Source organism: Dermacentor silvarum, chromosome 3, assembly GCF_013339745.2.
Source record: "Dermacentor silvarum isolate Dsil-2018 chromosome 3, BIME_Dsil_1.4, whole genome shotgun sequence".
Lineage (NCBI taxonomy): Eukaryota > Metazoa > Arthropoda > Arachnida > Ixodida > Ixodidae > Dermacentor > Dermacentor silvarum.
In genome coordinates, this window is record NC_051156.1 from 188,124,236 (window position 1) to 188,412,593 (window position 288,358).

The following is a 288,358-nucleotide window of genomic DNA, read 5'->3' on the forward strand; positions in this document are numbered from 1 at the left end:
TTTTACTGAACCTCAACGGCCGAAGTGCATACTTTGAGATTCGTGACGTCACAGTCACGTACCGACGTTAGGATTCCAACGCGAAATTCACAAAGAAAATGAAACTTTGACCTTCTTTCAATAATCGACATATTATAGCTGAACTAACGAAAATAGAGCTTTGACATAATACTTTATCAGTTCGAGATGTAAGAATGCCTTTCCAACATCGTATAACTTCGGCTGTTTAAAGTGTGCGATCTAACAGACGAACACGTACGCTTCTACGCAAAAGAACACTGTAAAATAATTTACAGGGTGTAAATTATTTTACCATAAAGTATGGACTGGTTTTAATAGATTACTCCTTCGAAACTTCATTTGCGTTCCTTTGGCGTAAAAGAACTCTTTTTGTATTTTTGTATTGGCGTATTGTTGTATTGCTCCATATCCTAATTTTTAAAATTTTGCCTCCAAGCGGTGACACTGATGACGTCGGTAGGACATCACGGATTTCAAGATATATTTTCGTGCATATACCTGCAGCACGGGCATTTGGGCCTCATATCTTGGAGTCCAACTACTTACTGATCCTCTCCGACATGTTAAAATGTCACAGAACCACTGCTATTTAATACCCCAAAGCGATATAAAATTGGATTGATAACGAAGTTCACGAATATTTCCTGAGTAGTAGTGTTCTTTTTCTTCTATCTTTCGAGGGGTAGTTAACCGAATAACCTTAAGGTCATCGCAGCCATAACGGTACTTGTGTATACTAATGAGCCTTCAAACATTAGATTTAATATAGAAAAACTACCCTCCTCACTCCCGTTATAATGATTTCTGTTTTTGTCATGAATACGTGCATCTATACGGTATAAGAGCGTTTCGATCATTCAAATAAACAGAAATATTACAAAGTTGCGCTCAAAGATGGCCACCGAATGGAAATATTGAAAGGGTGGAGAGGCGGGGGGGGGGGGGGGGGGGGGGCGCAGACACTCTCCGTGCCTGCGGAAGCATGCAGAGTGCATGGTCAGGCTGAATACCACTAAATCGAATGCCAGCGAAATGAAACAAAGAACGAAATTTACGCATATATAACTATAATAACGACTTCGGCAGGCGTTCATCCCTTATGCGCGGAAACTTATTCGCGGCCGCGCCGCCGTTGCTCGTCGTTTATTGGATTTCTCTTCCGCCCACTGCAGCAAGCAGCTCCGGAAAAAAAATTTTCTCCTCCCTTCTATGTTTCATTCAAACGGCCGGTTATGACGCGTTTGATATAGATTTAATAAGACACACGCGTGGGCGCGGTCTCTCGTCCATACGCAGAGAGAGAAAACGCGCCCGGTTTCTCCAACGCCCTTTCGATTAAATTAGATTGAATGCGAGCCCTCGCAGCGATATATGTTTTCTACTCCAGGTTTCGCTGATGCAGCACTTTCTCTTTTCGTCCAGTTGGTTTCTTTCTTTCTTTCTTTCTTTCTTTCTTTCTTTCTTTCTTTCTTTCTTTCTTTCTTTCTTTCTTTTTTTTTTTGTGCGTATCCGACTCATAAGTTGGTGGAGTCGGCGCGCTCGACTGCGCAATCGATACGCACGTGGTCCAAGGCAATCACTTTCCCACCCATGCGCAGGCTTTAACATAGAGAGCTTCGTGCTGAAATTACTATAGAGGGAAAGCTGCAGCATGGCGCTGCTGCCGGTCAACCACTGTGGAAGTCTATTAGTATATGCGGATGATTCTTTTTTTTTTTTTTTTTTGCCACGCCTGGGACGGACGCCATCTTAAGGGGTTTTTTTGTATACAACGATTTCGTCAAATCTTGTCGCGGATTATAACGACGAAGTCGTGAAGACGCTGAACGCGTTTGTGCAGCCGTTTATACATGTGAGAATCGACCGTATATATATAGTTTCGTGCCTTGGCCGTTACTTTTAGTAAACGGCTAGTAAACACGCTTCTGTAATATAGTATGTAGTATACCTAGACGTTTATTGATACCTATTTTTATTATTAATTTTCTGTACACCCTGAAACCCGCCGTGGTTGCTCAGTGGCTATGATGTTGGGCTGCTGAGCACGAGGTCGCGGTATCGAATCCCCGCCACGGCGGCCGCATTTCGATGGGGGCGAAATGCGAAAACACCCGTGTACTTGGAATTAGGTGCCCGTTAAAGAACTCCAGGTGGTCCATATTTCCCGAGTCCCCCACTACGGCGTGCCTCATAATCAGATCGTGGTTCTGGCACGTAAAACCCCATAATTTTTTTTTTTTACACCCTGACGTTTCGCTGGGAAAAGAAAAATCTTCTCAGCTGGTCTCACGGGCCCAATCCCGAGCTGATCTCGCGGCGGTGTTGTCCCTTTGTATATACACATGAAGAGGCTTGCGTTGTCTCCTTCCCTCCTGTGTAGGAGGAGGAAAAAGAAGAAAGGAAAGGCAGGGAGGTCAACCAGACGCACGTCCGGTTTGCTACCCTACACGGGGTGTAACTTAGTGACCATCATATAGTTACTGGACTGTGCGTTCGGCGCTGGTGGCCGTAGATGAAACAATCTTCGTGCGCTTTTGTTGTTGTGTGTATCATGCTTCTTGACATTTCCTTCTTTATTTTCCTTTTTTTTTCATTTGTACTTGAGTATCAAACTTGGAATTTCGGGATAGCCGGCTCTGACATAGCTTATAGCTATCTTCCCATGTCTCTTCCCACTTGATGATGCTCTTTTTGTTCCAAATCATGGACCATACCCATTGTGTTGCGAACTTTGCATGCCGCTAAGAACAATGATTCTTCTTCCTTTGTTGCTGTTGTAGTTGTTGTCCTCCTGCTAAATGGACTTAAGCAAGTTAGTGACACCCCCTCGTTCAGTGACAAAATAGTCGCGCGCATTTCTCGAACTGTTACACAACGGTATAGTGCGCGCGCCTCTTTCACGCGCTATTGTTAAAAAAAAAAAGAACGAAAGCAGTAAAAATATATCACAAGACGAACCATAAGGCGTAAATGGGAACCGCGTATGTTATAGGGTTGTCGGAAAGCCTGTCGTTGCGAAGTAGGCACGCATGTGAAATTTGCGTAATCATCTATTCATGGACTAAAAGGGTGGCCACGGTGTCGAAACTCGGGCATTATTCACTCTCGCAATCGCCGGCTCGATGTATACCGCGCAGACGCACGTAGTGGTTGCGTAATGCGTCAATTGCGGACATTAATCTTTGCGCGCGAACGAGAATATGCGTGGCTGAGCACAGTATCGGTCCTATAAGCGCGCATTCGCTAGCGTTTACAGCGCGCATTTGCGGCAGTGTTGCGTCCCGAATCGGCCGGGCGCATTCTTTCATTGTTTCCCATCGAGGCAGGCCCTTTCATGAGCGTCGCTCAGACGGCGACAGTGCCAGACACCGACGAGACAGGCAAACAAGCGCCCCAACTCGGCAGTTCCCATTCTTTGGGTGCTTCCCCCGATGCCACCCCTTTCATCAGCGTCGTCCTGACGTGTTCTGATATGAACTCAGACATGTAGTGAGCTGAGACTTTCAAAGTGCTCTCCCATGGAGTGCCATATTTGGAGCCACTGTAAATATGTAGAATAAACCCTTTTTTCTCTCGCTCTTACTCCCGGACGTACTCATACCTTTGGCTGAAGGATCACCGGCCTAAACGCTACCCGAGTCTCAACAAACTGGCAGCAGCGGCGGGATAAATGCAAATCTCCGAACCGACCCACAACAGCAGTAAGCGCACCAAGTTTAGGCGTTTGGACGAATCAGGCCATCGGTGATATAGCAACTTCAGTTCGGTCGAAGCTAATTTACCTCATGTGCAAACAATCTCTGCTCTTTTGTCGGAATCGTTCCCTGTCACAGCAGTTCTGACGAGGCCTATACATGACTCTGCGGACGTTCAGAGAATAATTGGAGCTGTGTTCAAAATTAAACGTGTCCCTTCGTTCTAATTTTTTTAAAAGAACTTGTATACGGCGGCCCCCTGAGTTTCATTTAAAATGATATCAGGAAAAAACAGGAACAAGCTTACGGCAACTACGCAGGGTCTATGCGGTATATCTTCTTTCCTATTCCTTCTCGACGACCAAGCGCAGTTAGCTGTCGCAACGGGTGACGGGGATAAATGCGCGCAGAGCGCGAGCTCGTTGCAGCAGCAGTTGCGGCATTCATGCCGCGAGTGCCGCTGTTTCTGTCTCGCACGTACGAGTGAGCCTGTATGAGGGGTTCTGCCATGCAAAACTATACAACGCGCTTCTCGCTCGCGTCACCACGGTGGCGAAAGCACGAGCTCCTTAACCCCCCCCCCCCCCCCCCTTCCCCTAAACTGTCTTCGTTTCTGTTTTTAGGTCCTGCGCGAGCATGCATATGAGCGCGTTGCCGTCTACCGCATAGCGCAGATGCTCTCCGGGTGATTGCGAGACTCCTAAACCCCTCCTATACTTCGACGTCGCGGAAAGGCTCCGGAGAATCCGGAAGACTCTTCGAGGATGCAGCGCTGCCCTCCCGCGACGGGGTGCCGGGTATAAAGATACGCGTGGAAGCAGTTGATGTCGAAACGCTGCGTGCAGCTGCGGGGGAGATCAAAAAGAGAGAGCCTGTTCAGATGAAAGCCTAGAAGTTTATGCCCTTATGCGCCGCCGAGCTCTCTCTGCACGGTAGACACACGGCGGTAACGACATTATGTACGCCGTGAAGAAATCGCGGTAATTAGATTCGCTGCCCGTACTGTATAGCTGTCTCCAGCCGGCGTCGCATCGCTCTGTGCCCGCGGCCTCACAGAAGCTCCTAACGATCCCGGTTACAACTGAAACGGAATAGGTTGCACGACAATACTTATGCGGCTTGTCCTTCGCATCTCGGCCTGAAGTCGCCAAAAACCGGCCCCTCGCGTAACGGGCTTCAAGTACGCTGTGATGTATCATCATCATCATCATCATCATCAGCCTATATTTATGTCCACTGCAGGACGAAGGCCTCTCCCTGCGATCTCCAATTACCCCTGTCTTGCGCTAGCGTATTCCAACTTGCGCCTGCGAATTTCCTAACCTCATCATCCCACCTGACTTTCTGCCGTCCTCGACTGCGCTTCCCTTCTCTTGGTATCCATTCTGTAACCCTAATGGTCCACCGGTTATCCATCCTACGCATTACATGGCCTGCCCAGCTCCATTTCTTCCGCTTAATGTCAACTAGAATATCGTCTACCCCCGTTTGCTCTCTGATCCACACCGCTCTCTTCCTGTCTCTTAACGTTACTCCTAAGATTTTTCGTTCCATTGCTCTTTGTGCGGTCCTTAACTTGTTCTCGAGCTTCTTTGTTAACCTCCAAGTTTCTGCCCCGTATGTTAGCACCGGTAGAATGCAATGATTGTACACTTTTCTTTTCAACGACAGTGGTAAGCTCCCAGTCAGGATTTGGCAATGCCTGCCGTATGCACTCCAACCTAATTTTATTCTTCTGTAAATTTCTTTCTCGTGATCAGGGTCCCCTGTGAGTAATTGACCTAGATAAACATATTCCTTTACAGATTCTAGAGGCTGACTGGCGATCCTGAATTCTTGTTCGCTTGCCAGGCTATTGAACATTATCTTTGTCTTCTGCATATTCATCTTCAACCCAATTCTTGCACTTTCTCGATGAAGGTCCTCAATCATTTGTTGTAATTCCTCTCCATTGTTGCTCAATAGGACATGTATAGTGAGCGTCAACGCCGAGGGTTTCAACTTCAGCATGCGAAGTTGTTGTCAAGTGCGCTGGCAGGAATTTTCGCAACTGCTCAGAGCAGTTTCCCCACTCGTCGATGGCTGATAAGTCCAACTTCTGAGGCCAATTACGTCCCCTTCAAAGGAACACTGAATCAAAATAGCAGAGTAAGTATATGGATATGTTAGGCTTCTCGGTATGTCAAAATGTGCACTCCTACCGTGAGCGGACGATATGCGAATCAGAAAGAGGAGGCAGAAATGAAAGACGGGTGGCCTCGAAATTCTCGGGCCATATCTCCGTGATGTCATGCAATTTTACACCGTCATCTCAGAACTAGAAAACCGTTTATCGACAAACACTAAATTCAATCGTGCGTTCGAATTTACGTAAGAAACTCTACCCACACCCAGTGAATGCAATGACGTCTAGTGGATATCCTGTAGACATCCGCTACAGGACATGGATATCATGTGCTGTATACATCCACTGGACGTGCCTCGCACGATCATTTGGCCGCACATTTCGTGTCCTGCGAACGTCCCTTGCATGTACGCGAGGAACATCATGGGGGCAAGATGCGTACATTGTGCGGACATGTCAGGGCCGCAGTGTTTGCTATAATGAATATTCCGTTCGCAGCAGATGCTGCGTGAGAGATGCAACAGAACTCCCCACGCCCCCAGCAAGATCAGATACATTGCATGTACGTACACGTATAAGTGCGTGCGTGGAAGTGCAGCGTACGCCGCATTCTTCTGTAGGCCTCTCACCAGTTGCACGCGGCCCACTGAACTAAAGGCACTGTTTCAAAGCAAACAGCGTCAGAAAATATGCGAATTATACGATGTACACATGAGATGCAGACGTGATAGCCTCGGCTTGTAATTTTGTCTGGTGAGAAAACGTAATTCTCTCATGAGGAAACTGAAAAACAAAGCCTCTGGGATGACAACGATTCACGTGCGAACGAAAAAAAAAAAAGTACGAGGTATAATATCATTGGAACATCCTCCATATGATATCCAAAGTTGGATGTCCTGCGGACGTCTATACTTATCTCCGGAACAGTGCTCAGATGTTGCAACATGATTTGGATGTCCCACGCGGACGAAGTGTTTTCACTGAGCATCATGTTTTGTTTGTTGTTGTTGTTTTCGCGCGCAAGAACGACCACAACACGCGAAGTTCAATGAAATATTGATCACCTCCAAAGTTGTGCAATCTTTCGACGCCGTCGTTGGAACGCGGATTTCAATGTGGGAAGTTAGGCCTTCTTTAATTACCATCGTCAATAATCAACTTTCGCGGCAACTAAATTGTGGGTTTTGAAACAATGCTTTTTGCCGGTCAAATGTTTTCTTAGGTTATATGTGGCTAATGTAAATGTTAGGTTAGGCTTAATAACGACAGTATGCATCTGTAGAAAGCGCACATGCACTACCCGCGAATACCTGTTGTTAAGTGCGCTGCATATTGTGAGAGAAGGGGAAAAGTGTTGTAACAGGAAGGTCGAAATGCTGGCCTGAGCTATAGCTTGTGCAGGCCTGCTACTCTGCACCGGGGAAAATGGACGGAGAAGAAAAAGACTGATGAATGATGATGATGATGATGATGATGATCATGATGATCATGATGATCATGATGATGATCATGATGATGATGGAAGGATGTGCATATATACAAGTCCAGAACGTTGCGGCATCCCAAATCCGTGCCTCTAGTCCAGTGACCTGTCGAAAAGCTATAGCTGCTCTTGTAATCACCGCTGCGCTGTTTGCGTTAGGTTAAGGACATCAACAGACCCATCGTATAACTGCATATTACGTCATAGATAGGAACTCTATGCTTGAAGGGACTGGTTAAAGCGCATAATTGAATAATGCAAGACACGACCACAAGAACAGACGAAACGCCACACACGTCGCTTACTTAGAAGTCGAGGGTTTATCCAGCTGAGAGATGTAGTCTTTAATTTCGGGACACCGAGTGGCATTAGCGCTGGTAGCGACACCTATAGTGACGCTTTGTTCAACCACAATGTTTAAGAACGCTTTGTATTACATGAGTGTCTCCGCCAAGACGACTGCAAGAAATAAAAGAAAGAAAAGAAAAGAAAGAAAGAAAAAAATAAAGGAAGGTTACATCTATTACAGTTTCTGAAAAAGTCAGAGGCCTGCGCGGCACACCCTGCACAGTCACCGCGTAAGCTGGTGGAGGGGCTCAAGAGTAGCTCCTATTTCGGCACCACGCACAACAGGGTCTTCGCGGCAAAGTCTCTTCGCCTCGTTTTGACGAGAACGATTTTAACTGTTCGCTGCGGCTTGTAATGCTCTCTGCACAACAATCTGCTGAGCCTGATGGTGCCTGGTTGTAGCCGCGCACGTAGCTCTAGGATTCGCTTCTTCAGCAGCGGTTCGTACCTTGCGAGGAGACGCCATAACGTGTACCGAAGAGGTATCCAAAATACGTGGCGCACATCTCACATCAACAACAACGGTACGTTGTTGTTTTTGATTATGATGATGATTTTTAATGGAACCTTCAAAACGGGCTGGTGACAAATGGTCACCTAGACTGCTTGAGTTGACCAGGTCCAGTTACATGCATCATGCAACTGTCGGGCACGCTGCGTCAGGCACGCTGCGTTTGCAGGCGCCTGAACTAGATGGCGCCACCATACTGGCGGAGGCTCGACATCGCGTCGATTGCGCGCCTCGTCTGAATCGCATCTCGGCGTCTGCGCCTGCGCGCCTGCCTAGAGTAGCAATATGGCAGCGCCCTTGCTGTTCCCGATTTCAATACACGGGCGCTATGGAGAGCTTTTCCTCTAGAGTTGGTTATATAAACTCTGTCACAGGGGATGCAAATAAATCATTATCATCATCGTCATGTCTCCTCGCGCGCTAGGGCACGTTTATAGGGCATTTTTCTGCTGCCTGATAGTAAGCGCTTGCGTGGCTCATTGGTAGAATATCTGACTCCCGCGCAGCGGGCCCGGGCTCGATCCCGGCGGGAACCGGGTAAATTTTAACGCTATAGCGTTTAGGGCCCCGTGTTGCAGAAAATCCGGCGTCGGCATTGCCACCCGCGGCCGAGAAAATTGATTCCCAAACACGCAGGCCCTCCAAATACATTTTACCACTAAAGTTGCTCACACTTTGTCTTGCATTCTTTACAAAGTTATTCCTCGGAATTTTGAGAGTGACAGCCCACAAACAATTGTCATGAAACAAAACGCCGACAGCGCATGCCTTTTATGCTAAATCTTCTCAGGCTGAAATATTAGAGTTGCAAACAATAAAAGAAGGCCGGCCCACGAAAGAGGCCGCGTTTCTACCAGAAAGCGCGCCTTCGTGCATAGCGTTCAAAGCCAGCGTTTCCCAGTAAACATTACGGTTACATAAGCTGCAGTTGCCAGGAAGTGTGAGAAACAGTCAAGGATCTTTGAATGCTATCGCGTTCCACTCTTGAAGGCGAAGCTTAAGCATCTTCCTAATATTTTTTCGTATTTCCGGCGATAGCGGTTACGGACACCGGTGGCGGCGGCGGACACCACCGCGACGCTGTAAAAGCGGATTGAAAGTTAGCCGACGCTGCCTGCCCTGAGTACAAGAGTGTTTATGTTCTACGCATGCGTCGTACCTAGGGTTGAAAACCGTCCCGAATTTTGCGGGACAGTCCCGCCTTTTGAGTAAATGTCCCATGTACCGACTTGACCCAGTCGGAACTGCCAAATGTCCAGACTTTTGCTTTTTTCCTCTGGCTAACAATGAATAGTACCAGATTTCCCTTTTATAATACCTGACAGCTCATTTGCTCATTCTTCTTTTGTGTTTTGTTGCATTGTCATAAAGGCGGCTTCGTTTTTTGTCGCGGTTCTTTAGTTCGGATATGGGCCGTAACCGTTCGCAGTACCTATATCCGTATTGGTAACTATGTTAGTCAGGGAATTACACAATACCTTTCGTGTTTAAAATTGCGGCAGGATAGGACTAAAAAAAAATTCAGAGCCCTTCCACTGCTGTGAAGATGAAAGCCACCGAAGCGGTGGGTCTGCTGCAGTGAATATTGCTATAGTGAGTTTATATATTATCATTATTGATTATATGTTCGTCAAAGAGCAAGGCCACCGGCGTCTTGTTCTCGACCGGCGCTATGGCCAAGTAGTGCGTTTGCTGCGCCAAGTCCGCCCCATCGTCATAGACTAGCGTATGAGCCACAGCGTTCATAGCCACGGCACACTGGAGGACATCGTCAGGACCCTGAGAGATCTCTCCCACTCCTGCTCTCGGCGGCTCATGCACACATATCCAACGCGGATATGAGCCACACGTGATTCTTAACAATCTTTCTTTCTTTCTTTCTTTCTTTCTTTCTTTCTTTCTTTCTTTCTTTCTTTCTTTCTTTCTTTCTTTCTTTCTTTCTTTCTCCCTCCCTCCCTCCCTTCCTTCCTTCCTTTTTTCTCGTCCCTGGTTCATACCCGCATAGCCAATGCGGGTATGCGCCATACGTGATTTTATTATCGTTAATCGTGACGTAACTGACGAGCATGTGATGCTACTGATGTAATGACCTATCAGTCATGTTAGTCGTCCGTTCCGACACCTGTGCTAATTAAGGCACAACTGGCGGGAAACCGCCACGCACATGGAGCTAAACCGACACGCACATGGAGCCGAAATACTGATGATGATAGTTTTTTTTCTACACGCGGACACGATCCTGGGGGAACTAGCCTTTAACAGCTTCGCTGTCAAATTGTTTTTCCAAATTAGTCGCACGTACGGAGTGCCGGCTCCTGGCACTGACAGTGTTGGTCGTCAACAGCCACACCCACCCCCTCGCCCACGCTTTAAATACCAATACTTCGTCCACCCGAGAGCCGCCCGACTCCACTGTACCCAATTTCTAAAGCTATCCGCAGGTTCCAAAAATTAAGATACACGTTCTCGGGCGTCGAGACCAATGCAGAGTTGTTGCGAAGAAAGTATCGTTACCATGCATAACACTAAAGTGCAACACTAAACTAGTTTATACGGTGGTATTGTTGCAAAACTAAATTTTCATTCATTTGGCCACCCCCGAAAAGCGTTGCTGACTATTAAAAGCTTGTGGCCTTTCAGTGTTTTAATGCGGCGTGTTTTCATTTACCTCTCTCGCTCTTCTTTTTTTTTTTTTTTTACTTATGATGTGTGCTTCCGAGTTGGATTACATCTGTATAGCCTGTGCTTCTATGTTTGTATTTATCATGTACAAATCCCGCCTGGTTGGTGCGATGTGACCGCAGTATTGTAAATAAATCAAATGAATAAATAAATAATAAAGGAAGAGGGGCGGAACGTAAAAAGCGATTGACGAAGCTTCCTTCTCCACAACATGAGTCCTTCTGAGGAGAAGCCCACTTAACTAATTTATTCCGATGTATTTTTGTGCGCTTATGCGCGCATGTTAGGCGCGTGTGCGTGCGTTGCAGGGTGTTTGTGTGTTTGAGAAAAAGAAAATGCATGCGTGTAGACAGTGTTTACGGTGTACGAGTAGCACGTGCAGCTATCGCGCTGTACAGGCGTTTGTCGAAGATGGCTTCTCCGCAATAAGACTATTTGTGAGAAGAAGCCCGCTTCAATCATTTCTTAGAAAGTACGTATTCGTGAGACCGTGCGCGCACATTTTGCGCGTGTTTGAGAGAAGAAGAATGTGTGCGCGTGTGCGAAGGTTACCGCGATGTTCAATGCATTAAACACATAGTTTCTGAAATTTGTAAACCATTTACTCTGCAATGAGGTGCTGTTGTGGATGGAACACATATCCTTATGGAATGAGATAGCTTTAGCTTAGCAGCGTAAACGAAGAGCAGTGCACAGGAAAGCGTAGATACGAGCAGCAGCGATGGTGGCGACAGCTGGTGACTCCGATTGGAACCAAAACGCGCTGAGGTTTTGTTTCAGTGACCGATTGCGTTTCGCTTAGTTTTTTTTTTTTTTTTTTTTTTGTGCTAAATGCGTTGCGACACAATCTCCGCTACGGTGAAATTGTTGTAGTTTTTTTATTTTCTTTCTTTTTTTTTCGTTTTAAGGATGGTGCAATGCGAGAAGTCAAGAGCGCGTTGCGACTGACCACATCGTCTCAAGCTGACATCAGGGACGGATTTCTCAACAACTGCAAGGGAGGACGGCAGGAACATTCCGTGTTTCTTCGGTTAACACGCTAATTGTACAATTTCTTTTCTCCCAGAATCAACTAATAAATTGTTTTTCGCATTATGCGTATAAACTAAAGTATATATATAAAGCATCAAATGCTGAACGAGTTGTTACCGCGCGCGTATATCAAGAACTTCTTTTTTTTTTTTTTCAGTGACACATGTAACGCACTGTACTATACAAAGTTGAAACCGTATCTGCCTATCTCGGATAATCTTAAAGCCAAGGATGTCTTCTAGTACATTACAGTTGTTTCTTCCTTACTCGTAATAATCTTACTTACCCCTCTCTTTCATTACAACGCTTTTTCCCCGGTCTGAAATATACAACAGTGAAGTATTTGAAACAACGATTTCCACGCATTCATTGTTCTTATGCTACGTACACTTCACGACGATTTGAAGGTGATCGCTGCGTGAAAAGCTTTCGTACTTGTATCTCCTTCCTGGTAAGAAAGCAGCTTTTTTTTTTCACACGAAAATGGCAGTGTAGGATTAATTGTACGAAGTGCTATAGCTGAGCTAATTGATTTTCTTCGCCTCTTCACGAAAAATGAACAGTCTTGGGAAATTTCGTGCCAGTTCAGTTAGGACTAAACTGATTATACCTTCGTAAAGTCGGCTACTGTACACAGCACCCACTAACGGGCCAGTCTGTGTTTTCCTTCTTATAGTCGGTATTTCGACCTTCATAAGTGCTGATGCCGACGACCCAACGGAACTTGGAACTCCGGGCGATAGGCTGGGCAGTAGACCGGGTCTCAAGCAGCACGCAGGCAAAACACATGGATATATACACTGACTCCCAATATGCGCTGTATGCTTGCAAGTCTCGCCACATAGCCTCATCAGAAGTACTCCTATAGGCAAGCAGGCCTTCAGGCGTGCGGAGGCCCGTGGGGTCACTGCAACAGTTCATTCGCTCCCTGGTCATCAGGGCATCGAGGGAAATGAGAGAGCCCGTGAGGCGGCGCGCGCCCTTCTTTCCAACCGCGTCATCTCCCGGGATCCTTCAGAGACCCTCAGCACCAGCACAACTAGCACGACAAAAGGACCACCGCATGACCCAGACAGAGCTCTGAGAGCAGCAGCCAACCGACGCAACAAGGAACTCCGTGCGAGTGCCCCGCCAGACCCAAACCCACTTCCCGCGGGTCTATTCCCAGGTCGGGGCAGGTGCTGCTGCATAGGCACCATTCCGGCTTCGTCCTCACACCGGACGTGCTAGAGCAGTGGCGGCAGTACCGGCCACGCCGGGAGAGACGCCCTACCTTTCCCTTCTCATGACTTCTTTCCGTCGCAGGAACCTGGCCCCTCGACAGCCTCTGAGGACCAAGAAGCACCCCAGGAGCCGTACAGGTGCCCTGACTGCGGCGTGGCCACGCGACCATCCGCAGCCCACTTGTTTTGGGAGTGCCATCGCTACACTACGCTAAGCAGCAGGACCGCCACCCGAGGGCGGTGCGAGTGTCGTCCTACGAGAAGTGGATTAGGCCGGCAGCTGGATCAGCGGATTCCGACAGGGCCATTCTGGACTCGCCAAGGACGCCCAGCTTCTAGGACGGCTCTGAATACTCCTCCCCAATCCCCTTCCTATTCCACATAATAGGCCTTCGAGCCATCCCTCAATAAATACATTTTATCATCGTCATCATAGTCGGTATCACTAGCTCTTGTGCAGTCTTGGCTCACTACCCTGGCTCCACTATACGTGACTTAACTGTGCCGGTGTGCGGGACCAGGTGACAAACTCTCTGGAGGAAGTCAATCCGCAAGTGAACTGTGGACACTTTTTTTTTTTTTCGATCGGCACACTGAGATAGGCAGTTACTGCTGTCAGCAGCAATTTTCCTCCTCCACCACCACCACCACCGTTGGTTCTATATACCCGCCGTCTTCGCCCTTTCTGTCAACCATAGCTGACTATTCGGGCTAAAGGATAAACAGCCCGAAGAATTGGACGTGGGCTGGTAAGAAGTGGACGTTACAAGCGCAGTATCCAGCCGCACACAAGTGATTTAGACGAGTTAATCCCAGTGATCTCCCATAATCAAATCGAAACAAATCCGAAAAGAAAATGAACTACAGGAAAGCTGACTACAAACCACAGACAGCGTTGCAGAGCACAGGCGTGCATTTTAGCGTCAACTACAACAATGAGCTGTGTCAGCGTTACCGGGATAATCCACCCCCCTTACTCTATTCCCCCAACAACCAATAAAAAATGCAAATATTACACCTAGCGTTTAGATACTCACGCCATATCACATGTCTAGTAAGTGTACGCACGTCAGCGGTTTACCGCACTCGTCAGAGCTTGCAACGTCCATTTCTTTCCAAGTCCATCACGTCCTTATCTGTGCTGTTAATCCGTCACCACACAACCCTATATACCAACCCTGCCAACAAGTCGAACGAGGGTTTCCCACAATAAGGTATAAAGAAAGTTTTCCACCGCCGCCGAAAACAATTGACGGAACCCGTAATTACTCCACAGAGCGATGACACTGCGTGTATAAGTGAACAAAAACCCCTCTATACAGGGTATTTCAGCGAACACTTTCAAAAATTGGTAAAGGTTGCTTGTGGCAGATAGCACAATCCTAGAATGCCGGACGGAAATGGACGCGTGGCGTATAGCTGATAAGGCAAGGACGGGCGGCAGGACCAGCCCTGCGTGGCTGCAGCGTTGTCGAAACGGACGACCTTTGGCGTCTGCGACAGCGTTGTCGCGCATATATACGTGCGCGCTGGGAGCGCCGTTGCGCCGTTCGGTTTAAAGCCCCCTAATATACCGGGTGTTTCAGCGAACAGACAGACAGACAGAGAACTTTATTTAGGTTCTGAGGAGACGTTCAAAAATTTTAAAAGGTCGCCTGTGTAGCAGCTAGCGCAAGTTCTAGTTCATGAGCTGGTCTATACTCGAAGAGGCTGACACTACTTGGGCAAAAAATTGAAATGCATAGTCGACTGATTAACAAACAATCACTAATTAAGTTCTTAACTAATTACTTTACGGCCCGCATTGCAATTTACAAATTCTAGCCGCGGAGTTCGCAAGGTGGATCCGCTTGGAACGAATTCTCAGGACGACACCAGTTTCGAGATAACTAATTCCCGAACTTTGCGGAGAAATGCATTGGCGTTTCAGCTAATCTTGCGCTTAAATGCATAAAACGACGTTTCGTTAAGAAAGTATCTGGAATGCCAATGCATATCTCCGCGAAGTTCGGGAATTAGTTATCTCGAAACTGGTGCCATCCTGAGAATTCGTTTCAAGTGGGAATCCGCCTTGCGAACTCCACGGCTAGAATTTGTAAATTTCAATATGGGCCGTGAGGTAATTATTTAAAAACTTAATTAGTGGTTTTTTTGTTAATCAGTCGATTATGCATTTCAATTTTTTGTCCAAGTAGTGTCAGCCTCTTCGAGTATAGACCAGCTCATGAACTAGAATTGTGCTATCTGCTACACAGGCAACCTTTTAAAGATTTTGAAAGTGTTCGCTGAAACACCCGGCATATTAGGGGACTTTAAACCGAACGGCGCAACGGCGCTCCCAGCGCGCACGTATATACGCTGTCGCAGACGCCAAAGGTCGTCCGTTGCGACAACGCTGCAGCCACGCAGGGCTCGTCCTGCCGCCCGTCCTTGTCTTATCAGCTATACGCCACGCGTCCATTTCCGTCCGGCATTCTAGGATTGTTCCTCGTGCCCCATCGCTGACCAAACAAGGAGCTGCAGCGCTCGGTGGTTGCGCAGCTGTCAGTAAACGCACGTGGCCGGCTTGCATGCCGTTGCTGCCCCTGCACCCGGAGATCCGGAGTTGCTTTTATTCGTATACTACTACTCATTGCAGAATGCGTCCCCAAGCTGGAACCATGCTCTGCTTGACTGTAAGCCAAAGTCCCGGTGTCTACGTGATTGTTGCGTCATCATTTCTTTTATCTGCGCCGTGGTGCAGACAAAACAAAAATACGGCAACTGCAAGCAGTGTTGGTAACTTTTTTGGGGAGGACAATTAATGCCGTCAGGTCGCGGCAGTAGCGTACCCAGGATCTCTGCCGGGGGGGGGGGGGGGGGGGGGGGGTTGACAGTTTGCCAATACCATCTAAATAGCACTAATTTCAATTTCTTCACGGGAAATTGTCAATAAATGCGCTTTTTGTGAGTGTGCAGACGATTGCGCGTCTTACATCTTAGTTGCAGTACTCAAATGCGCAAAGAAAGAAAAGGGGTTAAACAAAGGAGGGGGGTTAAGTCGGCCTCAGGGGGGGGGGGGGGGGGGGTTACAACCCCCGAAACCCCCCCGGTCGGTGCGCCACTGGGTCGCGGCCCAAAATACTCCCTTTTTTGTCGAAATGTCGCTTAGTGATGATGATGATGATGATGATGCGGCGACTTGCTCGGAATGCTCTTTTCTTGTTATTGTGTTTTAATTTTTTTAATTGTGCCTAACCGTATTCATTACTATTTTTAAACTACTGCAATTACCTCGTGTGGCGGCGGATCAAAGGGGAAATTCCCGATTTTCTAAAACGATATGATATCTGAACACTATGTTCTCCCTAGAAAATCAGCTTTGATGCCCATCAGACCGCTCACCGATAAGCACTTCGGTATGCCTTCAGAAAGAGCAACAAATGGAGGTGAAATACTTTGCTTGTGATAAAATGGGGGCGAGGCATCGAACTTCACCAAATTTTCTTGAGAAACCTTACCAAGGCTACTTACTGGTTATCTACGTCACCAAAAAGGTGACTGAAAATGTCGTTAGGACTCCGAAACGACGACGTTGTTGTCAATGTGACTAAAAAATCCCTAATTATGGCGACTTTCTTGCAAAGTTATCAACACTGGTTCCAAAAAATGCGAAAAAGTGATGCAATAGCTACGAAGCTACCGCCGTACTGAGTGCAGTAAGTAAGACTAGCAGTTTCTCACGCAGTATACCATGTGTCCACGTAACTTGCGCCAAATTTTAAAAATACGATGACACGTAGCTGGACACAACCAAGGTAAAGTTGTTTGCCGCCGCTTGGAGGAAGTCAGACTATTCCTTGCATTTCGTCTAATTACATAATTATTACTAATGAATCAACTTCATTAAATTTTATGTTCAGAGCGAAAGTGTCAATGGGAAAATTGCAGACCACCCTGAAAAATCCGGCAGAACCCATCTATCGATGACTGATAAGCGCTAATGCACTTATCATTAAATCAATTAATATAGCGACACAACGTGCACACATTGGCACCGTCGAAACGAGTTATGTTTGAGGCGTTTACTGCAGCGGGAATCCTCTTTCGCGCTTCGCTAAGAACGCTCAGCGCCATCTAGGGGCGGCGCAGGGAAGCCTGCGCGGCGCGCCGGTGCCTGCGAACGCTGAGAAACGCGTCATGCGGCAGCCGCGTTCCTCTCTCGCGCTTCTTTCTGGACACGCTACGCCATCTAGTGGAACTGCCGATGAGTCCACGCGTGGCCTCTGAGACTAGAAGCGTGGCGCGCTGTTGCGTGCGAACGCTTAGAATCGTACCCTCGCTTGCCGCACACCCAGTGGCGCGCATACACAGTGACCCAAGTTTGCGAGAGGTTCATTGAAGAGCCGCACATAACCCAGTGCATTCATGGAGCCGCTCGCTGAAGCGTTAGCGTGAAAGACGCTAACGTCGGGTTGCCGTCCTTGAACCCTTGTCATGGGGGTTCGATTCCGCTCAGCATCGGATAAATTTAAATGATCGTATTTTTTTGTCATTGTAGAGTGGCACGCACCTATACTTGGCGCATGCCCAGTGACCCAAGTTGACATCAGAGACGTTCATCGAAGACCAGCACAGACCGATTTGCACATACCGATCGTGCTCCAAGTCGGCGTGAAAAAGGTTCGTCGAAGAGCGCCACATCATGTACACATTGCCACATACTCAGCCACATACGTTGGTCGGACGGTTGGTTTCGAACCCTGTCCCCTCAGCACAGCAGCCCGCGGTGCGCTATATCCATTCGATCATGGACTATCCAGGGACACGGGTAGACGGGAAACCGGTTAGATACAAACGTAGATACATAGATACGTACAAACATACATGGAAACATGGATGGATAGTTGGCCCCCGGTGTGTGAAGTACCCTAAGAATGCCAACGCATTCAAGGTGTTTCGTGTTTAGAGGAAGGGACGTCATTTGCGGACGCTACTCGGGGCAGAAGGAGAGAGTGTCTATTTTGGCAGTCGCGCTCGCCTCCCGGCGGCATAGTAACAGGGCAATCAATTTCTTCGATTTTCTCCAACAATAAACCGATCTGAAAAATTACTTTGGTAAAGCGATCCCTAGGCGACGTTTCACAATTTCCAGTGTATAACCAAAATTTGAAATGGGACCTGGTGAGGGGCCTTTTAAGCAAACTGCCACCAGGTTTTGCCACCTGTGGTGCTGCTTGCCGTCCTATAGTCTCTGCTGTACCGGTAGTCTGTAAACGGTAGTGCGTGAACACGAACAGGCTAAACATTTTGTGTGGTTTCGTGCGGTCATCTTATCAGCTGTGGCCGTAAAGAAGCTTCTCAGCAAAAATCAGCAAAACCTTTAATTACTGTGACCGTGGAGGGGGATTCCCCTTCCCTAATATAAGAACTTTGAGCAATCATTCCTTATCATTTTCTTCCCTCAAAGCACTCATTTCGATAAGCTCCCATAGTTCGCGCGTGCCATCACGGCCCAAAGATTGCAGTTTGTCTGTTATCTGAAAGGTGTTTAGTAGAGTCGACCAAGACTGTAATCTATAAAGAATGGCTTGAAGAGGGGATGTTGCGGAACCCCATTAGATAAGTTACCTTTCACTACAATGCGTGCGCGCACGTCAGGCTTTTATTTATCAGTGACGGCGCTTCGCGCGAATTCACAAAGCCGAGATGATGCAGCGAGTTCCTCCGCATGCAAGTGACAATTGCAGCGTGATGCACTGACGGGATAGAATTTTAGTTTCGCCAAATCGTATATATTCGTTATGCGACGACGTTGACGAAAGCGAGGTACTAAGGGAACGTAGTCGACGCTTTAAGAGAACAGCAAAAAAATAATCGAAATGCGGCCACTGCGGCCGGAATTCGATCCAGCGCCCTCGGGCTTAGTATCGCAACACCATAGCCATCACTCCACCACGCCGGGCCCGATGTATTTTCCGCCGCACATTTCAAAAGGACGTAGTTCTCGAAAATGGCTCAAGATACAAGATTTTAGGCTCATGTGAATGCTCTGCGTTCTGGCCATATCTTACAATAACGTATGCTAATGCTGTTCATCAATCAGGTAATTACTGAATACTAAACTGTTCCATCAATTAGTCATCGTCACAAGCAATGTGTTGCCGAAACAATCGCACGCACGCTCAAGAACACTGAGCCTCAATTCTGTGAACTGCCTTTATTGTGTCATGTAAGTTTCACACACTGTGGAGGGCGAATGGTACTTGCCAGAACTAAGGTATAATAGGTAGGCCCATTCAAACTGACCACGATAACTGGGTGAAAACGCTGGGACGCCGACTTAGACGAAAAACTAGAAGCGACAAAGGGCCGAGTCGTATCTGCGTTCGCTGTTCAGGCCACGACAGTCGTCCCAGGGGCGGGGCGCATCTTCCGCCGCTGCCGGAGCCCCTTCCTGGGCGGCGCTGTTCTTCGCCTGCAGGTAGTACTCCTCTTCCACGCGGACGATCCACGCGCGGACTTCGTGCGTGCGGGCCCGGTACGTCATGTCGCCGTCGCGGAGGTAGCAGTCTCCGTCCGAAGTCGTGTACACCATGCGGTTCACGCCGCGCACCCACACCTCGACCACGTAGTGATGCGCCTCTTCTGGCTTGTCCGCCGCGTGACGCAGCACCGGCACGAACTCGACGCCGAAGCTCGTGGATGTCAGGTGCGGCCGCAGGTTGCCCGCCATGAAATCGATGCCGCGCCGGAGGCTGTCACGCTCCTCCTGGTTCAGCATGACGCCGCGCACGAAGCCTTCCGGGCTGATGCCGTAGTAGATGGAGCACGGTTTCCACGTGTTCAGGAACGAGCAGGCAACGTTGGCCAGGATGCGCGCCGACACCTGCTTCATGCTTCCGAGGGGCCGCACCTCGTGCGTCTCGTCCGAACGCAGGGGCACCAGCATGCCGCGTATGTAGAAGCGACCGCCAGGCGGCGCGCCGGCCGCGCCCCCACCCGTGATTGCCGATGAAGGCGGCACGTTGGCCATCGGCTTGGGGATCTGCGTCGGGATTGGACGACTAGCCTCCACCGCTGCCGCCGACTGCAGCGCCTCGCTCGTTGGGTAGCAGCTCGAATCAGTCGTGTCCTTGAGCTTCTCGGGCGTCATGGCAACCAACCTAGGTTGAGCCGAGGGTTCGGACTCCCTGTTGTACGCAGGAGGCTGGCGACGGTACGCGCCCGAGCTTGACCCCGGGCCCTGACGATAACCGACAGACGGCTCCCTGTTACAGTACGCCGGCTGCGGCTGGCAACGGCGCTCCTGGACGGGACCCAAGATGGCGCGGAGGCAACGCTCGACGTCACGGTAAACGGTGCCGGTAGGAGGCAGGCTCTTGTGGACTTTCACTGATGATCGCAACGACATCCGTGTCGGCGCACTCGAGACGCAGATGATCGTTACGAAAGAACATGGCCTGCAGGAGGTTGAGCAAGGCTCGCTTTTCTTCCGTCACCATGGCAACGCTGTCGTCCTGGAAATGACGACGCGCGAGGTCGTCGAGACACAAGAGAGCTTTGGGGACGCAGGCCGCCTTGGCAACGGCCTGGCGGCCCTTCTGCCGGCAGCACATCTGGATCAAGCACTTGACGGCGGTCATCCTTGTGACGTAGTCGGGGCAGTGGAGCAGGTCGGCGAGGACATCGATCATTCCGAACGCCGTCACCTTTGTCACCATGGAGGTATGAAAGCTGTCCTCCTGAGTGTTGTGATTAGTGACGACTCGAAAGAACTTGGCGCACTCGCGCAAGAGCTTCACGAACGGCACGGCATCGACGTCCTGGAGGACAGCAAGGGCAAGAGCCGGCGGCAAGCTCCTCATGGACGGCACGACGTTGATCAGGTTGCCCCAGTGAACGTTATGGAAGCGGCCGTGATCGATGGACCACACCACGGCGACGTCCTCGATCACTTTCACGACAAGCACCCTTTGTAGGCAGTTGCTGGACAGGACTAGGCCAACGACGTCGCCAACGTTGGGAGGTTCTCGTCGGGGTTCACGATTCAGCGAGGATTGGTGGCACTGGGCCATCAGAATATCCATGGCGGTTGCGTCTTCTTTGGCTTTCAAGCTGTCATAGACTATCATGTGTCGAGCATCCAGGCAGTCCGCTACGATCAACGAGTCGCTCTCGATGGGTGGATCCGCATCCGACTCGGCTTTGGGCTGACTACGTTTTGTTGCCTGTTTAAGAAAGGCGTCGACGCCATCATAGTCGTTGCGATCGGTAGTGCGGGTACCCTTGAGCTGGACAGCGTAGCTCACCGTTTTGATGTTCTTCGCAGCGACGCCGAGGAAGCGTTCCCACAACTTCTCGCTAAGCTCATCTTCCAGCACAGTCACGGTGCCAACGAGCTCGTGGAATGAGGTCTTGTAGTACTTCTGCAGTTCTGGCGAGCTAACGGTGCAAATGCGAGGCACATCAGGTGAGTCGAGGTTACAGAGCTGAACTAGGAGTTTCATGAAGGTCAGGTTGTTGAGCGCCACGACGCGGCCCTCTCGATCTTTCCTTATTGCCTCCCGAATTTTGGCGAGCTCTCGTTGGGCCAAACTGCAGGCGACGCAAACGTAGACGCCGGCGGAGTCGCACTCGCGTTCCACGTGCAATGTCGTGAAGTGGTGGACGAACTTACGGGTCATCTCGTAGATGGTCTCGAACTTGGGTGTCTGCTGAGCCCGCTGCTGGACCTCGGGACGCTTCCTCACGGCCCCAGTTGCCTTGTCGAGGTCGCGGACGTCATCGATGCAGAGCGAGGGTCGGAGATGATCTTCGGCACGGAGATCTTCCTCGTCAGTCGAAGAATAGTCGTCCGAGCGCGAGTGCTCGGATGTTGAGTGTGCCGAAGTCGCAGACCGACGGCTGTCTTCTTCGGCTGGAGCTTCAACACTTGTCTCGACGTTTGCTTGCGTCTTTTCGCCACCACCTTCAATGCTTGCCTTTGTCTTTCCGGCAACATCTTCAACACATAACTCGGCGTTTGCATGCGTCTCTTCGCCACGATTCTCGTCGCCCCCGGCGCTACTCACAAGATGCTGTTCTTTCGTGCAACAAGCGTCGGAACCAGGCAGTGAGGCATCCATTGCTTTGCTGAGTAGTTCCACCAATTGTTCCGAGCTTCTATTTGACACACACAGACGCGAAATAACGCAGTATGCGAATAATAACCGACACGCAACAGCACCAGCAACATCAAACGCAAACGTGACGAACAACACGAAGGAACATTCGATGTCAATTTGGCTGCCTGCCGAGCCATATGCCTTTTTCATTTTGCAGTGCCGTCTGTGGTAAAATTTAGAAGTAAATTTGAACACCCATATTCCGCGTACTTATTTTCCTTAGCACTATTTTGCACAAAATAAGGCGTGTAATATGAGTATAGGGCACGTGACAGCCTTATCTTGACAACGGCGTACAGAAGACGCTGGAGCTCCTTTATTTCAGAGCCGTGTGATCTAGTGATTCACTTGCGTGCTGTCTTGTGTTCCTGTGCTAGTCGCCAGTGGTGCGGTAGTCGCTAGTGGCGCTTGCGTAAGAGGGAGCGCTTCACATGTTTCATCTTTTATCATTATTCTTCGCACCAAATGACTCTTCCCGGTTATATTGATGAGGTTGCGAGCCTGTCAACGGGCGAAGAGACATGGTATTGGTATATCAACGCTACGTGATCTGTTTTTTAACAGCGGAGCTGTTTATGCCGAGCGTAATCTGTCTGTCGTCAACAGAAAATGTGGGCCGATCCTGGCGGCAGTGCAGAAAGGGCCCAAGCTCAATGGCGCATACCCCTGTGAACTAGCGAAGCTGAGCCTAGCTAATCGGTAGTCAATCAATAACTAATCGATCAATAATCAATAAATCCCGGAAAATGCTGGGAATGACTTGGTAGTGCTTAGCCTAGCCCAAATACGTGGCCAATACATTGCGATAGACAATCGATAGCCAATCAATAGCTAATCGATAATCGACAAATAATTTTAAAATTCCGGGAAATGCTGAGGATGACTTGGTAGTGCTGAGCCTAGCCCAAATACGTGGTCAATACCTTGCGATAGCCAATCGATCAATAGCCAATCGATCAATAATAAATAAATTCCGGGAAATGCTGGGGATGACTTGGTATTGCTTAGCCTAGCCCAAAAGCCAGGACTAGCTAGGTGCCCATCAGGTCCACTGTCTCTTTAGCATTGCGCCTCCAGTGCAAGCTACGCTAATGTTCTTGCAACAATTTTGTTAACGTTTTCGTCAGGCTCGTGCATGCATGTGTTAGGTTAAACAGTGTTACCAATGAAAAAATATAAGAAACGTAAAACTGTGTAAGCTAATACTGTGGCACTGCCATGGTTATTCCGTCGTCCGTCTGTGAAAATGTTTCATGAGACATTTTGGAAGATGTTTCGTCGACGGACGACGAAACATCCCGTTCAGATGAGACAATATCAGTATAGTCTTAGTTTACGTTGCTTTACGTTGCTTAGACCTTATTCAACGCTTGTCTCGACGTTTGCCTCCGCCTTTCCGCCAACATCTTCAACGCATAACTTGCACGCGTCTCTTCGCCACGATTCTCCTCGCCCCCGGCGCTATTCACAAGATGCTGCTCTTTCGTGCAACAAGCGTCGTGCAACACATTCATGCGCGCGTCTCACTAAAGCTGGTTCATTATTATATGGTCTCACAGCAAGAGATCGAGAGAGTGAGACACTATTTCTGAACGACTGTCAAGACTCTTGTCCATCTGTCTAGACCCGTGGTCTGGACACAGTGACGTGTTTTATGTGGGCCACTAGCAGTGGCCATAGAGTAGGGCGCAGCTCTTGCGGTGGAGCGGTCTATCTCTCCCAGGTGTAGGGTAGAAAAAGCGGAATGATTGAGCGGTCGAGATTTATTGAAAATAATAATAATCACAAAAAAATAAGTTGATGCCACGCATTGTGGGAATCTACGTTATGAGAAGCATTTTGCACGCAGCTGGCTATGCAGCATTGTTAGCGCAAATCCAGTATTCGTGGGTGGGACGCGATTACAGCGAACTAGATCGAGAGAGTGCGTGTGCGTGCACGACGACAGCAACAAGACGTACGACGGTAATAACGATTGCATGGTTTGTACGAACGATCGAATTGATGTGAACGAGTGGCATGGATCCGTGTGCGAGATGGGTGAGAAATGCAGAAACTAAATGCTCACCGACGGCAGTACGTGGTCTCACCTGGAGGGCGCAAGTGGCTGACGACGGCGATACTGTAGCACAACCGGAAGCCCGTGTACTTTTATAACCATTCGGACAAGTGGCCGGGCCGTGATGACGCTGCGAATTCGGCGCAGCGTTGTCGTACTCGCACACTATGTGCACCAGCAAAAGAGCATGCAGGCCTCGATGCTTGATTAAGCGGCCTAGTAACGACGAGAAGGGCCGTGAAAGTCCGATACGAGCTTCGGGAGGAACGAGGCACGTTGCTGTCCGGCGCTGGAAACAAACGCTCGTGGGAAACTTGCTTTTTCAACCGCTGTTTGAACAGATGCAACCACCACCCTTCGTTCTACTGCCGAGATGCCGGCATCTTACGGATGCCACCTGGCTCGAACGCAGGTACGAGCATATACGAACACGAGCAGCCCACGTTAGTTGACAGCTTGGTCCACTGGGTCGGCATAAGTTCTTGTCATGGTAATAATGCCATGGCCGTGCATGCATGCCCTGGGTTTATGTCTTTCTTGTCATGCTTGTCATGACAAGAATCATAATCATGGCATGGTTTCACATAGACGTACCATGATATGCATTCATGCCAATTATTTTATGACATGCATGGCATGACATGTAATTAATGCTGCACATGCATGTCATGACACGCATATCGAGAATATGTCCAGTTAAAGAAATTCATGTTGTCATTCAATCCATTAATGTCATCTCATTTATGACATGAATGACATATATGCATGGCATGCCATCCGGTTTATGACATGATGTCATATATGTCAGGTCCATTTTCTAACAAGTTATGTGCCAGGAAATCTATGACATAAATGACATGATCGGCATGCATCACATGAATGACATGCATGTGATGCATGCCACGACGCGACTGTCATGAATGACATGAGGTGATGGCGCCGTGGTCGTCTCTTTAACTGATATGTATCAGGATATGAGTGGCGAGACATGCGTGCATGACATGTCATGACAAACGTGCGAGTCATTGATGCTCATGTCGATATGCGCACGTATGCGTCATTCATGTCATGGCGCACATGATATGTCATGACACGCATTTCTCACGCAAGAAAAAAAGATTGCTGAACATGAAAATGTTACGGTGACTTAATTGTTAACCGCAATGGACCCAAACAAGCTGGGAAAACCCAGTAGCTGATAGAAGGGAGTGCAGGGTTGCGACTAAAAACCTATCTAATGAGCTTTGTGACGGAATTGCAAAAAACGCGTCCTTTTTTTTTTCTGTCAGACAGAAAGATGAAATGAATAGATTAACAATTGAAGCCGCAAGAATCGAAAAGCTTGGTCTAGAATGCGATAGAACTTTGTTTATCAGGAAATGATAACTCACCGAATTCACTCTCTCTCTCTCTCTATATATATATATATATATATATATATATATATATATATAATTTATTTGTTTATTTATTTATTGCGGTGCACGCGTCGAAGTGCGACGTGTAGTCGCTCTGAAAAACCGGAATTGTTGAAAATCAGAATCGGAATTGTATAGTTTCGGAATTGTTCGCGTTTCAATTTTTAAGCATTGTGCAATATATATCGCCGATTTGCAAAGAAGCCTCATAGACCCCAGGAGAAAGAAGCTGCGCTCAAAAATTGTCGGATATCGCCGACGCTTTGAGCGATCTTAGCGGCTAATTGCGTTGGAGAAAGAAGCTCTCTGCGTTGCGGATCTCAGCCGCCTCGTTTCCTTTGCATCATCTTGCTGCGCATCAGAGCCGTTTAAAAAATGTCGGTACATTCTCAAGTTTCACCCATTACCAGACGCCATCTCAGCTGGCGCGCGCTAATTCGCGCCGCGCAGGTGGCAGCTGGTCGGGGCGTTAACCACTGATGGAGCGGTAACGCACCTTCTGGCGTCATTCAAACAAAGCGCAGGTTGTCGGTCGCGGCAGTGCCTCACGACCTCTGCCACCCTCCCCCGCGCACATACACAAATAAAAGCGAGAGAAAATTCTGAAATGTACTCACCAACTTAAAAAAAAAGTATATGGCTAATTAGTAATCAGCTATTGACCAAGGGCGGGTTGAGGGCGCTCCATGGGGGGCCCTGATGAAAACATCCAGGAAAGGAGAAATTAAGGGAGGGGCTCGCTGCATGGTTATATTGTGAGCGCTGAAGTGCTGGCATTCTCAGGGAGGGGGGGGGGGGGGGGGGCGTGGCTGAGGGTCCCCCCCCCCCCCCCCCCTTTGGATCCGCGAGTGCCACTGACTCATTTGAAAGTAGGTGTGTGCGAACATATTTGAAACTTTTAAATAACGAATCGAATAATATTTTTCTACTTGGTACGATGAAAACCGAATCGGATGGTCAGTTTATTCGTAAACACGAATATTTTCCCAATACTTTCCGTATGTTTGACACCGTCAACTGTACGGCGTAATAAGGCACAATATTGGACCGAAAGCCGCCGGTCCAATATTATGGACCGGTGGTGTACTAACAATATAACAGATACCTGTTTATAACAAATTTCGGAATATAACGAAGCTATATTTTTGTTTCAGATGTGACATCGTTATAACGATGTTCGAATGTATACTCGCACGTCCCTATACTTGAAAGGGGCACTAAAGAAAAATAAGTTGGGCTGTATTGGTAAATTTAACCTCTTCCAATACACAAAAAACTACAAAAATACAAAAACACACTCTTACCGTGAGAAGAGGCTTATCAAGCCAGAAAAGAAACAAGAACGAAAGACGAGTAGCGACGCCGTCTTGAAATTGCCGCATCAGCACGTCGTGACGTCATGGATTTTGACGTCTGCTGCGCGGGCTTTTGGCAAGGACAGACTATATCGTATTCTAATGGAGCTAAAGACTGGAACTTGAGACTACAGTCGAACCCGGAGATATCGAACCCACATATAACGAATTATTGTTTATATAGAACAGCTGTAAAGCTCCTTGGAAATTTCTGTATAAAAGTTTTATTTTATATATCTAATTACCTATATATTGAACTTTTTTTTGTGATCCCTTTCAGATTCGATATATCCGGCTTCGACTGTATATCGTATTCTAAAGGCCCGAAAAAAAAAAAAAAAGGTGCGAATATTTGAATACGAATCGAATAGTCTTACATCTATATTCTATTCGCATTCCACAATTCCCCATTCAACGTTGCCGAATAATCGTTTTGTTAGAATGCTTTGTAAGGGACAAGAGCTCTCGCAGTCTGCAGTTAGAATGACTGGTGCATGTGTAGACTCTTTCGCGTGATTCGGGCCAGCTAGAGAACCGCGGTTGTTGCGCAGACGATCCAGTTCATGAACAAAGGAGGAGGAGGAACGAATGGGGGAGGGGGCAATGCTGGACATTGTCAAATTCTGTAATGACAACATTTTTGAACCAATCAGAGGTGTCGTAGCTAATCCGCTGGGCGCCTCTGATTGGCTCAAAATGCCGCCATTACAGAATCTGACAATGTCCAGAATGGTAACAGGTCACTTAGCGCAACGGTTATCAGCCTCGCCTTGGGCAGCCTACGAATTCGCTGTCTCGATTTAGACACCGCAATTTATTATTTGGCCGCAACATCTTTTATAAATGGCCTGGAATGTGCGGGCGTGTTTACGAATGCTTCTTGTGTTAACAAATGTTGCCGCCGCCCCGCCTCCCCCAATTGGTCATCGTTCAATGTGCCACCATAGAGTTTCTCACTATAACATAGTGAGAAACTCTATGTGTGCCACGGCCGCTCGATCAAAATGTGTTTTTCATGCGTAGCATTCTGCATTCGAATTCAACCACTTTTTTGGCGGGCGAGCCTATCTCGCCGTTTTCGTGGACCGATCCCGGTAATCATCATCAGCCTATATTTTATGTCCACTGCTGGACGAAGGCCTCTCCCTGCGATCTCCAATTACCCCTGTCTTGCGCCTGCAAATTTCCTAACTTCATCACCCCATCTGGTTTTCTGCCGACCTCGACTGCGCTTCCCTTTTCTTGGTATCCATTCTGTATCCCTAATGGTCCACCGGTTATCCATCCTACGCATTACATGGCCTGCCCAGCTCCATTTCTTCCGCTTAATGTCAACTAGAACATCGGCTATCCCCGTTTGTTCTCTGATCCATACCGCTCTCTTCTGGTCTCTTAACGTTAGTCCTAAGATTTTTCCTTCCATCGCTCTTTGTGCGGTCCTTAACTTGTTCTCGAGCTTCTTTGTTAACCTCCAAGTTTCTGCCCCATATGTTAGCACCGGTAGAATGCAATGATTGTACACTTTTCTTTTCAATGACAGTGGTAAGCTCCCAGTCCGGATTTGGGAATGCCTGCCGTATGCACTCCAACCCAATTTTATTCTGCAAATTTCTTTCTCATGATCAGGGTCCCCTGTGAGTAATCGACCTAGATAAACATACTCCTTTGGAGACTCTAGAGGCTGACTGGCGACCCTGAATTCTTGTTCCCTTGCCAGGCTAGGGATCCCGGTAATAATGCAGTCCAAAATTATGCGTCACAGGGTATCTGCCATCGGGTTTGCTTGCTTTCGGTCTTGTATCTCACCATTACACTCTGCCTTATAAATACAAAAACGCTACAACCTATCATCGCTACACAACCATTGGCATAATGCTTCGGATTACGTAGATGTAAACTACACTTCAGTCTGCCAAATCTTTTTGAACGAGCGATCAGTGCGTAATCACGCCTAGCTTCTGCATCGGCACGACGTCTGGATCGGGTGGCGCGGACCGACCTTCGCGCAGCCCGATCTTGGTGTCCACAGCGTCAACATGGCCTCCGAATTCCGATTTCGGAGGCCATGGTACCGGCTCAGGAGTGTATCGTCTGTCACCAGATAGTGCCGCTGCCCTGACAAGACGGCGGAAACTTTAGGAGACGGAATAGATAGGCAGAATGCTAGATTGCGATATGGCAACACACAAGCAGCTCACACAGGCCACGGCCATGAAACTACGGCTGTCACGTTCCCTCCCATTGCAGCTTGCCCGACGCGGCAGGCCGCAACTTTTTTCTTTTAATCCAGCGGCCGTGCACAGGCTACGTAAACAATTGTCGCCACCCCGATTCAAGGGGGATGTCATTGCAGATTACCATCATTATAAAGAGATTTCTAGATTTAGGTTCTGTCAGAGGCATTTTTGGTCGTGACACCCAAAGAAATTGGCCAATGGCCACCACGTTTAAATATGTGCACGAATGACAAGTAGCGGGAATTCCAGAAAATTCGGGGGCAGCAGTCTTTCGAACAAAATTCACAGACTCCCGTTGCAAGTACGGTAATAATATGCTCACTATGCAGTTTTATTATTGCTATGGTTCAAAAAATCAGACACACAACACACATACTGCTATGATCACCTCTGTACAATACTTTTCTTCTCTTTATTTCATGGCGAGTACAGCTACAGAGCATTAGTGTAACAACTACACAGTGGCAGGGTCAGCATGCACATGCCGTGAAATGCCACGGTGCGTAAATACATTTTCTTGGATCGGCAAACGGCGACAGATATGCATAATCGACAGGCAGGTTGCCACTGCGACAGTGATTACATCCACAAAGCACTTTTATATATTCAAGCGATAGGAGACGTCGGTCTATGTGGAAGATGCACGCAGTCGTGCGTGTGTGTACTCACTTTGACGAGCGCACCACATGCTGTATGTATACAGACAACATGTGCACAAAATCTGTCAAAAAATGAGAAATGCTGGTTGTACAGGGGTTATAAAGGACAAGAAAAGGCCTCTATGTCTGCGATTCCATATTCGCCGAACGGCAGTGCTCATGCGATGCGAGTCCTCAAAGGCCAAAAAGAAAGACAATTCAGTTAAAAATCGCCACATTTTCGTGATAATGCAAGTTGTGCAGACGGAGGTTCATTTACCATATCACGCATATGCACAAAAAACAAGACATTTCAGAAAAATTAATGTGTAATGTGGCATGCAAGAGACAGCGTACAAGGAATAGTGCGTGCATGCACCTCACTTCTGTACATTCAGCCAGTTGCTACAATTTCTCCTGCCGCCTTGAGGAAAGGCGACAGATGTAACCCAGTAGACAAACATCTGTTGAACAGGTAGTAACTAGTGCACCTATGGCGTTAACGAGAGTCATAATCAGTTTTAACAAAATTTACATCTTCCCTCATGTACATCTTACACTGCCCAGCATGACTAATATACAACTCCAGAATGTCCACAGTAGACTCATCACCATAAGCAATGACACATTTGGCTGTTCAATTTGTGGGTTTTGTAAAATGCCCTTTGATCCATCCACGCATGTGTTCGGTGGAACAATCATTTTTACCTCCAACAAAAATAGTGAATCTACATCCAATGAACCTTACCAAGTTTCCTTTGCTAGACCTTAAATGTTGTTAAACCCTTCAGTGCAACGTTACACCTTGTGAACTACACCCTTTAAGGCGCAAGATCTAAATGTCGTAAAGGGGCAGCCTGGCATATGCTTGCAGATTTTCTTTAAAGGAACAAAATTCAGGGCACACGCAGCTTTACAGAAAGTACTGACAGCAGTCTTTTTTTTGCTGCTGTATTTTTGTTTTGTTTTAGTAACAAGCTACAAGTTCAGATTGCAATTGCAATCAGCATGTTGCAACAATGTGCTGCTAGATCAGTAGTTTTGACAGCTCGGTAGTTGGTGGCTGATTGCATTCACAATAGCAGTGCAAACAAATGGTAGACTATAGAGGATTTAAGAGAGCTAACACAGCCACTGCACTCGAAACTTTATTCAGAGGGAAAACTTCTATAGATATGTAAAGCAAGAATTTCATTAAAAACAAAAAGTGAGCAGCACACCAAGAACTTGCTTGTGCTTTTCATATCGCTTGATTGAACGACACACGTATCAGACAAGCATTTAAGATTTTACATAAACACAAGCCACAATTTTTTTTAATCGGCATAACTAATTAAGTGTTTGAACGGTTAGATAAAGAATAAAATTTTTATTGCTAGTCAGAATGTAACATTCCGCCGTGCATGTGTTCGTATAGCACTCATTCCTGTCAATAAAAGTTAGTGGTGGCTGCAACAGATGTGTTATCTTTTTTTATCTCTCCATTTGTGTACTGTGAGTCTGCACTGCTACTGTGAATGTGATGCAGAATAAATATTCTATATGTGTTTCTTGTCAACTGTACAAGTGCTAACCCATATATAGCCAACAGTGACCAAGTTAGCAAGGGTTAACAAGCATTCATTTCGCAAGCGTCTGAAGATATTATTTTCCGCGAAGTGCCGAGGCAACATTTCTCTGACAATCGTGTTTGATTATGTATACGTACATGTATATATATATATATAAAGGTTACGAAAATGTGGCGAAACTTCAGTCTCCTGTACAACACAATGCACGCCACAAAAGCAGCCACTGTGACAAGCGAAAGCGTGTATGCACAACAAATTCACAATTACAAATAACACAGTGGATTATTAAAAACAATACATGCAGTGAGTCACAAAAGCACATTAGCACAACTTGTAAATCAGAGATTAAAAAAAAAAAAAACGCAGCAGGAATAATAGCACAATTGAGTACTGTCATGAAATGGTTTCAAAGTGAGCTGGCATAAACTGAAAATTTAAAAGATAAAATAAAAATAATAATAATAATAAAGTGCCTATGGTGGAGCAACAGCATGACTGCAGTTTGGTGACCTTAGCCAAACTGCTATATATGCATACAAAATCACAATCATGAAAACAACAAAGCAATATGATAATGAGCAAACGGCAACAAATGACAAGTAATAATCACCATCATAAAAAAAAGAAAAACAAAGCAATGTAATGCATTACAGTCATATAAATACTCTGTGGTTGACAAAGAAAATAAGGCTAATACACGCTGACAAAACTTTAGCGTGCTTTGTTGTGTACATATGTTTGCGGTAAACACTTTAGCCTCGAGTGATAAGAAGGGATTCATTCAACAAGTAGTCTTCAACAAGAGGTCATCACAATAGCGCAATTATTTTTTTAAACACGCTGCATCACTTTGGAATCTGTTAAGTGTTCCTGCATGTTCAACTTTCGTGAGACCAAGCAGCTCTCGCAAAAATACACTGAAGTTGAAAGTGCACGGACAGGCATAGCTGTACGCTACACACTGGCTCTGTCCAATGCCTGCCTCCTGCGGACATTGTGAAAAATTCTGAACCAAATTTTTTAAAAATTTAACTATGAATGAAACAAAAGCAAACAGCACCCATGCACATCAAGCACGTGGAAAATACGACAGCCACAAATTTTTGAGTTCACTTTTTTCCCTGGTTCAGAAATATCTAAGCTATCTAGTCAATGAACGGCATTCATGCATATTCTGTCACTATCTTTCTGGGAACTTGGCGCTCTCTGTGATAAAGAACATCTACACATACTGGTTCAGAGATGTACATAGATGTACAAGCGCAGTGTCCTTTTGAGAAGGCCACATCACATGTCAACACACTTTACATTGCACATAAGCCATCTCTAAAAGTGACATGTGTGGCAGGAATGTGTAAAAAAATAAAATTTACCAAAATTCGGAGCACGCGAAACGTTACTAAGGGCAACGGAGAAAGAAGGAAGGACACAGTTACAGCACTTGCTGCTGCAAAGTAAAACATACTGAATATTAATTTTATAAGGATAAAATTCGCTTGATCCTGAAGCTGACTCGAGCCTATGCTTGTTTACACAACTGCTCTCAAGATGTTAAAACCAGATAAGACAGCAAGAACTCAACAATCTGCAAATAAAATAAAAAGCAACCGCCTTATATGCTCGCCTGTTTGGAAGAGATGCTCTCTGCTACAAATTCTATATGGTACAAGAAGTGCTGGAAAGGGTCACACCGTAGCATGTTCAACGTGCAGATGGCAGGGACGGTCTCTCTAGAAAGCCCTAAAGAATGGCCTAGCATTCAATGTAAACATTTTCTATAAATGCATCGCTCATTTCGAAGCAGCCCATTAGTGTTGCTTCACTGCTGAACGAAGAAATGCCATCCTCCCTCGATTTGGTAAGATTCAAACTTTCAGTCAAGACATGTTATTGTAAACATTAGGCTGCCTATGCCCCAATTCAGTACAAGTGGTAAGATCAGGTCACTAACAACTAGAGAAGGCCATAGAGGTGCCACATTACATTACTATCACATCTTAAGTATCTGTTAGTGAAGTGCAAATTACAACTGTCTCGCAACATCTGCTGTTTGCTCCGTTAAGTTACGCCTACTTTTCTTTAGCCCACAGTGATGATGGGAACAACATCATAAACTGCCCGCGATGGGAAAAGGAGTTGTACTAGATCAGACAAGAGTTCCTACCCACGGCCCTAACACCTTAACATACAAAACCTAGAAAAGTGGCACCACATTGAAGCTACGACAGGAAACCACTGTCATCTGCCACTAACAATGAGCACAAGCTGCTTGGTGGCTGCTTCAGCACCATTTCAATGTACAGGAAATAGAACGAAGCTAGTCAACGAGCCTTTTTCCTAGTCGTTAATTTCATCTTTCTTTGTCGTTAAGCTTGTTGCACCATTTAGAGTGTACACACATTACATGCTTTAAGGCTTGGAACTTTTTTGTTGGTAACACTATGTGGCGGTACGCAGCATCAGAGGAAAAACTGTTCCCTCAATAATAATGACGACTATGCATTGCGGGAAAAAATTACACCATGAAGGGTGCAATTATGTTAGAGTGATACACGTTACACCTTAGCCTACATACTGGTGGCACTGGTCATCATGCAAGTGAAGATCAAGCGCTGAACATATATACTAGCACTGGGCAGTCGTACTTCACAGCTTCTCCCGTGAAAACCCACCATCATTCACTGTGCAGGTGAGTTGCACAAGGCAACTGTCACCACCATTACGTTGGCATACTACAATGCAGGAAAGCAGGCTTAAAGACTTCGAAGAGAGTCTGCGGTGCTAGCAGCACTGGTCCAATTTTGCGGAACTACATCTACGGAGAAAAGAGAGAACCACAACTGCTGACAGTGATGGATGGAATGCACTCTTTTGTAGGTCCCTGGCGTGTCAGGACAATAAGGAAGAGAAGACGCCTAATACTATGATAAACACAGCAGCACTGGGGCTCTACTCGGCTCTTGACGATGAAAAAAAAAAAAAAAAAAGGACCCCAGAAGGATGCTGCGGCTTGTGGAGCAACACCACAATGCTTCTATATATATATGTGCACACGAACTCAACGGAAGGTGCTACTTGACAAAGGACGTTTTCCACTGGAGGGACTACTGCCTCTTAACTGCCCACACTTTGACGGCTGCTTTCATCGAGTGCGGCAGGTGCATGTCAGCGACTCTAAAATACAAAAACTGAGACAATAAAAATGCGTTCTGCATGTCCTTACACATGTTGAGTAACCTGGAACTACATTAAAAACCATTTCTAACTTGCCAAAAACAACCTGTGGGCTGCTCTTGCTAGTGTGAAACAAAGAAGAGAAAAATGTAACGAACTCTGGCTCAAATGATGCTACAAGGCTGCTTCACACACTTAAGTATCGTAGGAAAAGAACTGCTTCTCACTTAATAACAACGGCTTTGTCAGATACAGTTCTGTGCTACCTGTACTAGCACGCCAAGCTTTACGACGAACAATTCTCCACCACCCAGCAGCGACGGCAGATGAAGGCAACAACACGTAATGCACGCGTACCAGCAAGCTCGAGAAAGGCCTGCCACAAGAGTCTTGCACGGCCACACCCCGACACTCGCTCGCGGTAATATCTGCACGAGAAACTATCGCGGACTAATTAAAAAGAAGGCCTCCTTTGAGGTGTGTGGTCCACAGAAGGCAAGCCAGCCCAATCCTGTGGTCAAGTGCTCAAAACAGAACTGCCACGGTGTCTGCTCGTTACACCGATGGTACAACTCGTTACAGAGTGACACAAAGATCCAACACCTTTCGAGAACAATCGCGCCGCTTGGTAATTTCCTTAAACCAGACACTCAAAAAATGAGCAGGAGTGCTTAGTGAGCTGGCTTGGCCCTATTTTGGTCTGCCCGTGTTGCGGGCCCCGAAGCTCACACGTGGAATGTGGAGAAAAGGAGCCCAAGATGCCCTCGACTCCACCCATGCGTCGAGACACGGGCCGGAAATGAAACAAAGAACGAGTGAGATAATACAAGGGACAGCTACACACAATCCTCCAGCGACATCAGCAGCGGGTTGACGTACTCAAATCCCTCGAACTCCGACTGGTCAATCTTCGAGATGACTTTCCTGAAAAGAGGCAACAAATGTAACATAAGGGAAATGCTGCCTGGGGACTTGGAGAACCGTGACATCACAAAAGACTGATTACGAGCATCATGGCTGAAAATGAAGAAAAAAAATAATGTTCCCTTTACCTACTGAATCATGATGTGAGGGCTGCTTATGCAACATGCAATGGTTCACGTATAGAGATAGAACCATAATAATCATAACAACAACATTAGCAGCTCACATGTACGCACACAGAACAAACACACCAATTCGGCCTGCAAAAGTGACTGGAAAATCAAAGCTTTCACAAGAAATCCCCATACCAGTACGATTTTCATATTTTTAGCAAAGCAGCAGACACATTTGTACATGGCTACTGATCTGTTTTCTCTCCAACATTGGTTCTATATGTCCTCTTGTTTTCTTTCACAACTAACCGTGCGAACTACATGATCACATGATCCCATACTTGCTTACTTCTTTATGTAAATGTGTATGCATGCAAGCACACGAACATGAGTACCCGTCAGAAGCGCTAATCTGGTGAGAAAAAAAAAAAAAAAAAAGAACAGCACTTGTCTTGTCGAACACTCATTGCAAAGGAATGCCCGCGGCCAACAACACACCTGTTCTGCCGGGCGGTAGTGTTCCAAGTGCTAAGGAAACAAGTGCATTCCAGCCATCTATGGTAGCGGACAACAGTCTGCACTTGTGCGAGTTAGCCCTGATCTGGCTCGCTATCTAGCGACTATCTTGCATGTCGTGCAGACACTCGAAAAGCAGGTGACACGGCGCTGATAGAGTCGCTGTCTTGTATATCTTGCAGGGCACCTATTTGCTACGACGCATGCTGTTTATGTGCAGTCTGGCATCCTGGGAGAGTATTCAGTACATAGGGGACACAGGTGTAGCATTTGTCTAAATTTTCAAAGCTAATTCTGTGAGTGACAACATCTGTCGTAGGGCAGCGGTCATCTCAACCTCTGGTGCTTTGGAGCAGCGAGTGCTCTCCATGGGTGGCCCAAAAAGCAGGTCCAGCAACATGCGCGGAGGTCAAGGGATATTCGACAGCCACTTGACTAATCATAAATCGTCGTGCCATGTCTCTGAAAGATGTATTTGATTCCTAACAAAAAATTCTGTGGAATTTCGTAGTGTGCTCTTCTGTGAGAGGTGGCAATTGACTTCTGTAACCATGATGTGCATTTGCAATGCCCTACATGGTGTGTTACTGTTTTGCAATTAAAAACAAAAAACTGTGAATCATTACTACGAAGGCATTTAACTAATGTACATTTCTTGCATTTTCTCTTTCCTGATCGAGTTTTGGTAATTGTTGTGCAAGTGCTATATACCCTGCACACATTACGCTCTACGACAGAATGAAAAAGAAAAGCTAGAGCAAAATGGGTTGCTACATCCCCGCTTCTCACCCATTACTGCCTCTCTGCATTTTGCATATAGAGAGGATTGCTACAGTCCGTTATCATCCAAGTCGAGGTGATAACAACTTGTTTTGATCCCCAGTCTTGACACACATACCTAATTCAGCACCCTGTGTCAATCTTATCTTTACAGCCCTCTGCAACCAGGCTGCAGCACAGTGAAGTGAGTAAGCAATGCTAAGAGGGTGGCCTTCCCAGGCAGACAAGCACTTTGTGTTCCACGGGCAGGGTGACCTTTGAAGCAAGCAGTGATGACAATCTGCATGTACCCATCAGACACTGAACAGCCGCTGAGGAACTTGTTGACAATGAACCCAGGTGTGCTTTCGGGAAGGACACGGAATGACAAAGGCCGAGCTCGTGCTGCCTGGAGTTCAACAAGAACAAAGAACAGCAGACGCAACCATTTGTGCGAAAATCAGATTGGCTAGGCTTCTTGGCCAAGAGACTGCGTGACAATGTTTGTTGCAGCACTCGGGGACAAAAACAGACAAATAACTTCTGCTCGGTTACCTCAAGTTGGAAAAGGGATGTTGTGCAGAATAGAAGTCAATAAAGATATACAGCATTTCCTTGAGGCAAAATGGACTGCTTCGGCTGTGAGAAGGCCACAGACAATAAAGATGCAGAAACTCCAGAAACGTGCACCAGGTGTGATGCAACTGGTCTTCGGAGATAAGTGGGTGCATATCTTCTGCGAATGCTCTGCCTGCCTGAACGTGGTCCAACTAAAGCTTTGGGTGCTAGGGTTGGAAGACCCAGTTTTTGCTGCACCGAACCAGGTGGCAGCACTTGCCTGACAAAACAGTGGGCAGAAACAAGAGCCATGAGCGGGGCAGGGAAAGTGAAAGCATCCAACATGACCTCCGATGGCTCCCATGCCATGCCGCAAGCAACACACTGTGCCAAAACAGATAACGGCACACAAGAGATAAAAGGTTTCCAGAGAGGGCAGACAGGCTATCAGAAAGTGTGCGTGGTGACACATGGGAAGGTCACTAGGCAGATAAGGAGCAGACAGAGTGATAAAGAAGGGGAAAAAAAAAAAAGCCATGAAAGAAAAGCTAGGTGAGAGCAGGAGGTAGTTACAGGAAAAGGGAGCAGCTGGCTGCGACTTCTACACTTTTGTGGTAAGGTTTCTAAAGGCGATAAAGTGGCAGGTTCTCTTCAGAGCTTTTTATGTGGCCGCTTTCTAGCTGAAGTAGGCACTTCCTTTGAACTTAACCCACTCAGCACACCTCTAAATGTGCTATCTTTTCGAGTGTTTTGCGCTGTTAAAAATACAAAACACGAGCTGACACGTGAACACAAAACCTTCTGCAAGTGAAAGATGAAAGTTTTGATGCCGACCAGTGTCCCTCTCCAATTTTATGGGGTATATTGCTGGGCCGGTATTTTGTAGCGATGCCTTTCCGATGCTAATGCCTTTTCACACTTTTCCGCGCTTGGTCAGTGGTCAGAGCGACGGTCCGCTCACGTTATCAATGGGATCAGCTGGCCGTGAGCGGTGGATGATAAGACTAGCATCGCTACAAAATACCGGCCCTGGGTGGGCAATTCTGCCATTCAACACTTTGCACAGCTAACTACACAAGTAAGATGGCAGCTTTCAAAGTATATTGGACACTTTCAGGCACATAACAGAAATGCCTGATAATGAAATTCTGCAAATGAGGTGGATCTGAAAACACATTCCGCTTGCATTTAAGTACAGTCAACTTCCATCATCTGACTTTAGAGAGCATGAAATGCCTCTTCATTCTTCCAATTTCAGAATTACCAAAAGACACCCACACATTCTGAAACGCTTTCTTTAATTTGAGCGTTCAGATAATTTTATCCAATTTATTCATCCCATATATAAGTTTATCATCACTGCATATTCTTGTAGCAGCAGGAATTGCACAATCATGTGCACATAAGGGAAACAAAAAGGAAAGGAAAAAAGAAATACACAAGCCTATTACTTGGTATGGAATACAGAACAAACCTTTTTTATAAGTAATAACTGCATTAAAATCATTATGTTGGGTTAGCAGCACTGCGCTTGTAAAACACATAATTCTGTGTAATGCCACTTCATAATGGTCCCCCGCCAGCTTATGCCTATGTCTATGTCTAATACTAATGAGACAAAAGGCGAAAATCTTTAGAGGAGAGAAACTCATTGAATTTATGAACACCATTTGCTCTCCTGTACTCTTGTAGCTTACATTTAACGTATGATTACATAAGTCCAACTAAAAGGATTGTTTCTAGCAGTCACTTCAGAAATGTAAAAATATGTAAGCTGTTTCATAATTTAAAAAAGAAACCACCTGTCACTAACAAAAGGATGTTCCATGTTAACCAATGGTTGATCAATAGAAAGACAGGGTAGGTCAGACCTTTACAGCCTTCATTTGAGACCTTTCAAGGGAAAAGGTGCCAGGGTTGAAATGTCCATAGCTAAGATAAATTGTAGGGCTAGTTTATAGGATGTTTCAAGTATGACAGTGCAAGCAGACGAGAACAGAAATGTGAGCGAGACAAGATGCAGAGGTGTGGACTGAAAAGGCATTAGCACTGCATTCCGTCTCGTCTCCTCAGGCTGTAGGTACCGCATTGATTCAGGATGCTTTTCTTTAACAAAAGAAATTGAAACTAACAATCATACCACCAATAAACCACATAACAAATGGTGTTATAGTTATTGTACATAACATACAATGCATGACTCTAATAACACAGCCTTTCATAATGGGAAAGTGGCAACAAAGGCAAGCTGAAAATTATGCCAGAACTTACAGTACCTTATTAACTTAGAACAAAGAACATATGTAAAATTTATGAAAATGTGCACACACAACACAGCCTTTCATAAGGAGCAAGTAACTAATAAAGACAAGCGGTTTGAAAACGATGCACAATTTGCTGTGCTTAGTGCCCAACTTAGAATGACAAAGAGAACAAGCAAAATTAACAAAAAATTTTCTAAGTGCAGGAAAATTCATTTTTTATAAACCTCCTCAATGCTAGAACAAACAATGCTAACAAGTACTACTCCTACCTGTTAAAAAGTTCCACAAAAATGGCAGCAAAATTTGACTGAGCTAACTACAACTCTGCCGTTAAGAAGGCCAAAAATTTCAACCAGGCACACTTTAATATTTATCCTGCACCTTTTCAGGAGCCATATTCTTGATCATCCATTTTCAGGGATATTGTTTCAGTGATTATTATGGTGCAACAGGGCACGAAAGAATGTGAAGCAAGTACAGGACAGAAAAGAGCAGAACGAGCGTTCTTACTTCTCATTGTTTCGCATCCCATTATGCCACGATAAGTATAGACCGAGTAGCCCAGCAACAAGTAGTGATGCTTTCAGTGCACATAGATCAGCTAACCCAGCTCAAGAGAAAGTCAAAAGAGGAATATCATTCCACTTATCAACTTTATTCTCGCGTAGTATCTCGAGTGGCAGGATATCTGTCACTTCAGCAAGGCATTGCACTGTGTTAAATCGTGCAAACGGGAACGTATATCTCCGGAAGTGATCAATCGAGAACACTGCCTCGGAAGTGGCACTTGTGGCTGAGCTGGAACAGAAGCCGGCAGACATACCATGGGCAGTACTCTCAGTCAATCAATTTTGGAGATACGACCACTTTCACAAGTTTTCACATGATTAGAGCCAGAGTCGAGCATTTTTAGCGCAGTGGCAAGTATGCTGCCTTCACACAGTACTGGGAACATTGCTGCCCGTAGATGCCGATGAATCTGATGCTAATAACACAAAATCTCACGAAACTTAGTGCCCCTGAAACTGATTGACTGAAAACACCGCCCTGGAAGACAACTTAAGGGAGGCTATTGTATGTCCATAGCTAAAGTTGTCTCTCTACAGACTACAGCCTCACATGTTTCATGAGACATCCCCTCCACAGGGGCTTGTCGATTGCTTACTTCAGTACAAGAAGATAAGGTGGCAAAAAAAAAAGTATAATGAAAGTGCCAGAGAGAGAGAGAAAAGAATGAAAGAGAGAAGGAAGGCCACTCACGTATCATCAGGAGTCAGCTGCACAGGCTCGCTTGTGAACTGCGGGTCAAAGTGCTCGAAGTCGCGCTCCGTGCCAAGTTTGGGCTTGTATGGCGGAGTCACTTGTTTTCCCTCCAGCTGGGAGAACGAACAGGAGACGTACGCGTGGGCGTTAGGAAAGCTCGTTAAGCAAAAAGCGCGACACTCGACACGAAAGCAACTAAGCACAACAGTTGAATGCCCGCTTGTGTGGTGACTGTGAAAGTTGAGAGCTATGGCGAGCTGCTTGACAATGACTTTCACAAGCTTTAGTCTGTCTAGTCGAGAGCTAACTCGGACCTAGGTGTGACTGAAATTGCAAGGGCAAATGTGTTTTACTGCGAGTTCGCACAAAGCAGTGATGTTGCTTAGGGTACGTCTTATGGTGCTAAATTTAGCATTATGGTTGTGATGTCTTAGCAAGCTTTACTTTGATTTGTTACAATTAGGGAACTACAAAGTTAATATTTGTCACCTATACTAAAAAAGATTGTAATCATGGCATCACAATTCTTAGTGTGCATGCAAGGAATAATTTTTAAACTGAAGTAGGCAAGAAGTAAAGCAGTGACACCCATGCTAGTGACAACAAAAATGGTTAAATTTTCACGATATGCTAAAGAATGACTGAAGGTCTTAGTTATCAATAAGCATATAATCCATTCATGGCGATTTAGAATAGCTTCTATAACGAATGACACTGCAGTATAAGCTTTATGAAGTTCGAAAAATCGTGCAGTATGCCTCGAAAACTTTACTACTTGACTACCGTTCAAGTCTACCACACGTTGTGGAAAACCATTTTCTTGGGCGAGTTGGTTCATAATTGAGAAGGAAAAAAGAAGCGCGAAATAAAAAAAAGGATGAGACTAGTACACGCCAGTCCTGCGTACTTGTTTTGTCCTTGCTTTTTTCACACTTCTGTTTTCCTTCTCAACTGTGTATGTGTCTGTGACCATCCCTGTTAGCTCACATTTATCAACAAAAGTGTGGCAGTCACTTTCGCTAAAGGCCGACGCATGTCACTTATGAACAGCTTTTTTAGAAAGGTACACTTGACTACATGCATTATATTTCGGAAACATTACGAATTGCGTATTATTATGCGAATGAGTGAGTGAGCATCACAGGTGCTCATCGATTTCAAAGTAACATCACTTTTAATCCGCACTGCCTTAATATCAACAGAAATGAGGACTTTCTCTTTTTGTGGTTTTACCTGCCAAAACCAGTTCCGATTATGAGGCACGCCGTAGTGGAAGGCTCCGGAAGAATTTTGACCACTTGGGGTTCTTTAATGTGCACTACAACGCAAGCACACTGGCGTTTTTACATTTCGCTTCCATCGAAATGCAGCTGCCGTGGCCGGGATTCGATCCCGCGACCTCGTGCTCAGCAGCGCAACGCCTTAGCTAACTGAGATACCACGGCGGGTCGAGAAATGAGGACTCCAACCAGAGGTAAGTGTACAGAAGTTAAAACAACCCCTTGAAATTTTTGCCGGTGCTAATAGCATTCCTGGTTCTCGATATATCTTTTGGCATTCTCATAGCCACTACCTTCCTCATAGTTGCTATTAAGAGAGTTTCAGCGAGTCCGGTCTTCCAGCAAATGCAAGCGAACTGAGCGTTTTACTGAATTAGCGTTTTACCGAACGTGAACAGCGTGCACAGTGCAGCCACCTGGTGGCGCTGAGCTTTACCAGACAAACACAACTAATATTGTAGTAAGCAAGTGTATTCTACTTCGCTGCTGGTGTAAATTCTGGGCAGCAGCATAATCATGCTGCTGCCGAAAATTCACACCAGCCGCAAAGAAAAATACACTTGGCTACTGCAATATTAACTGTTTGTCTGGTTGAGCTCTGCGCACCCAGGTGGCTGCACCGTGCTGGTCGTTCATGTTTGTGCCTCCGCTCATCCGGTAAAACGCCCAATCCAGTTGCATTTACTGGATTATCGACACGCTACAGCTCTCTATTATTTCATAATTTTCGTGACTGCTACCATGCAATTAACTGTAACTGCCTATTTCATGCCTTCCAAATATGGCTGCAATGGTTTCAAAACACCCTCCCGTTTCCTCCAGGAAAATGTTTTCTGGTGATGGCCACAACAAATACACGCCGAGATAAACAGGTTAAGAAACAAAGGTGGTACAGGTTAGAGTGATATACCAGAAAGGCCACATACCTGCTCCCAATTGATGCTCTTGAAGAATGCATGCGACATGATGTCACTGAAGCCCGTAGTCGGGTGACAGCCTAGCCTCTCAACAGGGTTCTGGTGGCGTGCACAAAGCGGGCATGAAAGAAGAAATAAGCCAGTTGGTTGAGAGTGCCATTCGACACACTGCCTATGAAATAGAACAGGCGACGCACAGCTGTCCTCATGCACAAACTTGTTCATCTAATCAATCTTAGAGCACCTAAGCCTTTCCAGAAAAAAAAAAAACTTTTCTTTCTGCCATGGAAATCAAGTTTATTAATATTGCAATAGAAAGCAATATGCAAGTGAATACGACAGAAGTACATATGAGAGCACAAAGTTCTAGGGGGATGAACATCCTGTCAAAGGCTTCAGAGTATCATTGCTAAAACAGCATTAAAAGGACAGTTCATCTCTTCTGAATTAAAACCCATTATTATGGCGTGATAAGAGCCAAGCTACACCAGACAGCAGACCATACAATTACTGAAATTGTCTTGTCTTCGTCAAGTAACATACCCTTCAGCATAACGAAAAGTAACATGCTACTGAAACAAGGTTCTAACAATTCATAACACTTGATGAACAAACAACACTTCTGTTCATGTTTGTATCCAAAACTGACATCACCATTTGTTTATAAAGCACTAGCAATGGTACTAAGAACCTGACAGTAATTTAAACAAGTGATGGCAGTATTGTGCATAGGGCTGTTTGTTGCTGCCCAATTTTGACATGATATTTCTAGGAGATCCTTCTGATTGTTCTTAAACATATAACCTACTCTCGTAATAGATATCAACCATCAAACAAAACAGAAACCTCACAAGCATTGTCAATGCAAAGTGAAATGTCTGAAGCAGTGATAAACCCACCTTGTTCAAGAACCCTTTGAGCACTGACTGGGCTTTGACCGAAATAGAGCGTGGAATACGGATCGTCTTCTCGAGGATTGCTGCAGAACAAACAAATGCAGGGCAAGGGGGTCATGCAAAGAGAACCCAATTCTCAACCAATAAACCAACAAAATACATATTTCATAAGTCACTGAAGCACTATTCCCTCAGGATCCTGCCATAACTAGCCTTTCTTAAGTGTACAGACCTGTGAATGAGCAACTTTAAAGTAGCAAGCATAGGCTAAAAAAACAAAGTTGCTTTGAATTTTTACGTTTTCAGACAAACTAGTGTATAAGTATCTATCCTAACCTAACACAGGGCTGGGACTGCCCCAAGTCATTTTGGAGCAATTGTTGGAGCAAGTAAAATTGCGTTTTGGAGCACTTTGGAGCACGTCAATCTGAATTTTGGTGGAATAATAGAATAAGGCAGCACACTTCGAAACTATGATGAAACGCAGAATAAACCAACATGAAGCGCGTAGTAGAAGCGCGCTTTGTAGCTATAGCGTACTAGAATATGGAAGAGTGGGTCGAGTGGCGGCACTACGATCGAACTATAATCCCCATGCCGACGCTCGTGATGATAGCAACAATGTTCTCAAATTATGCGGCCTATTCGACGCGGTAACATAATTTCTGGGCCACCACATGTCACCGAAGAGCCAGAGAACCGCAATCAACCCTGGGCTGGTATAATGTAAAACTATTCATAACCGTTTTTATTGCGATAGCAATTATATGACACTGTAGGCACATTCCTGCAGCCGTCGTCGCAGTAATGTTCTGTCTAAAGTCGAAAAAAATAAATAAAATTAAATTATGAGGTTTTACAGTGCCAAAACCACGATCTGATTATGAGGCACGCCGTAGTGGGGGACTCCGGAAATTTGGACCACCTGGGGTTCTTAACGTGCACCTAAATCTAAGTACATGGTGTTTTCCGTCTTAAGTACAGAAGCGATAATATCGTCGCCACGCGCCATATGCTGTATGTGCGAGTCAAAGCATGCGAGGGTGAGCCGACGATGGTGGCTCCAGCTCGCGCGCTGCAAGGGAGGACAGCGAGGAGTAAGCGCGCCATCTTCCGTTGCGCGCAAGGCACCGGAAGGAGGGGAGGGGGCTCTAATCTAGCGGCTGCTGTGTATGGTGCGGCTGCGTGGGCCCTATCTTGAAAGCAATCTGCTATGGAACAGAGTTTCAGCGCTCATAGCTGCGTGTGCACTGTGTTATTGCTGCTTAGCTAGCACAGAAGCGAGAGGCAGCACGAAGGTCAAATCGCTTGCTGCTGCTGCCGCGCTTCCTCACTCTAGCATTTTGACAGCGAGTTTCCGCGGTCATTGAGCGAGATGTGTTAATGTTTGCTTGTGCGCACGTGACACCATGTCTGTTAATTTAATTAGTAAGCAAACGTTTACAAGCTTATACGGTTCGATAAAACTACTATCCTTACTTCGTATAGCTGTCTACTAATTTGCTATCGCAATCGATGCTGCACATTTCGGGCGAAACTGCGATTCTTTATTCCAAATCCTCTATTAGCCCTTCAGTGATAGGTGAAAATGGCTAATTGGAACCACCACTAATTGCAGTGGTTCCACTTGTACCTGCGTCGGTGGTGTAATGGTTTCACTATCGAGCTTCCGTGCTAAAGGTCCTGTGTTCGAATCCTGCTGTCGGACAATTTTAATAATGTTCTTTATTTATAGCGCAGTACTTCCTTAAAAATGATCCCTTTGCAAAGTCACGAAAGCATTTAAAGCCAGAAGGACGAAGTTTAGGCAAACCCTTGTACAGTAAAACCTTGTTAATTCGACCCTCGGTAATTTGGAAAATCGGGTAATTCGGACTCGTCCTCTGGTCCTGGCCAGCGTAAGCATTATTCAATGCAATCAAACTGTCGTTAATTCGGACATATTTGGCCGCACATTGGTTAATTCAGACAACTTTCGGAGCTCGGCGAGTGAGGAGCGCTGCAAGAGCAAAAACGGCACTAGCGTCCAACCGAAACGAAGCGGCGGAGTCCGCATCACCACAGCCATCAGCAGAAATTGTACGTGAATGACAGCAACACCGTGCACTTCGTGCCTATTTGTCTTTAAAGCTTTTATTCTTGCATTTACCACCGCGCATAACACCGCGTTGGAGGCGGGCTGTCATAATTGCATAGTCGCCATCCACGATTACGTCGATAGTGGCCGCGATTTCTTCCGCAGCGGTTGTGGCAAACAGCAGTTTCGCTTTGACTCGGTATACGTGTCGGCAGTGTGCGTTCAGCACTGCAAAATTGCCGTTCATAATAGCGCTGATTTTCTCTGCAGCGTTTGGGGCAAACAGTTCTTTTGTTTTGACTTGGTGCAATGCTGTCGAGGATTAAGAGCACTGGCTACATCATGATGAACGAACAATGTTGGCGATCAGGTCACTGGCGAATACATAATTGGGATGTGCGCGCAGTAGTGCAAAGCGTGTTGTAAATGAAGGCGTGCACCGCGGCCGTGCTGGGAAAGAATTCGCGAGGCCTCGATCAGCGCTGCAAGAGCCAATGATGACAACAATTTCAGCTTCCACTCTGCTTTCATGAAAAATAGCGACAGAATTTGCTAATTCATTCACTAAATAAAAACGTGTTGATGTAATAAGCATTTGCTTATTGTTTTCTGGATACCCTCGATAATTCAGCATTCAGTTAACTCGGACATTTTTTTTTTTTTTTTGGTCCCGTGAAATCCGAATTAACAATGTTTTACTGTACTACCCATCACTCCAATGCTGGCTGAACTGCCCAGCTTGCACGTTCCGTAGCCACTAGCACCCCAGTTCCCTCTAGTAATTGTATGATATTCTATGGCTGCTACCACACCACGAAGAAAAAGGTTGACATGCCAGTCTAAGTAGAACTCTGCCAGTAACTCGAGTACAAAAAGGTCGATGTTTGCCTTACACAAAAGCACTTGCAGTTATAAAATAGTGCAAACTCAGCAATCCAGCAAGGACGCAGTGTTGCCATGCTGCAATGGTGTGCACGAATGCTTGCTCACCCTGGAAGAGGAAATCTTCGGTGTTCTCATCAGGATTTTCGCTGGTGCCCATGATGTCGAAAGGAGAGTGGCCCGCCAGCATTTCGTACAGGAGCACGCCCAGCGCCCACCAGTCTACGCTGAAGTCTGCAAGTCATTCAACAGAGAAAGAGGACAGCAGGGTTTCAGATAAGGGGCCAGTGTCGACCTGCCACATTCACCACTTATCAACAGAGTATCGAACCAGAACTGAACCGGAAGGCTACAATTTTCTTTTTTTTTTTCACTTGGAATAAAACCAAAAAGAAAATATAACCGTTTTTAGTTGATGTCGGCCACCTTCTCTGGAGCTTTTCATCGATGCATTGCCTGTACTTGTGTCTTAAGTCTGCCACCTGCCTTGTAAATGGGCGCGAGCTTGTTGTCATTTTAGAAGTGGCAGCACCGTTAGTGCAATTGTCAACATGCGGTGTAAGGAGGCAGACACATTATTAATACACCCATGAGCATTCCAAATTGGTTACCATCAAATAGTTGTCCGGCGATGGGAGACTTACAAAATTGTTGAAATGAAGCAGTGCATCCTACTGGGGCAGTTGCTTTTGATCACACAGGTGCGTAAAGGGAAGTAGGTGCTACAGAGAGGACGTATTGGTCTTGAGGTGCGCTTCCATAATGCGATTTCTTTAAGATCTACTTGCAGCCTGATTGATGAATAGCAAGCGTACCTTCCACTCATTTTTCCTGTGCAGCTCAGCAGCAAGTTGTACAATAAATTTGTGCCGTGTTTCTGTAATCAATCTTAAGTTATGGAATCGAATATACGGTAAACTGACTCAAGTCAACTTCAATCCGTTTTTTTTTTTTTCGCTCCAGAGTTGAACCGGAACTGAACCGTTTTCGCTACTGCCCCCTTCTATGCTCATACTTCGTCACTGCAGCCATGTGGTAGGTACAGTGTTCAGAGGCATATCACGCAAGATATTGGGCTTCTCTTAGAACCAGTAGTTGGTTCTATGGTTGGTAGTCTGAGAAGAAGCTCATTCACTAAGCATCAAGATCATCCCAAAATTCAAATCTCGGCTGCAAATGGCTTGTCCTGTCGCAATTTTCCCTAGCGCATAAGCATCAAGGGCTTCACAATTGTATAGTCAAGGCCTTCCTCGGCAATTTAACACTCAAAAATCCCAAACAGTATGTTCAGTTATCCCATGAAAGCACAGATCCCACATTCATGAAACTTCTTTTACATAAACGCACTCACTCAATGATAAGCATACTGGTGCGTGCCAATCATGATACCAATTGCCATGATAACAAGACAGTCACTGTGGTAATCGAAGAAAACATTTGTGAACACGGGCCCAGGTCTGCAGTTCAACGCAACTGGAAGTCCTCAAAGAATAACCATGCTGCAGATATCACCTACCATAGTCTTCCCCTCTGAGGATTTCAGGGGCGATGTAATTTGGTGTCCCACAAAAGGTGCTTGTAGTGTCACCAGGACGAATGCCCTCCTGGGAAGACCATAAAAATACACAAGCCATTAACTCTTGTTCTTAGACTTCCTTATGCAAATGTACTGGACAAGTGGTGCAAAGTGTTACAATTTAAGAACACTGCAAATTCAGTATCATTATAGTAAAGTTGAAGCGTTTGTCCAACGACTTGATAAAGTTCGGTGTGCAAAACCAATAAATGGTAAATGGCCTCCTTCGGAACAATAAACACACAAAGCACAAGCTCAGCCATCATAAACCTCTCGATGTAAATGCATCAGATGAAAAAGTTAACTTTTCAGTTCAACGCACAGGACGTGCAACTACAGCATACCTGCCAACCTGTGAATTCAAAATTTCATAAGATCCCCCAGACACGATACCAAGTGGAAATGGAAAGAAGAAATAGCACACCTCTTTTTTTTTTCCCTGAGCACATGCCTTTTGAGTAATATACCCACTTCAGTTAATGCTGATTTAACTTTAGATGCAGAACTCGAGCAGCTGGCAAATTTGGAACAGCAAAGACTGACAAGAATAGATTGTTTTTATATCACGGTGACTTATTCGGGGACATTGATGTTGCCAATTTCGCCTGCTTCCGGAACTTGTCAGAATAAACTTGCTCGATGCAAGTAGCTCTCTATATGGCATCTTGAGCTGCCTCAAGGCAGTGCAGAACCCATCACAATTGCTTTTTTTGTATGCACTTATTAACATCCCTCTAAGATAAAAGCCTTCCGCACAGTTCAGCATGTCTATTGGGCTGTGCATGCTCCTAACACACTACCTCAAACCCAGCAGCCTATGCTGCTTACATCGGAGCGGGCTGTTTGCGCACTCTATGTAACAGTGAATCACACTGTACTTAGATTTATGTGCATGTTGGCGAATGCAGGGATGTCAAAATTATTCTGAAGCCTTGCACAATCGAATCTCTTACAGACACAGTTCAATATGGCAAGACTGGCTTGCACACAATATCTTTCAAAGTTGCTCCAGCCCCTATTCCAGCGAGATTCCGAAAGCAGACCACAAGAAAAATTTGGTAGCATTAATAAATTACTCAAGGTTCCTTTCAAGAAGAATAAAAAAAGGAAACATGAATCCATATCTGTGAGGCTGTTTAGAGTGCCTAGAGGATCAGCGAGTGCTAAAGCATGGACCCACCTTGCACATGCCATAGTCGGTCAACTTGATGTGGCCCTCATGGTCCAACAAGACATTGTCCAATTTCAAGTCCCGATAAATGATGCCTGCAAATGTGAAGACAAAGGGAAGTGTAGTCTGCTGGGAGGCGCTCCTTCAAGACAGTTATCGAAGCGACAATGAGGCCTCATTATAGCGAACTAACATTGCAATGGTACACGCTAAGTGGTTAACCATACTGAAAGCCAGAGACAGTACACAACGGCTTGACAAGATGAGGTAAGACATCAGCACAAGCGTTGCCTCTGTCTTGTATCTCATGTACCCTATGCACTCATTTTGGCTTCGAGAATAAACTGCTAGAACAAATATATATATATATATATATATATATAAAGAAAAAGGAGCCCTTCATTTCCTCTATATTGTTTCCAAAAGGTGCCGTGCATACCGTGTTTAAGCGACAGAAACAGCGGGTTCAAGAGAAAGCAATAATTTTCGCTGACCAAGCTCACAGCAGTGGTTGACATCCTGAATTTGCACGATGATCGCCAATACAATCATTGAAAAATTCTCACTAATTAGTGTTTTAATTAGAGAATTTAGGACTCATGTTTTATTTGCCAGAAATGAAGTCAGTCAGGGATAAAAGCGTAACTTCTTTGCTAGAAGCTTCATGCTTTGCACCAGTTGAGAAATACATATTCGAAATGTGCCATGAAATGCATTGCTGTTCCAGTTAACAGTTTGCCACACTGCATCATCTCAGATAGCGGAAATGCATTAGCTGCACAATAGCAAAGTGTTTTCACTAAGGATATTGAACACTTCCAAAAAATTGCACAAGGCAGAGGATTTGTCGCAGACGGTTACACTTTGAGTACTGGCCTACTACAAGTCTGAAATTACAACTTTTGCTCTAAAGTCATTATTTAGGGGTCCTTGAGCAAAAATTTGTTAATTGTATTAGTAATTATCATGCAAATTCTGATGTCCGCCACTTCTATGAAACTTTGTTCAGCAAAAATGATCTTTTCTGAATCCACTGCTTTTAATTATTTGAGACAGTCATCGCAGTCATAACATTGCACTGCCATAAAACAACATCCATCATTTACCAAATGCTGATACAAATGCCAAAATGAAGGCTAACAGTTTTAGAGCAGCTATTTTGATGTAGCCACTCGAACCAAATTAGAAAACAGAGTGCCACTAGTTTCAGACAGTGCCCCAACTGCGGCGCAGCACAACAGCAAAACCGAGATAAAAAAAGTGATACAAGAAGTGCTCACCCCTTTCGTGTAAAAAGTTGAGGGCGAGAGAGATTTCGGCCGAATAGAAGCGAGCGTGCTCTTCCGGCAGGCGGCGCTGCCGCTGCATGTGGAACATCAGGTCACCTCCCCGCACAAACTCGATCACAAAGAACAACCTGTGAAGAAGAATACGACTGTTGGCGCATATGCGTATGTGAACACGTACACACGAACAAACAAACGAACGAACAAACAAACGAACAAACAAACAAATTCTCGCATTCTTGCATTCCTGCATTCTTGACCTGTCACTGACCACGACCCTTTCGAAAGAACTCGCACCGTCTCAGATTCCTAACAGTTATTACAGTTGCCAACCGATAATTCAGACATGCTTGATTATTCGGACAGCTTCGCAGTGCCGCCACTAGCCCCATGGTGCAAGTTCAGTGCATAAGAACCGCGACACAGTCCCGATTTCTTCAAGCAGAGGGCGACGATTAAGTGAGGGAAGCCCTAGACAATGACTGTTGTCAAGAAACTCGCATTCATACGCCTATTGCAGTGCGGTCTACTTCTTTCGTGTTGCCACAAAATGCAGATTCAGTGCACGCATTGACTGTACTTCCAGCTAACTGTAGCGACAGCACAACAATGGTCCCAAGATACAGATTAAGCAGGACGCAGGCAAGCCTACGTGCACACAGAAATGTGTTGATAAACTTGGGCCGTAATCTCGAATCATCACTTTCGAAGATGCTTTCACTTTTGCAATATTTTGTGTGACTAGTACTGGATGCACTGGCGAGATGCTGACGATGCACCTGACGGTAGTCACAAAAAATTCCCCCAAGAGTGAAAGTATCTCTGAAGGGGGACACCCTATAATACAGCATACTTTTCTTTGGCCACTTGCGGAATAAGTCACATATATTTTGGCGAATCTCATATTTCGAACTCCCGATTATTCAAACTTTTAGGCGGTCCCGATCGACTCCGAATTATTGGTCGGCGACTGTACCTGATAACTTGAGTGAGTGTTTTGGCAGCTCCTCGAGATCAACCAGCAGAATTCAATAGTATGGGTAAAATGGGCACTACACTGATGTAAGCAAACAGGTTAGCAAAGAAAGCCAGACGACTGACCTGCTCTCTGTCTGGAAGCAGGAGTGCAGGCCCACAAGGAATGGGTAGTTGGAGGCTGTTTCAAACACATGCTTTTCTGTCTGGATCCAGTCAATATCCTGCACATCACACAAGAAATGTTCACTCAAGGTTCCAAGAAGTTACCAGTAGCATGCAAAGTATCAAAAAGAGGAAAACACTGCTATTTATACTAATCAGAAACATTAAGCAAAGAAATAGCAGGCCACACAGGTGCAATAAAAGCAAGCCTATCAATGACCTCAATCAATCAAACCTCACTGACTTCAACGGAACGTTTTAGCAAAACATTTAGAATTACCATCTTAGCATTACAGTCGAACTAACTTATGACATCCGTCAAATGCCGAGAAAATCCCATTACTATAACCGATAATCGTTATAACCGGTTCGCACCAATAACGCAGAGGGAACAAACATTGAAACATTTTAATTAGACAGAAAGAAGTACAGCCGAGAACCCACTTGTAGCATTACTGCTTTTAACAATACTCAGATGCAAAAATGAGCAGCTGATGCACTTTGAACTTTGGTGCGTTCAATGGCAAAATAAACTGCTTGCTACATTGTTCCCATTCGGCAATATTGGCCAAAACAATTAAATCTGCCTAATGGGTGCCTGTGCCGAAAAAATAAAGGTATGTAAATTCCAGCAAGAAAAAAAGAAAGATGCATAGCACATTGTTGCACCTGCCTTTGTCCTGTGCACCTCAGACGTACACCTTCGTCGCCCCTCTCCCTTCTACCCCACCGACGATAGCGAGAAGGCAAGAGACGGGAGAAGGGCGCGCGATGCCAGCAATGTGATGCGACAGAGGTATGCTGTGTGGAGTGCGCAGCACAAAGACAAGTATAACAAAGCGGCAATTAAAAAAAAACAAAAACGATTTTGTGTTCTTTTTTCTTTCGGTAGCCAGATTTAATTGTTACTGACCCTTTTCGCGGAGAAGTTTGTTCTCGAGAAATGAGATGGTGCTTTCGGCGGCGCGCCATACGTTGCCTTAGCGAATGTGCACGAATATGAAACCATTACCGCTTCTGCCCTGTTTCTGTGCGATCAGCTGTCGGAAATGCAACTGCGTTTTTGCTCACGCACTGTGCTCCATTCATGTTGCAAAATGCGGAGCGTGGAATTGAAGACATCTGTAGTAGTTGGCTGCACAAATAGTGGCTGGCATATTAAGGAATAGAATGAATATGTGTGTCCAAGTTCACGGACCATTGCGACATACGGACTGCCTCTGTTGCCGGCCCTTCTCAATGTACGACTTTCCTCGGGGATAAAAAAAAATCACTTTTCACAAAAATTCATGCCAGCGTTGTAACCTCAAAAGACTTCAACTCCCGGAACGTCGGCAAGAGTGAGTACCGCTTGTTAAACAATGACAAAGGAAGAAGCGCAGCTTCCTGGCATAGTAAGTTTCGCGCACATTATCACCACACATCTACCTCAACTCGCATGCAAACTTATGCACACTCTATCGCCAATGTATTAAAAATATGTGAATGGGCGCACACTTGAATCAATGCCCCAAAGCATGGGTACTGTAACAGCGACTATACCGACAGCACACGAATGGTCGAAGCTGAATGTTTCGTGATGGTCCACAAGAGTAAGCGAGTTACTAGCGATAATACATGTTTGCTACAAGCTATTACAGTCGAATCTCGTGAATTCGAACTGCTGGTTTATTCGAACTGACGCTGTGGTCCCGTCAAGGTTATGTGTAGTTCAATGGGCGAAAACGCTCGTTAATTCGAACGCGAAAGCATTTGCAACGGTTAATTCGAACATACCGACAATGCTCTCAGCAGCGCGCCAAATTACACAGCGGCGCCTCCGACCGGCATAGCTCCGACACCGCTGTAGAGCAAAAGCTTTGGAGAGACCCCTTAATGTAGCGATGGAGGCTCAGTCTGGCAAACGCTCGCTTCCCGATAACGGCAGAAAACAAAAAGAAACTTCAGGGAGCGAGCTATGCTGACGCCGGGGCGGGGCGTGCGCAGAGACCGTAGAAAGTGAGGGAGCTGCAAGGGAGTTGGGAGAGAGGGCGAGAGGAGCCACCGAAGCCACTGCCACCGAAGCGGCGGAGTTTCCGAGGCCAAACCCGCCTCCCTGCCACCTTCCTCCCTCACAGTCCACGGTCTCCACGCGCGCACCTGCCATGCCGGCGCCGTCCGCTCCCTGAAGTTTCGTTATCTGCCGTTATCGGGAACCGAGTATTGGCCGGCATGGGTAGTTGCGCTCTTTATGCACTTGCGCTCCGCGATATTTCACGACTTGAACCATTCGTGCATCATGCTATGGTGCACGAATACTTCAAAAATACGTCCTTCCTTTAATTCGAACTTCTTTTAATTGGAACAAATTTTCGGGCCCCTTCGAGTTCGAATTATCGAGATTCGACTGTACAAACAGAACAGCTATGTTCCAAGCCTTGTGTGCAACAAGAAATCTATTGCAACTGAGCACACCCACGAGCGATTTGGCAGAAAATAATCAGATAGTGACCGCACTGACGAACTTCACTGAGTCAGAAACACGACAAGCCGCTGCTTCTAAATTTGCTAAATAAAGAACGAAGAGCAAAACACACTGATCCTGATTAAATTCCTAAGTGGAAAGCTTGGATTACATTTTTAGCCTCATATACGCTGCTCGCGCTGTTTGGACAAAGCTTAATGAGCTTCAAAAGCACTTTTACATGTCCTCTGAAGCTGTGGTTGTGTCGACCACCCAATCAGCGTCCACGACATCTCCCGAAACAGAGGTTTCCTGAGCCGCACCGGGCGCCATGTGCACCCATTGTAAACATGGAGGCAACGGAGGCAGCTGAGGCAAGCAATGCATGCGTCACCACTTCATCAAACATGGCAGCGTCCACGGGATCGCCGCGAAAAGGGTCAATAACTAATAACGCAGCATCAGAGCATTGAAGTAAGCAGTTTATTTTATCACAGAACACATACAAAAGTTGATGGTGCATCGGCTGCTCATTGTTACATGCGATATTGTTATAAGTTTGTTTGACTGTACTGGCTGCCACAGCTGCACACGCACAGAGTTAACGGGGCTCTTGGTATTTGCCGCTACAATCTCTCGAATTTTCCAGGATGGCCTCCGCTGGTTTAAATCTTCATTCGCTCTTGCTACATGCTCTCAGCCATGACACCAAGAAATAAATGGCAAAATCAGCCTTTAATTAGTCTAGTACAAGGGTTCCCAAACTTTCTGCCACTCCACCTTTCCACCAACTTATACAAGGGCTCACTAAATGGGCTCATTAATTAACCCTTTGTAGGACAACGGGACATATACATCCCACTTTTTTATGTGCACAAAAACGCTTCTCAGCAGTAAGGGAGCACATATATCTCATTTGTTTGATGCTGCCTTCTATCTAAAGGTTTCAACGCTTCGTGCGAGAATAGTTTTGGGAGTGGTTACTAACTGGCAACAAGCGTGGGAAATCTAGAAAAATTGCTTTATTGCTGGAACGCTTTTCACATTTGGCCCACATTTGCTCGCAAGAAAGAAGTTCTCAACATGCCCAATAAGTTATTCCTCTATCCTGCATTTAGATTGACACCTTTAGCTTACAATGAGCACCCATCTTTGCATCTGTAAAGATGGGTGCACATGCAATGCACATGCAAAAGCATGCATGTGCAAAGAAGGCGCTGATGCTGTTGGTGTTTGACGCTCTGGCGAAAACTGCACACACTTTCATTATGGCCTCCACTGTACCACTTTGTAGTGCTTCAGTCTGTTTTATGAGGGAAGTGGTTACTTATAATTTTTCATTGAATTACCGGCGTGTCCATGGGGGAAGGAAGGGGGCAAGGCAGGGCTTCATATCCTCTCCGGATACGCCTAACCAAAGCAGCATCAACCGCCACGTCTGCATGTGGCCTCCGCTATTTATGGTGTGGCATGTTATCTTTAATTTTGAAGGCCAAACAAGCAAATCAAGCCCAGATAATTAACAAAAGGTCAAGGACTGTCTAGAAGTCCTGACTGGTTTAAGTATAACAGCAGGCCCTTTCTCTCGGATTGTGGCACCACTTTTGGTCTAGGGTCCTAGGAAATCCCTAGTCAGTATTTTTCCTTGAATACTAAGTGATGCCTGCTGCTAACTGCACGGTGGTATAGCGGTGGCAGTGACACTAAACATGGTCAGTGTCACCAGGTTGTTCGCACTGAGTGCACAAATGCGAACTGAACTGCTCGATCTTAAACAAACAAAACTACTGGTGTAGGCTGCACAATGTCTCAACCAATAAATTAACCTTCAACGTGCTTGCCCAGTACCCAGGAGACTGAGGGTCAATGCTGAAAAGAGGGGCCTACTGATGATGAGGGTTGGTCCAACAAGCCACAAGCCAACAATATAGCGAGGATTTCACATGTGTGTTTGTACATGAAAGATACAGACATACTCATTAGAATGTGGTGTACTCTGTTATGACAGAAAGAAATGATTCTTCATTTTGCTGTGCTGCACTGATGTGCAGTCAGAATCAACAAACACATCCAGCAGACATCCTTTTATGCATTCACTAGCGTACACCTATGAGACCTTCAACATCTTTCGCAACAGCACACTCAGGAATGAAAGGCTTAGTGGTTGACAGCAGCACTTGCATACCTCATCATCAGTGACAAGCTCCTTCTTGATGATTTTCATGGCGTAGATCCGGTTGGTCTTCTTGAGTTCCACCATGAGCACCTTGGCGTAAGAGCCACGGCCAATCACACGGATCAGGTCAAAGTCCTGCAGACCGTACTGGCACGAGTCTCCACCAGATTCCACCTGCTCCAAGCAGGAACAAACGGAGCAAATCCCACTAAGCATCTATTATTTTCTCAACCGCAAAGCCCTACAGAGCCCGAAAACTACAAGGAAAGTTCTCCTCACACAATAACAAACTGTGCAACAAACTTGGCAAGGGAATGCGATCTCGTCGTGGTTCTCAGACACAGAAAACGTCTGCAGTCACACGTGTACCATATCAGGCTTGCGTTTACCAGCTCAATTACTTCTTTGGCTTCTAACTTTTCACCTGAACAAAAGCTTTTTTTGCAACCAGTTGGCAAACTTAATTTGCTAATTGAAGCCTGACAAGCAACTCCTGTAAACATCTCACATGGTTGCGTGCAGGCTTTCATCTGAGTGTTGCTTTTGCTGCTTTATCATTATCTTATGCCATGTAGTTGCCACCAGTGCCTCATGAGCCATTGCTACTTCCAGTACCTGTATTTCTACAGACGGCCACAATGGCGTCTCTGGTTAAACAGTCAATTTACTGAAGAGAAGGTTCCACGTTTCAAAGTGATTGAAGCCTCTTCTGCTCTCCAAACTTGTATGTGTACTTTATTTTATCATTGTCGTGACATAATTAAGATTATTAATAAAAATCACTACGCCCTTCGACAACGATAATACAGCAACACCCAACAGTGATGCCACAAACACAGTTACAAAACTCTTATGATTATTATAGTAGCTGCAAAATCTAAATGCACTGCACTTACCCCTCCCGAAACTTGGTCATCAATGCCTTGGCCAAGGTGGCCAGCAGAGTCGGTAGTTGTTTCGACAGCTGAGCTTGCCCTTTGATGTGTCTTATGCCTGGGAGTTCCAGCTAGGGAGAAGAGAGAGAGAGAAAAAAGAAGACGACAGTAAGCAAACAGTGATCCTCCACGCTACTGTTTCCTAGGATGTTGTTAGTGCCAAAGGTCTCAAATTTAACCAGGAGCAGACCACCTGCTGACCTTAAAATTTGAAAACATACAGTCAAAGGCAAAAAATATAAACTTTAGAAAAACTGTGACAATTGTTTTATTACGCAGATGTTTACTATTTACTGAAAACCACAGACATTGTTCTCTAGTGATGCTGTAAACAGGCACTCCTCTACAGTCACAGCTAGACTAATCTGCGCCACAGATAAAACGAAGTATATACTTATAAAGCTTATTCCTAAAATATTTGCATAACAGCAGCCAAAATTTTAGTTGCCATCATACACCGGTTTCAGAGTTGGTCACAGTGCTGCGGATATGTATGAATAACAAAGCAGGTCCAAAAAATCAGAGTGAAGAATTGGTTGGCGACTTATTTGTGTTCTTATAAGATAATTTTTTTCGCTACACTGGAGACAAATTAAGAATAATAAAATTATTGGTGTTATAACAATTGTAAACCATCACTAAAATAAGAACATTTTAAAATAGCAAGTATGCTGGTGACTGGGCCACATGCTCTGCCAGTGCATCCCTTCCTAAAACTGTTTCTTAATCTCAAGATGTTGAGACAGTGTTGCTCGATGAATAGACTCTTGATAATTGTAAAGCTGGCTTTCCTGCAAGGTGTTAGCCCAACTAATGATGGTCATTTTTGCAAACAGCGTGTACAAGGTCACAGTTAGAACTTTGACTTCATTTGAACGATGACTGGTGTCGCCATTAGTTGAGCGAATGTGTAGCACAGGGAAGTGCATTTGCAAATTAGGAAAAGGGTCTAGCGTGTTCTGAATGGAAGGCGATAACAAGCAAGACTACCTCTGGTCAAACTCGTGCCGTTGACATCGCCGCCATTTGTGTCGTTTGTCCTCGATGGCGCTGGCGTAGTGGGGGCAGACGACTCAGCAAACTGGTCCTGGTCATTTTTCTGGAAGGGCATTCAACAACATTGCATTACACGCTTCTTTCAGAACTTGAGTTCAGTGCCTTGTCATAGCATACAAGGCACTGCACGGTGCAGTGTTAAAGGTGTACTGAGATGAAAATTTTGTGTCCTGGATTTTTGTGTTTTTAGGTAGCTGTATACACCATAATTGCGGTATGAAGATTCAATTCCTCAAGACCGATCACAAATAATTTGATCACTTTTTAGTCGACCAGTTCAAAAGTGCAGCATGGGTTCGGATACAAAGCAGGCGATCATTCATGTTACTGAAACTAGAAGTGGAGGTGAGGTCATGTGGTATCAGAAAAAACTCGAAGCACATGATAGTCAGCCTTGGTGCAATGGTGCCCTTCGAAATGTGCACTTCTCTTGGAAATGCAGAAGGACCCCTCCCTCTTCTCCCATGGAGTGTTGAATGGGCTTCGCTTTCGGCAGCACTGTCATAATGTGTGTCTAAGATCGCGACATCTGGTTTCAGCGACAGGAATATTCTCCTACTTCCCGCCCAAGGCTGCACTGCACTTGGTGCTTGTTTTGAAATGGTCGCATTAAAAGGAGACAATTATTTTTTGCTGTCTCGAGGAATTGAGTCTCCATAGCCTAATTATTGGACAGAGTGTTATTGAATAAAGAAATAAAAATGAAAAAAAAAAATTTGTGTGGGTACTCTTTCAAATGCTACGCACGAAGAACAAGACTGGCTCTTTCTAAGGGTACCAAACAGCTGTTTTGCAGCCAAGTATGCAACAAAAGTGAACTACAGGCTCTCTTAATATGTTTCTGATTATCATGACAGGTTATCAATGCCGTCTACTCAAGGCAGCTGCTGGTTGGAGGCAGCCTGTCCCAAACATGCACTACCAGTTCGGGCATGCCGACGCTACTTGCATCAATTTCCCGAGCACTGTCTGCAGTTTCTGCTTCAGCAATTTTCGTAGCTCATTCCCACTCAGCCCATGTCGAGAACAGCATCAGTGACATCACCGTCAGGGAAGAAGTCAACGAGTGCATGACCAGCTACAACCAGCTTAGCCTTAGGACTTGCCAACACAGTAAACCTTAAACTGAAACCACCCATATGCCAAGAAAGGCAATCCCCAGACTGCAAAACAAAGGTGTACTGGACTGGCAAACACACCTCGTCGCTCAGTGTAGTAACCATTTTCAAAGCAGGCTGAGAAATGCGAGCACTAGTGACTGCCTAAGTGTGGGACGGCGCATGCATGCTTACAAGCAAGCCACCTCAAAGCGGCATTCCCTTGGAAGACAGCAAACTCAGTCTTCACTTCAGTGTGCTTTTGCCAATGCTCTAACCGGGTGTGACGGAGGTTGCTCACTAGGAAACATGGGAATGGAGCTACAAGCGTAGTGTGCCGCTGAGCTAGGACAACACTATAAGGGACACCAAAGAGAAACTCTAAATCAGTTAACTAAGACCGATAAAATAGTAGTCGTTCATAACTTTATTTTTGTTGATTTTGCAGTAAGAGGTTCATTAACCAGAAATCGCAGTGAGTTGGTACAGGAACTTCAAGGTGGCAGTCACCACCTGTCTGGTTCTTTTTTTAAGAGGCCTCGTCTCAAGCTTTGAGTGGCCTTTTGTGGTATTGTAATAGAAGTGAAATTTACTAACAGAGCTAACTTAATTTTCTCTCTAGTAAGTACGCCTTTAAGCGGCTGCACGTTATCAGGTTCTGTTGCGTGGGAGAAAGGGATGCAAAGTACTCACAAGAGGTCCCGAGCAAGCCAGCTTGATGAGCTTGTGACACTTCTTGTGCACCATGAGTTTGCAGTTGATGCACTTGAAGCCCTGCCTGCCCAGCCCCCAGATGCGGTCCAGGCAGAAGGTGCAGAACGCACGCTGTGGCAAAATAAAAAAAAAAAAAGGGAGGGGTTCCTGCTTCAGGGCACGCTGTTCAGTGCAAGAGTCTAGCACAAAGCGTGGCATACAGAGCACTACTCACGAGGCATAGATGGGTTAACACTCTTTAGTCTAGTTTAGCAAAATTATTTTCAAGCACTGCCAAAACGAAACTTTTTTCGACAAGGAAGGAGATGGACAGACGAAAGCACTTCTAAAACTGATTTTATTCAATGATGTCAGGAAAGAAATAAGAGTACGGACAGTGGGAAATACAAGGCCAAGGGGGGACATTCCTCCCCCCATACCCTTATATTTAAGGTGACACCATCGAATAAAATCATTCGTTATGTGCGTTTTCGTCTGTCCGTTGTCTTTCTTGTCAAAAAAGTTTAATCTTGGAAGTTCTTGAAAATACGTCAATCATGTTCTAACTTACTCAGTCCCCGTTTAGTCTAACATACATCCACAACGCAGCAAAGGCAACTCTCTTGTGGAAAGTGCGCGGGACAAACCCAACAACTCAGCTTGCATGAAAGGCAGACGAGGTGAAAGTGGCCAAGAATGCAGACTATGTATAACAATGCAATTTTTCATTAACGATTTGTATCTTTTGTAAGACTGAAGAGTGGAAAACTATTTGCCAAAAGTGTACCATGCAGTTTCCTCATTCGAATAATGGGTAATAATTTTTCTCTCCTCGCAACAAAAAACTGCAGTATTAACTGAAAAAAGCCTAATCTCACTGACAGAAGAACACAAAGCACCACAAGGCAAAAATGCAAAGCGAAAGCAGTCAGACTCTTCTGAACGAGTAATCTCTTAATCGTTACACTAAAACTGCCATTTCACAACCTGACAACAAAAATTACACAACATAAAAATGCCGAGCATAAGAACTCAACAAATATCTCACTTTCTCATACACTAAGAAAAGCAAGTTAAAATGAGTAGAAGCATTGACAAAAGGCAACAACAGTGAAAGAACCCTGAAAAAGACAAGGCCATTATCACTCACTATCAGCTCTATTAGTATCATCGCATACATTGACAACCACGCATGCCTAACAAAAGCAAAGCCCAGGAGTCCCGCTCCCGCACAGAGCCAGGCTGTCACGGACCGACACTCAATCAGGAGAGGATCCAAGACCGAGATAAGCGGCCACCCCACTCAGCCCCTTCCCTCCGACACTAAGCTTAGCGAGGAGGCTGCGTGGGTGAGGCCGCAAGAGCGGCAGACGAGCGAATTGACGACAACTGCAAGGTACAGGGCTCCTTCCGTGTGTCTTTTTATGCGTACAGAGGCGAAAAGTGCAAACAGCGTTATCTCGCCCCCGTCGAAGACTGCCATCATGCAAGCCACGTCGCAATACATCTCCCGTGTAAGAGACATCGGGAGGAGACTGAGAAGTGGCAGGACAGTGTCATACCCGGTTAAAACGCTTCGCCTGGAAGATGTGGCCGTTGACACGATAGAGTTTACGCCACCGCCGAGCCCCTCTTCTGTAGATGCTCTCTGAAACGTAAACACAACAGGACCGTCAGGGACTTCCAGACGGCTTTGCTGACCAGGCTAGAGAATTTTATGTGCCTTAAGAAATGACAAATGGTAGGTGGTGTTCAAAATTCGAATTGCTCAAGGAGCCACAGTTATACATATGCTAGTCATAATGCGAGTTTGCTGGCTTTCTGACTTAAGTGTCCAAACTGAGAGTCCTTAAATATACAAATAACTATAACCAGAGGTACAATCTTGTACTCAGAACTGCAGCTTTTATGAGCTCTATGGTAGAACCTTACCTTAGAACTTGCTCCACATACATACAGTTAAAATCTGCTTATAGTTAACAGGAGTGCAGGTTCCACTTAAATTGTTATGCTTTGTATGATAAAAGAACAAAGAAAAAGCTTTTTTTTATAGTTTTAAGATAATTTTTCACAGTATTAAAAAAATAACTACAGTATACTCAAGAAAGAGAGTTACAAGGGATACAGTAAAACCAGAAAGTATGTTCAAAAACACCTCAGAAGGAATCTTTGAACTCCACTATGTGGGCAGTTCATCAACATGCTGTCATGCTGCATACATTTAAAGGCTGTGTACTCCGATTGTCATGTTCTATTCATTGCCAACTGTACACTACAGCAAGCGTGAGACCTTACACATGAGTATGCTAAGAAATTGAGATGACATCAACTTACTGTCCTCTCCAGCACAGGGCATACCAGGGGCCACGGGGACATTAGGAAAAACTGCACAATATGGAAAAATAAACGCATTATGAGAAATTTAAGAAAAAAGGAAGAAATACTGCACAAGAAATAATTAAACAACCGTGGGGACGAAGTTAAAATGAGATGCGGGCTCATAGACAAACCGTGTATGGTGAGCTCCGAGTCCTTGTTGAGTTCGTACAGACGGATGGCTTCGTTCAGTTCTTCCTGTGATGAAATGGTGCATGGATCGCCTGCAGGAAAAATATTTACAAAGGTGAGCTGTTTCTATTTTTCTGAATCAGAAATGCAGAAAAATAAATACCTATGCCGCAACAAGTGAAACAGTTTGGCTTATATCGTATGATTTACCTTGGGCTATAAAAATTTCAACTGCATATATGGTCAACCCACTGGTTTTCTTCGCCCAAAAGCTAACAGGGGACTACAGCGAGTGACACAAATCACAACAAGGTGTTTGGCCGTAGTTTACACATTCTTCAACCTCTATCATAAATCTGTGAGTGTAGCTCAACTGACCCTGTTATTTTACCATGACACCACATACCAACCATCCCATTAATTAATGGCTCCAATGTCAATGGTTAACATTATCACTGACCCCCCTACCATGAAGCTTATAGAGAAGAGAGGGAGACTGGAGACAGCCCAAGCAAACAACCCATTTGCAAGCAGGATAAGATGCAACAAAAAACGAGAGGACAATTATAATGATCCTGTAGCCTTTATGATACTTCAGCAGGCTTTAAGAAACAGAAATCAATCAAAGAAAAAAAGAAAGAAGACGAAACAAAGAAAAGAGGAAATACCACATAAAGCCAAAAGCAAGTGACTACGAATATTATTTGCTATACACCCTATTCGTCGGTGAAAGAAGGTTGCACTCAGATTTTTACAAAAGAAGGTCCCAAGACACTATTTCAGTGCTCAGCTCGTGCAACAAGCTAAAAAAAAGAAAGAAAGCAGCGCAACTGAAATGAGGCTCTCGGAAAATGAAGTGCACTTCAACCAAGCCCCGCGATGCACCCAGGCCTAACGCAGCCAGGAAAGCTGCAACGCTAGGCATTGCACGGATTCCATCTCCCCCTTCCTTTCATAACATGTGACACGGCTCATTAGGCAGCATTCACATCACTAAAACACTGCAACAGCCAGTGCCTCCTCCACAGTGCAGTACTGGGCACACTCGGATTCAAGGCCCGAGCAGGTGTTACCAGAGCCGAGCGAAAGCACGCAGCGGGGCAGGCCCGTCTCCTCCTGACGACACAAACACAGATGCAGCAGCTGCTCGCCACAGACAGAACAAAATAGGTCACGCAACACCGCCGCAACGCAAAGAGGATAAGTAGAAAGAACAATGTGGTTTGAGAATGGAAAAAAATATATATAAAGAAGAAGAAAACAAAGCAGGCAGGGTCGTGCAGCGTGTGTCATTTTCCAGAGTGACAACTCTTCCCTCGCAAATATCAATGCCTTCTCTCACGAAGCCTCAAATGGCGGATGTGCCTTTGTTGCGACACGTTAATATGCACGTGACCCAGAGCCAAACAGTCGGTACTCTCTACTTCCTGCACTTTGGTTTTTCAATGATTTAATAAACTGAATACTTTAATGTGATTTCCTTTCAATTTGTATGGTTAGCGGTAAAATGCGCATCAAAATGATTTGGCTGAGCAATGCTGTCGTGATGCTGTGACTAGGCTTTCTTTTACAGGAATTGATACGATAAAGATAAGCTATAATGTCTACTGCTGCTCTTCTTGGCGTTCTAGTAGACTCTTTCACATTCATGAAAACAAGCAGGATCACATTTGCAGCATCAGTCAACAGTTCAGCATACTGCTGTTCAACTACACAATGCCTTGACCTCCACTGCCTCCAGCTCGGAAAAACTTAAGCCTGATCCTGTCCCAAGTTATCTCGACTCCCAAGATAAAAGAAAAGTGAGAGAGAAAAATATTAATAAAATAAAAATGTCTGATAAGGACACAATGAAAAATAAGCTAAGCTAAGCCACTTACATTAAAAACAAAAAGAAAGAAACATGCACGCAATAGGGCCTTCTTGAATAATTTGCTTATGCTATGCTAATCTTTCACTATTTTTTATCAAAGGCCCCCAAAACTAGGTAGCAGCTGATGATAGCTGTATCTGACGCTTATTTCCTACTATAAGAAAGATCACGCTGCTCACAATTGCATGTGCATGCAGTTATGGTGCGTGCACTCTCAATGGCCCATGACATGGTCATTATTAGGATCAGTAAATGACCACAACTACAAGACATCGGCTCCAGCTTCAGGTATTTTTCACTGCCCAGGATTTCACATAACAGCACTGCAACACTGTACCTTCTTCGTCGACCCACTTCATGGTGAATGGCTGCTCCTCGTTGAATTTGCAGATGTCACGCATCTCTTTGCAGAGCTTTTCGAGAGCGATGGATGGGTCGATGTACATGACCATGATTTCCCTGCACAAGATGGCCAGGTGAAGTTTCCAATAAACACGCACAACCACAGCATGGAGCTCAGTAGGATTAAAAGGGTGCAAAAAGCATGCTAAGTACACATTTTTTACGCATTCTAAAGCTAAAAGAAGAGAGAAAGAAACTAAGGAAATCACATGATATCATTAAGAAAAATAAAGTTAAACACCTTTGGCATCCTTAAGTCATTTACTACATAAAGCAGTTAACTAGGTATAACCAGTTTATTTCATGACTGCCGTTTGAAGACGATGGCATGACAGTGATGATAGAGATCACATGACGACAACCACAATGATGAAACTTTGTTGGTTGACATTCAAGACAGCTTGGAGGGGAACACTTAGAATGAATGCTGTAACCAAGCCCTTTTGCAAATTAACACACTTCACTTGGCCCAAAATTCTACAACATAAAAATTTTGCAAATACCATCTTGAGTTCATTGTCTCTATGTGTAATCTTTGATTCATATCTCTTTCAGCTTACCAATAAAACAATTCAGAAATTGCCTAGTGCCTAGTGATTACACCATGCACAACTTGCTGCTAATACAGGATGTCCCATGTAAATAGTGCCAAAATATAAAAAATATGCTAGTGCCACATAGCTGGACAGAACCAAAGTAACATTGGTTGCCGTCTCTTGGAGCAAGTCAGACTAACTTTTTTTTATTTTGCCTAATTACCTAATTAGTTATTCATAATTAACTTTTCAAATATTACAATCAGAGCAATATTGTTAATCAGATAATTGTAGGCCATCGTGAAAAAATTCCCGATCCATCTTTCTGTTTCTCAATACGCACTACACAAAAGTTTTTTCCAAGCCTGAAAGAAGCCTGCAAAAGCAAGCGAAAAGTGTCGCACAACTAGTCGCACAGCACCTTTTTTTTAATGCTTGGAAAAAACTGTGTGCAATCATAAGATTTTGGTTAAGCAAATGGTTCCTTCAATTCATGGTCAAGTTGGAGCATCACAATAACCACATTAACATCTTACCATACTTTTTACAAGCCTAGTGCACCAATTAAGCGCAGTCCTTACACAAAGTAATCACTTGCCACTTGGAAATGCTAGTTGGTACACTTTTGTGACACACTAACCAAACTACATGGCTGGTAGATACGACAGTCACACAGGCCTCATTGTCTGTGCATCACCTACAATTACGAAAATTTCCCTCCAATACAATGAACTCAACAGAAGCCATCACATATATAAAGAGTTTTAGCTTGTCCATAAACTTCTGATTGTTCACAGATTACCGAAGCTGCGGACAGCAGTTGCACAGCTGGTAGCACCATTTTCCAACAATTTGTCTAACTAAAATGCGTTTGAAAAATGCTTGTCTCCCATGAGTGCTCTATACGAAGCAAAATCAGAAAAGAACTGCACGTTAACAATTCTGTTGCCACCAACGCTTTACACCAGCAGTTAAATACAATATGGTAGGTAACTCCAGTACTACCTTTTTGGGTGCTCTTAGGTCAAAGGGATACTAAAGAGAAAAATGATTCCACCTGTATTTGTAAATTACCCTCTTACTGCGAGAAGACGCTTCGCAAGCCAGAAAACGTGCAAGAACTAAAGACGGGTGGCGACACCACCATGGCGTTCCCGAATAAGCCTGCATGACGTTAGGAGTTTCTACTAAATTCTTTATGGGTAAAAATGGACTAAATTGTGTTCTAAAGGAGCCAAGGAGTGAACATTGTCAGCAAAAATGCTGAAAACAGTACTTGGATATCGACTACAAATATGCTCAATTTTCTAGAAACAAAGCTCTTACGTATTGTGCCTGTATTATAGTTGACTTAGATACTGTGCCTGTAGCATCAGGCTACAATAAGTCTGAAGCTTTAGCCCTGCTCTTCAAAGTCGTGGTATGTGCACTTTCATCAAATGCCAAGCATACAAAGTGCACTTAATGTCAGCATCAAACTCCAGCGGGTCTGAAGCCTTTCAGCTCACGGAATTTGCAGCTGTAAGCGATGCGAACTATTCAGCTTTTGATCTGTCGGCAATCTCAAAAGACTCGGATGATAGCGACTGCTGGGTGACCACACGCGGCATTGCTTTACGTCACAATGATAGGCGCTTGTGCGTCACAAAAATGCAAAAGTGTCAGAATGTTTGCATAGCCGAGCTAGAATGGCACACTGCCATCGGTTGAGATAAGTTTGAAAGATAAAACAAGTGTGGAAGAAATTCAATAAATTAAACGCTCCAACTTGTCATGCCCTGCTTTGTGTTCCATTATTAGTGATAACATATGCATTGTTCTAAAAAAAAATATTAAATCAAGTTTTCGTATATCTCGATGGATACTTTCAATGCACTAGCAATGAGTGAACCATGCCCATAAATGAACAAAAGTTTGCAGCCCACAAGAAAACGCATGTCCTGTCAGTTTTCACATGGACATTACTAAACTGCCCTCCCAATTTGAACTGCGTTTTCAATCCCGACATGCAAGCATGTATATTTTAATCTAACAGAAAATTAAAACATATGAAAACAATATATACAAATATGAAAACACTGCCCATCTGTCTCTTTGCTACTTGCACTATAATTCACTTCAGAGCTACAAAACTATATCTACACCTTTTAACATGTGTAGTAAATATAATTTTGACACCCAAGTGAATCTAAAGTATGCAGTTACAGTTACATTTGTTCCAACATGTTACTGTGGTGCCACCAAGTGTGACATTTTTCCAATCCAAAGGGGCAAAACATGCCCGGTTGATTTTATCCAGTTTACTTTGGGTTACTGTATGTTGACAGCCCTACCACTTGTCACTTCCTCTCTGCAAGCTGTCTTGTAATGCAAAACCCTAGGTTACTGAGACTGTATAGGTTGTGAAGGTACTAGATGAATGCTAGACAAAAAACGCAGTGCATAATTAGCTAATATACTTCACATGTTTTTTTATTGGGCTCCTGAATTTTATTGGGCAACCCTGAATTGGACTCCGAAGAGAAAAAAAGAAAATGCTAACCCCAGCATACTGCATCTTTCAAAAATAGTAAAATTTAAACATTTTGCTAGGTTCTTTCATGTGTATGATTGTTCTTTTCTCCCGTTCCACTCAAACAACGTTGTCTGACACATTCCGAGGTTTTGAAGGTGAACTTTGAAAAGACAAGGTAAGCAAAGCAATAACGCAATGAACAAGCAAATGTGTACACCAGCTAGATGGAAGAATATTTGCTGTTTTCTTAAAACATGTACGCAACATAAAATATTTGACTAAAGCCCTGGCCCCAAATAAATTTTTCCGTCGGAAACGTGTATAACTGTGCCAAATGTACTCCGATTCCAATATCTATGACTAAGACGGCTAGCCCTGCAAATATGTGAAACGATGCAAGAATGTCGGCCAAGGTGGACAAGCATATGTTGAATTCCGCAAAGTTAAGACGCAAACCAAGGGCAGAAAAACGTTTTAGGACAGGAAAGTACATCACTTAAAACTAGTTTATTGAAAGCAGACGGGGTCACATTTATCTGTTTATCACATTAATGTGCTTTATATAAACTAGTTGCAAGTGACGCTCTTTAGTGTCCTACAAATTTTTTCCACCCTTGTTTCGCGTCTTTGCGGAATAAGATGAACCAACTAGCCCAGCAACAAGTATTCATATGTTGAATTTCTTGCACATATAGGGTAAGTAGCAAGACAGACTACACAGATGAATATGAATTTTACAGCTGATACTGCTGACAGTTAACAAGGGAATAATCGTGTACACGACTGTTCCCCGTTATTCTTATGTTACAGCTGGCGCAGGAACTCGGAACTTACTCACAAAAATATAAAAGGAGAAAACAGAACTGCGAATGGCTCATATAAAGCCGCGACACAGGACAGGCGATCTTTAAACCCGGCTTCCGCGGCCGATATGCGTGCGCTCGCTTATTCATGCGACGCCCACGCAAGGCACTCAAAGGGCGTAGCTCGGACCTGTTCGATAACCTGACTTGTTCCACAGCGAGCTCTACTGAAGTACTTTGAATAAAACTGAAAAGAGAAACAAAATGCGCGATACACGCAGGGCGAGTTAGAAAGGAGCCCGCGCTCCGCGGTGAGCAGCCAAGTTATATATCCGTGTTTCTCTTTTTTCCTCGCCGACAGGTCTCTTACGGGCGTTGCTCATATAGCAGTCTGTCGGTGTGTGGGCCGGGAAAAAATGCGTTAGCTCGGAAAGCGAGCGAAAAAAAAAAAAAAAAGCGAGGAAGGAAAGAGGTCGAGAGAAACGGCGCTGCGCGAGCAGACGATCAAGGTAGCAGACGATCAAGAAGCAGCGGCGGTGGCTCTTCTTCCGAAGGACCGTTACGAGTCCAGCGCGCTGCGGCGTAACGCAGCGGCGGACTACACGCTTGGAGCAGCGGCAGCAGCTGCGCGTATGACGCGCCGGCCACTGCAGCACAATGAACAAACGGTTGGGGCCGTGACCGGAACGAATTCCATTTTCACAAACACGCCGCGCGTCAAACAAGAACCCAGAAAAGGAAAAGAGAACGGGTAACGCGAAGCGCAGAGAGCCGTCGTCGCGTACTGTACGTCGCGTCACGCAAGGGCTGCCGACTCGCTCGCTGCGGAAACATCCATCGCACGCCAAAGAACGCTGCAGCACGCGACCAAGGCAAGAAAAGAGAAGAGAAAAAAGCGGCGGACTTTCGCCGCCGGCTTGTGATAACAGTGGTACAGACATTGCAGTGTTTCCGCGCAATGTAGGGGAGTAGTGAAATGTAGACGAAAAAGAAAAAAAAAAAAAAAAAAAAGAAAGGGAAGTCTGCGGGCGCTGCCGATAACGTTACACGGAGGCCGGACTTGCCGAACGGTGCGAGTGACATAACTACATAACGTTGCAGACAGTGCGCGCGCGCGCGCGAGCAAGCGGCGGCGACACTTTCGAGGTCAGCCGTCTTAATTGCCGCGCGAAGGGGGACACGCGAAGTCAGCCGGAGGAAAGCATACAAGAAAATCAACATCCGTCTACTGCAAGAAGGGACGCGACAGAAGTCGGGCGCCGTCAGCGAGCCGTTCTCCGCGAGTTTGGATAACCAAGGAAGGAGAAGCCGAATTGACTCGGGGAGCCTCTGCATAGCGTGACAGGAGCCCGACAAAAAACCAAACAGGCAAATGACAGGAGAAGCGCTTCGATTAAGCCCTACAAGGAGCACGTCTTTCTTTCGGGACGGGCTCAGCAACGATCTCTCGGGGCTATCGGGTCCGTGAACGAAGCAGAAAAAAGAAAACACTGTTTCGACTGCGAAAACTCGGAAATGTAACGCGTCGAACTGAAGAATGTTGCAAGATTGCTTGTGTCAACGGTCATCAGAAGACAGCCGGGAGATACGGGGCATTTAGGGAAAAACAACAAGCCTGGTGAAAAGACAATGAAAACCCAAACACTGCGAAAGAACACGCTCCGTCCTCTCACCCATTGTAGGCCGTCTTGACACGAATTTCGTTGCCTTCGCCGTCAGTCATCTTGGAGGCCGAATTAATTACTCAGAGCGAAGCAGCAGATTGATGTCCTGTGGTCAACTCGCGGGAGAAGCGCGCAGCGACTGCTCATAGGATCGCGATTTTCGCGAACATAAAAGGCTAACTAGCGTCGCAGACAGCGCGTCCGCGACGTCGATTTCACAGTCTTCAACCGCTCAGGCATTTCAGCACTTGCAGCGCTCGCCAATCTTGCTGCACAAACACCCCAATGAGTCAAAGCAGAAATTCCACCGCCGCCATGCTGGGTTGTGCCAAACGGAAGCGGAAACGTCTTTCGCATAGCATCTTGGGCTATCTCCTGCATATTTACAATGCCTGCCCAGTCTCTCTGAAATGCATGAATGGAACCATTGGTCCACTGTGGCGGCGCCACGTTCCCAGACAGTGAAATTCTTGTTGCTTTTTTGTTGTTTGGGCAAAGAAAATTTTTACCACGTGCGACCAAAGCTGCCGTAATTTCATCAACCACCTTTTTGTACGTCAGTTATGAAAGAACGTTGACGTAACCTTAACCACACTTCATAAATTGTGATCTAGTAGGAAAGTAGCGTCCTCTATGTATCCTCTAGTTCTGGCGTTATTGGGCAGGCATTAAAAAAATGCAAAGTCCTCGTACTACTGTTCCTTATTTAGCCATAAGCTAATAAACTCAATTTATTAAAACACTTTACAAAAGCTTTGTTTTGTACTATGACACAAAGTTCCATTTCTTAAATGTTTAATTTTGTGTGGCCCAGCAGATTTTGCCGCAGACTTTCGAAACGTAGCGCCACTGGCGGTGTAGCCTAAAGCGACTGAGACACGTATGTGTAAGCTCCGGCGGTATCGTCTGCTGCAGTCATTCCACACGAGGAATAAATGAATGACACAGGATAGCCAAGGTTCAGAGGTGAGATGAGCAATTTTGGGAGCGTGCCTTCACATCCATGGGATTTGCAAGAGCTTTAAGACAAGCTCTGCGTGGATAGCCAAGAAAGAAAACACCCTGCACAAACATGCTGCTGGGTGTGGGACAGGTTGTGTTGTTCATTGATCTAAGTTGAATAGGAGTTATCGCTCGCGGCATTTTAATAGCCCCAGGTATGCAGGACGTTGTAATGTCTACACGACACGCTTCGTAATGTTTAACCGGCGTATGTTAAGTACGCTGCATCGTTGATTGACGAACTCAGATACAAGCGCAGTTGCTCTCGTCCATTTAGTCGCATTTTTATTGCGAGATGGAATTTTTGAGGACGTTTTACAGCCCGCTCTTCATCCAAGCATGCCGGGATGTTTTGTTTCATCCAACAGTTAGCAGCTGCTCGCAATCTGCCGGAAATATGACGTACTGCATGCTGTAGTACACCAATTTTCAGAGAGCGCCATATGAATCGATCCAATCGAGCCGATGATGATCTCTTGTGCATCATAGGTAAGCATGTCTGTGGCTTAACTAGTATCTGGCTTGATTACCATGTTATTGGAAACCTCTTTGTTTTCACTTACTTTTATTCGCTTGAAGTCAAGGACCAGTTTCGTTTGAGAAACTTCCCCACCAAACACTGTTTTTCCACCTACCACAGCGTTACGTTTTCGCAGTAAAGCGCACAATTTTGATATCTACCTAACCAAACCAAAAATATGTCCCGTAATTCGTGCTCTACATGAAGTAAGGAGTGTTCAGATGTTATATGGTCCGTATGTCTGAACGCATGGCAAGTTTCCTTGAGACATCTCGCGCATTAGAGTGTGTACACAGCACAAATAACTCGTGATGATAAAACGATCACCTTTATTTCAGCATCATGTAAGCATATCGCTGGAGAATGGGGTTGTACATATTTTGTTTCATCCAATAGTCCCTCCTCATGCAGTCTTTGATTGTTGGGACCTCCTCCTGTATATGCCATGTCTGTGTGGAATATTGTAAATAAGATGATTCTGATTTTTGTTCTGACACCCAAACATTTACTGCAAAGTTGACAGCAGCTAGCAAATCAAATGTTCAAAATTCAATGTGCTCATTGATCATCAGTGACCATAGGAATTTTCTGTCTCTGGTGTTCAACAACAGAAGCCCGCCACAACGTGACATGGAGACGCGCAAGCGTCCCACCAGCGAGCATCAAAATTCCACCGGAGACGGCACCCTGGCTACAAGCGGAAACCCGCAGCTGGAGGATGGCTGGGCTAGCGGGGATGGTCACCACAATGACAAAGACCATGTTGGTGGTGTACGAGAAGAGTGGCGTAGCATTGCACTCCTGCTGTTTCTGTACGTGCTCCAAGGCATCCCACTGGGCCTCGGTTCAGCAGTGCCATTGTTGCTTCAGAACAGGCATGTCAGCTACAAGGTGGGCCTTCGGTTCAGCAATTATATGTAGGGGGCACTGTGTTCCCTCCCTCCCTAGAGTTACTGTATAGGCTCCTGTTGGCTCCCTAAAGGGAGCCTATACAGTAACTCTATCCCCCTGAAAACTTGGTTGCCAGTTTTTAGCATTTATGCAAAGCATTATTCTAGTGGTAGATATCATTGCGCACACGCACACACCACCTCTGGAACTTCCCAGTGAAAACACTTCGTGCATAGGACATCTGAATCATGTCCGAATGTCCGTGCACTGTTTTGGAGACAAATAGGACATCTGCCAGATGCCGAGATTTGGATATTCTACCACGGATTTCCCAGGGATATTACATATGGACCTTTTCAGGCTTACAAATGTATTTGTCCTCCAAGAGGCTTTGTCATTGAGACACGGAAAGTGCAGCCAAACAATCGTGCGAAGGGCATCTGCAGGACGTATTCAACGAACCCCTGGGATATCCATGTTCTGGCAGTGCACGTCCACAGGATATCCATTGGACATCATTGCAGTCACTGGGTTGTTGGCCTAGTAGGTGTTTGCTAAAGGACATACAGGACCTTGTTATAACGAAGTTGCATTGAACACGAAATTATAATACCTTCGTTATATTCTATATTCATTGCATGCTTATATCGGCAAGAAACATTTTAGGTTTATGTAGTTATATGCATTAATTTTCATATCCATGTTCGTTATATCAAGGTTTGACTCCATTTACCAGTATACAGATGAACGAGGAAGTGAGAAACACGAATGTCAACATGGGTGGTAATTTTCAACTGGTTATAGCGCAAGAATTGACATGTGCAGAATGCAACAATGAATTGTCTATAACAGTAAATTATTATGTCTTTCTACGCTTGTTATGTATGTGTGTGCATGCAAGCGCATGCTGTCGGACGCATGTGCTGTCCACAAATGCTTACCACGGCATCGCTTTTTGTTTACAGAGATGCAACTTGTCATCTATAAACATCATCCTTGTTTGTAAACGATAACACTATAACATCGCTGCTGTGCAGCTGCATCGACTGAAATGGCCACGTATTGTTCTTTGTCATGAAGTCACTTCAGCTATTAGCCTCAATTATCTAAGGCTTATAGGCAGCTTTTTTTATTATTATTATTGCAATAAGAAGCTTAAAATGACTGGGAAGACATGGCACACCCTTGCTGGCTGGCGACATATTGGAAGTGGTAGTAGGCGTTTCAATGACTTTGAGACGTGGAGGAGCTATATCTGGCTTTGAGGCGTGAAGATTATTCAGCTTACTTTAGGCTAAAAAGAGACACCACTTCATGTCACGCAGGAACAAGCCCTGTTCAGCTTCGTGACATGGCCCTTCAGCGTGAAGCTCCTATGGGCCCCCATCGTAGACTCTCTGTACTCGAGCCGTTTTGGCCGGCGCAAGTCGTGGCTGGTGCCCACCCAGTACGCCATTGGCCTGTCCTTCTTCTGGCTGTCATCGCACGTGCGATTCCTGCTGGGCGACGAGGAAGGCAGCAGCGAGACGCAGCCCAGCGTCCTCATGCTGACGGTCATTTTCCTGTCGCTAAACTTCCTGGCAGCTACTCAGGACATTGCCGTCGACGGCTGGGCCCTCACAATGCTCTCGAGGTGAGTGAATGGAATCCTTCCGACAGGCAATAGTGCGCCATGGCGGCTTCTGCCCGTCGGCATTCGTTTCACGCAATGCAGTGTTCATGGAAAGCAAGCTCACAGCATTCGCTCTCCCTGCGAGACAAGTAGAGTAAGCCTCAGTGCAGATTTGTTCTGGCTCATTCTGAAAGAGTGCAGGCTGGCAGTGAAATGGCGTAAACTGCATTTAGAATTTCCAGAGTGAATTGATCTATAGTATATTTGCCTGTTATCTTGTGTTACTGTTTTATCCCACATGCGTGTTTTCCTGTAGCACTGTGTTTTGTAGATTGGGGTTCAAAAGGTTCACTTATATGACAAAAACGCTGATGGCATTTATTCAGCGATTGTGAGCGCTATGTTCAGGAAACTTCCCTGTTATACAGTGCTTTAGCTTCCACATTACACACCGCAGTTCTTGTTTTAATTAACCAACCTTGCAAGAAAAGCATGAGATACAACCTGGATATTACTCAGTTCAGATTATTTGTTTTATAAAAAAATGTAATAAATCTAAAGTTTTAGTTGTAGAAGCTGGCAGGCAAAAATTGTGATTGGTTAGCAGATTCCACTGAGATGCAAAGCACATTCAACTCAGCTGTGTCTCTCATCCGTGTTTGCATCTTTCAACATGAGATGCAAGGGACTATGCTAGTAGTTTTGCAGACAACTTTGCCAGAGTCAAATCGAAGTCAGCTGTTATAGTAGCCTTTGCCTGGCTTTCTTGAACAGAGTTTGCGATTGCGACCGCTCAGGGCTGTTCTCTCTATAGGGTGCCTGGAAAACCAGTGCCTATTCCAAATTGCACTTGTTAGGCTGGGTTAGGTTAGTTGCGTGGTGCCGAACTGGAGCACCTATACCTAAAATCATTCAAGAGCCGTCCTCGAGTCATAAGGCACCGGAATAGGTGATATAGATATTTACTCTCTCTTGCACGACTGCTAGGCAGTCAAAGCGGGCTATTGCATGAAAAGCCATCAGAGACAATTTCAGGAGTCTATCACCTACTGCCATTAATGTGCAATAGAGATATTCTCAGTTTCTATCATGATAAACAGTTTGTTTTTCCGTAGCAAGTGTATAATTTTTTGAAGTTTTAAAGAACTAAAATGGGGCACCTGCTCTTTGGGAGCTATATATATAGTACACCAGTAGCGCACCCAGGATCTCTGCCAGGGGTGGGGTTGACAGTTTGCCAATACCATCTAAACAGCACTAATTTCAATTTCTTCACTGGGAAATTGTCAAAAAATGTGCTTTTTGCGAGTGTGCAGATGATTGCGCGTCTTACATCTTAGTTGCAGTACTCAAATGCGCAAGGAAAGAAAAGGGGCTAAACAAAAGGGGGGGTTAGGTCGGCCTCAGGGGGGGGGTTACAACCCCCCCCCCCCCCCCCTGTCGGTGCGCCACTGTAGTACACTGGGACTCGTGTAACCCTACAAATGCAATACGTCTACTTTACCATTCCAGGAGGCACGTAGGCTATGCCTCCACGTGCAATTCTGTGGGGCAAACGGCTGGATATTTCTTGGGCAACGTGGTCTTCTTGGCTCTCGAGTCTGCTGACTTCTGCAACCGGTACCTGAGGTCTGAACCTCGGAAGGATGGCATTGTCAATCTTGATGGTGAGGAGACTTCTGCCGCTTGGCCATTTATTTTACTGCGACAGCTGCTAAAAGCTCGACACTGGGTTTGCTTTCTTTGTCTGTTCTTTCTTTCTGTTATGCTGACAACTGTCGTCGTCGTCATCGTGTCGTCGTCATCGTGTCGTCGTCATCGTGTCATCGTCATCGTGTCATTGTCAGGCCACTTTCTCATCCTTGGCACAGGGTAAAACTTTGCCCATTGTCCCTGCAATTCAAACCCCTGCCTCCATGGTAATGTGCAGTTAAGAGCTGGATGTGGCAAATCAGTTCTGTGGAAGTCCGCCAGGTGGAGGAAAGTTCATGAAAGGAAAAAGTGTCATCCACCCATCTGTAGCATGAAGCTTTTAAGCAAACCCATACAGGTTTCTCGCAGAGAAAGCTTCGTGAATGAAGAAAAATTCACCCTGGCTTGGGGATTGAGCCCGGGACCAATGCCTTCTCGGGGTGATTGCTCTATTACCCGAGCTAACCAGTAGGCTAGCAAATCGCAGCACAATGCCAAATTAATGAACATTTCAAAGCACAGGGACACAGATTATGGCAGATCAGTTCAGTGAAAGCCCGCAAGGTGGGGGAAAGTTCATAAAAAGGACAATTGCTAACGATTGCCCTGTCAAACAACTCTGGCACTTGATAATTTGTGTGGGGTTCGGCATGCTACACAGACTCGTACTCCAGTCACACGGGGTATTTTCAAATGCAATCGAACCTTAGCAGGATTAAATTTCTCGGTGGCGATTGGCCCCTTGGAGCAAGCAGCGGAAGGGAGCCAGTCACAATTGAGAAATTCAATCCTGATCCGACTCTATTGTGATTGAGAGTGCCCCCTGTGACCGAGGTATCAAAGAGTGGTGGCATCTGTGCATGTGTTTTGGAGGCCTCAATAGGCAATACTGTAACTGCTACCATAACTGATAGTATATGGATCTGTTATCACCAGTAGTGAAAAAGAAGCAAGCAAGGGATCCATTCATTTAAAAGAAAGCTATCCATAGTAGGCAGTAATTTTTGCCTGCTCCTTGCACTGCTTAACAGAATGGCTACTAAGAATGGCATTCTCGATGCACTAGATTGTGCAGACTTGCTTTAACACACTTCCCTCAATGTCAGCATAGTATACCGGCGCAGCGCATCCACCACAGCAAGTACGTCCCGAACCGTCGGTTGTGTGTAACATATAAGCACGTGCAAGCAACGTAGCAACACATTTGTTAGCAACTCAATCGGTACACTTCCAGTACGCTTGCAGCACTGGCAGCGGATGCCCCGAGTTCAGTACTATATATCCAATGTTGACTCCATTATGGATTAGTTATCTTACGTTCCATTACATTTTACAGTATTGATTCCCTATCGCAGCGGCGACTTGCCCGTGACATACGCTCCTTGCACAAGCTAGTGCAAAGTGCACAAGCTAGGCTGTTGTAGGTCTTTCCTGTTTTATCCGTCCTACACCCTCCTCAAGAGTTCATTAAACTGCTGACAAATTATGTACTACCTCCTTGACATGGGCAATATAGATATACAGTATAGACCACTTATAATGTAACCGCTTATAGTGCAGGACCGGATATAGTGCGGTCTTTTCAGACTTCCTTTAATTTTCCCATAGCACTCCATGTATACACGTATCGCTTATAGTGCAGTTGCGGGAAACGAAATACCGGTTACAGTGCGGCTGCCTGGGAGTACGGAAGTCAGCGGAGACGGCGAACGCTCCCCTCAAACGGGCACCCCAAGGAGTGCTCGAGGAAGAAAGAGAGACGAAGTGGAGAAGGGCACATGGTGCGAATGAACAGCCAGTGAGGCTGAAACCAGAATCTTGAGTGCGAGTCGTGAAATATCACGGCGCGCATAGCAAGCGAGGGCCATGAAACTGCTAATGCCGGCCAACGCTCGCTTCACGATAACGGCAGTAAACAAAACTTCAGGGAGTGGGCGGCATGGCACGGCGAAGGGCGCACGTGGAGACCATGGAATGTGAGGGAGGAGATCAGCAGGGAAGCTGATTTCACCTCGGCAACTCCACCGCTTCGGTGGCTCCCCTCGCCCTCCCTCGTAGCTCCGTCACTTTCGACTGCCACCGTGCGCGCCCGCCGCCGCTCCAGCCGGCCCGCCGCCAGCTCCCCGAAGTTTCGTTTTCTGCCGTTATCGGGAAGCGGGCGTTTGCCAGCGTGGGCAGTTTCGTTGGCTGGCCTGGGACAGCGCCGCTGCTTCCCTCTGCGCCGTAGCCGCAGCGTGCAAGGTCAACACGTGACTAGAAAGTAGAGGAAGCATAAAGGAGAAAGAAGGGTTCACTGCCATTTTCTACGCGTGGCTACGGTAGCGTAGCTGAGACGTCGGCACGTACACGCATCTTCCGGCGCAACGCAGAATCGGCGACCTTGCCATTTGAGAGAGGGTGAAATTTCTGCCGCGTTTTTCTTAATTCTTTTTTTGTTTTGTTTTTTGTTCTCACGCGAGATTGAGGGGTCTCTCTTTAGCTTTATGGCGGTGCCGGAGCAATGCCGGATGGAGGCGTTGCCGCGTGAATTATTTCGAATTAACGAGATTCCACTGTAAATTGAATGCAAACGGTCTAGCCGCATTCCTCGACTGTCGCATACACTGCGCTCGTGCACATGTTTGCATATTGTTGCTTTGGTTATAATGCGGTACCGCTTATAATGCGGATATTCGTGACTCCGGCGACTTACGTTATAAGCGGTCTACACTGTATATACATATCATTTAAACACTTCTCTGAGGATATTATGAACAGCATGGGCTCATCCGTGTGTTCAGATACACGTCTGAGCTCTGTGTTGAGCAATGTACAACGCCTATATTTTTTCTACCATTCTTCTATTCATTCTTTCATTTACTTTTTTTAGTTTATATGAAATGTGTATGTCTTGGTATGTGTAGAAGTGTATATCTATAGTTATAAGTGTTATGCCTCTGCCATTAAAATGCTGTCATTGTCTTTCACTTTGTTTTGCTCCATGCATTGATTATTATGCTATTTTGCCTGTTCTTGCGTGTTTATTATGCTTTTTTCGCTGCTACATACACCATTCAATTTGTACTGTACTGCACTACACTAAAGGCGCCAAGCTGTCTGTGATCGCATATTCAATAAATAAATAAATGAGTATCCATCAGTAAATTCGATATCGAGAATAATTCACTTGGATCAGGGTTCGTTATGTTCGACTGTATAAACTCGGCGTCACATTGCAGCCCTCTAATTGCACTGTTCGTGCAGGGTTCCTGTATTTCTGGGGCATCGTGTTCATGGTGACAACCACCCTAGTGGCCCTGCTGAAACACGAGCGGGATGCAACTGCCACGGACGAGGACGGCCACCCTGATCTGGACATTGCTCAGACCTACAAGATGGCACTGCGTATCTTTCACCTCCCCAGTGTCCGCACATTCTGCATTTTTCTGTTCACGTGCAAGGTAAATGGCATTTGTCTCTCTTACGCGCAGCGCACATCTTTATTAGTATCTCGCACCAATGTATGAATAGTATGTAGATGAAGTATAATATTCAAACCAGAGGTCTCAGTCTCTATTAGGGCGTTGGGCTGCATACACATGTTTAAGACTGTTGCATTGCTTTCAGCATGGCAAACAGTGCAGACAACAGAACAACAGATGAGGACCAATTCCAATTCCATCACAAGTGAAGTGGAGAAAAACTGAAAAATTGCACAGTGGACTGCCGCTAATTTTCAGTGGAAAACAGGTTTTTGTAGCTTAAATGGCTTATTTCTATATATCTGAATGTCCAAACGGTGCATGTGAAGGTGTAGTTTCAAACAGAAGCAATTTTTCCTTAAGTAGCTTTGGTTTCGGGATTTGGCTCACTTTGAAAAAAGAATCTCCTCAGATACAAGCAGGACCCTTGTGCTGCTAGCAACTAATTTTTATTTCAAAAGCTACAATACATATAACAAGCATAGAACATGGCAAGCTTAGAAACACACAAGCACAAAGCGAAAGTCTCCTGTTCCATTGCTTGTGCTGTTTTCAATTTTAAATGAAAACCAACTAGCATAGCTTTGAAGTCTCTAGCTTAGTGTTACTGCCTTACCATTACAGTTAATGCCCCATCCAAGCGGTAACTGTACCTGCAATTCTGAGACGCATATTCGAACTTAATACCTGACACGAGTGGAAGTGGTACCGATATAATGTAACATTGTACTAAAACACACACTTGCCGTTTCTGACCACACTACGCATTGTCTAGAGCAGAGTTGAAGTTGCCTAAGGTTGAAGGATTAGGGCAGAATACTTAAAAGGGCCATGCCGAAGTGCTCGGGCATGCAGTGCCACATACTTGAACAGTTGCCATTGGTGCTGAAATCTGCTAAGGAGAGGGTAACAGCTCACCTGTGAAACCGACTCACCTGCTAAAGCAAATACTCTTAATTATGAATGTCTATTACCAGCTGCTGCTGCATGGTGTTGGCTTGTCAAGTGACCTGTGTTTTTGAAGGTTTCAGTTAGTATGAGCCTGTCTGGCCAAGTGTGAGCCCCCTGATGCTGACATTTGCATGACGCCCTGTTGTTGCCCATGTGCTGCAGTGCAAACAGTACTCCTCAAGTACCAACATTGCAGATTGTTTCCACGGGCACCAGCTGATGTTGAGTCTTCCAATGTTTTTCCCACATCATCTTTCACAGTATATTTTTATTTGATACGGCAATGCAGGTTTTAACTTGTCTTTGAATGGCATGTCCCGGTCATGTTTATACGACCTGTCTCTCAGTCGTGTGCCACATGCATGGAGTACCTGTAGTAATGCCCTAGACCAAAGTGGTCAACATAGCACTGCAAGAAAGATGAAAAATGGTGATTAAGTTTTTGTCAGTAACAAGTAACACATGGAAAATGAACTGGCGTACGTTCCGGGCTAATTACATTGTGTGCTTGTCCCATAGACTGTGGCCCTGTAGCCAGACACAAGCCAAGAGAGCTAAACATGCCAGCCCTTGGCACGGGCACGTTCCAAAGGTTCTGTTGAAGGTTGTTCTGTTCCGCACTGCTTCTGAAAGTGTCTTGCAGAGTGGCAACCAATCGGAAGGCACATGCCTAGGCATCAAATTCATGGAACCGCTGGTAGTTGGTGACCCCTTGCTGTGTGTCGCGATTGCTCCTGCGAGATGTTTTGGACAATCCGGGCTGTTTTTAACACTCTAAAATTGTGAGAAAAGTCTTGAATTCAGGCTTGATTAGACCTTCTTGTTTCAGTCTCCTTACATGCCTAGAAACAGCTGTTAGATGTTTCATGCCAAATTCACCCCAAAATACTATGTGCTAGATGGGCATTGGTATATAGTTTGCCATAACGATATGCACGCTTTTGTTTGGTTGGTTTCCCTCTCCAGTGCTCATCATGTGACGAGGTTGGGTAATTCTACACCAGCTGACAAATGCGTGAATTTTACCTGGGGCCTTGGGCTTAAATATTTCTTGCCTAGTGCTTACAGCAACATGGCGGGCTTCTTTTGTTTGCTGCTGATGGTCAGAACTAAGGCAGGCTGTACCACAACTCTGCAGGTGGGCTTTGCCGTAGCTGACAGCGTGACGGGGCTGAAGCTCCTCGAGGCTGGCGTGCACCGGGAAAATTTGGCCCTGCTGGCAATCCCGATGGTGCCCATTCAGATTATGCTGCCACTGATTATAAGCAAGCATACAGGTGGCCACAGGCCACTCGACGTGTTTTTCAAGGCCTATCCGTACAGGTATGGAAATCAGCATGAAGGGGCCTGCAGCTTTGCAGTGACCTGCTTTCTTTCTTTATTTTTTTTTTTAATTTCCAACTATTCTTACATAGCAGACTTTGTTGAATAAAAATGAAGCAGAATTTACTTCGTTCTTCCAGGGCTACAGAAGCATTTAGCTTTGTGTCCATGTGGTGCAGAGGGTCGTAATTTTTCAATAAATAAGAAAAATTCAAGAAGATTGGGTTTGTACAAATAGCGCTCAACTCTGTCACTGTTACTTCACTGAGTAGTAAGGAACCAAATTTAATGGTATTTCTTCCCTGTGACCTTCATCATATGCATGTGAGCAAAGTTAGTTTTGGCAGAAACAAACCAACGGATGAAATAACAAGCGAAATGGCGACAACACAAGCATGTGTGAGGGTCAAAGAGGAGAGGGTCAATCCAGCGATCCACTGCCAGTCAGTACAGTGGCTAGTTAATTAAAAATTGTACGTTAGTTTAGCACCATGTTTGGCATGTTCGCAAGGACAGAACTCTATGGTGCAACACATATCATGGAAGCTTCGTGAAAAGCTTTATTGGTTGCATTGAAGAATAATGTTTGAACGAATGTGGTTGCCTTTATGCATTATTCACTCCTGTCACATGACATGTGGCTCTTGTAGGTTACTCCTTGGAGTGGTGTTCATGGTTCTCCTCCATTGGACATATCATGTCAAGAATCCAGATGGAACCTTCCCCATTTACTACTACGCAATCATTGTTGTTGTCTACGCAGTGCACCAGGTAAGGTTTGTATGCATACAGAATGGCACAGCCAAATGTCATTACGGAGACGGTTTCTTTTACGCCTTCATTATGATCAACAGCTAAGAGCTGATGTTGTAAAAACATGCTTCACTCTCTCTCAGTTTTGTTTTATTGGAGATTTAATGGAGACTTAGACATGTGCTGGCTGTAAAATACCAGTAACACAGTACAGGTATGTTGCCTAAAGTGATACATTTCATTCAACCCTAAAGGCGTTCCTGACATGGTTTTTTAATATGGTAAATGAACATGTCCAGTTGCTCATATGATGTTTTATGCAATCTGATGGCTTATTGGCATGTTGAATTTGGTGCCTTCAGTTGCCAGTGCACAGAGAGCAGTAGACACCTACAGCCAATCATCGGTGTTATTGTCAGGTCTCGACACAAAGTGCTGAAGTTGACCAGACTCTAAGCACAAAGCACTGGTAACTGAACATGTCCATAAGAGCAGGCCATATGATACAATGCTTATCTATAGTGGTGCGAGTCCAGGAGCAAATACACAAGCTTTTCTTCTTTTTTTCTTCTTTTGTCAACTGAAGAACATTTTCATAGACCGGGTATGTAAAGCAGAGGGCAACAAGTCAAGCCTTGTTATAACAAAGTCGCATTTGACACGAAAATACCTTCGTTATATTCTATATTTGTTATAAACATACATGCTGATATCGGCGGAAAAAAAATCGTAATCAGGTTTATGCGAAAGAAACGCTAGTGTGATGCCTCTGTCGGGCTAACAGAGGTCCTCCTGTGGATTTTGAAAGCACCACGGGGGCCTGTCATGCCGATATGTGGCACAGCCACGAGCGAAAATAAACTGTGTGCACACACTTTGCACTGTCGCTGGCACGCAACCATGCCATCAATGTGATCACACGAGATCGGCACATGGTCTTGCCGGCAGTGGCTAAGCCAAGCCGCTGGCCAAAACACACAGCGCACGCGTCCAACATGTGCCATTGGTATTGGTATTGGTGAATAGTCGACAGGCGATTTTTCCGAGACTGGAGGAAGCGCATGTGGTCTTGAACTCTGCTACTACGTATGGCCATTGCTTAGTCTAGCCTGTAGATCTCACTCTCCATTGCTGATGTACGGTAGTCAAAGGTTGTGAACATATTGCCAGCGAGCTTCCCATGATGATTTGTTGTTGCCGATCACTTCGCTGGCCATTGGAAAATTTTCGTGACAGCTGTGCTGCCTAGGCTGGTCGGCCTAACCAGTGTTGCAGTTTGAGTTCAAATTGACATGGCGACAGCTTTGTTCACAGCCGCCACGTCTGCAGCATCGTGGCACAGATAAGGAAAAATTGAGCTGCACACCGTGCGGTGTCAGAAATTTCGGTTGCCATTATACATTGGTTTTAGGGGCAGGTGGCGGAGCCCCAGTGTATCACTGATCTGAAAAGTAAGGTGCTTTAAAAATAGGTCGGCGACTGCATTTGCCATTTTGCTAGCAGAATACATATTTTGAGCCATGCTCAAACAAAACCTTGCTTCGCTATTACCGATATTGTGTCTTGTTGGATCTTGCATTTTCGGTTTTCAGATGTTTCTTATTACTGGCAGAGCACTAACTGGCATAAGGCTACATCTTTCACATTACTTCTCTGGGTGACCTTCATTTTATGGCTGTGCTCATGACTGAGTGAAGATGTGTGTGTGCCTGACCTTGCTGCGCAGGTGACCGTGTACAGCATTTTTGTGTCCCTGATGGCATTCCATGCAAGAGTGAGTGACCCCGCTATTGGGGGAACTTACATGACTCTTCTCAACACCATCACCAACCTTGGCGGCAACTGGCCTGCAACACTTGCACTGTGGATGGTGGAAAGCCTGACTTTCAAGAGCTGTGTTGGTGCCGCTCAGGGATGGCTCCACTGTTCATCCAAGGAAGACCTGGATGTGAGTTTAAGTGATTCATCACTTTTCTAGCAGTTATTAGACAACATGGTTGACGAGACAACACTATCCATGGTGTTAAATAGTACATACCTAGTATATTCAAGATGTTGAAATTACATGTAGCTTTAATGATCAGAAATGGGGTTCTGTGAACGTTGTTACAAGTGCTAGATATTGTCATAAACTGATCACGCTGTGCCTGGCCAATAATTTGTAATGCTAAATGACATCCGTCTTTAACTGCATACTGTACCATTTTCAAAGCATTGCTGTAGTGCTGGTGACAGCTGTCATTTAAGGAGGTGCAACTACTTGAATGCAAATGTATAGTTAGTTGCATTGAAATGGTCATTTGATGTGTTCTAAAAATTGAAAAGTTGATGACGAGACCTTGCACAGTATCCTGACAAAACCAGCATTATGTCTCAAAAATAAAAAAAAAACTTGCCTCCCATATCTTCAGTAGCAAAAGCGTGCATGGGTCTAACTATACACAAGATTCTTTCCATGATTGCTGCTACTGTCAAGCTCTAACGCTGTCCATGTTTCCTACAGGCATGTAGCAGCCAAGGAGGCACCTGTGAGACTACGATAGATGGCTACAACATCGAGATGGTGCTCTGCATAGTGCTCGGTTTCCTGTGGCTCCTCTATGCACGGCGGCGGGCGCACTGGCTGCAGTCCCTGCCACAGTCTGCATGGAAGTGCACCTGATCATGCTGCAAGTACGTTCCAATCACTACAGTCAGTGGATATCATGAAGGTGTACAGAGACCTTTAACTTTCCCTTGCATGGCTAGACACCTCTTTGCAAATGAAGCTTGCTTTTTCATCATCTCTCCTCTGTGGAGGCATGACCACACAACTTTTGAATTTTAGTTTTAACAGCGGAGCTGTTCTTAGTCGAGCGTGCGCCGTCAATGACGGCCGCCATCACGCAGGAGCAAAGCCAGAGAGGTCACGTGACCAGGAGAGGATGAGAGCCATGCCGGGGGAAAGCAGGTCACGTGACCAGCAGAGGAGGAGAGGCGTGCTGGGGGAGGAAGCGACCAATGAGAGGGTGCGCGCTGGGGGGAGGAGGCGACTACCGCGAAGCTGTGCATTCATGGCCGCTTGGCTGGCCCGAACGGCGCTACTTGCGGGAGATGGGGCGCATCGGCGTCCACGAGCGATGGCGTTCCTAGCACATTGCAGGGGATGGGACGCGTCGGCGTTCCTAGCGCGTTTTGGGGGATGGGACGCGTCGGCTTCCACGCGTGACAGCGTTCCTAGCGTGGTGCAAGAAATTGGACGCAATCTGTTGAAACAGCGGAGATGTGGTCGTTCCTTTGGTGTAAAATGAAGGCTACCACAGCAAAAAAAAAGAAACATATGCAACAATCGCAGAAACAGAATGACCACGGCTCCTTTGTTTTGACAGATTTCACTTCGTGGAACTGGCTGCATCTTATTTTTCTTTTGCACTTGTAACAGTTCATGTGTGCATTGATTTGCAGAGGAAAGACAGTGAAGACTTTCTAGATAATTAAACTCTGAACAACATGCCTCCTGAAGGCGTAGCCCTTAGCGATGGCAATACCCAAGGGGGTAAATTTTTGTTAGTTACAAGCACACGAAGCCAACAGAAAATGAAGCTAAGGAAAGCACAGGGGAAATTAACTGCGGTTGCCCTTGGAATGCAGAAATAGTAAGGAAAATTAGAGTGGATGAAAGGACAACTTGCCGCTGGTGGTAGCTGCACCCACATCTTCCACATTTTGCGTGCAATGCTCTATCAATTGAGCTTCAGTGGCAGCTGTCCTCGTGTCCACTTTCTTGAATATTTGTGTATGTCTACTAGTACTGGCGCTGACAGTGTTAGCCAGTGCCACTCAAGGCCGTGGCAGCAGATGTGGCGCATCCTTTCAGACACAGGCATCATGCAAGGGCAAGTGCATGTGCCCCACTAACTTTTGGCAACTAAGATATTTTGAACAGGTTTTGAATTAATTGAGTCTTCATGTTTATATGTCACTTGGTGAAAGTGCATTGTGATACAGTACATCAGTGTATGGTGACCTAAAAGCAGGCAGGCAAAAATCGTTAGAATTATTAGAATAGTTGCTAAGTACATTGCATATGGTTCAAGAGTCCACAGCAATGAGACGGATGGAATACTAAAACAACTGTGTGCTCTAAATGTCAGGAATTATACAGATACATTATCCTCACTACTAAGTATTATAACACAGAATTTAAAATACCAGTGCATAAAAAGAAAACATAACAGAAAACAGAAAGATACTACATAACTAGACTGATACACAAGTTATGTTTTGAAAATATAGAGAATTTTACGCACCAATCATGTACAACTCTATCCCAGAAGAACTCATGAATATTCAAAGTTATAAACAGGTGAAGTGACTGCTTAGAAAATGGTGCATCACACTAACATAGAAGCTCTTTTTTCTTTTCTTTTGTGTCATCAGATTGGTGGTAATTAGAAAATTTGCATATTGTGTTCATTCTTGTATTACTATGATATTTGAGATTCTTTCTTTGAGATGTACCCATAATTTTGTTCTACTATTTCAGTGCTTTGTACTGTGTCGCTCTCTTAGGTTGTCTGTTACCTTTTGTATGCATGACCATCAAGCTGCCTGCGCACTCGCAAACATACTTATGCTTAGGTGTGTAGAATATGTATACTTGTAAAACCACTTTCTCCAATAAAAAAAAACAACATTATTATTTATTTGGGAAAGCAAGGTGAGCCTGTGCCTCAGTGCTTAAAGCATGTTTACTTACTATGCTCCGTTTCATACTTAGCAGGCAACAGTGCAGAAGCTACACACGTAGTGCGCTTGTAGAAATGCATCACCCCACATTTCACAGTGAACTGGCTTTTGATCTGCGACATCTTTTACCGACTAACGTCTCTATATATTAGAAATATAATGCATCGAGTTAATGTTACATCAAATAACATGTTGTTCGTATGCATTGAGCTTACATTATGTGACATACTTTGTTCTGGTCGCAAATGCAGGCAGTGTGCTATGGAAGCTGTGAATGAGTGTGGTCGTGCAAAAAATGTCATTTCACTTGTCTTTCCGTGGTTAATAGGTTCAAATCTGTGGACATAGCACTTTCTTCTTATATTGTGAGTGTAACAAATGAAGTCAGCATTATGCCGAATTACGTAGCACGTTCCCTATTCTTGCTGTCATGTGGTACACTGCATTTTTTAGTCACAAGTGCATAGTGTGTAAAGTTGCTCTAGCCTGTGGAGCATCGCATGCTGTGTATGAACTGCAGCATAGAGACCTTGAGAGGAACACAAGTCTCAAGATATGTGTACCCAAAACGTGCTTGCACTGTTGGATCAATTTGCAAGTGGGCTTACAGATAATTGTGGGAGCTTCACAGCTGACTCTTTACTTTGCAAATATTTATTAACGGAATCTGGTGCAATAGGAGGGAAAAAAGCAAGGAAAAAAATTCGGTATAGTATTTGTAACGTAGATCAGAGTATTGAGTAAGGTGTGCTTTCTAGTGAAAACAACTCTCCTATATTCATGAAAACATGGTATGCTATTCTATGAAAAACTTTGTGCTGTCACTAACGATCGCTACTCGTCTTCTTTCTTTCCAGATGTGAAGCTTAGCACAAAAAACTGGAATGAAAACTTCAATGACAAGCTGTGGAGCTGGCTGCCACTTCTTCCATCATTCATGTATTGTGTAAAACGCGCAGTTTGGTTTGTTGTGAAAAGCTATGCTGTGGTACTGTACATTTGTTATGTCAAAAAGCATTCCAACATTTTCAAATGTCTCTGCACACATTTACACTGTATGAGCGTGATCATGTTTTCCTGATGAAACAGCTTCATGGCTGTCTTTGGGACTAAGTAAGAAGCGCAAAAATTATTGGATTCCGTAATTGCCTTAAATTTTCTTTCCGCTCTCTTGCATCCAGGAAAAAAGGTAGAAAAAAAATTCCCCAATGATTACGATGCTCCCTAATGCAAAATTTGAGCACAGCTGATGTTTGAATTGAAGATGTCTTGAATTCCACCGGTTGCATCGCTCATTGTTCAGACAGAAAGCGTGAACACTGGAACGTGCGACTCGCGCAGAGCACATTGTCTAGCGGCCATGGCGCAGACGAAGTAGTGCATGCGCAGTGGGTCCGAAGCCCACGGCACCACTTTGTTTCGATATATGGTATCGGCGGCTGGGTGACGGCACACGCTACCATGACGCCATCTAGTAGCAGGTCGCTGCCGTAGAGCACGTCTCATGTGGTGCTCTGCTTTCTTCCTTACTCTTTTGCCACACTCTCCTCCTCTGCTTTCCTCCTCATCCTCCGCTTTTTTCCTCCTCGCGGTCTCTCATCCTCTGCTCGTTGGTACTGCCATTTAAACCGAGGCCGACGGCAAGACCGACGCGCATCGAGAAACGGGTGCCTGAGAGCTGCGCTCTAAAAATCTGGCAGTACCCATCTTACGATGAATGTCGACATTAATGCGATTAGTATTGAAGCAATGTATCGACACACCATATTGCAACCACTGAAACGCATCATGTAAGAGGCGCATCTGCAGCCGGTGTGCTCTGTCGCACTTCCCTCCGGACATGCTGCGCCATCTAGCATTGCCGCAGCGAAATACCCGCATGACGTGCATTTAAATATATATTCAGACAAGATTTTCTGAATATATGACGTGTTTGTCTCCGCCCACCACTGCAGAAATTTAAATGATTTTTTTTTTTTTTTTGTCATTGAAGACCAGCACACACCTAGTTGGTAATACCAAACGACCCCATTTGGCATCAAAGACATTCATTGAAGAGCATGCATGGTGACCCAGATTGGCATGAAACAGGTTTAGTGAAGAGCGACACATGCCTTGTGGCACATACCTAGGTTCCTTCATTTTCGGGTGAAACCTGATAATTCCCTATTTTTTGCACCCCAAACAAAATTTATGAAATTCGGGTTAAACTAGATTTCTCCCCTAAGTTTGCCCTTTCGTAAAGAATAATAATAAATGCAAGTGTTGCAAAACTAATGAACGCTGCCCACCTTTTGTGCAAGTAGTAAATATATATCAATATATTATTATTATTACTAAATGAATGCTGCAAATGCCTTATTTTCGCCTAAACTCCAGCAAGAACCGGCATATATAAAAGTATAATATATTCAGTGTCTGCTGGCGTTCACTGAACGAAAGCTTGTTGCTCTTTTAGTTAGCCACATTTACATGAATACGACAGTGGCGCATTGCATTGCACTTCCCACACGTCACATACATGCATACAGTGGTAATACACTTGGAAGCGAATTAACGCAGTGCTGACGTCGCTCTGTGTTGCAAACGGGAGTTGTGAAATTGAGACGGTGTTTACCTAACTACGCTACATTCAAAGAAGGGTGGCTGATTCAGTCTAGTTGGTACTTCAGTAATTTTGTTGCAAGAGTTTATATCAGGAACGAGTAAAACAGGACGACAACAAACCAACATGTCTAGGATGGAGACAGAAATGCTCAAGATGTGTATGATATAATGTATGTCAACAAGGGCTTGTGAGCTAAGGAAACGCATCACACCTCCTGCGAAGCATGCCCGTGTGCGCTACTTTCTGGTACTTTATTCCTTTGTTAAGAAACTCGCAGTTTTGCCCAAAAGGTGAAGCATTGATTGCCAGAGCAAATTATTAGACAGCTATATGCAGTAAGGTGAATAGTTTTATCAGCTGTATAAACTACCACAAATGTTCACTTACTAACTAAATTAACAAGCACGGTGTCATGCGTGCATAGGCAAACACAAACACATCTCCCTCGATGACCTCAGACACTCGCTGTCAGAACGCTGGCATGATGATGAGCAGCAGCAGTGGTGAGCAAATTCCCCATCATGCTGCTTCTTGCTTCAATGTGAACTAGGCACGTGATAACACAGCGCACATGAAGCCGTCCGCTATCCGGTCGGCTAAACTTCAAACCCACCACACAGATTGCCTCAAAGATAGGATGCGCACAGCCTCGCCATGCGGAGCCGCGGCCGGAGTAAAAGCGGAGACGCGCGTACCCTGCCCCCCCCCCCCCTTTCCTATGCGCACACATCTCCCCGCTTTCACCCTTGCACCCACGAAAAGTGAGCACGCACACTCTCCGCCTTCCTCCTTTGCTTGCACGAGAAGATGCCGCCGCCCAAGCCATCATCCCTCTCGGCTCACCCTCACATGGTTTCCCTCACACCTACAGCATACGGTGTGTGGCCGTAATCTTATCGCACTTGTACTTTATACGAAACATCACACCGACGGCTGAAATTCCCCCAGTAGTGTCCATATAATTGCAATCGCAATAAACGTGCAGAGAACAGTGTGAAAAAAGAATCGCCACACCCGTCTCTATTTGTTGTTTTGTTTAACGTACGTCGGGTTTCTCTTAAATGTATATTAATAATGCCTGACAATGAGGATTTATAGAGATGAGTTCATCACATGATTTGCAAGCACCTGTCTTTGCCATTGCATGTTCCTTTGAGTGATTTTGCTCGTTTGAATACAACGCTTGTGTCCAAACGGAGACCACTACATGTGTTAGTCATTTGTAAAAGGTAATTTTTTTTTAAATAGCACCCAATTTCTACCCCCAGAATTTCAAAAAATATAAAACCCAGAAATGAATGTCCCTACTTAATACCAACTTGAACCTAGTGGTTCAAGTTGGTATTAAAGAGGTTCGTTGAAGTGTGGCACATACCCAGTAACACAAGTTGGTGTGAAACGGCTTAACTGATGAGCAGCACATAACCAATCTCGCATATCCGTGACCAAAATTGGTCTGACGATTGGTGGTTTCGAACTAGATTCCTTCACCGTAGCAGCCCAATGCTCTACCCGGTGACCCAAGTTGGCGGGGAAACAGTTAGAGACATACAGCCTCCGAAAGTGCATGAAGTACCCTAGCAATGCTATTCGCATTAAAAAGTTATCATCGCCTATTTTTATGTCCACTGCAGGACGAAGGCCTCTCCCAGCGATCTCCAATTGCCCCTGTCTTTCACTAGCCAATTCCAACTTGCACTGCAAATTTCCTAATTTCATCACCCCACCCAATTTTCTGCCGTCCTCGACTGCACTTTCCTTCCCTTGGCACCTATTCTATAACTCTAATGGCCCACTGGTTTTCTGCCCTACGCATTACATGGCCTGCCCAGCTCAATTTTTTTCTCTCTTACTGTCAACTAGAATAACGGCTGTCCCCGTTTGCTCTCTGATCATTAAAAAGTATGGCAGGGATAAAGCTGCGCATGGTACGTGTGTACACAAGCATTGTCATATTCCTCATGGTGGCCATAATGACAAATCGGTGTTTTTGCGGATACAATATCAATACATTTCTTTAAAACCACATCCTGACAGAACGGACTAGTCTACCGGCTGAGAATAGAGGGAATTGTTTTACACTTCACGCCACTTCACGCCACTTTTGGGCATACACAGTAGTTACCATTTACAATGCATATTGAACTGGAACACTGCTCCCCTAAATCTGACAGTGCAGAAAAAACTTGTCAAACAAGTTTCAGACTCTTGAATGTCAGATCGATTTACTGTGACATATTTATTGAGAATAATAAAAAATGTTGTTTCACATTCCTGGTATCATTCCTGGTGAAATTACTGGCAACAATGAGAAAACAGACGAAAGGAAGGTGCTCCCTCAATGGCACATACCTGCTGCTGTCGGTTTGCTGCTGGCAACCTTCACAGTTGCCAGTGGTGTTTGGCTGTGGTGGTTAGAAAGGACCATAGTTTGGCCGACGGAGGGCTTTCACCTTGAGCACTGGGGATGAGGCAAGACGCAGTCTCGTCCCTAGTGTGGTGCCTGAGTGTCGACACACTGTTAATTCTGGGATTACCATCCAATAAATGAAACCAGCTGGACAGCACTTCAGCCTCTGGAGTCCCGGCAGGAGTCGGTGGGTGCATTTCGGGTACGAGGGTGTCGTTGGGCAATAAGAAGTGTCCCTTTGCTTGAAGAAACACTATCTGCTGCTTTGTTCTGCATGCGGTCAGCTGTGTTTACTGGACCACAGGAAAAGGGAAAAATATTTAGTAGGTATATGCAAGGGCTGCCCTTAAGAGGTGTGCACCAAGAACAGTGTAAGCAGAGGGCAAACGTTGCTGTTGGATGGATAGTTTGGCCAGATGGTAATTCATCATTGGGAAACGAGACCGTCACGACAATGGAACACAAAAGAAGAAAGCGGACATATGCGCAAGGGCTGTACTCGATCACGGCGAACTTCAATATAACAAATTTTCTATATAACGAAGTATTAAACTTATAACTTATTATCCATACAACACCATGTATATTGAACTTCGATATAATGGAGTGTGTTTATACACGATTTCAATATAACGAAATGTTACTGCTGCCGCGAAGGAATACCGAGGCAATAAATTAAATAGAAACTGCCGCGGGTGCAGATGGTTAAATGTTTGAATTACAGGCGGTTCCTTGCGAACGCACCTCTGAGATCGCACGCCGCGTAAAAGAGCGGCCGCCAAAGCTGAGCAGCGTCGGTAGCTGCAAATTCAACTGGCAAACACCGATTTGGTGTTTTTGTTGTGCCTAGCTGCCTCGTGTGACAATAACAGTGATCAAAACGAGTAGCGGTACTAGCACTAAACGCAAGACCCTCTCATCGTTACATTCCCTATAAAGCACGCACCGTATCATGCCACGTATATATATATAATCTGTACTTGCAACAAAATTAACCATTTTTTTTCTCCTACAGTGTCGCTGGTTACTAAAAGGAAGCTGCAGTTCAGTTGCCCGAGTAATACGACTACCAACACGGAGGTACTGCAACGAACGGTTAGGGCCTACAACAAAACTAGAACCACTAGAACCAACAAAACTGGAAGCTATAGTAAACCTGTTTCTGACAGCTGGAATCCTATGCCTTGTGGGGTATATATGCGTATTGGTATTGCGCATTGGTGCAATTGGTCATTCCAACCAATTGGTACCCATTGGGTACAATTGGTTACTCCAACAAAAACTAATTTGTCACGTTCCAGTTGGTCCAATCACTATGTACTAATTTACGATTGGAAATTTTCCAATTTATACCAATTGTAAATTTCCCAATTGCAGTCCATTGTTTTTTCTGACAGGGCCCTCCTTGTCAGCCCCCGGTCCGGCAAGATCAGAACGGGACACTCGTCGAGCAGCGTCGGAAGCCTTTACCACGTTCTCGCCCCACAACGTTTTTACATATGCATTTGGTGCCGCAGCTAACCGTCACCTCCCCTCCCTCCCTCACGTCCCCTCATGGCCTCTCGCGCGACGGAAGCAGTCACGTTTGCTCTATATATATATATATATATATATATATATATATATATATATATATATATATATGGTGATTGTAAAGGAAGAAAGAGGGGAGCACGGCGCAGAACGCGCGTTTGCTGTCCGCCGTGGGTTCGCTCCCCGTGAAAGCGCGCGTCCCTCGCGCGCTTTCATTCGCACATAGAGCATACGGCGCGCGGCGACGATTTCAGCGCCGTTTGATATGTCATACGGAACCTCGCACCGACGGCGACGGCTGAAATCCGGTTTGAGTGTCCATATAATTGCTATCGCAATAATAAGCGAAATCAACGCAGTTCATGCAGCCAGTGGAGTGCGTGAAATGTTAGCGCGCGCAGCGGAAGCGATGCTCTGCTAAAGCTGTCTATAGTCTTTCTCTGTGCTATCAACACTCAGCGCATTTAGTCCCCGTAGCAGATCCCTTTCAAGATAGGGCGCGCGCGGCCGTGCCATACGCAGCAGCCGCCGGAGTAGAACGCCCAACCCCTTACTCCCCTCCCCGCGGTGCACTGCTAAAGCTGTCTATAGTCTTTCTCTGTGCTATCAACACTCAGCGCATTTAGTCCCCGTAGCATCCCTTTCAAGATAGGGCGCGCGCGGCCGTGCCATACGCAGCAGCCGCCGGAGTAGAACGCCCAACCCCTTACTCCCCTCCCCGCGGTGCACTGCTAAAGCTGTCTATAGTCTTTCTCTGTGCTATCAACACTCAGCGCATTTAGTCCCCGTAGCATCCCTTTCAAGATAGGGCGCGCGCGGCCGTGCCATACGCAGCAGCCGCCGGAGTAGAACGCCCAACCCCTTACTCCCCTCCCCGCGGTGCACTGCTAAAGCTGTCTATAGTCTTTCTCTGTGCTATCAACACTCAGCGCATTTAGTCCCCGTAGCATCCCTTTCAAGATAGGGCGCGCGCGGCCGTGCCATACGCAGCAGCCGCCGGAGTAGAACGCCCAACCCCTTACTCCCCTCCCCGCAGTGCACTGCTAAAGCTGTCTATAGTCTTTCTCTGTGCTATCAACACTCAGCGCATTTAGTCCCCGTAGCAGAGCCCTTTCAAGATAGGGCGCGCGCGGCCGTGCCATACGCAGCAGCCGCCGGAGTAGAACGCCCAACCCCTTACTCCCCTCCCCGCAGTGCACTGCTAAAGCTATCTATAGTCTTTCTCTGTGCTATCAACACTAAGCGCATTTAGTCCCCGTAGCAGAGCCCTTTCAAGATAGGGCGCGCGCGGCCATGCCATACGCAGCAGCCGCCGGAGTAGAACGCCCAACCCCTTACTCCCCTCCCCGCGGTGCATGGCGCGCGACTACAGTGTACTAGAAGGCTTCTAGAACACTGTAGCGCGACGGAAGATAGCGCGCTTCCTCGCCGCTTTCCTCCCTTGCGCGAGCGAGATCGAGCCGTCATCGTCCGCACAACCTCGCGTGCTTTCACTCGCACATGCAGCATACGGCGCGCGGCGACAGCAGAAATGCGCCTGGGGTGTCCATATAACTGCTATCGCAATAAAAGCATTAATGTCAATTTGAACGCCGCTGAGCGGTCCTTCGACTTAACTCCTCGCGGGCAAGTGAGCTCGTTGAGACGCTTGGCGCGTTTTGATTTGGCCTTAGCGAGGCGCAGTTAGAACGCAGGCGAGAGCTTGCGCGGTCAAGGAGCGCGCGGAAAGAAACATTTCACCAATGGGACTCTAATGTTTTCGCATTCCAGCGTTTCTGCCGAAATTTCTTTTAATTTCTACTAGCGATCGTACTTGTTTCCCTCGTGCGTTCTACAGAGGCATTGCGATAAAAGGCATACGCGCGGAGTAGAACTGCATTTCATTGTATGTTTACTTTTTGCAAAATACTGAGACTCAACGAAGTTGGGAAAAGAATTCAAAGAGGTAACCAGAACAACCACGGATGTTATACAAAATACTATCATCATAGCACTGGCATAACGATTGCCTTGCTTTGACATTCAAGCTTCTTTTTTCATTCATGTCGCTCTTTCGGAGCCCATCTCTTGCAACTTTCTGTTCCACGGGAAAGCATAATAAAAAAGAGCCTCTGTATCAGCTGCGGCCGGGCTCAACCAAAACTGCCCATTTTGTATCGCGAAAGAAACGCCTGAGCACATATTTTACGAGTGCTTGATCCCGGCAGCATTACTCGAGATAATGCAAAATCACTTCAAGCTTCCGCGGGAGTGCCATCAGATCGACTGTCCGATTTCTAAACCCACCTCCCAAGGAAGGGGTGAACCTATTCGCTCACATGGTGACCGAGTGTAGCTACCAGGTATGACTTGCGAGATGCAAAGCGACGTACACGGACAAACAGCCAGGCCTCCACGAGGTACTGGCTAAGATAAGGAAGGAACTTTGGTTCCACCAGCTGGAACGGGAGAGACGTCATTTGGGTACATTCCAACTCTCCCAAACATATGGTGCCGACCGATGATAATTTTCACACAACAACAGGGAAAGATCGTTGTGGAGTTCTGAAGAACCGGACCTGTTCGCCAACTACGAACGCGGTTGTAGCGCGCTCACATGCGGTGCCTTGGCACAGCGATCGAGCCGCTCGTGCCAGAGTATGCAGGCTCGAACTCGTTCCGAACATGACCTTCGCCTCCAACTCAAAATCACCCCTGCGGTGTTGGGGGCCTTGCTTGAGGCGGTTGTACGGATGATGTTGGCCGTCTGAGATCTGAATTCTCACTAGGGGACAGCACTTATTTCAGATGGTCTTTCTACCATCTGCCAAAGCAAAGGAGGGGGGCTCTGGTCACGCCAATGGTGCCGCCAATCTGTACTTGCAACAAAGTTGTTGTTGTTTTTTTTTTTTTTTTGGTTCTACAGTGTCGCGGTTTACTACAGGGAAGGTGCAGTTTAGTTGCCCGAGTATACGCCTACAAATACGGAGGTACTGCCGTGAACGGTTAGGGCATACAACAAAACTAGAACCACGACAAAAACGAAACCGCTTTTATGTTTATGACAACGAAACAGAACACAAAAAGAATTAAGAATGCGCGCAAACGATGTTCGCCATCCTAAAAAAAGAAGTGTGGTCTATCAAGTATATATAGTGTGCTATCAAGTAGACAAAAAAAAAAAAAAAGATCGTCAGAACCCACCTCGCAATGACTGTCGACGGTATATGCGCTTAGCATTGATTAATATACAAGCGACGCAACGTATCGCCACCATCGAAATGAGTTACCTATGAGACGTGAACTGCAGCGGGACACCTCTTTCGCGCTTCCCTGAGAGCACTCGGCGCTATAAGCCTGCACACGTGGCCTCCGAAATGCATGGCGCGCCGGTGCGTGCGAACGCCGAGCTCCTCTCTCGCGTTTCTTTCAGAGTCGCTTTTTCCAGTGACTCTATTCTTTCTGGATACGCTGTGCCATCTAGTTGCGCTGCCGAGAAGTTCGCGCGTGTGGCCTCTTAGACGAAAAGCGTGGTGGGCCGGTTCCTGCGAACGCTGAGAAATGTTCTCTCGCTTGCCGCACACCCAGTTGCATATACTGATTGACCTAATTAAGTTGGCAAGATGTTCATTGAAGAACGGCACTGTGGCGTAGCCTGCTAATGAGTCCGATTACTGTTCTTGAGGAACCCTTTGTGACATGGGTTGGATTGCGCTCAGCATCGGATAAATTTAAGGGATCTTTTTCGTCGTTGTAGAGCATGTGCTGACCGCTTTCGACCCCCGTTCCCGGTTCACGCGCGACTTGGGCTATTCGCCCGCGCCATATGCAGGAAGGGAAAAAATAATGTCGCAGTTTCGCCCGAAAGGCGAAGCATCAATTGCGATAGCAAATTAGTAGAGAGCTATTCGGAGTAGGGATAGTAGTTTTATCGGCTGCATAAACTTGGACACTTTCGCTTACTATCTGAATTAACAAGCGTGGTGTCAGCGCGCACAAGCAAACATGAATAGATCACTCTGAATGACCGCAGACAACGACTGTCAAAACGCTGGCAGCCAGCGCAACCGCCGCAGCGGGCGAAGGTTCGCGCGGTCTATCACTTCAACGGAAACTGAGCGGCGAATGCACAGCGCATACAAAGGTCAGAGCCGTGTGAAGATAAGAGACGGTGCGGGCGACCGCCACCGCCGGGCAAAGTGCAGAGGAGTTGTGCAGAGGAGAAGCTGCCCCCCTCCCTCCCGCGCTGCCTTCCCGCCTTCTTGCTTTCGCGTGGGAGATTGAGTGGCCAGTTCCCCTTGCGCCCGGTTGCAAGATAAGCATTTGGTGAAGCAGCACAGCGTCGCCCCGCCTCCCTCCCATACCCCCACGGCCTTTCGCGCGACGGTCGCGTTTGCTTTCCGTCGTGCGTTCGCTCTCCGTGATAGCGCGCGTGCCCCGCCCGCATTCACTCGCGCATACGGCGCGCGGCGACGATTTTATCACCCTTGGACTTTATACGGAACCTCACGGCGACGGCAGAAATCCGGTTGAAGTGTCCATATAAAATAAAAAAAACTGAGAGGCCCTACTCCCTCCGCGCGCTAGGAGAAAAGTGTGGAGGAAGTCACGTGGCATTTTTCGCTATAGCGGCCATGTTACAATGACGGTTTTGTTGTGGTGGTGCGCGCTCATGCGTGCATGTGCTGCCCCGTAGGTCTCGTACCGTGGCAAAGGCGCCGTGTGTGCATGCAGGATAGCGTTAGTCTCCGTGTTTTGTTCCGCTGTGTTATCAAGACCGTGCTCTCCCGGCTGTTGCTGTGGCGAGGAGGGGCTGGAGGAAGTAAAAAAAAATGACTGCGGCTTAGCTCGGCTAGGCCCGGTTATGCAAAAAAATTATGGGGTTTTACGTGCCAAAACCATGATCTGATTATGAGGCACGCCGTAGTGGGGGACTCCGGAAATTTGGACCACGTGCATTAACGTGCACCTAAATCTAAGTACACGGGTGTTTTCGCATTTCACCCCCATCGAAATGCGGCCGCCGTGGCCGGGATTCGATCCCGCGACCTCGTGCTCAGCAGCCCAACACCATAGCCACACCGGTTATGCAAGCGAAAGCTCCGTCGTTTCATCAGTTTCCGAAGCCGTCGTCAAGTGGAAGGCGAGGCGTCCATTGCCGCTTCTAAAGCTCGACGCTGTCGGTTTCTGCATCCTCCCGACGCTTAGCTCGCCGAAGTTTGCGCGCTCGTACTCACGTTTCCGCCTATGTTTCCACTTTAACTCATTATAGAGTTACTGTATAGGCCCCCTGAAGCATAGAGTTTCTCACTATAACAGCATATAGTGAGAAACTCTATATATTCACTGAAGGGAACCTATTGACCCTTTTCGCGGAGCAGTTTGCTTTAGAGAAACGCGATGGCACTTAGCGACCGCGCACGAATACGAAACCATTACCGCTCTAATGCTTTCCCATTCCGCGTCTCTGCTGAAATTTATTTTAATTTCTACTAGCGGTCGTACTTGTTCTTGTCGTGCGTTCAAGAGAGGCATCGCGATAAAAGGCATTCGCGCGGAGTAGAACTGAATTTCATTGTAAGTTAACTTTTTGCAAAATACAGAGATTCAACGAAGTTTGCAAAATAATTCAAATAAGTAACCGGAACAACCACGGAGGTTATACAAAGTAGTATCGTCGTAGCACTGCCGAAACGATTGCCTTTAACAGAAGTACATTGTATGTCTTGCTTGGATTTCTTATACATCGATTCGGAGTCGGAAACATCAGTTGCAAACTAGGAGGATATAAAAAAATGTGGTTGATCCCTCTTATATAGGAATCGGTATAGAACACGAAAGTGAAACGTGTCTTCACAGAAGTAGTGTAATGTTTATTGCACATTGATATATAATGTCTATTGGTGTGTTGTGGCTAAAGCGCCCTTAGGCGTTGATGCACCCACGCTGACGCCTGCTGGCACGTCTCCTCCATCACGACTACCAACGTCGATGACCATGAGCAACCGTCGTGCATATGGAAGCTGCACTACGCTGCACACGCTAGCACAACGCGAAAGACGAAGCACGTAACTGACACACTAATACAACGCGCAAGACAAAGCACGTAACTGAATCGTCACCGAGTCAAATCAGCGCGTACAGCGCGTCGTAATTGCAGCCTCCGCGATCAACTTCAGAAACATTTTCAGAGCTAATTGCGGAGGCCCCGCTCCGCTGTGCTGAGTACGGTGAACGCCACCTAGGTGGCGTTGGTAGTGCTTCTTGATGCCAGCGTCCCTTCGAATGCTGGCATCGAGGCGGCGTAGTGCTGAGACCACCGAAGCGTTCACTGTCGGTGCGCGTTAGTGTCATAATGCAGTACTTCTCTTTTCTGCTCGTAGGCGGCGGCACCGCCCCGAGCAAGAGCGCGGGTACACGGAGGAGTGTTAGATATATAAGGCGCGTATGTGTAGCTCTCTGCAAATGCGTTTGTGGCGCAATGGGTTAAACGCTCGGCGGTCTATCGCCGCGGACCGAGAGGTCGTGGGTTCGATTTCCAAATTTTGCATGTTTGTGGAACTTTTTCTTCTGGTTTCTTTCTTTGTATTATGTTCGTGTACATTGTAAGCTGACGTATTTCCGTGACGGAAATACGTCAGCTTACTTCACTGACGTATTTCCGTGACGGAAATACGTCAGTGAAGTCTTGGTGGACCCCGGCATAAAACACTTTCGTGTTAAAAAAAAAATTCCTGGAGTGGAAGTCGCCTATACGTACCCATAGAGGATCGAGAGTGAAGCCGGCGGCGGCCATCTTGTGGAGGGCAGGAAACTGGCCTCTTAGCATATCGGGTTCTTTCGCCGCCGCTTTTTCCCGCCAATGGTCGCCATTAATAAAGGAAAAAAACATACTTAAATTGTATGGTGAGAAAATCGGTGATAAACTATGCAGCGTTCATAGAGTCTACGCAACGGCTTTTTTTTTTCTTTCAGATGTCAGAATTTTATTCCTATAGCTTCATTCGCCTTAAGCCAACATGTACGTTACGGCCTAGTTGTTTCAGTGATATTAAAAAATAATCAGTCTTGAATGCAAGACCTAGAGAGAGAGAGGGTGTATGTGGAGAGAGGTGTCCGACGAAATGCATGGGCGTTCCAGTTAACTTTGTGCTACAATGCATGAAACAGAGTTTTTCTCAAAAAGTTAACTGGAACGCTCATGAATTTCGTCGGACACATTGAAAATTAATATCTCAAAACTGGTTCAGTCCTGATAATTCGTTCCAAGTGGTTACGCCTTGCGAAGTCAGCGGCTATAATTCGTAGATTGAAATATGTGCCGTAAAATAATTCACTAAAAAGTGAATTAGCGTAATTATGTTAATTATTCAATTAGGCGTTTAGATTTCTCGCGGAAGTAATGGCCGCCTCATCGAGTAGTTTAGATCGATGATTATAATTGTGTTATGTGCCACAGGCAATTTTTAAATATTTGGTACGTGCAGCTAAAATGAAACACCCTGTATATATAGCTAGTGCATGACTTAGAAAACCGAACAGCGCTAAAAACGGGGCCAAACAAAAACAAGACAGTGCAATATCTGTGTCTTCTTATTTGCAGGCCAGACTTCTTGCAGCCCAGATCTTCTATTGAATGGTACGGCTACGTTTGAAGATTTAGTTTGTCCGGTAATCGGGTAAACGCGAGCGGGCCGGGCGTTGGGGCGGTTTGCCGGAACCGTAAACGTGAGCGGCCTGCATGGTGCTACCACCTGGTGGCGCAGAAATCAAACAGACAAAAAACAGCTAATATTGCAGTAACCATGTGTATTCTACTTCTCTGCTGGTGTAAATGTTCGGCGGCAACACGATTACGCCACTGTCGAACATTTACACCAGCAGCGAAGTAGAATACACTTGGTTACTGCAATATAGGCTGTTTTTGTCTGTTTGATTTCTGCGCCACCAGGTGGTAGCACCATGCAGGCCGCTCACGTTTACGGTTCCGGCAAACCGCCCCAACGCCCGGCCCGCTCGCGTTTACCCGATTTCCGGACAAGCTAAAACTCTCTATTAGAGAGTTTTAGCTTGTCCGGTAATAAGGCGGGTACTATTTTGCAAGTCGCCTATATTACTCAATCGCGCTTTCGGCGTTGTGGGCATACTATATTATTCGAGGTTTAAAAAGAGAGGTACGAAGCTTTACGCTAGATCGAACTTCGATAGTATCATATGATGCAAGTTTCACTCACTTTCGGTGACCCTTTGTTCGACTTGTTTGAGGAGACGTTTGGAAGTAACTTGCGATCACTGGCATTGTAGTCATCACGCGACGCATATTGTTATTAATCACACTCGGGAATTGATGTATCAGACAGACCGATCGAAGCAGGGCTGCTGCCTGTTTAAAAGCATTTGTGAAAATTACGGCATCCGTAGCTCGCAGTAAAATTAGGGCCAGTAGCTCCGAGAGATTTTAAAGTGTCGTGCCTTCTGACACCCATCTATTCTGAAAATTGCCGAGACGTTTTGTTAAGATGGGCTCTTCGCAGCAAGCAGCCCGTGTTACGACGGGATAGGTGAGCCTTAGCTAGGCGCCTGGCCACGGCCGTCTGGTGTTGAGCGATCGGGCAGTGACGAGACGCTCGATCTATGTCCATAATTATCCGCCAACTTCGTTCTTGACGCCTTTTATGCGCGTCCCCTCCCTCCTTGTATCCATCACCCCACTCCCCTTCTTAAAGTTCTTTTCCGTTAGTCACTGTTGCGCTCTTCAGCATTCACCGGATTGTTGAACGGCACGGCGGCCCCTAGCACTCCTATATCTCTGTTTCTGCGTGGACTTCGAGGACATTCACCTACCTGCCCCGAGTGACCTCCCACCTGTTTGTTGTGGCGGTTTCTTAGCTTCCCTGGCCCAGCACCCCCGTCCTTGATATAGTGTATTGCCGTGCACAAATCAGCGTTCTGTAAGTCTTTCGTGTCCCGTTTATTGCACTGTTTTAATTCTTAACAACGTGTATAAACTAGCCACAGAGCAAGCTCTTCTCAAGTTAATAACATAATGAAAATCAGAAACAAGGGAAAGAAAAAGAACGGGAGGGGGGGGGGGGTGCTTATTATGCGCTTCCTAGACAAGCAAGTCGCAATATTTTCAGAATGCTTTTTTGGTTAGCACGATCCGGAATGAGGTAGAGGCAGCAATGTACTGTGCTGGGGGAGAGTATCGCCCCCACGCACAGAACCGCATATCCAATGCGGGTATGCGCCACACATGATTTTATTGTCGTTTATCGTGACGTAACGACGAGCATGTGATATTATTGTTGTCATGACCTATCAGTCATGTTAGTCATCCGTTTTGACACCTGTGCTAAGGCACAACTGGCGGTAAACCACCACGCACATGGAGCCAAACAACCACGCATATGGAGCCGAAATGCCCACCACAATATGGCAGCGATGGCTTCACTTGAAGAGCGTCCCTTGCACTCCAGCAATTTTTTTTATATATCCCCTCCTCAACGCTGTGGAAGCTATACGCAAGAAGTTTGGTCACGAAAATTTATCACTCCGCGCGTTCCGTCCATGCTTCGCTGCGCGCGAGCATGCACATGAGGCTCCCCGCGACTGTCTGCAATCAAAAAAAAATAAAAAAACAAGAACAAAAAATCAAAATGATATAAAACAACGCTTTAACAGCCCTATACCACCGTGTGTTTGTAAGGATTAGAACTTGTTTAACTCAATACTGAGCCTACATAAAAAACCGTTGCGCTAAATTGCGGTCAAAAACATCGAACTATTTCCAAGTGCGAACGCAGCCACTGCAAAAAGTCTCTCTAGCCTCCACAGTGTTGCACATGATGTCTGAAACAGAGTATAATGTTACTGTTGTATTGAACGCTTATCATAGCGAAATTCATTAAACTGCACCGGACACTCCCATTGAGCCCAGCGGCCGAATTGACTGCAGCGCATCAGGCGGCTGGCAGAAGCACACAATTTCGGTTTCGGTTCTTGGCGCGCGCGTCTTGAACGCTAGCTGGTACGCGTTGCGCCGGCTGCGCTGATCGGCGCAGCATTTGTTTTTGCTTCTACTGTTCAACCGTGCGCTGTCTTGGTGAGGAATCATTTTTATTGCGATAAACATTATATGAACACTACAGGCGCATTTTTGCCGTCGGCGTCACAGTGATGTTCCGTATAAAGTCGAAGGGTGATAACACCATCGCCGCGCGCCGTATGCTGTACGCGCGAGTGAAAGCGTGCGAGGGGAGCCGACGATCGCGGCTCAATCTCGCGCTGGCAAGGGAGGAAAGCGAGAGGGAAGCGGGCCGTCTTCCATCTCACGCTAGGCTCCGGGGAGAGGGAGGGGAGCGGCGTTGCACTCCCCAGCAACTGCTTATTCCGCGGCCGCGCGCGCCATATCTTGAAAGCGACTTGCGTTGAGGGCAGTCTAGGCGCTTCGACGGCTCGGACCTTTGTGCGTGCTGCTATCTCGCCGCTCAGTTTGCGTTGAAGCGATGGACAGCACGATGGTCACTTCACTCGCTGCTGCTGCCGCGCTTCCTCACGCCAGCGTTTTGACAGCGAGTGTCTGCGCTCATCGAGTGTGATGTGTTCATGTTTGCCTGTGCGCGCTGACACCATGCTCGTTAATTTAGCTATTAAGCGAATGTTTCCAAGTTTATACGGCCGAAACTGCGGCTTTTTTTACAGTGCAGCTCTTAGGCGCCCGTTCCCGCGGCGAGCGTCGGCGCTGTCCCTCGGCGTAACCGAGCGAACGAGCACAGCGAAAGATGAAAGCGAACGCGGAGCAGAGTGTGAGAAGAGAAGCGTAGTGCTGCGCAAGATTTAACTGCGACGACCGCTACGAGATGGCGCCAGAGGAGTGCGCCGTCTAGGGTGCCTCGATGCCCAGCGCCGCCGTCCAGGGTGGAGACAACCCCGCTGGCGCCGCCATATTGAGTCACACGAGCTGAGACTCAGCTACGCTTGCGTTCATAAATAGTGTTACTCGCGGCGCACTTCCAAGTGCTTTGCCTTGATGAGGATTTTTTTATCGGTATCGCATCTGCACATCTTTATAACCAATAGCCGTTAACTCGTCGAAGGTCCAAGACGTAAATGTATGGCGCCGGGAACATGCCCCAAGTTGCCTAATTCAATTTACATGTAACATGCCGTGTGTATGTTTGAAATACGCACTTTTTCTTTAGCGCTTCGATGCTTGGTATATAAGGTTTGCGGTTTGCGACCCCCTGTGTGTGGAAGTTTTTCTTTTTCGCTGTTGTATTTTGGTTTACACGTCACGCCTCCTTTACCGTAGCCAGCCACTCGCGCACGGCGGTTAGTTTCCCTTGCGTTGCGCGTGCTCTTCGCGTTCGTTGCAATTATTTGACGATATCTACGCGCAATTTTGCTTTTTTTTGCCCACAAAACTGTGTGCTGACAGGATTAAGCTGGTGTAAAAATAACTGCGATGTGAAATAAGGTTTAGTTAGTGCTGTAGAGAAACATGTAACGTAACTTGTCTGTGTCAATCTTGCGTAGTACACACAAGAAACCAAACGATGCACAAAATACATTTACTTATAATGTCTAGTACAATCAATCATGAAAGAGATATGTACATGAAAAATTATATGTACTGTGTGGCGCCTGAAGGTTATGTTGAAAGACGAGATAAAAAAAAATTCGCAAGGTAGGCTCGACACACAATTCGGGATAGTGAGAGTTTTTTTTTAAATTTATTCATTACATGGGGGGGGGGGGGGGGTTCAAGTGACTACATCAACCTTATTAGACACAATATAAATCGAAAACAAGAATGCAAACAAGAAAACGCAACCGCGGGTAATATTAATCAAGATATCCAGACAGAATACATCAGCTACCATCGAATACGTCGCATCAGCCAAACACATCGATGGCGAGTACAGAACATTTTATAAATAACCATTAGAACACTGATAACTACATTGAAAAATAAACAACACTGCATACATATCGCGTACAAAAACCGTAAATGAAACTAAGACAGTCAAATACAGATTAGCAATGTTTTTCACTTCGAAAATGTAGTCCATCATGATGTAGGGCTGTTGACTTTAACAGACGGCGCCCATCCTGTCGATTTCCCTCGTACTGGTCCTCTTCAAAGTGTTTCTAAGTACAAGTAAAACAACAAAAGTGATTATTGATATGAAAAGTTGCCTTGTAAATACAGAGAACCATTACAGTGCTTAAATATAAATTTTCGCAGAAGTAATGCTGTATTACCTCGCTTCACACGTTTCGAAGAAATGCACAGGCTACAAGAGACACCATGCCAGAAAGCGCCGAAACATTTTGGTTCCATGATTCCCCTTAACTCTACTACACCTGGGCATACCGTGCACAGGCATTTAAAGACCGTCACAGTACCCACTACGATCGGGAATGAGCACGAATGACCATCGGCTTACGAGCACCACGCTACAAATATATTCGTCCAAAAAATCAGCTATATAACGTAACAACCTGAGATCCGCAAGATATCTGCTGAGAATAGAGAAAATCACAATGCTTCGCTTGCCACGTACACAACAGCCGCTCTCCCCAGAAGAAGCACTGCGTTCTTTAGTCCCAAATAACCAGTAGCGAAAAAAGAAACTGAGGGGGAAAAAAAGAAAGAAACAAGAGACACCCGATGTGTGCTTCCCGTGAAAAAGTAAAATAGGTGGTTTACATGACGATTTGTAGCTAATGTAAGGCTATTTCGCGGCGAAGCATTTTCGTCAGTTCTTAAAATAAGGGTACTACTCGCATAGACTGCGCTGATCAAAACGGCAAAAGCCTATGCGACGCGCGCTCGCAAACCATAGGCTACTCAGCATCGGTGCAGTGCTTAGTTCGTGAGCGAACGTAGGTACGTGAGCGAGGATCAGAGAATACTTTCTTATTTATGAAAAACACGATGCGATAGTCTAAACTTTCTTGACACTTACCTCGCAAATGTAGGAGCTATCCGTTGCCTTCCAGTGATACCGCTTTACTAGGGCTTCCCATCTCTTCCTTCGCTCTGGGTCCCGGGGGAAGCGTAAACAACGAAGCCCTTTACGCGTCGATCCGGTGCACTTGGGAACACAACAGCCCGTCATGTCGACTCGATGGACTTGACAAGCTTGTCATTCATGCGGCTGAACACTGTCCAGCAAGTAGAAGCGTCAGCGTAGCATCCGCGCGCACTGTGTCTCGAACTAAGCACCGGCACCAAGCACTCGCAACCGCTCGCTGTGACTCAAGATGGCGTCGCAGCGAGAAAGCGGCGGCGCGGGTGCGGTCAAAGGATGGCACCACTAGAGTGTACCCCAATCTAGTACACTCTAGCACCACCCTGAACGGCGGCGCTGGCATCGAGAATCGAGGCACCCTAGCGCCGTCGTCTGTTCACCGATGGCATGCGGCGAGCGCATCCAACGATACCATATATGGAAACAAAGCGCTGTATGAACGGTGGTCTGTCTGCGGCGGCTGCTGTGAATCGCGTACACGCGTCACTCATCCGCTGCCTGTCGTGATCCCCGATTAGCGAGGCAGTCGCGTCACACTTCGCTCCGTTTGCAACGTGCCGCACGAGACAGATTTTCCGCGCCGCCAAATATATCGCGAAATGAAAACACGTAAAGTAAACGCAAGACGCCTTGTGAAATGAGGAAATGTTTATTTTGCTCTATATATACTCGTTCTGGCTTTTGATGCATTCATCCAATGTTGTAGCACCAGGTAAGCAGCAGTAGTTCCCGTAAGAAGCTTCACCGGACGGCATCAGCTTGAAAAGTCGCAATTTCGCCCGAAAGGCGAAGCATCGTTGCGATAGTTATATCGGTCGTATAAACTTAAGTCAGCATTCGCTAACTAACTAAATTAACAAGCATGGTGTCACGCGCGCACAAGCAAACGTGAACACATCTCAATCGATGACCACGGAAAGTCGCTGCGTCAACACGCTGGAGTGAGGAAGCGCGATAGCAGCAGCGAGCGAAATGACGTTCGTGCTGCCTCTCACTTCAACACGAACTAAGCGGCGAAAACAGAGCACATCACAGATCGCTTTCAAGATAGGCCCTCGCGACCGCGCCATGCCAACACCACCTAGATAGCACAAAGCCTGTTCACTCCGATCCATGACGTCATGCTACCTGGCCCGACTGCCGAAGAATATAATGGGGATGCTCCCGAGTACGCAACACTGATTTTGACGTCACCGGTTTCATCACGCCAGCCTTGGCAATGGAAATGTCGGGCGAGCTATTATGACGTCATGGATCAGAGTGAACAGGCCTTGTGCTATCTAGGTGGTGTTGGCCATGCGCAGCAGCCACCGCAGTAGAACACCCCCCCCGCCCCGCGCCCCACTCCCCCGAAATTTTGATCTTTCTATGCCCATGTCCTACGGCGCTGAGTGCATTGGCCGAACGGGCCGCGGGCGCCGAACCCGACAGTATATTTTTGCTCTTCTTTTTATTTTTGGCTCTGAGTAACGGTGTGTTACTTTTTATTAATGAAATGTATTGAGACGAATCGTCCGTGTAAAAATATTATACTATTAGGAAGATTCATCTCAAAACTAAAAATATCAAACTATTAATAAAATGGTCTTAAAATTACATAATTTACAAACTGCGATTGTTAGTGAAAATAATTACTGAAAAGTAGGTGCTTTCCTCAAATAGTCTAGGCCTTCAGCAAATTCCCCCCCCCCCCCCCCGAAAAAAAATTCCTGGCACGTTGTTGGGGGGTGGGGTGGGGGGGCATAAAAAGCGTCAACAAACTTGGCCCCGTGTGAATCAATACACGCCAAACTGCGCCACAACGGCCGAGCTGCTTTTCACTGCGTCACAACGCTTGGTGCCGTGCCGAAAGTGCTTGAAATGGAGTGCAGACTGTCAAACAAAAATTATCGCCTTGCCGTAGTCTAATAGCGCAGTGGTGCCGTGTCGAAGTGCAAAAGGAACGCAAGAATACGCAGAGAGCCCAAGAAACGCGGTGTTCTGTGAAGAAACCAGGCTACATAAAAAAAAAAAAAATGGAGGACGCTTAAGCTTCGCCTTTAAGAGTGGAACGCGATAGCGTTATCGGGACCCGTTCGCATCGCATTTTTCTTTGAGTCTGGCTTCACTGCAAAACAGAACATGGGAAAGGCAGCTTACAAAGACCAAGCTTACACCGATCCCCTTAGAGTCGGCTTCACTTATTAACAGAAATGCATTGCTGGGAAGACGCTTTTCCAGGGGCAATATAAGTCGTCTTATATTAAGATGTGAAGGCCCCAGGACCTCTTTTTTATTATTTTATTAATTGTTTGCTATTGCCCCGATGCGCGCTTGTGTTCAAAACGCATTAGGCAGGCCAAGTCCTAATTTGACCTGCCGAGTAGAGTTGGTAATATCGATTAACGATTTATCAATTAAAAGTATCCCGCAAAACGATTATTCTTCATCGATGTCCACCTTTCATTTAATCGACTTAATCGATTAGACGTGTTCGATTAATCATTTTAAGAGTTTCACAGGAGTTGCGCGAAAATTTTGATATTGTACTAGAATGGCGGAGCACGAGCAGTGACTGTGCGGCTGTATTAGAGCGACTGTCGACTGTTTTTCCGAGTGATGCCGAGCCGAATGCTTCCGTTCTCTTCACCAACTCCGCACACGCCACCCGAAGCCAGAGGCTTGAAATGCCCCCGCAATTCAAGGCATACTATAGCACCCCAGTCCTTGATCGTCGGCTATCTGTGCACAAACCGACCCGTCTGTGTACGCTTGTAGGTGGCTTTGATACGCTGTGCTCTAGTAGTCTAGTACAAGGAACTTAGCTTCGGCAGTTGGAATAGTGCGTTTCGCCGGTAGCCTGGGTACATTGAAGCTGCAGGTAAAGTCCGAAAAAGACCATGGTGGGTCGAGACTACTCCGGTTACACCATTCCCGGAAGGTGTTCATCGCCGCATGGAAATGGGAGCGAATGGTTGTTCTTAGCCGCCGGAGAAGCGCCGTGCCTGCGGGGGACTCGCCCAGCCTTATTAGCTGCGTGAACAAGTCCTGAGATCCCAAAATGTGGAGTGGGAGAGAGAGACTGCTTCATTAGTAACCTGCTTGTGTGAAGCTGCCCCAGGAACTCCCATCGCCAAGCAAAGTATCTTTCTTAATACTGCCTCCAAGCGCTCGAATTGATATGAGCTCGATTGTGATATGAGCGGAAGCTGATAGAGAATCACAGCGAGCACCGCGGCGTCGAAGCACAAACGGAAAGGGCACGAACGCTGCGATTCTCTTCTCCATCTCCAGGCGCCATCCTCCTCCGGCGCTCACTTTCCTCGCGGCGACAAACATAATTTCGCCGATTATGTAAAAGCGTGAAACGAGCGCGCACTACAACGCCGTACACCACATACCACGCCACGGACGATCTGGGAATATATTTCCCCTCTTCGGTGGATTCATGCTAACGTGTCATCACAGACTGAAACCGCTGTGCTTCAGAATATGTATACGATAAACGCCTTGCAGCAGGTCACGATCCCCAACCCGCGCGCCGCTTTCACGACGGCGTCTGTGACCGTTGGCGAAGCGGCGCGGGCGCGCCACTTCGTTCCTACGGCGAGCGTCGGCGTCCCTCGTAACCGAGCGAACGAGCACAGCAAAGGATGAAAGAGCGAACGCGGAGCGAAGCGGGGCATGGAAGACGGCAATAACAAAGAAAGCGCGAGGAGGGAAGCGGAGGAGGAGGGTATGGCGAAAGCGCGAGAAGACAAGCGTATAGTGCGGCGCGAGACGGGCTCTGGGGCGACGATGGCTACGAGATGGCGCCAGAGTACGCGCATCGTCTGTTCACCGATGACGCCAGCGAGAAGGCATGCGGCGAGCGCGTCCACCCAAACCATCTATGGAAAGAAAGCGCTGCATGAGCGGAGGTCTTCTGCCTGCGGCGGCTGCCGTGAATCGCGCCCACGCGTCTCCCACGCACTGGTTCTCGCGATCTCCAGATTAACGAGGCAGTCGCGCCACCATTCGCTCCGTTCGCAACGTGCCGCACGAGCCAATATATGGCGAAATGAAAACATGTACAGATCTGCGCTCAAATTTCGCATTAGCGAGCATCGTAGTCGTCGGTGAATTTTTTTTTCTTCCTGCTGGCATTTCGGCATAGCTTGGGAACGGTGCAGACCGGGAAACATAAACAATGCATGACAATATAGCTGCTACCTGTATCGATTGCTCTCGTTGCATGGGATGACAATAAAGGCAGCTGTACGTATACAACTGGTCTTTATGTTCTACATAGAATTTATTTAACCGCGCTACACGAAAGTTTTGCTTGACATAGATGCCATTTTCTTTTATCCTTGGCGAGTGTATACGTTTTTTGCACCAGTATGTTTCCTCGCAAGACGAATTTTCGTCGAATACTATATAGACCAAGATCTGCTCAATATTGTGTTTTTGTTTTTATGAGTAGGCTTCAAGATTCTTAAGTGACGCTCCCTCCTACAGTGTTGTTTTTTTTCTTTTCATTTTTCTCAAAGCAATTCCAGCGAGCGGCGTAACGCAGACGCGCACTTCAGCGCTCGCAGCAGCAGCTGCGCGTACCGCAAGGCGGCCACGGCAGCACAATGAACGGCTGAAGCCGTGAGCGGAACTGATTTACATTTTCACAAACACGCCGTGCGTCAAACAAGAACCTGAAAAAGGAAATAAAAGAACGGGTAGCGCTAAGCTCGGAGGGCCCTCGTCGCGTCGCGTCACGCTGGGGTTGCCGACTCGCTCGCAGTCTTCAACACTAAACAGAAAATTTTGTTTTATACTATGACATAAGGCAATTGTTTAAAAAATTTAATTTGTCTTATCCAGCAGGGTTTCGGAACGCAGCGCCACTTGGCGGTGGAGTGAAGCGACAGGGACACGTATGTGTAAGCTTCGGCGGGATCGTCTGCTTCGATCATTTCACACGTGGAATTTGAATGAATGACACAAGATAGCCCAAACAGGAGGTGAGTTGCGCTATCTTGGGAACGCGCGTCCACTATCTACGGGATTTGAAAGAGCGTAAGCCGTGCGTGGGTATAGTTAGGAAACAAAATTTATACGCGGCAGCCCAAATTTAAGTTTTAGAGTCACCAATTGTGCATGCCGCTGGGTGTGGGTGGGGTAAATTAGCAACGCCAAGTAAGAGCTATCGCTTGCGGGATTTCAATGAACACCACGTCGGCTGGACGTTGTGAAGTCTATACGGCATGTTCAATGCTTCCAATATGAAACCTACGTGCCTGATATATATATATATATATATATATATATATATATATATATTATACGGTATCGTTCATTGATTAAACTCTGATACAAGCGAAGTTGTTCTCATCCATTTGATCGCATTTGTATTGTTATGTGTAACTTTTTAAATGAATTTTATAGCTTAACCTTCGCTCAATCGTAGCACGGTGTTTTGTTGCATCCAGCACTTAGCAGCTATCGGCAATCCACCGGTAATATGACTGCATACACTGTCCACGTATTTTCCGAAAACGCCACGTGAATTGATCTAATCGAATAGATGATTATTTATTCTGCACCGTACGTACACATGTATATATGGCCTAACTAGGTGCCGAACAGGGTGCTCCCGGCCTAGTTATACCACAGCCATGCGTATACGTACGGAACAGGAAAGTCCCAACCGCGAATCCAATTAAAAAAAAAAAAAAAGAAGAAGAAGAAGAAGACGAAGAAAGAAAAAATAAAGAAAAAGCGATTACTGGCAAGTATCGGAGCAGCGTAAGTATAACCTACTGTAGTGGCTTTTCTGTGAACAAGTTTAGGTTTCGTTTTCGAGAAAATGTGTCCACAGAAAATGGTCACGTGACGCGACATCGTGACGTTTTGGGCGCTCGCTCCGGCTTTGTCGGTCGTCTGCCATGCTGCTACTCGTTGCATGGCCACATGTAAGTAAAACCTCGCTACAACGAAGTTGAAGGATTGCCAAATCAACATACTTCGTTATACACATTACTTCGTTAAAACAGCTGTCCACCCTCACGGCCAACACTGCCCGACAGTGGGGAGTGTGTGGTGCTGCTATAGTAACCCCCGGGAATTAAGCCGATGCAAATGCCCGCTGCGCACCGCTGAAGGACCGCGAAACATTGTTTCCCGACGCGCGTGTTTGGTCAGCGAGATGACATGCTTTCTCTCTAACGCAGCTGTGCATGCTAATTCAAATTCGCCGTCATTGCGCGTGCACAAGGTGTTATTTCTCTACGGTGTTAGTGTTGCGTGATCGATCGTGTCGGCAGAGCAATACAATTTACTTTCTGATGTCGTAAAATGCTCAGCGGCTGTACGCGAGCGGACGCCCCTAGGCAACAACAATGAAAACAACACCACCAACAAATATCTTTACGCTGGCCACCGCGGAGGGGCCTTGCACAAAATCAGAGGCCTACCGACGCGCTCTCCCGGCACGTTCACGAAAAAATAATAAGCCGAACGATCGCCGAGTACACGACCCCGCAGAATCACTGCGTTGCAAGAGAGACTACCGCGCCCTCAAGAAGTTTCTGTCAACAAGAATATGCTGCCATCAGACACTGCCACGCGGTGCTCGGGACATAAGCCGCACTGATGGAAGACATTCTCCATATAGACGGATGGCACGGAAGAGACGCCTATCTGACGACAGTTAAGACAAAAGCGTATACCAGAATCACAGACCACCGAATCAACCGCATGCCCAACGGGTGCCCGTCTATATACCGCCAGACATACTTATTTTATTTATTATACAGTACCTTACAGGCTGCCAAGCATTGAGTAAGGGGGGGGGGGGGGGGGGGGCGTCGTAGAACAAACGACAACAGAAAACCGATACATGAGAGCTAAAATGTTTACAATAATAACGTACTTGCAAAACAGTGTTACAAATAAAAAGTCGCAGTTTCGCCCGAAAGGCGAAGCATCAATTGCGATAGCAAATTAGTAGAGAGCTACACAGAGTAAGAATAGTCGTTTTACCAGCTGTATTGACTTGGACACATTCGACTTACTAAGTGAATTAAGCATGGTATCAGCGCGCACAAGCAAACATGAATAGATCACACTCGATGACCGCACACAACCGCTGTCAAAACGCTGGCGTGAGCAAGCGCGCCAGCAGCAGCGAGCGAAGGTTCGTGCGGTCTATCGCTTCAACAGAAACTAAGCGGCGAAAGGCACAGCGCATACAAAGGTACGAGCCGTGTTGTAGATCGCTTTCAAGATACGGTGCGCACGACCGCCAGCAGCCGCGCAAAGTACAAGTACGCAGTTGCTGGCAGAGTAGAAGCCGCACCTCCTCCCTCCCGCGCTGCCTTCCCGCTTTCCTCCTTTCGCGTAGGGAGATTGAGTCGTCAGTTACCCTTGCACCCGGTCGTAAGATACGCATTTGGTGCCGCAGCTAAACGTCGCCTCCCCTACCTCCCATCCCCCACGGCCTTTCGCACGACAGAAAAACATCGCGTTTGCTCTCCGCCGTGCGTTCGCTCTCCGTCAAAGCGCACTTCCCTCGCGCGCTTTCACGCGCACATACAGCATACGGCGCGCGGCGACGATTTTATCGCCCTTGGACTTTCTACGGAACCTGACGGCGACGGCAGAAATTCGCTTGGAGTGTCCATATAATTGCTATCGCTATAAAAGCGACGCATCGCTCGCGCATAAGAACAGCAGAATGACGCACATAGCGCGAGCACATATTCTATGGTCCCATATGCTATGGGGACTGCATGGGATACCAATTAGACTCATTCCGCCAGAAATGCAGGCGAACATACATCACTGCGCTTGAAAGGTGGACTTCCCCGCCCCGACGACCATCGAGTCCGCGACACGCTGCTCTTCCTCTGCGAGTTTGTACGCCAGGCCGGCATCGAACGCCTTAAAAATAACAGGCTTAATTTGCAGCACTCCGCCGGCAACGAATTAAACGCGCTGCAAAACTTGCTGCGCGCCGCTACTTGTGCGCGCACGAAGATGTATGAGCGTCGACAGCTGCATTAGAGAAAGCACTCAGCTCGCTCGCGATGATGGGGCAGAAAAAAAAAAAAAAGAAATCGCTGTCTATCTGCCGTTTGCAGCGGGTTTTTGCAGTTTGCCTATCCTGCAGTTGGTTACTACGCGCACGCCCCCTCCACCATTTTTTTTCTTGCGCCCATGTCGGCCGGGAGGGCGGACAAATCGTTATAACGAAGTAATGCATATAACGAAGTGCGGCTCCTCCTTCAACTTCGTTATACCGAATTCTTACTTACATGCATAATTCAAAACCTTGTTTTATAGTCATCCTACTCAAAAGGCTTACACTGATACACGCGCATACGCTGATATGATGTAATAGGAATATTTGTACACTATGTAGCATTTTATGAATGACCGTTTACATGGTAAGTGCCTATTTGCAGCCTAGGTGCTTAGAAAGAGCCGCTTATTAATCGCACCCAAAGGTTTATTGCAATACTGACAGCTATAGTAGCCGACAATATTGCTTGAATTTCGGTCTGCTCAGATTGTGAACGACCGTGTGAGCATCCTGTGTTCTGTGTTTCGCAGCAGAAGCCCACCATGTGATGTGAAACGAAGATGCGCAAACGTCCCATCAGCGAGCATCAAGATTCAGTCGGAGACGGCACCCTGGCTCAAACCAAAGATCCTTTGCTGAAGGATGGCCGCGCAAGCGGGGACAGCCATCACAACGACAAAGACCGCGTTGGTGGTGTGCGAGAAGAGTGGCGTAGCATTGCACTCCTGCTGTTCCTGTACTTGCTTCAAGGCATCCCACTGGGCCTTGGTTCAGCTGTGCCACTGCTGCTTCAGAACAGGCGCATCAGCTACAAGGTGGGCTATCGATGCAGCAATGATATGTGTGGGGCACTCCCCCCCCCCCCCCCCACCCACACACACATACAAAAGAAATTGGCCATCATTTTTTTAACCCTTTATGCAAAGCATCATCCCACTGGTAGATGTCATTGCTGAACACTAAATATCGCCAGAGCTTGTTCATAGGGGTGTGTGAATAGTGGTTTTTGATACCGAATCAAATACGAATCGAGTAGTGCCCGAAGCGACTCGAATCGAATACTTTTCGCATAGTTTTCGAATAATGAAGAGCCGTTATCACAATTATTATAAAACGATGTTCACGTACCAGCATTCTTAAAGTCAGCAAACTTTTTGTCATTACATATGTATAGTACCTTATGAAGCGTTGTCTATCAAAAGCACAAACGGAGCATTAGAAGCTTCAGAGAGTGCGAATGATCGCTGTACAGTCTATAAAACATGGTTACCTAAGTGACGTAGTCGACTCCACTGCGCACACTCTCATGTTTTATGTCCATACTATACCCGCGGGGGTAGAAACTTGCCGCACTTTTGTTTCAATTTTATGCTTATTTGTGTGCAACTGACGTTTTGAAATATTCGAAAAGTATTCGCATTTACGAAATCTATTTGTGAATTTGTGAATTCTATTTGTGAAGTGCCGAATTTGTGACTATTCTATTCGGAGACCGAATCGAATAGGACACTATTTGATTCGTTATTCGAAAGTTTCGAATATTCGCACACCCCTACTTGTTTACCGAGTATTGTCGGTGACAACCTAAAAATTCTCTGGAAGCTCTACCCACAAAACTACATTACAGCTAACCTCTGTGCTTCTGCGCTCCAAAAAATAGTTTTCGAGAGGCGCTGACATTGCATAAAAAAAAAGTTCCCCTATGTCGTGACGTCGCGAAAATGAGCGAAATGCTTTCGGAAGCATGTGCTGCACACCAAGAAAGTTTTTTTCTTCTTTTTTAAAGCTCCCTGCTGCACATAAATGCGTCAGAGTACTGCACTACAAGAACGTTTATCGGTGGGCAGCTAGTGGCAGGCGTCACAATCTTCATAACATTGAGATGTGGAGAAGGGCTCTGGTTTTTAGAAGCAAAAATCAGTCGGCTTACTTTAGGCTAAAAGGAGACGCCGTACGTTCATTTCACGCAGGAACAAGCCCTGTTCAGCTTGGTGACATGGCCCTTCAGCGTGAAGCTCCTATGGGCCCCCATCGTAGACTCTCTGTACTCGAGCCGCTTTGGGCGGCGCAAGTCGTGGCTGGTGCCCACCCAGTACGCCATTGGCCTGTCCTTCTTCTGGCTGTCGTCGCACGTGCGGTTCCTGCTGGGCGACGAGGAAGGCAGCAGCGAGACGCAGCCCAGCGTTCTCATGCTGACGCTCATCTTCCTGTCGCTAAACTTCCTGGCGGCTACTCAGGACATTGCCGTCGACGGCTGGGCCCTCACAATGCTCTCACGGTGAGTGAATGCACAGTACTTGTCGCGAACTTTCTTTTCGAGAAAGGCAGACTTTTTTATATTACATTCAGGTTCATTCAAGTGTGCGACGCTGGGCTTGTTGGTTGAGCATGACATAAAAAGATGAAAACAGAGCAAGAACGACGACGCACAGAAGAAAAAAGACACACACCACAGGCTCCACCTTTTAGAGTGCAGCTCTTGGCGTCGTCCCTCGTAACCGAGCTCAGCGATAGAAGAGCGAACGCGGAGCGCGGATAAAAGACGGTGATAGCGAATAGAGCGCGAGGAGGAAAGTGGAGGAAGAAAAGCGTAGTGCCGCGCAAGACAGGGCGACTATGGCTACGAAATGGCGCCAGAGTAGCGCGCATCGTCTGTTCACCGATGACGCCACCGATACCATGTATGGAAACAAAGCGCTGCATGAGCGGAGGTCTGTCTGCGGCGACTGCTGTAAATCGCGCCTACGCGTCACCCACGCGCTGCCTCTCGCGGTCTTCCGATTAGCGAGGCAGTCACGCCACACTTCGCTCCGTTTGCAACGTGCCGCACGAGACAGATCGTCCGCGTCGTCAGGAATGAAAACACATATACAGCTGTGCTCAAATTTCGCATTAAGGAATATCGTAATCAGCGGGAAATTGTTTAGTTCGTTCAAGTATTAAACACATTACTCAAGCTCTAAAAGCGGCCCTCTGGGCACAATACAAAACCTCGATATAACGAAGTCGGTAAAAGGGCAATTTGCTTCGTTATACCGAAGTTTCGTTATATTGAAATTCGACCTTTTATGGAGATAAGTCCAATGACCGACGTATTTTCCTTACATTGCTAGAAGGAACCCTATAATTTTGGTAATCATAAAAAAAAAAAAAATTTCAACGAGAAAAATAATGTTTGTTTTGTTGCATTTGAGAGTCGGCAACCAACGTTACGGTTTCATGCCGTGTCGACGATATCTTCACATCGGCGGTACAAATTAAATTAAATTAAATTATTGGGTTTTTACGTGCCAGAACCACGATCTGATCATGAGGCACGCCGTAGTGGGGGACTCCGGAAATTTGGACCACCTGGGGTTCTTTAACGTGCACCTAAATCTAAGTACAGCGGTACAAGGCGTAGCTTTCGCGTTCACTCCGCCGCAGCAGCTGATAGTGTCGACCGCAGTGAGACGATGCTATCATATGAGAAAGGAGCGAACGCGCTTCAAAGCGTTTCCGAAACTACAGAGCTTACGCGACCTCTAGTACTAAACGCGCGGGAAGACAGCATACATGAAGCCACGGCCATCTTTGCTTTGCACCCGCCGCGTGTGCGCCCAGCCAGGCTGGCAGTCATGTGTAGCTACGGCCAGCCTAGGAGAGGAGAAAACCGCTCACCTGCCCCTCACCCCCCCCTTTCCAAGCTCGCACGTGAATACGGCGCGCATCAAGCCACATCCTTAAGGACTTAACCTCAGCATACGGCGCGAGAGGGTCTTATCGCACTTGGACTTGATACGGGACATGACGTCGATAGGATTGTTGCTACGCTATATATACTTCGCTTCGACGGTCGCTCTTCGTCGCTTGGCGCGCGATTTGAGATGTGCGTTCGCAAGCAGCCGCTTGTTAATCGACCATTTGACCATCTGCGCCTGCGGGAGTTTCCACTTGTTACCTTGGTATTTCTTCGCGGCGGCAGTGATATCTTGCAACATCGAAATAGTGTATAAACACACTTCGTTATATTGAGGCTCGAAATGCATGGCGTTCTATGGAAGAAGTTATTAAAAATGAGATACTTTGTTATATTGAGAACTTCGTTATACTGGTTTGTTATGTCGATGTTTATGAAAACTTGATATAACGAACACAGATTTAACGAATTATTAGATATAACGAAGTAAATATAAAATTTGGTTGGTCATGCCTGATTTCAATGGAGTATTCTCCTGGTATAACAAAATCGTAAGTGCAGGATACAACGCAGGTATCGGTTTTGGCGAAGCAAATTTTGTTAGCACGTGCTTTAAAATACATAGGGTAGCAAATGTCAAATACAGTCACCGGCTGATTTTTCAGACTCCTTTATTTTCGGACCTGCATGATTTCTGTGGCACCGTCACCTAACCATAGCACCAATATATAACAGCAATAATAAAAATTTCGGACGCCACACGCGTTTCAGGCTCGATTTTCGCTTTTCTTGGCCGCGAGATGCATTTTCACTCGATGCAGCATTCTTATCGTGGCAGGGTATGGCCGTCACCTAAAAGCCATAGGGTTCTGCGGCAAATGCCAATAAGAACCAATAAGAGCGACGAGGGTACGTCACAGCGCCGCGGTCCGCGCCGGGTTTTCAATAATCGTCCTCTCTCGCAAAATTCGGAGAGCGCGGGAGATCGGACGCCGCACGGTGGCCTCGCGGCAAGGCGCTGAAAGCTTGAACTAACCCTTATATACGTGCGCGTGGACACCATCTTTATATAGCAAATACGAACCATGAAACCGAAAATACGTCCATGAGCATCGTCAAGTTGCCGCCACGCAACGTTGACTGGCACGTTGCGAGACCGGGGTTACAAGTTTTCTATGGTTGCCGACCGGCCGAAAACGACGTCAGCCGGGAAAACAGCCGCCGGGAAGCGGCACTGGTTAGGACTGGCGGCCTAAAGACTGCAGAGTGGCTGATAACAGCAATAATCAAAATTTCGGACGCCGCACGGTGTTTAAAGCTTGAACTAAGTGCGCGTGGTCACGAACATGATGGCCATGAGCAAAGTTGCCGCCACGTTGACTGGCACGAGACCGCAAGTTTGGTTGCCGACTCTCGGCAAAGCGGCACTGGTTAGGACTGGCGGCCTAAAGACTGCAGAGTGGCTGGTGACAAGGCATCGCGGAAAGCTTGAAGCCAATATTTTCGCACTTGTGGTACCGACAGCAGTAGTATCGGAGTATGGATCCATGTCCTGCTTAATTGGCTTAGTAAGACCCCAAGTCGGCAAGCCATAGAGCTGATCCCGCGTGATAACCACTGCACGGTTCCGTATTTGCGCTGTGCAGAGCGCGTGTAATAATTTATTCTTGTTTGGGAGGCCTCGTATAAGCACAGCATGAAGTTGACTGGTCATCAGAATCCGCAGGAGACCTTTTGCTGGGCCTTAGGAGGAACCTCACTTATGCGTTTCTTTCGCATAAACCTGATTGTGATTTTTTTCGCCGTCGATATCTGCGTGCATTCTTATAACGAATGTCGGATACAACGAAGATATTTTCGTGTCCAATGCGACTTCATTATAATGAGGTTCAACGTACAGAGTGCTCTATAACAGTACAAATAGCATGTCCCTTCCCCTTTCCAGGAGGCACGTAGGCTACGCCTCCACATGCAATTCTGTGGGGCAAACTGCCGGATACATCTTGGGAAACGTGGTCTTCTTGGCTCTCGAGTCGGCAGACTTCTGCAACCGCTACCTGAGATCCGTACCTCATAAGGATGGTATCGTCACTCTTGATGGTGAGGATCCTCCTGCTGCTTGGCTATTATATTTACTGTATGTTCTTCTGTACGCCCTTTCCATTAGGCTCACAATGACAACCATTTATTTTATGGTGTCGTCATCAACATCAAGCTATGTCCTGAGCTTCACCAAAACAAAGCTGCCCAGCACCACTGCCACTGTGACATGCATTTGGCAGCTGGGTGTACTAACCACTGCGGGATCGCACAGCTTTGGCACTGGGTAAATTGCACGAGACTTTGTGCCCCATATGGACTCTGAGAGTGCTGATGTTTGTGCACACATCTTGGAGGCCATAACAGGCAATACTGTAGTGGGCAAGGACGACATTGTGCGTATGGCAAAGGAGAAGCTGTTCCTGAGAATGTAGCAGTCCTTGCTATTAGAGCAGCTGATACTGTTGCAGTAAATGCATAGGTTGGGATAACAAGCGGATAGTCACTCTACTCACTGACGAATATTTTCACAAGTTATGTACTCATTCACACTTACAAGCACTCACACTCGTCGACAATCACTCACATTCCTTCTCATGCCTACTCATATAATCAACAACATTCACTCACATATACTCACGCTCACTCACATCCTTCATCACTTGCTCTACCTCACGCCTGTGAAGGGGAATGTGGAGATAGTATGGGTCACTGCACTTATGAGTGAGTGTGCCGATCTATGAGTAAATGAATTAAGAGCCAGAGCAATTGCTGAAGTCTGCTGACTTATAAGCTGTGCCGAAATATACATGCCCCTGTTTGCACAAATGAACCATATGGCCCTATTATCACTCGGTGAAAGTGTAATTGCTGGCATATACCAACTATAATTATTTTCAAAGTAAAATTTCAAGAAAAGAAACTAGAATGCAGGAACCAACATTTTGCTGTCAACTAAGATCCATTTTGGCATGTGGTAAATGTCTTCACTCAAAAGTGACTGCTTCTATAAACATGGTGGAAGTAAATTTAATTGTGGTGAGCTATAGAAACATAGTTATGTGGCACACTGTGGATTGTGGTGGTGAGAATGAGTTAATGCTGCCATTACGAAGTTGTACAATGACAACACAATATTCACAATGGCCTTTTGTTATAATGCACATAGTTCCAAAGCAGTGTTGCAATTATGAAATGAGAGCTTTAGGAGCTTGAGATACAATGTATTTCGTGTTTCCTAATGAGCGTCATTTTCAGTACAGTTATTGTCTATGGAAATTTGAAGAATTTTTACTAGACTGATAAATTAAGCTTTGATTGCTTTTTTGGGTGAATGGCAGAAAATGTTCTGCAAAGTGTTTAGACTTCAAAACTGTGGTGTCAGTCACCATGTGTGCACAACAAAAAATACTTTGTTTTGTTTGTTAACATGGTGACATAATGTATTGGATATCTGAAATCAGGCATTTGCAAATAGGCCGCTAGGTTCTACCTTATACAATCTTGACCCTCTATAGTGATGGTACTTTACTGCATAATCAACACAATGTGTTTTCTTAAACACGCACGATAGTAAGTAGGTCAAGGACACTGTCTCAACGTTTCTCAAAGCTGCAGTATTGTCATCTCGTAAATAAAGCGACAAGCACCTTAAGGCTCAGAAATCAGAGGTACAATTCCTAAAAATACTACAAGCATCAAAGTGAATTACCACTTAGATATCAAAAAGGTGTGTTAGGCTTGAGCATGACAACTTCGTGTACCTGCAGCAAAAGCGCAAGACAATTTAAGAATCCAGGACCGCATTGCAACTCACTAATTGCGTTGTGGCCGCAGGGTTCCTGTATTTCTGGGGCATCCTGTTCATGGTGACGACAACCCTGGTGGCCTTGCTGAAACAAGAACGAGATGCATCTACCACAGATGAGGATGGCCACTCTGATCTGGGTATCGCTCAGACATACAAGATGGCGCTGCGCATCTTTCAGCTCCCCAGTATCCGCACGCAATGCATTTTTCTGTTAACGTGCAAGGTGAATGGTGTTTGTCTCGCGTGTGGTAGTGTACGTCTTCATTAGTATTGCACAGCTAAGTATGAATGCGTATGAAAAAATTCTCGCAAAACCCATCTCACGATGAATGTAGACGTTAATGCGATTAGTACTGAAGCAATGTAGCGACACACTGTATTGCCACTGCCGAAACCTGTCGCGTATGAATCACGTAGGGAGACAGGCTCCTTTCTTGCACTTCCCTCTGGACATGCATCACCTAGTGGTGCCATCAGGAAGTCTGCACGTGGCACATGAGTGAATATATATGCAGAGAAGATTGTCCGAATATATATGATGCGGGTTTGATTCTGCCCAGCACCCAAAAAATTTAACGGATTTTTTTTTTTTTTCATTGAAGAGCGGCGCATACTCAGTGACCCAGGCTGGCGTCAAAGAAGTGAACTGAATTGAGAAGCACATACTCATAATCCCCTGACCCATGTTGGTCTGACGACTGGTTTTAAACCTAATTCCCAGGCGCACAGGAGCTCTACCTATTAAACCATCCACATCAACTTGGGTATCAGTGACCCAAGTTTATGTGGATCGGGGAAAACGATTAGAGACAGACATAGATAGATACCGGTAAGTGCGTGACGTATCCTAAGAATGCTGTTCACATTAAAAGTAGAACATTCAGATGAGGGGTCTCAGTCTCACTTAAGGCCTTGACAAAATCAAAACAAGATAACAGGTTCATGGAAAGATGAAGACATTAAGTGATAAACAGTGGCTGAACATGGTAAGCGTCAGCCTACAGCCAACATTTCAACAAGCGAACATGTCTTCGTCAGGGCAAGACAAGTCTCCTGGTTGAAAGGTTGGCTCCAGCCTCAGACATCCCTTGTTCTATTGCGGATGATCACTTCATGCAGTGGATTGTATAACATCTTTAGGACGTTTTATAATTGAATTCAGCATAGCCAACAGTGCAGACAATAGAACAAGCGATATAAGCAGGACACTGTGCTATCAAATAGTCTTTATTTGGAGGGGCACAATAATCCATATAGCATTAAACACAGAATGTGCTAGCTTATAGTCACAAAACAACAATGCAAAATCACTTGTTCCATTACCTGTGCTGTTTTCTATGTTAAATAAAAACCAACTAGCCAGGCTTCAAGCGCCCTAGCTTATAGCGTTACTGCCATACCATTTCTGTCTTTTGCTGCCCTGCCCAAGTGTTAACTGTGCATGCACTGACTTCTGTGGATGCATATGAGAGCTTTGTGCCTGGCAGGGGTGGTAGGAGCAACGATAAGGCAATAACAACATACCAAAGCAGTCTGTTGCCATCTATAGACGGAAAGATAGGGAGGTTGATACACTATTGTGTTTAGAAGGTGACACAGCAGAGTTGAAGTTGTGTGAGGTTTAGGGATCAGTGAAGAGCACTTAATACGAGAGCCATGCAGAAAAGCTTGACAGGTTCCAGGTTATGTTCATATCATGGTGTTGAGAAATTCTTACCAGCTGACACCCATGAGAAATTTACTTGGGGCTTGGGCTAAAATTTAATGTTTCTCACCTAGTGCCTACAGCAAAGTGGTCGCCTTTTTTTTTTTGCCTGATGCCCATGGTCGTGAAACTTGGGGATCAGGGAAGTACACTAAATAAGAAGGCCATGGGGAGCAGCTTGACAGGCTGCAGGTTATGTTCATCACATGATGATGTTGAAAAAATTTATACCAGCTGAGGCCTGTGAGAACTTTACTAGGGGCTAGAGCTAAAATGTTTCTCACCTTGTAGCATTCAGCAAAGTGGTAGCCTTCCTTTGCTTAATGCCCATGGTCGTGAAACTCAGGCAGGATGTATCACGACTGTGCAGGTGGGCTTTGCTGCAGCTGACAGTGTGACGGGGTTGAAGCTCCTAGAGGCTGGCTTACACAGGGAAAATTTGGCTCTGCTGGCAATCCCGTTGGTGCCCATGCAGATTATGCTGCCATTCATGATAAGCAAGCATACAGGCTGGCAATAGACCACTAGACGTCTTTTTCAAGGCCTACCCTTACAGGTATGGAACACAGCACAAAGTGGCCTGCAGCAATGCAGTGGTCAGTGTTTTTTTTTTTTTTCTTATTTGTTTTTTCACTGGTGTTTCACGAGAGACTCATACACCACGAACGAAGCTTAATTAATTCTTTCAGGGATATAGAAGCACTGAGCTTTGTGTCCATTTGGTGCAGAGGCTTGTGATTTTTCATTAAATAATTAAAGAAATAGGAACAATGCTTTTGTAAAATTGATGCCGAACTCTGTCACTGATACTTCTGTGAGATTCTACTTATATCTGAGTAGTAAGAAAGCAAATTTATTGGCAGTTCTTCTCTGCGTTTTTCATCCTAAGCAAAGCTATTTTTAGCAGAAACAAGCCAAAGAACAAAATAATTAATGATAGTGAAAAAAGAAACACACACACACACAAATACACAAGGAACAAAAAAAGAAAAAGGCAATTCAGTCATCAGTTATTGTTGGCTAGTTGAGGAAAAAATACACCTTAAATCACTTTTCTGACTAATCACAGTGTCTCACTATTAAAGGATGTTGCCGTGCGAATCTCCTGCGCAAAAATCTTTCGAATCCTTCAAGTATAAGAAGAGTTAGAGGTAGTTTTCACACTGATGTGTGGCTTTCTTTCTCCCTTGGTCTCCACTAATGTGGGGAGATGGCAAGAGGGCAAAGTCAAAAGTTCTTTTTCTCATTTTGATTTCTTTTACCACGTTAGTTCTGGTTTAGGCATGTGCAGCACTCTCTAGACTAAGGATGGGTGCTCGGTGCCTGGAGCTACGTCACTTACTGAGACCAATCAGCACACGTGATTGTCTGATCGTCTCACCAACGAGAGGACTTGTCACGGCACTCCATGGTGACCGCAGTGACTATACTAAGCAGCACGCCGGTGCTATCTCGAAGGCCGCACTCAGTAGACCACAGCTGTGTGCAACTGCCGTGAGTGGACTGGAAGTGCAAAGATGAAATACATATACTTTTTGTCTTTTTAAGATCACAGACACGTAATTTTCATTTTTGTAACTCAAAATTAACAATTATAGTATTACTGAGAATCTTCTCGCTATCTCGAAATCAGATAATAGCTGTTAGTGGACTTGGCTGCTAGTGAGGTAGCTGCATGGTGACATTGCAAAGGGGAGAGCAATTTATTTTAGACACGAGATTGTAAATTCCCTGCTGCATGCAGTGCAACAATATTTGGCTCACATGTTCACAGGAGCCCATTTTACAGATCAGCGGCATTTTATTATTATGTTCAAAAACTTCTTCAGGGGCTCTTTAATTTGGCATCACATTTGGCATGATTCTAAAAATGGAAGCCTACAGTGGAACCCATAATGAGCAAGCTTCGTGAAAAGCTTTATAGGTTGCATTCAAGGATAATGCTAGAGCAAATATGGTTGCCTTTATGCATTATTCATTCCTGTCGTATGACCTGTGGTTCTCGTAGGTTGCTCCTTGGAATGGCGTTCATGGTTCTCATCCACTGGACATATCATGTCAAGAATCCAGATGGAACGTTCCCTATCTACTACTACATAGTTATTGTGGTTGTCTACGCAGTGCACCAGGTAATGCTTCTGTGCATACAGAATGAAATAGCCAGACGCCATTATGGAGATGGTTTCTTTAATTACACGTTCATTACGGCACGCAGCTAAGAGCTAATGTTATGGCAAATAACTATTCGCTCCCTACACGTATCTTTTTGTGGGAATTTTATCGGAAGCCAGCATCCATGAAATTTCACACAGTGGTATGAATGCAAAATGCCAGTAGCACTGTACAAGTACGTTGCCTTGTGCAGTTAGTATACTCTCGCAGCTGCACGCAGGCATATCTGTATAATGAACTATCATTTCATGCAGCCATAAAGGAATTCCAGGCACATTTTTTTGACAAGGTAAACAAACACACCCAGCTGCTTGTATGATATTTATAATACATGACTGCTTAATTGCAACCAATTGATAGGAGCTTACAGATAACAGTAGACACTAACTGCCAACCATCAGGCTTGTTGCCATGGCTCCGCATAAATTACTTGAGTGCCGAAGACGCTGAGCACAAATCAAAGAGTAGTTGAAAACGTGCACAAAAGCAATTCATAAGCAGCAAATGCTCAGCTAAAGCTTGTGTGCATTGCACAGGACCTCCCAAAGCTTTTTTTTCTTACTGGAGGACATTTACATCGACATTTGCACATTGACAGGTTAATTAACAACACGTCGTTAATGCATAGGGCAGGACACAGAAAAGCACTGAAGAATCAGCTACAGCATCCAGGGAGAGCTCACATGAAAATTTCGTGTCCAGCTTTTTTTTTTTTTTTTCTTTTTGGCTTTTTTGGGTAGCTGTCAGCTCCGTAATTACAGTGTGAAGCCTCAATTCCTCAAAAGCACTGGAGGTAACTAATTACAATGCCTTTTATGCGACCAGTTAAAAACGTGTGCCAAGTGCAGAGCGGCTTTGGACGCGAAAAAGGAGACTATTCACATCACCAAAAGCGGAGGTGGCAGTCACATGGTATTACAAATGCCAGTCAGCCTGGTGCTGTGTATGAAGGTCATACAATGACTGTGTTGCCGAAAGCTGCCAATTGTGCGTTTCTCTTGAAAACACAGTTCTCTTTTTTTTTTTTTTTGTCCCGTCGAGAACTGAACAGAGTCAGCTTTTGGTAGCAGTGTGCGTGTACTTGTCAGTGGTGTTTGGTACCACGAGACCACCACATCAGGTTTCAGTGACGTGATGAGTATCCTTTTTCAAGTCTGAAGCTGTGCAACACTTGGCACACATCAAAAGGTACGGTAACTAATTATTTGTCAGCAGGCTTTTGAGTAATTGAGGCTCCACAACATAATTGCTGGATCGACAGCTATCCAATATATATATATATATAGAGAGAGAGAAACATTTTGTCACTACTCCTTTCAGATATCTTTTAATACTGGCGCAGCACAAGCTGGTATGAAGCTACATTTGCCTTCCGTTTTATCACTGTGCTCAAAGAAATGTGCATTTGCCTGACCTTGGCTTTGCAGGTGACTGTATACAGCTGTTTTGTGTCCTTGATGGCATTCCATGCAAGGGTGAGCGACCCCGCCATTGGGGGAACTTACATGACTCTCCTCAACACCATCACTAACCTGGGGAGCAATTGGCCTGCAACACTCTCACTGTGGATGGTGGACAGTCTCACTTTCAAGCGATGTGTTGGTGCCACTAAGGGATGGCTACACTGTTCATCCAAGGAAGACCATGATGTGAGTTCGCATATTTTCACTTCTGTGGCAGCTATTACACACCGCAGTCGACTTGAAACAATACCACCCCCATTACTTTTTCCCCACACCCACAACAATTGGTATTCTCTACTATATACACGGTATATTCAAGCTGTGTAAAATTAGTGTGGTTACCACTAGATGCGACAGCAATGATCAGTATTTGAGGTTTTGTGAATGCTGTTACAAGTGGTGCATATTGTCATAAATTGATTGCATCCAGTAGCGCACCCAGGATCTCTGCCAGGGGGGGGTTGACAGTTTGCCAATACCATCTAAAGAGCGCTAATTTCACTTTCTTCGGGGGAAATTGTAAAAAAATGCGCTTTTTGCGAGTGTGCAGACGATTGCGTGTCTTACATCTTAGTTGCAGTACTGAAATGCGTAAGGAAAGAAAAGGGGTTAAACAAAAGAGGGGATTAAGTCGGCCTCAGGGGGGGGTTACAACCCCCGAATCACCCCCCGTCGGTGCGCCACTGATTGCATCGTATGTGGCCATTCATCTGTTATGGTAAATGGCATCCATACATAGATAAATTGTATATCATACCTTCTATAAAGGATGGCTGTAGTTGTGCTGATAACCGACACATAAAAAGGCGCGCCTATTTGAATATGAATGCATTGTTAGTCGAGTTGAAATGGTATGTGACTTGTTCTAACACTAAAGAAACAGATGACAATACCTTATAGAGTACCCGGATAAAACCAGCATCACAATACAATTACAGACCAGCATTATGTCTTACAAATAGGAACTTGAATCCAGTTGCTTCAGCAGCAGAAGCATGCAATATGTTCAGCTATAGAGGCCCTCCATAAAAACCGACTGGTTTTTGGTTGCCATAGTGAGACACACACTGGAGCAGGCTCGGGCAACTAGTCACCTGACCCACGATGCGCCTGTATGTCTTGTGGTGTTTCTCCAGCATTCCGTTAGTGAAATTCTACATGCTAGCCTACTGCTTTTGGACTCCTGTCGAGGTGCCTCCCCATTACTGTTTTCACTTTCTTGCAATCAGCAGCACAATCATGGTGCAGGCATGGAGCTTCCAGAGATCTTTCAACCAGCAAGTTGTGGGGAACATAGTTCGTGGTGTCTGCTGGGCCATGTTATGCATATAATGCACCGTGTATTTCGAAAAACCACAGTGAAGTTAATGGGACCTGCAGTCGAGCGCGGGTTGCCTACAAACAGTTTCTAGGTGCGTCCTGCGCTCACACGCACATCTATCCTTGGCAGTGGAAACACTATGCTGCCTTGAGTGTGCACAGGGCCGTTGGCGTTATAGAAAAGGCATACAGTTTAACCTCTATATAACAAACTTCAATATAATGAAATTCTTGATATAAGCAAGTATTTAAATTTTTATAACTTATTGCCGATACAACACAATGTATTTTGAACCTCAATAGAATGATGTGTGTTTATATACAATTTCAATAGAACGAAATTTCACCGCCACCACGAAAGACTATCGAGGCAATAAATGGAAACTGCCACTGACGCAGATGGTCAAATGGTTGATTACAAGCAACCACACCTCTTAAATTGCGACAGAGTGGCCACCATAGCAGAGCAGCGTGTTTGCCAGTAGCAGCGAATTCAGCTGGTCATGGCCTACGAAATCTCACATCGCGCACCACCTGGTTTCGGAGGTCATAATTGGCGAGTGGTGTACGATGTCAATGTAAGCGTATAGCACATTCATATCGACGCATTCTATGCCGTGTCAGCGCCCAATTTGGTGTTTTTGTTGCAGCCAATTCTCCCTGCCTTGTGTGGCAATAGCAGCGATAAACATGAGTAGCGGTATAATACTAAGCTCAAGACTCTCTCACCATTTATAAATTAGTTCGGTGATACCTCAGCGTTCCACTGATCGCACCGTCCCATTGCAAATGACACTCCACGGAGGTGGTGGTGTAGACACGAGAGCTTCGCAGGCTTTGCTTGTACCGCCGATGTGAGGATATCACCGACACGGCATGAAACCGTATCTTTGGTCGCCGACTTTCAAGTTCAACAAAATAATTTTTTTTTCTTGGTGAAATTAATTTTTACCGATTTCCTAATACTTCGGAAAATTTTACGACCCCTTCTGTGTAAGAAAAATTCATCAACGATGTACTTAGTCGCTAAAAGGCCGAATTTCAATACAACGAAATTTCAATATAACGAAGTGAACCGCTGTTTTTAGTGACTTCATTAGATAGAGGTCTAACTGTAGTATGTGCAAGATTTTTTCATCATTGTAGCTGCTAAAGTGACTGTCAGGCACTAACACTGTCCACATTACCTTCAGGCATGTAGCAGTCAAAGGGGCATCTGCAACACTACATTAGATGGCTACAACATTGAGATGGTGCTCTGCATCATGCTCGGTTTCCTGTGGCTCTTGTATGCACGGCGGAAAGCACACTGGTTGCAGTCGCTGCCACAGTCTGCATGGAAGTGCACTTGATCATGCTGCAGGTATGTTACAATAAATATACACAGCTGCAATCAGTGGACCTCATTATGTTGTACACATACCTTTAACTTCCCCTTGAATGGCTAGATACCCACCAGAAACTGAACAGGCTCGGTTTATAGTTGTACCTGTGCATTACTTTTTCTTTTGCATTTGTAACAGCTCATGTATGCCAAGTTAAGAGGAGGCCTTAACTCAGTGCCAACTCCAATTTCCTGATTCGTATACATGTGAAATGCAGAAGTGCTTCAACTAGACAACCACTGAACTGGTTTGGATAATGTTGGTTGCATTTAAAAAAGAAAGTGGAATTTTACCAGCTGTAGGAATTGGAATTTTGATTTAGGACCTCCTAGATTTTACAAAAACTGATGAAGGTTGGCGAGTTTAGAAAACTTAAGCAGAAGTTTACGTATGTGTAAATCGCCACCAAAGCAGACATTGCAGTTCTGCAACCTACAGCTTACGTGAAATTGTTACGCTCTTTACAGTGTTCACAAGGGTTTCGCAAAAGTCCTGCTCGCAAATTAGTGGTTTACTTCAGAGCAGTGTACAACATATTTTTTTCCACTTTAGATATCTTAATAGATTCAGTGTACAAATGTTTAGTAGTAGAGACCAGTGCATTAGGGAAAAAGGAAAAAGAAAGAAAGAAATAAAGGCAATAAAAAAATTACCATCTTGGTATTCGTGACAGTGTCTAAAAGTGTAAAATGTGCACTATTGTGCTGTAAACAACTCTTCTTATATTCATGAAAACACGGTTATTTGGGAAAACTTGGGACTGTCAATAAAATAAGGAAAACTTCTTTTTTCCAGATATTAAGCCTACCACAAATATGCGCAATGAAAATTTCGATTACAAGTTGTTGAGCTGGCTGCCACTTGTTTGATCATTCATATGATGCGTGTGCACTCATGCTCTGGCTTGTTGTACAAAGCCTCAGTTGTAGTCCCGTGCAAAAGCAGTCCAACATTTTTCAGACATGTCTGTACAAAGTTTATTACATACAGTGCTCTGTACAAGCATGGTCACATTGTTTGTTTCTTTAAAGCTTAACACATGCCTTCGGGACTAAATAAGTGTGTAATGCTTTTCATATATTGTTCCATGCAAGAAAAAAAAAAAGGAGGGGGGAGGAGTGGAGGTGCACATGGAGCATACTTTTCAGCATCGCCATGGTCATCATGACAAAGAGTGCAATTGCAGACGTGGTTATGGAACTTTATTTTTAAACATATTATTCCTGATAGAGCCACTAGCTGATAATAATGTGAATAGTTTTTTTTTTCTTCTAAACTTGACAGCACACTAAAACTCCTCGCACGTGCTTCAAAGAATCTTCAATAGCCAGATATGTTTGATGACAGACATATTTATTGATGACAATAATAATAAAAAAATTTGTTTCACATTCATGTTGAAGTTTCCTTCAGTTTTACTTGAACAACTTGTCGCACTAAAGACAGTAGCTTCACACATGGCTTGTTACATTATGTGTCTGTAAAAACGGTATCTCAGTAGAGCAAGATGTAATTAAGACGATGCCCGTGGAAACTTGCCAATAGAATACGGTGCTGCCCAACAGACTAGTTTCCGCAGTTCCATCACAGCCATAACAGCATGCAAACATAACCTTGATGTGGCAACAAGGTTAACTATATGTACGCAAATGGGCTTTCGCATTTCACACATAAACGCGTAGCACCCTGTACCAAACCACAGCCAAGAATACACATTACTATTTAAATAGACAATACCACAAGTTAAAAATTCACTCCGCACAAACTGCACATTTTTTTTTCACACTGGAACATCCTAATCCCTGTAAAGCTTTTTGGCACACTCGACACCCTCTGTCTCACACAACGTAATGAGCTTGCTAAATATTGCATGGTTGTACTTTATCAAATGAAGAGAGCCAGGTTGTCTTTGAATCCAAAGTGGACAGAACAGGGATTTAGAACCCACAGCATTGGCTCAACATGGCCACAGACATCCCGTCGTGCAATGAAAAACATCACACTGGAACCGTGCAAAAGTGCCAAATTCCATCCTACGCGCACAAATGTCCAGCTTAAGTTGAAATATGCCTTACAAAGAGCACATATGTGAGAAAAAGTACAAAAGCGAAAAGTCAGAATGCATTGGCAGTTCTTTGTAACGTAAACGAAAGATAAAAGTGCACAAAACAAAAACAACAGTGGTTACACTTGCAGCATCGCTTTTACGCTATGTCTAAGAACTTGTAAGGTGTTTGAACAACCATTCTGGAGTATGATTTATACCGTAGTCTGACACATGGTTAATAAAGCCCATGTGAATGCCAAATAGAACTGCTGAGGTAAGTGAACAAAAAAACAATGACAAACCATTCAGGTTTGCGCATTATATTAATGGCAGTTAAACAGCTAGGTCACTTAAACTGGACCAACGTCAGAGTGGCAGTGAAGATATTAAATGTGCTTATGTAAAGCTATCAAACAGCAAGTACGAATCTATACATTCGCCATGCCTTCATTTTACTGGCACTCCTGCATAAAGTGAATGCGCAGTAGAAAATTGTTGCCTAGCTAATTTTCTTAATATTAAATGTTAGAAATAAATTTCATCAAAGTGTAAAAAATGTAACTTGCAGTATAACACATCTGTCATTTCACTCTGAATTTCAATTGTATTCATCATAACAAGAGTCTAGCAAAGTCAACAACACTAGACTATGTCTATCAGATGTGAATGTGTTGGTCACACAGCTTCATACCTGAACAGGAAAGAATGACTGCTAAATTGAAACAACCTAGAGAATACATTTTCAATTACATTACAATTTCTAATATGAGTAAAGGATAACATAACAGTGCATTGGAGTCAGGACAGAATAAGACGTGACAATTATGGCGAAAGTACACCCTGCAGCTAGAACAATGTATACACAGCAACATGTGTAACAGAAAACCAAGGTGACTTAAGCATTGTATCTCCCCCCAAAAAAGGAGGAACATTGTGTGGGCCGTAAATGCGGCTTGAACCATTTAATGCAAGCCGAAGCAATTAGAGTTTGAAAAAAGACTGACTACACTGTAATACTAAGCATTCCTTCAATAGACACAAAAAAATGGAGCGCTGCTTTTTCACTTGTCTGAAGTAGTCATCATGCTTCAAAACACTCCTTGGTGACGCTGATCCAAAATCTTGTAGCCCAATTCGGCCACCGTTTACCCGCAGGCACTGGTGTAGAGAAACATTTCTCAGAGCAGTTTTTTAATACAAGAATTGCCAAAGGGCATTATTGAAGCACCATGTCGATTTCAGTCGAGGGACGCTCTACGTTTAGAAAAGGCATGGAAGAGCCTTGAGATTAGGCCTGTCTGTGAATATGGGGGGCTAGTGCTGAACACGGACACTTACAGCACTCACAGTGGTACTTACGTCAATAAAAACAAGAAAAGCTTGACCACCTGCAGCCGTGCTGGTTTCACGAAAAAACGTGCCTTCAGAGCACCCACCAAACACCAGCTTATAGATTATTAGCGTTCGCAGCGCCTCTCCTATGTCAGTACGTGCGCGTTTCTTGTCATATGTACAAAAAAAAAAAAGTGCGACAAAAACGTCTTCAAAATGTCATGGCCAGTTGCAGACGCCAAGAACGCAGGCACGAGATGCGCATATCACAGTTTTTCACTGCCTTGCAACAACACCCGACCAGAAAGTAAAGTAGGCGAACAGAGACATGTTGAGCATCACACTTAGGCCCAGAAAGAGCCAGCCGAGCGTTGGAAAAGGCCGCCTGGCAAGGTGCCCTCTGGAAGCTGTAGGGGCAAAGGGATGAAGAGGCAAAATTTACTTGTCATGCAGAGACACTATAGACGTGAAAAGCTTGCTCTGAAAACAACATTCCGTCTGGAAGGATTGCTTACTGATGGGGTGCCCCCCCCCAAAAAAGCTGCACAGTGGAACAATGGAAAGCTTTTATGGAGCATCTGGGTTAATTTTGACCACCTGGAACCTTTTAAGTCCATACCCATCAGAATATGGCTGTCACAGCTGGCAATCGAACTTGCAACCTTGTGCTCTAACAGTGAAACACAATGGCAGGAGTTGGGAGGAAGATTTATTGCCCCAATTAATATATATTGGAAACTGCTATGGAATTGTTCATCAACGGCAAAGCGGAGTCTTGTAATTTTTAAACTCAACTTTATAAGAGCTATGGTCTGGTAAAAGCACTACCCTAATTTCCAGTACATATCTTCTGCGGTCTATATCCTCCCATGACCCCTTGTAGAATACATTGCACAATGCCTTCTACATTTTTTATAAGTTCACTCACAAGTGATAATGCAAAACATTCATTCTGAGTATGAAGTATGGTGCACGTGTAACTGTAGAGAAATGGTTTATTCATATTGTTGTCATCCGCTTTCGAGAAATTTGACACTCAATTGATCTAGACCTCTGTGTTGTCCCGGACGGCTGAAAGCAAACTTGAGGTGTGTTTCAAAATCATTTACATTGAGTGAAAATATACCAGATGTGCCAGCAACATGGCAATGTACAGTGTAGACCGCTTATAACTTAACTTAAGTCACCGGAGTTGTGAATATCTGCACTATAAGCGGTACGGCACTATAACCGAAACAACGATTTTCAAGCCCTGCATGTAGGCAAAAAATGTAGACCAAGCAGTCGCGCGTATCCGAGAATCGAAGCGTGTAACTGGGAGTTTTGCATCCATTTAAATTTACGAACATTGAAAGGTTAATGTCCAAGCATCCACGATCTTCGCATGAAGCAGACAAAGTAATAATTTTAAAAAATGTCTGTTTCGCCCGAAAGGCGAAGCATCAATTGCGATATATAGCAAATTAGTAGAGTGCTATAAGGAGTAGGCATAGTAGTTTTATCAGCTGCATAATCTTGACACATTCGCTTACTAACTGAATTAACAAGCGTGGTGTCAACGCGCAGAAGCAAACATGAATAGACTCGATGACCGCAGACAACCACCGTCAAAACGCGGGTGTGGAGAAATGCGGCCGCCACAGCCAGAGAAGGTTCGTACAGTCTATCGGTTCAACAGAAACTGAGCGGCGTAAGCACAGCGCATACAAAAGTCAGAGCCGTGTGGAGATCGCTTTCAAGATAAGGTGCGCGCGACAACACCGACAGCCGGCACAGGCGCGAACGCATTTGTTGGCAGAGTAGAAGCCCCCCCCCCCTTCTACCCGCGCTGCCTTCCCGCTTTGCCCTTTTCGCGTGGTTGCGTCGCCAGTTCCCCTTGCGCCCGGTTGCAAGATACGCATTTTGTGCCGCAGCACAGCAGTCGCCCCCCCCCCCTCCCTCCCTCCCATGGCCTTTCGCGCGATGGAAGCCGCGTTTGCTCTCTGCTGTGCGTTCGCTCTCCGTGAAGGCGTGCGTCCCCCGCCTGCTTTCACTTGCACATACAGTGCGCGATGATGATTTTATCGTCCTTGGACTCATGCTCCACGTCTCATGCTCCTCCTCCACATCGCCCTCGTTGATCTCCTCTCCCATAGGTGGGCGCACCCCGTTGAGAAGCGTGCTCGCTACCGCCCTTGTCGGCGAGATTTTCCCGCGGAAGCCGCATTATAACCGGTATTTCGTCTCACGCGGCTGCACTGTAAGCGGTATGCGTATACATGGAGTGCTATGGGAAAATTAACGGGAGTCTGAAAAGACCGTACTAGTATATCTGGTCCTGCACTATAAGTGGTTACGTTATAAGTGGTCTATACTGTATAACGAAGTTGGTAAAATCTGCAATTTGATTCGTTATATTGAAATTTGCCCTCTTATGCAAATAAGTACAGTCACTGATGGATATTTATTACACGGAAGGGGTTGCAACACTTTCCGAATTATTGGGCAATCGGAAAAAGCAAGCTTGAATGAGAAAAAAATTCATTTTGCTTAATTTGAGAGTCAATGACAAAAGATAGTTTCATGCTGTGTCAACGATATCTTTACATGGGTGGTACGAAGCCAAACCAGCCAAGCTTTCGCAGCCACACTGCCTGCGCGGCTGATAGTGTTGCCCACAGCGAGACGACGCTATCATGAAAAGCTCCGGCAGCAGCGAGCAGCAAGCGCTTCATCTGCCTCTCGCTTCAACACGTCTCGAAAACTCGAGATTACGCAACCTCTAGCACCAAGGTGCACAAAACAGCTCACATGATGTTACGCCATTTCGGCATGCTCACTCTTTGCACATGCGGCAGATTACCTCTAAAGATTACCCACACTGACATCCATGCGCAGCCACGACTGCACTAGAAAATGAGACACACACCAACCTGCACCCACCCCCTCTGCCCCCCGCACACACTTGATCCCGTTACAGTGAGTTCGAGAGAATCGCTCTGGCACAAGACGCCGATGACGCGCTTTGGGCTGTTGGGCCCGAGCAACCCCTGACACGCGTTGTTTTCCTATTGCGTAGTGTTTTAAGACAGCGAAGGAAGCCGAAATGAGACCAAACCGAAATCGAGCCACTCAGCGGTGCCCGAATACGATGCCGCCAGAGAGAAACAGGACGCTCACTTCGCATCGCATGTAGCAAGAAACAGCAGAACTTTTGGGTTATCGCCTATTAAAAACAAGCAGTATGCTTCTAAAAGCACCGACGGCACTACGTCACATGCGCTGTCAAACAGATAAATGAAGATTGCTATCGTGATAGGTTGTGGGAATTATGAAGGTTCATATTTCCCCGCGTCCTTACGCGCGCCACGGAAGTGAGGAGAGCAGACGCCTTTTTCCCTCTTCCCGTTCGGGGAGCCAAACGGCTTTTCGTGCGGTGGCGCGATCCTCTTAGAAACCGGTTGCAAACGCAGCGGTGACGTGTACGCGGAGCCCCGCGCTCATTGGATCGAGCCCAGAACGAGGCGGGGCGGTCGCGATCGGCGCGACCGGCGCACGCCGGAGAAATGGGAGATGACTGCGAGCCGCAACGAAGGACGGAGCTCAGGTAACCATCTTGTTCCCTTCCTTTGTCGTGCCCTACCTCGTTCGACCACTATCGACCTCGACAAACGTCGAGGTCGACTCTATAGCCTGCTTTCACGCGAATTCCCATGGAGCAATAAACCCTTTTTATACTTGTTACACTATCGTGTGTTGTCGTGTTTTTGCCTGTCCTTGTACCGCCGAACCCCGGTAGTACAAGGCAAGCACAAGGGAGTTGGCCGTTAAGCCTAAGCCTTACGACAAAGGCGGCTTGAGAGAACCCGGAGACTACAAGGTTTGGCAACGAAGCTGTGAATGTGGCATGTGACGACCCACGAGAACTGCTGGTATCGGAATAGGAAACTGAGCGTGCGCCGACGTTTTCACGTGACATGGGTGGGTGAGTACTGCAGGGAAGCTGCTGCAGTGAGTGGCTACTGTTCTCGATCCTATGCGCCTCGTGACCTTCCTTGCTTACATGGGATCCAGCAGCCGGAAAGCGTATCATACGATCGCAGTTTGGCGGTGTACAGAACGTTGCTGCTGAAAGATTGTGTTTTTCGGGAACGTATTACCGCTAATGAGAAAGCGTAACTGTAGTGGGTCATTTGTGTTCTCGATCGCGAACGCTGGCGCCGGGAAATTGTTCTAAATGGGATCATATCAACGAGGTTCTACTGTAATTTGTTATATCGAGGTTTAACTGTATTTCATAATTTTCACGCAGTTTGTGATGCGGAGGTTCGACTGTACTTACGCTTTCTTCACACCAAAATAAAAGGGCTGCCAAATTCCTGGTAGATCTAGAGGTAACAATGAGAAAATAAATGAAAGCAAGGTGTTTCTTCAATGCTACATACCTGTTGCCGTGAGTTCACTGCTGGCAACCATCCCCGTTGCCAGCGAAGTTTGGCTAACGGAGGACTTAGCGTAGCTCCTGCCTTGAGCATTCTGGACGAGGTGAGATGTCCTGCTGACCCCACTGCGGTGCCTGAGTGTCGATGTACCATCAATTCTGTGACTGCCGGCCAACGAATGATGTTGGCTGGACAACATTCCGGCCTCCCGAGTCCTGGCAGAAGTCGATGTCCGCATTTCGGGTACCAGGGCGTTGTCAGGTGACGACGAGAAGAAGGCGTCTCTCTGCTTGAAGAAACACCAGTCTGTTTTCTTCTGCTTGCAGCCATTTGTGCTTACTACACACAGGAAAAGAGAGAAAGAGAAATTAGCAGGTCAATGCACACCCTTGGAGGTGTGCGCATCGTCCCCCGTGGCTGATAGTGTCGCCGCAGTGCGACGACGCTATTATGAAAAGCACCGGCAGTGAGGAGCGAATGCTTCGTCTGCCCCTCTCGCTTCAACGAGTCTCTGAAACTCAAGATTATGCAACCTCCAGCATTAAATGCGCAGTGCATGATGCCAAGGCCATCTCAGCACGCCCACTTTTTACAGATGTGATTACCTCTAAAAAGGGTGTGCGGGCTGCGTATGCACTCAGCCGTGCTGACAGCCATGCGCGGCCACAGAGAAAAGGAGACATTCGTCAACCTGGCCCCTCCACCACACGCGCTTGATCGCGTTACCATGAGCTCGCTTCCCTTCCAGCTTTCCTGTTGCTTGCGTGGGAAAACGGCACTCATCTAGCCACCATCCTTCTCGGTTCACCCTCGCATGCTTTCACTCACCTATTACCTTGCATGCTTTCACAGCGCGCAAGGCGCGATAGGATCTTATTGCACTTGGACTTTATATGGAAAATGATACTACTCCACTTCAATCACTGCTAGAGGTGCGTGTACACAAGCAGTCGCTTGTAGTTCAACCATCTGCGTCCACGGAAGTTCCATTTATTGTCTAGGTATTCCTTCGTGGCGGCAGTGATATTTCGTCACATTTAAATCGTGTATAAACACACTTTGTTATAGTACTGAGTTTCTAAATAAATGGTGTTCTCTGGACAAGAAGCTGTAAATAGTTAAATACTTCGTTATATTGAGGTTTAACTGTATAAGTACACAAGCATTCTTGCATTCTGCCCCCATTGAGATGCGGCTGAAGCGGCTAGGAACCGAATCCCTGACCTTCTACTAAGCAGCGCAATGCCACAGCCACTGTGGCAGGAAAAACCGAAAACTTTTGCCAAGTTCGAGGTGCCCAATGTGCAACTCACCGCCGGAACCACTGGAGCTGTGCTTGGCTGATCCAGCCAGAGATGGAGGTGGAGTGAGCAGGCCAAAACTCTGCTTGACTCCCCACAAGACCTTGGTGTTTGAGGGAGTGCGCGTTCCACCCATGGCCCACATCCCACCCGCCATCCATGGCGAGCCCTGCTGAAAGCGCAGCCTAGCGGGCCACAGGAGCGACGAAGGTCTGCTGCCGCCATCGCCACCCATGTCGGCTAAATTCGTGCAGCTGACCGGAGCAGATTCCTTTGAGACTTCTTGCAGACTTGTAGGTTTGGACCACGTGCCTGTATTAAATTTATAACAACAGAGAGTGAGCAAGAGAAAAAGGATCAGAGGTGTGCGAAGTGCTAGAGACATTCCAGGAAAAATATTAGCTTATGGATTCCGGCCACAGGCTAATGTGAAAAAGACACTCTACTCACTGCTGTGAGTGTTTATCATTTGCAGAAGTTGACAAAGACTGCAGTTGACATATGCATATTGTTTAACCTACAGATGAGTGTAGCAAATTCCTTTGCCGATTTGGGGCGTGTTCGTGCAGTAAGCATTTTGTCAGTTGTTTTCTTGGTCCATTCAATAACTTGACATCCAGATAATTGACACCTTTTCCTGGTCCCATAACATGCGAATTAATGAGTGTTTACTAAACCATTTTCTCAACATCAACTCTGTCAGAGTAGGGCTTAACACAACAGGAGGCTGGTACCCCTTGTCAGAGCAGAAGCCTGGGCCAGATATAAAGTTTTGCAAGTGTTGACTTACGCAGTCAATGTCCGTTTTTCGCACTCCCTAGAGACTGCAAAAACGACTGTAAAAAAAAAAAAAAAAGAATGCATGCCTTTAACTGTCCTCGAGGGTTCAAATCGCCACAGCCACCTCCGAAATAGCTTTAAAGTTTAAAGGCCTGCCAGCGCAATAATTCGGCATCTCGGTGCTCGTACTGTGGCAGGAGACAGTGGGTGAGAGTGTGTATAATTAAGGAACACATTTTACATTCTGTGACAGTGGCCCCTTTGCACTCTTGGTACGCTTCACCGCAATACATCGCAAGCGGTGGTATGCGAGACCGCATGACCTTGCGGTACTGCAGCGAAGCTGACTTTGGAACCCAGCATTATGCAACATTTTGGACCCTTGCCGTGCTTTCTGTGCTTTGACGACATTGGCAATGATGCCGAATCCAATGATGCCGAGAACGACAAATCCTTTAAATAAAGAACACGGCACTGAGCGGACCGAAGCTTGATAGCGAATGTCACAGCAGCTAGACCTAACGACAGCACAGAACGACTACTGCTGCCAGCGAATCAGCCTGCGAGAGCGCTTGTTCGAGGCTGCAAGATAATTAAAATGGCAGCAACAGCGGCTTCAATTCATGCTGTTTCGGACCTGCAGTCATGGCAAAAAGTCTGAAAAATTGGACGGCGAAAGGTTTCAGCACTCAAAATTTCAGATGCCCATATACATTGGCTCTATGGGAGACGTGGCGGTGCCGCACAGGCATCCGAATTATCAGGCATGTCCAAAAAGTCGGTCGTTGACTGAATATGAGCAAAAGTTGTAGAATTTTCCTAAGAGGAGAAAAGAGCAATGAGGTGTGGGAATTGTGATCTTAGTAGTATTGCCAAGTGATGATATGTAGGATTCCAAGATGCTAATGTATACAAAAAGCTCACTCACTAGTAGTCCATGATCTTTCACTCTGAGGAGAGATGTGCACGTCGCTTATCCTGTCGGAGAGGTCGCTGGTGGCTGTCTTTGTTTGGTGGCTGCAGGTGCTCTGGTTGTCAGCAAAGCTGGACTGACTCTGGCCGATGCACTGTGAACCCTCCCAATTGGGCAGGTATGTTGACGAGCTCAGACTTGCTGCGCTGGATGCGTAGGGACTAGAGGACAGGCTGTTTACCCTGGGACTGACCAATTTTCTGCAAAAAAAAAAAAAAGAAAGAAAGAACAAAGGTGCTCAGTTATAAGCTAGTGTAACAGCTCCTGCTGTGTTATAGCTGCGCCACCAACTATGAATGAAAAAATTGCAACACGTACTAATGTCAATCCCAGATACAGTATAGACCACTTATAATGTAACCGCTTATAGTGCAGGACCGGATATAATACGGTCTTTTCAGACTTCCGTTAATTTTCCCATAGCACTCTATGTATACGCGTATCGCTTATAGTGCAGTTGCGGGACACGAAATACTGGTTATAGTGCGGCTGCCTGGAAGTGCGGCAGTCAACCTAGAGGGCAAACGCTCCAATCAAGCCACAAATACCGTATTTACTCGAATCTAACACGCACTTTTTTTCCAATAAAACAGGTCCAAAAATTGCGTGAGCGTTAGAATCGAGTACGACCCTAAATCTGCATTACCATATAGCCGTCGGCATTTCAAAATGGCCGCCTCGCATGCGCGTCGAGCCTAGCTACTCTCGAGCCTAGCTACTGTAGCTTCCTCCATGTGCTGCAGTACATCGGGCTTAGGCAATAGTCTACCGTCTGTCTTCACGTTCTCTGCGTCTGCTCTATAAGCATGAAGTAGCGAGCTCATCATGATGCCGCATGAAAGTGATCATGTGTGCGGAGACAGATGGAAATCGGGCCGCATCACGGGCGTTCGGAGAATCCGAAACATGCGTTCGGGACTGGCGCAAACAGAAGGAGAGGATTTTCGCCAGCAAAGCAATGCAGAACGGTTTCAGTGGACCAAAGCAGGACGTAATCTGCGACGATCCACTTCGGCGTTACGATCGCCTTCTCATACGTGCTTCTCATGCTCTTTTTTTTTTTCTGCGCCGCAGGCGGCCTCTTACATATGAAACAAGCACTTCGTTATAAAGGTGTTTGACTGTGTTACAATGACTGTCGTTTTCGAAATACGGATATGTATAAAGTTTTGACAGTTCAACGCAATCGCGTGATTGCTTTCGTAATTGCTGCATGCAAAACTCCTTCAGCCATTCCACCACCACACTCACATGTTTCTGTTTGTAATGACCTGCAACGGTGGCGGAGAGGCTATGGCAATCTGCTGCTCAGCATGAGGTCAAGGGTTCGACACCCAGCCACAATGGACACATTTCGCTGAGGTCAAAACGCAAAAACGCTTGTGTACATATATTTAGGTGCCCGATAAAGAACCCCAGGCGGTCAAAATTATTCCGGAGTACTCCACTACAGGGTGCCTCATAGCCCCAGTGTTCATTTGGGGCAGTAAATTCATTCATTCATCATCATTCAATCAATCAATCAATCAATCAATTGTATTTGCAAAGGGCACAAACAATCCGGGAAGATTCTTTAGGTGCGAAATGAGAGGGAAAAAATGTGGCATTAGTACACTTGGGTAATAAGACAAAACCTACCTAAGAGCTCCGCCCCGCAGGTAGCCTTTGAGAAGGTTGACTGTGTGGAAGGCGCCTAGGACAACTGTTACAGTGGCGAGAACAAGCTGGCACCATGCCACGATAACGTAGCCCAGCCACTTATCCATTGCAGAGTAGCTGCACAACAGTGTCAGCAGCCAGGAGAAGCAGAGGAGAAGGGCAGCAAGACCCAGCCTGTGAGAAAAGCCAAATAAACATTATTAGGGCTGTGCAAAGACTCAAATATCACCAAATTGAATTGAACAGTGAACGTTCGAATAGCTCGATTAGCGAATAGAATATTCAGCATATTCAGTGTGGAGACCCACGCAGGGCCGCATGAGCTGCGGAGCACCTCAGTGCTATGTTTTCAGTGCAAAGGGAGTTCCAAACGCACTGCGAATGGACCGCCCCGCGGTTACATACTTTGTCCCTGCGAGTGCTAAATTCTGCCTTGCTGCATGCCCTCCCCGACATCAGCTCAATGCGGGGATCACACACACACAGAGCCTGAACATTGCGATTCGCAGAACAGCACCGTGTCGGCCGGGGCCGCCTCTGTCGGTACAAAGTTTGTCCAGGTCGACAGAACCAATTGAATTGATAACGTGACGCGGAAAAGGGGAAAGGAGCACATATTTCGGAAAGTGATAAAGCATGTGCAAAGATCGGGCCGATTAGCTAGCAGAAGGAACAGAGATCGTGTTTCAACAGCCGTAAACTGCTACACTTGATCATCATTCGTGATATTACTTTGTTTCATATCGAACAAACAAACTTACCGCCGACGTCCCGCAAGCAGTACCGAGCTTCCAGCCAATACCAAACCAGCAGGCTGCAGTAGTCGCCGGGACTGCATGTTCACTGCCATGCTAGCCAGGCCAAACTTTGTGCAGTACTGCGTCAGCATAGCATTGCCCTCCAGCAAGGCCAAAAGCAACACTGTTGAGGCAGAGACACTCATGGCTGATGCTACGACGGACAACACAAGCCTCAGGCGCTGCTTCCACGGCTGCAAAAAGGTAGACGCAAGCCAGCAAAATGATACAAGGAACACGGCACTTCAATGATGCAGACAAGAAAGAACGACAGGATGTGCACTATGTTTCCTATAACTGCATCCAACCAACTAGCCCAAATGTCAGTACGAAGAAATGAGCTTCCGTACTGGACAATTTGCTAGGGTGCTGACATGTCTGCACAATTAAACAAGACCAGCTGTGCAATAACCAACAGACCGAAACTATGGGTGGTATATCGTGAGCATTCCTTTACATTTTTTCATTCCTTTCTTCTCGCCCATCGCTCACGACTGGTCAATAATGTAGCCAGGGTGCCACACAGAGCATTGCAAGAACAAGCATTGCATTGCTGTGCAAAAACAAAAAGAATTGGAATAAAATCCTTGCAATGTGCTGGCTTACACCACTGAAAAAAAAAACTGCTTATATATAGTACGTCATAGGAAAGTCCATTTAGAGCTGTTCCTTTATTCCTGTGAATGCGCTACCTTTCTGTTATGCCCAGTATACGCTTGTGCCTGCTTGCTTTTGTATAATTTCTTTTGGTTAATTTCTTGAATTTAGTCAGATTGTATGCAACAGTAACCATCCTTATTGTGTATTTACCATGTGTTCCGAGACTATTGTGTCTACTATGTCTTCCTTCTTTTACATATGCCCTCCTGCTATGATCCCAATCATAATTGGCAGTAGTATATATTAATTAATTTTCACGCTGATTGAAGAACCAGAGGCAAGCTCATACACATACTGTTGATGTGCGTGGACGGTGTCCAGCAATATGATACAGTGTGGGCAGTGACGGTTACCAATCAAGGTAGGTGTCAAAGTCTGGTCTAGTTGGTTATTAAAGTCAAAGCTGCACAGCACAACAACAAAGATGGAAAAAAAAAGCACACAAGACAGTGCTGCGTCTTGTCTGAGCCAAATTACGGTGTTTAATCTCCCGGAGCAACACATGCAGGCTATGAGAGATGCTGTAGTGGGGAAGCGCCGGATTAATTTCCCTGACCTGAGGTTAAAAAAAACCTGCACATAAATCGAATGTTTTTGCAATCTGCCCTTTTTAAGATGCAGTCACGAATTGAACACACAATGCCCTTCCCAGCAGCAGAACATCATAGCCACTAAGCCACTGTAGCAGGTGCTACGTGTCTTCTACACCTTTCCATCTATGTCCCTGTGTGCTGAAGCTTTCACACACAATGTCTAATCTACCAATGATCAGTCATTTTCCCGACATAGTTCCTCTGGCTTTCTGCTATTCGTTGTACAGTGTACACACATGGAAACTATAAATCCTTCACTTTGCTAGATAACCGTAAGCATTTGCCACCCAAGGAGGCTTCACATACAAGACAGTAATGTGCCAGGACTCTCCAATGGCCCGGCAGTGTGCGGCCGACCAAGTGCGGCCGCAGCAGCGAGTCCTGAAGGGTCAGCGTCCTCTTGACCTGTGCCTCGCACGACTGGCACAGTGGGTAGACTTCTTCAAGGTGCTGCCGGTACTGCTCCACCTCGGACTCGAAAAGGCTCTGCACAGCATGGCATATTGCAAAAAGTCAAAGCGCAGCTCTACGTGTCGTACCCGTGGAGTCAGGTGAAATCTGCACCATTACAGGGCCTTATTGACATACATGTCAGCTGGGTCATACAAATGCAAGACTCTGTCAAGGATGGGTATACATTAGTTACAGGATTACCTATTGTTGAGTACAATGCTGGATAAGTTAAGCATTACGTAAGGTTCTGCACAAATTTGTAGTGCAGATTAACCGAATTATATAACAATGTCTCATCTGAAAGGAAGGTACCTTAATTATATTCAATATTCGTTACATGCTCATATCAACTAGAAACATTTTAGATTTACTTTGTTATATCCGATAAATCGTAATATCAGAGTGTTAGTATATATCGAAGTTCGACCGTACTTCGGTTTTCTGCGGTTCTCAAGGGCCTCTAGCAACTCAAACTGTGTGTGCCACTTGGAGGAACCTCAATATTTCATTGGAAAGTAAAGTTCTGATGTCACCATTTGTGGAATACAAATGTGCTCTAACACATAATTGTGCTCCAGAATTGGGTGAGATTGGTTACTATACCCAGAAGCGCACAATAAGGGGAAACTTTCACAGTGACAAGCATAAAAACACTTGATTATATTCATAACCACACACCTCCTCTGTGGGAGTGAAGTTTGCCAGAAGTCGAACCTTGATGACCTGATGGTAATTGCAAACAGAACACAGCTGGTTGTCAGGCTTCAGCTTCAAAGCTCCGGGCGACGAATCTGCTTGGCAGCTGGAAGTAGTCGTGAAATTGAGGGCTTCATCAAACTGCGCAGGAATCGGCTTGTTGTAGTCACCATCCTGAAAAAGAATATATAAATAAGTGAAAGAGGCACGAAAAAGCATTTTCAAAATACTGGCTTAAGACTGGACAAACATGATTCAGAATACTACAGATTATTAAAAGTAAGATGAAAAGGCACTGATACGGTGCTTTCTTACATAGCAGTGCCCTTTCTGCGGCAGTTTATTGTTGCTTGGAGAGGAGCATTAAAAACAATCTTGAATGCAGTCGCCTCGACATGTTCTTTATCAAAAAGATGGGGCAGGACTGCAACCACAATATTTCAGTGTTGTCCATATGCAACCAAAGAAGAATGTTTTTAAAGGCACATGTATAAACACCAGTTTGTCAGTTCGGTTATTAGAGAGCTTTAGATTATGGGATGCAAGAGATTTGTGTACCCAAGAACCCAAAGTATGTTTGGAGTTTCCTTGTGCCCAAGCAGCTTGTGTTTACAAGTGGAATGCAAGCATCTTGCATACCATAATCTGAAGCTCTCGTTCCCTTCCCTTATACTCTCAACTACGTTTCTATATCGCACATTAGCGCTTTGTAGGACAGCATATATTTTTTACAAAGCTCTCGAAAAATGGTACGTGGTACGCCTAAATGAGGTGTTTACAAATATATAGTTTACAACAAATTTCACTTCTCTACATCAAGCTGTTCATTTAAAAAAAGTGGGATGTATTTCTCCCACTGACACTAAATGGTCCTTAAAAAATTGAAACATATGTGTCCCAAACCTCTAGAGTCACAATGCAAAATTATTGGACTAGTTTCCTCGTGAACCAAAACTCTTGAAACTTTTGTGTCATATAAATAAATGATGTGCTTAGAAGTAGTTAGCAACTAATTACACCTCTGTACAACAAGCTGTTTAGTATTAAAAAGTGGGACTCATTTGTCCCACTGAAATTATATGTAACCACTTCCCTCCTAAAACGGACCGAAGCATGACAAAGTCGGCAGAGCAGAGGCCATAAACAAAACGTCTGAGCGCACTTTTCGCAAGAGCATCAAACACCAACGGCCTTTTGCATGTGTATTCACAAGGCCAAGTTTTGCAGACTAGTTATCACCTCAAGATACAAAAATGGGTGCTTATTGTGAGCTAAAGGTAAATCTAAATGCAGGAAAGAGGAATAACTTGTCGGGCATCTTGAGAACTTTTTCTTGCAAGCAAATGTAAGCAAAATTCAGGAAGCGTTCCAATAACGAAAACAATTTTTTTCTAGATTTAGCATGCTTGTCGCCAGCTAGTACCGATTCCCAAAACTATTCTAGCATCAAGTGTTGAGACGTTTAGACAGAAGGCAGCACCCAACAAATGAGATAAATGCACCCCTTTGCTGCTGAGAAGCATTTTTTACTTATTTAAGTGAGACATATATGTCCCATTGTCCTACAAAAGGTTAATGGCATAGCTACCTGCTATGAAACACATACATACTTCTAGACATGATGGGTTTGCATTCGCCCTGGCCAGTTGTTTTCCCTCAAAGTTATTCAGTACATATGGCTGGTGTTTGAAAACAGGCACCGCCCCAAAGAAAGTGATGTTAATCAGATCTGATAATGAAGTGCACTGTTCAGCATTGAAACAAAACCTTTCAAAGTTCATCTAAGCACAAATCCTTTTGTGTATGCAATGTGCCTAATTTTCCCTAAAATATAACGAGTTCCGAAAGTGCATTCAAGAACGAGGCTGGAAGTAGTAAGCATTCTTTACCTATGAATAAACTGGTATCACAAAGCTTTAATGGCAACATTATAGGGACCTAGTTCTGCCTATCTCTATATCGCACTGCCACTGTGCTCGAATTACTTTGAACCACTTTTGTGGAGCATAGAGGCAACTTTTTTCTTCTTCTTTAGGCACCTGTACATAATCTTTTATGCCTGCAGCTTTTGGTACATTAAAGGACATGAGCGGGGCCTTGTGAGCTAACTGAAGTTGTAAAACGTTGGGTGCTTCAACTGAAATAACCGGCTCATTAAATAACTTGGCTGCTCAATATTTGAACATAAGGTTAGGCAACCCTTGCAGTGCCAAAAATCTTGAATCCGTTTAATGTAAATAGAATTCAACGCCTGCATATACCAACGCTGTTTTCGTATAAAGAAAATTAAGAAAAGGTTAAGATCCATAGACTTCTCATATGCAATGTGACAACTAACTTTATTGTTGGTTTTATTAAATGCATCCTTCTTTCACTTTATCCGCTTGAGATTTCTCACTCCGTGATATCAGTGCATATTTGGTAAGCAAATTCACGTTGTACCCTCAAATGCACAATGTAACAGATGTTCTTCAGGCGCACGACTACACATTTAAACAAGAACTAATGGTAACTGTCTCATTAAAATGACATGGGGGTGTTACTTTTCTATGTGCCAGTACATGAGTTAATTTGTATCTTGAATGTGCAACTTTTAATTAACATTTACACAAAATTTTAATAGATAAACTCACAAGATGTATTTTCGCGAGTGTGCAAGCAACTGGCGTCACTTGGCAATTTCAGCGTACCTCCTTGAATCCATTGTACTGCTCACAGCTCGGACAGTCCCAGCAGTTGATATTTCCGTAGGGAACAACCGTCTGCAGCCCGCAGAACCAGCAGTTTACCTTGACGGAAAAGAGTGGCCTACATGGAAGTTGAGAAACGAAATGTGGTAAGGTCATTACTGCAGTGTTTTAATTTCGCACGTGTAAACACTATATAATGTCGAACGCCGGCACATATATTCACGTACGCTTCAAATCTACAAAAGGGAAAACTGAGCTCCAGCGATTCAATCCGGGGAAGTATTTTAAAAGCCTGGCGTCTGAGTAAAAGGAAAAGCGAAAACAAAACAAAAACGAAGCCGGGCGCTCAAACACGAATTCTCGATCCTTGAATCCCCAAAACGCCGCAGGAGTGCGCATCCTTCACTCCTCCATAAGTGACAAAAGAGATGCGTAACCAGCCGAGATAGATACTAGAGGAATGGGGGCATAACCAGGTTAAATGATAAAGCGGCAACTCCTATCGTCGCCCACGACACGCGAACCACCACAAAACAGCATTCGCCGATGCTCGCGACACTTAACGCTCGGCGAAGCCATGCGTCTACCTCTAGCTCGTGAGTCAAGTGATCGAAAGCTCGTAATAGCGTCGTGCGATTGAGTACACACGCATGCTTGCGGTCGAGCTTACAAACGCAGGTGCGCGCGCGCGCGAGCACAGCACGTGGCGGGACCAATGCGAAGCTTGGCGGCGCACCGGCGTTTGCAGTTGATGCCAACAAAATTTACAGTTCTCTGTACGAGGGTAATTAGCTGCAAGTCTCACCGTATCCTCCTGTACGAATAGAGAAAAACAGGCACACAGAGTACCACTCCTGCGAGCACCGGCAAGATCATCCTGAGATTGAGCTAACAGTGCAAAGTTAATAGAAACAAGTACAAACGAACGAAAAATACCGCCGCAGCTCCCGCTGCGGGTTTCGGCGAATGAAAAGGTGAAGAAAAACAGGGCGAGCGATATGCACACAACATGGAGTGATGATTGGAGAACAGGGAACATGAGATACGGTAGCAGGCGCGCCTATGATACTGAAGCTGGCCTCCAAGATTAAGTGCAATGTAAATCCTTTTTGCGCGCTTTGGAGCGTGCTGACCCACCTGACCCCATCTTCCGAAATTTTAGTAATATAGCCCTTCTACAACATCTATACAGATTGCGTTTTCAGCCCTCGCGTTTAATCAGTTTTGCTTCACCGCCAACACGGATATGAGAAGCTGAAGACGTCAGAGTGACGTTTGTGACGTCACCTTACCGCTACAAGAGATCACGGGTGTTCTGGGAGATCACTACCTACTCGTGCAGGTGCTGCTGCTGCTTGTATTTGTGCTGTTCGGCATACCAGCGACTGCGAACTGCCGGACGCAGCGATAACAGCGGAGTAGATCGCGAGGACAACTCCGCCGCTTTGTAGAGTCGTGCCGTGCCGCGTCTGACAGGTCGCGCGTCTTCGTGTTCACGCTTTCTTGCAGCCCAGCCATGTCGTTCAAGTCCAAAGCGGTCTCGCTCTGCCAGCGGTTCGTTCGTCCTGGCCTGGCGTTGAAAAATGCTCACCGGAGAGGCTACTACTCGTACTGCAACGAACCTTTTCAGCCACTGAAGCGCGATCCGAAGTGGATGAAGGCTGATGAAGCGGTCACCGCGATCAAGTCCGGTAAGGTTCACGGAGTAGACGACAAGAAACGAACGAAGATCCGCCCTTCGCGAGTTGGAATGCCGGAAAAAGAAATCGCTTTCGTGATCTGTGGACACGCCTTTCACTTTCTGCGTGTTCCCTTTTGAGCGCTGGCGCACGTTTTGTTTGTTCCTTTTTCAAAGCAGGCGCCTAGCAGCGTAACTGACCTTGCGTTGCCAATGACTTCCTTTGCCATAAATCACCTTCGACGTTGCAATTCTAAGCTCATGTCAACGCCGCTTCTATTGGCAAAAAAAAAAAAAAATGTCATGCGTTACGACGTTTGCTTTCTATTTAACTCTCATAAAATTATGAAATGAGCTAAACGGTGTCACTAGGTGACGATATATCTTCATCAGCTACGACATCCTCTGCATTTTTGGTGCTCCCGTAGGCGGTCTGGAAACGATCGTTTCGGGCCTGTAAACGGTAATTTTAGCCCAGCGTTAACTGTAAACTGCAAGGGAAAAAAAAAAAAAAAAAAGTGGAAGCGAGCGTTGCAGACTGCCTTCTTCGAAACATACAGCAACGCAGTCGGACAGGCGCGCTTGCGTCTATTTATTCGTGCATGACCTTGAGGTCTGTTCTTGCTGTACGTTTCCCGATACGGAGTTTCATATTCCTTGCGTAAACAACGAAGATCTGCGGCGCGCCCGCGCATATGGCGCGCCTTCTTTTTGCAGCGTAAAAGTCAATCAACGTCGAAGTATCGTGCACGGGTGCTTCGGCATTGATAGCTGGAATAAATATAGCACAACACTCGTCACAACGACCGCGTATTGACCTCGTACTTGTTAACGGCGCGTGCGCGCCACGCTTTCAACCGGTACATGGAAAAGGAAACGAGATCCGTAAAAGACAATGGACGAAAAATAAAATACAAAGAAAAGCTCGCTAGGCGGTTCTTTCGACTGCATTATTTATCAGGCTGAGCCAGCTTCTGTGCTTCCAATCGTGGAGGCAGCAGTTGTGGATATTTCTCGTTCGACCAGTTTTTCACTTATCATTAGAAATGAGGTGGACCGAAGCACATTTGAGCACTGCGGTGAACGAGACGCCTTCGTGCGCGGCAAACAGGCTACAGAAAGGAGGACTTTATTTTTCTTTATCCCCCCCACCCCCACCCGCTAACCGGTGTGGTGGTGAGAAGGCTAACTGACTGGCCAGCTAAGAAACGTCATTGTATTGTCTACGCAGTGAAAGTCGTGCGTGCTGTCTACCAGTGTCACACGGCCACTTTTGATCGCGATTGCGCCCGATTCAGATCGAAATTCTCGACCGCAGCTTGTGCAGGGGAGCCAATCGCGACCGCGAAATTAGATTGCGATCGAAAGTAAGCCGTGTGATCGCCATTGGTATAATGTTCTGTAAATGCGCACAAATGTTGGACAGAAACGGAGCCCGGTCACAAGTTTCTGCTGTGTGCGAATTGTGCCCCCTCAAAATGTGAAACTGAAACAATGTCACTTTCATAAAGAGACTTCTAATTTGCGCTTTTGCTCCCCAACACTGTAGGTGACAGTAGAGGTTGCGTGCTGTTTTTTCCTAATTACGCTTATCTCAGAAAGACAGTTTGAGAGCTCTTGGCAAGTGCGATTGGTACTGTATGCGTGTGTCAGGTTGGCTTTGGCCAGGTCTGTCAGCTTCTCTCTCTCTCTCTTTTTTTTTTTTTTTTTTTTGCTTGTGGTAAAAAACGAAGCTATTTAACCAAGAAAGCACTCTCGCAGGGCAAATTGCCAGGCATTGAAAATGAGAACTTCTGTTATCTTGAGGTGTGATAAGCATGCAAAAAGGGGTAGAACTTCCCCTTAGTGCCTTGACGCAACCACAGTCCAGAGCTGATAGAGGAGGTCTCTTGTACCTCTGGAACTTGTTTTGGTCACATGACGGCATGCCCGATTATCTTCTTGTGCTAACATGCAAACAAGAGCTCGCTCGCTTCGAGGGCGAAAGGAAGGTTGAAGGCACTTCTCAATGAATGCAAGGCTCTCGAAAGATAGTGCCTCGGCTGTAGTGGGGTTTCCTTCTTCCGTGTTCGTTTCTCTCTCTTTTTTTTTTCTGTATGTGTGTTTGCAGCCAAGTTGCTCTTTGCATATTTTTCTCTTGGGTCATTCACACAGTTGCTTGCTTTTGTTAGCAGTGCAGAACTACAAAATTTAGTTAGCGCACATGTAAGTGCCCTATGTAACTTGGTCAGTTGTCAGTGAATGGAATGCGATAATGCGAGTATGGTTTCAGCGGTTGCATGATAAGTGTGCTACATTGTGAGAATGCCCTTGTTTCATTTCCTGAAGCGTGCATATGGTTTGTAAGTTAACAATAGAAAGAGCAGGTGGCATGCACACTTTTCAACCTAAACCCTTGCCAAGTGTAAAGCTGTCCGGGATGCTGTCGCACGATACAGAATACCACAAGGCTGCACGCTTGCCATTGTGACTGAGTGGCTGTGGCATTCCGCTGTTGAGAAAAAGGTTGTGGTGTCCACATTCTTATGAGGACAGAATGCAAAAAGCTTGTCATCTGAAACTTTTGGTGCACATTAAGTAAACCTAGGCAGCTGAAATTAATCTGGAGTATTCCGCTATGATGTGTTTCGTTGTGCAGCTGTTGCTTTTGGATCATTACAATTAATGGAAACCTATCAATCATTAATCAGAATGCAGCATGGTTTCATTATTGCCTTTCATTCATTGCCAAATATATAGGAAGTTATTTAATTGCTTTCAGTGGAAAAGGCTCTTTCTTTATCCTGGTTTGGTTTAAAAAAGAAAGCTGTCAATCTCAACTTGATAAATTTGCAATGTTGATATGTATTTGACTAATGACCCCTTGGTATGAAGCTTATTGTGTTGAAGATTTTCTTTTGCCACTGGTGCTCTGCTGAATGCAAAATAATCATGTGTACATCATACATGAAAAGGACCGTTTTAGAGAGATGGCAGAACACGCACGAAAAAAAAAAAAATGAAATGAGGAAAGGACAAGGCTACAGCACGATATAGGTTCAAGTTGTCACTGTGAGCCTATAAAGAATGTTGTAGAATTACCAGTGTGAAAGTCTTATCTGAACAGCGTCCACATTGTTCATAAGATTGCAGCGGCATGGCTGATCGAAAACCAGCTGTGACCCAATATCGAGCCATTTGGAACACCTGGCGTTCCATTGTGCACTTTTCCTGAAGCATGTGAACCTCAAATACTGCGTTTGGAAGCATTGGTAGGTTATACTTATAAAATTTTCAAATAGCAATTGACTTTACCATGAGCAGAAATTTGTTACTATACATGAAAGAATGCAAAAACAAAGGGCTGCCTACCAATGCCTCAAAATTCTCATACCAGCTTTCCATTACCTCATAGATATGAGTGGAAGCATGTGCTCAAGGCCATTCACTTGTTTGCCGATAAAAAGAACAGTTGAATCTTATTTAGAATAAAAGCAATCTCAACCTGGCAACTTTTGTAGAGAGTTCTTGAAGAAGAAGGGGAGCTCAAAATTAGTACAATGCTGTGAAATTCGCGACATTGTCAGTGCTGTGGTTCAGTCAGAAAAAAATTGCGTCGACACACATTTTCATTGCTAATAGTCAATTTCCTTCTCTCTGAGGGAGTGTAGAGTTTTGGAATAGTAAACTATACCATCTAAAGCTGCGGGCTCCAGTATGGGGAACCAGCGCTGGAGTTTCGTACTAGAGTTACTGTACAGGCTATGCCACTACGAGTGACGTCACAGCACCGCCATGTACAGCTGCAGTGGAAAAAGATTAGCACGAGTGACCGATCACCCTATCAGCTAAATTGCGGCACGCGACACTGTTGTTCCCTAGCACACCGAAAACGAGAGTGCCAGACATGGGCCCTCCCTGATTCATGAATCATGTGACACTTTAGATACTAGTGTGCACGGGAATAAGAGCGCTGCGTACCGCAATTTTCCCTGTTCCAGTCATCGGCCACTTGTGCTATTCTTTTCCGTTGCACCTGTACATAGGCGCACTTGCGCGGAGTTGCTTGGAGTGCAGCACCCACAAGGAGGAGGGCAAACTGTGTTTGATTTGAAATTTAAGCTCTTTCTGCACCGCATAGGGATGTAATACTTAGCAGACTGCGATCGTTAGCACGTATTGTATGCACTGCGCTTGTCAGCTCAAAATGGCCAGACCTGGTGAGGGGCCCTTTAAGTTCCTGCACCAACTCGCTGCAACACCATCGATTTTGACAGCGTCTACTCGGGACTAGTTAGTTGTTAATTGGTAAAGACAGCAAGCCAACCAGAATTTTGAAATTTGCTGAACTCGAACTATCTGTATTTGAATTGCCACAAGTGGGCGAGGCATTTTTTTTTCCAATATTCTTTTTTTACCTAAGGGAGAGAGACTATGTGGATGTAGTTTGGTGTGATCCCAGTGGCAACAATGCCATTCAGTGAATATCCTATAAGCATCCCCTGCCAGGACATGGATATCCTAGGGATGTTCCAAATACGTCCTGTGAAAATCCCTCACACGATCATTTAGCCGCACCAACCCATGTCCTGCGGACACCCCTTCATGTCCACGAGGCACATCATGCTGCATACATTTTATGGACATAAGCCACGTCCTTTCGCACAGTGTTTGCTATAATGCCTATCATCTTTGCAGCACATGCTGTGTGACAGATGCAATGGTCAGAGCACCCACGCATCAAGATGCACAGGTTATGCATGCATGCGGAAGTGCAGTATACTGAGCTGTACACATGAGCTGTAGGCATGATAGCTTCGGATTGTAATTCGAACATGCGAGAAAACATAATTCTGTTACGGATAAAACTCAGACAAAGCCTCTTGGAGGACAAACATTCACATGTATGCCGAAAAATGTCCATGTGCAATAACCTTGGTGGGATATCCAAAACAGGAAGTCCATCAGATGTCCTATTGTCTCAATCATGTCTCAATATCCTATGGACATTGAGACATGATTCAGATGTCCTATGGACAAATTATTTTCACTGGGATGTTTGGGTGACAAAGCTCTGACTGTTCTAGATAAATCAACTCACCAACGGATAGCCAGGGGGACATTCATTGAAATAGAGTTTTACTCGCTCACTAACAAATATGTTATCAATACTGGTGTCATGTCCGAAGCATGTCCATTGTGTGGCTAGCCAACAAGGGCACTTGGTGGGCACTTTTTCGTCAAGAGAATTAGTCTTTGACCTTCTTGTGCCACTGCCTCTTAGTGGCATGGATTACTCTTTGCCCTATCAAAGATATGCTATATCTCTGTGGCAGCGATAAGGTAACAAGCTCAAGAGGGATTCTAAAGGACAATGTGAGAACTGATAATACTCATATCATGGCTGCCTGTCTGTACCGGATCAGTTCTACTCCGGGCTCTTGTGCAAGAGAACATGCAAGATCACAGCTACTGAAAGCAACTGCGTCCATGTGAAGTGTTCAGACTGCCTACGTGTCCGTAGGGTGGTCTGCCTAGAGTAAAATGATTGCTGAAATTCCTCCAAACTGCAGTTTGGAACATGCTCAAGAAGGATATTGCAAAAATGGGGCTTATTAAAAGCCAACTCCTATGAAATTTTTGAAAGCATAAAACTAGTTTCAAACAGTGAAGATACAAAGGAGCATTCGTGCAAAACATTGCGTTTTAAATACGAGTGAATGTTCCACAAAAAGCTAGCTTAAACAGGTGTTTTTGATTACCACTCGCGGAAAATGATGCGGAACCTGAAACGTTGAGAACCAGTACAGCGTTTGGTTGTCAAAAAATATTTTCTTCCTTTTCTCTAAATGTGTTTCTTTTTTTTTTTCGTACTTTTGACTGGCAGTTAAAGAGTTAAGGTGCTGCATGTGTCAATTTTTCTTTGCCTCATCAGCGGCTAACTCTCTTTATGTTCTGATTGGCCACAGGCGATACAGTGTTCATCCATGGAGCGGCAGCCACTCCTCGAGGTCTCATCCCCGCCATGGTGGAGCATGGAAAGAAGGCTGGTCTCAAGAACGTCACTGTCTGCCACATCCACACTGAGGGTGCCGCAGAATACAACCAACCAGACTGTCAGGGTGGGTTGGTGCTTTTGCTTGTACTAGTTGTGTGACGCAGGAGCAGTCATTGCCTTCGTTGTCGAGTTTAACTTATGCTATATAGTTGCATTGGAGCTCTGTCAGGCTTCAGCCGAACCTTGTTAGCTGAGCACTAACTGGACTACACTAAATTTGTTCTGCCACTGTGGCTTGCACTTAGAAATGGACTGGAAGGCCTTACAACAGTTTACTACATGATCGGTTCTGTCAATCATCTCATTTTGTATTCCATCTTTATATAATCTGCATTTTCTTTCATTGGTTTTTGTTTACGCGCCTTTCTAAATAGCGAGAAAGTGGTACCACATATTTACAAATGGGAAGCAACTATTTAAGGAAAAGAAATGTTCAGTATTAACTTCTGCACAAAAGCAGAATACAATCAATTGACCCAACTTTTAAAATTTTGGCATTGTAACCTGCTGAGTGCTATTCAATCAAGTAACAAGCATTTTTGTATAGAAGCTTTATTTCTTTCATTGTTTATAAGGTGGTGCGAAGCTGAGAAGGAAGCTCCTGAATGGCTGAATAACCCACTTGCTTTTCCTGTAAGTTCCTATGCCATGGTGGCTTAGCGGAATGGCATTTTGCTTACGATAAGCATTGGGTCTCGAGTTCGATTCCCAGCTATGATGGCCACATTCTGATGAGGGTAGTTTGCAAATGTTACATCAGATATTGATGCACTATATAGGACCACGGGTGGTCAAAATCAATCCAGTACCCTTTACTTAGCCACCTCTCACATTCCAGGTTTTGGATGCAAAATCCTATGCATTTTTACATTCTCTGAGAAAATGCAGTGAGTGACTAAATTTTGCGACAACCCGATTGTTGCTATCTTCATAATGGTGTGTGTTCGCGAAGCAACAGGTCCCACATAAAACTAGTGAAACCAGTTTTTATAGCATTTCACTCTCTGGTAGCATGGTTATATCACGAAATTTGAGTCAGTGACGTAATGTAAAATTTCATCTTGGAATGAATTTTTAATTTTCAGTCAGTCAATCCATCATTCAATAAATCATTTATTCAATCAATATATGCAAATAGATGGGTAGATAAGTGTACAGGTGTGAAATAGTGAAAAATTGAGGTCCCGGTAAATAAATGAGTTGTGTTACAGCTTTGTTTCCTATTGTGGTTACAAGCGGAATTAATTTTCGTACATTGTAGCTCTGGCATAAACATTCCAAGGTTAACTGTTGTTTGTGACCCACTTCTTTGTGCATTGCGCAGAGAGAAGAGTTGCTAAACGTGCGCGCGTCAGAGATTGCAAAACCCCCCCAGTGTCTGTGTCTTGGGAATGTAGTGACGCAAGTGCTTGCTGGCAGACGTAGCAGCCGGGCCTGCTAAAATACCATGGCACCCCGCAGGGTGAGAAGAAATGAACGGTGGCAAACCACAGGAGCACTATCAGAAACTGAAAAAAGAAAAAACGAAAAAGAAAAAAGAAAAAGGGGGGGAGAGAGGCAGTGCTAAAAATACTGCAGGCGGAGTTTTGACAGGCCCACACTGTGCTTAAGCAAGCTAAAGTACATGATTTATAACAGGAAACGGGCAAAGAGGAAATGCCTCATTGGAATCGGGCCAGGTTGCAATGAACGGGCTTGCGTCAGTTGGTGTTGTTTGTTGCTGTTGCGAAATTGTTGACTGCGCTCACACATTTTTAACTGGTGTGGCATTCATGCATGCAATGCAAATATCTTGCTTTGAGTTTATGTGGGCATTTATAAAAGCTGACTGGGACATTGTTAAGATGTTTGAAACAACAAGCAATAGGGCGTCCTTCTTTTATTTATTTATTTTTTTTTCAATGTATTATATGCTCGGAAATGTTTTAGGCTGGACAATATGTACAGCGTGTGGTGATGCTTACTGTCGATCGAAAAAAAAAAAAAAGTAATGAAGTAATACAGTCAGACCTTGTAATAACGAAGCAACATGCAACGCAAGCGCTCTCTTCCTTCCCATTTGTCATATTTCCGTCCCTTCTCCACTTTTCCTGCACTGCTGATCGATGTTCAGGTGTCAGCGACGCGCTAGACAGTTGCGGTGCGATCAAGTGGCTTTCCTCTTCTCTGTCATTCTGTCACTCTCTCTCCAACACCGGAATAATTTTGTTGTATTTAACATTCGTTGCAAGCATCTATTCATAACATGCTGATATCGGCAAGAACCATTTGCATTACTTAGTTATATCCAATAGTTTGTTGTATCTGTGTTGTTTATATGAGGTTAGAATGTAATCATACCTTCTCTCTGGTTTGGTGAATAGTACTAGTGCAGCATGCAGTGCCTGAAGTCAGTGACTCGTGTAAAGTACAGAAAAAAGAAAAAAAGGACAATCTGCTATGTGCTCTGTTATGCTATTAAGTGCAAAAGGAAGCAGGTGGTCGTGACTTGGCAAACAATGCAGAGCATTTCTTACAGGAATACTGTAGTATTTCTGCACTGTGATTGTGTTCTGAAGGTGGCAGACACACAACTTTTTATGGATTCCTTCCCCCCTCCCCCCCCCCCCTTTTTTTTGTGCACGAAGGACTAAGAAAAACTTGACAATACTGCGGAATCCATGCCGTTGCACTGATGTTTTCAGCACTATGGCCTGGGTGCAAAGTTAAAAAAAAAGGGAAACCTTTTTTCTTGCCATCATTTCCGTCGCTAATAATCAACCTTTTGTTCTGCTACAAAAAACACAGTTTGAGTTTCGAAATGTGCACGTGCTTTGGTGTCATGTGACATTGAAGCGTGCAGAACAGAAAACTGCAGTGATTATAGAACCCAGACCGAAATGTACCAGGTTTTCTTTTTAAAGCGATTAATTTAGTTTGTTAACAGGATCCTCCTTAAGAAATGTGACATCAATCTGAGCATTTTGTGACGTGTTTTTACTCTCTACGGCATCGGCCATTTTTCGTACCATGTACCAAGTTAAAAAAACGGAAACCTTTTTCTGGCCATCATTTCCGTTGCTAATAATCAACCTTTTGTTCTGCTACGAAAACACAGTTGGAGCTTTGAAATGCTTGCATGCTTTGGTTTCATGTGACATTGAAGCGTGCAGAACAGAAAACGTAAGTGATTAGAGAAGGTCACGTTGGGGGTCAGTGGAAGCACAGAAAACCAAACAAAAGGTGAAGGCCAGGATACGTGTGCCCTGGTTGATTGTCATGTGTTTATTTATTTTTTTTTTTTTTCAGAGGTGTAATGTACTAGTCAAAACTGATTCAGTGTTTCTCTTTACTGTCCTTGCTGGAAAATTTTTCTTACATTTTATCACTCCCCTGATGGATAATTCCACCCAGCATAAAGGCCGACTACAATCAATTCTAGAATTGATTTATACAATTAATTTTCCTATTAGCCTGTGAGATGTTAGGAACAGGCCTGAAGCAAAACAGATTGCATTGAAAAGATTACTGCAGAGTCCCTTCGCTTCCTTGCTGTGCAGGCATCTTCCGGAGCATGTCATTCTTTGTCGGAGCCAACTGTCGAGAGGCCATCAATGCTGGTCGGGCCGACTTTGTGCCCATCTTCCTGAGTGAAATCCCCCAAGTGTTCCACCGTGGTGTGGTCCCCGTCGATGTCGCCTTGGTGCAGGTGACACCGCCGGACATTCATGGCTACTGCAGCTTGGGCACCAGCGTTGACTGTGCGCGGGCAGCTCTCATTAATGCCAAGTACATAATTGGTAAGCAATGGCTGGAAGACATTTCAAGCGTGCAGTATTTTTGTTTTAATTTCTTGTGTGATGGTGATAATGGCACTTTATTGACAAAAGGAAGAAAAGAAAAAGAGTTTTGTTTTCTAGTGTTATAAAAAAAGTATTAATAGCGTCCGTGAAGATCTGCCACGCTTTCGAAATCTTACGGGGACAGCAAAATGCAGCAAATGTGTTAAAGTTGTTAAAGTGGTGTAAGACCTTTACACTCTTCATATGTGTGGATCTGTAAGTCTGGATGTTAGTGGATAGCTTGGAGTCTGTGGCATTGTCGCATGAGGTGTCTGAAAAAAAAAAAGAATAGTTGGAAGGCAATTCAACTTCTAGTTCACGTTGACCAAAGACAATGTTTTCCTGAGCGAGCTGGAGGTGAGAATGGGGCGGAGTCACTGCACACGGCACTCTATCGCATCACCCCTCGTGTAAGGAGAGCGCAGTACGTACTGCTTAATTTTCTTTTTACTGCACTATCTTCAGGATCGGCCCACATTTTTAGACTGCACTATGTCCAGGATCGACTCATGAAAGAGGCTAGAAAAACACATACCCAATGCGGAAAAGTGGGGGTGACTCGATAAGAAAACATTGCCTTTAAAGAAGTTTTCTTCAAGTCACATACATGCATACGACTGTAGAACTGTTGTGACACATCTACAATCATCTGGGTTGTTGCCTTTCTTCGTTACTTGAAATCTTGTGAACTTGTTGTGAGGCTGCCACCTCAATTAATAAAATTTTTCTCTTCTTGCTCACCCCCTTTATTCTTTTATGTACCATGTATCTGAGATTGATGAATATACACTGTGCTTGTCATCAGTCTGTTGCCTGTGTTTAGCTGGCACACTGTGTTGCCCGACGTGTAGGCCAACTTTCCGAGATTTTGGTTCCTGTTTTGCTTCTGTGTCACTTTCAGGGCAGGTAAATGAGCACATGCCTCGCACGTGGGGCGACGGAAACATCCACATCTCGCATTTCGATGCCCTGGTTAAGCACAACGCCAAGATGCCCGAGCACATGCCAGCCGTGTTGACTGACGTGGAAAAGCGGATTGGCCATAACATTGCCGACAACTTGGTTGAAAACGGTGCCACGCTGCAGCTTGGTGAGTGGATCTAGCCTTGTGATCAGGGGTGTATACCATAGAGTTTCCTAACAAAAATTATTAGAGGGAACTCTTGCGCTTGTCTACGGGAGCAACAAATGTGGTAACTAAGCCAGCATGCGAATGATGGTTAGAACGTGGATTCGCCTGATTGCCTTGCCGTGTTTAGAAAACTATGAGTGCTCGGAAATTTATAAAGGCATAACAGATAGCATCAGAAGAATGTGTAAAGCTACAAGCACCAAGATTAGACAAATTCATGTATACCCACTTACCACCATTCCCATGGTAGCTGAATGAATGAATGAATGAACTTTATGAATGAATGAACTTTATTTCTCGTCCAAAGGAGAGGAGACTGGGACTGAAGGCACAAAGGCCTGACAGAGGTCCCAGCCCCCACAGTTACAACAGCGGTGATAACCAATGCAAATGAATACATATACAGCGTACATACATCTCGCACGAGAGAACAGAATTTCAGTAACAATTACAACATTTGTGCATTGTATTGAGTAAAAAAAAAAAAAAAAAAACTAGCACAAATGGTATCTATATAAACTTTTATGTCATACATGCAGACGTAGAGATTTGAAAGAAACCAAATATCAATAACTAGTGAAAGCAACGTCTTCAGCGAATAATAATGCACTAAGCTCTTTTTTGAACGAGCTTTCACAATCGCTAAAATTTCAGTTCTCCTACCTTGTTCAATATTTCTGTTGATTGATATAGGAATGTTTGTTTTCCATAATTTGTTCTTGTTTTTGGAACGTGCCTGGTTTTCCGGTGTAGTGGGTAACCAGATATTTCATCATTGTCCGTTTTGGTGAATAATTTTTGTTTATGTATGGTGACCAGAAGCTTCTTATAATATATTCTGTCTGCTCGAAGAAGGGAGTAACGCTGAAATAATGGAGCTGCTTCAAGGTCTACAAAACGGCCATGGTAATTGCAGTACATACGAAGGATTCGTTTCTGTAAAAGAATTAATTTGTTGTAGTTTGTTTTTGAAGTTGTACCCCATACCAAGACCCCGTAGCAGAGTTTAGAGTAAAAGAGAGCATTGTATAACTGTTGTTTGAGCCAAAGCAGAATTAGATGGTTTATTCTATTAATGATACCGACAGATTTAGAAAGGTCATTGCAAAGCATCCTTATATATGAACCCCAAGATAAATGTTCATCAAACCATACGCCTAAGAATTTTTGTTCTTGGACATGGTTAATTGCCATTTCATTGAAATAAATGTCAATCAATGACTCATCAATGACTGCAGCTCCAGAGATTGCTCTAATACATTTTTTAGGAAACTCCGTGGTGTATACCACTCGTGTGTGTGTACAAGCGTCAAGTGTGCTTCCATTTCTCAGGTTGCACTCGTGTAATGCAAGAATCAGTTTACATCTCAGAGCACGAATGGCACAGTTTCTTTTTCCAACCAAAGGCTGCTTACAAAGTTATTTGTTCAGTATGCAGCATTCGCCATTGTGGCTACAAGCATGTACATGTCTGTGTAGTTCATTTATGCCTCCTACCCTTCACCAGGCTCCCATGCTCATGCCAGAGACATTGTTCACTGTACTGTTCTAACACTGTTAAAGGAATTTCAGCTAGATTGCAACATACAGATTCATGCAAGTATAGCTGGAACTGTTGCTCGTGCATCTAGTGCACCACTGCCATGAATGGGATTCATGAGAAAACTAATGTTACACCTGAAGGTTTTAACACAGCACCCATTCATTTATCTTCAATAAGGGTAGCTTGCACAACTCGTGTAATCAGTCATGTTCTAACTTCAGTGCCTAGCTGCTATGGCACTAAAATTCTGCTGCTGTGAAAGCGTTATACCGTTTGTAGACCTCTAAACGCCATGAACATACTCATTTTTTTGCACTCATGACGTGGTGCCACCTCCTCCCTGTAGCCTGCATCTTCACGTGTGCAATTACGCATGCACTAGGCACACCTTTAGTAAGCCAGAACTGTGGAGCCGCCGTGGCGTTGGGGAAGCGTGCTCGTCTCGCACTCTGGAGGCCTGGGTTCGATTCCCACCCAGTACCGAAATTTACCAGATTTTCTCTTTAAAGCCATTAATTTACTTTGTTTACGGGATCCTCTCTGAGTAATGTGACATCAATTTGAGCACTTTGTGATGTGTTTTTACTCTCTGCGGCATCGGCCATTTTTTGTACCATGTTTCGGTCACGGTGACGGATTTTTGCGAAATGGGGCATGCAGTGCTTTCGCGTGAAAAACTCTATTGTGCTGCTGAGTGGGTTGTATGGTAAGAAACGTTCGTGGCATGGCTGCTACAGATGCTCAGTATTTGAGCAGTGAGCAACCTAAAATGGTGCAAGGTGGGCATCTGAATCTGCGACACCAACTGAGGGGAAGTACAGGCATTTGTTGGCAGCTGTGGCTCGCAAACTCCTCCCCCCCCCCCCCCCCCCGCTCCCTCCCCGCCTTAGTACAGGTGGCTAGTGCAGCATGGCAGGGGGTCCTCGTGCACGAAGATGATTGTAGAAGCCGTTTGAAGCTTTGCACCCTCAATTAGTCCTTTGTATGATTTTCATTCTGCCACCTGCCGCTAACTTGCATTTCTAGATTGTTTAGACTGCTGCACGTGTTGCGACTAGTGCAAGTAAACCCATTGACCAGTTGATAGTTTTTACTTCTTTTGTCGCATTTCTTCTTGTAGTCTTGCTAAAATGTTTTCTAAACCCAACCTATCCTTGCTGTGCCAACCACATGCCAGGTATTGGGTCAATTCCGGATGCTGTGCTGAGCTGCCTCAAGGGCCACAAGAACCTGGGAATCCACTCAGAGATGTTCAGTGACGGTGTGGTTGACCTGGTGGAAGAGGGCTGCATCACCAACAACAACAAGGTCATCGAGAAGGGCAAGATTGTAGGCAGCTTCTGCATTGGCACCCAGAGGCTTTTCGACTTCATGAATTGCAATGCTGGGCTTGGTTAGTGCAGTACATTCAATTTTTTATGCGCATTATTTTGTACATTTCAAGCAGCCTAAGTTTGGGAAGTAGCTGTTGCAACAGTTGTACCATTTTTAAGTTTGCCTTTTGTCAATATCAAAGCTTCTTTGCACTGAGTGCAGTGGTACCTATATAGTACCAAAGTACAATAAGCTGTGCTATGCTCACCACTGCTAACTGTGCCAGCACCATGTAAGCATTGCGCTGGCATCCAGGTTCAGCAACATGATAATGCTTCTCCCTGTGCTTGTTGTATTTGTAGTTGTTCAATGTGAATAGCGGAGGGCCTGGTTTTTACAGCAATAGCTGCGGTGTGCCCACTCCCTTGCTTGTTTTGATTTCCACTGGTGTCCGTTGCTGGAATCCCAAAATTTCTTGTGAGAAAATTACAAAGAAAGAAAAATTCTCATTGTGCCTCGAGAATTCAAACTTACGACCAACAGATTAGCAGTCCAGGATCTTACTCTGCTGCCCTGGAAGAAAAGGCTAGTCTTTCTACTTCACCACCAGGAGGTGCAACTTCCACAAACGAATATGACTCACAGTTCTTTTGCTTCTTGAAAGGAGATTGCTAGCTCGAACCTGCAAGTGTTCACTCCAACAAGGACTGCATGAAACAGTGTAAGGCTTACTGCGCACTATATTTCGCCAGCTATCGTGTGACTGCTTCGTGTTATGGGTGAAGCTGTAATTTTTTAATGCAAATGCGCATGACCTACTGTGATGTGTCATGAGTGGTGGTTGTGGCACATCAGAGTTCGTCATACAGCTCTTCGCTAGGTTGCATAAAAACCACTTACTCCGTTGTTTGCATTTGGACTGCAGATATATTACATTGAGCACTGCCACACAGCCAAGTATGTTGGCCACTCTGGAGCGAAGATGCTGAAGACTGTCAATGTTTGACTCTTTGTAATTTAATTTCTGCCACAAACATAGTATACATTGAACATATTGGTGTAAATAACTTTGTGGCTTGCTTTATGTGAGGATGTAATGCTCATTTGCTTGTTCAAGGACTTAGGTAAGATTATCAATGCAGCACATTGGAGCAAGTAAATGCTCTAGGTCTCCCAAATACTAGCAGTTACTGTCACTACTTTGCTTTTTTTTTTTTTTTTTTGTGGGGGGGGGGGGGGGTGAATCTGGAACATTTTATTCTGCCTTAATCTACTTTCAAACAAATTCTACAAAGTAGCTACCTTTCTGCACCAACATATTGTGAAACAACTAACTTCATGCCATCCTCAATCATTCTTCCCTAATCAACTGCATTTTTCTTTACTTTTCCAAAGCATTTGACAAGGTATGCCATGAGCTGCTTCTACACAAACTGCAATATAACATAAACCTTAAACTGCTACTAGAATTCTTTCTTACTAACCGTTCTCAGTTTGTGTCAGCGAGTAACATGAACTCTGAACTCCCTGCTGTCTGATCCGGGGTACCTCAAAGGACAGTGCTAGGCCCTTTACTGTTTCTTATTTACATAAATTACCTACCCACATGTGTTTCCTCATACATTAACTTGTTTGCCAATGATTGTGTTGTCTATCAAAAGATAATGAGCGCTGATGATACCAAAGTCCTTTAATCTGGCCTTGACCTATCAAGACTTGACCTATCACCCCTTACATCTCGTCGCAAGTTATTTCATCATCCTCACCTCCGCACCAAGTTTATATTGCCTCCACAGTATGTTTCATCTCGCTTAGATCATACACAGAAAGGAAAGTTGGAATTCCTTTCTGCAAAACTGATCCTTTTTTTTTTTTTAAGAAGTCATTCTTACCACAGATATCAGAAGAGTGGAACCGCCTTCCTGTGCAAATAACCATCACAGGCCTTCACTTGTTCAAGAATGCCTTGGCTAACATTACATATATAATTACAATTCTTTCATATTTTTGCTTATTCATTTTGTTTTTTAATCCCCGATCATTTGTAACCCGCTCCCCTCTCTAATTCCTTTGGCTCTGAGGGTGTGTTAAATAAATAAATGGTGGTGGTGACTTAGCAAAATTTTGTCTGGTTTACTCTACATTATTTAAATGACGCGAAAATGAGCTGCTTTCACCCAGTTTAAGAGGATTTGTAGCGACCAAAAGCTGTCACAACTTTCTTCTAGCGCATGTATTGAAGTTGCCGGCAGGATTGGTACTTAGCAAAATTTTGTCTGGTTTACTCTACATTATTTAAATGACGCGAAAATGAGCTGCTTTCACCCAGTTTAAGAGGATGTGTAGCGACCAAAAGCTGTCACAACTTTCTTCTAGCGCATGTATTGAAGTTGCCGGCAGGATACATGCTGACAGACTCACGACATCCCCAAACCTGTTCTTGTTTGCAGTGATGCTGGACGTTTCCTATGTCAACAACCCTCAGATCATCTGCCAGAACCCAATGGTCACGGCCATCAACTCTTGCATTGAAGTTGACATCTGTGGTCAGGTTGTGTCCGATTCTATTGGCACAAAAATTTACTCAGGTAAGCAGTGTTCAGAGTGCATCATACTAGTGCCGGACTGCTGCGGTTGTAAATGGTGCAGCAATCTAAGCAGGGTGTGCAAAAATTACACAGTGCAACTTAGTTCACTTGTGTAATAAAAGAGCCCTTCATTAGCGGCAGTAGTACTGGACAACCCTGCTAATGGTACACATGTGCCGAGTAATAGCTCTTGTCAAAGAACCTGCCCTCTTATACATTTTCTATTTCAGTTCCTGTCACATGTAAATTCAATGTTTCCTTTCATATGGACCCCATTGTGATGTAGAGCACGCTGGAAAAAAATGTCAAGCAAGTTCTCACTGTTAACACCCTACATCATTGTATCTGGGGCCTCCTTGCAAAGTTTCTGTATAAACAAGTACTAGTACTAGCACACATCTCCGTTAAAAAAGGCTAGCCACTCAAAGTGGACTGCACTGTTACGTGCTGCTAGGCTTTGGTTGTACCGGGCATTTGCCAGGCCAGAACTTGTGTAGCTTCAGCCTGGTCTGCCTTGGGCCTGGTAATTATATTTTTAATGCTCATAGTGTCATAAAAAATGCCATATTCATGTTCACTAGTGTGCATAGTCTCTAAATGAAATCTTATGTCTAATCTCGGCCCTGGGCAGAGTTGATGCCATTAAATGTGCATCGTAATTTTAAAAGCTGCTGCCTAAAGCTTGCATTTGTCTGCATCTTCAAGAAAGAGAATTACAAAAATACTTCTGTGTCACGGCAGTAGGGAAAGCATACAGACGACTTCGGTTAATTCGGCCCCGAAGAGACCGACGAAATTGATTGAATTATCCGGCGGGTCAAATTAAACTAGGGGGAAACGCCAATACCTCACTGCTGATTCATTCGGCAGTATTTTCCTGAATCGAACGCGCACCCACTTTCTGTGTGTCAAAAAAAAAAAAAAGAAATAATAGGAATTACATTAAATTTCCCAATGTAGATTAATGTGCACCCGATTTTTAACAAGCAAAATTGGCAAGGGACCTAATACGTGTTGCACAACAGCAGCCGGTTTCCTAAATTTAGCTTCGCCGCAGTACATTTGTGTTATACGGTGAAACATACAAATGCCGCTAAGGCGGTTTTCATTCTGTATTCTATTGCACCGCGCAGGCAATCTTTAGCCCATCTTTCTTGATTTAAAAAAAAAATGGGGCGCATGTGTGCCGACGGGTCAAGTTCAAGTTATGGAGCTAAGGCCATTTTTAGGATAGAAATAATGAAATTTAGGGCTCATAAAAATGCAAGGGTGCTGGCCAAGTACCGAATTAACCAGAGTCGAATTAATAGAAGTCCACTGTACCAAAATCTGGCTTTTTTTGATGCAGTACTTCTGAGAAGTCTGTAATTGCAAATCCTCCCAACTGTATTAGTACACAAGTGCCTCTGATTACCTGGGGTTCTTTAACGTGCACCTAAATCTAAGTACATGGGTGTTTTCAGATTGTGTGCTGGCAGACATATAGCATGTCCCAGCCAATGTTTGCCAAGGCTAAAAAAAAAGAAAAGATAATCCAGTATAAGGTAATAATAGGAACTGTATTCGGTCAAGAGTTCCCTAGTGCTATGAGGATAACTTCTGTGTACTTATTACCTTGATAATTAGAGATTCATTAAAAAGCTTTCCATTTCGTTTAATTAAGGGCGTGATTTCGTTGAAAAAGCTGTTATTGCATCCTAGTAATTTTCAGAGCACTACATCTTGCATAAATATTTTTTCTCTGCTTCAGTTGTAGCGTGCAAAATACAAGTGCCACATGATTACACGCTCACACAGCCGACACTGGCAGTCCCAAAAGCGATTTGAAGGAACCAAATCCTGCAACTGCCTGACCTTTGCGACCACCTGGAAGAGGCGAGCTGTCGATGTTGCTGCTGGCTTCGGCTAATAGTGAGCTAAGAGTTGCGCATGACAATCGTTGCCTACTCATTGACCAGGCAGTTGCCAAGTGAGGCAACGAGCGGAATTAGTTCTTTCAAATCACTTTTGGCCCAGCCGGTGTTGCGCTGTGTAGGCATAAACAATGAGCTCATTCACATGGGTCCCACTGCAGTGCGATACTGCTGTCCACTCGTCTCCATGAACTCTTTCATCACCAAACTTTGCAGGTTTTGGTGGGCAGCTCGACTTCCTGCGGGGAGCGGCCATCGGCCAAGACGGAAAGGGCAAGCCCATTCTGGCCATGCCTTCTGTGTCCCCCAAGGGCGTGAGCAAGATCTGCACCTACATCAAGCAGGGTGCCGGCGTCGTGACGACTCGCGCCCATGCTCACTATATTGTGACAGAGTACGGAATCGCCTCGCTCTTCGGCAAGAGCATCCGCCAGCGCGCCCATGCGCTCATCAACATAGCTCACCCCGACCACAGGGAAACGCTGGAAAAGGAAGCCTTCGAGAGGCTCAAGTGCATGCCCTCGCCATAAAGATCTTACCTTGTTCTGTAGAGGCAGTCGTACTTCATCACTTTTACGTGTTGTACCATGTTCGGTGATTTCGGTTATGTGCGACCGCAGGCAGCGTTCACGGGATAGGTCTAAAGGAACTTCGTGTATAGCATTGCTTTGGCACATTTGAATTCTACCAATGTTCTTTGCACAGTTAAAAATAACAACCACGACTTGTTCAGTGGGGCTATGGTTCACGAATAGTTTTTAACATGTTTCCAGTTTCCAGGCCAGTTGCATTGAACCCAGGTGTAGGCTATGCGCTACACAAAAAATGAGTTAAGGGCAGTTGGCTTCACCAGTCAGTCAGATTGCTTCTAACACTGCCATTTTGAGTTTAAAAAAAGGTGAAATCGAGCTGGATGGAGTTGCTTCAGAGCTTGGCTAGAGGTCCCAATGAAAAGTTGTATTTTATCCCCTGGGGCCATAGAAACTGGTGCAAGTTCTTGTATATTGCTATTGTTAGCGAGCCAAAGACATGTACTGGTTTTATTTTAGCAACAATGCATTTGACCAGTCTTCCAAGCTGCATGAACTGTCTCCATCAAACTGTGACCTTAGAGGCTCGTGGTATTTAAAATATTGAAGCGCAGCACAACCCCCCTGATGCCCTTATGTATAGTTCATGCTCCTTCCAAGTCCTACAGTCATCACACACCCGGTGCAGTTATCTCAATGCAAGTACCAAGTGTTATAAACATTAGGTGCAAGACGACATTGTTTTGAACTTGAAGAGGAAGTACTCCATGCATAATGTTTTTTTTTTTTCTTTTTCATTCGGAAGCAGTTGTTGCTCCTCCTCACTGTGTACAATTGTACAATGAGTTCGCCGAAAAAAAAAAAAAAAAGCATATACTGCAACAAATAAACAGCAATATTTTCCAGCAGATTGACTCACTGGTCTCACTTTTTCTTTTAGGGGAAGAAGTAATGAATATTTATTGTCTGTGATACACAAGTTTTACACAAAACTCTTCCAGGTGCCCAAGTAGATATAAAATTACAGTCGCCTCGCGCACTTCACGAAATGTACACCATTGGGAGCAGCAAGGCTGGGACAACACTGGCTGGGGTGGCCTCGGAACATAAATTTGCGGGGTGGGACGGGACAACATTTAAGTATGAGACGAAAAAAAAGACATCCTCCTTGCTGGCTGCAATTTTCTTTTTCGTCAGTCCTGTGGCCCAGGAGGCACTTGCAAAAGTAATGGGGGTGGGGGTGGGGGAACCCTTGGGCAAGGTCATTTTCAGTGCCGAGGAAAGGCAACCTACAAGGAGCTGCATCTCGGTGCTCATTGAGGTGTAAATAAAATGTAGAAAAAGAAGTGCAATGCTGCACTTGTTTTAGAAGGCACCTGTATAGACAATGCATGAACAAGGAAAAAAAAATGCAGGAATACAAGTATTTTCTTTTTTTTTAACGGCTGGCCCGTCCCACCGGGCTGGAAGCCGCCACTGACACAGCGACATGGAAACACAGTTAAGCCCTCGCCAGCGCACCCCCACAAGGAACGCGCAAGAGAATCGCGGGGGTGGGGAGAACTGTACCCAGCTTGTACTACAAGAGTCTTATTTGGTGCGACTGAGTTGAGATTTTGGCAGCCCCGCTTACAACGCTCACAGAGGAAAAAAAAGGCAGGGGACACAGCCACAGTTATTTACATTGATCGGCAATAAATACACAAACAATGAAAGCATTTGCAGGCACTACGGAGGCAGCTGGGCAACTTGGAAAAGATGCTTGGAAACAAACAAAGAAAAAAAACTTTTTTTTTTTTTTTTTTAAAGCAAGCCTCTTGATTCCGAAGGGAGAGTTCTCGGAGGAAAGAGATATATTTCGGGGAAGGTGCACATGTCTGAATGAGCACATTTATCATTTATTTACAAACAAAAAGAACATTTTGCTGAAGTTCTGTGGCATTTCACATGCCGGTCGGTGACTGACCTTGCCAAGTTTGTTTTTCCGATAACACCCACTTGTTGCCTCTTCGGTTAAGGCAACGGGCGACAAAAAAAAAAAAAAAATGAAGTGTGAGGGATGGGACGCTCTGTACAGATGCAGTTCGTATCTTTGTGTGTTCGCTTCCCAGCTCCCCTTCTTCCAAAGCTAGGGAAATGTGCAATAGGGAAGCCTTTTTTGTTTTGCTCTTGTACTGTGGCGGTTGATGACTTTTTTTTTTTTCTTTTGCATTGTTCTTGTAGTAGTTGTAGTAGCTGTAGTAGTTAGTAGTGGTGATGGGGTAGCCTGTCTTTGCACTAACTTAGAAAAAGAAAGGTTTGTGAAGGAGCTGTGTATTTTTAAAAGTGCATTCGTTCTGTTGTTGTTGGGGGAACACCCGCATTTGCATACAATTGCATTCCTAGTGATATGCGCGACACATGTTGGCGCGCGCACTACATGACAACAAAAGCATGCACATGTTGCAAACGCCAGAGAAATATCCACCTAGCAATTTATATATATATAAGAAGAGACAAAACAAACACGACTTGACAGACCACCCACTGGTACAGTGAAAAGTTGCATTTTTTTCCCTTTCTTTCCTCTCACAAGTCAGCTAGTATGTACAGGGTGCACTGTCTCAAAACTATGTTACATGAACAATGTGTGGCTGGCCCATGAAACCCTTGCAGAAAAACAAGGAAAGGGTGTCATTAAATATGGAAATTAGTTTATCCATTTTCCTTTTATTACTACTAAAAATATTACCATGCTAAAAAATGTTACGTTAAAAGCAAAAACAGCACAACAAGATGATTTTAAAAGCTCGGTTGCCATGCTACCAAACCGAAAATGGAGCGCATTTTTTAAAAACATAAAAGATGTCTTGTCTGCGGATAGAATCCAGTGTGTGCTGTGTGCCACTTCAGACACATTGCAGAACGTTCACACACCAACTGTACTGATCGCCTCAAAGGCAGGGGTACTGCTTAAAGTCACTAATGCAGGCTCAAATGACCGTGGAAGAGAAAACTGTCACACAACCGACTGCAGCATGAAACTGCAAAAGAAATGCATACAGATTTCTCGGGAAGAAAGCTTCACGGTTGAAGAATAATTGATCCTGGTCCTAGGAACTTTAGCTGCAAAGTTCGTATAGGTTTCTTTCATAGCTTCGTGCAACAGTCGGAGGGATGACAATATTTACCTTTTGCGAACCATTCTCCAGCTTGCGGGCTGGTGTCTGCAGAACTGATTTGCAATATTCAATGCCCCTGTGCTTCGGGTTGCCTATCAATTCAACCTCGCTCTGCAATCTGCTATGCTAGCCTGTAGGTTATCTCAGATAGTAAAGTGAATGCCCCGGAAGTGTGTTGGTCCCGGGTTCAATCCCTGAACCAGGGCGAAGCTTTCTTCCTGAGGAACCTGTACTAGCATCGTGCAACAGTCAGGTGGATGAGAACCTTTCCCTTTCAAGAACTCTTCTCCACCTAATGGGCTTCCCCACAACTGATTTACTATATTCAACCGACCGTGTTTTAAAAACCATTAAGAAAATACATATTTTTTAAAATCAGCCAGCCACTTGTCGGGCCTCCACCAAAATCTTGCAAGAACACTCGCGCACGCACATACATGGCACCAGAAGAATTGCTTTTGCACAAATATAAAACAAGCACATCTGAACACACACACACACATACAAGCCAAGAAAAAAAAAAGCAACCTTATTTTAAATGACCTATTATACCACATTGCTCACTCGTGGGTCCTCTTCACCAACTCATCTGGTACAGAGAAAAGGCCACCACATTAAGAGAAGGAACACCAGGTTGTGGAGGGGGGCAGCAATTGCATGATGTGGGAACTTAAAAAAACATCTGTGGTCCTAACACTGGGCGAAGCGAATAATAAAACTGTTCGCAACGACTGGCGGCACAACAAGTTTGCTGGAGGAATAATAAAATGCCGCAATGCGGGGCCAGAGCGTCTCGTAGCTTTGCGAGAAAGGAAAGGCAGGTTCTCTTTCTTGACTAGTAAAAAACCTCTACATGCAAAGTGTCCACAAAAAATGAAATACAAACAACGTCTGCAAAATGAGGCGTTGTGCCGACGGCCGTTTTTCACAAAAAACAAACAAGCTTTATATTTATGTACTTAAAAAAATTAAAACGTAATGCTCGCAAAAGGGCGGAATAAACACTTTACAGGACAAGTTCTGTACCTACACATGAAAGAGAGCCAAATGTTTTTTGCTTTCGAAACAGAGAAAAATTGTAAATGAAACGCATATATATATATATATTTATATAATATATAACACATCTGTGTTTGTGTACATACATGTAGAAAATAACTTTATGAGAATAAACAAGAAATAAACGCGGCACCTTTTTTCCTTTTGGGTTTCGAGGAATGACTCAACTTGCCTCTGTCACAAAGAAACACAAGTCCTTGCCAGAGTGAACAGATTCAAAGACACGCAGCAGGCTGGGATGACACAACCTCATTTTGTCCTCGTCAGGGGTGGGGTAGGGGAAGATTGAAAAATGCCATCGCAAAAGGGAAGGGGGGTGTGAAGATCGTTGTAGCAGCAGCAGCTGCAGTTTGCAAACACACACTGTGCCGCCGTCGAGGAGGTTTTAAGCAGTGCCTCCTCTGCATCTCGTCACACCCTTCTCTCTCAATCGTGGTAAACCAGCGCATATTGGAGGAACACAGGAAGGTGCAGACTAGTGCAAATTACTCATACAAAGCAAAAGATTTTTGTGATATCTCTGGTACAGTGCACATGCCTTGTCATGTTCAATAAAAATTATTCCAATGGCTAAAGTGGAACACCATGTGGCGAACTGCAAAAGCAGAGGAGTTCATAATAGCAAGCACCAGCATGGCTACGAGTGTGGTGCGGGCTAGGAATCTTTTTCGCTCTCTATCTTGAACTCACTGAATAGGTGACCGGTAAAACGAGCAATCACAAGGAATTGCAGGGTGCGCCGTCTGCTGGCAGCTTCCGGTTTGACGGACCATGCGCCCGGCACTGTGGCATCGGCGGCACGCCCAGCAGACGTGTTTTCCTGCGCGGTTCCAAATGTCGGTAGTGCTTTGTCGACCAGCAATGTCGTGCCATTCGTGCAGCTGATTTCTAGGTTTCAGGTCACTCTGGGCGCAACGATGACAAGCCAAGAATGGTAAGGATATGCTTTTATTCATAAACGAACTTTGGTTTCTGACAGGTTTAGCGCTACAACATTTGCCACTGCTTGGACGCATCGTCACTGACTGCTCTGCCTGCGGGTCAGTCAGAGAGATGAAAAAGTTATCTTTATCTGATAATTTATCCGGCATATAGAAGCATTACTTTAGAAAATCGGGTGCCGAGGCGATGGCTACGGCGGTCTGGTAAATGCTGCTCTGTGATCGTCGCTGCAACCGATATCGTCGGTAATGGCGCAGCTAGCGTAATTAGAAAATTAAGTGCTGACAATGTTAGAAAACTTTGCGCACTGTCAACGGCATTTCTCGGTCGGAACTTGAGGTTCATTTAAGGTGGTACGCAGAAGTTTTCGTATTTTGCTCAACTAGATGGGGGGGGGTGGGGGGGGGGGAATGGCCGTATCGCCGACATATTACGGCGGCACATTACCTCTATCTGCATTCAAGGAACTAATGCGGGCTAGTTGGTTACGAGTATTATGTATATCGCTTTTGAATTAAATTAAATTATGTGGTTTTACGTGCCAAAACCACGATTTGATTATGAGGCACGTGTAGTGGGGGGCACCGGAATAATTTCGACCACCTGGGGTTCTTTAATGTGCACCTAAATCGAAGTACACAGGTGTTTTTGCCCCCATCAAAATGCGGCCGCCGTGGGCGGTATTCGATTAATTAGTTAATTTAGTTAGTAAGCGAATGTTTACAAGTTTATACGGCCGATAAAACTACTATCCTTACTTCGTACAGCTGTCTACTAATTTGCTATTCCAATCGATGCTTCGCCTTTCGGGCAAAACTGCGACATTTTATTCCAAATCTGCAATTAGCACCTCGCGATATGTCAAAATGTCTCGGGCCTCGCCGACGTGGGCATAAAAACTGATTGGAATATTTTTACAGTATATACTGGCCCAGGGGACAGAGACAGCCGCCCGCTGAACACGCGGCAGCGTGCGCCTCCCTAATATCTAGTTCGCTCGCAGTGCCCTAAGCTTGCTTTTCGTTATTTTGCGTCTCAGCTAGGGAGCGCCACGCTGCTCGGCCCCACTCAACACTCTATAAATACAGCCGCCCTGGCCGTTCTGACAGCAGTGACAAAAGCAGAGAGTGGCCACTTGCCGGAAGCGCCGAAAAGTCCTGTATTAAAAACACGAAAACCATGAGAGACTTTACGGGAATCGCTGTCACACGGTCTGCGAAATGTGAATGCCCACAGTCTTTTTCGGAGAACGAATTCGTTCGTTGTTCGCGGCCTCTGCCAGGGCACACATGCCGAACCCGTTCTGGTGCAGCGTGGCGCAATTTCGGTCTATTTTCTGTGTTGGCGCAGTTTGGCGCAGGAATCTGCGTTTGTATCAAAATGGCGCAATTGACGCAGGAGTCCCACCCCTGCAAGCGCATCAATGGGCTTCAATGGCGAAGCGGCGGCTGCGCTGAATCGAACCGGAAACAGCTAGCAGACGGCACATCCCAGAATCCCTCGCTCTTTTAAGGGTCGTCTATTGTTTGGAGGTCTGAAGGTCCCTCTTCCTCTTTTTTTTTTTTTTAATTATGGGGTTTTACGTGTCAAAACCACGATCTGATTATGAGGCATGCCGTAGTGGGGGACTCCGGAAATTTCGACCACCTGGGTTTAACGTGCACCGAAATCTAAGTACACGGGTGTTTTTGCATTTCACCCCCATCGAAATGCGGCCACCGTGGCCGGGATTCGATCCCACGACCTCGTGCTCAGCAGCCCAACACCATAGCCACTGAGCAACCGTGGCGGGTGTCCTGCTTCCTCTATGACACTTCAATGTAAAGGACATTTTATGGCATTCTCATTTAAAATGATATGCTCCTCTCCAATACTTGAGTGCTCACTGGCTTTCTATGCACACTGTGGTGCTGCAGGGCACGCAGCAGCTAGCCACTATGCTACCACAGTGGGTGAAGGGCTAACAGCCTTGCAATCGTTCAAAGCAATTCCGTTGCTCGTACCAAGCACTTGAGTGACTTCCCTTGTTAGCTGAAACTCCCGTTGCAGTAAACACATCACCCCGGAAGATGCGCCTGAGTAACAAGAGAGATTATCCAGTTACACCCCAATGCATAGGTGTGCTTGATTATCCATAAATTTAAGCTGGGAGCTAACCACTTGTCTGATGGCTTCCTGCGCCCTCCATTAGGTTAATTATGAGCTTGTTTACCACAATACAAGACCAACTCGAACAAGGCCACACCTTGCCCATGTCTATCTCAAGCTTGGGCTGCAAAAGCCTTGTCTTCGGTGGAGAGCGAGGAAGCTGGCAAGAAGGTACGGGGTGGAAGAGTGGCCGGGTGACGGTCGTCACGGCGATTGCATTTCCCCTGCTGCCCTCTGCAGCTGCTGCGGTGGCGGCGGTGATGGCGGGTCGAGCCATATGAGAACACCGGCACAAAAGGGGGAAAGTTCGCAGGAACCATTGCAAAGGAGGGTAGCGTCGGCGGTGGTGGACACGCAGTTGATGGCGTCTGCCCCGCCTCCTCAGTTGATGGGCGGCCGGCCACCGCGGGCAGCCTCCTCCAGCGTCCTGAGCTTCAGCTCCCGCTCCCGCTGCTGCTGTTGGCTGCAGCGACGAGCCGTGGCGCTACAGTCACTGGACAAGTCTTGCCTTGGGACTGTGGGGCGCCACCTGACAACCCCCGGGAGACGACAAATCACTGGCACACCACTGTCGTGGCATGATTAAGTCATCCCCCCCGTCCCCACTATGGTACTGCTGCCATGTCCTTTGCTCAACACCATCAAGCTCACATGAGAAGGAATTACGCTGACATGAAAGGCTGACGAGGTTGTACCATTGACCTTTAAAAGGACACAAACACACAAAAAAAAGTCAGTACACTACCATTCTGCAATACTCCCCCTTCTTTCTGCCCCTTGCGCCCTCCCGTATAAAGACTGTTAATGTGAGAATAGGCTTGGTAAGCTAGAAAAGATGCAAAGAACGAAAAACGGCTGACAATGCCACCTGGAAGTTCGCATATCAGCCCGGCATGACATCATACACTTTGGCAACATCTGCTCTGGCCTAGTTGACTTCCTATCAGCAAAGATACACTGCATTAGGCGCGTTTACATGGATGCAGTAAAAGCGTATCGCATTAATTTACTGTATCACATATACTCATACGACACCATTTACATGAATGCGCATTTTCCTCTCTAGCAAGCTAATGCCACCTAGTGTTATATTTGAAAGTTAATGCTTTATCTAGCTGCAGCCTGCTTTTGCTGTTGCATTTTGAAATGCTCCCAAAGCACTGTTTAGGGTGTCGGCTACATTCTGTCAAGTTCTCCTTCATTTGTCCGCATACGCAAATTTACGCGACGCTCATTTTGCGGAAACATACTGTATTGTATCGGGATAGTAAACTTTCCAAGCGTATCCGGAACTATTAATGTTCAGTGATAGCCGAAGGCAGCCATCTCGGCTCCCATTTCCTCAAAATGAACCTCGCTATGTTAACGCTGCGATTCAAGTAACTTGCCGATGTTAATCTCGTTTATTAATGACAAAGTAGACCCTACTTCAACGCACAGAAAGTGCGTATGCGTAACAAAAAGTCACGTGCGACCTGCTCCGTAAGCTGCAATTTTTTTTATGTCCTGCACTGTGGTAGTAGTCGCCGCCAACTGGTTGGCCGGTTGTTATCCCGCAGCGAATGTGTTCCAATAATTCCCGATACGATACACTTCTCTTTATATGCGCCGCTGAAATGGGCATCTCCCATCTCAAACGACCCTGTTCAGCGCAGTTGATGCAATTCGTCTTCGTAACAAATTACCTCGTTTACACGAGATGTGAAATGCTTAAAAGTTGATACGATATGCTTCTGTCGCATTCATGTAAACGCAGCTATTGTATTCAAAACGAGCCAGAAACTGAGCTTAGCAAGTTCCAAGTACTTTTGCTTTTACTGAGCAATGATGGCACAAATACGAAAAATACTTTGAAACCCGTAACGTCACACTGACGCGTGGGCGATGTGGTTCAGGCACAATGTCAAAGGAAAAACTTTGACTTTCGTATTGTTTTATCAAGATTAACCTCTTGCAGATAAATACTTTGAAATCTGTGATATCATACTGATGTGTGGGCAATGTGGTTCAGTTGCAACGTTAAAGGAAAACTTTTACCTTCATTTCCTTTTATCACGAACAACCTCTTACCACAAAATTCGAAGTTTTGAAAGAGTACTTTATCAATCTAAACTGATTTGAGGTTTCTCTCAAATAACACTTGGGAAGTACAGCTATGTAACCAGAGGTAGCACCCAAGCAACGATGCATCCTGGCTTGCAAATTGAACATTTTGCGCGGCTCTGTTGTTTTCTTGCTGTTTGATGACATACGATCATTCTAAATGCAAGTACTACTCTAACAAACCCAAGTATGCACTCAGCAAAAGTAGAGGACTCCATACAACTAGCCCCCACCAAACGAAACACTAAGAACACAAAAACAATATAAAAAATAAGAAAGCGAGCAAACAATGTCTGTAATAAACTTGTCCATTCACCAGACTTGCTGATAAGCTGGACCATCATACTTACAGTTGGCACTTTTGATATGCTATCATCACAGTTCAAAGCCATCTAGGGAGTTAACATCTTAAGTTATACTATTACACACAAACTTATTCTCACCCCTCTAATTATGAACAGTGATCGAGACGTTACATGTAAATACAGTGGATGACCCATAGCTAGAGAGAGCATGCAGCTGCATGGCCAGTCCTCCAGTGCATGCCATGTGTCATGACCAATGCGGTATGACATTTCAAACAGCTGGGCTATGAGTGTTGCACATGATCTATCATAAGACGTTCCCGTGTGCTGGTCTTTGCAGGCAAATCTTGGCAAATGCAGCTATAGGTACAGTTGGAGAGCTGCTGCTTGAGGCTGACTTGCGCTTCCATTTACCTTAGTCCGAATTTTCACGTAACTGTCCGGACACATCCGAGGCGAAGCTAGCAAACGGTATCACAGCATCCAGTGCACAGGTGTTTGCCTCCACAAAGCTATGGGCTGTTTGCAGAAGCTCAGCCAGACCCTCAGAAATTCTGAAGGCAGTTGCACTGTCAGAAAAAACTGCTCCTCCCAAAGGACGTAAGTGAGTGAGTAACAGGAGGGGCCCCGGTGGAACAAGCCCTGAAAAAACCAAGGGAGCGCGAGAAGTTGTACGGAAATCTGGCCGAAGGAACAGACTCACTGCTACAATCTTGGCACCAATGCTTGAACCGTTACGGCTTTTCCTTTACTTATTAAAAAGGTGGTGCTAGGCTGGAATAACTACTATATGTTATGTTGTTACCAAAATAATTATACTGCCTTCGCTAAGCAAGTGAAGCTAAATTGAGAAAATGGAAGAAGGGGGGGGAACAGGAAATTTATAAAGGAATCGTAGTGCGATTATCATTTTAATAAAATTAAAAAAAAAGAAAAGAAACTGCAACCTTTGCTTGTTAAATGTGCTGCTGTGCTGAGCAAACAAATAAATCATTAATGACCCGCCATGGTTGCTTCGTAGCTATGGTGTTGGGCTGCTCAGCATGCGGTCGCGGGATCGAATCCCGGCCATGGCGACCGCATTTCGATGGAGGCGAAATGCGAAAACTCCCGTGTATTTAGGCGCACATTAAAGAACCCCAGGTGGTCCAAATTATTCTGGAATCCCCCACTACGGCGTGCCTCATAACATATCGTAGTTTTGGCACGTAAAGCCCCATAATTTATTTTCTTGAATCATTAATGAGCTATAGACCAAATAAACGGTACTGGAGAGTAAAGCCAAATTCACAAGCATGCTTTCAAGCCAGACATATACAATAAAACCTCAATAATTAATTTTCAGTTCAGTTGAAAATTCACTTAATTTGTAGATTATAAGCAGTCCCCTAATTTACAATGCAAATTACTGTATTTATTATATTACAAGGCGATCACGATTATAAGGTAAGGGTGCCGGTTGGGAGACTAGAAAGAAAGAACTTAAGTATGCAGACTAATTAAGCCGATATAAAGTAGCCAACGAATTATTCAGACTTGGCGGGGATTGTCTGTAATACCCAGCAATCGGAAGCTCCTGGAATAATTGGTGTGGGTTATATGCGAATTTCCCCTTGAGGTGCGAGTTAACGGCAGTGTGAATTTTTCCCTTATGGTGTTGCTTTACGGCAGCACAAAGTAACAAAATCTGACAAAAGTGTTTATCAGAACTTCTTTCTTAAGAATCTTGGCACGGCATGGAAACCTGCCAACTCATTTTTTTCTTAAGCATACAGCTGTTAACAGGCATGAGCTGTTAAACAAATGGCAAACAATCTTAGCAAGAAAGCCTATTAGGGTGAAGAGATTAAAATAGCTCTCCCATTACAACTACAGCTGCCAACAAATAATTCGGACTTGAAAGGAACTGCCTAAAAGACCAAATAATCAAGAGTCCACAACACCCTATCTGCCAAAAAAGTTGCTTTATTCCACAGACACTAATGAACACGTTGCTGCACCGGCAATGTTTGCCTGCATCCTGGTCAGTCCGTATTTCGACCATTGTCATACTGTCTCTACAAACAGACAAAAGTAAAGCCAACCATGCTCCGAAAGCTGAAAGATCGCTGGTATTTTCGCTGTCATTGTCCGACACTTCCCTCACTTACATTGCTGCCTTCGTTGGTGCACACATCGGGGGTGGAGTTGGCACAACTAGAAGCTGCTTGATGATTTGAGGCAACAAAAATCGAGCAGGAGTTCCCTTTCGCCCGCTCTGATCGGTTGAGGCGCGCTCGTGACGTGGCATTGCAGCCAATGGGAATTTAGGTGCCGTTTCGCTGCTCCAGACAAAAGACGCCAGCTTCCTCACTCAACGTGCTATTTGACGCTTCCACGTCAGTAAGCTAGTGTTATAGCACTCTTCAAAGTACATTACGGACACACCCCAAGATAAATTTTTAAAGTCTGCAGAAACCATCTTACAGTGAATGTCGATGTTAATGCGATTAGCATTGAAGCAATGTAGTAATGCACTGAATTGCCAACGCGGAAAAGTATCATGCGCGAGGTGGGCACATGGCCGAGCCTCTCTCTCGTGGACATGCTGCGCCAATCCGCACATGGTGCATGTGTGAATAAATATTCAGACATGATTGTCTAAATATATATGATGCAGGCTCAATTCCGCCCAGCACCGAAGAACTTTTGAAGCTATTAAGGGCTTTGTTTTTGCCGTTGAAAAGCAGAACATACCCAGTGACCCGAGTTGGAAAGTCATTTGGTTGCAAGCCTGTTCCCTCAGCACAGCAGCCCAATGCACTACCCAATAGACTACGGACTAACCAGTGACCCAAGTTAGTGAGAAAAAAAAAAAAACAATTAGGGCCACGGATGGGTACGTACATAGCCTGTTAAAAGTGTATGAACCACAGTCGAATCCACTTATAACGATCCATCGGTTATAATGACCGCATTTCAGTGCATTTACGATTTTCCGACCTTGATTATTATAACTGCTTCCAGATATGTATAACCAACCTTCTTCAAATCGCCGTACTGTTAAACGAACACTTCGAACCTGGTCACGGTCACCATGGGAACAACAGCCGCTCAAGCGCCGCACCCTGTACCGCCACCATGCAATGTTGCAAAGGGCTGGCGGTTACTATGCCGTTATCAGGTAGTTACGGTTTGTCGACGCTTCATTTACGCACTGCCGATTGCTGATAACGGTTCGCGATGATGTTCTACCTTTCGAACATTGCATTTCATTCACGACATAGATAACGCAACTTAATAGCTCGTGTGACGCATAGTCATAGCGCCGAGACATGCCGAGACCACAATGTCCAAGATCTTCGCTGAATGGTGGCACGCCACAGTAGCTGCCGAAGTTCACGCGTTTGGCCAATTAAAACGGTTCACTCTCATGTGCAGAATACAGTTACGTTTCGGTGCTAGCAAAAATATATTCCAAGCTCTCGAATAAAAAATGCCGGCTACGCTCGCAGTTTCGAAATAACAGGTGATCAGAACGGCGTGCTGTTTTGAAAGAGCTATACGATGCTGCATTTAGTTCTTTAGATGGATGTTTCTACACGTACAAGCTTGCAGCTCGGTGCGGGAACGCACATGGAGCAAAAATGACACTGAAAATTTCGTTTTCGAACCAAGGTGCTGCTGAATCGTAACTGCCGACACTAGTGTCAATGTGCCATTAATTTTTCAGCGTTTTCAAGGGATAGTCCATATATAACGAACCACTGATATAACACCACTTTTCGCAGAACTATCGAGTTCGTTATAAACGGATTCACCTGTATTCTAAGAATGCTAATTGCATCAATACAACCAACTCACTGTAAGAAAACACACCTATAACCATCATTAGAACAGGCCAATACAACCAAAACACAGTTGGCGATTCATTTTTCAGGCACTGAAAATTCAGGAATGTTCGGATATTTGGGCACAGCTGCAGCACTGCCCATTTAAATACTATGCAACCCCATTTAAATGCTATGTATAATGACCATAATTTGGGATGCCTTGCAGTGCACTGTTTGCTGGCATGCATACTCAGACATTACAATAACAAGCAAAGGTACAAGGTCTTTAGTTGTATAGGCTGCCAGGACCTCTCGAAACCAAAGACAGCAAAAGAATTCTACAGTTCTGGCCTTGTCAATCCAGTAGCAAACGGACGTGCACTAACAACCCGACAAGACAAGCCACCAAGCCTGCATTTCTGTGTTATTTTCTGTGTGTCCTTCTAAACATACAGCGCTAGTTGTTTATGTGCTGCTAAATAGCAACGTAGTCGTGGCCAATTTCGCTATCTACAATGTTGGCTGACTGTTGTCTACTACGAATTTTTGTCCCTTAGAATCATCAGGTAGCTATAAAATGGCACTAACTCCACCCTTGCCGTATCCACTGAAGAAGACATGGGCAAAGCCGGACAGGGCCATGGACCCGACCATGCAGGAAGTGCCACTACCATTTAGATGGCACAGCGTGATCAACCTCAGTTCAAGGTAGGTAGGTGGGTAGTAAACTTTATTGACGTCCTGAAGTAGTCACCCCTCATTTTCATGGAGGTCCATTTCAGTTCAAGGCTGCCGAGAAATTCACATTTGGTGCAACTGACCGTTCTATAGCAATGGCATGACAATACCCAAAATACGGACTGATCTAGTTGCATGCAAACATATGTACATGCAACTGGTCCGACAAGTCTTTCCCGCTGCTTGCAAAATAAAGACACCACTAGATTTCACTTGCCGAATAAAAAACTGACTTTTCCCCATCTCTTTTGACTGCCGATTCGTTCAAACCTTAAGGCCATCTTCGACGGGTTGAAATAACCATTCGGCGACGGTACTTTCCCCCGGGTCGTTGCATGCCGCGTTCATAGCTATCGCTGCTGACCCTATTGCGATAAGCATATTTACCTACCTGTTTCACAGTGCGTGATGCCGTTGGAAGCGTACTGCACGCTTTTAATAGGAACCAACCCAAACACGCCGCCATTCCCTGCTGCAGATTGCAATCATATGATACGTTCTCCAGCCACTAGATCCCGTGTAAACAAAAGACGCGAGTAGCGCACATGATTGGAAACAGTAGCTGCCCGCCACATCAGCTTCCTCGCAAAACTTGCCCGCTTGTCTCACGTGAAAATGCCGGCACGCACTCAGTTTCTTGTACCAGCAAATCTCTCCTATGTCATCGCACGCAGCATTCACCACTATCACTTCCAAGCCTATTGCGACAAGCATTTTCACCTATCTGTTCTACAGCGCATGGGGCATAGTGCTGTTGGAAGCGTACTGCACGATTTTAGTAGGCGCGATGAGAGCATCACGTTTTGCTCCACTGGCATCACCCATCAGCTCAATTACATTTCGGTTTCCCGTCACAGTCTTAAAACACTACACAATTGGAAAACGATGAGACGCATCTGCCAAAGCCCCACCAGCTCGACGCGTGTCGGTGTCTCGTGCCTGGTGCCGCAATAATTCGCACACTGCTTCACATTACGTAGATGTCAACTACAGTTGAGTCATTAATTTTTTTAATTACTTCGGATCGTACGTTTTCTTGGTTAGTACCATACTTATTTGAATCTAGGCCAATAGTTTTTTTTCAAATAATCATACAGTTAAACCTGGATATAACAAAATTAACAAATTCCCAAAAAACTTCGTTATAAATAGGATTTCCTTATATGCAGGTTCGGCACGAAAATTCGAAAAAGAGACGCTTACCGTATTTACTTGACTCTAACTCGCCCTCGATTGTAACGCGCACCCTGTTTTCCGTGAACAAAGAAGAGAAAAAAAAAAACCTTTACAGTACCGCGCACCTCATGCTTTCATACAGAAATACAACTATTGCTCAAGATGTACTCCCAATATACTGCACACAGCGTTTTCGACGTTGGCATATGTTGATGACTTCAACTTCTTCTTGCCGTCCGTGCCACGGTCCACAGCGCTGCGAATCGCATCTTTCGCATTCTAAATTGTTGCCGAAGAACTAGCTGGGATGCCAAATTTGGCAGCTACATGCTTTTTTTGGCCTCCAGAAATGGCGTCCAAGATGGCCATTTTGTCCTCAAGAGTCAATATCTTGCGTGTCTTCGTAGAAGCACTCATCCTTGGAATGTCACACCAGGTACTGGATACGTGGACGCGTGTTATTTCGCACAAGTGCGAGGCGTCGGAAATGAAGAGTGAGCGACACAATGGCGTCGTATAGCATCACCTAGTGTCAGATTAGTGAAGTGAAGCGCAGAGACTTGCGCAGTAACCAAAGAGTGGCGCTGCCAACGCTTTTTTTTTTCCTTCGGCAACATCAACTGGAAAAGGAGAGTGCCGGCTTGGCTGGCTAGCCCAGCTGCAGCAAGTGGCGGGATCAGGTTTGAATGAAGGGAGGGGGGAAAGGTCACGCCCGCGGCGGCAAGATCGCCGGGTCGAGGGATGCAGGCCCGCCTCGCGCACGCTCGCACGCACGCACACGTGCACTCGCTCTCGCCTCACAGTCTCTGTGAATTCGAGCGCGTCAAGCGCGCCGCCGCCGCTTCGCATTCCGTCGCGGCGGAGAAGGTGCTTCCGGTTGCTGCTCGCGCAAAAATGACAAAATTTAGGTCGAAATCTCTAGGTTCTCGGCGGGGAAAATTCGTTATTTCGAGGGGGTCTTCTGCTGCCACTTCGTTACGTAGAGATCTCAAATACATGTGCTTCTATGGAGTAACGGCGGGGAATAGAAAAACTTCAGTTATATCCAGGAATTCGTTATATGGAGGTTCGTTATAAGCAGGTTAACTGTATACGAAACTTAGGGTCGGCTTAGATTCGAGGATTTTGAAAAACGCGAGAGCTTTTAACTGAAACTGATAAATATGGTGCATAGCTAGTGCCATCTAGAAAAGTCAGTATTGCAGCCGCTATTAGCTGCGCCAGTAGCCAACTGAAGTACACGGGCGACGTCGCCATTTTGACTTGTGTCGTATCGGTAGTATCAGTATGGTGTAGCGCCGGAACGTGGTGGGGCGTTATCGTAATCGCACCAAACAGGCGATGCCACTATAGTGTCGCTTTCTAACTAACAATTGTGCTAGCTGTAGAGGCATCGTCAAGTGTTCAAGACGGACGGGACTTCGGCACCGATGAGAAAATGTCCATCGTTGGAGGGGCAATGGTGTAGTATCAGCGTATGGTGTGGCAATATCATAATGGCACCAAACAGGCGATGCCACTATAGTACCACTTTTTAACAAACAGTTGTGCTAGCCGCAGAGGCATCGTAAAACGTTCAAGCCGGGTAGGGACTTCGGCACTGATGAGAAAAACGTCCATCGTTGGACGGGGCAACGGGAGAAGCTTTTTGTGTGCACCACAAGGAGGATGACATTTACCCAGGAGCTTTGATCGTGCGCTCCTTCAAAAAGTGCAGCATCTCTAATGCGCTTGATGGTACTGAATATAGCTAGCAACAAGGCTAGCAGCGATGATGACGTAGAATGAGTTCGGCATGTTCATATGCAATAAACGCTGTTTTCATTTTGTGAACCCGGTCCTCGCTTTTTTGTTCGACCTACATTCGAGGTACTTTTTTCTTTTTTTTTTCTGGCTTCGGACTCTGCGAGGGTCTCGTCGGCCTAGATTCGAGTAAATACGGTAAGTTCTTGTGCTTTCTTCAATAATGTTTGGTTGAGGTCCTACTGTATTCGATTTCATACAAGGAATATTCGCACAATCTTAATCCTAGCCAAGGATGAAGAGCAAAAGGATAGCGAAAACAAAATGAACTGTTACAAAATACGGCCCTCGCTCATCATAGCTGCACATTTATGACAAGAAATAACAATAGCGCTCTGGTACTGGCAGAATAAAAGAGTTTCTTGCTAAAATTTAGGCACGGGCGAATATTTGGTGTTGTCGAATATTCGATCGAATAATTCTATATTCGTTATTCGCTTCGATTCGAATTCAGGTATTCGATATTTTCGAATTATTCGGCGCTCCCGAATAGGCAGCCAGAAGCCCCAGAAGCCACGGACGGCCAGTACACATCTCGGAGGCTATGTTTCAACCATAAATCTCAAAGGCTATACGTTTTTGCATTAAAGAACTGCAAATCTGCGACGCAAAAGAGCAGAAATGGCACTAGCGTGCAACCGAAACGAAGCGGCGGAGTCCGCATTGCCATAGTCATCAGTGGAAAACGTACGTGAATGATAGCAACGATGGAACACTTCGTGCCTATTTGTGTCTTTATTGCGTTTACCGCCGCGCATAACGCGTTGGCCGCGGGATTTCATAGTCGCCGTCCATGATTGTGTCGATAGCTGCCGCGGTTTCTTCCGCAGCGGTTGCGGCAAAAAGTAGTTCCATTTTGACTCAATACGCACGTCGGCTGCGTGCCTAAAAAGCTGCGTAGTGGCCATCCATGATCGCATAGATAGCGACCGCGATTTTGTCTGCAATTGATGCAGCAAACAGTGCTTTGGTTTGGTTCCGACTCGGGACTCTGTGCGTGCCTTAAGCACCGCAAAGTCGCCGTTCATAATCGCGTAGATATAGGCCGCGGCTGCGACAAACAGTTGTTTCGGTCTGACTCGGTGCAAAGCTGTCGAGGATGAAGAGCACCGGCTACATCGCGATGAACGTGCGATCTGTTGGCGATCAGCTTACTAACGGAAAAATAATCGGGATGTGTGTGCCGCGGCCATGCTGCAAAGGAAGTCGCGAGGCCTCGATCGCCGCTGCGAAAGCCAATCAGTCACGAGATGATAAAAATTGCAGCTTCCACACAGCGTTTGTGCAAAATTATAGCAAAAGGATTTGCTCATCCATTACAGTAATAAAATCGTGCTGATGTAGTAAGCATTTGCCTTATTGTTTTCTGGATACCCTGATAATTCGGCATTCGGTTAATTCGGACATTCCTTTTGGGTACCGTGAAATTCGAATTAACTAGGTTTTACTGTAATATGTGATATATACTATTTGAAATATTTGATTCGAAACTGTTCGACCAAATCACTATTCACTTCGAACCTCAACTTCACTATTCGCCCATCCCTACTAAAATTACTAGAACGAAACCTGGTGCTGTCATCATTACAATAATTAAATTTTTACATGCCAAAACTTTTTACATGCCAAAACCACGATCTGGTTAAGAGGCACGCCGTAGTGGGGGACTCCGGAAATTTGGACCACCTGGGGTTTTTTAACGTGCACCTAAAAAAAAAACTATGGGGTTTTACGTGCCAAAACCACGACCTGATTATGAGGCACGCCGTAGTGGAGGACTCCGGAAATTTGGACCACCTGGGGTTCTTTAACGAGCACCTACACAGTAACAGTTTCGTAACAGTTTTTCTACACAGCTAACATTTCCATTGGAATTTTTCTACTAGTAATGCCATGCGCTGTCTGAAATGACGACTGAACTTTACCTATTGGTCAGATGTGACAATTATTCGCGGATTGGGGAGTCTGGAAAAATAAACCTTCGGCTGCAGGTATCATCGAAAGTAGCCTCCAGTGCTCCTAGCACTTCAATAAAACGAGGCAAAACCTGCGCTTTGGTCACTCAGCAACCTAATTTTTATATGACAGCAGCAATGAAGAGACAGGAGCTTCTGTCATGCTGTCTAATTTTCTGATCCGACGTCTAGGCTGCTTTAATAATGTCTCAAACAACGGTAGATGCGCATGAGTACGTGCTATTTTGATAACTGTGTTCGGCTAATCTTGAGTGCAATTTTAATGTTCTTCCTGTGGGTTGCTTTTATCCATAATTGTTTCAACAGCGTATGTACATATTATTACGAGCAATCCTCCCGAACGTGCGGAGTTTTCACACACACAAGAAGCCAGCAGTCGATTTCAGACCTACCTTCGACTGACGCTTGACTAGCAGTCTGATCTCTTACATTTTGAAGACTGCCTGTGCAAATGCCCTTATTCATTACTGTACAATATTGTGCAACACTCCACATTGCTGTACCGCACTGTACAGGAACTGACCAAAGCGCATGGAGGTTCCCGTGCCACTTGAACATGCATTAGACCAGCTTGCTTGCACAGAAAAGCTAATCGAACACATTAATCAAGTATGAGGCGGCTTCCACATGCTCCCTGACCTGACAACCAATGCTTCACGAGCCTGAAGGATGCAGTAAAAAATTAACCAGGACGTGCCTGCTGCAATGAGTAAATGCAAATTCTCCCTGCACAAAAAGAACTTTATCCAATTTCACATTTTTTCCCCGCAAAGCATGGCCATCACTATGGTACTGATGCCAATAAATCTACATAGTAATTTTTTTTTTGCATGGTCTGACTTGCATAAGTAGGGAACTAGGAGCCAGGCGCATATTTTGTATACTATTTCATTGTTTCTTTTTTTTTTTTACTCTTAGTACTTATACTAAAAAATAGCAAATTATTACTTTCTTTCATGTTCGCTGACACACTTCTTTGAAGCTTCACATACCAATTCTCAAAAACTGTCTGAGCAATCATTACTTCTTTACATCCATTCAAGGCACCAGTGATCAGGCTATAATTTTTTGTATAATGGTAAATGTTGCGACTGCTACATCTTGAAATAAAGCGTTAGAACACAAAAGTACCAAACATAAGCACATTTCTAGCAGTAAACTAAGGTATACCAGAAAATTTTGCTGAAAGAAATCAATGCGCAAGGTCAACATGTTGTTTCAAGCCAGAACGATGAAGTTTAGGCAAGTCCCGTCCATCTAGGGCTTGCTGAACTGCCATGCTTGAAACTCTCAGACACCACACTTGTGGACAACATTCTCTGGCAATGAAGGCAGAGCTACAGAGGCATAGCACACATGTGAGAGAGTTCCTGTAAATAGTCCCACCGTCTCATTTGTGTTTAGGCTGGGAAACAGAAAACATAAAACAGCACTCATATTAGAGACATAAAATACACCATTTTGTGTTAGCATATTTGCACTTACACAATGTGACCAAGAATATTGTTGTTGCTTATGGAGTTTTTGGTGGCAAAACCAGTTCTGATTATGACTTTTTCTGATGGCGATGATGCTGCATCTGACATCTCTGACAGTAGGCTGCTGCCAACGCAGCAAACACAGTCTTGGCTTCGTATCCGATTGCAACGTGCAGGCAATTTTCAGATCCATATTCAGGGGAAACAGGTGCACTTGGACACGCATGCAGGAGCTCCATCCCTGTAGCTTTTCTATCATTGCCACAAAAAGTTGTCCGCCCGTCTGCAGTACTTTAGTCATTTTCGTACAAGAACTGGCCTTGCCTTCATGATGATTTGAGAGTGCTAGTGGAGCTGCTTACCGTAGGAACTCCTCATGCTGGGGCAGCAGCTGCGCAGCCGAGGCCTGGTGGGCCGAGGCCGCGTGAGCTGCCCCCAGGGCACTCAGGTGGGCCAGTCGCTCGCGCTCGAGCAGGAACTGCCGCTGCAGCTGCTCTTGCTGCTGCTGGGCGGCCGCCACTTGGGCTGCATTGATCTGCATAGGAGGGGGTGCGCAACACAACAAAAAGTTGGACAAAGTCAGGGAAGGCACGATGAAAGTAAAAGTAAAGTGCTAAATAAGGCAATAAAAAAAAATGCAACAAAGAATTCCGCAGGTCCCACAAACTGTGGGGATGAATGTTACGTAGAATGTTTCGCGGGTACAGTCGAACCCATTTATAGATCCTAGATATCTATCGGTTATAACGACCAGATTTCATAGCACTCACGCTTTTCCGACCCTGCCTATTCAAACTGCACTCAGAAATAACGAACATTTTCAAAAGCGATGTACGAACAACTTCGTTTATTTATGAGGAACACTTTAAACCAGGGGCGCGATCTTGTACGCGTTCCAAAATGGAACGGAGGCGTTCCGTTCCATCGAGCCGCACACGATTGGTCAATTTGAACGTCGCGGTTGAAATTGGCCAATCGTGTGCGGCTCGATGGAACGGAACGCCTCCGTTCCATTTTGGAACGCGTACAAGATCGCGCCCCAGGTCGCTGTAAAAGGAGGGCGCACACACGCACAAGAGGGCGCATGCGTACAAGATAGTAGCCCAGAGCTGCTATCTTGTACGCGTTCACGCCATGGTTTTGTAACGGTTTGGAAAGCGAAGCATTACAAGATCGCACTACTTCGCGTTTGATAAGGACCGAAAATGTGCGTCATAAACTGCTGACGCAGTGAGATGGCATGGCCGCTCGTTCCCAGTGCCCATATTTGATGAGGTCTGCGTAAAGATTGATTCAATCACCTGTGGTGCGCGAAAGTGCTGTCACAGTCACTGCGTTTCTTTTTCGTTTTTTTTTTTTCACAGGCTTTCTTTCTCATTAAAAGAAGTCGACGAATCCTAGGCTGTCCTAAATGCTGTTAGCGGTCATTTGCCAACGTCATCCACAACGTTTTCACTAACTATCTCATCGATTAGCTAAATTGATAAATTTAGCTAATTAAACCTATTTGTGCACAATGAACTAGAAAAAGTAACAGTAGCCACCGTGAACAACCCATCAAGGTACAGTGAACACCGTTCGCATAGTGCCCTCAGGTAATATTTAATTCTTGGTGACCTTCAGTTAAGATTGCAGAATACTGCAGAATAAATGTGAAGTGACGTACTGGTCATTGCATGTTTGCCAGTATTTCACATTGGTTGCCGAGAAGCTTTACGACATTTTTTTTAAACAATAAAGGGATAAAATGTTCACTGCCTTTCCGGTGTCATCGACCAATATTTTGAATAAGCTCAATTATTTGGGCTTATCACGGTTCCGCCACAGGTGCCATAAAGCCAGTGTAAAACGGAAACCAATATTTCGTGCAGCGAACGATGGTTAATTAAAATCTTTTGACTCGATCTGCACAAGTCGCGTCGTCAACATCTTCTTTCTTCTTTCTGGGGTTTTACAAGCCAAAACCAGTTCTGATTATGAGGCACGCCGTAGTGGAGGGCTCCGGATTAATTTTGACCACCTGGGGCTCTTTAACGTGCACTACAACGCAAGCACAGGGGCGTTTTTGCATGTCGCCTCCATCGAAATGCGGCCGCCGCGGCCGGGATTCGATCCCGCGATCTCGTGCTCAGCAGCGCAACGTCAACATCGTTGCCACAAACACAATTTCGGAGGTTTGCGTTTTTGCCTAACATTTAATTATAACCACAATTTGGCCGCAAAGGTTGACTAAATATGAAACTTTACATCCTAGGTGTGAGTTCTGCGGTGGCAAAAGCCTAATTTCGTGTGGTGTGGCCTGGCAGAAAAAAATGTAGACATAGTGCAAAATAGAGTGGCGTTTGAAGCTGCCATTGGATATTTGTGGCGAACAAGTTTCATGAAAGCAAGCAGGTCGTTTGTTGGCGTGTTGCACTATCATCCCGGTAACCAGACGTGGTGCACGTGCAAAATAGATTTAGAATGTCAAACGCACGGCGTTTGCCCATTGATTGATACAGATGTACCAATCGGGCGCAAGATAGAGTGCTAGAATGCATAACGAAACTGATGAGCTACACGCTGAGCAGACTGTATGACCTTATTCATTCAGTACGGCTTTCCTTCCCGACTGCACCATGAAATGAGCGCCAGTCCAATCATCCTTAGCTGGTCCGCATATGCGCAAACGCGTAGCACCTTCATAAAACGCTCATAATGCAGGTGTATAGCATTGTTTTCATTTTCTTGTGGCCTAATAACAATTATGCCCCCAAACACACCCACAATCCAATGACGATAAAGCTGAAAAAGATTGCTTAGGCTTGGATTGCAGGGCTTACCGCTAGCCAACGCACGTCTATGGCTGGATGGTTGTCGCTGAACACGCGCATCCTGCTAAATTTGGCAACTTCATTTGAAATTAGTGTTTTGGCGCAGGTTGGCGCAGCTGGATGGTTTGGGGCAAGATGGTGCAATTGACACAGCACTTCCATACCTGTTGTTTGAATTAGCCAGAAAGAGGTCTACTGTGGGTGTGATGATAAACGGCAACAACAAAAGCAACAGTATGACGACAGCTTCATTGCACTCTTGAAAGAAAAAAAAAAAAGGAAAGAAAATCTGGTTCCATTGCAACCTGGGTTGCTCCTAAAGGTAGAACACACAAGGTTACTGCGTAAGTTATGCTTGAGGTGCACCTTTCTGCTTCTTTTCTCACTGACCTTCATGGCTTGTCCGTGCCGGAAAATATCTGCTGCCTTTGTCGCTTCTAGCTAAACATTTGCGTTATTATATCGCTAACAGTCGCAAATAAAGCCAATTGCCTGCCTACACGTGTCAAAGCGACCAAACTGGCCAAACCAGGCGCACCACCAATCGCATGTTGATTGAGAAAATAAAGAAAACGCGGCATGTACGTAAAAAGACGCGCGTGACCCTCGGCAAACTTCGCACGCCAACGCGTTTTATCGTTCCATCGCCGGCTGCGCCGACGTTCGCATCATACCAACTAAAAGGAAGTATCGAACTCTTTCTGTAAAGGAGAAATTGGTTGCGGTAGAAGTTGATGCTGGAGTGAAGAAGACTTCAGTAGCACTGAAATACGAGACATCAAAGAGCATGCTGACGACCATCATGAAAGCGAAAAACAAGCTTCGGATCAATGCAAACCGAATGCGGCACGCCTCCAGGGCGGAGGAGTGCCGCGTAAAGCATAAATAGCATGGCGTGCAGCGTACGCTGGTGCGATATCGAATGCCACGGCGGCGTCACTCTCATTTTCGTGCAACTGTCCGTGTGACACCATGTGTATTATGCCTGTTTCAACGATTGGAACGACCACCTAGCTTTCCACTATGGGAACAATGGCCACTCAAGCATTCCTGTCGACGCGGCCCAGTGCGACAAGAACGCTGCACCACGCAATGTTGCATTGGGTCGGCGGGTACTAAGCGTTATCAAGCGATCATGGTTCTGCGGCGCTTCGTTTACGCGTTGCTGATTGCTGATAACGGTTCGCAGTGACGTTTTACCTTTCGAACATCGGATTTTTTTTTCACCCGAAAAGACGTAGATAACGTAATTTTACGGCTCATGAGTGGATGGCGCGCAGTTGTAATGCCAAGACCATGATGTCCGAGACTTACAGAATGGCGGCATGCCACAGAAGTTTCCAAAATTTACGCTTCCGGCCAACTAGAACGCTTCGCTCTCGTGTGAAGAATACAGTTGTGTCCCGTTGGTAGTAAAATATATAACAAGCTCGAATAAAAAATCGTGCAGCGCTTGCAGTTTCGAAATAACAGTTGATCGGAATTGGGTGCCCCTTTGAAAGAGCTACACGATGCCGCATTTCATTCTTTAGATGGACGTTTCTAACAGAAGTTAGCATCTAGGTGCGGGAACGCACTGGGAACAAAAATTACACTGAAAATCTGGTTTTCAGACCAATTGAAGCGCTGCCGTATTGTAACTGCTGACACCAGCTTACGTGCACTTAATTTTTAAGAATTTTTAAGGGTGAGTCCATATGTAACGAACTACTGCTATAACGACCACTTCGCAGAACTATCGAATTCGTTATAAATGGGCTCGACTGTATTATTGAATGTATGTGAATGTTTCATTACAACACAAGTTTGTATGTTGCCCTGAGTCATATTTATGAGAACTTCTGATAATTCAGGGGTCCCCTCGAGTTTGAATTATCGAGAGATTACTGTATTTAGATAGGAGCACCCGAGCTATAGCTTCCTCTTAACTGTGCACCTAGCTGTCCGCATACTTGTACACCTTGACTGTGCCAGGCACTCAGGGAAGACAAAACTGGGGGGAAGAGGGAAAGAAAGCTTTGCCTTATGGTTATTGTGTACAGTCAAAGACCAAATCTTTAGACACGCCCGATTATTCTGACGACTTTGAGGCACCACCTCGTGCCCGATAGAGCCAATGTACTGTATTTCTGCGCATATACCTGCACCAAACATTTTAATACTGAGCAGTAGTCAGGGTGCAAGTTATATGTGAATTTATGAATTTCGCATATGAATCAGCACGGTGCGCATTGCCGTGAAGCCACACCCCAGGACAAGGTTTTCTATTATTCAAAGTTTCATTATCTCCTAGGGAGCCCCACCCTCTCGTCACCCCTGCGTGTTGATTGTGATTTGAGCTTGTGGAGTGCATATAGTGTGATCACATGTCACCAAATCCCATGGCGGAGCTTCCTTGGTTCACGCGAAGTGCTTCACAATAAGACAGAGAGCCAAATCATTATTGTAATTTTCAGCACGGTCGCAGTTGCTCCGACGCCATTGCCCATGCGAGGGCTGCTCTGTCTGTGCTGTCATCCTCTGTTGCATGAATGCTAGCTGCCAAGTGATCCGTTTCACGTCACATGTCACTTGCCAAAAAATGTCCGTGATCACTTTTGTTGTGTAAATCCATTTAGCTTTGTCAGCATCACCGAAGAGGGGGGGAGAACAGAGATGCCGACTGAAGATACGAATGGAGACTGTTTTTGCTAAGATTTGAATGTTATTGTATGCAGTTATTTTCGTGAGTTATATAATAAGCACACATTTTTTTTCCACAAGCTGCTGTAATTATGGGTGTTGGTTATACGTGGCAAAATACAGCATAAGGACGTCTCAAATTTCTGACGCTGAAAGCCTTCAACGCGCAATTTTCCGGACTTTTGCCGCATCCGCAGATCTGAAAGGGCATTGAAGCCACCACCGCTCGCATTTTGATTGCCTCGCCACATCGAACTAGTGCCCTTGCACGCTGATCCACTGGCAGCTGTAGCCACTCCGGCAACACTAGGCCTAGCTACTTTGATGTTCACTACCTGTCGCGTGTCACCGATCTTGGGGGCGTGCGGGTGTTAAAGAGATGGAGATGGAAGACGCATGTCGACACAGCAAACAGATTTTTAATTACACTGCAAGCCCAAACTTCAAACAGAACTCGATCACACTAGAACATGATGAATAAATACTAACACTTGGACAACCTAAAAACTACTTAAACACTAAACATGTTCTTAATTCCGCCTATGTTAGTCTGTGGCGTCTAGTCTATGAAAGTCAGGCAACCCTGGCCTACCCCGCTGAGACGCTACAAAGAAGGGTCGCCTTGCTGCGCTCGTCGTTGCACGTATGTTCCAGCTTGCGGCTCTTTTCCCAAGCAGTCGGTACTCTTGTTGATGGTGTAGTCGTCGCCTTGCCGCCATCACGTCGCCTCGTTCGTCAGTGATGGGTTCGTCAGTACTTCGTCAGTGAAGAGGCACGGCGTTGCTTAGGCCCACCTGGATAGGCCTAACATCGGGATGCGTCGCAACTTCTTCATGAGTGCCGACGTGGCGTCCCGAGGAATATCGAACGTGCCGGTCTGCCGCAGAAGAGGGATCCTTTCTGGGGTGCCCGGTCCCGCCGTGAGAGGCTGCAGCCAGTCCAGGAGCCTCGCTCGAACTTGGCCGAGGTCGACGGCCACATCTTGGACAGCCAACGTCACGGACTCAGCCGGACCCCCAAGTCTCCTGTTGCCAGAGCGTAGCTGACGATGCGACCTTCCTGGCCCGAAGCCACGTCGATAATCAACGGACAGCGCCGTTCATTCTCGATTACGCCTCGGGTCACGTGCCTCGAGGGCTCGTGCCATTCCGAACGCCGTGCTTCTCGTGATCCTCTTCTTTTTCGCGCCGCAGGCTGCCTCTTACATATGACACTACCAAGCTTCTTGCTGTTTGGTGACATAGTTTAGAGCAAAGGTTTCTGTGCCTACCATATCATTCCATGGTTTTTCCTGGATCGGTCAGTCGGTTGCTGGTCAGGTTCTTGCCCAGTAAATTCACATTCACATTTAAAAAAAAAAAGGAAGAATTAAGCGCGTCCAGTGATGAGATTCGAATCTTGCCCCCCCCCCCCCCCCCCAGCGCAGCAGCCCTATGCTCTAACCATTAGGCCACAGCCACACGTACACTACTCTCGTGCCAACACCATTTTCAGATGGTTGCCATGTGTTGCATGTGATGATAATTTCCTTACAATGGCACATACCTACAAGGGGAGGGGGGGGGGGGCATGAAGCGGGTGGTACAATGGCACGGGCCTACAACGGGAGATTGGCCAAGAAGCAGAAAGTACAGATTGTGTCAATGCCAAATAGGTCATTTAGGTGATTGCCGCGTGTTGATGATTACGGTTTTAATACTATAGCACATCGGCTCTCAAAGTGGGTTCCGCGGAACCTACGGGTTCCGCAGGCCCCTGCTCGGGGTTCCGCGAGCCACTGATAAATTTTCCCTGGTTCCGCTCTCGACAAGTGTCTAAAACGGCGAACACGAGGTGCGCTTGATCCAAAGAACCTCCAATACCCATGCCCGAGTGTCAAAAAGCACATCACAGTGCGTAACAGCAACGCGCGAACTGCGCAATAAATACGCAAGCAGCTTGTAGCCTACCCAACCTCTGAGAACGGGCAGCGCGCCTAAGCTTTCACACTTGAATCTCGGAGGCCGTAACTTACCACCATGCGCCTTTCTTCTATTTGTAGATAGGGTAGGTGCCGATAGCGTGCGCACTGACCTATACGTTGGAGGAAAAAAAAAAAAAAAAAAAAAACACGGAGCATCGCAAATGCGCGCCGCAGAAGAGCAAGAACGGCGTAGCGTCCAACCGAAACGAAGCGGCGCAGTCCGCATCGCCGTGGTCCTCAGCTTGCACCGTGGTCCTCAGCGGCAATCGTACGCGGCACGTGACTGACAGCAACGCCGAAGCGCTTCGTGCTTAATTGTGCCTTCAAAGCCTTTATTCTTGCGTTTATCGCCGCGCGTAACACCGCGTTGGCGGCTAGCCGCGTGCCTCCGTAAGTGCGTAGTCGCTATCTCTGATCGCGTCGATAACCACCGCAGTTTCGTCCGCAGCGGTTGCAGCAAATAGTACCTAGTTTCGTTTTCACTCGATGCGCGCGTCGGCTGCGTGCCTTCACAACTGCGTAGTCGCCTCCCATGGCAGCGTCGATAGCGACCGCAGTTTCGTCCGCGCTTCTTGCGCGAAAGGTAGTTTCGTTTTGACTTGGTGCGTGCGTCAGCCGCCTGCCTTCTGAACCGCAAGGTCGCCGTCCATGATCGCGTCGATAGCGGCCGCGGTTTCGTCGACAGCGGTTGCGGCAAGCAGTAGTTTCGTTTTACTCAGTGCAAAGCTGTCGAAGATAAAAAGCACCGGCTACATCGCGATGGACGGACAATTTGTTGGCGAGCAGCTGAGTGGTGAAAAAATAATCGGGATGTGCGCCCGTTGGTGCAAAGCACGTCTCAGATGAAAACGCGCGCCGCGAAGGATGTCGCGAGGCCTTCGCCGCTGCTAGCGCTAATCAGTCATGAGATGAAGAGAATTTCAGCTTCCGCACTGGTCTTGTGCTAAATAGAAACAAGATTTGACGATTCATTGAGTAAATAAAAGCGTGTTGACGTATTGCAGCATTTGTTTGTTTTCTTGATACCCTCGATAATTCGGTTAAATCGGGGGGGGGTTCCTTGGCACTTTATGGAGCTTAGCAGGGTTCCCTCGGATGAACGTACCTGAGAACCCCTGCTATAGCACATACCCGCCATGGCGGACTGGCCACAAAGTGGCCGATACATCTAAAATAAATAAAAATTAAAGAAATACATGCCTATATATAAGAGTTGTCACATTGTCTAGCACGAGTACATGAGAGCACATGCGAGCGGCAGTTTCCTTTACACCAAAGACACAAGGAATGAAATGGGCAAATTTAAAGCATTTCATTAACCACTTCACGAAAGCTGTCAGCAATGGCATCAACTCAGCCTTTGTCATTTCTGCCGATGGCATCAAAGAACGGCAAAGGTGAAATGTTACATAACACCGGTTCAAAAAAGTCAGCTTCACCGCAATACGGCAGCGTTACATGGCCAAGCACAGGCAGTGCATTGCAGTGAAGCATATGAAAAATTAAAAGGGGCCACTGTCACTGGACACAGTACGTATTCCTTATACATGCGTGCACCTGTAATCTCCTGTCACAGTAGGAGATATAGTAGGAGCCTGATAAGTGTGTCGGCAGGTGCCTTTAGAGCTATTTTGAACTAGCCTGTGGCGATTTGAGCCTTTGGGGGCAGTAAAAAGCATGTGTACTGAAGAAGAATGAGCAGTATGCACTGCTTCAAAAAAGACGACGACGAGTTGGTCGAAGCCGTGTGCCTGTGTTGCCTGAGCTGTGTAACCTCTCGCTGCAGTGCTCTACGCTCTAATTAATTAAACTAGAGTGCCTCTCTACATTTGGTGGAGGTGCTGGGCCCTTTACCGACCTGGAACTCCGCAGCCGCACGCTCCCTCCCGTTTCTGCCATGCCTGAGGACGCCGAGCAGCCCGATCCTCCCCAGGCATCGCCTGTTGTCTGCTCCAGTGCTCTACGCCAACGCAATCCTACTGTCTTCAGCGGCACCGACGATCATGAGGTAGAGGATTGGCTCTCCTCATACGCCCGAGTGAGTGCACATAACAAATGGAATGACAAAGATAAACTGACTAACGTCATCTTCTATCTTTCTGGAGTCGCTCATCTCTGGTTCCGGAATCATGAATCCGACCTTACCACATGGACTGCTTTTACTAATTGTTTCAAAGAAGTCTTCGGTCGGCCTGCTGTGCGAAAGCTTCGTGCGGAACAACGCTTGCGTGGTCGCGCTCAGCAAAAGGGTGAAACCTTCACCAGTTACATTGAGGATGTCGTGGACCTTTGTCGGCGCATTAACCCCTCTATGCCAGAAAGTGAAAAGATAAAGAATGTCATGAAAGGCATCGAAGATGATGCCTTCCAGATGCTCTTGGCGAAAAATCCTCGAACGGTTGACGAGGTGATCACCCTGTGCCAGAGCTACAACTCTGCAAACAACGCCTCACTACGCGCCGAGCTGCCGCGCCGTACGACACGATTTCGGCCCTAACCGACAGTTTCGATGCTGCTCCCGCCCACTCCTCGTTCCTCGACCAAGTCAAACAATTCGTTCGAGAGGAAGTCGCGCATCAACTGTCCCTTTTGCCTGCTACCCGGTCGTCTGAGTCCTCCTTGTCTCCGGAACTATGTCGGGTCATACACGAACAAGTCAGCGACGCACTACCTCTCGCTCATCAGCCACCTCCAGCGCCGGTTCCGCTCACGTACGCTGCCGTCGTCGCCAGTCCAAGACCTCCGCCTGCAGTTTCGCACTACACGCCCACAAGTGGCTTCTACGCGTAGCCTTCTGCGGCTGCAAACTACGTGCCCAGAAGCGATTTCTGCCCGCCTCGGACTTCCCGATTTTTTGGACGTCGACTGTATTACGTCCCACAGCCACGACCTGGCTATAAGAAATAGCAGCAAAGGGAGGGGCGAGTGGGCTCACCTGATGCGCGAGCTGCTCCTCGTAGGAAGAACGCATAAGTGCAGCAGCGGCAGGGTGCATCAGGTCCTGTGGCCGCGGGCCACCTGGCGGGGGCCCATGTGGCGCGCCTCGTGGAGGACCACCGCCACTGCCAGGGGGCGCCGAACCTGGCCCACCAGGTGGGTAGCCAGTTCCGTACGGCCCGGCCGAGGGAGGGGGCTCCCCGCCAGGGGGCATCGCCATGGCCACTGCTGCTGCCGAGAGTGGGTCATGATGATGAGGGGGGTGCAGGTGCAGGTGTGTGTGGGCGTGCGCATGCGTCGGGGGGACGTGCAGCTCACCTGCCATCTGTAACCTGAAGGCGAAACAACAAAAAAAAAAAGGAAGAGAAGTTAGCAACGCTTGCTGTGTCACACAAGTCCCGTACTCAGAGAAAAGCACACATTTAAAGGGACACAAAAGAAAAACATTAAGTCGAGCTAGATTGAAAGGTTAGGCTTCTGTAGTAATGAATTTGTAATTTATAGCGATAAGAGATAGAAAACAGATGAAAAATAGCAACAACGTGAGCCAAGAGCCAACAGCGACGTTTTCGTGGATAGCTCATATGGTGACAACTTGTGAACTTATGGGCGGAATGGTTAATTTTGGGGCTTTCACTATAACGACCCGTCAGAATTACGAACAAAATTACTCCGGTCCCCTGAAGTTCGTAAATCGAGAATTCACTGCATCGCACTGCGACATCCACGTGACAGATGTGCATAGACAGTAGTTAACCCTTTCCCTACCGTAGACGAGCTGAGCTAGTCTACACGGTTTGTACCGCTCCCACCGAAGCCGAGCTGGGCTTGTCCACGCTGAAACACGCGCTTGCGCACTGCTGCCTTCAAGCTACCCTGATGAATTTTGCTTAGTTCTCTGTGGCTTCAACAGATGGCGCAGCAAAAAAAAAAAGTGCTCAAAGCTTGCATCTTGGCCGAAAAACGTTTCGAAGCTGGCAACTGGGATTTAAAAATGGCGTCCTCCTATGTGGGTGGGCGTGCCTGCAACGACTCCGCTCCAGAAAAAAGAAAAAAAAAAAAAAAAAACATGTTTGTTCGCGGATGTTCTGTCAGACTCGGACAGTGAAGAAGAAGTTTGGTTCTTCTCCGAGAGTGGCAGCGAGGATACTGAGCAGCATATCTTCTTGGAATCATCCGATTCTGACAACAGCGTCCCAATGTGTCGGCAGTGAACGCCGATAGATCTAAAGAAACCCCCCCCATCGCCGCATCCTAGGTTTGTTTTCACGGCCGCGCCTGGCATAAAGGTACCCATGACAGAGGATGGAAACTGTGCGCGGTATTACTACAGAAAATCGGACAATCTCCGCTGTGCAGTGCTGTGAAGCCAACCGTCTCTCCATATTATCAAAAAAATATATATTTCACTTGCATCTTACCAATAAAGTGTCTTTAGGGATATGTTTTGGCTGTTTCAAGATACGTAGAATTAATTAGGCAAATAAAAAAAATTGGTATTTTTATATTATTTTTAAACAAAAATCTCGGTAGGGAAAGGGTTAAGGCCAAATTGCGCAAATTCCATTCAGGGCTTTAACAAGAAAGCAGTCACAATTAGCAAACTGAAGGGGCCTCGTTGGCAGCTGCCCACTCACCTCAGAAGGGGATCGGCGGCAGCGAGGGCGAGGCGGTCGGCGGCCGGGTGGAGCCGGTCGTCGGGGGGCAAGCCCAGCCGTTCTCGTTGGTCTCCATAGATCGCAAAGGGGGACATGCCCGCCGCAGCGGCCCCCAGTGCGCCCCCGGCCGCCCCCAGCCCCGCCGCAGCCGCGTACCTCCGCTGCAGCTCCAGCCAATGCGGGTCGTACGCCTGAGGGAGCCGTGACTTGAGCTCCAGCTCGGCCTTTAGCTTGTCCTGCAGCTCGCGTTTCTCCATCTCCAGGTCCAAACGGAGACTGCTGCAGTGGTGTCGGGGGGAAGAGCAGCCCACTCATTAGCGCCATTAAGTTTGCAAAACGAGGCATTGCCTGACAGCCCAGTGGGAATGCATGTCCTGCAGTTATATGAGAAAGCTTCCTGCGCTACAGTTTATTATCACCCTCACTGCATGCACAGTGTAGTGTGTACAATCAAAAGTACGCCGCTGAGCATTCAATCCTGTCCGGAGGAGCAGGAAAATAGAGAGCGAAATACAGGGAGGTTATTTGGCGTAAAACTGGCTGGTTACCCTGGATTGAGGTAAGGGGTAAAGAGAATTAAAGATGATAGAGGGAGCCTTGAAATAAAATGAAAGGGAGATGGAAAAAAAGAGAAGAATTGTGCATACAATGCAGTGCAGCCTGCGAACACTAAAAGTCAGTCACGTAAGCCGTATGTCCACAGGAACTGAAGCAACATGTTTAAGGCCTTTTGGGCTGTCAAATGAATCAGCGGTGTATTTCGGCGTTTTTTTTTCTGCCTCTTGTTTAATTTTACCTGCTGCATAATTCAACCAATCTTGTCGATCCCGTCATGGTTGAATTGATAAACGACTGTATAGCAAAAGTGTGTTTGGGTTTGAACATTCTCACTGTTTCTTCCCACCAAACACAACATGCATTTGATGCACAGCACCTAAATTTTAGTGCTCCATGCTGTTGAGACTGACTGGGGGCTTTCCCCTTACAGACGTCTACTGCCGCTAGCGCCGTGCATTGTTTAGTGTTGACAAGCAGAAAGAGGCTCGAGTCTCGCCCCTTCTCAGGTGGCTGATATGATGAACACGCCTTGGGTCATAATTTAGGCACAAGCATCTATTTTGTACTCTGTACATTTTGTACATGCAACGTCCCCACTGTAGTCGTCAGAAAAATGCATTCTTGGTCACTTACTGTGCAACAGACAATATAAATCTTTACTGTGCTAATACAGTTCACAACTCTTCATTAAAAGCTTCAGAAAAAGCAGCAATAAGGAAACAAACTATTCACGCACGTAACCCGCATAAGTAGCTATATATTATGAAGTTTTTATATCTATAAAATCTAGACAAAGATATTAGAGAGTTTTAGAATAGGGGCCCCAAACGTTTTGGGGCCCCAAAGAAATAGCGTCGACACCACTGCGCATGCGCGAGACGCTAACTTCGTTTGGGTTTTGCGTTGGGGACGCTATTTCGCCGATTTAGCGGGAGCCCCAAAAGCAGCCCCAAAAGTTTTGCGTCAACAAACATGGCGGCACCCATCGAAGCGGCGGCTCTCCGAGTACCAAACTCGGCTTGATTCGTGGTAACGCGTGAAGTTAGTAAGCTAGGAGAAGTGACTGCGGTTATCGCTTTCTCTCAACTAACGTGTGTAATGAAGATTGATTCATTAGACGCCGCTGATTCTGAATTCGATTGTCGATTTCATGGCTCGTAGGCCTAACGTGGATTAGCTTGGCTGGTGAAGGCACGTCGAGTTGGTTACTCAAAATTAGGCGCAATAAATCGCTTGCTGCAAATAGAATAACACCTTAATATATTATCATCCTGACAAACCTTCTGCTATCGAAAAAGTAATAGCGCAAGAACGAGACAAGGAGTGAGGAGGCAACACACACACAAGCACTTCCTCTGTCTTTCTCTTGTTTTTGGGCTGTTACTCTTTCGTCATGCACCAACACACACAAACTGCTCTCGTCAACTTCAGCTATTGTCACTCAGTAGAGCCTTCTGATGGGAGGCCAATTAGATGTACAGCACACCTACACACCAATTTCTCTGTTGTAGCCTCTACACGAGAATATACGCCATATTTTGCATAGCCGCTGTCTTGATTCTGAACTTAGCGCAATGTTTGCATATAGTTTTGCTCGCTGGATAAGGCATGCTTGCACCACCCCCACAAAAAGCTCCGATGATTAATGACGTGGCACACACCAGTCCCCAGCACACACCCAGAAAAATCTCACGGCTCATTCATGTTTTGGTACAGATCTTCCAGGACCACACTTTTTTTATTGATCCCATTCAATCATTTATAGCGCCAAGCGACATATCTTGGAGCACCTGACCCAGTGATGAACGGCAATGATAATGGAACAGGTCCAAACATGTCGGCCAGTTGTTTACTTGTATAGTAGCAGGAACAGTTCGAAAGGCACCGACTTTGAAAAATCTCATCATTTTTATGCCCACCTTTTTACAACCACTTCTTTCCCATTGTTGCTCCCTGGATCTAGTATACAGCGCAGGGGTGGTATTCTCAAATGATCATTTTCGGGCCAAAAATGCCGTTCGCCCATAGATGCCGGTGCGTCTGGCGCTAGTCACGCCATATCTTGCAAAAGTGTAAGCACCCCTCCCTGAAAGTGACCCCAGGCCTGACGGTGCAAACGTAACTGCCAAGTCCGGAAATGCGAAACCACGCCTTCAGCGCGCGAAGGAAGCCAGTACATCGAGTATTTGACAGAGCATGACAAAAGTGTAGAAACACTCACTTCTCTCTCGAGGCAGCAGCTGCTGCAGCATACATGCCCAGTTGGTAGTGTAGCATCATGGGGTCCATGGCGGCGGCAGCCGCAGCTGCTGCAGCAGCCGCCGGATGGGACCGGGGTGACGGGTATCCACTGGGGGAGAAGCCTGCGTGCGGTCGAGCATATTCGCTCAGCTGCCGCAGTGCCGGGGTGTCCGCTGCGGCTGCTGCTGCCGCTGCCGCCGCATACGGGTTGGTCGCGGCACCGCGCTGGGGTGCTGCCCGGTAGGGATTTGCACCAGGGGGGAAGTCGCATGGGTGGCCACTGGGGCCCGCTTTGTTCTCGGACGCCCCGCTCCTGTGTTCCAAGGAGCTGAGCCGTTGCTACAAAGAGTGAGAACAGAGAAGCCAGCCACATGGCCAACGTAAGCGAACACTAGATACAAAGGCAGCGGGAAAAAAGATGTCAGATCTGTGCAAGTGTTTGTAATTACAGAGACCTACACAATCCTGTGCAATACAGAGGAAAGCTTACTAAATGCAGTGTAATCGTGTGCGGGGAGATAAGGGCACAGTGCTCCAGTAGTATGCTGAGCTAGTATAACACAAGCACACCTGCTGTTATATTCCTGTGTGCCTTTGTCAAAATATTTTCTGAATATGACATTCGAGCAATTTAAAACATGAAAAGTCTGGCTAGGGCTTTGGGTGCAGTGTGTTCTCATAATCTAAAATCTGCCCATCCTGTGCCACTCCTATGGTTATTGACTGCACGGGTTTAAAAGGTAGTGATATTGGTTACATGTGGATAAACCAAAAACTGCGTGATTGAACCCTTAGGAGCTAATCACTGTGAGAAGCAGAGAGACAAAATGGGAAGTTGCAAGGGTGGTAACTGCAAATTGTGCCTTCTGCCACGGAATGCTATCATTGCTTGACTTTTCACAATTTTCTACAGCTTACTAAAAATCACGACTGCTTCCTAGCATCAAATTATGTCATCAATTATTCTCCTAAATGGTCTCCTATATTTTCAATGGCAATAGCATTTAAATGACCAGAGAGACGGCTCACAGAACACCAAGCAACAGTCATGTGGATGGCAAGCTCATTTTCCATCAATCTACCTTCACTATAAGGATGGACACAGAACTGATTTTGTTAAGCATCTTCCTAGCTACCAGCACTCTCAAATTTACCATTAATCTAAGCTTACACTGCGTGGCGCTAGCTTTTTAATCAACAGCATGAGCTGGTAGAGCGACTGACCCGGACAGGTGGTGCTTCCGGGTATCGAAAGCAAATTTAATTTAGACTGAAACGCTTTCCGAGTAATATACATGGTTTTTGTTTGCGACGTTATTCTTTCATCTAGCGAATTGCAAGCTTTGCTTTCTGTGATAGTGATGTGCAGTTCTAAGTGTGCCCTCAAGACTGATGAAAGGTCACAAGAATTGCAAGGTGTACACATAAAAGCGTTATTTCATAATGACGTGCCATGTAGCTTTATACATGGCCAGACATCCTCCTTACAGCAAATAAATAGTTCACCTCCTATTTATCACAGCTTGACTGTTCACATCAGGAATGTTGTCAACAAGCTTTAATTGTTCTTGCTCATAAATGAAGATAAAATTTGTTCCAGGGCTGACTGGTTACTAAGACAAAACCGTTGAAGCCGCAAACTTTATGGTACATTCGACTGGTTCCTACCTCCCTCTACCTTAGTTTGCAACAATACAGAGCCTGCTCGAAATTTCAGCCAGAGAGCCAGGGCCCAAGCCAAATGTTCAGCTGCTCCCAAAGTGCAGTCAGAGGATTCATGTAACCAGAATTCGTAAGTTCTTGGGTGAGCTCCAACCTTGCAGGTGATAGCACCTCCGAGCACTCTTAGCTGGAGGAAGGCACTCCGAATGAATTAGGTGAATGTGTTCCGAGCCCTTGAAAGCAACCAGTCGAACATACCATAAGACTGACAAGGCCTCTTTGAACTTCCTGAACCTAACAACAGCGACGCAATGCAGCTACCACATCTTCTGCGCACTGGGAATCAATGTGCCTTCTGCACTGTGTCGTCACTCACCTTGGCTTCCTCCCTTTCTTTCTCGGCTGCCTTGCGTGCCCTCTCCTCCCTTTTTCTCGCCAGCTTCGAATCAGGAACGGGCTTGAAGGTCAAGTCCGTGCGAGCGCAAGAGTTGAATTCGCCTCGACTCCAGTGCCGCAGAAAGCTGGCATGTCAGCGAGGAAGGGAGCGACATTCAACACTGCATACTTTGCAAAAGCAGCAATGTAAATGCTTAAAAGGAACGTTGAAGATCAACACTAAATCAATTCAGACTGATGAAGCCATGTTTCAAGACGTTATTTACATTTACTTGGCATAACAGAATCTTGATTCCAACTGCACAAAACGAAGGCCCAATGTTGGCATTTTTAAATTTCATATCACGACAATGCAACGTCGGGGATTTGGAAGTATTTTCATGTGGTAGGGTAGTTTCACGCGCAGCAAACATTATGAAAACTTGTTAAGTTCAGTCATTGTTTCGTTCAGAACGCTACGTAATCGCTGTTTAAAGATTAACAATTAACTAATCAGTGGCAGGCACTATTGAAATCATGACATCATGTATAGCTATTACTGCAACTTCAAGGTGGCCTCAGCACCAGGCTCTTGCTTTTGAATTTCATATGGCTTGCCAAGCTCCTTTACATGGTTGACATTTAACTTTTTGGTGTTCCATGGCTGTTATTTACCAATCCAGCTTAATTTATTATTCCTATTTTGCGTCTTTAACTCTGAAGTGGTCACAGCAGAGAGGCACCATCTTGCAGAGTGAATGCAGGCCATAGCAAACTACTACTGATTAATTTCAAGTCATTCAATAAGAATGCCTCCGCTTTAGGCAGCCTACAGATTTGTTTCATTGAGTTAGGAAACTCAATTTATTATGCAGACAATCTCATCATGTTTGCACACCTTTAAAGCCACTTACAGTGCTGCAGTATTACACTTTGCTTCCACAACATCCAGTGACGTGCTGTTCCTATGTTTCCCCATTACTTTGTCATGGTGTGCCAGATAGGACTACATTTCAATTCCTTATTTACAAGCTCCTCAGCTGACAGAAAGTTTAGTTGTGAATGGCATCACATTTACCAAATAATGTGTACGAACCTACTCATTTCTACAAAACAAACTCTATACAGCCTTTATATTTCACTTTGTTTAGAAATGAGTAAATATTTGGTATTAGATTCGATACTTGAAGGTAATTTTTCTCTAACATGAGTGTTTGATTTGGAATGCCACTATTCGCGAATCCGCAGTTCTTGCTGTTGTGATAGCAGTGCTGGTACAGTCAGGCCAGTCAATAAAAACTCTAGCATTACGTTCTGTTGGCCTCATGTGCTAGCTTCTGGTTGCCATTAGAGGTCACATGCAGTGAGAAATGGGAGTCCTAAAAACTAAAGCACGGCTATTACGCATGGCACAGCGGTCTTCTCACGGCAACCAAGATGTTCTGTACATCTGGCACAGCACCTTACTATGCATAATTGTTCTGAAACAGGCCTTCTTTAAGAAAGAAACCAAGGAAGGGAGGCAGCAAACCACGTACATGGCGGACTGGCTGCGGTGGCATTCGCTGTCTTCAACCTTGGGCTCGGGGCTGGGTCCCCTCACCAGCTGCTGGGCCTCGGGCTCTTCCTCCTCCTCTTCGGGCACAACGTGGTGGACGGGGCCACCATGGTGGGAGCTGCTGCCGTGATGCGACGACAGCCCACCACTGTGGTGGCCACCGGAGCCCCCGTGGTGGGAAGGTGGGGCCACCCGGTGCCCGCTTCCCCCGCCACCGCTGTCCAGCGGAAGCTGAGGGGGGAGAGGCATGGACACGGGGGCACGCGAGGGGGGCGTCTTGGAGTGGTGCTGTGGCGCCGTCGCCTGATGGGCCGGCGGCGGAGGTGCGGGAGGAGGGGCAAACTGTGGATGCGTCTGAGGAAAGTGCAGGTGTGGGGAGTAGAGCTGGGGGCTGAAGTAGGGTGAGTACGGGAACCCCGGATGCATTTGTGGCGGTGCACCGGGAGGAGGTGCAGCCCCCGGGTGCTGCCGAGCAACAGTGACCAGCGGGCTCGGGTATCCACCACCCAAAGGAGAGGCGGAAGTAGACACAGCCACCGAGGAAGTGGCAAAGAGAGGGGGTGAAAAGGCGTAGTGGTGGTGGCCAGAGGCTGAGGAGGCGGGTGTGGAGGTTGGGGTTGTCGGCATGGGAACAGAACATGGAACCGGCTTGACGTGCGATGGCGAGGAGGAATGAGAAAAGGAGGGCATGTGGTGAGGAGAGGAAGGGGCACTCATGCGCTCTTTTGGGGGAGAGGGTGGGGGCTCGGTTTTGACATGGTGCGGGGGCGGGCCCGGGTAGTCCACGGGGGCTCCGGGCACAGAGCACGGCGAGGACCGAGGGGGAGCCGAGGCACCAGCGGCCGCCAGAGAAGATGCTGGCAAGCAGGAGGAGGACGAGGGGTGAAGGGGCGCCAGGGGAGACAGGCCCCTGGGCGCCCCCAGCGGTGAACTATTAGCAGCCAATGACTGCGTGGCTTCCGGTGGAAGTGGAGCGACCCCACTGCTGCTACTATGAGGCAACCCCCTGGGGGGCCCTTCCATGAGGAGCGTGGGCGGTCCGCTCATTTCTTCTTTGATGCGCACAAGGTGGCTCTTGACTGTGGGGGGCATCATGCCCGACGGGAGCAGGGGCTCCACAGGGGGCGGAGGCATGGCCGACAGAGCTGCCAGAGATGGGTTGATGCCTCCCGGCAGGGGCAATGGGGGAGTCGGGCGACCACGTGACAATGGGGACGACACCAACCGGAGGGGCTTTGACTCTTCCACTTCCATCTTAATTAGGGACAACGGCATGGCATCAACTGGTGCTGCTGGTGACTTCACTCTCGGGTCTGGCAGAGAGAGAGTGGGCGGTGCCTGAGGAAGCAATTGATCGAACTTGTCCTCGGACATCATCAACTTGGGCGATGGCGCCAGAGCTTGCGTCGGAGGTGTTGGCACCCCTCTGCCGATCAGCTGATGTGCCGGTGGTGGCACAGGCGGCGACATGCGTGGCAGAAGTAACTGTGGAGAGCGCTCCAGGTGTGGTACTTGGCTTGGCATGCCTGGCATCACCAAGGAGACAGGCGAAGGACATAGTGGTCGTGAAATGGGGAGGGCCACTGGCATATCTTCTGTGACTGCTGGGCTACACCGTGCTTCCTTTGGTGGCCTGTAAAGTAAGATTGCAGCACTTGAATACTGTCAAAGAAATTCAGAATTGCAATTTCTCGGCACGTGCTACACACCAATAGAGCAAGGTGGGATTTGCCTCGCAATGCACAGTGATGTCACGTACAGCTTTCCACAGCTATTAACATGATGTTTTTAACATCACAGCCCTTAAATAATAATTACGGAAGAAATTAGGCCAACAGCCTTTACACGAATGCATACGGTAACTCCTCTCATCTTGCAGCTCATTATGATTGAACTTGTCTCACGGCAAGGACTGTACGGCACTTTTAAATTAACAAGATGGCGAGGACTGAGCATTACCATGGACTTCAGTGCAGCTATGAGTGAGAGGTGCAGGGAAGTCTTGACTTACAAACAGAAAGCAGGCGGGATTGTCACCGTATGGGGCAAAGACAGTTGTTCACTGTAAAAAAAGAGGCTGCTCACCCATCATTTGCTACAGGGCTAGGCTCTGGCTGCTGAGAGCTCGGCCGAGAGCTCGGTCGAGAGCTCGGCCGCTCCTCCTCCACTGGCGACGGTAGCTGCAGTGGCATTGATGCGGCCTGCGAGGGCTCTTCAGCCACAGCTGTCACTGGCGGCACTGCCGCCGGGGTTGGGGCCACAACTGGAGACGGTGACACGCTGGGAGGGCTGGCCGACGTCGCCTCAGGTTCTTCCGGGGCATTCTCTGCGGTAGCAACAATTCACGGGACTTCACACAGTGTTGGTAACTTAGCGAGAAAGTAGCTAAATTTAGCAAGTTTTTAGTCATCTTAAAGGGGCCATGACACCAGTCTTCCTCCTATTCTCCGTTTATCACTGTAACTGAGAGTAGATAGCCCAATGTGATTATACAAAAAAACTGTGCTCTCAGTGCACATTTGACTAGAAATTTCAATTTGAAATTGCTGCCTCAAAACCCCTCTCAAAGACAGCGACTTCCATTTAGCATGGACTGTGTGACAGTCAGGAAATGAGGGGTCGCCGCTGTCTCATCTACTTTGAAACAGTCCGAGACCAGATCGGACGTTTTGCTTAAGCATTATACGGAATCGAAAATTTCTGTTATTTAGGAAATTCCGCACCGCTACAAGGTATTCCAAATTATAGTGAAAGTCTAAAAAATCAGGTGCCTGGAAAGTTGGTTGGCAACTTTATTAGACATGTTTCCTACAAGAATGCAGTAAAACCTCACTGATATGATCCCTGATGCGCACGCTTATCACAGCGCTAACGTTTGCGATAGAGAACTAAATATGTGCTTCTTTTTTACTGGTTGATATGTCTCTGGAAGACACAATCTTTCGGCACTAACGTTCAGTACATCACCAAACCCCTGCTATCGTATAACTCGTTTTCCGGCCGCTAGAACCCATGTAAACAAGAAAATGTGCGAGTCTTCAAAAACAGTAGTTGGCTTCCGCCACAGCTTCTCCGCAGTGCTCGCCTACCCATCTCACGTGAAAACACCCGCATTGGTTGCTTAGTGGCTATGGTGTTGCGCTGCTAAGCACGAGGTTGCAGGATCAAATCCCAGCCACCACAACCGCATTTCGGTGGAAGCGAAATGCAAAAACACCCCTATACAGTGGAACCCTGATTATCCGACGAGGGGACCACGCAAAACCGTAGTATAATCGAAAAACTAAGAATATAGGCAGTGACGCTCAGTCTTGCCCAAAAACAGGTACAGACCGCCTGGATAAGCCCGCGGAACAAACCTGCACTACTTCCAAGGAAGGTAGATTAAATTATTTTAAAATTATCATATTTATTCAATTGTAACCCTATTTTCTTATTTCATGATTTTGTTGCTTCAACTCGACCCTCGCGTTACAGTCGAATGACAACAAAATTGACCATTTTAAAGCAATCTACACATCGCGATTTTCAGTGTTACGTTGGCAACCTGTAACTTCACGTCTCAATCCAATCCATAGACAAGTCGACCGAAGTCAGAACTTGTTTTTGGTTCGAATCGACGCCGTTTTCGGTGTGCTTGTGGATGGTTACGATGCTGCAATACTCTACGGCACTTTGCGGTTTGACTCCGTTCATTCGCGACGTCATGGCGATGCAGCACATTTGGTATGATGGCTGCTTTGAGAGACAAGCAATTTTGATGACCGAGGAACTGGGAAAGTCCTCCGCGGCTTGGTGTCTCGACGTTGACGATTTTTGCATGGCGGCACCAGCAGCAGACCCACTTAAATGCGAGGCCAGACGGGAAAGCTCTGTGTAACTTGAAGTGGCTTGGTACAGACCCCGAATGAAATGATTGGGCGGTCTTTTAAGAAGTACTTAAATCTCAAGCAAGCTCGACGGCACGGAAGATGACGATTCCGTGCCGGAGATAGTTTGGAGATAGTTTCGCTTTCGCGAGACTCGCATCGTGAAACCCCTCGAAGTATACTGCCGACAGCTCTCTTGGCGCTGATAGCAAACATAGGACAGCGCCGAAACACTTGTCGGGGACGCTTTCAGTGCCGAGCGCGAAATTTTGCGAAAGTGAATTTATCTACGAAAGTGATCGCCCGAGAAGACCGCCCAAGGAAAGCTCCGTCTCCTCTTCAGACGACCACAATGAGTGAAGAGAACATTTCCGAATTGCGATTCCTTGAATAAAGGTACCATTTCGTTTTCCATTCATGCCGCGATACTTTCCAGTCATGCGATTCATGTCGCGTGACTGGAAAGTTGCCCCTCACGTTACATTTGGGTAAATACGGTATTGCGCACCCATTATCAGCCTGCCGTAGTGTGCTTACGTGCCAGAACGCATCTGCTTCGAACATTTTTTTTTTTTCCTTGGACAGTACCAGAGAGGCATCGTACGAAGGGGGTCTGGCGTAAAATTGCGTCATATAATAGAAGTTATTAATACATTATTTCTATGAGGGTTTTGCCGGGACTAAACCAATTCATCGTAATATGCAGGTCGTCGCATGACCAGGGGACGTATAATCGAGGTTCCACTGTACTTAGACTTAGGTGCACATTGAAGAACCCCAGGTGGTCAAAATTAATCCGGAGTCCCCCCATAGGGCGTGCCTCATAATCAGATTATGGTTTTAGCACGTAAAAGCCCATAATTCAATTAGTTTGTGTGAAAACGCCAGTGTGCGCTCAGTTTTCTATTCCAGTACCAGCAAACCTCATTGCGGGCCGTCGCACACCACATTCACACCTAGCGCCACCAACCTTACTGTGATAAGCATCTTTACCTATCTGTGTTGCAGCGTGTGTGTAGTGCCATTGGAAGCGCACTGCATGCTTCTAGTATGTGATAACCCAAACGCACCGCCGTTCCCTGCTGCAGGAGGCGTAAAGTGAGCTTTATGAATCACTCTGGTGGCATCGTATTTCGGCACTGCCCACCAGCTCAATTTTGTTTCAGTTTCCCGCCACCGTCTTAACACACTACACAATAGGAAAAAAACAATGTGCGTCTCGGGTCGCTCAGAATCGTGCCACAATGATTTCCGCCAAGTGGGCACATGAAAACTTCCTGCAAAAATGCCCCGTTCGAAGAATCTGCTAACCCAGGCCCAATAAGAGGTGCGCAAGCAGAATCTTGGCGAAGTCGCAAAAACGACAAATGTCTTGGGCTGCTCAAACCCCAGCGGCTCGACGCATGTCGGCGTCTCGTGCTGCAACAATTCACACAATGCTTCACACTACATAGATGACAACTAAGCCTGCCATATTTTTTGTGACTTTGGATCGTACGCTTTCTCAGTAACTACGTTTTTTCTCGCGTTTTTTTGCGAGACGTATGAATGAGGTTCTACTGTATATATTTTGAGGCATGTGCTAACAAAAATTTGCTGCACTGTAACTGATACCGTATCAATTCCCGCATTTTCGATGTCGTTATAGCATAAAAGTACTACATTGAATTAAAGCATGACCAGTCAAATTTATGATTTCCTTCTTTATACCAATATTTCGTTAAATCCTTGTTCCCTCTGTAATGAGGTTTGACTGTAGCTTTCTTTGGCTTTTAGCCATTTTCGTGATTGGTGGTTGGATTCTCACTGCCGACACAAAGGTGACAACACAAAGGACGTGTGCACTCGCAAGACCGAGTTGCCTAAAGCTAACTATCTCTTACAGCCCTTTGCACATGCTGTCTACCTATATTACCGCTACAGATGTGCTGATTAACGGTTCTGTTCTCTATGGAATTACTCAATAAAAGAACAAATGCTACCTAAAGAACCTCGCTGTACTACAAATATGTTGCCAAGCACGCCATTCCTTAATAAAGCGAATAGGTTTCTTGAATCGTTCGGCCATTCGCTTGCATTGGCGATCATTGTCGATGGTTTCTGCACAATTTTCTTCTTTTATTTAAGAGACACCAAACGAGCGAGGCAACGGCCTGCACTTTTTATCAAATGTAAATGGACCCTGCTACTTCTGCTGCATATCAGATGACACTCCCCAGGGATTGTATCCAGGGCAACAGGAAATCGGAACATGGCCAGCGCAGGAAATCCAGGTTGCAAACTGCAGTCAGTTTGACAGGGCTGCTCAAACTGCTTCAACTTGGGCAAACAGTACAACACAGGCACAGACAAGAGCTAAGGAAATGATGACAACACAGACACAGACAAGAGCTAAGGAAGTGATGAGCCTGTCTCAGTCTTTTCCTTAGCTCTTGCTTGTGTCTGTGTTTTGCTGTTTACCCAAGACACTAACGCACCCCAAATGTCAGCTCTATTATGCTTAACTGCACTTGACTACAGGCCTAATAATGCCCCTCACCTTCGTTGGAGGCAGCACCGCCACCGACACTGCTGCTCCGGCTCGAAAGGCCCTCGGCTCCCCCCGGCGAGTCAACGGGGCTCTCGGCTGCCTCACTCTTCTTCTTCTTGGCAGCCGAGCTTGCTGCCGTTCTGTCGTCTTCCTCATTTACCGGAGATGGTGCAGTCGCGACAGCAACAGCTGCTGCCGCTTCTGCAGAGTCCTCCACTGGAGAGGCGCTTGGCGTCGTTGGCGTCGTGGGGAGTGCATTGGATGCAGGGGCAGCATCGTCACGGCCTCGCTTTTTGCCTTTCGTCGGAGTGTCAGGATTTGTCTTCTGCACATGCAGCAGTGAATGGTACAGTGAGTAGACTGTGTGAGCGACTAAAGCAACAGATATCAGAACAGGTACTGAACAAACTCACATAATAACCAAAGTGTTTCAAGGTTTAACCCATACTTTTGTTTTTTTCCATAACCTTCAGAGGACAAAAAAAGTGACTTCAAGCAGAGGTAGCAAGAAACCCAGTCTGGCCGTCTCAGGCCCTACTCACATTATTTGTATGTCAAAGTGTTTGCACTTGCTTGCCAGTGGCATCTGCCTCAGCCCATGAATAATCAAAGCCTCAAAGTCCAGTATGAGAGAATGTTTGATCAGTATCCTCACACGACAAGTCAAACATCCTTGGTTCTTTCGTGTGTCTCACTGAGGAACCATCCTTTTTAGTTCCGCGAGCTGGCACTGTTATGTGTTGTATTGATTGTACAGCAGACTTCTGTTATTTCGACTCCGATTAATTTGATACCGACCAAAGGTCCGGTCGGCACCCATGCATTTCTATGGGCCCAAACTTTCATTATTTCACTCCTAAAATTGGCCTTGCAGATAATTCGAACTCAACCAGTTGGCATCCACACACCTGACTCCTAAGTTGACCCCTTTACTGGCAGCGTCTGTCTCGGCAGAGTTTAGGGGACAGCGGTGAACACATGTCAAAATCTCTCGTCGAAAACACCTATTTTCAGCCTGGCCTAGAAAGATTTTCAAGCAATCACAGTAACAATGTCTGATTACGGTTTTCATCTGATTCTAATGCGCGCCTTTGTTTTCCAAAAAGATTGGGATGAAAACCGTGCTCACAGAGTTCTTATTCTTTGTCACATAACACCGCTGTACTGCGGCGAAGCCACCACTGTATTATTACACCCTTGCTTATTTTTCTTGCTAGAAAATCATGTGTCGGATTTCTACTTTGTTGAGGAGCTTCGATCTAATCTCTACCTTAGTTTTCTACTTTGGGCTCGTAGAAACTGAGCACACATTTGATTTGGGGCGTATTGTAATCGTGAAAGTACTACCAAAAGAATCAGTGGTGTGTTTTGAAGAAGTTTTCTCAGAATCTTGTTTAATTCAACCCCCTGGATAACTAAATCAATTTTGTTGGTTCTATCAGGGCCGTTTTAACGGAAGTTCACTGTTCTAGTTGTTCGTAAGAGTAAGTAATCCTGCACGCTTGCTCCCGCTTTCCCGCCTACAGATGAACATCTGTCTTGCTCTGGCATCCACTGTGGCCACTTTGCTTTATGGCCCCACATCTTTGAGGAATACCTCTGCAATGGCACATGTAGCTAGCTGGCCTGACTGAACGGTTAATTGCAAACATTATGAATTTTTTCTGAATAAACATGTCTTCTCCATTCATTTCCCCTGAGCATGAAGAAACCGCGGTTGTGAAGTAGGCAGACAATAACTGCAGTGCATCGAGTGCCAGGGCGTGTCATTGTTGGAACCCCTTTAGTGGGGCACTAATAAGAAAAAATTACTCGAGCTGTACTAGCAAACCACCCACCTGCATTACCAAAAAGGTCACTTTTACCGTGAGAAAATGCTTGGTAATAAAGATGCAAAAACGAAAGGCGGCTGGAAACGCTGCTTTGATGTTCCAGCACCAGCTTGTCGTGATGTCGTGGATTGTGATGATGTCTGCTCAGGCCTAGTTAATTAGTTATCGGTAAAGGTAGTCTGCAATGCATTCTAAGGGAGCCCAAGACTAAACCTAGCAAATTTCAGAAACATTTACTGAGACACATCAGCGCAAATACGAAAACAATACTTTGCATACCGTGACATCACAGTGATGTACCGGTGCAAAATTCTGTTTTCTTACAACACTCCTCATTGGATATAAGTGGACAGAGATATTGCAGGAAAGCATAGGCTTGCAGTACTCGAAATGCTGACAAGGTGAGCCAAGGATGAGTGGCATGCAAAGTAGCGAACACTGTAAAAGAATTTATCAACGCTACAGTTAAACGGCTGGGCACACACAGACAGCCATGTGTTCTACTGCTTACATTTTATTCCGTCGTGGTAGAACAGCCCCAGGGTGCCTGAAAACATACCTTTTTCTTGTCTTTCTCAGCCGTGCTGGCAGCGGGTGACTTGCGCCCTCCGAGCGTGGTGCGGTTGTTGGCAGTGAGCGCTCCATCCATGATCTCTGGGCTTGCTCCGTCACCCCCATTGTTGCCGCCGTGTTTACTTCGGCCTTTCGTATGGTTCTGGTTCTAGGAAAAAAAAAAAAAAAGAAATGCAATGGATAAGCGCAAAAAAAAAATCGCAGTTTCGCTTGAAAGGCGAAGCATCGATTGCGATAGCAAATTATTAGACAACTACACGAAGTAAGGACAGCAGTTTTATTGGCTATACAAACAAGTAAGCATTTGCTTACTAAATTAACAAGCATGGTGTCATGCGCGCACAAGCAAACATGAATACATCTCATTTGATGACCACGGACACTCGCTGTCAGAATACCGGCGTGAGCAAACCACAAGCAAATCGTGCTTTGACCTCGCCACTGTCGCTGCTACCGAGGGTGGCAAAAAAAAAAAAGAGACAGGAATTCACACCAATATGGCGCCAGTTGGTTAGACAGTGCGGGAGCAGCGCTCGCTGTATGTTTGGGTTGTTCCAGCGCTTGCTCACCGCTGCCACGGCTCATTGTATATTTGATTTGAGGTACAGTCGACGTCCGATTTCCCGGACCCTCAAGGGACCGCGAAAACGTCCGGAAAATCGGGCAGTCCGGAAAAACGAATGCACGTGAAAACGCACCTTTTTGGTAGGTATTTTTCGCTGACGGAGAGGGTCACGGCCGGAGTACAAGATTCTCATTGCTATTCAGCCAATGCATCGTTTAGGTGGCTCTGAAAAGAGCCGTTAAAAAAAAAAAAAAATACGACGTGGCCGGCGCTACCTCATAGGTCAGCACTTGGGCGCAAAGAAGTCGCTTATTTTCTTTTGCACGGTCCGCTTGCCCGCGATCATGTCTGCCTCAATTTCAGTCAACGTCACGTTGCCGCTGTACACCGATGACAGTGTCATCAGTGCTCGCGTCAACTCCGAGCTCGTTGGCTGTGTAGGAGCTGGCTCTTCGTTCTCGGTGTCGGAGTCGTTGGAATCCTCCGTAACTTGACGAATGATTTCGTCATCGGTCAACTCCGCACATAGCTCGAGGTCTTTGTCAGCGTCGGCGAAGCCCTCAAAGGTTATCCCGGCTGGAATCGACACGCCGGCAGCGCGCATATCGTCGAAGGCAACGTCCGCGGATGGCAGTTCGTCCACGGAGGGCAGTTCGTCCACGGAGGGCAGTTCGCGGTTGGCAGTTCGTTCGAAGGCGCGGACGAAGACGAAGGAGCAGTCGGTGCCATCGCTGTAAACGGCGAATCCGCTCGACGAAAAGCGCAGCACGAAACAGCTAGGAACTCGGTGGATGCTGAAGGTCGGGAAACGTGATCACTGAAGATAGCGCGCAGCAGCAAACGATCAACCGCAGACACGACCGCAGAGCTGGCAGAGCTGACAAAACAACACGCGAACACAGAGGTTTGGCTTGGCTAAGCTACGGCTGGCAACGGATTGACACGTGCGGTTTCGAGGTTACGGCAGCCGCGGCTCGGTGCATGGTGGGTTCGAGGATATGAAAACAGCCAAAATGGCGGCGTCGGTGGTGACTTTCGGTCGGCGGTTAACAGTAAAAAGTCCGGGAAATCGGATGGCGAAGGCTATAAGCGTCCGGAATTTCGGACTTTTTAATACATTGACTCTATGGGGAACTTGACGGTGCCACAGATGAGTCCGGGAAATCAGGCACGTCCGGAATTTCGGGCGTCCGGGAAATTGGACGTCGACTGTAATTGCATGATGAAAAAGTTGTTTATGACATATACAGCCGAAAAATACAGCTGTCTAAAAATCTAGTTCACGATTTTTTGGTTTTCAAAGGTCGCATACTCCGTTAAACATTGGGAAATAGGAAAACAATAGGAAAACAACAAAGCATTTCTCGGGCTGCTCTAGCTCCACTAGCTCAACACGTGTCCGCATCTCATGTCATAACAATTCTTGCCAAGTAGGCATGACAGAAATTCTGGCCAAAATGACAAAATGACTTGTGTTCAACGCATTAACTGTCCCCTAAGCTCCTCCAAGACGGGTGCTGCTACTAAAGGAGTCGCTATTGGGGTCACCATAGGGGTCAGGCAGGCGCGTGCCGCCGTGTCAAAAGTTTAGGCCCATAGAAATGCATCGGCACCAGTCGGAATATTCGGTCAGAATAGAATTAACCGGAAAATCGAATTCACTGCAGTCGAATTAGCAGAAGTCTACTACACTACTATTAAAGCTATTCAAGTCAAAATTATTTGACCAAATTACAACCACAGTCCAACCTTGATATAATGAACTTGTACTTGCAGCGAAAAACTTCGTTATATCGAGGTTTCGTTAATTCGATAGAACTAAGATGGGCAAATAAAAATAATTTGTTACGTTACATCGCGAATTTCGTTCAATCAAGGTTCGTTATATAGAGGTTTGACTGTCTTCGCTTCGAATTCGATTTGAACCGAATGTTTACCATTCGCCCACCCCCATTAGATTGTGGCTGCACGCATGGTGATTGGCTGCTATGCACTATCATTATCACTGGCCGGAACAAGCAGACAACCATCACTAAAAAAATGTTTGAGGGTGCGATCATTACTCAAGAAAAAATACTAACTTTTGACGGCAAATGTGGCAGGGTGCGAGCATTATGAGAGTAAATATGGCAGAGAACTAGTGCCAGATGCATCAGTGTCTACGAGTGACGGCATTCTTGGCACAGTGCCAGGCATGCCGTTGCTCGTCGAACGCGCCCAATGCTAGACAGAAATCCTGCGAAAGAGAAAGTATCTTCAGAAGTGATCGTCCGAGAATATGGCACCCTTTTTGGCCACATGTGGAATGAAGTCACTTATTTTCTGGTGAATCCGATATTTCGGACTCCCAACTATTTAGACATTTAGATGACGTTCGAACTGTCGGTTGACGAACAATCTGAAGTTTGACTGCAGTTCCAGCCCGTGTGTCATAAACGGTGCATACCTCTTTGTTTCGGCGGGTACGCATCACGTGCTTGCCGTTGAGTGCATCCCCATCGACAGGCTTGAAGAGGAACGGTGAGGCACCGTCCCCATCACTGGCCGAGAGAGGCCTCACTGCCTCGGTGCCCTTCTTCTGCTGGCAGCAGTCCCAGCAGAGCACCGAACCCTCCTTCCCCGTCTGGAACCACTCCTTCGAACCTGCATTACCATACCACGCCTGAATGAGACTGGTCAACAAATACACAGAGACACTACGAAATCTGTGGACTGATGTGAAGGCCTCAAAACGCAAATAAGGTTTTGGAGAAACACTCTACCAGTGCATATCGACTTAGGCTATCTCTTTAGTGGCCCTACAAGAATCTGGGAGAATAGGCTGTCAGTAAAGCACTTTGCATTTTAGTATCTGTGTCACTGTTTTTATTTTCCTGCTCTACAATTCAGCATGCCTGAATAGAGGATAAAAGGAGGTGCGCCTACGTACACAACACAGTGCCGAATGACAACAAAATTAATTCACCGGAGGCCTTTTTATCACCCATACCATTGACCACTCTAGAAACGATTTTGTTAGGTCTGTGGTTTTTTTTTATATATACAGTAGAACCCCGCTGTTACGTTCCCGGGTGCTGCGTTTTCCCGGCTGTTACGTCGTTTTCGGCCGGTCCCGGCACAGCTCCCATAGAACCCAATGCATTGGTAACCCCGCTATTACGTCGCAACTGTGGGACCGTTCCCGCATCATACGTTGCGAACTGCCACACCGCGCCGGCCCAAGCGGCCATTTTGACTTTTCATGTCGCTTGGCTTGGTTGCTTGGCCACCCAAAGTGCTGGGGGCGACATTTATTACGTATTTTCGGTTTCCGCCAGCAAAAGTATGGCCTTTGAGATACGCTTTTGCTATCTAAAGATGGTGTCTATGACGCGTTGCGGCCCTAAAATTGGTTTTGGCTCATAGATGTTCCGTATAAAGTCCAAGGGCGATAACGCCGTCGCCGCGCGCCGTATGCTTTCTTTCGTGCGCGAGACGCAGTCGTCGGCTCCCCTCGCACGCTTTCACTCGCACATACAGCATACGGCGCGCGGCGCCGTATGCTGTATGTGCGAGTGAAAGCGTGCGAGGGAAGCCGCGCAGCCGTATGCTGAATGTGCGAGTGAAAGCGTGCGAGGGGAGCCGACGACCGCGTCTCGCGCGCGAAAGAAAAGCAGGGAGGAAGCGTGCCTCCTTCCGTTGCGCTCGAGGCACCAGCGAGGGGGGGGGGGGGGGGGGGGGGTAGCGGGCAGCGTTGTGCTCTGGCATCATACTGCACGGCGGCGCGCGCGCGGTCCCGCGGGCCGTATCTTGAAAGCGATCTGCGTGGGGGCAGATTCTACGCAGTGTAGGTGCGTCGGCGGCTCGTGGCTTTGTGCGTGCTGCGTGTTCTTGGCGCTCAGTTTGGGTTGAAGCGATAGACAACAGCACGGCCACTTCGCTCGCTTCTGCAGCGGCGCTTAACTGCGCGTGTCCGTGCTCATCGAGTGTGATGTGTTCATGTTTGCCTGTGGGCGATGACACCATGTTTGTTAATTAGTTAATAACCGAATGTTTACAAGTTTATACAGACGATAAAACTACTATTCTTACTTTGTATAGCTCATCGCAATCGATACTTCGGCTGTCGGGCGAAACTACTTTTTGTCGCACGTAAGAATTAAAATAATATTGTGTGCAGTTCAACACTACTCCCATTTCTCAATTTTTCCTGTTTCCTGGCTCTTGCGTTTCCCGGCTCTTACGTTTTTTTTTTTTTTTACGGTCCCGTGAAAAACGTAACAGCGGGGTTCTACTGTATATATCTTTGTATTGGACAAAGGCCTCATGCGAGTGCTTTCGATCAGCAATGCATCAGCAAGGTTCACCTTCAAAGAAAGCAATCAGTTGTCAGTAAAATAATGTATTGTGTACAAAGGTGTCTCCCCTTGTCGCATTTTTTAGCAGTGAAGTTTTCCATAAGTGAATCCACTGCACACTGAAAGACCTGTCTTGTTCAGCTCGGCTCTTGGCAAAAAGTTGATGGAATATATCAGCCACAGGGGGCAACATGTCAAGCACACCCTTGCAAATGGACAAAGCAGAAGTGTTTTCTACAAGCCCCCTGGATGCAGCAAAAGTCCAGGGTCGAGAACACAAGAGGTGTTGACGTGTCGGAAAACGCAGGAGAGCACTCACTGGTAGCAAGGCAGCTGTGGCACATGTAGGCCGGCACTTCCCGGGAATCAGAATCATCAGCAGACTCCTCTTCTTCGCTTGCTGAACTCGCATCCGCTGCAACGGACCAGAAAAAACGACAAGTAAGCAGCAGATACAATACAGGAAAGCAAACTTGAGATGATTTACGCTTGTCAAGGAAGCACTCGTCTGGGAAGCCAAGTTTCCTGCTGACTTTAAACACCCAATGTGCTGCTCATACAGTGACTTCCATCTGTTAAAATCTCCGTTAAAAACAGACGATTCAAGATGAAATGATGACTTCCGCATGCCAAGATCTAGAGCAACTGCGGACATCAGACTTTGAGGTACAATTGCTAATGAATGACCTTTTGAGCCAACAAAATTTCACTACTTAACATATAAATCCATTAATTTTAAGGCACATGTTACAGTGACAGAATCAAGGCCAGTCATTGCACGAGGAATTTTGACTTAGTAGGTCTCCCCATGGTGGCACCAGTTTCAAGATATGCATTACCAAGCTTGAAGCAATGCAAACTGGTGTATCATAAGTATTCATACATAATCACTAGCTTTCGTTTCTTTCTTACGACAGCAACAAGCTGTCACTATCACTGTGGAAATCAATGCTATGCTTCGCATAAACGTTGATTCCCACAGTCCATGGAATCTGCACAATTTTTTTTTTCTTCCCAGAAATGCTTTTGCTAAGTGAGTCGCAGCTGTTACAGACTTACCGAATTCATTCTGCGCCACTTTGGTCAGTCGGGATGATGGTCTGCTTCGCCGAAGCACGTTCTGCCTGCGGTGTCTCCGGTGAGGCCGGGAAGTCGCCGCGCCTGGGGTCTTCTTCCACAGGTAGTAGAACTCCACCAAGTCAGCCTGCCACCGCAAGTCAGAATCAATCAATCAATCTTTACTAATGATAAAACAGAAGTGATACATGGGAAAATATGCAGAAAATGGCAAACATAACACCACTGCAAAACTACGCCCATCCATAACATAATGAAGAAAATTGCTTGAACTACTCTTACGAAAAAAAAAAAAAAGATACTTTCAGTAAAAGGTGTAATACTGACCGTCTCCTTATGTGAGAGGAGCTCCTTGCGTATCTTGAAGAAGTTTTTGCCATATTGCCTCAGGCCCTTGACAAAGCGTTTCTGCACAGATGGATGACAAACGAGACACCATGTCAAAAGGTAAGGAATGTGTCATATAGTATAAACTTACAGGCTGCCAAATTAATAGTAGTTGCACGGAATTGAGCTCTCCCCTGTCCCGTAAACCTTTGCAGCCGGCAGTACATCACCTGCTGACCTCCTCATAACAGTTGGTAAACAGTTTCTCATTCATGCTGTGCCTTTTCTTCCCGCTTCTCAATGCTGCCAAGTGGTTTCAAGCTTTGTACACTGAAGAATGATTAAGTGAGCAAAGTGCAATTGCTAAGCATTTTTTGCAGAAGCTCAAACACACCTCTTACAATGCTCATCCTCACCTGATAAGCAACATAAATTTAACCGAGGTCCAAGCAGACAGCTAGGTGGAGAATCAGTTGTCTCAACGCCCAAATGAATTTAGAAAAACACTTGCGTCAGAAAACCCACCTGGTCCTCGTCGGTCCACTTTTTATCGAGGCCTCGGGGAACGGGGTTCTTGACCAGAGCCTGCAGGGCGCGGCCCGTGTCATACTGGCTGTCGTGCAGCAGGTCCAGTGCATTGATGGTCGTGTCATCCCGTGAGGCCGCCAAACACCCGTCCTCCGCCGAGCCCCCATCACACATGCCCGCAAATGCCGCCATGCTCCTGCAACAAGCACCATTTCGAGGGTAAGCATGTAGGAAAGGGCAGACGAGGTGTTGCGCGGCACTCTTGATTCCAAGTGTACTGTGGCAGACAAACCTCATGACAAGCTTCACTGTGCCACCGTTGCCACAAAGCACGATGGCAGTACTCCTAGCGTGAATGAAGGGCAACTATGATGAGAAGTATGTTGTGTTTGTACTATGATAAACCTGCTTAGCCCTCAAGATCAAAAGGCATGGAGGTGGGAATAAGATTGTACAATTGGAGTGTGGCTGAAAAGACATATCCCTCAACTTCACCCTAAAGTTTACTGGAAAAATTCACAATGGCATTCCCCTTGGCATTCCGAGGGGAAGCAGGAGAGTGGCGACGACTACTGTCATTACGGTGCTTAGCAGGGTCATTGCTCATGCACTCTGAACGTGGTTAAACCTGCCTATTCACCGTGAAAGAAAGCACTGACCTGGCGGCCCTGAGGTACATCATGAGGTCGCAATCGGGAACCCCAGGCGTCCAGCGCAGCTCCTCGCGGGGCATGCCGGGGGGCTCGTGGGCGGGCCGCAGTTCGGGCAGCCGTGCCTGGTGCCCGGGCCCCACCCGGATCTCGCCCCCGGACGGCCGCTCGGGGCCTTCCCCCGCCACTCTGCCTCCTTCCCACTGCGGGGATCACCCACCGCTGCTGCTTCTTCTGGCCACCCCCCTCCCTGATAAACAACAAGATGAAGTCGTATTCATTGTTGCAGGTACAGGTGTAGTGCACGCCACAGAAGAAAGCACTCAAACATCTTAACTGCGTGCGCACAGGGCTCTGGTTAACAAATACATCAGGAGCACTAAAAATGTGTGCACATTTGGTTGCAGATGCAACTAGGCTGATTATGCAGGAGTTAATTAAGGAAATGGAAGTCTTTCAGGTCACATGGCTAGCTCGGACAATCACTGTCATCATTATCAGTACACGCAGCAACCAAATGAGGTGTACTGCAGGTTGAAAGCCTTTCACAATGACATCCAATTACCCTTTCCTACATCAGGCGACTCCATACTATGACACCCAGCTATGATAGGTGTAACTTAAGAGTTAGGAGGACAAGCGTGTGGATGGCCAAACACACTAGAGGTTGGATTGCGCAACATTTCGATGGGACACACAGAAGAGAAACAAGTATGCTATACCAACATGCCCAGTCTTCAACCTTGGCAAGTTACCAAACACAGCTAGCTTATATTCTGGTTGCAACTAAGAGGAAGTAAACATGGGCTGGTCATGTAATGTATAGAACAGATAACAGGTGGTCAAACAGAGCAGTAGAACAGGTTCCAATCACTGTGCCACATAGATAAAGCACGGCGAACAGCAAAGAGTTGGTGAACTGCAGGATAATTCAAGACACATGCAGGTACGGTTGGTTTCTTATTCTTGCAATGGCAAGGGTCTCAAGACAGAAGAACAATGCATGTCATTGCATGAAAGATAACTCTTTTCATCAATGGCACCACTACAGACAGTACTAATTTAAGTACTCTCATGAAATGACACTCACGGTCAGTTTTACGAGCAAACTCATGGAAACAAGCTCATCGTAACAAGAATGTCGCCCGATTCAGAAGCAAGACCAGCTGACACTACATTCAGCCACTCTGTGACACAAATACAGCCAGTGCAGAAAAGGGTGGACTTCACCTTAGTAATCCCATAACGGCTGAACTGCCTCAACTTTTTCTCCGGCCACTGACACACACACACACCTACTGTTCAGTGCCCCTTCACCTCTGCAAGACTGCCTAGTGCTCCCTGGGTGTACATGCAACTCTGCTTCAAAGCCGATGAACACACACGAAGGACGGCAATGTGAAAGACCCTTTCACTGTTGACAAACATAAACCCTGGATGGCTTCCCTTTCTCCTCACTGGTGTAGCCTGCTAAATTTAGCAGGAAAAAAAAAAGGAAATAGCGATTAGGACGAGTGCGATAAAACAAAAGCCCGTAGATTTTCACGACTTTTGCACTGAACATAACCACAATTTTATAACAAGTTTGCGCAAGTAATATGAGAAATTATAAATGTTAGTCTTGAGGTAATACGCGCCTTTATTTCTATCTGACAACGTAAGAAGAGACCTTTCGTACGTTGAAACAACTTAAAAACGCGCTTTTTGTTCCGGTGTAGCAGACTGATGGGGCATGTGGCTGAAATTTTCTTGGGGCCGCACGCTCACTACTGTTATCACGCACTTGCGAAACCGTCTATGCTCTGTTTCACACATAGCAGGCAACACTATGGAGACAACAGACCCACTGCTCAAGAAATAATGCATCCCATATGAAAGGAAGGTATGGGAATGTGTCATATAATTCATTGTGGCATTGCCGTGTATTTTTGTGAAGCAAAATATGATGCATTGGTACATAGAAAGCATCGCAGATCTTAAATGATTTACCATCAAATTAGCGGAGTGATACGTTCCTGCGACCAGCAGTTACAGCGCACCACTTGCGCTCACAACCAGAACGTAGTATGCCGATTACTGCAAGCACAAAGGTGCACAAATAATGCATAATTTGACATAACCTTACCTCCGGTGGTTCTAGCTGCAGATATATGAAGTAGTTATTCCATAGAAAGCATCGCAGAACAAAAGTAACTACACTGCGAAACAAGTGGTGTGAGACGTCTATGACCACACTACTCATAATTTCTGCAACGTTGCCTGCTAAGTATAGAATGAAGTATAGCTCGGCCCTTTGCAGCTGTTTCAGTTGACTGACTTAGCAAAGCAGGGCTGTTGCAGCCTAAAAGCAAGATGCCCAGCAGTTTCACAGGAAATGTTGGAAAAAATATGCCTCCCTTTTCCTTCCGTGGCAGTGATTGATGACAAATACCAATGTCCTTAAACAGGGTGAATAATTTTGCAAAGGGCTGTCTTGCTGCCAAAGGCTGCATTTCACTGCCAGATCACAGTCAATTTAACGCTAATAAAAGAAAAAGATCGTAACAGCAATACCGCAAATCTGTGTCCACAACCTGGAAATTCAACAACCACTGCAGTGTTACTTGAAGCTATCCTCAGTGGCAAAGTTAAAGGGATACGGACACAAAATCTAAAACTTTACGAAAATGCTGAAAATGAATCCTCAGTGTGTGATTACACCGAAAAGAAGTAGTCACTTAGCTAATTTCTGAGCCGATAGCTTTATGTTTGGCGTTTTTGTGAGCGCGCGCCTCGCCACCCGACCCGCGGGAGTTGGAAGGTGTGACGTCACGACACCCTCGTCGGATAGCCAGCCGGCTGGCCGCAGTCATTCGAAGCGCACTGACGCCGCCATCGCAAGCATGGATTCGAGTTCTGGTCCCTCTACCAGCGATGAGTACACATCTGAAGACGAGGACCATTCCAACTTGGCAAGAAATATTACCGCTTACGGTTACGAGCCTTCCGCGTCAAGCGACGAAGAGCAGGCGGCCGTAGAAGTGCTGGTCAGGTTTTCACAAACCGTAGCACAAAGATTTCCCTCTGCACCAGACACTTGTGCAAGAATTATTTGTCATTTCTTCTGTAAACTTGCTTTTTCAAGAGCGCACGCAGGCGAGGCAGCTGCGGGGTACTTCAGCACTGCGTGGATGACTGAATAGTTTATGCGGTCGGCGTGAGCAACTGCTGTGAGGTATCAGTACCTTCGACTCTTACATCCACTTCGCCAGCCGCCCGACAGATGGCAACACCTGTCTGGTGTTCTCCCCAGTTTTTCCCGCCTTTAGCCTGTGGAAAATCAGAGCTGTGTGTGTGTCTGCCCCGCTGCCACGCAAGACTGATCTCGTGAGTCGCGCTCGCGCGTGCTAGCCTTGTATTGTTTTACTATGCTTTGCCAACATTTTTAAAGACATTACTGCCTTCGTGCCCAGCCACGGGCATCTCGTCGCACTCTCGGCCTCACACTGCTCAAGAAGACTGCAAGTGAACGAAAACAGTACCGACATCTTTTTGCCTCCTCTTTTCAAACGCGCCGCTGATCATTTCTGCTTTGTGTTTTTGTGAGAAGATCGATGGCACAGCGTCGGGCTTTAGGCGTTGCCTTTTGAGCGGCATGCCGAGGCAGTCGGGCTGGTCACATAATCATCGTCGACGAAGTCGTCTGTGCAAATGAAGTCATTTTTTAGAGGTCTCCAAGCTGGGCGTGATGGCTGACAGGCAGGTATCCAAAGTTCACGCACCTTGTCGTCTCTGGGAAACGTGTGCGACGGCACGTCACCACCGACGATGCTGTTATTGACCCTTTTCGCGGAGCAGTTTGCTCCAGAGGAACGAGATGGCGCTTTTGACCGTGCGCCATACGCTGCCTCAGCGAATGCGCACGAATACGAAAGCATTACTGCTTCTGCCCTGCTACTGTGCGATCAGCTGTCGAAAATGCAACTGGGTGTGCGCTAATGCACTGCGCCCAATTCATACTGCAAAATGTGTAACGATAAAGGGAAGACGTGTGCGGTAGTTAGCCGCAAAAATAGTGATTCGCATATTAAGGAATGGAATCAACCTGTGTCGCCGCTGCTACATAAGGGCTGCCTGTGTTGCTGCCCTTCGCAATGCACGGCTTTCCTCAAGGATTAAAAAATATAACTAATCCGCCTGCGCTGTATAGCTAACCTTTAAAGAAATTACTTCAACTCCGGAACGTCGGCACTTGGGAGTGAGTACCGCTCGTTACAAAATGAAGTAGTGCCACTTACTGGCATAGTAAGTTTCCGCACGTTATCTACACACATCCACCCTTATTCGCACGAAAACTTACACCCACCCTACCGCCAACGTGTGAGTGAATAGGCGCACACTTGAATCAATGTGCCGAAGCATGAGTGACAGCGACTACACCGACAAGACACGAATGTTGGAAGCTGAATGTTTCGTGACGGTCCACAGAGTAAGTGAGGGACTAGTGATAATACGTCTTTGCTACGAGCTACCGCAAAGTACAGAAAATTTAAATTCCAAGCTTCGTGCGCAGCAAGAACAAGTTTATCGCAGCAGAGCACACCCACGAGTGATGACGCTGAAAATAAACAATCAGATAGTAGCCGCACCGAAGAACTTTACTAAGTCAGAAATATGACAAGCCGCTGGTTCAAAATGTTTGCCAAATAAAGAACGCAAAGCACATTGATCCCGATTTAATTCATAAGCGGAAAGTTTGGGCAGCTTAGAATACATTTCTAGCCCCGCTTTTAGTACAAGCACCATATACGCTGCTCGCGCCGTTTGGACAAGATGTAATGAGCTCTGAAAGCACTTACATGTCCTCTAAAGCTGTGGCCAAAGCTTCGTGTAGACCACACAGTCACCGTCTACGATATGCGTCGAAACGAAGGTTTGCTGCGCCGCACCGGCGTCATGCGCTTGCATTGTAAACGCGGAGGCAACGGAGGCGGCTGAGGCAAGCAATGGACGCGTCAACACGTGATCAGACATGGCAGCGCCCACGGGAGCGCCGCGAAAAGGGTCAATAACAGCAATGTCTGGGCATTTCCTTCCACCGCGACGAACGTGTCAATACCAAGCGACGACCGTAGGAAGGCGCATGTAAGACGCACCACCTGCGTGGAGCGCCGACGGGGATAATGTTTCAGACGGACCACTAGCGCAGATCGCCGAAAGGGGTTAAACAAACGCTGCAAGGGACCGACACCCCCGGAAACACTGCGACGGTTGTGACTGACCTTGGCCGCACGCGCGTGCGCCTATAGGTGTTACGACGTCAAATTTCAGCTTCTGCCGGCGGCCGCTTGGAGGCAAGGTGCAACAGAAAATCGCAAAAAAAAAAAAAGATGTTCCTCGTTATTTTTTTTTTCAAAGCAGCTTGTTGTATTCGTCATTTTCAACAGTTAAACTTTTGCTCCCCCAACGCAAAAAACCACCCGCCAACTTTTGTGTCCGTAGCCCTTTAATATCAGGTGCCGGTGCTACACAACTCTTGAAATATTGGCTCTTTACTTGATGCAACCCCTTTCTGAGGTAACGGACAAAGCAAACACAAATAGTCATGCATTTGCTAGAGGACACATAAGAATAAGAAGGATGCATAATTTACAAAGGAGCACACCTCTTACATTATTGATGTCGCCACCCAGCAACCCTCAGAGCATTTGCATTTTGACTGTTTGATCAGTGGGCATTTCATGTCGCAAAGCAACAAAGGGCTATTAGAGACACCAAAGTGGAGGGTTGCAGATTAATTTTGACCACATGAGGTTTTTAAACACGTGCCCAAAGCTTGGCAAACAAGCATTTCCGCATTGTGCACCTCCAAAACACAGCTACAGCAGTTGAAAATGAAATCTGCGAAAAGAACGAGAGTAATAGCTCTACTTTGTATGCCTAACAGGGCCAGCTGCCTTCTGGTGCCAAAACAATCATGCACTTGTGACAGCAGCTGCTATTTAATGAGCAAGAAGCTTGTCTCGAGGCTGAGTGAAGTGCGTTGTAAAAATTTTAAATTGCCAATAGTACTCCTGACCTGGATAAAATGGGAGTTCTTCAGATAAATTTTCTTTTGCTGCAAAATGTAAAACTGTATTTCATCGTCGTTGGTGCAAACCACGTACCCAAAATGCCAACCAACTTCTTTGAGTGTTTTAGTGTCAAACGAGTGCTACAACAGACTTCTTTCTTGGCTTTTCCTTCCATACCTTCTCACACTTCTCATCCTACCGAGTCTAAGTCGAGGGTCTATAAATTTGGTGGGTGTGGGCGACATGCGAGCTTGAAAACTCTTCAGAGATATGTCTAGAGGCTTTACTCTGAAACTTAGTTTCAAATTCTCATGCAAACAGCTTTGAAAATGAAAAGGGTTAAACTTACAAATGCAACACTTCGACTTGCCATTCATGCCCCGTTATTTCTAGCCCATTTTCCCACCCTTCCCTCACCCACAGCTTGTTCTGAAATTCCCATCAAATCAGCACTTGAGGTAGCCTTACACGCACCACGCCTACTTTCCTCCACCCACGACAGCAATGGCACTGCACACTCACCAAATAGTGCCTGCAAGAGGTAAATTGGACAAGCAGCGAGGCCTCAAAGATCAGGCGCAGCAACCAAGTTGCAATCTGCTTTAGGCCTGCTTAGCGCTTCACCGCGGGCAGCAGCTGTCGCGGCACGCGGGTCTGACATGGCCCACTCGTTCCCTCTCGGGCTCTTCCTCCCGCGGCAATTCTCCAGTGCCTTGTGATTGATGGGCGTGCGGCATCACAATGCGACAATAACTGCCAGCGGCACAGATACTAGCATCGATGCACGTCACGCGTGCGCCATGGGACAATGGCTGGTTCACCCAGATGCACGGGGACACAGGCAGATACAGATGTGTGACTTAGGCAGGCTTTCAACACATGTGTGCCTGTCTCTAAACAGTTGGACGACACGTACCATTAAAATGCCAGGATGGCCCTCAACCAATAGAGAGAGAGAGGGAGAGATTTTGTGTTGGCTATCGGCATGTCATGACTTTTCAATGCATTGTTTTGGCCTTCTAATGAAAATAGGAGGGGGGGGGGGGGGAATTGGTAAACGGACTATGGTGGATAAATGAAACCCAAACAGAAAAACTAAAAGCACTGGAAACATACGGAAGACAGTGCTTTACGCAGGGAAGACATTAGTGTCGATTACAATATGCCATACACCATTCTTTATAAGAGAAAACACATTCCACCTTTATCTGAAAACCATGCACTCTTGCATTCTTTGTGCTTGCATCTCTGTTCGCATTTCATCTGTTCTAGACACAGCAGTGTGTGTTGCACTTTGAAGGCACAGCTGGTGAGCATTCCATTTTCAACTACAGCACAGATTAGACCTGGAAGCCTACAGACTTTGTTTTTTCTTTTTGTTTTAATTTGTATATGTCTAAAAGCATTGTACTGGCCAAAGCCTAAAATTGGTTGATGAATGCACCACTGTCAGGTGAAACAACTAATCATTATTACAGCCTCGGTTACAGCTTAAATTGTTAGTACAGCTTAGCAATATGTTAGTATAGTAAAGTTGGGTTATTTGGTACCCAAGATTTGTTTAGCGTACAAGAAAACAAAAACATGACATAGTCTTCAGTGAATCATGTCTATCTTGAGTGCTGAAAGAATTGGGAACAAAAATTCAGCAACTAAGGTCTTCTGACTAGCTATTCTTTCTTCTCTGTACATGCCTATGTAATGCATTGCAACAGTCACTTCTGCTTGAAGAACAGCAAAAATGCAGAAAATAAAACCTGCCTGAACACTACTTTGGATTTTTTTTCCCTCCAGCTGCGGCCAATAATATATATTTATTCAGCCTTAAAAGGTTTGCACACGGACACACAGATGCGTAAAAGCAATTTGCCACTCTACCCACTTTCTTTTTGCTTTTTTACATGCAGGACTTCCTATGACACTTCATAAGCTTGCCAGCTGCTCCACTTGACTGATATGTCAACGCAAAGGTTGCCCTTTTGAAGGATCACCGCTTTTGCAAACAAGCGAGGTACTTCACATGCATACTACGGGAAGGACTACGACAAGGCTAACAGAAAACGAGAGAAAGAAAACAAAAGGTGCCGCTTTGTCCCACGCACCAGCTCGGAGCCCTCGAAGCACGCAGCCGCTTATGTTTAGAGAGCCAGATAAGAAATCTCCGACACTGTGAAAAATGATACAAGCGGCGAAACTGTTTGCGCAGCTTCTTCTCCTCGCTGAATTACCGTTCCCTGACCAACTGCTTAAGCAGGTGTTCACACTGCTCGCCCCTTTCCGCTTACGGCGCAATTATTCATGGCCTTTCATGCCAGCTCACTTTTCTCCCGGGCTGAACAGTAAGAACAATGCGCCCGTCTGCTCCATTAAGGACCCGTTTATAATGATAAAGGCTGGTTACACAAGGCCCAGGACTCTTTCTCTTTTTATTTGGCAGCCCTAACTTTGCGGATATTTTATGGCCGATACTTAACTTCTGCCCAACAACCACTCAGTCCCTGCGTATAACACACATACAAAAGCAGACCCCAAATGAGGAACAGTTATCTCCGTTTTATGCCACAACCGAGATGTTTGTTTATGACCCTATTTCACAAGATAGGATGTGGTGCCTCAGCTAACAATAGGTGCAGTATAAAACAGGTTCCTTGAGAAGAAGCTTTTATGTCTATTAGAATGCTTAAGAAAATTTGAGAGAGGTGCCAATCGAGCTGTATCTACAAGACAAATGTAACACTTTTCCATAAAAACAGGATACCGCGAAGCAGGGTTATAGCGAGCTCTTTCTATTACACTAACAATTGCCCATTACTAACTCCATTCACTGTTGACATCACCTCTTCCAGCATATTTTTCACCAGTTACTATTGATGCAATCACTATTGGTCCAGCTTCCTTCCACAGAAATGAAACACCCAAGCCAGCAAAAGGTGTTGCAGAGCATATTTAATACTCTCCTTAAAACTCTCTTGTTGAAGGGCTTCTGAACACTGAACAGCACTAACAGAGAGAACATTTTGTTTTTTGCTCCATATAACCAAACCAACTAAAACAGGCTCATTCCTTACAACAAGGTTTTTTAAGATCATGTGGACTCACTGGCAAAGCAGATAGAGACACCAGAACAAAGTTCTATTGTAGGTGGAGAATGAAGTTCTCTTGGGGAAACAGTACTGCAACTCGAAAAAACATGGAACTGCTCCTAATCTGAGAGATTTGTACTACACCTGCTATATTTTAAATGTATCTCTTGGAGGCAGCACCAAAGAGTGCACGATGAAAAGTACACAGTGCCCGAGAGCAATAGCAGACACAAGCCGGTCGGCACACAAGGAATGACTCAAAGGAAGGAAGAGCAAACAGTGCAAGGTAGTCTGCGCAGTCTTCATGTCTCGGCAGTGCGCAAGCAGACGATCAGAATTAAGTGTCCCTCTCTTCTCGTAAATGTAGTACTCAGGTCCTCTCATAAGGCAACAAAACAATTTCAACATCCCCCCTCGAAACTTGGCTGCAATGTATGAACATATTGGTTCACACATTAGCTGCTCACGTGTTCGTCTTGTTGCCGACTCTATACTCCGTCACTCCACACATAGATTAAGGTTAAATTATGGGGGTTCACATTCGAAAGGAAGCTAACAGACGCTGTAGCAGGGGGCTTCGGGAACCATCTTGGGATGTGCTTTCACATGCGCACAAGACAAAGTACATGTGCATCCTTGTATTTCGTGACCATCGCAACATGGCCGGGAGTCGAACTCGCAACCCTGTGCTTGCCAGCAGGACGCCACTGAGCCGCCGCAGCAACCACTTCATACATTCATGTGAGCATGACTGTTTCATCATCCACTAGCTGCTTCCGATTTTTGGGTTCCTCTTGCTGATCTCCGTCGCAAGATGTTAACAAAAATGACCACGTCGGGACACACTCCTCTTATCTATATCTCTCGGGAAATGAAAGATACAGAAATTCGGAAAGATCGCAATCGCCTCTCTAGGGCGGCGTTTGGCTGCCCCACATGCAGAGGCGCGGTTGCCGCACGCCTCTTGTTTCGGCCCCTTTCCACAAAGGCCGCGAAGTAATGATTGCGAAGTCCCAGCGCCCAGAAAGACAAGAAGGAAAACGAGGAGGCTACGGGAAAAAACAAACAAAGCACGGAAACAAAACGCGCGCGTACCCAATAACAATGGAAAAGGCAATGGAAAGGAACGCAGCTGCGCGTGCAACCTCAACTCCTCGGCGCGTGCGTGCGCGCGAACGAGTGAGTGGCGAGGTGCATACAAAAGGCCATTTCGTGAAAGGCTTCCCCCTTTTTTATTTCATTCTTTTACTCCTGTTTCAGTTCTCACAGCTTTCCGGCACCACAGTTATCCACCTTTTTTCTCAAGTCGGCGCGTGCGAGACAAACACAGGTGACAGTAGGGTAAAAAAAAAGGGGGGGGGGGGTGGAGGAGGAGGGGAACGCAAGATGCAGACGGCATTCCTTTCACGTAGTAGCAAGACCTTTCGGTGTTTGACTCATCGTGAAAGAAAATAAGGTGGCTAAAGAGACGCTCCGGGTCATGAAACCGCGGCGGCAGTCGACAACCGCCGCCGGCAGTCAAACACATCCGGAACATGGACTCGGAGAAAACTTTTTTTTTTTTTTTTTAAGTGATAAAAGTGGGGGAGGAAGGGAAGAGAGGGTGGTGAGAACCGTTTCGCTTCGACGCGATCGCCGTTGCCGCCGACGCTGCCAGAAGCGCGAAGAGCTGCTGCTCCTCTTTTAGCACCTCGTCGCCTTTTTTTCTTTTCCTTGACGAAGTCAGCGCGTTTGAGAACAAACAACGAAACGTGTTGACGCTCGCTCCTCTATGCTCGCTCGATAAAGGAAAGCGGTTGCAAGACTCGTTCGGAGGGCGGCGCGCACGCCGATTCTTCTTTTTGGCAACGACGACAGAGAGAAAACGCTGTGATCGGGGGTTATTTTTCGACGCTAACAGCCTTTGACGCACAGCACAGGAAGGCCGAGAACATTCGGGAGCGTGCCGTCGCAACGCAATAACAACGGCGCCAAAAAGCCATCGACGCCGAGGCGGAAATGCAAGACACCACGAAACGCCCTATCCTATCCATCCCCCCCACTAGCCGCCGCTGCGCTCCGTCGGATTCTCTACGGCGCGAGCATGTCTTGTCTTCTCGCTCATTTTCGCGGCCTTCTCCCGTCTCAGCGAACCGTTCGGCGCAACTTCCTCTAACGTCCAACAAAAAAGTGGGCTCGCGCTGCTGTCCTGTTCGGCCCGCAAAATAAAGGTCAAGGCTCGCCGCAACGAGCAACTACTACTAGTCGACGCCGAAAGAACTCGTTCTTCATCGCATTCTTTCTCGCTGCTCAAGGCACGCACACACAAACACACACACACAAAACTTGACGCAGACTCCCCCCAAAACCACCCTGCGGCAGCGGAACGTTTGTCCCACGACGAATCTAGCACTCGCGCAAGACAGCCGTCGAAAGGGAGCGACAGTCACGATTTCTCACCTCCCGCAGAGTTTTAATCGCCAGCCCGTAGAGAACCCACCCCGGCCGCCGCAGAGCTTCAATTCGTCGCAACATTACAACGCGCGGACGAATCGGGAAGCAGATACTAATCGTGCCAATAAAAACATCCACAACACGCGCGTGCCAAGTTGGCACGAAGGTGCGAAAAGCGTTGTTCCTTCTTTTGCCGAGATTTTATTTCATACAAACTCCGCGCGAAGTTCCCCAAAGTAGCACCGATCGCCCGTAGCACGGCTTCGAGGCCGCCCACACTGGAGCGTCGAAGCTCATCTTTGAAAATCTTTGCACGCACCACGCGATTCCGTGCAGGAGCAAACGCTGCGTGTGCGGCGATGATTTCGCAATGTAGGTGCGCTAGCGGCCCTGGTCCAAAGTGTTCCACTTCGCCAGCGAATTCCGAAATGATTGAAGACTGCCTTTGAGCAGCCAGGTTCGGAGTGACGCCAGCGTGCAAGCAATGCGCGACTGCAAAGCGGCATAAAATCGCAGGCATAAACACAACACTCACCGTAGTAGGAAAGGAGGCAGGGCTTTCTCAAATGCTCTAGGTATCGGAAGCGATTCGCGCACCGGATTAGCCGCTGCGGTGCAAATTATTCCGAGCTTATCGTTAATTACTTCCAGCCATTGCTGCTACTGCTATCACGTTCGCGTGAAAACGCGTCGGCTAGTGCGGACCAATTCAAGTGCTCCCGTTGCAAGACACGTTGCATGCGTCGGGCATAGTTTGACCGAATGCATACCGATGATGCACGGGTGCGTACGCATAATATGCGGCGTTTAATATGCAGTGCACCTCTAAATATGTTAGGCCTAGCGAACAACGCTCTCGCGGGACACGGTCAATTAGTCCGCACGGCTAACGCGGACGGAAAGACTTTCTTGCCATCAATACGCAAGGGAGACATTTACCTTTATATTGCGAAAAGTTACTCCCTCGATGCGGGGTCATGCCTTCTTCGCCGAATCGATGATTCGGCTACAAAGAGGAGGCCAATCCATTTCTATTTACTTCCAACAGCTCCGCCATGTTGAAAAACGGAGTGACAACTACACACGTCACGGCGACGTCACGCCCTACGAAAGCGATAACGATCGCTGCGAGGGAGTGCGAGCCCACTCAACCCCTGCCTGCGGTCTTAATCGGTGTTAATCGGGGGTCGCCCCTGCGGTCGCTACCTAATTGTCGACGCTGGCGAAGCGATGCGACACCGCTCGCGCCGCGAAGGCCCGACCGATTTCTCGCGCTTCTTTACTTCTCGCTCGCGCTGCATGGCGGCGGCGGCGCGGACTGCACGCCGCTCATAAGCCGCACCGAAACTGAAACCACAGTTCCCGCGCACAGCGGTGAAAAGCGAAATCTCTTCTGATCAAACGTGCCTGAGCAATCAAGGTCGATCAGAACGCGCAACACATTCAACCCATTTACAACAAAGATGTGCACGAAGAATTGCTGTAGAGACCACCGGCAAGCCCGCGAAAAGCGCCTCTTTCAATAAAACACTCTTCAAGGCATCCCTCCGCATGCAACAGGAAATTAAACATGCAGTAGCATTCATACGGCAAATTATTTAGCCGTAATATTTATGCTGTTGAGTCCCGATGCACGATCGACCTGCTTGGTCTGCTCTTCCAACGCCTCCTCTTGGCTCTTCATAGCGCGCTCGCGGTACGTGTCTCTATTGTACAAATCTTACCGCAAAAATAGCAACCAATTTAGCGCGAAAAATCAATTTCGTGTAGTATAAAATTAAAGGACATATGCAGCATATGACAGTATGCAACAGCGCACTAGTGCTGCCTGCTGTCGCAAATATTGGACAGAAAAAATTGGATAAAAATGTAAAGCCAGCTAGAGCAACCATGGTGGTCTTGCAAGACCGGATGCAATTAAGGCAGATAAGCTATTCGCAATCCGCGAAATGTAACAAATTATGACAACGTATTTGGTGAAACGCAGCAGCAAGCATCCGAAGCACATAATTGATGCGAAGACGCTCCATGATAACGAGATAACGATGCGCAACACGTAGCGCTCCATGCATACGTGTGCCGCAGCGTCGTGAGGAGTGACGGGGCTCCGGGGCTCGAGCCCCCTCCAAAGCCCCGCTCCTAAAATGTCAGTACCAGAGTCCTCTTACCCAAACCGTTTATGGGTTCTTTTGAGTTGCCTCTACATCTTCCCTTAAAATGTTATTGTGGCTAAACGCTAACTGCATCATTGTTGACGCGGACGTGCACGGCTTTTATTCATAATTTCGCTTTATTTCTGAAAACCCTGGCAATAGGAAGACAAGCACATTAGAAGCACCAACGGCGGCTCCCTCATCCATCTCTTTTTCACTTCAACATGTTTTTTTTTTTTTTTTTTTTTATTTCCAGAGTGAACGCTATGCACAGACACATTATATTTCAATGTGTACACAGGACAAAATAGTCCTAAAGAAATAGTCGCGCTGACGCGACTCGGCCCAGCTCGAAGCGCGGGCTGCCATGTCCTCCGTCGATGGGGCCGTCCAGCTCATGATGTCAGTCTGGAGTGCACGCCCATTGGTGGATGCTTGCGTGCATCCGCCTTTGAGGGGCAAATGCCGCTGCCTTCTAAAATTGTGCACGACTATAGATGGCGAGAGGAGGCGATCGCGGAGGTTTACGGCGGATTTCATACTCGTAGCTGAAAAAATTAGATAAAATGGCCCGGTCCCTTGTAAGGCTCGTCAAAATTGCGGCAAAAAAAGTGCGGCCTTCACACGAGTCTGTACGTTGGTTATATCGCCTATATGAATTGTAGTACAATTAACTCACTAGTTAAAATAACAAACATTGTGCAATGCCGGACCATGTAAACCTATAAATATGCCGCGGGATGACCACGAGCAGTCGCTATCACAACACTGGCATCATGTTGAATGCCGGCAGCGGGGGCGAACGGTTCGTACAGCCATGCGATTCACTGCGACTCCGAAAATTAGATTCATCATCATCCGCATATTTTTATGTCCACTACAAGACTGCTTCTGTGAGCGATCTCCAATTACCCCTGTCTCTTAACTTAGGCTATGCGATCTGCAACACTTGGGGCACGGAAAAACAGCCTAAGGAAGACAGTGCGCATGAAGTTAGCAGTCATCCGTGCTCGCCCTTGATCATTGCGCCCCCCAATGATTACCAACAATTGGATACGGCACGCGGGCCGCGTAAGCGTCAACCGCACACAGTAATTTGCAGCTGCGGTAGGGCTAGATGACAAGACGCATGCTTTCCTCCCCATGCGTGCATTTGATCACATGGCATCCAACTAACTCGAATATCAAGCGCATGGGAAGATAATGTCCATCAAGTGTTACGGCTCAGCATTACGGGCTTTTTCTCGCACCCATAGTGTATGGGTCACTCACTCATATGACTTTTGGACTTTATACGGAATATCACGGCGATGATGACAGCGAAAATTTGCCTGGGTGGGGTGTCGACACAATTGCTGTCGAAATAAAAGGAGAAATAGAAAACAGGCGTCAAGCTCGCTTCTAGCGCGGCTGCGGACGTTGCAATGTGCACCGCCTACAAACACAGCATGAGCACCAACAAAAAACCAACAGTGGGCACCTCGCTTATCGGTACTTCGCCAGAACCCATCTGACGCTGAAAAGGAAGCATATTTTCCACCGTATAAGCACCAGCAGAAACATAACACTAGGCATGCAGGGAGACAGGGCACGCGAAGGGACCAGCCATCTCGGATGGCCCAAGCTTGAACTCGGCGCAGATTAACTCCAAAATGAAGCGCCTGACCCACATATGTATGGCAGAGGCACAAAAAGTAGAAGTTGAGGACCCGTGTGTTCTAGCCGCTAGGCAAAAGAAAACTCTACGCCGCTATCAAGAAGGTTCCTCAGCTCACGTGTTTCCATCAGCGAGTGACATGTACCGCCAGAGGTTCTATGAAGCACTTGACACAGTGCTGCCTTCATTAAACAACAGTTATCCACTTGATATATGGCAGCATAAGTCCCACATTGAGCAGCTTGCCATAGGGAAGGAAGACGAAGCATATATAACACAGTTCTACGGTGACAACCTTGAACCAGGACGCCTGATTTTGCACAGAGATATGCTGATTGACATTTTAAGCCAGCAAAGGTCGGCATCATTGCACACATTTGGGGACGTCGTGCACATGTTTACGGCGGGTAAGGGCGAACACTTGCGAAACCTTTTGCCGGAAATGGCCAAGCTAAAAAAATTGCGTTGGCCATACCAGTCTCGTCGACCACATTCGAGAGGTCCTTTTCTTGCCTTCGGCGAGAAAGCAAATGTTTTGGGTTTGACAACTGGACAAGCCCGTTTGAACCATCTGGCAATTTTTTCACGCTCACAAAGAACTCTCCTGCAAAATCAATTTGATTAAGATCGCCGACGACTTCATTTCCACATCAAGTACCTGAACGAACACTTTTTCAATGATGGTGAAATCATCGCATTAGACAACAAACTGATGTCTTTAATAGGAGAGAGAAAGGCACCAACTTACAAGTCAAACAAACCACCTGGCTTAGAAAACAATGCAAAAAGTTATACAAAAGAACGAAAATGGGGTCCATAACAGCGCAAGCAGAGTGAGGGCATTTGGGTAAGAAAAGACGCGTGGTTGCGCTATTTGTAAAACTCCCCAGTCCATGTTATGCATTTTCCTTATTAATTTTTATTTGTCATATACTGCATTTACCTCTCAATAACAGAATCCACGTTGTTCCTATATTTGCTATCGAGTCCTTTCACGCTTTTGAGATATCGCTGTCTTATTTATTTATTTGTTAATATGTTTATTTATTTGGGCACCTGATAATTTTTACTCTATAATCCTTTGTTCTGCTTCCGGAAAATAACCGAGACCAGTGGCATAAGGCATGCTTTGACATGTAATGAAACTATGGCGTTATGGAATCCCATTATACATATGCTAATCATTCTAGTCATAAGCTGTGTTCAGAAATTGTTATATATCATTTAATGTTTATATATGTTATGTCTTATCTCCTCAATAACTGACCTTTCGTCAGGAAAAGATTTCTTGATTGTATCTTTTGTATTAAATCTTTTACAAGGCGTTGCATTGCTTTTTCATAGATGTGTACTTGTGTGACTTAATGCGCACAAAACACATGTATCTCCCTAATGTGTTTAACTGAATCCACTTGTCGCATGGCTCAACCAAGAGACGCCAGTCTCTTGGCGGTACGAGGGGACTCAGGCTATAAAACTGAATTGTCTCCTACTCTGAGGTCTTGCAAATACTCATATAAGCTCGTCAGTTGAGTGAACAATCTTTCAAGGTCACGCGAAGTTTCCAGTGTAACTGTTATTAAAGGTTATATATATATATATATATATATGTTGTCGCCTTTTCCACAACTTCGAGATGGTCCTTATGTGGTGTCCCCACTTTGAAATGTCCTCCTGGCATGTCAAATAGCACTACCAAGCTCAATTGAAACTCTTGTCAACAACCAAGCGTGGCTTCCTCTTCTGAACTTTGGTTCTTGTCTGCAACTGCTTCCTGAGGGTGTATCTCTTGCTGTGCTGTTCCCTTTGGAAGACTGTGGAGTAGCTGCTCTTACACCCGAACCACGATTCGACACTGCTGCAGCTTCCGCCCCTCCTACTTCACGCAACGACAAGTTTACGCCAATGATAGCTACTGACCTGCGACCTGCTTACGCTGGCGCCCTTCGCCGCATTTTGATGTCCTATGAAGACACCTTTGATTTTGGCAATCGCCCGCTAGGTTGAACCCGTGTCGTCACCCATCCAATTCACACTGGCGACGCTCCTCCTATACACCGGAGGTCCTACCGTGTGTCTGCGGCTGAACGCCAGGTGATTCAAACGGAGGTGCACAAAATGCTCTCCAAAGATATCATCGAGCCTTCGTGCAGTCCATCAGCAGTCACCTGTCGTTTTGGTTAAAAGGAAGGACAACACCTGGAGATTTTGTATCGATTATATATATATATATATATATATATATATATATATATATTGTTACGACGCGAGACAAACGGTGTTTATTAAACAGGCCTCAGGGCGAGCCTCGGACGAGCAAGAAAACGTTCTCTTCTTCGTCTTCTCCGCTAACCCTCCTCCTCTTCTACTAATGCAGCTACATTTACTGTAATATTCCTCCCCTCCTAGACGAAGCCCGCCGGGCAAGTCAGCTAAGTTCTCGGTGTGAAGGGCTTGAGACGAGCGACATGCACAACCTCAGTCTTGGTGGAGCGCCGTCCAGTTGCGGTGAAACGCGCCAGTCGATAATTCACTACACTGAGCTGGTCAACAATAACGTACGGGCCAGCATAGTTGGCAAGAAGTTTCTGACACAGGCCACGTTTGCGCACCGGACACCATAGCCAGACTAGATCCCCTGGAGAATAGGTGACATCTCGATGGTGCCTGTCGTACCATGCTTTTGACCGCTCTTGCGAAGCCAGAGTACGTATGCGGGCCAAGCGTCGAGCTTCTTCAGCGAGACACAGAATCTCGGCGATGGTGAGATCGTCGTGGGTGGAGAAAGAAAATATGGTGTCCAGTGTGTGACGCGGTGGACGAGCGTAGAGTAGGAAAAACGGGCTGTAGCCAGTAGTCTCGTGCTTTGCTGTGTTAAAAGCGTATGTAATGAATGGCAAAATGTCGTCCCAGTTTTTATGGTCCGATGCGACGTACATGGACAACATGTTCACCAGTGTGCGGTTGGTATGCTCGGTCAGCCCATTTGTTTGCGGGTGATATGGTGTCGAGTGGCGATAGCTGGAAGCGCATAATTGAAGAAGCTCTTCCACGACATCTGCAGTAAACTGGCGGCCACGGTCACTGATGATTACTCGAGGAGGGCCGTGACGGAGAATGATCGAATGCAGGAGGAAAAAGGAAACTTGGCTGGCGGTGGCAGATGGCAAAGCAGCCGTCTCGCAGTACCGGGTCAGATGGTCGGCACATACGATGATCCAACGGTTCCCTTTCGATGAGCGGGGAAAGGGACCCATGAGATCAATTCCAACTTGCTCAAAAGGAGAGCTCGGAGGCGTCAGTGGTTGTAGGAGGCCGGCTTGCGTCGTAGTTAGGTGTTTGTGGGCCTGACACTGAGCGCAACTGGCCACATACATTTCAGTCGACCGACGCATTCGGGGCCAGTAAAACCGTTCTTGGGCACGATGAAATGTACGCGCTGCTCCGAGATGTCCGGAGGTAGGATCGTCGTGCATAACCTGCAGAATAGAAGAGCGTAGCTTCTCCGGAACTACAAGAAGGAAGCGGGCACCAGTGGTTGCGAAATTCCTCTTGTAGAGGAGGCCATCACGAACACAATATCCTCGGCTTGTTGTGGAGTCATGCGCGTTGAAAAGTGGCTCTAAGCTGAAGTCTTCTCGCTGCTCCTTCTCGAAGGTCTCTTTATCAGGGAATGCAGGTGCCAAAGAAGCAATCAAATGATCAAAGTTATCGGCATCACATAGAGTGGTGTTTAGCAGCATTCGCGAATGGCAGTCAGCATCAGCGTGTCGGCGACCACTCTTATATGAAACTGTGAAGTTGTACTCCTGGAGACGTAGAGCCCAGCGCGCGAGTCGACCAGAGGGATCACGAAGATTGACAAGCCAACACAACAAATGATGATCTGTGACGATTGTGAATGGGCGTCCATACACGTACGAGCGAAAACGTTACACAGCAAAAATGACCGCTAGGCATTCCTGCTCCGTAACGGTGTAATTGCGTTCAGGCTTACTTAACGTACGACTCGCATAAGCAATGACATGCTCGTTCCGGCAGCATCGCTGAACGAGGACTCCACCGACCCCAACGCCACTCGCATCGGTGTGGATCTCTGTTGGTGCAGCTGGATCGAAATGCCGAAGGATGGGACCCGTCATCAGTAAGAACTTCAGTTGACGAAAAGATGCGTCGCACTCGTGAGTCCACTAAAAAACGGCGTCCTTATGCAGAAGACAAGTCAGGGGATAGGCGACATCGACAAAAGCAGGTATAAATCGGCGGAAATAAGAGCAGAGGCCTAGGAAACTACGAAGCTCTTTAACAGACCGAGGAGGCTTAAACGCTTCAACAGCTGCTGTCTTTTGTGGATCAGGCCTGATACCATCCTTGTCTACAAGATGGCCAAGCACCAATGTCTGCCGCTCACCGAAGTGACATTTCTTAGAATTGAGTACTAGGCCGGCGTTTTCGATGCAGTCTAAGACGACTTCCAGGCACCTGTTGTGCTCTTCAAAAGTGCTTCCAAAGATGACAACGTTGTCTAGGTAACACATGCAAATATGCCATTTGAGGCCTCGAAGAATGGTGTCCATAAATCTTTCGAAAGTCGCGGGTGCATTGCAAAGCCCAAACGGCATGACGTTGAACTAAAAAAAAAAGGCCATTTGGGGTTATAAAGGCCGTTTTTTCTTTATCCGCCGGGTGCATTGGGATTTGCCAGTACCCCGATCGCAAATCTACAGAAGAAAAGTAGGATGCTGAATGAAGGCAATCCGATGCGTCATCAATCCTTGGAAGAGGGTAAACGTCTTTCTTGGTAATGGAATTGAGACGGCGGTAGTCCACAGAAAATCTCCAACTATCGTCTTTCTTTTTCACAAGTATAACTGGAGCAGCCCACGGACTAGATGGCTTCTGAATTACTCCTTTCTGTAGCATTTCGTGAACCTGTTCGTCGATAACCTGGCGCTCTGACGGTGACACTCTATAGGGTTTCTGTCGAACAGGCTGCGCCGACCCCGTGTTAATTCTGTGTTTGGTTCGAGACTCAGGAATGGACGGCGCGTTATCACCCTGGGCGAAGTCGAAGATGCTTAAGTGTTTAGTCAGGACGTTCACTAATGTACGACGCTCGTCCATGCCGATCGACTTGCTGATCATTGGCAGAATCTTCGAGTCTTCCGAGCAGACGTCAACTCGTGTATGTGGAGCATCTGCGAGCACGGCAACTGGCGTCGATCTGTGCTCTTTGAAGGAAGCAAGCTTCATGCCAGCAGGTACCACTGCGTTTTCGCCTGAAGGGTTGACAACCCATAATTTGGAGCGCCGCTGAGCAACAGACACAAGACAATGTGGCAGAAAGATATTCTTCTTCATGCACGGTAAATACGCCGGCTCTACTGTGGCGTCGAAGGCCCGATGAGTGGTAGTAGCGCAGCCCACCGGCACACACACAGCTGACAAAGCAGGCACGAGAGTGTCCTCACAGGCATGAAATGCGCCATCCTCGTTTGGAGCATCCTGCATGAGCTCGTAAGAAATGTCACCACTCACAAACATCTCCCCTGTTCGGCAATCAACGGTGGCACCGCACATCTGTAAGAAATCAATACCTAATATAACATCATGTGAGGAATGGGGGAGGATTGTAAATTCAGTCGTGAAAACTCTACCACCCAGTGACACTTGTGCAGTGCAAAAACCAACAGGCCGCAACGAATCCCCGCTCACGCCACAAAATGTTGCCACTTGGTTCCATTGAAATACCACTTTGCGTCCTAATAACCTTTCGAAAGCGAGACTCATCACAGAGACAACAGCACCTGTGTCCACTAACGCCAATGTAGACACACCATCAACGAGGACTTTCACTTTGTTCTTCAACATAAACACAGGCGGAGGCATATCTTTCAGCAGCGAATCTCCAGCGACCTCACCTCCATTGGCCGCGCTCTCTAGTTTTCCGGTGGTGGTGATCTTGAACGACGCCGTGGTGAAGGAGACCGGTGCAATCGAGGAACAGGAGGTGGCGTCACGCTACGATCGGAGGCAGGTGAGCGGTTCCGTAAGTTTGCTTGCCAAAAGTTGCTGCTAGAAGGCGATTGCGCCATAGAAGGCCATTGGGCGTTGGGCGCTGGGGCAGCAAGTTGATCGTACGGAGACCTTTGGCGATGAGGACAAAAACGGGATATATGGCCAAGAACGCCGCAGACGTAGCATGTCGGAAGCGGACGGCTTCTGCGGTAGTCTTCAGAGCTGTCAGACACGTCTGCACGCCTAGGACGAATGACTGGGTCGTAACGCGGAGCATTGCCAGTGGTGGGGCGTCCAGAGGAACGTGCGTAACGAGGGCGAGGTTCAAATCGGGTATCCGAAGAGTAGTGGCCTCTCGATGCCGGTGCGTGTCGGTACTCTGATATATTTGCGACGCTGACCGACGGTTGCCATCCATTCAAAGGTGGTGAAGTCGCCGGGGCTTGCGAAAAGGAGGCATCAGAGACATCAGGCAGGCGACGTGTCGTCTCGGTGTGCTTGTCCAGCTCTTCGCAGACGATCTGTCGTATGGTCGACGACAAGTCAAATGAAGAGCTCATATCGATGCTGGCCACAGTGGTAACATTGGCCAATCGGCCAAACTTTGGCGTTATTCGGCGCATCTTCAGCGCCTCGAACATACGGCAGTGCTTCATGACATCAGACACTGAAGCGAGACTGTCCTTGCCGATCAGAAAATTGTACACATCCTCTGCTATGCCCTTGAGCAGGTGCCCGACCTTGTCTTCCTTGGACATTCTTGCATTGGCTTGCTTGCACAATTTCAAGATCTCTTCGATGTAGGCAGTGCAAGTCTCCCCTGGTAGCTGTGCTCTCTGTGCCAGGGTGTGCTCTGCGCATTTTTTTTTTGCGTCCGAGTCGCCAAAGCATTCCTTTAGGTCATGAACGAAACGTTCCCACGTTGTTAATAATTCTTCGTGGTTCTCAAACCACATCAGGGCAGTGTCAGTGAGAGCGAAGACAACGTTGTTTAGTTGGTCGGTGGTGTTCCAGTCGTTGGACTTGCTTACCCATTGGTAATGTCTGAGCCACTCTTCTACATCTTCACCTGCTCTCCCGGCGAAAACCCGAGGTTCTCGGTAGTAGCGCCACGTACCAGCAGGCATTGATCCCGGAGCAGCAGGTATCGGTCCCCGAGCGTCTCCTTCGTTGGTCATGTTAACAGGCGAAGGGGGTAGTCCGGCGAGGCGACGACTCCGGCGAAGAATAAATGGCTCCGGGTCCGTCATTACTTCAAGTACCCAGCACCTCCACCAAAAACTGTTACGACGCGAGACAAACGGTGTTTATTAAACAGGCCTCAGGGCGAGCCTCGAACGAGCAAGAAAACGTTCTCTTTTTCGTCTTCTCCGCTAACCCTCCTCCTCTTCTACTAATGCTGCTACATTGACTGTAATAATATGTATATGCATACATGGGTAGGGTTCGGAAAGCTGGTCAAGCCCCAGCCCCCCCCCCCCCTCGGGAAAATGAAAACTTTCCGCCTATGCCTTCGTATGAAATAAACTCGCACTCACGCCTTTGAAATGAGTGAGTGTGAGTGAGTGCACTCATGAGTGAGTGCGCCGACCTATGGAAGACAGAACCCCGAACGGGATATAAAGAGAGAGCGCCCTGCGCTGTAGATAAGAACTCAGCTTCTTAACTTTTTTGCAGTTGCTGTCATGCACTAGTTGGTCTGTTTCTTCATGTTCGCTCGCCCGTAGCGATGTATTAAACCAGTTTGTTTTACGTCTTGTCTGTCTGCCGTTCCCTCCTCGATGATCAGCGAGGGGCAAGCTCCGAGCGAACACTGTTCCAAGTTGGCGGCCACTCGAAGTTATGAAGAAGTTATTTAAAGATAAAGCGTTAGTAATGGAACGACTAAGTTCATTCCGTTCTCCAATTGTTTTAAGCAAATATGAACATTTAAAGCAATTCGGGTTGAAGTGTATTCTTTAGGTGAGTGCTTCTGGCGTGTTGATCTAGAACCATTCTAAGAACTTAATACGGATACGTCAATGTTTGTCACCATGAATAAATTGAAACGAAAACTTTAATCGTGCTAGTTTTGCTCTACTTTGCAGTGTTAATAAACCAGCTCTCTTTAATAATTCAGTCCATGAATCCGTTAACTTGTATTTATTAAAATAGAGAGAGAGGGAAAAACATTTAGTGAGCTCAAATGACGGCGTCTTCTCAGACGTCGGACGGGGTGGTTCCCTGGTTTCGGGACCCATACACGGCCAGCAGCTCCTGGCCCCTAGCCGCCAGCGCGAGCTGGATCAACAGGGCGGGGTTGAACTGTAAGGTCTCCCATCGCTCATGGGGTGGGGTAGTGGGGGACGGAGGGAGAATGGGGGGTATAGGAGATTTGAGTGAAGTGCACTCCATCAGGATGTGTGCGAGGGTGCCTGTGTTGTTTTTGCAAAATGGACAAATGTCCTCTTCGGTTTCTGGGTAGAATTTATTCATCAGGGCAGGGTGGGTAAGTGAACTCGCCTGAATGCGCCTGATGATTGTTTGTTGTTCCCTGCTCAGGGTGCGGTGCGGCTCCATCTACGACTTAAGGGAGTCGAGACGCATACAGAAGAAGATCCAGCGTCGGATCAACTTACTGCAGTCTCTAAGGTGGAAGAGTTTCTGTGATTCTCTTGACCCCCATAAACCCCTGTCATATATATGGAGGACGGCGCGCGGTCTTCGAACATCGCCGTAACAGCGCCACCCCTTCAAATGCCTGGCTCTCTACCAAGGTCGCCGAGAGATAGACGTAGCGGAGGACTTCTGTTTGAAGGTTGCCGGCCAACCGTCCTCGTTCACCGCGCATGATTCCTATGACGTTCCCATCTCGAGGGATTCTCGTATGAACAATCTGTTTTCGACCGAGGAGTTGCAAGCGGCATTGGCAGCGTGCAGACGTTCCTCATCGCCTGGACCTGACGGGGTGACGTACGCAGCTCTTGCCAACCTCGGTCAAACAGCTCGGCAAGCTCTTCTGGACGTGTACAATAATTCGTGGCGTGAAGGAGTGGTTCCTCTAGCATGGAAGTCCAGCCGCCTTGTGCCTCTGCTCAAACCAGGCAAATCACCTCTAGACGTGGCGTCTTATCGTCCCATTGCTCTGGCCAGTTGTCTAGGAAAGGTGATGGAGAGGATGGTGCTGACACGTCTGGAGTGGTACTTAGAGCGATACGAGATATACCCTGACGCTATGGCAGGCTTCCGACGCGGACGTTCTTCTATAGACAACGTCATAGATCTTGTCTCGTCGGTTCAGTACGAAAAAACCCTAAAGAGACTGTCAGCGGCGATGTTCCTGGACGTTAAAGGCGCTTATGACAACATCACTCATCGAGCCATCCTGGACGCTATGGGCGATGTCGGCCTGGGTGGCCTTGTTTTTCGATGGATTATCAGCTATTTGAAGGACAGGTCATTCTTTGTGCAAACAGAGGATGGTATGACATCGCAGCACAACACCTACCGTGGCGTACCACAAGGTGGAGTCTTGAGCCCCACTCTATTTAATCTAGCGCTCATCGACCTAGTTCATTCCCTTCCGCAATCCGTCCACGTGTCGGTCTATGCGGACGATATATGTATTTGGTCATCAGGAGTTACGCGTCCCCAGGTGCGCGCCAGACTCCAAAAAGCGGCCACAGTTACATCAGGTTATCTCCAAGCACGAGGTCTGGAGGTGTCATCAGAGAAGTGCTCCATGGTCGCTTTCACGCGCAAAGCAATGAGACCCTATGTTGTCAAAATTAATGGACAGCCAATCATCTACGAGAAGACGCACTGTTTTCTAGGAGTGACAATCGATCGAGACCTCTCCTGGAGTCCTCATATCTCCTACCTAAAAAAGAAGCTGACCATGGTAACCCATGTTCTCAGATTTCTCGCGGGAAAGTCATGGGGTGCATCTGTGAGGGCGATGCTCCAACTCTATAACGCACTATTCCTGGGTCTCCTACGCTATAGCTTACCTGTACTGAGTGGGACCGGTAAGACCAACCTCCGTGTCCTCCAGTCTGTGCAAGCTCAAGCTCTGAGAATATGTCTTGGCCTTCCCAGGTGTGCATCCACGGCAGCAACAATAGCCATCGCGCATGATCACCCCATCACTACGTACATTCAAGTCGACGCTTTAAGGATGCACATCAGGCACTTCGCCCGACTTCCATCGCATCATCTCGCCTCCCTTCCTGCCGCTCGACCTCGTTCAGCGTTTAGCAGGATTATTGCCGCCAGCCATGGAACTTTACCGTCGAACTTCACGCCTGCAGCACGACCATCTCTACCACTGTGGTGCCTGCATCCAATCCAAGCCCTTCTTGTAATTCCCGGTATAAAAAAAAAAACGGACATGTCGTCATTCGCCCTCAAACAAACCGTGCTTTCATTCATGCATGAAAAGCACAGAGAACGCACCCACGTTTACACGGACGGTTCTGTCTCCTCCAAAAGTTCAGCTGGAGCAGTGGTAATTTCCGTGAAATCTGTCACCATCCAATTCAAGACGTCTCACATTACATCATCGACGGCTGCAGAACTCGCAGCTATCCGTGCTGCTCTGGAATTTATTGGTCCCAAATCATCACAGTCATGGTCCATTTTTTCTGACTCGAAGGCAGCTCTCCAGTGCCTGCTGTCCCCTTTCAACCACGGACCTAACGCACAATTAGTCGCAGACATCCGACTACTTCACCATCACGCAACCGACAAGGGGCACAACATCATCTACCAGTGGATACCGGGTCACTGCGGAATTTCGGGAAATCACAGTGCGGATGACGCTGCCCGATCGGCCCACGATGGTGCCCCTATTGTATCGATACCACTGTCGAGAACAGACGCAGCCACAAAACTTCGTTCCCTCGCACGCGAGCTTACGCAGACTCTGTGGAACACCAGTGACTTCAGCAACGCACGCCTCCACAGACTGGATCCATGTCTGCAACTCCGTCTTCCACCAGGGTTACCACGAGCGGAAGCAACACTTCTGTGCCGCCTGTGGCTCGGCGTGGCGTTCACGAACGCCTATTCCTTCCGCATTGGAATGGCTGACAGCCCGGCTTGCGACAACTGTGGCCGCGAGGAGACAATCAAGCACCTACTCTGTGACTGTCCCCGCTACAATGTGGCAAGAAAAGTGCTCGCGACTGCGCTTGGAGGGTGCGGCTCGGTGTGGCTCGGGGTGCCTTCCTCTGCACCCTTTCCATTCTTGCAATTAGTTTATTTGTGTAGGGAAACCAAACAATATTGGCGTGCTCCAGCACTGGTTGAACAACCATTTTGTAGGCCAGCAGATTTGTATCTGGGGTCGCAAGACGAAGGTGTCTTCTCAGAAAGAAGAGTCGCTTTAGTGCTTCGGCATGTACATTAACTTCCACTTGAGGTTATTTTGTTAACATGGCTTTCCCATCGAAGAGCGTGTGTTAAAGTGACACCTAAATATTTACGCTGAAATGCACTAGTGAGAGGTGTGTCATTAATAATGTAAGTAAAATCAGATATCTGTTTCTTTTGACTTACTGTTAGCGTTACAGATTTTTCGGCATTTAGAGTCATCTACCACTCCTGACACCATGCAAGAAAAGGCAGAATTTTGTATATGGTGATTATCACTGCGATTAATTTTGCGGTACGAAATACAATAGTGAGCGAATAGACGGATGTTACCATGTAATTGGGAAGCCAAATCTTTTATGTATATTAAAAATAAAACTAGGACCAAAACACTGGCGCACTCCCGATGCAACAGGTGCTAAATTGGGAGCTTCATTATGAATATACACGAATTGGGAGCGGTATAGATCGGCACACTCACTCACACTCATTTCAAAGGCATGAGTACGAGTGCGAGTGAGTGCCAGTGAGTGTGAGTGTAGGTGAGTGCGAGTGAGTGTGAGTGAGTGTGAGTGGAGGTGAGTGCGAGTGAGTGCCAGTGAGTGCGAGTGAGTGTGAGTGGAGGTGAGTGCCAGTGAGTGTGAGTGCAGGTTAGTGCGAGTGCGAGTGAGTGCCAGTGAGTGTGAGTGGAGGTGAGTGCGAGTGAGTGTGAGTGGAAGTGAGTGCAGGTGAGTGTCAGTGAGTGTAAGTGGAAGCGAGTGCAAGTGAGTGCTTGTGAGTGTGAGTGGAGGTGAGTGCGAGTGAGCGCCAGTGAGGATGAGTGGAAGTGAGTGCGAGTATGAGTGAGTGCTGCGAGTGTGAGTGGAGGTGATCGTGAACGTGAGTGAGTGCAGGGCCTGGAAAAAATTGTGGTGAGTGAGTGTGAGTATTTTCCCACACTGCCGACCTATGCAGCCAAGTCTCCCATTTGTTGTTTTTGTTATTGCTATTTCTTTTCAATATATTAGTAATGCCTAACAACAAGGATTTGTAGAGATTAGTTCGTCACATGATTTACGAGTAGCTCTCATTCTTATTACATGCTCCCGCGAGTGATTTCATTTATATAGAACATGTGTGTCCGAAAGGAGACCATTGCTTGTGTTATTCGTTTGCAAAAGTAAACAGAAAGATCCCAAATGTTGGGCTGCCAGAAAACAATATCCCCCATTTTATTCTTAAGGAAAACACCACCCAATTAAAAATATATATATATGAAACCCAAAAACGAAGGACCCCAAGTATATTTGAACCTCTGCTACGATTTGATTGCCTGCTTCTGGCGTATCCTGAAATTCGAGTTTCTTTTTTGATGCCACGCAATAAATTTCTTGAGGGGGGGGGGGGGGGGAGGCTGTTTGCATTTGCAGGGGGACTGCACTTGCTTTCAGTGTTTAAACCCCCAACTTTACTTTTATTGTGTTAAGATGCAAAACAGAAGATCGAGCGTGTTAGTAAAGGCTTGTCACATTTAACTGCAGTGCAAAAAAGATGAGCACAAGCAGAAGGTCTTCATTCTGCTTATGCTCAGTCTTTTTGCAGCACAATCCAATATGGTCAGCATTCAGATGATCGACACCATTTGTCATTGACCTCGCCTCTGTTCGCAACCTGATGTAGCTCTTGTACATTCTTGTAATGCACTAAAACCATGCCCCCTCCACCCCTGTTACACATATGCTGGAGTTCCCACAGCTTTGATTACTTAAGTTCGTCATTTTTACTTGTCACTCCACAGATTTGTTTCATGTCAGCCATTTGCTTCTTGCCAGCACTAAAAAAAGTTTTCATTGCTTGAGAGTTGCAACCCAGCAATTGTATGTTGAGCAATCAAGCCATTTACACAAGACTTTTCTTAATGTTTCCTGTATAACGGTTAGTTCTCATACCTTGATTCTTCATATTGTTGGAAACATTGGTGCTGCACTGTCCCTACTAATGTATACTCCAGAACAAAACTCTTCAAAAGTAACCATCGCAGACGTTGCACCGTTTGGTACTGCTGACAGTTATCAGTCAGTATATGTGGTTTTAACAGTGAGACAGCACAAGTTTACAGCTTTGAAATGTTCTGTACACTTCTAAGTCATGAAACACAGCCCTCCGGATCTAGACAGGACTAATATCCCAGTCACAAGGGGCACATTTAGTCAAGATGGAGCCCGGCAGGAATCGAATTACAGAACTGTGATTGGCTCCCTTCTGTGGCTTGCACAAAAGAGCTAGTCGTCTTGGAGAAATTCAATCCTGATCGGGCTAGATCAAGATTTGAAAGTGCCTTGTGTGACCGAGGTATTATTTTGTTGCGAAATTCTGCCAGCTGTTGTCTACATCTTCAAAAAAGAAACTTGTTGAAAAAGTGAATGTGGCCCAAATGTTATGAAACCTGCTAGAGGTGGAGAACATTTTAAGAAGTTCAATTTTACACCAAAATGTTTAAGTAGTACAGGTGCTACCTCAGAAAAAAGGCTGTAGGTTAATGCAGAGTAGTCGCAAACTCATGCATGGCTCAGAGTTATGGCAACTAGACAAGGTTTCTGCATGAACGTCTCTGCAGCCCATACGTTCCTATGAGTTGAAAAAAGAAAAATGCAAATCAGTCCATACACTGCTCTTCACGATTGGCACTTTCACACAAGCAACACAAACAGAAAACGCAAGACTGAAATTTTTTTTATTTTCCAAATAAAAACAAATTTCGCAGTAGATATGTCACATTTTTTGTAGTATTTTCTTTTTTTTTTACATCTAGCATTTCATTAATTTTTTTCACGACATCCACGAGAAAAATGCCCTCATTGTCACTACAAGCTTTGCTGTTGCAAGTGGAAGCAGTACAAACTTCTTTTTTTTTCCCACTCAGTCACTTACAAATACAAGCATATAAAAAGAAAACCAGACTACAAAGCACACACACTTGCAGAGAACTGCAAATTTCCGCAGTGCTCTTCCTTCTGCAGTTGTAAGAGGAAGATGGACTTTGACTGCTTTATCTCCTGTTTTATCTTGTGGCTTTAACCATGGTAATGTCCTATTGGTCATCACCGTACAGCTAAGTTGAAGGCCTTTTGCAAGACAACCTCAGTGTACGTTACACGTAAAACGTAAAGCGCTTCTTGGCAAGGCAATGCTTATACAGTTGGAAGACTGAAGTTGCAGTCATTCGCAGGTCTCTCGAGTTGTAGTGAAGAGCCCCAACCAGAGTCACATGTCAGCATGTGTTAGCAGGCGTGCCAATGTGATCAACTGCATCTGCCAGAGAAGCTCCCACATCAGATATCCACGAGCACGGCACACGGGGCTCGCCAGTGAGTGGCAGTCAAAGATCGCAGTTCCTGGGGGCATTTCAAAACAAGTCATGGCTTGGTCTGATGCGGACTGCAACTGGTTCTGGCTGTGCGACACTGTATTGCAGCCAATGAAGGCATGCCAGTGCATCTAATCTGGGCCTGTGCCACATTTCCTCACGTGACACGACGCGACGAAACACAGTGGCACGAAGACACACAATGACACGTGCTTCTGATTGTGACCTCAAAGCTCCGCACTAAATGTGTACACTTAATAAGCTCAGTCTGATGAAAAAGAAAAGTGTCAAATAACACGAAGAAGACAGTTCCATACATGGCAGATGTTAAGCTGCAACAACCAGCAACTTATTCGCACTTAGGTGTCAGGTGTAGCAGAATTAGCAAAGCCTAGAAAACGTTTCGAGTTGTAAAGAAATTTTCAAGTGGCAGTAAGCAGCTGTAATTGATGTCACGGCAATCTGCATGATTAATGGTGAGTTGAAGGTGCTTATATTGTTGCCTACAAGCTTGGGGATGAATCGGCAATCAATATAGCACCTTAATAGAATGTCTCAATTAAAAAGAAAAGAACCATCTTTGCATTACATGACAATAAAGTCAAGGAGATCTTTTTTTTTTTTTTTTTGTAAACCAGTCTGACACTCACAACTGACCGAACTGTACATATTGTAAAGTATGCAAAAGCGATCACCTTGTTTTTCCCAGCGTACAATTTATGCAGCGTAACGAATCAAGTAAAGCAGGCTCGAGATTCCATGCAAGCGACATCTGAAGGTAGAGAAAGCAGACACGTATGCACACTTGCCCAATGTGCTTGGACGGAAATTACTTTAGCACTGAATGCAGGTTTGTTCAGAGAGAGAGAGAATGAAATAAAGAAAAATAAAAATACTGGCAGCAAGAAACAGTCAAGTGGTCCACAATGAAACAGTTCTGTGCAGTGTATGGCATCCAGCAATGGGACAACCATAAGAAAAAAAGCTTGAGTGGCTGAATTTCGATTAGGAAAAGTGGTCACTTCTGTACACTGAGGATACTACTGCAAATATGTGTATACGATGCTAAGCCATTTGTCACATACCAGTTACAAACAGGGTATGCTAGCTTAAGTGTTGACCTGCACAAAGTCGTGGATCCTCACATTTGATTATAGGCCGAGCACGAACATACGGGATCGGACCGACTCTCCTTCCGAGCATCTCACTAAGTACACTGCGGCTGTTAAAAGCCAACTGTAATGAAATTTCGAGTGTGTAGAAAGCGTAGTTTCAGACAGCATAGATATAGAGCAGCCTCCATGAAAAATTTTCATGTTTGAAATGGGAGTGGATGCTTCATGAAAAGCTTGCAAGAATGAATGTTTCCGATACTGAAATCAGAGAAAACGCCATCATTTCCAATTTGCTCGAAATGCTGTAGGGAGTCTCAGGACTTTTGAGAACCAGGGGCAGTATTCCTGAGCTGTGACTTAAAGTGATACAATAGTTTCAGCAAGATTTTGCATGAAGCATAAGGTTGACAGTGTTCCTATAGCGAGCTTCGCACTGTGCCAGGAATATTGTTGGCCGTATACACTGATGCGTCCGTTGCAGAGTCATGCAGAAGCGACCGTGTCCCTGAAAGTGATCGCTTGAGAGTACCGCCCCAACGCAGGCACCTGGACATGACCTCCAAGATCAGGTGGCACCTGTGGCAAGCTGAAGGTCTCAGAGGCAATGTTCCAGGTTACGTGTCATGTCCACTAACCACTGCGTTATCTGCCAAGGTGCTATTCAAAGGTTGCTAGTAAGAAAATTAGACAATTACCAGCCCTGCAGATCTGCCAGGATCTCTTCGATACTGTGAGCCATTCATTAATGAAATGAAATTTTGCTGCACTTGGCCTTTAATCAGTGAACGGTCCACAGACTCCGCCGTTCATAACCTAAGAGTTCAACAGGGACTAGCAAGAATCAGTCTATAAGTACACACAAGTAATGCTTCTCAACTGCATACATATAACAACAGATAAATCACCGGGTTACCATGCAGCCGAAGCGCTACAATAATAAATAATTCAACCAGGCTAAGGAAGACAAACTAAAACTTTAAAACTTACTTCCAGCCTGGCCCGAATGCAAGTAAACAATATCGTCTGTACGCACGAAAGAGAAAAAAAGGACAGCTCGCCAATGCAAGTGAGAAAAGTGCATAGTAAAGCCTGATGAAGTCAACAAAGGCAAGACCGCTGGCAAAAAATGTAAATAACGCTCCTTTCCCTAAAGATGCTGTGATGCAGTCAAGTTTACCAGCATCATTTGCTTAACTAAAACAGAAAAATACGCAAAGGATAAAATTTTCCGGCAGAAGTAAGTGACAGTTGAATCTGGGTATTTTTAGTTTTGCCCACTCACCACTTTTTTTGGCAATCACAAGACAGTCAGGTTGCAATAAAAGTACCTGACGGCAAGGCAGGCAAACATGATACATAATCCCATATTATGTCACCTATCAAGACCTTACCTATCATCTCGTAGACTAGAAGCACCTTGCAAATCAACACACACTCTTGTAATCCCATGCCAAGAAAGTGAAGTGTGGCAAGAATGCCAATGTTCTTGCCCAAGGTTCTCACCAACTTTTGTAAGAGGAAGTCTGTAAGGCAAGGCAGGGATTTCACTGCAGATACTCTGAAGTCTTCACGACTTTACTTCCCCGTGAAGACTTCAATGCAGTAAATTTACTGCAAAGAGTTCAATGTCATCTATTCACTTTGAAGACTTCAAGCAACGAGAAGGCCTCACTTTGAAGACTTCACAACAACTACTTGAGTTTTCAGCCGCGGCAATGAGCAGCAAAGATCCAATATATGAATAAACAATAACCAAAAAGAAAAGAAGGTGTTCAAGAAAACTGCACGTGGAGAGACATGTACATATTTACGAACATTTATGTGTTCAGTTTAAAAAGAAAACACCAGCTGAAACACAAGCAAATCTGTTCTTTATGTGCTCAAGGGAATGTAGTAAAGGCAGCAACTGCTTCCGACCAAAGCAGAGTACGAATTGCAACATCCTTCAGAAAAAAAAAAAAAAGGACACTCGACCACAGGCATGGAAGACCATTCAATCTCTTTCACTTCAGGCTTTTTGTTTTACAACGGAATCAAGCAACATAATCCCGTCGACAAGCGGCATGTAACAAGAAAGAAAAGGAGACGGCTAGCAAAGCATGTGTTCAAGCTAAAACTTGACAGTCTTCCTTTCCTGTGCATAGCAGATCACTTTTAATTGAAACGAGGTTCTAAATCATGAAGATTGGATTCTTGATTGAGAGAACAAATTTGCAGGCAGTGACTGGAAACCTCGTAAGGTTATCTGTGGCCATGCAGTTTTCCTGCAGTGCTGGCATACCAACAACACAAAAATTTTAAGTACTGTCGACACACGTTAATCCGAACTCGTGGGAACACTGATTTCAGTATAAATTGTCAGAAGTTTGAATTATTTAAAGCTGAATAAACCATGTTCCAAGGCAGAGCTGACCACACAAGCCAATAATATATGCACCTGCTTGCGGTGAAAGAGACGCATGACCAGAACACGAGTGCAAACAGATGCATGCACTGCCCAGATGTTTTGTCTTTTTTGAGATGACAGGATCACATGCATCCATTGACATATACACAGCACCAGGAATATCAAACATGGGCATGTTTAATTTATTCATACCCTAATTTTTGGCCACATGTCCTTGCCTCAGGAAACCAGAAAGTTTCAATAAAATCAGATCCTTGTTTGGCATACAGTTGAACCTCATTATAGCGAAGTTGCAGTTGACATGAAAGTACTTTAGTTACATCTGATATTCCTTTAGGCGTGCATACTGATATTAGCACACAAAAAATTGTGACTGAGTCTATGCGAAAGAAAAGCAAATGTACATGAAGCCTCCGACGGGCGAGCAAAGCTTCACCAGGCAATTTTGATTGCCTGTTGGCGGCTTCCTGTGCCGATGCACCGAAGGTGCACAATGTTAAAATAGAAATTAGCTTTGCACTGGACAATACGTAACCGTGCAATAGGTCTGAACACATGGGGTCAGCAAATTAACTTGATGGTTGTGGGACAGCCAAGTCATCAGCCAAAAGCCTGCACGCACGTCCGGAATGTGCCTTTTCAAGCTGATCTGGCTGAATGGCATTTTTGCCACTGAAATAGTACTTATTCTGAGCTGTCATGTGAGCAAATATTTGCTTCACTATAATAAAACCAATAATGTCTGGCACCTTGCATTCTTGGTTTTGTTACAGCAGTTGAATGCTCAATGAAATAAAACATGGCAAAATAAATTTTAGATTTGCTTCGTAATATCCAATAATTCAATACTTTGCATTTGTTATATCAAGATTCAAATGTATAACAGTTAAGAAATACATGAAAACAGCCCAGAAACAGTTTTAATATACGTGTTAGAATTATCGGAAATTGGATTACTGTGAGTCTACTGTTATTACATGCTAATCTTGCAAGCAAGGAAGAACAAGCTGATAAAACGAGCAGGCAGACATGGAAGAGCAAAGGCTGTGTAAAGATAAATCTTGAAAGTCCACTTACTACATAAATCTGCACTTTCCAAAAGGGGCAGGCACAAGCAAACGTTACACCGTAGCATTCAAATCTGAGAACGAATTTGAGGTGTAGACTATGCAAACATTAAATTGTCTCTAAAAATGCTTTTTTTTTTAAATTTTTTTGAACCAAACGTTGTAAACTTAACAACACGTACACTACAACAGACAATAAATACGTACATGCTCTAAGTGCCTGTGAGGTGTGCATCACACTTATCTTTTCTTTTTTTGCAGAAAAATTGATCTTCATGCTGCATTAAAGCTCGGTGCAATGACATGTTTCCACTGAAATATGTCAGACACGCAAATTTCGTTGCCAGAAATAGGCACATATTGGCAGCAATTCCACGTAACATACCTAAAAATACAAAGAACTGTCATGCTCTTATGCAATGTAGCCGTCGCCAAATGACATATAAATTAATCATGCCCATGAGCTATCACATACTTCGCGAACGAAATACAGCAGAAGACTTGCAACAAATGGTGTCAGAGAGGCTTCAAAACAAAGCAGTTAAAAAAAAAAAAACTTGAACAGGTACAACACTGCAGCCACACTTTTTTTGTAATACTTTCTCAATATTTTAGAATTCTTTCAACAAAATTCTGATTGGAGGCATCATGGTCTGAAAAAGTTGAACGAAAGCATGCAAAGTGACTCGGTGGTACGCTGTATGCTGTAGAAGCTATTTAAGTGAACAGCGGATCTGTTCACTCTTTTCAAGCAATGAGCCTCTCACATCAAACTGCACAGCCACAGGCAGCTAGCTACCCGGAAAATTGAGCCATTAGCGAAATGTTTGTAACCGCATTCCTCTTCACTCGTTACACCGCAAGTTTACTAGGACGTTTCCTGGACAGCAGATAACGTGGTGCCTCAGCTGTTAAGTGACAAGTGTAGTTGCTACGGCGTACAATCACAACGTACAACACTTCAATCATCACAACAGGCTCCGCTACATTCACTTCTTTTTCATTTTTCTTTTCACTTACAGTCCGCAACCACCGAAAAGAGGCGACGGTGAATGGTAAAGACCAGCGACTGAAACCGGCCCGCCACAAAGCGAGTCACGCGAGAAACACGAGGGACCGTTCGTCACATGTGTGTGACACAAGGTGGCGCAGTGCCGTTGCCGCCTTGCCTGTCGGCGGCAGGGCCTTCGTTCCCGAAGGCATCGACCACTATTGCGCTATCGACGCTGGTGTCTTCCTGGGGAGATGCGAGCTGTAAGGCACTAGGTTGGAGAATGCAGTCGCCCGACCGGCGAGGACCGCCGCTCATGATGGAGGACTCTCGCGAGAGCGGTGTCCACGGGGATTGGTCCTTGAGCTCTTCCTGAAGCTCCTTGTAAGGAGCCAAGCCGCTGAAGAATCTCAGCTGAAGCTGCTTAAAAACAAAACCTTGCACAAAGTAGTCCTGCAAGATGTAGAAAGAAAAAAAAAGCACACTAAGAATGAGATGATCATGCACGCAGTGCAAAACCCAAATGAAAGAGTTACAGCATGGTTCATGGTATTGAAGTACAATCAAAGGATCACAAAATCATAGATGGGACACGTGCTTACTAAGGCTTGTTTAATCAAAGCATGGAATAAATAAACAGGCGATTGGTGGAGCAGGCTGAAAGGAACTAAGCAGGCAGAAGAAGGGTAATTTCATTGCCTTCCTTCTGCCTTCTTCGCCTATTACCTGTACATACATTCCATGCTTCGAATAAACAGGCTCTTAGTTAGCACTTATCCGGTCTTGGTCTACATGTGTAATTGATTGCGCTTCACTACCATGAATAAAGTATTTGTTTTTGAACCAAAGTTTTAACACAGTGCAAATTTTTTTATATAACTAACCGCTGAATCTAACAAGAAAATTTTGAATCACTTGTTCCTGTCATGTCAAAACAAACATTAAGGTTTGTCTACATGCACACTTTCACTGTAAAAGCTTTTTTCTTTCTTTTTTTTGTTATTACAATGACCCATGTCATTTTGCTGTGCCACTGAGCTCATGTTCTAAGATGGTTCAATTGTGCGGCGACTATCTTTAATTTGGAAGACTTACTGTGGGGTATATCTTCCCAAACATCTGTGTTTGAGAAATTGTGTTTTTGCTTTTTGTTTGTCAGTTTACATTTGCATAGGTCTATTGCAACAGGCCATACAAGGTGTCAGGCCTGCTTTATAAAGGTCTTGGTGGTAATGAGAAATAATTTGCTTGTTGCAAGTTAATAATTACAGTTGCTGCACTGTCTATGCATGAAAAAAAGAAAAAGACTCTTTTCAAGTAGATTTTATACAAAATGTTGCTACATTCTGTCATAGGAAACCCCTAGGTGGTATAATGTAATGATTACTTTAATTAAATTCAATTCTTTTTTAATCCTTCATTGATCATGACAATGTAGGCAATGCACCACTTGAAATGCACAAAAAAGAAAAGAAAAAAAAATTGGAATGGAATCATTCGGGTATCCAAGCTCAATCTATGCCTTCCACAACACACGGAACTGCACACAAGTCCACTCCTTCTAAATTTGATGGTGCCGGCACTCTATGTTTCAATATTGACAGTAAGGACAACTAAAAAGTACCAGGGGCACAAAATGTCTTTTTAGTGAAAGCCACCTCCTTATAATAATTGGTTCAAGTTGCACGTTAGATATTTAAGGTCAAGCGAAGTAGCAAGAGGCATCAAACAGGCTGATACCTGGAGATAATTGAAATCTGGCTTGGATATGAGCTTCTGAAAACAACCTGACAGCATGAAGAAACTAACCACTCGTAACTCAAAAACGCCGCTGTTTCGTCTTAAGGGTGAAGCATCAACAGCAGTAGCAAATTATTAGACTACTACACAAAGTAAGGCTCGTAGTTTTATGGGCAGTATAAATTGCAGTAAACATCCATTTCATAACTAAATATGCGTGGTGTCACACACCTAGACACAGAGTTCACTCTGTGACCACAAGCCCTCGCAGTCACAATGCTGGCGTGATGAGTAGCGCGCGTACTTGTCCCAATGTGAACGCTCGGTGCTGCCACTGCCTTCAAAAATTTGACTGTGTCTTGCGTCCGAAACTCAGCAGATCATGTGACCTCTAACGCTGGGCACGCGGGAAAGTAGTGAGCCACCAGTCTTCCCGGCTCGCCCTCACATGCTTGCCCTGGCATCTAAAAGCAGATCACGTGACCTCCAACCCATAGCGAGCGGAGAGAGTGAACTCTGCTGGCTGGGCTGCACGGGCTGTGCATGAACTGTCGCACTGGGAACAGCCCGGCGGCGCCAACAGTGACAAAATGAGACTTGAGTGTCCACAAAGTAAATTGCTATCACAATAACATTAAACTTCAGCACTCCTGCAGCCACACCACCTTGCATAAATGGTGATAGCTTACCTCCAGAACGTAAGCGATGATGAAGTGGCCCACAGCAATGGTGACGCAGAGCATTCGGAACTTCATATCTATATCCGTCATGTCAAACTGTGGAATATGGGAGAGAAGAAGGAATAAGGAAACGTGCTTAGCAACACAGGTGTGATAAGCAACATTTCAATTGTACAGTATAGCCCACTGTAAAAGGGAACGCCACGTTGACACTGTGCTTTCAATTGCAGCACAGACGTGGTGCAAGAACCAGCATACCTTATTTTATGGACACCAAGGAGAAAAAGGTTCAGCTGTATTTGTAAATTATGTTCCTACAATACCTAAAAAGCCACTACTGCGAGAGAGGTTTCGATAAGCTAGAAAAGGTGCAAGAATGAAAAGTGGGTGGTGACGCTTTCTTGAAGTTCATGTACCAGCTTTCATTGATGTCATAGACTTTGGCGGCGCCTGCTTGGCTTGGTTAATCTTTTATTGGTAAAGATGGATTATGTCGCATTCTGAAGGAACTAAACTCTGAACTTGAACAGTTCCAAGAACCTTTACTGCATCGCAATGACCCAAATAGGAGAAAATACTTTGAAATCCATGACTTTACACTGACGTACCGGCACAAAATTCAGGAAATGGAATTTTTACATTCACTTTAGCTTTCGTGTATTGAACTTCTTATCGTGAAATTAATATCTGAAAACAGTTTTGAAAGAGTGCTTTATTAGTCTAAACTGATTTAGTGATTCTCTTTAGTGTCCTTGTAAAGAGGCCTCACAACATTTGTTGAACATCCTAAATAAACTTGCTTATTTACTGGACAATAGTGTCATGAGCATCTGAGTCAAATATTATTCCTATACGTACAGCTGAGAGCTATCAGTTCACACCAAAGGCTGCGTGCCTGCCATTTGATTCAATCTTTCAAAACCCCTGCCACGCTTTATCCGTACTCTTTTGCAAGAGTATAAACATCTTTCTTGCATAGTGCAGTTGTGCATCACTTTTGCAATAAATGGTTGAGATTGTGTGCTATAAATAAATGCTTAAAATAGTGCTTACATTGTTTTATGTAAAGGATTCTGCAAAAAATGTTGCCATTTCTGGGCAGTATTCAGGATGAAGACATGAGTAAGAAGAACAAGGAGATCTAAGGGGCCGTCCAGGAAGCCTTCTACTGCAAGAATTTTTAAAAAGGACTTAGTAGTTTGACTAAGTAGTTATCAAAATCGCAAGATGCATTTGACGTCAAAATACTATTTCAGAAATACTTTGCAGCAAAAAGTACTTCGATGCATTCAGCAGAAGCGGAGTTCGCAATGCTCCCGGTCCTTCTTCAATGTCTTGCACTGACAAGGCTACGGCGGAGCGGGGTGGTACCCACAACTCCCTGCCTTCTGAATGTCACCGCGACGAGCAGTTCAAATTTGATTTTGGATGTTCACATAAGACGCCATTACTTCCGCTTCTGGCGCCTACAACGCAGCAAACTCTGAGCCCATAACCTCAGCTTACGGTCGAGTTCACGGGGTCACATCCCTTTGCTGTGCTACAGTGTACTAGACATCTACGCACGGCTGTTCTCGTATCGAGTGACATGAGTAGCATATTTGCTTTCGCACTTATCTCTACGACAATCACACAATTTCTGAGAGTTGAACAATTTCATCATCATGTTCGCTCGTACGATGCCGGCATTGCGCACATAGGCTAAGCGATGGATGCCGCACTCCAGACTCGCGTTGAAAGGATTCCTAACATAACAAGCTTCCACCATGATGGCGACATGATGGCTGTGCAACTCAGGAAGGAGCGATGACCTGTTCGTCAGATGTTGGTGCTCAAACCTTGACTCACGTCACCCACAGATACCAATTAGAGCAGGCTGCTGTCCTCAGTGAGCCGGCTCGTTGCAGTACCCCGCGACAGCCGTAGTATCTACACTACGCTGCAGACGCAGCTACATGAAACTGTAGTGGTTAATTACTATGTGCACAATGGGGCTGGAGAGTGTGCTTTGCACTTATGTGCTCCAGTCTGGCCGTGCTACGTGGTGCGGACCAGCTTTGTCCTGCACCAGCTTGACCGATGGATAGCAGCCGCATCGAAATTGTGCATTATGTGCAATAGCTCAATACGATGCGAAGTGTGCCAAGGCGTCTAGCCAGGAGCGCCCAGGAGTGAGCGTGCGCTGGTAAGCGTACGTGTGGTCTGACTCCAAGTTTTGCATGGTTTGAGGCTAGTTGAGTGTTCCAAACTAGTCGAAATTAGCGAAACCCGACGGCTACGAACCTGATAAGCAGTGTGGTCAAAGTCTCATTCTTACATGGGCGGGCGCGGGCGAGCATTAGCAGACGACAGTCGGAGACAGTATGATAGTCGTACTTCCAGATGTATGTAGGTAATTCTTATACAAATTCGAAACACATTTTCACTTCAGCCTGTTTATTAATCTGCATCAATGAATACACACAGTAACGGTGGGAAGAATTGCACCGATACAAACACCCATGCAAATGGTTCAGGACCCTTCAAGATAGTAGACCCAAACTTAGTAGACACTTTTCACCTTGCATGCAAAAGAGTTTGTATTCTGCATGCACAATGCCACTGAAGCTATGTTTATGGTGCGTTAAGATCCCTTTAGGACATGCAAGCTGTTTGTATCTCATTTCTGAAACTTCCTATTAATATGCGATCAGAAGGAAGTCGGAAACATTAGAAGGTGAACACAACAGCAACCAGGACCAGCAAGCAGAGGCGAAGAGCAAACGTCACCCATGCAAGGACAGACACTGCACTTACTTCGAAGCCAGCGATGAGAATTTCTGTGGGGTAGAGCACCAGGTACATACTAAAGGCCGTCATCACCACCAACGCTGATATGAACAAGTCTGAGAAAGATAGAAAACACATTCAACGTACACTTCATTCCAGCATACCTATCTTTAAAGAGTACGAATATCTAAATGTTAGCTTATGCAAAAAAAATAAGAGTCACAGTTTCGCCTGAAAGGGGAAACACTGATAGCGATAGCAAAGAATTAGACAATTGGACAAGTGAGGTTAAGTTTTATTGGCCACATAAATTGCAGTAAGCCTTTGCTTACTAATTAAATAAACAAGCATGGTGTCACTCCCACACAGACGAACACGAACAGATCTCACTCGATCACTGAAAGCACTCGCTGTCACAACCAATCACCCTGCCGGCGTAATGAAGAGCACCGGCAGCGTGGATCGAACATTTCGTGCTGCCTCTCACTTCCCCGCATCTCCAAAGCTTAGATTACGCAACCTCCAACAATAGGCATGCATAAAACAACCAGCGGTCTGCCTTGCACTTAGCCTTGGAACCCACCGCAGATTACCTGCAAGGCACGGCCCGTGGGCAATGTATGCGCTCAACCACGCGCACAGCCATGCACAGCTATGGCCTGCCCTAGCTCGTACTTGGTCACATGACCTCATACACTGTGCAAGCAGGAATATGGCGTGCATCAAGCCATCTTCATAGAGTTATTCTATATGCTCCCTACGGGAGTGGAGTTGCGCATAGATCTGCCATCTTGCCTGCCGACGCATCTGTGTTAAGCAGAAAAGCCACTCCTCTTGAATGCAGGATACGGCGCGGCTCAGATGTCGAGGCTTGCTCCTACATTCCGCGAAGGCCAGGTGGCGTGGCGGGCGGCAGTGCACAGAGGCTCACGACGACGGTGGCGTGGTGGGTGGCAGTACAGGCCATAGACACTATGATGCAGGCGTAGCCGTGAAGTTGGCTTTCCCTCAAAAGGATGCTTTTTTGCCCATGTGAGCAGATTTGGCAAATAGGGGCGCGAGCGGCACGTTCAATCAGATGCGCAACTCTGCTCCCCAAGGGGAGCATATACAGTAACTCTACACCATCCTTCTGGACTCCCCCTCGCACGCTTTCTCTCGCACCCACAGCATACGGCGTGCAGGCCACTCATTCTTATCGCACTTGGATTTTTTATGGAACATCACGGCGACAGTAATAATTTGCCTGGAGTGTGAATATATTTGCTATCGCACTAAAAGCAAAATTATACATTTTATCCTTACATACTGTCTGAGAAGCACAGACATCAAAATATAGTATCTTTTAATTTTTTGCATGAAATAATAAAAATTTCACTTCTAATCATGATGCACAATGTACTATTCTCTAACATTCACCCTGTCTTCCATCACCAAGTTTTTCTGCATTAAATAGTGGCAGGCTTCTGTTGCCAAGTGCATGGCGAAAACTCAGCTCTGCGGAAATAGAGGTAGAGGAAGTTTCATGAAAGCAAGAACAATTGGGCGACCATGCCCAGAAAGGCATTGGATCCCCAGAACAGGACAAATGTTTCCCTCAATTGTGAGGCTCTCTATGGGTTTCCCTTGTCTTGCTTCAAGCCAATGTCAGGTGAATGATGATTTTGTCCTTTCATGAAGCCAGGTGTGTGTCACGTAATGCAAGCTGTCTGTCACATTGCAACCACCAACCACATGTGTATGAAAGAATCTTGATGGGTGATACGCAAGAAACTATAATAAAAACTGTAATCCCATGTAGAAATAGCAAACAACTAAAGAAAAGACGAGTGCGCACAGGTGGCACTGTGAACAGAAATCAATTGATTGCACACGCAGTATTCTAGTGAATACTATGCTATATTTGACATCATAGAACCAGCTTAACATCTTTCCATTTTTAGTAATAGGATGAAACTGCGCTTATTAGATAGATAGCTGCCCTTAGTTGCTTCACTTTTCCTTTGAATGCATCTCCGTAGTTTTCAATTCCACGTATTGCATAATTTTCACTTTCCGTCTTATTTTTCTTTGTTGCGTGCTTTCATTGTTACCAACTACTGAAAATCTTCTAGCTGTAATCATCACTATACAGAAAACTATACCACATTATTTTCACACCATTTGCATGCTGTTCTATTGTTACTCGTGGTGACAGGAGCCCAGTCAGGCACACAATATTTTTACTTTTGGCTCCAGCACCAAGAAAATCATGCTTTTCCATGTATTGTCAGAACTGAAAATAAACTTCAAACTTCAAAATGAGAGCGAAATGTTTGTGCCAGTCCTCCCCTTTGATATAGCACTGCCTTGCTTTGCACATGCAGTACAAAAGCCAGCACTCACAGTTGGATAGGATTGTCTTGCGGTACGGATGCCCTCGAGAGAATACCACGGCCAGGGTGATGTACTGGAAGACAGACACCGCAAAAACAGTGTAGTTGTCGTGGCACGCCAGCTCTTCTTGCACATCGGCCCCAAGAACCTGTTCATGTGGGTGGTACCTGTCACGAAAGAAAAGAAAGAAAGGGCCCAATAAACGAATTAATGAATTCTGAAGTCTTACGCGCGAAAACCACGATTTGATTATGAGGCATGCCGTAGGATTAATTCTGACCACCAGGGGATCTTTAATGTGCCAATGCACGGGACACAGGTGTTATTGCAATGTGCCGCATCGAAATGCAGCTGCCGCGGCCAGAATTTGATCTCGCGACCTCCTGCTTAGCAGCGCAACACCATAGCTGCTAAGCCACTGCGGCAGGCGAGAAAGAAAATGGCCCCAGATGGGGCACTCAGATGCATGTATAATAATGGCCACGACCTGTAATGATCACTCCCTTGTTAATTGCTGCAGATCAGCCAGGTAGGAAACAGCATTCAGTCTATAAAGGAGGTGGTTTGGGCATCTGCAACTTTCCGTCTACTCTAGTTTTGGGAAAAGTGCTGGTCTGTACAGGGGATGGTCCAGTATAGAGAAAGAAACAAAAGTTACAATGCAGATTTAAAAGCAATGAAAAAAAAGAAGAATAGAAAAGCTTTTGGAGTTTCTCCAGAGGCACAAATTAGTGACAGCGATAGCAGCCGCTTCCATGCGTGTTTGTTCATTGCCTTCTAACTAAAAAAAGAAAAAAAAAGAAAAAAAAAGTTATTCTGGGGCATTACGTGTGAATACCACAATACGATTATGATGTGGGGGACTACGGATCAATTTTGACCATCTGGGGTTGCTATGTGTGTTCAAATTTAAGTACACAGGTGTTTTTGTATTTCGTCCCCATCAAAATGCAGCTGTGTGACTGGAATCAAATCCACGACCTAGTGCTTAGCAGTGCGACGCCATATGCCTGCTAAGCGATGTGCTATGTACATAAGCAGTGTACACATCAACCCACAAAGTGCTCATGCCACAGTTTTCTTCTTCTTCTTTTTTTTTTTTATAAAAGCAGATTATGAAGCTCACAGAACGTCATCAGTCTTCCTTTTTTTCTATAAAGTGCCCGAATGTTTTTACTTGCAATAGCAAATTATACTAAGTCTTTGCACTGCTTTGCGCCATCTTGTCTGAAGCCTTGTGTGTCATATGTCTGAACAGGCTAAAAATAAGAGAACAGCAAACATTCACAACATCTGCAAATGCAAACGTCTACACTAACATCTTGGAGGCAACAGCTGCCATTTTTCGAGTGCTTACTGGACGGCACCACAATACCACACAATGGACATCGCAGGAGTCTCACCAAGGCACGTAGCAATGTGGCACCGCAGTATCCGACTATCTGCACCTCGTAAGCGCGAGTCTGTCACTAGTCTGTCTATGTGCATGTGAAGCAGCGATTGATGAGCAAGAACATGTTATGTTAGTGACACTATGTGACCTGAACTTGCAATCTCAGAAAATTAAATTAATGAGGCTTAATGTCCTGAAACAGCAAAGTGAGTTATGAAGGGTGCCATAATGAAATGTTTTTGCACAAGCATTCTTGCATTTCGCCTCCACTGAAATTTAGCAGCTGTGGCCGGGAATCAAACCTGCGACCTTGCGCTCAGCAGCAGAATACCACAGCACTATGCTATCGCGGGAGGATGCAAGCCATTTCCGTCATAGTTTTATGTGACGTGCTTCTAGCTTTTTTTCTTCGTTAAAAGAAATTACAGATTACACAGCGAATAAAAACTTACTATTGAATGCTGGAGCACTAAATCTCACCAAGTGTGGCTGTCGTGATTGGCAATAAAATGTTATCAACACTGATTTGTCCTCTGGAAACCTGTGACACGAAGACTCCTGTCCCGAGGCAGGAGATCTTTTCAACACGACGTGAATTTGATCACAAATGTGCGCACTGAGTTATGGGTAATCATAATAACTGAAACAAGGGCACCTACCAGTGTTGCTTCCAAAGAGCCACCATGCCAAAAACTTGCGCAAGAATGACTAGTGTAATCTGACTAAGAATGGACGTCAGTGGTGTGACTCCCATCAGGCTTGACGGGGGTGGCCGCTTATCCAGCGTGGGGCTTGGTTCTGTACGGCCAACTGCAAAAGAGTGTTTTCCCTTATGTCACTGCTCCATGCAAGCTATTGCAAAGACGTGATTGAGAAGCCCTTTCGAAGTAATGGCTAAACAATTTCTTGGGAAGTTACAAATCTCGGGTCATTGCAAAACCTAACGCTTGGTAGGCCATAAGAGCACAGAAATGACAGTGAAAGACAAGCAATTTGGTAATTTAGAACAGGCACTGGAAAAAGATTGACCTCTCCATACCTCTAATCCCCAATGAGTGTCCTTGTGTATGCTGCTGACAAGTTAGATAAGCTGCTGAGGATGACCACAAAGATGCAGTAACGAGACTGCTGACAGTGCTGGCAAAAAAAGTTTAGTGGCATAAATTGGAAAATTGGGTGATGAATTTCGTTAGAGGGCAAGACTGATAATACCGTATACACAACCACGTTTTCAAAAGCTACTGGGCAAGTATTATTGTGTGTACACTGTAGTGAACAGCGTTTTTTTTTTTTTAAAGAGTTGTCTTCTCTTTCTGCCCACGTATTGCCATACTCCTCGGTTTAGAAACATGAAGCTTATCTATATCAACATCTGAACAAGCTACACTTGCTGAGCACACAAGTAATGACAACCAGATTCTTCAAGGCAGGGCATGCTTGTCCTGTGGTTTCACCTATCAACTTGTCTGTTGCCCAAACACTTCCCCCGCCTGCGCTTATCCAATGGAAGCAGGAGTAGACTTGTGCCATAGCAGAAAATGTGTTGTGGAAGTGTGAATCTGATTTCCTGATTAAATTGCATGCCCTACAGCTTGGGCTACACTGCACAGGCACGGCAGAGTCTATCCTTTCTAGAAGCTCAGCTTTACCGTACTCACACAGGGCGGCGAAGAGGGTGATGAGGAAGAGGTCAATGTACAGGAACTCGAGGTCAGTGAGGTTGGAGTAGAGCGAGTACAGTATGAGCACCGAGGTGAACTGCGTCATGCTGTAGCACGCCATGTACTTGAGGATGCCGAAGGAAGTCACCAGTGCTGCACGGCCTTCCCTGCGAACAGATGAAAGGACCGCATAGATTCAGATAGGGCACAGTGTCGGCACTGGAGCAAGTGATGCTCCATTCTTCCATGTGAAGTATTATAAATATAAATAAAATTCAAACATGAACAATTTCGAAACTACTACAGTGCGTTTTTATGTTTCCAGATTCACCTGCGTTCGAAACAGTGTCTCAATTGGGATTTCAAAACATCCACTTAGGACTCCATGTTATAAACTGGCTACGGAGCAATTACACATCATACTTCTATAAAATTATGTTTAACAGGCATTCTGATTAGTCATTTCCGGTTCACGTTTTAAATTATGCTGACAGTATAGTCAAAATTTATTACAATGAAGTTGCATCTAACGCTAAAATACATTCACCACAGACACTTCCACAACGAACTCAGTGGCTGACGCCACGTTCGCCCCTGGACCGTGAGGTGTGGTACAACTGAATAGAGTCGCAGCACGAGATTCTTACCCATGCAGTCACTGACCAGAACTGACACTTCCTGCGTTCACTTGACGCCGAAAAAAATGTCTACATTCGATGCTCAGCGTCAAAGTACAGACTAGTTATTAGAGTGTTTTAGCATAGTCTTACTGTTACCAATACCAGATGTCATGACTGCATGCGTGAAGTCTACCAGGCTTCGGTAAGTTTACAGGGACAGTCCCACTGTATAGTACAGTGTGTGTAACAACATGGCAACACCCAGGCTGCCCGCTTTGATCCTAATTCACCCAAGTTATACTTGCTCTGCATTAAGACAGCAAGAAATAAATGGTAAACTCAGTCATCGCTTCGTCTCATATCACGCTCAGGACAAAGTATAAACGCTGTTTTGTTGCTATTATTCAGATTGGTTTGGCACTGCTAGGCCTAGAGCGACAGCATCGAGGCGGGAAAGTATGTCGATTTCCACCCAACAAATGGCGCCACATAAATGTGCAGTGTTGATTAACGCTAAATGCTGTGCCACCGTGTGTTAGATTGAAATCAACACACTTTTCTGCGTCGGTGCCATCAGTCTAGGTGTGTACAAAAAACTATGATCATCAGCATTGGCTCAAGCGTCGTCTTCTTCCGCAGCTGGCTCGTTGGCGCCCCTCGGGTTCACTGGTGCTCGTGCTCAGCACGCGCTCGTGCCACTGCACCCGCGTTCGTCATCATCGTCTTCTTCCTCAGCTGGCTGCATTGCCACTCATCATTCCAGCATAAAATTTCACTTCTCTTCTTTCGTCGTAATGGGGAAGCCGCGTTTACGGGGTATGAAACGTTGCTTAAGGGGGTATGAGCCATTCATTTTCTTACGTAACGGACAGATTTAATTTTTAAGCAATTTAATTTAGAAGAATCGCAAGCGGCAATGGCGGGCGAATGCTGCTTGCTAACCATGCTGCTGAGCAAACTCGAAACATCGAATGCAAGCAACAATGGCGAACTGCGGGCATACCGTCAGTGACATCGTTCTCCCCGTCGCAGCTGAACGTTTGTGTAACCTCATATTTGAGAAATACTTTAACGAACCCTCAGGATTAATCCAGTGATAAACACCAGGGCCCCACGTTTCAGCTTTGCTGGTTAACTATCTTCGCGGAGTGGAAGGGCCAACAAATTTTTTTTTTTTTGGCAAGCGGCACTTTGATTCGATGTCATGTGGTTGTTTCCTTGTCTGAGACACTCACTTGATGAGCGTGGGGACGCAGGAGATGTTGGCCACCTTTGATGTGAAAGGAGATGCCACAGATGCCTCCGTGTCCGAGAGAGAGATGCCAGCATGTGCTGCCTTCAGGGCCTTAAAAAAGTCCAACTGGTCAAAAAATTAGGGGGGTGGACCAGAAATGTTTACTGACATACACATCAACCATGCACTTCCTGGTTAAATAAATACATTATTCAATTCATTTGACTCTTTTCTTTTTTTTTTGTTCACTGTCAGTAGAAATACAAAGTACAGTCATCCAAGTCTTCAATAATATTGCGCAAGCAACCACAATGGGCGTTGGTGCCTTGCGGTGGAGCCGACGTGTTGCAGTGAATGACAACAACTTAGTAGATGATGCTGCGACTTGCACGCACTTATCCTCACGTATGATTATTAATGTGCTCGCAAGTTTTAAAGAACTGAGCAGCTGCGCAATGGCCATAATGCTAATATATTAGCCATAATGATGATGCTCGTAAATATGTATTTATTATCAGAAGAAGAAAAAGAACTAACTTGGCCTACACAGATGTGATAATGAGACATCTGATCGCATGCAATGGAACTAGATAAATAGGACGGTACCCAAACTGTAAAGACAACGTAGAAGGAAGTCAAAGGCTGCGCAACTTGCATCTGTAAGCCTGTGTGCAAGTGCTAACGTGCGCCACATAATTCTTGGCTTCAGGCAATGAATAAACTAGGTGGTAGTTGCAAATAGCGCTCATTGTTGCAATATTCTCTCTCAGCAATTGTCTTAGTCTGCGCTGTATCCCTATTCGAAGACCCTCTACCAATTATGTATCTGAACAATTTACATTAGGACTTCATTAACGTGTAGCAGGAGGGGACACATTAAATTGCATATGTACAGTAATGGTACAACAAGCTATAGAATCAAAAGGTCGTGGGTGCGATTCCCAGTCCCAGCAGCCGCTTTTCAATGGGGGTAAAAACTTGCAGTAAGCTTAAGCTTCGCCTTTAAGAGTGGAACGCGATAGCGTTACTGGACGCCGTTGACGGCGAAACCGTATTTTCTGCGACATGAGGCCCTGATCAAAATTTATAAAGGCGCAGTTTTCAACATTCCCCTCAATGTTGCCTAGAACCAAAGTACAGCAAAACACCATCAGAATTGGAGGACGCTTAAGCTTCACCTTAAAGAGTGGAACGCGATAGCATTCAACGATCCCTGGCTGCTTATCAGGCTTTTTTCTCGTATATTCAAATTACAATCCGACGCTATCAGGTCTGTAGGTTGTGGTTAAGTCGTACTCTACAATTTTTCTGACGGATTTTACTTTGAGAAATTCAATTTTTGTTCACTAACGCCTTGCGCCACACGAAGGGCCCACTCGGGTGGGGGTGGTTCGGGATGATGTAGGTTCGGCATGATTATTTCAGCTAACGATGCCGGCGCTTATGCCGACACTGACGCCAGATTTTCTGCAACACGGGGCCCTTAACGCAATCGCGTTAAGATGCAAATATGCTTGTCTATGTACTTAGATTTAGGTGCATGCTAAAGCACCCCCAGGTGATCTAAATTAATCCGGAGCCTTCAACTATGGAATCTCCCATAGCCACAATGTCGCTTCAGGATTTTAAACCTGATAAATGAACCTTATCAATCAAGGTATAGAAGGCATGAGCATGAAAAGCCCCCATTTTGAGGACTATACAAAGCTGTGTCTATGTCAGAGCTATATTTTATGTCAACACATGTTTAATTGTTTCAGGCGTGCAAAGCTACCTTTAGAGAGAAATGCCGAATTTCTAATTAGCAGTTGAGTGTGATAAACCAAGTGGTCTCACGACTTGAAGAAGCAAATTCTCCAATAACTGTTGACCTAAACATTAAACCACAGTGCTGATGACAAATACCACAGTTCTTCAATCATAACAGTGCTGAAACTCCAATTCAAACTTTGAGTATACTCCAAGTATTCATCTGCAGTGGTTTCAAATGTGCCAACAGCAAGCGACGAAGTGAAACTTCGCTTCAATACACCAAATGAAATCCAAATGAAAATAAAGATGTGCAGATTGAAAGTTGTTCATACATTTGCTTTCAGTTTTTCTAGCTGCAGTGCTAGGAAAATACTGCGTTACAGTCAGTTTTGTTGCTCATAGTTGACATGACAATTCGCAGACCTGCACGGTTTTCGTTAATCCCCGTGTTTGAATAACGAAACATTGAACCCATGGGAAGTTTCGTAACTGGCTATGTTCGAAGGGCTCTGGACAAATGCTAGACAATTCATACGCAAAATCCCAGAAGAAAATTTAGCAAGGAGAATCGCTTACCCCGCAATCATTGGCACCGTCTCCACACATACCAACATAGTACCTGAAATACATAAAAATATACTTGCTTATGAAATGTGTTCCTGGATGATTAATCATATGCATTCTGTCAGAAGTGGAGCATGAAAATCGGACGCAGAAAAAGCTGTTGGTAAAGCTGGGTAAAAAATGGCCGTCGAGTCCGAATCATCGGTCGGCGACTGTATGCTAAATGCTAGCAGCATGCTTATAAAGGCATGTAAACACATTCATATTTACTTTTAATTTATGAGCAAGGCCACCTACCCCATCTCCTGAAGGAGTTCCACCAGCTGCTGCTTTTGGTCAGGAGCCATGCGTGCAAACACGGCGCCACACACAGCCACCTGCAGATTTTCAATAGCGCAGCCTTCAGCAACGTTGTGAATGCCAGGACATACAGGCAAGAAACATTAACGAGGTTTGTTGTTTGTATAATCATTTTGAAAGCACTGGCGGATCCAGAGGGGGGGGGGGATTCGCCCTTGGGGCCTGGGCCACCCATGAGAATGCTGGAATTTTAGCGCTGACTGTACTAGGTGTGCAGCGGTGTCAAGAGTTGGTGGTCGCGTAATCTCAAGTTTCCGAGGCGCAGTGGGTGCAAAGCGTTCGCTTAGCGTTGTGACAGCGAGTCTGTGGTCATCGAGTGCGATATGTTCATGTCTGCCCGAGCACACGCGACACCGATAAAACTACGAACCTTACTTCGTGTAGCCTGTTTACTACCGCCATCAATGCTCCACCTTTCCGTCGAAACTGACTTCTTTATTATTATTTTTTTTGCTCACGATTAATATCCATATTTTATTGCACTTCTGCTTAATTTGTGGCCGCCATCTGATGATGGTTGCGGGCATTAAGCATGGTCAGTCATGGCATCTAAGACTTTCGGCGCCGTGTGACGTAAGCTACTCAAATCTCCGACACCAGTGACCCACTGCCGATGCATTGCTCTAGGCGCGAGCTGCACCACATGTGTTGGCACACATACCCGCACTGCTGAGGCCCGACCTTCTTGCGATTTGTTTTTAAGTGCTTACTGACAAGATACTATGCAACAGCAACGCTCTGGGAATTTGTGAAGTTGTTTTTACTGCTGAAACTTTAAAACCTCGAAATAATGAAATTCGCTGATTTAACGAAGTTTTTCACTGCAAGTACAACTTTGTTATCTATCATGGCTCAGGAGAAGGCAGTGTGTGCCAGTGAGCAGCATTTATGCGGATAGTCTATAGCAAGCACGCAGCGTAAGATCACGAGGTGAGTGAATGCCTGCTGGGCGAATAATACGCATTAAAATGTACAGATACATCCTGTACACTTTAGAAGAAGAGGCATTCATCGCTGCTATAGATAGCAGAAATGAGGGTGCTGCAGTTTCCTCAGTGGACACGGAATGGCCCTAGGTGCGAGGAGTACAGTGGGAGACGGGGGTGCCATTCATGACAAGGATGAACACTCAAATTCTGAATTTATTGAAATTTTTATAGGCGAACAAATACTTGTTTAGGTTTCACCTGCTTTGCAGGCTCATCTTGTTCAACACCTAAGGATGCAGTAGCTTCACCAAGATGAATTCTCACTTTGCTGTTGCTCATATAATTCGGTGCTTTCGTGTAATACACCAATTACGTTAAGCTAAGAGTATCATGGACTGGTGCTGTGAACTTTCAGGGCAACAGCGTCTTCAGGGACAGTGGCACGAATACCAAGCTAAATTAACAAACAATGAAGCAAAGAGAACATGCTTACCCGTTGCAGGACGTCTGGATAATGTTCACGCAACACGGCGAAAGTCTTTCCAGTCACAGCCACAAGTGGATGGCCCATAGAGATGGAAGTCACGCCCTAAGGTGTGTACCATGCAACAAAGAAGACGACACACGTGAGAAAGCTGCACTGCAGAACGAAATCTGTAGGATATTCTCATGCAACAAAATTTAATACCGTTTTATCTGGTAAAGTATTCACTTGAAGTCATTATTGGTCTGTTCAGCTGGCACAATTAAGCCTTATCAACTTTTGATGGTAGGCTACTTCCTTACCATGGTTGTTATGGGTAAGTGAGAATTGGATTTTGATTCCGGAGAGGGAGCCTAAGTAACAACTACCACATCCAAGGAAGGCAGAAAGTGCACAAATGAGTACCGGCTACACGCATGTGGAGGTAGTGATGAAATCGCACCTAGTAACCTGTGCATTTGCACTTTGTAAGCTAATTTGCATCTGGTTTCAAGCTGAATACACTGACTCCTTCCCAGATAACCAACCACTGAACAATTTCTTTGAAGTCGCAAAGCACTAGTTCATTTTTATCATGAAGTAAGATAAAAGCTAGATGAAGCAAAAAATTATAATTAGTAGAAAGCAGTACTTATTGCTACTGAAGAAAAGCAACTATTGTTTTCAGATGAGCAGCAAATTCCATATGTGCTTCCTCAGTATACCTGGCCATGTCAGCGCTGCTCATTTACAATCTACTAGATTTGTACATGAAGCCTGAGACTTGGGAAATGTGCCATGTTGTTGTATGCGGCAAACCTTGCGGTCAAGAACTTGGCAGGCATGCAATAGACTCCGGATCGAATTTAGATCCACGGTGACATTTTTTAAAATGTGAAGCATCCGTCTCCAAGTCAAGCCAGCTTTTGCGTATCTCTCTGCTTTTGTGAACAACAAGCAGACAACTACTGCCATCTGCAGTCAAGGATGGGAAGTAGCTGAGGCTTGATGGAAGAGAACCAGCCAAGTGTGTCGAGTATGAGCTTATAGCACACATTCTCTTTTGACGCACCCCTTTGGCTGTTATCGTATTACCTGGAGCAAGAGAAAGGACCAAACGTCGCTAGCTGAGGCTTTGGTTGCAAAAGTTTCAGTCCATTAACGAATAAATGGTAGCAGAGTGCTCGGCAAAGAAAATGTTCATTCATTATTGGCTCGCTCGTTCGAAGTCTGAAAAGACTAGGCAATAGGAAAACAACAAAGTGCGTCTCGGGCCGCTAGGGCTGCGACATGCGCCAGCGTCTCGTGCGGCAAAGATTCTGGGATGCTTCGCATTGTGTAGATGTAAACTACTGTAGAGTCTGCCAAAAATTTTTTCCTGTCCGTCACTGACATCTGTTTCGTTGATGACATCATGCCTCAATTTCAGCCAGACGAAATGTCTTTTAACACTGTAAAATCAGAGCACAAGATGCCAACGCATAAAGAAATTGTCCTCGCTCACGTTGGGGAGGAGTTCGCTGCCCTTGCGATGCGACTTGGCAGGCGGTGGTGCCTCCGAGGACTGCCAGCTGAGGACAGGCACCATGTCCGATGTGTCAGTGCTCGATGAGAGGATCTGCACCTCCTGGCCTCGCTCGATCATATCACAGTCGCGTGCCACACTCACTGCCGTCAGCATGTTGTCGCCTGGCAGAGAAGTACACCAAGGACACAGTGCACCATCATGGTACCGTTATGCTGAAGAGTTGTGCACTGAGGCTATGAGTTCAACACAAATAAAGAAGTTGGACAAAGAAATACTAGCTACAATGACAAAGAAAAGAGAGAGGAAAAACGTAGATGTTCACTAGAGTTCTCATTTGCTCAAGCCACTGCAGCTGCACAAGTATGGACTAAAAACTGTATGTGTGCACAAAGGGTAAGAGGGGAAACATTTCTGCATCAGCCAAAATGCAGTGCATTCTTGCTAATCTAGATTCCAAAAGGATTGAAAATTTGTATAAAGCAGAACCTGAATCAAAGGGAGACACTTTGACGTGCATGCTCTAGTAAAAGAAATGCCATCTGCAGTCTACTGTGATCTATCAGACTAATTTGCAAAATAAAGCTGAGCGAAGATATCGACATATCAAACAGGGCATGCAATAAAGTAGGCTTCCTTTAAAGCAAACATCATGTGAACTAAAAGATCGATCTTAAACGAGGTTCAGCTTAGCAAAGTGTGCCTGTGGGAAAGTAAACAAAAGGTGCCATACGGTTGCAGTCTTTAGAGAATAATCACAACAGAGCACTCATTCTAATCCGAGTCTCCATAAAGACAGAACAATGACAAGAAGTCGACCTGTCTCAGAGGAGGCAGATTCTGAACTTCAGCAGAACTCCTAAATTCAGCAAAGGACGCACACCTGTGACCATGATGGTGCGGATGTTGGCAGCTCGAAGCGTGCGGATGACGGAGGTGGTCTCGGGCTTGAGTCGGTTCTCCATAACCAGCAGCCCGACAAAGGTGAGGTTGTTCTCGACCTCTTCTCGGGGAAGCCGATGCACTTTGGCAAAGCTCGATGTCAACGGTCGGTGTGCCAGTGCCAGTACTCGGTGGCCCAGCTGAGTGTATGACGTCAGTGTCTCCACGAAGTCCGGCGGCACTGCGAATGGAAGTGAGAAAAGGCCAATTGCTTTCAATGCCATGACAGTATGTCATAACCTTGTCCTTGCAAAAGGCAAACAGATGGGAATGCAAGTTCCTAGCAACACTCACTAGACTTGTGCAATGCATGTGCTCTCTCTGCGTTGGGACCATATAAAGCCAGTAGGCAATGAAGCCAAGGAAAGCCTGTTAGCTTTATATGGTTGTGATTAACAAAAATCAAGCCCCTCTGTTTCCCTTTTCCTCATTCTCTCTGCATTGGGCATATTAAAACCGTTTGCAACCCTACTCATAACTCTTTTTCCTATTACTACAGCATTACCAATCTCCTGTGAGTCCATCAATCATTGCAGCTTTCTTTTGTCTCAATACACGCCTGTGAGCTGTGAGCACTAGCATTGCATGGAAATAAGCACCAGAATTTATCAAAATTGGCTGCCGAATCTGAGGTCAATGCCATGAACTATTGAGCCATGCATCGAGGTTTGTATGTCGTTCACACGCTAGTATATTGTGTGTTTCCACTCACATTTCCCCATTAGGAGTATTGTCACCATTTGTCTACTGCACTATATGTGGGATGCTTACTGAGGCCACTGGACAGTCTAAAATATATATATATATATATATATATATATATATACACACACATACATACATACATACATACCGTATCTTTCAGTGTATAAGTTGCGTTTTTGTAGTGCATTTTTCGTCGATGCATTGTATAGAATGGTGAGACATATATATGTTTTATTTTTTTTCTGGAAAAACTTTTGTCAAAATCGGATTGGGTGCCTTGGCCACGCGATATGTGCTGGGTTGACCTCCTGTGGCAGTTGCTAGGGTTGTGTGCACGCTATGGAGGTACTGGGTTCGTCTCGCAACCGAGTTGCCGAGCTCCGTGCGAGAAGGACGGAGCAGCAACGTAAGCGGTGGCAGGCCAACTGTGAGTCGACTCACCCTGAAGTCGTCACATCTGCAGATCGCTTTCAAGATACGGCGCCACTGTGCAAACTACGCAGTTGCTACCAGAGTACAAGCCAACCTCCCCCCCCCCTCTTGCACTGCCTTCCTGCTTTCCTCCCTCGTGCGCAATTCGGCTCACTGTCGCACGCTTTCACTTCACATACAGCATACGGCACGAGGGGACGATGTTATCGCCCTTGGACTTTATACAGAAGATTGTGGTGACCAGCACGGCAAAAATGCACCTGCAGTGTCCATATCATTGCTATCGCATTTATATAGGAATGGCACCCATACGCTTGCGTGTGAGTGAGTGAGTGAGTGAGTGAAATAACTTTATTGAGGTCCAGAGAAGACACAGGAGACACCCCGCGCCACCTGGCTAGTCCCACGTAGGGACCGGCAAGCCGAGCTTGACGGCCCGACGTTTGCGTGTGACCCGCATTCACGAAGTCACTGTAAATTTTTACAGCGACGCTGTTAAGGGCTCACTCTTCGATGGTCGCGTCCGGCAATAGAAAAAAAAGTCTCATTGGCTGTATGGTGTACGTGTGAGTGAAAGCGCGTGAGGGACGCGCGCTTTCATGGGGAGTGAACACGACGGAGAGCAAACGTGACTTCCCAGTGGAAGGGGAGCGGTGGGCGAGCAGGGCATCGAGGCACCCTAGCACGCAGCGTTGGTGGCGTGTTTATGAGGAACGTGCCAACCTTTGCAGTACACCCTATGGCGGTGTACCATAGCGACCATAAGGCCATGGTCCCTGTGGTCTCTAAATAATTGAAAACGACCGGATCATGTATATTTCTCATTCTTTAATAGTTCAAATAACCAATTACACCATCACATCTTAATAGTCATAATTGGAAATACATAATTCCCACCATAGTACAGCTTCGCTGGTCTTCCATCTCCACCGCTGTGGAAGGGCTGACAGTTTTTTTTTAAATTGCTTATTGAATGAACAGGTGCGTCTTATACACTGGTGTGACTTGTATACGTTTTTTTCCAGAAAAACTGCCGTTGTGAGGGGGGTGCGACTTACGGTCACAAGCGGCTGCTTACAAACGTATCTCGGAAATTAGACGCATCATGTTCTGTATAAAGTCCAAGTGTGATAAGACAACATCGCGCCTCGCGCACTGTATTATGCTTTGGGTGCGAGTGAAAGTATGTGACTGTGAGCCCCAAGAAGGATGGTGGTTTGATGAGTGTTGTCTACCGTGTGAGCAAGGGGAAATGGAGGTTGGGGGGGGGGGGGAGGGGGGAGCAGAGTGAGCGGACGGTAATGTGATCAAGTACACACGGGGGGAGGGAGTGGGGGGCAGGGTGGCGTGCGCCTCCCTTGCACAACCGTGCCTGCACATGGCTTTCAGCGTGGCTGAAAGCCATGTTTTAGCGGTAATATGCCCTGTTTAGATAATGTGTCCCATTTTAGAGGCAATCTGCCACTTGTGCAAAGAGTGGGTGTGCCGAGATGGCATGGCATCATGAGCGCTGTCTTCCCACGCGTTTTGTAGTGGAGGTTGTGTAATCTTGAGTTTTGGAGATGAGGTGAAGGAAGAGGCAGACAAAGCATTCGCTCCCCACTGCTGGTGCTTTTCATGATAGCATTGTCCCACTGAGGGCGACACTATCAGCCGCAAGGACCGAGTGGATGCGAAAGTGCGACTGGCTTCGCTTTGTGCCGTCGATGTGAAGATAAAATCAACTTGTCATGAAACTATCTTTCGTTGTCGGCTCTCAGATTCAAGAAAATGAACTTTTTTTTCTAATTGAAGCTTGCTTTTTCCGATTGCCCGATAATTCGGAAAATTTTGTGGCCACTTCCATGTAAGAGAAACCTTATCGCCGACTGTATTTATCTGCACAAGATGTTGAATTTCAATATAACGAAATTTCGATACTATAATGGAGCAAATTGCAGATTTTACAGACTTTATTATGTCGAAGTTTAACTGTATATTTATAGCTTCATATAACCTTATAGACTGAGTGCAAACATGCATGGACGCACACACGCATGCATAATACAGAAAGCGGGAAATGCTCCCTCCCATTTGTCTTTTGTGTGTGTACTGCTTTATGCCCAGTCTACTACAACATCAAGTCAAACAGGTCACCAACTTGACCAACAGCAAATTTTGATAGCTGTAAACTCATTTCTATGACCTTTTTTCTGAATTCACAAATGTACTTCTCTGCACTGCACATTTGGTAACTAATTGCAGCACCCGTCATCATTTGATGGGGCTTGTCTCTTACACATGGTTACACCATGAGAGCCACGTCTACAGCTTCCATGACATAACACAAGTAAACTGTGCTTGTACCCGCCGTTTGCAAAAATGACTGCGCTGCCATTAGTTAGGCAAACTGCCTCACAGGAAAGCTAGCTTTGCAGTTATGAAAAGGGTCTCTTCTGGTTGTACACCCTTGGCTAAATGTGAAACAACCGACCTGTCTCAGCCTTGGAGAGAGAGGCGATGGTCTCGGGGGCACCCTTGCAGAATATATCGAAGTGGGTCGACCCCAGCACACGGGTGACCACACTCATGCGCTGAAGGCCCGAGGAAAAGGGCAACTCCCGCACAATGCCGACCTCGAAGAATGAAGGCACCTGGAAAAAGATATTGTTGGTAAGCTAGGCGAGGATATTGAGGGTGAGGAAAACAATATGCTGAGTGAGGAAAACGGTATTTTTAGTAAGTTAAGTGAGGAAGATACCTGCAGTATCAAGTTCTACCGGTAATGAAGTCCCATTTCATGGACACAGACAGCCAAAGATAATAAGATCACTTATCTGAGCGATGCGATACAAGTGTGTGCACGTGTTTCCCGCAAAAAAGTAAATAAATAAAATAAAACGTACATAAAAATTTTGAACATCTATGACAAAGATCCCTTCATGTAGTCAAACCAACTAACGGCCGTCGATTTACAAGATGCGTCACTTTACCATGCGCGTGAGTGGCGGCATTAGTAGTATATATTTCGCTTCACGTATTTGACACCCTAACTCTTGCAAATGAAACTTGTTACTTTGTACATGTCTATGCACAATTTAAAATTTGCCACCGGTGTTTAACAACTGTTGAGCTTCCGGACAAGCTACTGTGGTTTCGATTTTTTGCGATAGTAGGTAGAGCAAAATCTGACTCACATCAGTACGAAGAAACAGTGTATTCTTGTACACTGCAGAAAACATTATATTAAAACAAAGAACAAGTGCTGTTGCATAAAACAACTACAAACAACTGAAATTTCGCGGCGTACGACAAAAAACATAGCACGCAATGGTGCTGAGGCAGACGAGCTGGCACGCAATCCAGGTTTAGACGTCATTCAGTCACTGACGGCAGACGACACCACTGTATGTCCTCGCCCCCAATGGGTAACTATCAAGTTAAACAGTCAAAATTTTTAACACAAAGAGAATGCTTAAAGCAGAATGTTAAGGGATGTAGTTCAAACCTCAGTCAAGTCTCCAGTGGCATTCAAAGAAGGCACAGATGGTGTTTTGAAGCTGTTGGCAGGTCCTGGTCGCACAACTGTTGGTGCGATGATGTCATACTTTGAGTTGTCGTCGATGTCTGGCTCCTCCAAAACCTGTATTTCAAAGCAGTAGTGTGAATACTTATGGTAAAGTTTTTGCCAAGATAAAACACACAATACAATACTAACATTGTTGTCATTATCATTGTTATTATTATTACTTAACATACCTTATAGGCCCCTAGGTGGGGCATAGAGTAAGGGGTGGTTACAATATGACAATCACATGGCAAATATATATATGATTAGTACACATCAATTCAACAGCACTGGTAAATCCAATAGTAATACATAGACTGCTTCTGCCTATGTGAACCTACCTACATCAGTAACAAAACCTCCCATCTTCACCAACAAAAATTCAAATAGTACACAACGGCATTCTTGGTAATGTCTTTAGCCATTAACCCTTTCAGGGGTTTAGCCGTACATGTACGGTGCAGATCTTAAGTTCGATATTTTGCCCGTATTCAACACCACTAGTGGTTGAGAGTTGCTCCCTGAAGAGTTAAAAGGGTTAAATACCTGAAACGATTAAACCTCAAAGGGTTAAAAAAGTTCATGTATATGTAACCAACACTTTTTTTTGATGACTTGACGCCGATAATTGCAATTAAGTCCTTCCTAGATTATAGTATTATAGCCAGATATGGTAGTTGATGGCAGATATGGAAAAAAGAACAAAAATTCATCTGCATGTGATACAGCTAAACGAACACTTTGATTTTGGTTATAGAAGACAGAAAAGACACTTGAGCAGCTCTTCAGTTAAGAACATTAAACACTGAGGAATAATGAGCCAGCAGCATTTTGTTAATGTCTTAATCTTTTCAAACAAACAAAAAAACAAAAACAAACAAATAAACGTGACATTATGTTGCCACTGGTTCAGCCATAAATATATGCATTGATTCTAAAACAGCACCAAATAACATAAAACAATACGACAAAGCAAAACGGCATGGAGCTGTGCAATATGGGTGACGCACCCAGCTGGTGGCCTCGAACATCTTGAGATCAAGCGGATCACCCGAGAGCTGCCGGTCAATAACCGTGATGGAGTGGCAGGTGGCCATGCCTTGCAGCAGCAGAGAATCCAGCGGAAGCTTGCGTGGGTCGGGCACCTGCTCCTGGAATCTAAATGCAACAGGAAACAACATGAAATCCCATCCGCCATCACACAGTACTTGCCAGGCTGACAAGTGCAGTCCAGGCATTCCAAGTGCTTCCCAAATGCACAGCACTGGATAAACCAACCCCTTCTTGCTATTACTTTTGCTAGGAGTAAGGAAAACTGTTCTACTCAGGTCAAAAGCAGTTAGAAATTACTTTGCAGAAATTAAATGAACATGTTGATGACTTGGCACCAGTAATTTCAAGCAAGTTCACAACATGTTCTACAGCTACCGTATTTATTCGATTATAAGGCAATCACGAATATAAGGCGAGGGTGCCAGTTAGAGGACCCAAGAAAAAAAATTATCGCCTTATAGTGTGGCTTCACGGCATTGCGGCGGGCGTGCGCTGCTGTAAAGCCACATTACAAGGCGAAATTCGTGCTGCCGTGAAGCCACACCTAAAGGCAAAGTTCACAGCGGGGGGTGACTTCGAGGCTAAAGATTCGAATAAATACGATACATTCAGTAGATAATCTACAAGATTCCCCTGCATTAATAATAAAATAGACCAAATATTGATGCTTTTCAGAGTCCACCTGTTCTCTGTGGAAGTAAAATGTTCCCCAGTGATATACTATTTTATTAATACCGCCATAACTATTTAAGAAAATAGCACGTATTCACAATGCGTCCGAAAGAATCTCCCCTGTTAGTGATTTTGCGTACCCCATAATGTACCCCCAGACGCAAGATGCTGTCTTTTCATACCGTAAACTTTCACACAGGTGGGTTTTTCCAACTTGCACACTGCCAAGCCAATCCAATCCAATCCTTCTGTGCTCCCTTGAGGGTACTGAAGCCATGTGCTAGCACAGCAATGTCTGGGCTAGCCAGCTCAGAACTAATGCGCCTTGATTACATGCAGCCAGCACGACTGGGAATAAAGATGCAGCTTTGCGCACAACAGAATCATTCAAAGCATCTGAGGCACTGTAGCCTGCTAACACAGCGCCAATGAAGACTTCAGTATCACATCGTGAGGTGTCACTCACCTGCCGCCGCTGGCTGGGACGACGCCCCACAGGTCGAGCCCTTCTTCGGTAAGCGTTCCAGTCTTGTCAAAACAGAAGCAGTTGATGCAGCCAGAGATGTTGATGGAGCGTGGCGAGATGCAGTAGATGAGCGCCCGCCGCAGGCGCGACTGAGCGAACACGATGCCGATGGTCATCGCGGCTGGCAGCGCAGGGTGGAATGACGATGGTGACCACATCTAAACTGCGCACTATGATGTTCGAAGCGGGCACCCCGCGTACAGTCTGCAAGAAAGAAATAGCGAGACGCACGTGTTGAAAAGAAAAAGAGAAAGCCAATGTGGGCTGAATGTGGGTTAAAAAAAAACTCCGAGATTAGCTGCAATGAAACACGGCCGGCATTTTTTTCCCAGGCTTCATATGTTTGCTTGTGATCATAGAAATTAAAATGTTATAGCTTTGCTTCGAGAATAAGAAAAACAGAATGGCATGAACAGGGGTTGTTGTAATTCACAATGTTTCAATCATGCAGTGATGGTTTGTTAGCGACCGACATGACAGAGAAAATTGAGAACAAGCCAATACCAAGCTGATTTTATAAACAAAAAGTTTTGTATATCTGTCCTACGATTGAGATTGTTCAAACAGTGCTTTCCGAAGGATGAAAAGAGGCACGTTCAAGTGCACCAAATGCACTCTTGGGTACTTATGACACCCTTGCTTGTGCCACCAAGACTGGCGTGAGCTCTCCTAGTTCACGGTACACTGGTTTGTGCACTGTAAGGGCACTGTAATTTAAAAGCAATAAAGGTTACTTGGAAGTGGTCAGCAAATAGAAAAGCTCATAAGGTAGAGTAAATGAAAATGGGAATTATCCAAGGTTTTGTTAAGCATAAAAAATTGGGAAAAAAATAAATAATCGCACTGTTGTTAGTTATGCTTATCATAAGCAGCTGTTTCTACCAATTATCTCAGAGCTTATTAATCGAACAAATAAAAATAGAAATTCAGCAGTTACATTGTCAACTGAAAAAGTAACTTCTGAGGCCAGTAAAAAGCCATGTTTTGAGGCAGCGGCAGTGACAACGAGAAACAGCAATATCTACGGACAGCCAAGTGAAACTAAAATAAAACGCGCCATCCATCACGTCCCGAGTCGCGACCTTACAAGCTTTTGCAAAGGCTGTTTCTAAATATTTGTAAATGATTGGAATTACGTTGTTGGCTGTTTGTTGGTTGAAGTTGACGCATTACATTGTTTCAAGTTTGCT

General features: G+C 45.9%; 7 protein-coding genes and 1 long non-coding RNA gene across 15 annotated transcripts in view; 4 read left to right on the forward strand and 4 right to left on the reverse strand.

Annotated features, from left to right (window-relative positions):
- Positions 1-24,076: 24,076 nt before the first annotated feature.
- Positions 24,077-37,637, forward strand: LOC125944110 (uncharacterized). The gene is made up of 2 exons (XR_007466133.1): positions 24,077-24,737; positions 37,206-37,637. It is a non-coding gene; the product is annotated as an uncharacterized LOC125944110 (long non-coding RNA).
- Positions 30,928-71,446, reverse strand: LOC119446275 (protein kinase C iota type). Of its 5 annotated transcripts, none has more exons than XM_049664050.1 (18): positions 71,051-71,446; positions 65,459-65,580; positions 63,251-63,340; positions 63,075-63,125; positions 62,303-62,388; positions 60,741-60,872; positions 58,885-58,993; positions 57,856-57,965; positions 56,969-57,136; positions 52,302-52,399; positions 51,195-51,331; positions 49,924-50,009; positions 48,684-48,771; positions 47,276-47,401; positions 44,212-44,291; positions 43,322-43,411; positions 41,113-41,228; positions 30,928-35,642 (listed from the first exon to the last, which is right to left on the reverse strand). In XM_049664050.1, exons 1-18 carry the CDS (start codon positions 71,098-71,100, stop codon positions 35,555-35,557), a joined length of 1,827 nt encoding a protein of 608 aa, XP_049520007.1. In that variant the 5' UTR covers positions 71,101-71,446; the 3' UTR covers positions 30,928-35,554. The 5 variants fall into 5 exon arrangements, with proteins under 5 accessions (XP_049520007.1, XP_037566590.1, XP_049520006.1 ...); XM_037710662.2 differs by having other exon boundaries at positions 56,969-57,133; positions 71,051-71,442; XM_049664049.1 differs by lacking the exons at positions 65,459-65,580; positions 71,051-71,446 and adding an exon at positions 64,322-64,658.
- Positions 71,447-71,862: 416 nt separating this feature from the next.
- On the forward strand, positions 71,863-92,853 carry LOC119446278 (acetyl-coenzyme A transporter 1). Its single transcript, XM_037710664.2, has 10 exons — positions 71,863-72,007; positions 73,175-73,454; positions 74,780-75,087; positions 76,579-76,733; positions 80,002-80,198; positions 82,309-82,493; positions 83,144-83,264; positions 84,973-85,194; positions 85,750-85,919; positions 88,832-92,853. Exons 2-9 carry the CDS (start codon positions 73,194-73,196, stop codon positions 85,906-85,908), a joined length of 1,608 nt encoding a protein of 535 aa, XP_037566592.1. The 5' UTR covers positions 71,863-72,007; positions 73,175-73,193; the 3' UTR covers positions 85,909-85,919; positions 88,832-92,853.
- Positions 92,854-112,356: 19,503 nt separating this feature from the next.
- Positions 112,357-132,539, forward strand: LOC119446279 (acetyl-coenzyme A transporter 1-like). The gene is given in 11 exon segments (XM_049664052.1): positions 112,357-112,524; positions 116,116-116,397; positions 117,553-117,860; positions 121,207-121,361; positions 123,138-123,334; positions 125,187-125,324; positions 125,326-125,372; positions 126,825-126,945; positions 128,416-128,637; positions 130,965-131,134; positions 131,952-132,539. Coding segments are annotated over 9 exon segments (1,602 nt in total). The 5' UTR covers positions 112,357-112,524; positions 116,116-116,142; the 3' UTR covers positions 131,124-131,134; positions 131,952-132,539.
- On the reverse strand, positions 132,248-150,534 carry LOC119446276 (uncharacterized). Its single transcript, XM_037710663.2, has 10 exons — positions 150,364-150,534; positions 149,559-149,676; positions 146,851-147,042; positions 146,026-146,205; positions 144,431-144,660; positions 143,649-143,843; positions 141,966-142,210; positions 140,270-140,569; positions 138,960-139,295; positions 132,248-134,942 (listed from the first exon to the last, which is right to left on the reverse strand). The coding sequence occupies exons 1-10, from the start codon at positions 150,432-150,434 to the stop codon at positions 134,812-134,814; spliced, it is 1,998 nt and encodes a 665-aa protein (XP_037566591.1). The 5' UTR covers positions 150,435-150,534; the 3' UTR covers positions 132,248-134,811.
- Positions 150,535-150,880: 346 nt separating this feature from the next.
- Positions 150,881-171,022, forward strand: LOC119446281 (4-hydroxybutyrate coenzyme A transferase). Its single transcript, XM_037710668.2, has 7 exons — positions 150,881-151,249; positions 157,185-157,337; positions 160,813-161,052; positions 161,996-162,184; positions 164,947-165,162; positions 167,534-167,671; positions 169,801-171,022. Exons 1-7 carry the CDS (start codon positions 151,075-151,077, stop codon positions 170,112-170,114), a joined length of 1,425 nt encoding a protein of 474 aa, XP_037566596.1. The 5' UTR covers positions 150,881-151,074; the 3' UTR covers positions 170,115-171,022.
- Positions 171,023-171,334: 312 nt separating this feature from the next.
- On the reverse strand, positions 171,335-238,199 carry LOC119446282 (arginine-glutamic acid dipeptide repeats protein-like). 4 transcript variants are annotated; one of them, XM_037710670.2, is made up of 17 exons: positions 238,059-238,198; positions 225,560-225,800; positions 224,898-225,096; positions 224,373-224,453; positions 224,028-224,172; positions 223,288-223,383; positions 221,078-221,274; positions 218,053-218,214; positions 215,671-215,986; positions 211,348-211,588; positions 209,243-210,895; positions 207,706-207,850; positions 205,648-206,006; positions 202,848-203,144; positions 201,209-201,542; positions 191,178-191,350; positions 171,335-177,953 (listed from the first exon to the last, which is right to left on the reverse strand). In XM_037710670.2, exons 2-17 carry the CDS (start codon positions 225,631-225,633, stop codon positions 177,806-177,808), a joined length of 4,620 nt encoding a protein of 1,539 aa, XP_037566598.1. In that variant the 5' UTR covers positions 225,634-225,800; positions 238,059-238,198; the 3' UTR covers positions 171,335-177,805. The 4 variants fall into 4 exon arrangements, with proteins under 4 accessions (XP_037566598.1, XP_037566597.1, XP_049520011.1 ...); XM_037710669.2 differs by having other exon boundaries at positions 202,848-203,147; XM_049664054.1 differs by lacking the exon at positions 238,059-238,198 and adding an exon at positions 232,126-232,278 and having other exon boundaries at positions 202,848-203,147.
- A 16,796-nt stretch (positions 238,200-254,995) lies between these two features.
- Positions 254,996-288,358, reverse strand: part of LOC119446283 (polyamine-transporting ATPase 13A3-like) — a 181,118-nt gene continuing 147,755 nt past the window's right edge. Inside the window, 17 exon segments of the mRNA XM_037710677.2 lie at positions 254,996-261,678; positions 263,655-263,741; positions 266,442-266,530; positions 268,800-268,957; positions 270,843-270,993; positions 271,842-272,011; positions 273,700-273,809; positions 276,027-276,069; positions 276,312-276,391; positions 277,797-277,892; positions 279,271-279,455; positions 280,175-280,414; positions 283,844-284,003; positions 284,858-284,992; positions 285,928-286,075; positions 287,109-287,302; positions 287,304-287,372. Coding sequence (XP_037566605.2) covers positions 261,358-261,678; positions 263,655-263,741; positions 266,442-266,530; positions 268,800-268,957; positions 270,843-270,993; positions 271,842-272,011; positions 273,700-273,809; positions 276,027-276,069; positions 276,312-276,391; positions 277,797-277,892; positions 279,271-279,455; positions 280,175-280,414; positions 283,844-284,003; positions 284,858-284,992; positions 285,928-286,075; positions 287,109-287,302; positions 287,304-287,372 — 2,436 coding nt within the window. The 3' untranslated portion in view covers positions 254,996-261,357.

Bases quoted from the DNA above. Each gene is read 5' to 3' on its own strand.
- LOC119446276 (XM_037710663.2), bottom strand. From the start codon at position 150,434: ATGATCTTGCCGGTGCTCGCAGGAGTGGTACTCTGTGTGCCTGTTTTT. The intron at 140,570-141,965 runs GTGAGTGAGCTT...AATTTAATACAG, and splicing joins TGAAAGATCATGGACTACTA to GCACGTGGTCCAAACCTACA. The intron at 139,296-140,269 runs GTGAGTTGCACA...TCCTGTGTGTAG, and splicing joins CAGCTCCAGTGGTTCCGGCG to TAAGCACAAATGGCTGCAAG.
- LOC119446275 (XM_049664049.1), bottom strand. From the start codon at position 64,541: ATGACACACGCTGCACGACCCTGCCTGCTTTGTTTTCTTCTTCTTTAT. The intron at 63,126-63,250 runs GTTTGTCTATGA...CATATTGTGCAG, and splicing joins CTCGGAGCTCACCATACACG to TTTTTCCTAATGTCCCCGTG. The intron at 52,400-56,968 runs GTATGCAAGTGC...TGTGATGTGCAG, and splicing joins AGCTTGTCACTGATGATGAG to GATATTGACTGGATCCAGAC.
- LOC119446278 (XM_037710664.2), top strand. From the start codon at position 73,194: ATGGAGACGCGCAAGCGTCCCACCAGCGAGCATCAAAATTCCACCGGA. The intron at 75,088-76,578 runs GTGAGTGAATGG...TTACCATTCCAG, and splicing joins GCCCTCACAATGCTCTCGAG to GAGGCACGTAGGCTATGCCT. The intron at 80,199-82,308 runs GTAAATGGCATT...ACAACTCTGCAG, and splicing joins TTTTTCTGTTCACGTGCAAG to GTGGGCTTTGCCGTAGCTGA.
- LOC119446282 (XM_037710669.2), bottom strand. From the start codon at position 225,633: ATGCCCCGCGAGGAGCTGCGCTGGACGCCTGGGGTTCCCGATTGCGAC. The intron at 223,384-224,027 runs GTAAGTCTGTAA...GGTCCGTTGCAG, and splicing joins AGTGGCGCAGAATGAATTCG to CGGATGCGAGTTCAGCAAGC. The intron at 211,589-215,670 runs GTGAGGGGCATT...TTGCTACCGCAG, and splicing joins CGGTGCTGCCTCCAACGAAG to AGAATGCCCCGGAAGAACCT.
- LOC119446281 (XM_037710668.2), top strand. From the start codon at position 151,075: ATGTCGTTCAAGTCCAAAGCGGTCTCGCTCTGCCAGCGGTTCGTTCGT. The intron at 157,338-160,812 runs GTGGGTTGGTGC...CTTGCTGTGCAG, and splicing joins CAACCAACCAGACTGTCAGG to GCATCTTCCGGAGCATGTCA. The intron at 167,672-169,800 runs GTAAGCAGTGTT...CAAACTTTGCAG, and splicing joins TGGCACAAAAATTTACTCAG to GTTTTGGTGGGCAGCTCGAC.